A 288358-nucleotide genomic window follows, 5' to 3' on the forward strand; every position below is an offset into this window, starting at 1 on the left:
TCAAAAGTCAGTCAAAAATTTTATCATCAGCTATTGCAGTTTCAAAGGTGTTTCCTCTAAACTACATTAGTAGTGAAAACCAATAAATATTAAGTATGTGCATATGTTTAGGCTTCATTTTGCAAAGCCAGACACAGGACAGCATGAGTGCAACACCCTGCTGTAGACAGGAAAACATGGTAAATATTGGGGAGGAGCTTGTATTCTGCAATGTGTGTGGGCTTCCATTTTAAAACTTCTTTAGAAGCTCCTGTTCTGATCCAAGCAACCTTTTTTTTTTCCAAAATGGTATATGTGCAATGCAGAGTGATAACTCTCCCTGAGGACTTTGCAATTCACTAACTTAAAAATCTTTAATTTAAAAATGCATTGCAAGTACACCTATGTTTTCAACTTTTCTCCATCCCAAGGTGATACTCTGCCTTGCTTATCTAGTGCACCATGTCTCAGGTGCAGGTTTTAAACACTTACAATCTGGATTTTTTTCAAATATTTAAAATATCTGAAGTACTTTGTTTTTCACAGAGCTGGGATCACTGGTGTCTGCATAGCAACATATTTAGTAGTTTTATCTCACTTTTGATAGAAGAGCCCTTTTATAAAATTTAGTTTGCACATTTAGCAATAATTGGCATCAGTGTGTCATGAATCCTAAATAGTTTACCAATTAGCGAGTTGGACTAGAGATGTTGTAATTATTTTATTGTTATGTTTGCTTTCTCTTCACACTTAATAAGTCAACTGTTAATATTAGCATTAGTATTCTTAAATGAGATAACGTTTCAAAAATAGGTTCATGTCAGTAAACTCATGTATTGTGTTTTTAAAAAGAATGACACTGAATTGTGATAAAAAACTGTATGCACCCAAATGCAAGGAAGCTACTTTGAAAAGTTGCTCAAAAGAACTATCACTGTGTCTTTCACATTAAGATAATCACAAAGGAAACCATCTACAAACTACACTTGTAGCAGTTAGTCAGATGTAAAATGGATTGTAATAAAGAAAATTGAGAATTGCTACTATTTAGTAAAGGTGATTACAAATCTTTGTTGATTAAATTTTGCAAACTGCTATGTCCACTAATGAGCACACAAGCTGATTTAGTAGAATTAGTCCTTTGTATTTGGTAGAGTAATACATCCCTCTTTGTGTTGAAGGGACAAAAGAGAAGTGTCATCAGGAGCTGTCTGCCTGCACACACAAACACACTCTATAGAAATTGCCACGTTATTGGAAGCATAGAGGAATGCCACTAGGAAAACACAGGAAACCCAAGCCAAGATTTGAGATAGCAAAATTGATTTATCAGACATTTTCATTCAGATTGGGATACTTCAAAAGGCCCTGTTTTGCTGCTGCCTGTTTAAAGTGCCTATGCCATTCTTTATGATTATTAGTGAATCAGAAATTAAATAGCAGCTGACCCGTGCAGCGCTCACTGGAGTCACGTGGCTCAGAGACCCAGATACTGCAGTGCTCACTGTGTGATGAGCAGCACGTACAAACCCACTCAGGATCTGCTCGGGAGTGCCAGTGCAGATGAATGAAGGAAATTTGATGAAGCTTCCTAAGCTGATGCCACGCTAAGAATGAGTGTTCTTGTTTTCTGGTTTAAACAATATAGGACTTGTTTGCAAGCTTCTGTTCAATTAAAAAACCCAACAAACTGATGATGTCTCAGTCATGTTTACTAGAAATAGATTATCCTGAAAGATTCAAAATGCCTTTTAAAAGGAGTCATAGGAATTTCAGCATTGCCATTAAGTAGATGTACATTGACTATCTCAAATGTGGAAAAAACATAGCCATGCATTCCTTAAAGAGAAAAAGGTACAACAACATCCCAATGCCAGACAACAAAAAATTTGTAACAGCATTATGCAGGAAGAGCACTGTGTCTTGGGCAGAATATTTTGAATAACTTTAATTATTTGTAAAAAAATTCAGTGCCATAGGTTTTAACACAAACTCAAACTGATGACAAATTGTCAACAACATTGACCCCTTCCTCTTTTCAGCAGCAAGCTGTACAATGTTAGCACTAATTTCCTACTGTTGTGACTCAGGCAGCAATCTACCCTTTTGTAGAATTCTAGAAGCTTAGAAAATAAAGTCTGTTGCTTGAAGATGCCTAGATATGGAAGTGTTATTAGTAATAATTTCTTCTATGTTTAACTGGCCGAGTGTGTAAAAAACAGACAAAGGTTATTGCTGTTCTGTGTGTATCTCTTCTGCCTAAATATATGCGGCAACATAATGTATGTCGTAAGTATTAATTTCATCCAGGCTTTCCAAACTATATTTTTTGTATAAGATATGAAATGTGGGCTATAATTCCCTCATTTTGTAATGTTCTCTAATGACATTTTAAGGTGTTCTGTGGCATTTGTTTTCTTTTCTTCCTCTTCTTTAGCAGCAAAATGGTATTTCGTCACAAATAGACCAAGCACATGCAGCAGATCTGGGAAGAATTAGCCTTCAGCTATTAGTTCCTAGCTCTAACAGTAACTCAAAACTTTGCAAGGTTGCTTTACACAACAAAATGAATATAATTCAGGTTTCCTGATAAGTTGACATGTGGCTGCAGAACTAGTGCCTGCCCAGCTCCAGTTTCAACTTCATTTTCCCAAAAGTATCCCTTTGCAGAGCAATGGTTTTCACCAGCAGATAGAAGTTTTCTGCCACTGCTTCATGTACAACCTAGAAAACTCTCGTTGAAGGCACCCTTTCTGCTGCCAGGGATGTCCATTTCTGTTGTCCATTTCAGCAGCACTTGCCTCTACAGAACCATCTGCACCCATCCTAAACATTTTCTTGACACAATAGAAAAGGAACATGTAGGAACTAAAATCAGATATATGTTGGTGAAGGTCTTGAAAAGCAGTTGAACACCGGTCAGGGATGAGGCACCCTCATTAAAATTTTGTGAAGGCCCTATTTAAAGTGTCTCTGCACAGAAGCTCAATATTGCCATTGTTCAGTAGGATTTAGCACTTTTCTCTGATGGGCTAGATGAAGGAGATGGGCATTGGACCTCCCTACACCAGACAAGCTCCAGTGAAGCCTGTCCTTCTCTGTTACCATCAAACTTTTAAAAATTAAATGAACCTAAAATACAACAACATTTTTAGGCAGACAAATGAGAGTCTGGCTATTGAATTTTCATTCATAGAGGCTTGTCCAAATAATAACCCTCTGTCTGCAGTCACTTTCTTATGAACAACTTAATTTAAGATGATTTCAGGGGCAGAAAATTAAATCATTCACAGTGAATAGATCTTCTAATAACAAGACACTTTTATCTCACAGGCAGCAGTGTTGTCAGTACTTTGGCATAATTGGGACTAGAAATTGGTAATTTTACTGTTGAGCAGCTAATCCAACAATAGAGACTTTTAAAATAGACTTAATAATGACTCAGGCTGTTTACTTGAAAAATTTCACCAGCTACGTGACATTTTGCTTTGCTAAGGATTAATGGGCAAAGGGTCTAAGGTAAGTCTTGTTTCCAAACCAGCCACTTGCCCTAGTTATTCACTCTCTCTTAGCTGAATGGTGTTGGAAGCAAATTTGTCTTCTGGGATTTCAGAAAATTGACTTAAAAGAATCTTTAATGTAAAACACAATCCTATTGCAACCTAAGCTGTAGGAGAGGGTAGTGTGGGCATTTTTGGAAAATAACTGGGTACCATGGGCTTTTGCCCATGGGAATGTGAACAAAACATTAAAAGCACTATTAAGTGATAGAAAGGTCAAAGTTAAGATAAATATCTGAAAGTAAGACGCTTCAAAGTGTCAGTCAGTTACACTTCAAAATACTGACAGTCACCATTTCCCTCTAAAGTGAATGTTTCTTTAGCTTTTTTTCTTCAAGATGAAGCAAGCATTGGAAATTGGAAGTTCCTCTAAATCCCCTCCCTCATCATGGTTCCATTAAAGGTATTATGTTTATATTGTAAGTGGTTCATAAGCCATTTAGAAATACTATTACATCATACAACTTTTTTTTTCTTTTTTGTCACCATAATATAACTGCAGGAGGTGCAATGTGGCAAACAGTTACTAAAAAATGTCCTAGGTCATTCTCAGCTGCTTGAGACCTAGGCAACCATGATACTAAAATAACACAGGGCCATTGTTGGTTTAAACCCTGATCTGCAGAGATGATATTTCACATCATTTTTTTATTGTCATTCAGGCAGGTTTCTGGACAGCACCTTCCAGAGTTTCCTGATCTCCTCACAAGGAGAGAGGTTGCCCTAAAAATAAAACTGTATCATCCATATTACTCCCATTTCCTAGTTTGTGTGTTCATCAGCCATAAATAAAAAAAAAAAAAAAATTTAAAAAAAAAAAAATCAGGAATCACCTATTTTTCCTTTTCTAGTTACTCTTCCAGGATATGACAGTCAGAACATGACAGTACATAGTCATCATTTACTTGTATATCATAGAATTTTGACATTTGTAAATTTTATAACAAATAAAGCCAAATAATTTAATAAATGAAACCCTATGATTTTTTTTCTTGGAGTTTTAGCTCTAAGTTGTAGTCATGATGTGACAGAATTCTTTAGGTTTGAAGACAGTCCTGGAGAATATCTATTCTGAAACTGGGCTTAAAGCAGAGCCCATTCTAACATTAGGTCAAGTTGCTTCAGCTGAGTTTTTAAGATCTCAAGATCTCAAGGGTAGTGTTACAGGCCAATTTGGTAGGATAAACACAATACATATATTTCTGACGTTAGTATTAGCAGGAGGGACACAGCATTTGTCCAAAGTTTTCTGTTCCAAGATTTCTGTTCTGCCACACTCGTTCATCACACACAAATCAGGTCCCAGTTCCTCTGGGCCAGCAGCACAGACCTGTGTCGTGAATGAGGGGGAACAGGCAACCACTGCCCACTCAGTGTTGGGGTCCTGGCTGGTAGCTTGGCCGTAACTCTTCTCCTACAAGCTCTGCCTTTGCCATGTTGGGACATCCTCTCATGCTGTTTCCCTCTACCCACCCAGCAGGAACTACTGTCTTAATTATTTATTGCTTCCTAACTTAGATTGCAAACATAAGCTGTCAATGGCCTTGCTAATCACATAGCCCCAGGCAAATCTCTTTGACTTTCTGCTTAGCAAAGACCAATTACTAATTGTCCCCAGGGCCTCTGTCACCCTCTGGTATCCAGCCACCAAATGCTACAGAAAGTGTGAGGTTAAGCAGCAGTTACATAAGAAGGTTCATCTGTAGTTTGTCAGATCATACTGAACAAACATAGCCACAGCTGGGCAGCTGCAGTCAAGGTCCCTTTTGCAGTGACTTTTTGCTACACTTTTAAATTGTTGGCTTTTTTCCTTCCTTATATCCAGACAAAATTTCTCTTGTAATTTGTAGCATTGTTTCTCGTCTTTTATTGTGCGCCTCTGAGAAGAGTCTCATTTTGGTTTCTTTGCAGCTGCTATAAAGCAAAAAGGTGAAATTTCAATTTCAGTAACATTATTAACCCAGACACATCTGCCAGAATGAGAGCCAGAAACACTAGAACACTGCAACCCTCATGTTTTTCAGATATTTTCAAAATTTACTCTTTAATGGAAATGACTCAGGTTGCTAATGCATATCTCCAGTGATGGTGATAAAATAGGTAATTGGTTACAGGTGGGAAGACTTACATATACAGCAAATATGATAATTACTCCCGTGTGACCTCATCAAGCTCTTTTAACTTCCTTCAAAGTATTTTTTCTCATAGCTTTGAAAAAAAAGCTGCTATTTAAGGGCTAAGTATAAACTTATAGGGAAATTGCCCCAATATTTCCCCTGTCATTAAGCCTTATAGCTGACAGCAAGAAATAATAAAATTCTCTTTTGCTTGAGTTAATGAAGCCAAGATTATGTGCCAAGCTTACCTGAAAGACAGTTCTGAAGACAAGTCCCAACAAGTCATAAAATTTCTATAAGAAGAATATGGAAAGAGATTCTTCACTAGAAAAGTTTTACATGGGATCAAAAGGGTTATACCTTATCAGCTATGTCTTGAATCAACATGTTTGGTAACTACAAGGAATTAAAGCAATAAAGTTGTTTGTTTTTAATAAACTTATCCTGTAATGCATGATTGAGTGGGAACAATGTTTAGGACCATAATTACATGGAGATAATTAAGAAGCTAATTTGAAATACATTTGAATTAATCTGAAATGCAGTCTATTTAAGTTCTGGGAATGGAAAGATAACATTTCAGAGAATTATTTTTGCCTCTCCAGGAACACAGTAATTGAATGAGATCTGTTCTCCCTAGTCCTCCAGCAGTGCTAGGATCTGACTATGGAATATATTTCTAATACTTCCCATCCACAGAAGATAGCATCAGATTGTTTGTAACTTGCCATCTGAAGCAAGGTATATAGATTTTGATTGAATTTTTATTTATTTTCAATTCTTCTAACAAAAAAGTTCTACTTTTACCTTGTGATGTAAGCAGCCTAAAATGGGATTCATTTCACTCATACAGCAAACCAAAATTCAGTCATTCCCTTGTCTAAAAAACAGAAACAGAAAAAACAGAACATTCAGAAGGCAGAAAAGAAGACTTCAGATGCTAATTGACCTTTACTTTATATAGGTATAATTTAGTGTAAATGATAACATAATCATTAGTGATTATGAGAATCAATAAGGAAACAAATGGCAAAACCAGAGTTTGAGCTGCATTCACTGAAGCCACCTCTTTAAATCTTAGAAGTCAGATATGAACTAAACTTGTTCATTCCCTATCTAGATATTTAAATATGTCAGCCATCCTTGAAAAGCTGTAATTCTAAAAGATATGAGGGCTTTATTTTTTGTTACTTAGAAGCAAACAAATAAAAACCAACAAAACAAAACCACTCTTCCCTCGTCTCCCTCCCAAAAAACTAAAACACCACAACTGTGGAGAGCCAGCATTAATTAGACAAATTGGAGTGTGAAAGGACTCTGAGATACTAAAAGGGCATAGAAGAGAACTTTCATTTTTTTCATATATTCCTGTGGTAATCTGAGCACAGCACAAAACCAGCAGTTTTAAGATCTGAATACATTTAATTTTATGAGAGAGCCATTTGGCCCCAATGTTAGCCACTAAAAAAAGCATATACATAAGCTGTACTCCTCCCAAAGAAAATGTTGACCTGCTGATCAGGATGACAAAAGGCAAAAAAATAAATATGCTAATTCACAGATAACACCAAAGGTTGGGTACACCTGAGATTTATCTTCAATTCTACACAATTCTGCTTAACTAAACTGTACTAATGTACAGATAAGTACTAAACTGTACTGATCCCCTTTGAAAAAATAACTTTCCCATAAAAGCTAAAAATCTTAGACAAAGAAAAAAAATCCCAATTTCTTTTACAAAAATAGCTAAAGATTAATATCTTAAGACTCTTGCTGATATTTTTGCTAACTGAATGCTATGTTTTGCTACCTCTTAAGAGAAAGGGGGAGAATGTGACATTAACTACAGAGCTAGAAGAATAAGACCAGAACGAGGGCTCTAGAAATTAATTTTTCTTACTTCTGAGCTAGTCCTGCAGGACTTGCACAGATTCCCTCCACTGAAATATTGTATGTTATTGTGTGTGTGTTTGCACACAGATGTTGGCTCATGGGTGGGCTTGACTTCTGTACAGTGGCTGTGGTGCCGTTGTAACAGAAATTCTCTTTTCAGGAAATGATTCAGCTAATTATCAAACACAACTCATTCATATGACAACATTTCTTCTCATCTCATTTTCTGATGTTTATCTTTAGTGGCACTTCTGGCAAGACTACTAGCACTAACTTCAGTGATAAAAAGTGCTGACAACTGAATACAGTCTTTCTATGTTTTACTCAGCAATTCATAGTTTTGTTTGATGGGTGAGAAAGATATAACCTTAAAACTATACACAAAAATGTCCGATGGGCTGTGTGTCTCTGTCGGACATGCGTGGGGTGGTTCGCGTGGGACGGTTCGCAGGCAGCCCGCGATGAACAGACGAGTCTGGACTCCTCTATAGTTCAGTCTTCAGGTTGTTTATTATAGCTTATCTCTAAGGTTTTTGTTCTGCCCAGCCAAGATCTGACCAGCAAGGCAGCCACAAGCACTCTCTGCCCCTTTAGGGCGGTCGCACATTCTTATACTGATAATTGCGTATGTGATATTTACAATTTTTCTCCAATACCCATCACCTTTATTAAACAGTGCACCTTTAGTATGAACCAATCTAAAATGCACACATCACAGAGAAGATGGATGACAAGAAGAAGGAGAAAAGCCACGAGGTCGGGCCTGAATCCTCCATCTTGCCTCCATTAGACCCCCCTGTACCAAAACCTTAAAACCTATATTCTATTCTATAAAAACACCTGCCCTACACCATTCAAACCTCTGAAACTTCCATACCCTCATGCTTTGATAGCACGACCCTTGAAGGGTCAAAATCAAGCCACCAGGTGCCTTTGGCTACATTCCAGGACTTCTGAGCCCCCCAAGGAGTCTCCCTGGGACTCAGAGCATCTGAGGTGATGCGCTGAGTTCCCACACAAAAATTTCCAGAAAAAGGCCACTAACTTAAGGTCATTCCATCTGAGTCACTCTGAGGCTCATTTTCCAGAGACAAGAAATCAGTATGCCAGTCTCACCAAAGTCATTTGGGAGTTAGAGGCATTACAGACTCCTTTAGCCTAGGAAGAGTCCCCCATGCATCTGAGTTCCAAAGATATTTAACATTTATAGCACCCAATACTTAAAAATAAACTCATTTTGTGAAATGGGAAAACGAATAATTATTTTGGAAACTTTGTTTCTTATATTGATTAGAATTGCAAAATATTTATTGGGATTATCCAGTTCATCTACCTCAAATTTTTGGTTCTCTGCACTTCATTAGGACATCTGAAATAGCTGCTTAGTCTATGTTTTCTTTTTCTAAAGGACACATCAAAAAGGAATATATTTCTGCCCCCAAAATTCCTACAAGCCCCTTTCAATTTTCAATTTTAAATCCTCAGCTTTACATTCTACAGCTCAATTTTAAATTGTTTAATAAATTTTAAAATTATGTTTAAAAAATTCACTATTTTAGTGTGTAACTAATCAGGTTCAAATAATTGACAGGTAATGTACAGTGCACTAACCCACTGACTTTAGAGGGATTCCTCAAAATACTTTTTTGTATCTTTAATGCAAATAAGGTCTTTGTTTTAATTTCAGAGCAAAAATATGAAATTATGAAGTAACTTATTTAAAATATAGTTATGCTAAAACTCAGTTTATGAAAAGGTGTTTTTTATCTATCTAATATCATGCTTCCCTGAACAATTTAACTGTGCATTTCTTGAGGGCTGTCATTCATAAAAACTTGGAGAAAAGCATAATTTTCTAAGAGTCTGCCTCTTGAAAGATCTGGTGAATTTGATCTAAAAATCTAAGTCCTGCAACATAATCTACCCAGAATTTTAGAGCAATCACAGAGAAATATTTTTATAGTTACAGATATTCCCTAAACTTGCCTTCTGAGATTTCACTATTGTGGATTTCAAATTGAGTCTGAGTTAGGAAATCAGTGTCTTGGCAGGGAGGTCAATCTGTATAGTCATGCTCATGGAAACTTGCTTAAAAAGGAGCAGGACTAATGTCTTTGACAGCTGTGGGCAGACAATAAACAAGCTGGACAAAGTGGGACAAATTCCCTCTCATTTAAGAATCTTTAAAAATGTTAACAATTCTGAACTTGCTCAGATGTGAGATGACCATTGCAGGAACAGAAAGACAGCTCTACAGAATCTTTGCAGGTGTTAATGCATAAAATACCACAATGTAGGAGGAAGTTGGTCAACAGAAGTCTGCCACAGAATATGAACTAAGAAGAAAAGTACTGAAGCAATATGTACTTAAAAAGATTTATAAGCTTAGCACGAAAAGAGAAAGAAAACAGCACATTTTTTACAAAACAAAGCAAAAATGACAATAATTCAAAAAATAATTATGGTAATTTCTGGAATTGTATCTTGTTTTATAGTCTTGAGTATTTTTGAATCATTGAGAAGTATTATGTTCTGAATATTACTTTAAAATTATCTGAGGAATAGTCAAACTAAATTCCTTAAATCAAAAGTCTAGTAGCAAAATTAATGGACAAAACTAATGCACCACTTAGCAAACTCTAATGAAAATTTTCATATTCTCCATTAATTTAATTTTCAAGATAATACCCAGCTGCTGTTCAGCAGCACCTTTGGGTTACGCTTGTTTCATATTGATGCACTTTATACAACTCCTTTGGAATCAGTAGACTTATCCAAAATTGCATTTGCAGAAGCTGTAGACAAGTACAAGCTAAAGCAATTTTTGCTGTGAGAAGGTCAACCTATCTTTTTTTTTTTTTCTGGTAAATTATTTTTCTCTGTGTTTGGAATTCTTTCCATAATTAATAATTTGTTCACACATGTACTGATCATAGTGAAAATACTGTGTGTACAGTACCAGCTTAAACAGTCTCTGTATTTTGGTTTTGTTCATAAAATCAAAGGCAAGGAGCTGTAAATGTAATTTGGTCAAGATAATAAATATAGCATATGGAGATTAGAGAAATAACCAGGCATTTCCTGGAAACAACCAGTGCTCCTTTCAAACAAGATCTTCATCTGTCTTTAATGAGTGCTTGTAAACAATCATCATATTTTTTTATAAAGTCTGAGACTGAGGAATCAGCTTTTCTAAGAGGCAGAAGTGTGGTAGTTATTCACAGCGAGGAACAGATCCTTTACTCTCAAAATATTTGAAGGCTTTCATATCTCTTTATTAGTTACTACTGTTGTGCCAATATGAGCTAATTTAATCAATTAAGAAGATTATGATTTTGAGAAAGAGACTAGTACTTTTAAGTTTCAGAATTTCTCTACTTCAAGTCAGACAAAACTCAGATCTGTTTGCTGGCCTTCATTCACCCTTTCTATAAGGCAGTGAAAAGTTACCAGGCTTTCTTATGCACTGGGTCTGAAACTGTTTCAGGACAGGGATTAGGAGATTAGGAGAGTCAGGGATGCAAAATTTGTGGACATTGAATTTGATGTTTGGCATTTAATATTCCTGGCTTTGGAGGCACAGAAATCCATGTTTATACTTGCTCATGCTAAATCAGATCCTACTGCCCAAGTAACAGGGTAAAAAACTGTTGTATTGTCTGTCCCCCCTGCCCCATGGGTCCCCCTCCATATGGATAATCAGGTCCTGGCATTAAAGAAGGTTCAGCATCTATTTTTCAGTAAAGGAGACAGAGCCAGAATATTTAGTGCACTTATATTGCTACTACTACTATTAATTTTTTTTCTGTTTTTTGACCAAAATATATGACTCTTTACCATAAAATATAAAAAAGAAAATATTGAACTGAAATAACCTTTCCCATAATTCAGGTGCCCATTTGAGTTTGTGGAAAAATGCAATATTAAGAACTTTATCTAACTGAATAGTGTTTGAATACCTAAATACCTTAAGTACTTGAATTCCTGAATTGTATACTGAAAAACATTTCTTCTAGTGTTCAAGTCCTGGTGATGGTGTGCTCTGGCAGCTCAGTCACCCATGGTGCAGAAGTGCTGGTGGGTGCATTTGTCTAACCAGAAACTTTAAAAGGGGTTCAAAGAACTCTGTAGCTAAATCTCAAAAAGCCTAATTAATGTTTAGAACCAACTCTGCTCTTTCACTAAAGACTGAGATTAATTTATGACTCAGGTTCCAGTGTGTCACAGAGGGAGTAATCTATCAACAAAAGTGCTTAAATTGTTAGTAAGGCACTTCTTAAAAACGTAACATAATACAATTTCTATGTGCTTTCTTTGTAAAATTAGGTTTTATTTTATCAGCCTTGCCAGCAGCAGTCCTAAGCTGTCTTTACTGTATCTGATGGTTATTTTTTTTCCAATGTTATTATATAATTAAACACTATTTTGATTCTATTAAGTGTGGAGGAAATAAGGTAAATAAACACATTATCAGACTTTATTTCTTCCTCAATGTGAATCAATATCTGATATAATGTCTTAATTTAATAAATTAATTGTGGCCATTACTAACAACCATTTCAAAAATCATCAGAATAACACATGTTCAGGTATTATATTCTTGGCCTGAAGCCAAAGAACTGGATTAACATTATAGGAGGAACTAAAATATATGGATTAAAATGGAAAATAGATATAATTCAATAGTAATTTCAAATCTATCACCTTGACATTTTATTGTAAAATAATGTAATTTTTCTTCTGATAACATAACCCCATAGAAAACATGAATTAATCTTTTGATAAACAATCATTATTCATGCAGGTATCAAGAGAAGGATCTCTAACATAAATATCATGTTCTTGAAAAATTCTAAACCTTACGACCAATATTTCTTAAACTAATAATCTTAAGAAACTAGATTGTCATTCAAACGCTTCTTAATTTATTTCTTAATGTAAATATCTTTCTATTTTAAAGCAATATATCTTGAAAAGAGATTTTAATATTAAACGTAAATAAGAAATTACAAAAAATGTGCATTCATATGAAATGACATTTTTGAGAATTTCACTTAGCCAAATATTTAGGTAACTTATGAGCCAGAATTTGGTTTTCTTTCTTACTGCATGCATTAAACGAACAACAACAGCAACCAAAAGTACCAAGTTGTTATCTGGACTGTTTTCTTTGTTACTTTTTCCATCAACTATTAAATGTTCATGATTCTGAGACCAAAAATAAAAAAAAGTGAAAATAATAATTCTACATTTTAATAATTCTTAAGAGGTATCAGAGCACGCTTAACACTTGTCAGAAATTTAAAAAATTCAAATTGATGAAAAATATCCTCTAAAATTAAACGCCCCATTTACAATATACACAGATTTAATTCAGAGTATCCTTGCATGCTCCAAGCTCCTGGCACAGGAGTTCAGGATAGGAATAGCATGTTAACAAAGATACTATTGCTCCACCTAGTGAAAAATCTGTAACACATCAAGCTTAACTCTGAAGCTAAATCCATCCGATTCATGGGGCCAAATAAAATATTTTAATCCTCAACTTGAATTCTATTCACCTCACTGTTAAAACAGAGATGAAGAGAATTCACCTCTGTTCTGATTTTGCAGTACATTCCAGTTTTAAGTCTTCATTCATAACCATTTGAGATAAAAGTCCTAAGTGGAAAATGGAGCTGTAATGGAGATTACAAGGAGTGGGATGTAGGAGATGCAATCTATAATCATGTCAGTGTTATGCTAGCAGAATGCTGCATTTTGAAGCCATGTACATCTTCTGGCTGTTTTGTGAAGCAGATGAAGTTGGTGGTCAAAAATATTAATTACCTATTGATCTGGGAAAAAAGCTGTCAGAATTTGCATCTGTGTTTGAAATCAATGATGATGAGGAAACAATTCGAGTGGTGGTCCTCAGAGAGCTGCAAATGTGGGGAATTAATGGAGCCCATGCACTTCATATTGACTTGTCTGTACTTTTTATCTCAAAGTTTTATCATCCTTATTTTGTTTCCAGATTGTGTCAAGGATAAAACCTTCAGGATACTTGAAGAAATGTAAAGCTGTTAGCTAGTGATTGTGATTTTTGTGACAGTTAATGTATTACTGATCCATGAAGAAGCGACAAGGGTGTTCATCTGCATGAATTCTTCTCACAAAGAGGATTGACAATTAAGATAACTCAAAAGAAGTACTGACACTGTGCAGAGAAAGACTTGAGGTTAACACAGGATCTGAATCTTGCCATCCTCAGTAGAGTTAGCCAGAACATGAGTCTGAGCAGGAGGCTGCTGAGTTCATGGGAATATCAGTGTACAAAAGTACAAATTATTCAGACCAAAGTTGCCCAGTATTGTAAGAGAGTGTAGAAACTTTGTAAATTTCCATCTTAACTTCTGAAAGCATTCCAGAGCTCTTAATTTGCTCAAATCTGCTTTTCTCTAGGTTTATATCTACTGATAATGATTTTGTCCTGGCTTCTCTCCACAGACTTACCACTCTAAGTCTCTGATAAAAAACCTTTTTATTACAATGGCACATAATGCCTCGAATTAAGACCTGAAAACCAAAAGCCTTGCTGACCTGAAAAGCTGCTAGATTATCTTTTGAAAGCAAAGAAGGGGGGAAAGGGAGCTCCTTGATATTTCATAACATCAGCGACTGACATTTGTGAATCCAATATCAAAACAGCACTTCAACAAGGAGCAGTTGTAAAAGATGCATTTTATTTAAATTCAATCAAAACTTTATCAGATTATAGGAAAGTTAGAGGTGCATATTTGCTGCAAATTCTCTCATCAAAGACAGGGTAAACTGGTCAGGGTGCAGGTTAACACTGGGTGTGTCAGCTGGATACAACAGGTTTTTGGCACAAGAGGGCTTAGCTATCAAGATGATCTGCATGGGAATGATTTAAAAATAGCTACAAAGCATGGTTGCTGGACCATGTCTGTACACATATAGTCTGTCATTCTCAATACTCATATATTTTATAAAAATACAAGGTATTTTATTTATTTAATGCATTTCAACTTCTAAGCAGTCACAAATTTAAATGTGTTTGTACTGTTTCTTCATGGGTGAGAGCAGCTGAGCAAAGCTCAGAAACTGGGATAGGTGGAATTGTGTTCTCTGTGGTTGAGCTACATTTCTGTTCCCCATACCAGCACACTTGTAGCATTCCACAGAGTGCTAGCCTCCATGCAGTATCCAATTGTTTGTGATATTCATTTTACAAGAGTTTCAGGTACTCAGCACCTCAGAAATGCTAAATCTCAGATTATATATTGCAGTCAAAACTGACCTGTTATTATTTTTTCAGAAAATAAGGTATTTCTTGAAAAGATGTTTAGGAATGGGTCACACCCAGGAGAAATTTACACTGGAACATTACAGAATCTACAGAGGTTAGGGAGTTTTGGTGTAATTGCCTTTCAATATCAGCAAAAAGATATGCACCAAAAAATGCTCTGGAAACAGCCTTCCAAAAGAATCAAAATCTGTTTAGATATTATTAAGTTTCATTAGAAACTTAAATAGTTTCAATCTCAGTAGTGCACATCTTATTGTCACTGAACTAATCTGAAAAAAATGATCCTATTTTTGAGGGGGAGGGGGAGTGTGCAATATCTGGGAAAACAGGCTGTGTTTTTAAATCCACTTCTGAATTACAAGTAAGGAAGCAGCATCTCCCACTGACAGAATAGGAAATTAGGTCAAAAAATCTCCCACAACCAAAGATAAAGAGTCGATATACCCACAAATGAAGAAATCTGTTTCATCCATATACTGAAGCACCATTGTATACTGGTAAGAGTTAATCTGTCACTCAAAATGCTAATTATCTTGTAAACAATTGCATAGGCAAGACTTGAGCAAGTTTTATTTCTGTGTACGCTAAAGCAAAATTTAAGCAGAGATCTGCCTGCTAAGGCTGATAGAGACTTCAAAATGAGATTCCAAGATGAAAAAATAGTACCTTTACATAATTCTAATGCAAAAAAAAGAGTAACCTTGAATTCATGTGATTTAGCCAAAATTCCAATGATGTAACACCACTTACTCACTTTTCTGCTGATTCTTTGTCATTTGTTCTTCACTACTAACCTCGTGGCTGAGAGCTGTTAACTGTGTTAAAAAAAGAAAAAATAGAGGAAGTTCAGAGAATATCTGTGGATACAGTCAAAGCATTGGTACAACGGAAGGATTTTGTTTGTCACTTCTGAGTAAATAATCAATACATTGCAGATTTATTGTATTAGTTGAAAGCATATTCAAAAAATACTTTTTTTAAAAAATGTTTCCAAGTTTCTCTCAGTGGAGGTGAAAAAAAAAAAACTGTAGTGAGGTGGCTTAGAGCAGTGTTATGATGACCTCTTGTGGTTAAGTAATAAATGCATTTTGGATCAAAGTCTCTTGAAAACTTCCAGTATCAAAGGTTAAATTCTGTGCTGAGATCTGAAGAGCTTTGTGTTGTTAACGTTGCTTAACCTGAAATAACTCCTCCTCCCAAGCACACTATCAATATTTGTTTAGCTCACTGCTAAAAGATTCTTTTAAAAATATCTCAACCTTTGCACTCCAGAAACCTAGCAGGTGAGAGTATCATGTTTTCTCACATGGTAATTTGTAAAAGCAAATTCACAGGTCTTCCTAAATAAAATCATTAATATAAAACCGAATCATGTTTCATAAAACCGTGCCCACTACAAGTGTGAAAGAAACCATATAAGCCACTCATTACAAGAAATAAGATTATATTGATAGACTGCAAAGGCAGATATTGAATATATATATATATATATAAAATAAAATTTTAGTGCATTAACTAACTATATGCATCATGTTTAAATTGCTGTTAAAGCTGTCTCTTTTCCTCAGCTTTTCTTTCAACAAATATCAGAGAACTGAGGATATTTTCTGATGTTGCCAATTGTAGGCTATCAGTCTGGCTCAAATTATCTGACCTTATCCCTTAGTAGATAAAATTGCTCAAGACGTTATTCCGATTTTCCAGTTTCCTGAAATCATTCAAAATTACACTGATTTCATTAGAATGCTTTGCTGAGTGATTATACTTCATGGGATGGTTCCATCTATATTTATAGACCCATGGTGGTACTTTCCCACTGGAGGATCACCAGTGGTGGTATTTACACCTGCCAGGCAGTATTAACATGACCTTACTAAATTTAGGATTTATTGCAAAGCCACTTCTGCCCAGGCTCTTCTCTCTGAAGCTTTGGAAGCTCATCGGGAGCACAACCTTGGAGTGCCCCCAGCTGGAGGTGTGCCACGTTGTGAGAGGCTGTGATTGCAGCTGGGGGAGCCTGAACTCAGCTGTTGCGAGACCTGACTTGTTTATGCAGCTTTAGAGAGCTGTAGGTTAAACCTACACCCTGCTCCCAGTGTACACAGCAATCAGAGCAATCAGCTCTCCCCATTTCTTTTCTTTGGAAAGGTGAAAAACAGAGGCTGTTGAGCAGAACAGGCTGGAACAAAGAGGATGAGAGCAACAAAAAAGCAGGTTTAAGTTAAAATGTGGTTACTGACACATGTCAGCAAGGAAGCACTGATGGTGGTCTTGTATCCTGAAAAGTCTCTCTGACTTTTGAAACATCATTGACAAAATTCTCCTGAAAATTTCTTGCGTTAGGAGGTTCTGAGCACTGATGGAATGCAGACTTGGGAGACAAGACCAAATTGTTTGTGTGGGGGAGGGAAATGTTTTGTTTCTATACTTTAATAGGCCTGATCTGTCTCATTCTTCTTTAGCTGGGTAAACTCTGCAGTGCCAAGAACTGACTGACTTGAAACTGCAAACCCAGTGTATGAGGAGCAAACTCCAATACTCTGGGCCCCACTGAACTTCCAACTAAATCCAGTGTCTGAGCAGGTGATTTTTCAAAATGTCTAAATGCTGTCATTATTTCCCCTGCCATGGGTTACAGGTGGGATAATATCCAGCCTGAGACACTTTTAATTTGACCCTCAGGGTGCAGCTTATTGCTCCCCTGGCTCAGCATAGTTGCCCAGTGGCTTGTGGCCACTTGCTGCCCATTGGAGTCTCCTGGCCAGCCAGCCAAGAAATGAGTCATTTAGTGACCTTCCTAGAGGTGGTAGGGGGTGGCTGTTTTGGCAGCAAACATGCAGACATCTTATGCCTCATTGTGTAGCCTTCCAAGCAATGCTGTGCCAGGAGCAACGTGGTATAGAGAGGAAAATCTGGTGAATACCAAGGTCTCATCAGTTTCTCCCATCCCAGGACAGGGGAGAAGGTGTCATAGTCACAGCCTTGTCCCACCAGCTGTCAACTCACAACTCTTGCTGCAGGCACATTTCAGCACAAGGGTCAACAGACTAGCCATGGTGCATGCCTTCAGCCAACACAATACACCAATCATGTTCAAAGCTCTGAGAAATGACTGTGTGTTTTTAGGTATGGGTGGCACACCAGGACAAACTCTGGTTTGGAGGCAAGTTCTGGATAATGACTTTTGAGGACAATGAAAGTCAAACCCTTCAAAAACCTTTCAACTCTGCACATCATCTAAAGTTCACACTTCTAATGTTCAGAAGGCTCTTATAATTCATATTTGGTGATAGAGATGAGCAGCAGAAAATTTCCAGCAAGCAAAAATGCTAAAAAAAGAAAGCAATGCAGGGACACTACCAAACCATCTAAGCTCCTTGAATAGGCTCTGTTCTGCCACAGACTACTATTTTACTGCAGAAGTATTTCCTCTATAGGCATTCTCAAACAACTTCCTGTTTATAATACCATTATATTCAAGCTTTGTAATGTGTTTTCTCATTCTCCAAGCAATGCAAAGCATCCTTGCAAGCAGGGGTTAAATCCTGCACTTCCTTTTTGGCTTCTCTTCCAGCAATAACATGTTCATTTTCTGGCTTTGACAGGAGGGAGTTGGATTTACTGGCTGGCCGTTGTGCAAGCATCAACTGTACTGGAACTACAGTAGGAGCAAGAAACAGGAAGAAACCAGTTGGTAAAACACAGTCATAGGCTGGCAGGAATTCCGTGACTCTTTGTCACTCCTCCCAAAGAGGGTAAAAACAGTTGGTGGAAGATATTCAGTGCCATCAAGTACCCGGAAGAGAGATTAAATATCTATTTTCTCCATGCCAGGATACTCAGAATTTTACTTCAATGTGGACCATGGCTACTTGGAGGGTCTGGTCCGAGGGTTCAAAGGTGGGATCCTGACAAGTGCGGACTATGTCAATTTAGCACAGTGTGAGACGCTAGAAGGTAAGTGCTGGTTCATTTTATTCAGGGAGAAACACTGTTGTTTAGGTGCTCCAAGAAGGGAAGGTAAAAGACTGAACTACTGAGAGTTTGTCTTAAACCCAGAGATAACCCCGCTGTCCTTTGAAGATCTGTTCTCATATTTAAGTTAATAGCTTTCCATAGACTGTGATTTGTGTGCAGGCTGTAATTTGCTAAGCAATGCAGATAATGGGACTTTCTGGTTTACTGATAAGGTTTAGAAATCTCAACCACAGAGTTCTTATGGAGATTGGCAACTCTCTCACAGATTTTAGTAATGCTATAGAACAGTTCAGGTTTGGAATGTTCAAACAATTTCAGCTGTATAAAACAGTTCCCAAAATCTTGTTAAAAGCTTGCTATTTGGCTCTGAGTTTCTCTAGAAAATACATGATTTTAGTAATTTGTTACTTCCTGAGTTTTAGGGCAGTAGTGAAGACTCTGCTTACCAGGAACAGAAAACTAGACTCCACAAAGATAAAACTTAGGGAAATAGGGGAAAAAAAAAAAAAAAAAAAAAAAAAAAAAAAAAAAAAAGCTCTTTTCAAGGTGACTTTGCCACAGTAATAAAGAGAACACACAGTAGTTTCCAAAACAGCTTTCTGTGGCCAAGACTGGTCACAGCCTGATGAAGACAGAGTTGTACCAAAGAATCATATGACATACCTTTAGATACTTGGCAAGAAAAAACGCAACAGAAATCATCTTTCTAAAGGAACATAAAGTTCATTTTCCTGACTGCAAAATGAAAGCTATGATTGTAAACTCAATTTCTATAACTTGCAGTTTATTAGATCAGTTTGGAAAAGGAAGAAGGAAAATGAATAAGCTCACTCTATTTTAAGCTTTGGCTGATTTGTACATGCAGTAATGGGTTTGGAGTAAGAAAAAGAGAAGAATGATGATTACCATATCCAACAGGGTTTTGAGGCTGTCTAAAGTATTAATATAAGTAATAACACAAATCTGAGAAGATTGCTTGCCATTCATCTCTCAGATTAAAACAACTACATTTAAAGAAATGCACATAGATATTTACCTGTCTGCAGAATAAAGTTCCTCTTCTAGGAATATATTTAAAAAGAGTTTATCAATACAGTCAATGGAATCTAGACACTATTGAGCAGACCAAGTGCATTTGTCTACTTCTGCTGATAACCTGGAGAGCTGTACCAGCTCTCCATTAAATACAGTGGCAGTTCAGGCACACAGGACAGATGTATACACTCTGAGAACTGAAATCTATTCCTTATGTCTGCTGGACAAAATCAACTGTTTCTTTACCCCATTTGTTCCAGCACTTGTGATCTATGCAGCTTACAGACTCTACAGCAACTCTTGATATAGTATTTAATAGTTTAAGTGAAAAAGTCCTACTGCATAAGGATACAGACTTTGGAAAAAGGTAACAGCTTCAAACGTCTATAAAAGACACAAAGAACCGATTGGTAGAATAACTAAACTCTGTTGTCACTTCACTTCTCCCTGCAGATGAACTCAATAAATTATGTCATCCAAAGCTTCATGAAGGAAAAAATTCCTGGTTGCTTCTGAATAAGAAGAAAAGATATGCAGTTAAAAGCTTTTAAGCAAAAGGGATTATTTGTACCCTTCACAAAAGAATACTTGCTCATGTTAAGTTTAGCATAGCTAAAAATACCCTAAATTTTAAATCATGCTATAAGGAAGTTATTTACCACCATGAGAAAGTTATTTACTAAATATTTCTAAGATATATAAACCTTCAATATTTTTAAGAGCATGAAGCAGATGGACAGGTAACAACACAGAGATAAAAACCATTCTTAATTAAAATTTATAATAGGAAGAACAATTAGTTTTATTTTTGAAACTTATTTTTTCTAGTGTTCATTCAATTTTAGAATGCAAATTATTTCATCAATAGAAGCAGCAGCCTTCATCATCCCTCCTCCAAGCCCATCTCTACTACCCACTATCACTTCCCCTTTTTCTCTATTCAGCTGCATCTCTTCCACCACTGCAACTTTTTTCTACTTATTATAGACAGCTAACAGATTCCCACCATTTACCCACCAAATGTATTATTTATAATAAAAATATGAGAAATGGATTTCTACATGATGATAAACATATTTATTTCTCTGCACATGTAGGATGCTGCAATACTGAACTTTCACCGTGAGTGTAGAGTGCACCAAACCCACAGACTCCTACCTAAAGTAAATTTCCAAAGTGAATTTCATACATTGTCTTTTATTTAAATTTGAAAAATTCAGCAAGAGGATCTGTGCTTACTCAGTAATGCCATCACGTCTTCATGTTAAAAGGTAATAAATTTACCCTATTCTGCATTCTGTGGCTTAGCACCACACCACAAAAAATGGCCTGACTAAAACCACTATAAATATGCTAAAATAAACAAGCAGAAAACAAGAATCAAAACCACTCAAAGTAACCCATAAACAGAAGCAAAAAGATCTTTTAATTTCAAAGTGGTTTTGCTGTCTCTAGAGAGGAAACCATAACATCACTACTGAAGAACCACAAGAAAAACTGTAGATTAGTGCTTTACATCTGCTTGAAAATCAGGGAGCAAGTGTAAAAGCAAGATGGAAATTAAGAAAGAAGACTGCTAACAGGCTAATGATACCACTGTGTCCTCTCAATTCAGGGCCATACAGGCAGGAGGAGAGGCTTTCAGCCCCATTTAGAAATCTTTTTTCAGCTTGGTTGAACTATGATTTCCATGGAGCTACCTAATGGGCTGCATGCTACTGGTTTGGCCCTATGACATCATCTGTTTCAAGGGAATGAGGTTCCCAGAGCAACCTAGCTGACATTTTGAAGTAAAATATGGGGGTGTGGGAGTGTGGAGGTGTTTAAATGCACTGTTTTGTTTTTCTCTTGCTTTATTCTGTGATAGGAAGACTTCTGCTCTGTAAAAAGCAGGGTAAGTCACAGAAGGACAAGCATCTCAGCAGATGCTTGTCCCAGCAGAATCACTGAAACAAGTTTACTTAACTTGCCAGAGCCAGAGCCAGAGCCTGCCAGCACATGGTGTCTGAAATAACAGTGTTAAAGGAAAGAAAACTGCAGCTAGTTGGTTGGTGGGGGGGGTCAGACAAATTACCATGAACTTGATGCCAAGAGACCAGGTTAGCACTCTGTTAAAGTTCTCACAATACTTTCTTTCTTTTTGATAGGATTATTCCTGTCTTAACTGCAATCATCTTAAACTAGTCTCCCTCTGTGCATTAATTCCTTTTAGTCATACTTTAGTTAATTGTGTTTGTTTGCTGTTCAGTTGTGAGTAAACTCACATAATTATTTAAGGTCAAACTTTTCCTATAAGTTGTTTCCCTGTGTGTAATTTAATGAGGAAATAGACAATGCATATGGATGGCAATCAAAATGAATGGATGACAACTGAAATACAGGAATTTTTTTCCCTAGGGATCTTTAGGACAAAGGCCAGAGTCTTGTGTAGGTCTCCAAGAGACCCTGAGAAAAGGAGCAGCCACCATCAATAAAAGGTTTTGGTGAACAGGAATGTCTGAGGCCCCGTAATGCTCAGCCATCTACTCCTGCTGAGTCACCAAGTCACGTCACTAGTGCGAGTGTCTGACAGCAATAGTTCCCAGCCCTTATTTATGCCAGCAGCAAAGAAAGGACTATAATTTAGGTCCACCAGTTCAGTCTCTGAGCTGCACTGAACTCTGTCTTGATGTGAACTCTGATTATGACCTAACTGGTTGATATTATATGGTATTGGAACTTGTGGATGATTGTTTTGGCCAAGACCATGAGATGGAGTCAAATATTTCTTCCTACATACAGTATGCATGTTGGCATTTATCTATTCAGTTAAATAAATACATCTATAAAGAAGGCTGTGTAACTGACAGGGTTTTAAACCCAACATTCCTGGGTATAAAATTGCTTCCATAGCTTTTGGGAGATGGGTGAGGCTATTAAATGAATTATAGCTAATATTTTTTGTGCCTTATATTAAGGCATGGTTTATGAAGCCACTCAAATCAATCAGAGAACTGAGGAAGAGTAACAAAGTCTTGTGAAACTACTCTCAATCAGCAGGTTTTTGTTTCTGTTCATCTTATGATGATGTTAATCACACTTCAGAATGGTCAATACTTGGGGCTGATATTTGGGTTTTACAGTCTGCTTTATGTAATTAACACCTGAAAAGTACTGTGTTTGAAAGGCATTTACTCAGTGTGGGTAAAAGTAGATATCTGTGGTTCATCTGAAAAGGAACTGAGAAAAGTTGGAATTGAGCTTTGCATCTAATGAAGTAGTATTATCTAATCTCAGCATATGTCAAGTATTTTTGTACTCTTTGCAACAAAAAAGAGAAAAGTAGGAATTAACAGTTTTCACAGGAAACGTAGGTGTAAAATCAAAATATTAATGAGCTTTTAAAAACTTGGTCTTATGTAGACTAATTTCTGGGTATAACTGCATTTTCATTTTTCTTTTAGCCTTGCTTATCTTTCCGTCTTTCTACAGTTGTGTTTCTTTTTTCATATTTGGATTCTATTTCTCCTCTTCCTACATGGAAGTTGGTACTGAAAGTATGACTTGTTCTAAGTGTGTTATGTCATTTGATACAGATTTGATGAATAGACTATATTTGGTGGATAAGTCTTGGGTTTTGTGTTGCTGGAATGGCTCCTGGGGTATTAAAGAGTCTTTTTTCCCAGCCCTGTAACCAAAGAAGTCGAGATTCCTCAGTTCTGCTTTTCAAGGTTGTTTATTTTCTCTTATCTAATACATTCTTTTTTGGAGATCTGTCCAAAAAAGGAGATCTGAGGAGATCTGTCCAGCAGGTTGGGTTGAGGCACACTGACCACCCTTGGGGCAGTGTTATCTTTTTCTACTAAAAACTATGTGTACTTTATTTACAATAATTTTCCAATACCTATCACCTATGTTAGTCTGTCTCTATCCTAAACCAACCCAAAAGTGCCACCATCACAGCAGAAGACGGAGGACAAAAAGAAGAAGGACAGGACACACATAGATTCCTCCATCTTGCCTCTTGAACCCCCACTCTAAATCCCCAAAATTCTACTTTTTCACCCTGTGATAAATTGACTATCATTCTAATCAAACTCTTGTGGCTTGCAAATCTTCACAAAAAGTTGGTAATTGCTTCCATGGGTTAAAATCGAAGGCACAGGTGTTTTTCACTCCATGCCAAGGTCTCTGAGCTCCCTGCCAAGGTCTCAAGTCCTCCAGGGCAGGCAAAGGAATGTCCTGGGTTCTGACAGATAAGGAACTGGCTGAGTGGCTGCATCCAGAGTGTAGTGGGCAATGCTTCAAAGCCCAGATGGAGCTCAGTGCTGAGCAGTGTCCCTGATGGGTCCTTTCTGGGACCAGTACTGCTTGATACCTTCATCAGTGACACAGACAGTGGGATCGAGTGCACTGTCAACAGGCTTGCAGGTGGCACCAAACTGAGTGGTGCATGTGACACCAAATTAGTGAGTTGTGCAGTGGACACAACTGAGGGACAGGATGTCATTTAGAGGGAACTAGCAAAGCTGGAGAAGTGAGCCCATGGGAATCTCACGAGATTCAATGAGGCCAAGGGTCAGGTCCTGCACCTGGGTTAGGCAATCCCTGCTATCAACGCAGGCTGGGGCAGGAAGGAATTCAGAGCAGACCTATGGGAAGGGACTTGGATGTCTCCGACTCTTGGACAAAATGTCAGACATGAGCTGAAAATGTGTGCTCACAGCCCAGAAAACCAACTGGGCTGCATCTAAAGCAAGGGAGGGAAATGGTTCCTCCCCTCTGCTCTGCCCTTGAGACACCCCACCTGGAGTACTGTGTCCAATTCCAGGGTCCCCAGCTCAGGAAGGACATGGGCCTCTTGGACTGAGTCCAGAGTAGGGCCACCGAGATGATCAGAGGGCTGGAATGTCTCTCCAGTGAGGAAAAGCTGAGACATTTGGGACTGTTGGTCCTGGAGAAGGTTCTAGGAAGACTTTATTGCCAACTTTCAGTACCTGAGGGGAGTTACAAGAAAGATAGAGACAAGTTTTTTAATAGGGCCTGTAGCAATAGGACAAGGGGCAATGGTTTCAAACTAAAAGAGGATAGGTTCAGACTAAATATAAGGAAGAATTACTTTACAAGGAGGGTGGTAAACACTGGAAGAGGTTGCCTAGAGAGGTTGGAAACATGCATGGCCAGATTGGACAGGACTCTGAGCAACCTTGAGAAGCAGCCAACTTTCATAGAAGACTCAATGAATTTTATCTCAGTAAGCTACAGGGCTAAATGTAGGAGTTTCCTTCACACTGTACTAGTTCTTTTGCTTTAAGTCTCAGTGTAGGCAGCCTCATTGCATACTGAGGAAGTATCCACACAGGCAAATAGGCAAAAGTAGCTACTGTACTGATAAATGCCTACCTTGCTAACTGCAAATTAACTTCTTTACAGGTACAACCTTATTTCCATCAGTGGAAGTTTTGCTGTCCTTTTCCCTAATTATCAGTTCAGATTTTAGATAGAAGTCTAATTATTATGAATGCCCACATCATGTACAGAATCCCAATCTATAATTTAAAATAGTTTTAATATAGCATTTGAACACAATTATGGATTGCAGTGGGGCCTTTTCTAAAAGAAAACACTAAACTGCTTTGAACAGCAAGAAACTATTCAAATGCTTGCTTATGCCTCATGGTAAAAAATGGCTAGCAGAGAAAATTCGTCATATTAATTCTAGGATATCATGAAAGTTTCTTTTAACTTTGTGGTCAAAACAACTCGTTTTCCCCAGTCACCAGGGTTGAGAGCTCAAACAGAAAATGTCACAATGACCCAAGTTTCTGGAACAGCTTCTTAGGATTTGCTAGTAGCAGCCATAAATCAGAGAAAGCCAAACCAGAAATGCTAAGAGAGTGTAAACTCTCCCCTTTCAAATGCTCCACTGCAGAATCCATTTGGAGTCCAGAATGTGTGCCAGGCAAGATGTGTTTCCTTCTCTTCTTCAGGCAGCCTGATAACAGAAGATTATAATCTGATTTGAGATTTAGATGTTTCATGGGAATATTTAAGACCTTACCAAAGTTAAAGGATTATTCCTATTAATGCAAAACAGTCTGTAAGAGTGCAGCAGACAAAACAACTGACGCATTGTAATGGTGCAAATCAGTGAAATCAAAACATTGAACAAACCTGATGAGGGAGGACTACAGACAGTAGTGAGAAACAGTCTATCTGGTATGTCTGAAAATGAAAGCTGATGGTGAAACTTCTGACAAAGGCATCAATTATTTTTTCTTTTCTACAGTATGCAAAAAGTCTTACTGGTAGAAGGCAGCACAAATTTGCATCAATTTTGCTTTTACACTCTATTATAGCTATGCAAAAAACTTACCAATAGAGTATTATTAGTTGCTTAATATAAAAGTGTATTAGAAATTAACTTTAAAAAAAAATTTGGTTGCAGACAATATGAAAATTTATTCTCATGATCTTTCCTGAATTTCAGATCTGAAGTTACATCTACAGACTACAGACTATGGAAATTTCTTGGCAAATGAAACTGGCCCTCTCACTGTTTCCACCATCGATGAAAAACTGAAAACAAAACTACTCACAGAATTTCATTACTTCAGAAACCACGCTTTTGAACCACTTGCCACTTTTCTGAATTTTGTCACGTAAGTAATATTACCACATAGCTTACCACACAGTAGTAAAATAGCTCACCACATATCTTAGCACTCAGAAAAAGCAGTTAAAATAGTGTAAATTATACATATTGGAATTTTTATTAAGTTTTAAAACCAGCAAAATTACTTTGATACTGCTACATTTGCATGCTTTCCTTGCTGATATAAATTCTGATACTGTATGTGTATATGAAGAGCTGTTGTCTTTGCAGGTAATTATTTTAAAGAACAGAAGCAGTTTTCTTTGTGGGAACAGCAGCAGAAGAAGTGGTAGAGATTAATTAATTTTAAAATGGTTAAATTTTTCAAACACTGGTTAAGTCAGACAAGTTGAAAAACTACATTTGGGAGGGTGGCGTGATTCATCCAAGGTTAACAATTTCATGATGCACAGGGAAATTATTTCATTCCTAGGTATGTGGCAAATTTAGACTCTTTTTAAAGGGGGAAAGACAACACATCCTACACCTGTCATAATTTTTATACTATTTGACCAAATAAATAAAAAACAGAAGGACTTTACATGGTATATTGCAAGGTACACAGATCCAAGTAGCTTTATTTGAAAGTTCACCTGCTGTTTGATGCCAGATGAAGAGAAATCTCTGACCTCAATACCATCATAAATAGATGAAACTTGCAAATGAATGACTTAAGCACCTTGAAGAACAAGGAACTGCTTTATAACAATATAGCAACATGGACTAGCAAAATACCAGCTGGATATTTTACCTATTTACTCTCCTTGATCTTATACTTTCGATATATTTTAACAAGAACAATGAACTGTTCAACTAACTTTCAAGGAGCAGTTTTATTATAACAGTTAAAAAGAAACTATCACCATTTTTTTTCCTGGTCAGGTGTAGCTGACCACTTTTAGGCTGATAAATTAACAGGATCTTAAAGGCTGTCCTAGGATGCCTGTGGGCATGCAATGTTTACATTTTGTTTCAGGGAAATAAAAATGAAAGCATGAAAATTTTGGCAGTTCTCTTCTCACACTCATTGACAGAAATGTATAGATGTGTAAGCACAACTTCTGCTCACTGTTGTTTTTTTTTTAAATAATGGATACACTGGTTGAAGATATTTCACAGAAATCATTGAACTACCTTCCACCAGATCCTCAAGCCCCTTTACATATTTTGGGTGAGAACATATAAATCCCTGTATGTTTCTAGCTGTGTTTTTAGTCAACAATGCAAACTCAAGACTGGCATTCAAAGTAATTATGTTCCCATTTCCAAGTCACTGACAAGATACTCATCAGCCCCTTTGACACTAAAACTAGTATGAAGCTGATAGAAAACTTCTACTCAAAAGAAAACTTTAATAGAGAAGAAATCTGTAAGAGCCTGTTCTTAACTCCCTCATGGGAGGATGTTTAAAGCTGAGTGAGAAGAAAATCTTAGATTGGACCAACTGCATGAACTCTGCACTTTTAGTGCCAAGATTCCCATGTACTTCTTTGTCCAGATGGTATATATGAAATTTAAAAATCCCAAGCTTGAAAAGTTGTTAGCTCAGGTGATTTGCTTTGGATACCACTCATTGTCCCTTATTACAGTGAATCTACATCTCAGCTGTTAAAGTCATGTGTCAGTACCACCTTCTTTAAAAATCTCCATTTTCTAAATCAGTCATATCAGTCAGGTAACAATCAGGTTTAAAACTACTGCTGTATTATCTACTTGCTATTGAAAAACTTCTGTTGATTTTTGATGAGCTATTGATAGAGAACGAACATGCATTCTGATAATACTTTGGTATTACATCTAATTTTCAAAATGTTTTGGTTTTTATTTTTTCAAGTGAAAGTTGATAATAAAAATAATTTACTTTTACTTTTTCTTTCCAATACAGATACAACTATATGATTGACAATGTAATTCTTTTAATAACTGGCACATTACATCAGCGACCCATAGCTGAACTTGTTCCCAAGTGCCATCCATTGGGAAGCTTTGAGCAAATGGAAGCAGTCAGCATTGCCTCAAACCCCACTGAACTCTTCAATGCAATTTTGGTTGACACACCATTAGGTAAAAACACTAAGCTATTATTATTTTCTTTTTTTTTTTTTTTCAAAACTACTAATCCTGTATTCTTTTAGAACAGGATGTTTCCCACTGGATATACTGCGTTTTGTTAACACAAATCTCGAATTGTAGATCAAGAACACCTGAAGGGGTGTTCAGGAACATATTTTATTAACATTTATTAATAGCTTCTATATCCACCTTGGGTAGCAGACTCAGAAAAAAACATGTTACTCAAGAAGTGCAGTGTATATCTTTTCTATTCAAAGTAGTAACTGATTTAAAACATTTATATTTTTATTTAAAACCTACATTATGTTAAAAAAATATGTCTTCTCTAAGGATCAAGCAGACAGACAGCTACTAATAAATATTAGATGTCGTGGTAGAACCCAGAATCCCTTTTGAGATTTGGGCATGGTTCAAATACAAAGAAAAGTCCTATTTTGAAGAACTAAATCTAAGAGCAAAGCAGGGTAAAGTCTGGGAATGTCACATCATGAAATTAAGATGAAACTCTGCTCAATGTGGTGCAGCAGCCAAATGAACAAAACCTAATAGCCTGTGAAGGGCACTGAGAATAAGACAGAACTGGATGTATTTGAATGTATATGAAACCATTATGTGCCCTCATCTTCAGTACTGTGAAAGGTTTTGGGTTCTGTTTCTCAAAAATGTGTGATAGTTTGGCCCCAGACAGAAAAAAATTCCCACCCAGCCGCTTGCTCACCTCCTACTCTCAGCACAATGAGGGGGAGAAAAAAGGTGGGAAAAATAGATTGTGGGTTGAGATCACCCACAAAGTACTGTTGCAGGCAAACCAGACTAAATCTGTGGGGAAATTAACTTGATTTATTACTGATTTATATATGTATGACATAATTAATTACTGATCCAGATATAAGGAAACAAAGAAAAAATAATGAAACACTCAGACACTTGGGGAAAATACCTTTCCTCCAGCCTTTGTTCCTCCTTCAGGCCAGGCTCCTCTTCTCTGCCCTGCTGTTATCCCTGCAGGTGACACTGTGTCCCCCCAGACAGGCAGGGCAGTCACAAGGAGCAGGGGGAGTTTAGAGCCATAGAATCATAGAATGGTTTGGGTTGGAAGTGAACTAAAAGATCATCTGGATCCAACCCACCTGCCATGGGCAAGGACACCTTCCACTAGACCGGGTTGCTCAGAGCCCCATCCAGCCAGGCCTTGGATAATTCTAGGCATGGGGCATCCACAACTTCCCTGGGCAACCTATTCCTGTCTCATCATTCTCACAGTTAAGAATTTCTTCCTAACATCTAAACTTACCCTCTTTCAGTTTAAAGCCATTCCCCATTGTCCTATCATTACATGCCCTGGCAAAAAGTCCCAATTTGTTTTTTAGGTAAGCCTCCTTAAGATACACCTGCTTGACTGAGGGGCTGGGCTGTGCCTTGGTGGGTCCCAGCTGGAGCTGCCTGTGTCCAGCACAGCACAGTCCTGCCTTTCCCTGCAGCACAGTGCCATCAGTGCCTGGGCACTGGCACACTGTACAGTGAGATCTGAGAAGGGACAGAGCAGGACAGCTAAAATGAACAGTGCTGCCATATGTAGACTCACTAAAAATTCCAGACTGCAGTTTGGAGTGGACAAAGCTGATCAGAGATACGGACATGGTTTACAGATTCCTTAGAGAAGTGGTTTGTTCACAGTGAGTTATGAACTGCTGCTTACCAAATCCTTCAGAAGACCAAGTGCCAGCAGAAAATTAGTGTTAAAAGGTAAACTAAACCACTGTTCTCACACAACTGGTAGTAAATTTCTGGGTTTTTGTTTTTCTTTTTGCTAAACTAGTTCATAAAAGAAGAGAGTGTTATCAGCTCTTTAAAGTCATGGGACACATTTGTGGGCAATAGATCCATAAGGAGATACTGAAGGGAACTCTTAGGGCTACACTCCCTGATATTCTCCATTCAAAATCTGGATGCAGGGAAAGTAGGCTGGGATAAGACCACAAAACATGGCCAGGCTCATATGTTCTCTCTAAATACTCTCTTCCATTGCCACAGCTTGGGAAAACACATTTTCATATGGTATTACTCTGCCCCACAGGGATAGCTCAGAACAGCAAGAGGCACATGTTGGTTGTGAATATCATATTTTTAAATGGTCCAGCTGCACAAGTGAAATTCATCCACTGCCTCCCTACTCCAAAGCTTGCTCTTTAGTCAGTTCTGCCAAGGACCCATAAGCACAGATGGTCAAGGTCAAAGCGTGTGCCCTTTATCAGCTGCAACCTGTTGCCTTTCCCACACTACATCTGCAAAGAAGAAAAGGGAAAATAGGAAAGAGGATTCTATGATTCTCCTTAACAATTGCAGAATACCTGCATGATTTCAGACAAAAATTATTTTTCATGTCCCTCACTAGAAAATCTCCATAATAACCAAACTATGTACTTTAGAGAAGATTAGGACTTTCATTAGCATTCCCATTTGATTCTCTCTGGAGACATGGGCTCTGCCTGCAGCACTGATTGATTCCCCTCAGTGCAGATTCTCATTAAAAACAGGGGATAGGAGGATAAGGGGAAAATCAAGCGGATTTTTCTTCCTCTCTTTTATATCACCCTTTCTTGTACAACAGAACCCTGGGATCCTTGTTCACACTCTGGTGAGCAATAGACAGGAGATGCATATTATCAGCATGCAGACTTATACTGCTATGTTATAAACTCTGTTTCAGCTGCTTTTTTTCAAGACTGCCTGTCTGAAAACGACCTGGATGAAATGAACATTGAAATAATGCGCAACAAACTGTACAAGGCAAGTCTTTGCAACAAAATGATAATATTTGGGGTTTATCAAATGTCTCAGCAAAGCAGGTCAGTATCATTAACCCTGTTTTATGGATAGGGAAACAGAAGTAAGGTGAGATAAAGCAAGCTGTGTAAGGTCATCTGGTTGATCTCAAGTCCAGCAATGAAACCCAGCTGCTTCCATTTCTACTCTGCAGTCTGGGGACTTTTCAAATTTTAGGTCTGCATCCAAATTCTAATTTAATATTGCATTAATGAAAATGCTCTAGATGTCAGGCTAATATCCAGATACAGATTTGTTTATGAATAACTCAGCCACCAAATGCCAGAGAACTCTTGCCTCCTGAGTGAGTCTAGGCAGGCTTTTGGCTAACATTTATCTTTATTTATAAAAGGAAGATGAGTTTTGAAAGGGTCTAAACGTTTTAAGTCTAGCAAACATGATTTTTACTTAGGGATTTTGTATAATTTTATTCCTTTAAAAAATAATTTTTAGCTTTGTTACAGCGCAGTGCTGCAAGGATATGCATTTAACATGAGCCTTGCATTTTCAAAGTTCTTTACAAATCTTAGCACACAGGTCACTATTCTTACAATGGTCTCTGTAAAGGCTATACATACTCCAATCCATCAGTGGATCTTCCTGGCACATTCTCTTCAAAATCTTTTTCATCTTTCTTTCACAGTGAATTCCCCAATTGCAGGAAGTATTTTTACAGAGGTCTGATTGCACTAGGGGAAAAGAAAATAAAATTTTGTTTGTCTTACAAATGATATTTATAAATTCCAAAGTCAATTTTTAATTCTTAAAATGTTTACTAATTCTCTCATTCAATAAATAATATACATCATTTATGCCTATGTATATTAATTTTTTACTGTATTTTAATTCTTTCACAGTATTACTATACTGGACACTTTTTCCAGTTTGGTAACACACATATTTGATTCTTTCATCCTGTGTGGGTAGACATATATATTAACACTTATCAAATCTATTTTTTTTTCTTCTTGCTCATCTGAGTATTAGGGGCAAACACTATTAAATTATTAATAGATAATTTCTCCATCTGAGTATTATTCAGCAAACACTATTAAATTATTAATAGATAATTTCTCCTTTACTTCAGCTGTCAATGTGATCAATTGCTTCTGCTCTACTATCAGAGAGCGCTATAAAGAACCTAATGCATAATTCTATGCAGTAGATCCCCCTTGAGATATCTCTACTTAAAATTCATTTAATTGCATAGTTAGTGACAGCTCCAAACAATATTGTGTGAAGTTGTAGCAAATGTATTTTAATATAAATGTTCTCTAATACAGTATTTTGGGAGATTGAGAGGCAGGCAGAACAGCATCTCAGATATTTGGTGTCTTTTCTGCACAGGTATTTTGAAATGGGTGCAGATGCCAGAATCCTTAATAGACCAGAGGGCTCTGCAGACCAGTATTACAGGAGCTTTGTCTGCTGCTCTGTCCTAATCCAGGGTTTAGGGTAGAGCAGCAGGGATTAGTTTGTGTATCCTCATCCTGCTGGCCCAACAGCCGTGGCATATGCCCAAATCCCCTCCTCCACACACTATAAATGAAGAGTTTCCTTTAGCCATCTGCTTATTATGCAGTGGAAGCTCAATGGAACTCAAAAAGTTCCTTCTTTAGAGAGCAAGTAAAACACAATATTTTTCTTATTATAATTTTTGAAAACATTTGATCTCAAATTGTAAAAAAAAGACATTTGCATTTGAATATTTCAACTTCATTTGAACAAAGTAATTAAAAACATACTTAAAATTTAAATTCATAGGTGGAATTATCAAAGCTAATGGAAGTATTTAAAAATGAGATTCATGGCTATGTGCAATTCTAGTCCAGGTCTTAAGCAGCATTTAAAATATTTCTCTTCTTTCATGTAGTCTTACCTTGAGGCATTTTATAAGTTTTGTGAAAAACAAGGTGGTACTACAGCAGAAATAATGAGACCTATTCTTGAGGTAAGAAACATTCAGTCTTTATACATTAAAGTACTCCACAATGTTTTCATAATTTTTTCGCTTTGTTCTTCCTGTTCAATTTCTCTTTATTTGCAAAGGTATCTGTGAAATGTTTGCTTCTCCTCTAAATATACCTGTTTTTTCTAAGATGTAATGAGTTGTGTATTCAAGGATGACTTTTACCTTTTTACTAGAAAAGCAGCTAGACCATTACTAAGGAGGAGGCAGTCTCAGTTAATATTTTTCTGTATCAGAGAGCAGAGAAGAAGAAATAGTTCACAAATCTCAACCTGTTGCCCTTTACTATTTCTCTCCATTAAGTAGAAAAACCAGAAATTTTGATTATTGAGTTTGGGATAGCTAAAGCCTGGCATTACTGTCTATTTACTAATCAATAATCTTCAAGCTTCACGGCACTGCTACGTTTGTTTACTCTCCTATTAAAATTAGAGATTGAGGTTAGAGTTGATTGACCTTTGGAATTAGTGTCATGTAAAAAAGTAGAACATTCTGTGTTATATTTTTGTCTCACCTCAGCAAAGTTTAATATTTTTTTCCATGGCATACAAAGCTCCTAATGCCCTCCTCCCAAAGCATATATGCATCTAGTGAATGATATTTTTGTCTCTGTTATTTTAATAAAAGATGCAGAAATTTCTAAAATTGAATTCTCGGCATTCAGGTCCCCTTTTCTTTTTTTTCTCACTTAGTCTATCACAATTCTTCACAGAGATTGACAGCCAGACCACCCACTTGCTTCCAGGAGTCTTTTTTTCTGGATAAGCAATTTTACACCCTGGAAACCGAAAATATTCAGTGAGGTCTGATGACATCATACTGAAAGTTTGCATTTAGAAGAGAGATAATAACCCTGGGAGCTCATTCCTCAGGGAAGAATGTGTCTGAATTACATTTTACAAAATAATGTCCTAAAAGGGATTGCAATTTCACACTTTAATTAAGCAGGTCATAATGTTTCAATTTATGCTCTAAACAAAATGCTCCTAATCAAGTTAAATTGAAGAGAAATTAAGTATATTGACTCTTCATAAAAATAAAAATCAAGAGACTGGCTGATTGGCTGGCATATTTGATTCAGATTTTTCAGAAAGTTTGTTTTTAAATAGAAATCATGCTCAGTGCAGATTACTTACTACTGTTAGTTTAAGCATGTGGTAAAACTCCCTGTATATCAGTGGTAACAATTTAGCCTATGATAAGCTTCTTTAAAATCCCTATCTAATGTCAATCAGCCAGGAGGATAAAGTTTTCTTTAGAAAAAGAAATCTTCTTTCTATAGAAGATTTAATTTTCTATAACATTTTATTAACCTGAAGAGAGACATAGAACAGACTGAAAACGGTCGGATTCACAAAAAACCCACAAGTTTAATTATTCAAATGAATACTTGCTATTTATTTTGTAATTTTATATGTAAGACTACCGACCTGACCCTACAGATGAGGCTCCTTGGCTCCCACCTGTGGTGCCAAACTTCCATATTAAGAGTACTGATGATCTCTTTCCCACCGTGGACAGCACACACTGCATGTTTAGCCCCGATTCTGGCAAGAAACTGCAGGACTGCACTGCACTGCAGCTAGAGCTGTGTCTGTTAGCACAGCCCCATGGTAAATTCTGAACCTGCAGTCTCCCACATGCAAACATGCACTAAAGAAATGGTCACCCTCTGACTCCAGCTCTACCTGCAGCATTCAGATGGACTGTCACCAAGTAGCTGCTTCGTGGCCTTACTCTCTGTGAAGACCCTCATGTGCCAATAATTTGATGAATTGAGAGGTCAGAGTGGATGGCAGTTATCCTGAAAATTTTCTCAAACTGGAAGCCACCAGAAGCAGAACCCACATCTGCTACCATGAGTTGCAATTGCCTCAAACGTTTTTTATCAACAAAATATTACACATCTAACAGGTAGCTTCTACATGGCTTTAACAAGTAAAAAAAGAAAGCATTTGTCCTTCTAAAATGGTTTCAGTAAGTCTAATAGGCTTATTTTTATTAATTAGGGAAGTGAAGTTTGGCCCTGTTATTCATTAGCTAGAAATCTTTTCAAGCACACTTATTTTCTTCTCATTACTTCTTCACTGTTTACTCCTTTTCCTTACTCCGAAGTCAGTGCCAGCGGGTAGTGAGTTCCTGTTATTGTGTGTTCCCATACACAAGAGTAGATGTGAACATGTGTTTTTGCTAAAGTGGCAGATTAGTGTTGCAAATGCAGCCTTATTATTCAAATGAAAAGAGCACCTCTTTGCTTAAACTAGCTCAAATATTCACAGCATAAGAAATTTTTTAAGCCGCCTTAAATGTGCCTCTACTATATATACTTCACTTGGGAAGATTTTCCCTTTGTAATCCCTGAAATTAGCAAGGGCTCTGCTGTTCTTAAAACATGAAAGTAAGGAATAAAGGAAAGAATTAAAACCATTGTCAATTCAGATTTCAAGAGAGAAAAAAAGAATGTTTTTATTTACTACTGCATTTTTAAGTCATACTGTAAGAATTGTAAGTGAAACTGCCTTGTACAAAATAAGAACCTGAGGGCTAGACATTGGATTGCCTTTCAGTCTGCTGCTGCAGTGAAAATACAGATACTACAGCCATCTAAACCTGACAGAAAACATATTGCCTTTGATTCTATGTATTAAAAATTAACTGTTATTTGAGCCACATAAAGCTTTAACTTGGCAAGTAAATGGGCCCCTCCTCCTTATCAAATGATCTTTTTAAATATGTGCATTGAGAAGCTACACTTGTTTAGAATTTTCATTCAACTTTTACTATCAAAAGCACTTTGAGTCACAGGCAGTACTATTGATTCTTTGTCCTTTCCTTTATTTGCTTTATTGATAAGATCATTATTGCATAATCTTACATGTGAGGGTGTGAAGATATTTTTTGTTTTCAACATCTGGGTAACTAAGCAGGGAAATGAGGAAGCAGCAGAAATGATATTTTTGGAACAAAAATCACAGAATAAAAACTGTAGTAGCAAAGCCTTGTTTGATTTTCTAGTTAAAATTTAATGCATGTTTGCCAATAAGAATTTACAATTTCAAAAATAAGGAATGTTTCCAACACTCTCAAGTTGACTTTAAAAAAAAAAAAATAAATTTCCATAGTTTGCCTTACTAAAAAAACCACAGAACATGCCCACCCTAATTTAGAATGAGATGTCTAATAACACCTCTTTATTCTTTGTTTTGCTTATTAAGTTTGAGGCAGACAGACGTGCTTTTATCATCACCATTAATTCATTTGGCACTGAGCTGAGTAAAGATGACCGAGAGAAGCTGTATCCAACCTGTGGAAAACTTTATCCAGAAGGCTTACACCTGTTGGCCAATGCAGATGACTACGAGCAAGTGAAGTGTGTTGCAGAATACTATGCAGTATGTAAATTAATTTATTGAAACAAAAAGCCAATACAAAAATGGTTAATTAGCATCTCCTGACATCAGCAAAATTGTTAAGAGTATACACGCAAGTTAAACGAATTTTCGAGAGATGAAAAAAAATCAGCAGCGGTACTAAAGTTCCCATAAAAAAGTGTATGGGATCAAAGACTTTTGATATGAAGAGATAAGATAGAGATAAGATTAAGATAAGACATTATTACATTAGTGCAGTACAAAGTTCCTCCTGCAAGGATGTTTAAGTAAGAGCAAACAACATCTAGTGAATAAAACTCTTCCTTACTCCATTAACTCTCCCCAAATTGAGTTTCATTTCATTGCTCCTGTCTCCAAGATTTTGGAGCATAGCCATACAGCATTTTAAACTGAGCTGACCAAACAACTCATGTCACAGATTAGCCAAACTTGATTTATTGCCAGTATACCCTAAAAATTCCCTTCTGAAACATTTTGTCTAAATCACCAATTGATTCAAAGAGCCAGATGAAAATATTAATATTGATACAAATAGTGTTGCTATTAAAGATTAGTAATCTGCAACACTTGATCTATGAATTAACTGCTGTACTCTGTCTAACTATAATATTTAAGCTACCTCTAAGAAGGTACACAAAAAATGTCTGGTCTATTGCTTTTTCCACAAAAAACCCCACAAAGGTGAAGCTGTGCATCTGCTCCTATGCATAAACAGAACATTTTAATAATGACTTACTGTGCCAGTGAGGTATGGAGCAAGACTGTTCATGAGAAAGGTGGGTTATTTTATTTATATAAATTTGGGAACCATTGCAGTAGACCTCTACTACAATCCTGCTTTAAGGGCAAAACAAGCCAAACACACAGAGAAGGAAATTACACAGAAACGTAAAACCTAAGAAATCAAGTCAAATGTATCTGCACAGGATATTCCAGGATGACAAATCAGACTAATGGATTTGGATACAATATTAATGCAGGTAAAGCAAATCCAGCTGACTACTGGAAATAGAAGGAGCAGCCATGTGATGATCAGAGTTCAGTGTTTTGGCTCCATTTAGAGCTCTGGCTCTGATGGATACTATTTGTACAAGAAGTTCAGTGCTCTCTGCCCAAAGGAGTGAAAGGTCAAATGTCATTCCACAATAAGTCTCTTTTAGTGCCTTCAACAAATTAATTTAAATTGTTGGAAATGATGATAAGAAATGCAAGAACAAATGTGATTTTTCTTTCTTTTGCTGATTATATGCTTTTAACTTTTGATTTATGTAGAATTGTAATCTATAAAGGAGGTTTTCTATACAGAAAGACTACTTAACAAAGATTAATTTCCAAAGCAATATAAGGTGTCTGTGCTGCAGAGAATGCAAAAGTACCTTATATCCACGGAGTGGTTGTCTGTGCTTTTAGGAATACAAGGCTGTGTTTGAAGGAGTAGGGAGTGGCACTGGAGAAAAGACACTGGAAGACGCATTTTTTGAACATGAGGTAAAACTTGTAACCTTAAAATACAAAAATGAATGTTACTCACATGGAATAATAATTAAAACAAGAATGAGGTACCAGGCTTTTGATTCTACTGTACTGCTTTCTATTCAAGAACACAGATTTTGGATGGCTGTCAACATTTGGATGAATCAAAATAGAAGAATTTACCTTTTTAAGTAAAATTAATCCTATAACATTCTTCTGAAGACTCTTTACAGAGCTATCAATCCTGATAGCCTATTCAAAAGCTATCTTATAAACACCACTTAATTAAATTTCTTTGAGTAATCTACTAGAGAAGTTATTTCACCACTGTCTTTTATTTCCTGTAATATTGCTGTAGTCAATTACCAAAATTATTCCACAGATGACATTTCAATTACACTGATACTCAAGAGATTGCTAAATATAAGCTGCAAGAAATCTTGAACATAAAAACTACCATATAAAAATCTCATTCACCTTCCTTGATATTTTATCATAACGCTTGTTTCATCTTTTCTACAGGTAAAGCTAAATGTGCTTGCATTCAACAACCAGTTTCATTTTGGAGTATTTTATGCCTATGTGAAGTTAAAGGAACAAGAATGCAGGAATATTGTATGGATTGCTGAATGCATTTCTCAGCGACACAGAACCAAAATCAACAACTACATTCCAATTTTCTAAATCTGATAAACTATGATGCTTGAAAAGATGCATCATTTCATAGAAAAGAAGAAGATCTTATTTCAAAAATCAACTCTTATCAGATATTTTAAATTGTATTAATGAGCCTCCTTACATACATCACCGTAGGAAAAAAAGCAATGCAATTAGAGATACGAGTACTTCATAAGGAAACACTAATGGGTCTATTCACAAATTTGTTGGTAGATTTGCTCCCCACTGTGCCTATTTTAATTTAATTGATCAATAAAAACCTCCTGCAACGTCTTACATTTATAGTCTTTCTCTTTTGTGAAACCTAGATTTGTATCAATGACATTTGAAAAGCTCTTTAATTTTATTTATTTTTTTTAAATAATGTTTTTCTCAAAGGGCCAATTAAACCAGTACTTCTATCTCCCAGGGTCTTTCTCATGGCATACAGATTGTATGAAGGACTTAATACACAAATAAGAGAGAAACTCTGAGATTGCCCTTAACAAATCTGAAGGGGAAACTTCCTGATCTTAACTGTGACTCCTCTCTGCAACTAAATGTAAATAAGTAACTTCAGTATCACTAAAATGTTTATATTTCTTCCTCTGTGGTCAAATGAGGAGCACCCTAAGTGTCAAACCATAGGCGTCTGATCTAGTCCACAGCAACAAAAAATATCTCTTCCCAGCACACCTAAGAATTGTCTTTATGTATGCACTAGAGAAGATTATGAAACATGAATGAAAATGCCAACCAAGTCTGTATCAGTTTTACATCAGACACAAACAACACCAGCTCTGAGCTATTTGAGGACCTGGCTAGGATCAGTAACTAAAAATAGAGGGAACAGTTGAAGCCAGATTGTAGCAGGACAAGATTAATTCTGCCGAAGAAAAAGGGAGGATTTTGAAAGCTTTATCGACATTCTGCCTTCCTACTCTATTCGAAGAATTTGCCCTTTTATCTTTCAAACAGGTCATACCTTGATTTTCTGCATGACTTCCCAGTTTCAGGCTGCACGACAGCAAATCTCACTCTTCAGCCAGCTGTTCCTTCAGTAAATATGATACAGAAATACAACCCATTTCCTGCTGAGTAGACAAAAAAAAAATCTATCTGATGTCAACACTTTAGAATTATGGAAAAACATTCAGGCATCATGATCTTAAAAACTGAGATATAACATAGCTCTCTCTATAATACATAAATGTGCACATGCATTGATACATAAAAAGTAATAAACTTTGTGAGTTTTTTATAAAACCACACTTCTTGAACTGCAGATAACACCAAAGGGCCATATCCCGGAACATCCTATATTCATTTAAGGCAGAATTGAGATGATTTTAATTCTTTGCTTTATTGTGAATACCAGACAACCTTATATTATCACTTTGAAAGGTATTTTCATAGGTTAATTTAGAAATAATTGAGTATGAATTTAGAAAAATTGACTAAAATTAATAAGTGTATCAGACAAGAATACAAGTCTCATTTCTATGTTAAGGCCTATATCTCTAGTAAATCCAGCAATACAGAAAAAAATAAAAAGAAACAAAAAAAGAATATATTCCTGAGTCTAATCTGTGATTAGTGCTTTCATATACCACAAAGTGTATCACAAACTACTTCACAAACTGCAAAGGAGCAAGAAATAAAAAACATTGCCACAAATTTGTAGATTTTTCTACATTTGCATTAAAATTACATGAAATTCTATATATGCATTTTAAAAATGTTGGGAACAGAAGAATAATAAATTCAACGGGTCTGGGACACAGAAACTTAATTAATGCAATTCAGCAGAGTGCATGAATACTTTTTCTGTACTGATAAATCAGGCCTCCTTACTCGAACAAAACAAATGAGCTGACTTTCTGCCAAGAATTTTCTGAAGTGATTTGAAGGGGAAAGAATCTGCTCTCCACCCTAAATCATTCTGTGCCAGAGAAGATATGCAGCTGCTGTTGCTACAGTCTGGATACTGTTGGCTCAGAAAGAAGTGAGCAGGAATTGCAGCTTTCATGACTGTTGTCAGCAGAACTGGTCTTTAGACTATGGAAAGGACACCATCAGTTTTGATTGATGCTTTTTTCAAAACAAATGTCCAGATATTTGCCAAATGAGGACAGCATTTAATAGACCGCAATTATATTTAATTCAAGGACAAGCAAGCTAAGACTTTGAATGTTTAACTCCTCAAAATCTATCTTTCTTGATAAAGAATATATTTTACATTACTCCTATATTAGTAAAATAGTCTCTCTGCTGGTGTATATATAAGTACAAACCTACAGACCTATAAATCTATAAATATAGACATATAAAATAGAATAATAGAGTTTGCTGAGTTGGAAGGAACCCAATATAAAGCTGGTATAAAGGCCATATATCATCTCCAACAAGACCTTATAGTGGAAGTTCAGACCACAGGATCTGAACCAAGAGCATCATTAATTTCTTGATGGTAATGTCAACCTATAACACGGGAACAGGAAGCAGCCACTTTTCATCTTTTCCCTTTCACCTCTCAATAAGAACTTGTGTTCACACTTTTTAATGGCTAAACTAAGTGAAATTTGTTCAGTATGATTATGGTGACTATGCCCTTGGGCTGCATCTTTAATGAGAGGTGGAGAGCAGCACCAGGAACTCGTTCCTGGTGGGCTTTGAGAGCCGTGAATCTTTCCTTCCCATCTTTGCCTGAGCTGTAGCTCAGGCTTGATGTGCTTGCCATGTGCTCACAAACAGCTGGGCAGCACAGAACTGTGGATGGACTGGGCTGTGATGTCCCAAGCATTTCCCAGGCCCAATCCCTCCATCCAGCATGAATTACTGCATTAGGCACCTTTGCTAAGAACTGAAGATTTATAGGATGAATCATACCAGTGTGTGTGGTCATAAGATTTTCTCTGGACTCACAGTCGGCTGACAATAGTAGAATCTCTTGTTCTGGTTCTGTCAATTCCAGCATGACTTTCAGGAAACACCAAAAACAATTCAGAGACAGCTGGCCAGTGCTTGGATTTGCATCAGATTTATAAAACTATTATGATGAATATTACCATGATAGTTTAAACAAGAAAAAAGACGTAATCCATTGATTTGCTGGACAGCTAGATTGATTTACTGAGAAATGTGAAGAAATATGCAATATGAATCATGGAAAAAAAATAAGTGATAAGTGGCAAGAATATCTAACAGGCACTTAAAACAGTTTACATGACATAAAATATGTTCTCAAGCAAACAGAAATTCATTCAATATGTTGGAATGTCTCCCAAATGACAAAGAAAAAATAAAAATGTGATTCAAGAATAAAATGACAAAACTCTCAAAGGGAAAAATTTTTATGTTTATGGCACACTGTGAGAAATATTTGACTATTAGGAAACCATATTCTACAATTATTTTAAGCATTACTTAAGAAAAATGTATTCTCTCTTAGTTAATTACATGTTCTAACTTGCTACTTATAAAATGTAACAGCAAATCAGACTGACTGAAAAGGAACAGGTAAAACTTTCAAGGTCATTGATAAGATAATAGCTGTGTATTTTTTCCAATCCAGAAAAAGTAAACATTCTTATGTAATTAATATTATATTGATAATGAATATACTCTTTTTTCTTTGTGTCTCACTGCTTTCTGAAAGTTCTCTTTGCAAACGTGCATGTACACACACACACACACACACACATATGCATGTGTCAGCTACAGAATTTTCTACTGAATCACATATCTGCTGTAAACTGAGAGAGCAACCATTGGGTAAATCAATCCAGAACAATGTAAAAGTTGCTCCTTCACAACACCTTTTATTACTGGTGAAAATTTGAAAAACAATTAAAATATTTGAAAGATTTGTAATAAGTTAATTGAGGCCAAATAAAGCAAACTTTTTTTGCATTCTCAACTAAACCAATTTAAACCATTTTCACCACACCACACAGCACAAGAGGCAAATGAGAGCACTCAAATAATTACAAGCCTATCAGACCTATGAATTTAAGTTCATAAAAATTCTTTATACATACAACAATGCTTCAACCAAGTTCAACTGAACCCCATACCACTGTTGCTCATAACCCCTGACTATTAGCCAAAACACCCAAACAAACTTGAGAATGGCAGAATTTGAGGACAAAAGCTGTCCCTTATCTGGACAAACCAAGAAACATAAAAAAGGAGGTCACATATTCTCTGCCCTCAGTAGGGTAATTAAAAATTTCAAAAGGTTGAAATAATGCCTTTAAAAATCTTTCCCCTCAACCAGACCTTCGCCAGAAATGACTTCATGAAGTGTATATATATATATATATATATATATATATTATATTTTTTTTTTTTTTTTTCCAAAAGACAGGATGAAACCATCATAACTGTTACAAAAACAAAACCTGAGTATTTTGGCTATTGTGTTACATAAAGAGGGAGTACGAACACTTTTGGAAATGTGCAGAAGCCAAAATAAAACAGATTAAATTTATTTATAGAAAATATTAGGACTCTCATAGATGTACAAAAGCCACAAACAAATTCCAAATTAGTCTAAACAATATGCTGTAAAACATGTAAAATATATATATAAAATTGTTCTGTGTCTCAAAAAAACCCCAAACAAATAAAAGACTTAAGAAAAGCATATAACTACATACAGCAAAAGCTACTGTAGGTAATAGTCCTGCGGGAATAAATGACAATGCTCCAATTGAATTCAGTGGGAGCAGTGTTAGCCTCCAGGTGGGTAAATGGCTTGATGGTTTATGTGAACAACCTGAATCTGTCCTTCAAACTGCTCAGTGTCCTGCAGCAGCTAGAATGTTGGGACAAATATTGTGCCAGGTAGTAACCAGCATAATCACTGTGCCCAGCACAGGTCACAGCAGACTAAGCAGCTGACTGAAAAAGATAAATTTTTCTCAGAACCCTTAGATGAATTAATGATGACTCCTCATTAGCAGAAGACAATAGCTGAGCAGTTTTGCAAACATTATTATCACCACTTGCCCCTCTGTCCATGGTCTACAATAGAGTGCTTCTGAGTGGGTGCACTTCACTTCAGATCCAGAGGTTTGATCATCTGACTAATTAAACAGACCTATTAATTTAGTTTATGGGATCCAGCTGCATGTATGCTCCTCATTTTTCTCAAATAAACATGCAGAAACTAAACAGGGAAAGCCACGGAAGCCAGGGAAAGCCACTGCTTTTAAAGTGCTACTAAAAGTGACTGCCTAAAATAATGTCATGTCTTCCATATCAAAGTCTTATTTCTGTCATTCCAAAGAAAAGAGTCTATCATTTAAAGGTGTGTGCTTTAATATTTTTCTCTTAAAACCAGCAGTAACTGTTTACAACCTCCACCATGGCAGCAAGGCTGTCTCTCTGAATGTCATCATTGCACTGTAACTTTTTTCTTTTACAGTTTTTAGATCAGTCCATGCTATTGAATCATGATAAATTATACAGTTTGTAATTTCATCTCTCAGGATTTGCCCTCACCAAAGCACAAGCCAAGTCTTGCACTAAAACAAACCCTTGCCAAAGGTATTGACTCACAAATCAAAATGCCAGCCTTTCCAATCAGTCCTACTCATTCTAATCCCATGTGCCCTACATGCTAGTTTATCTAAGTGTCTTGCAAATCAAGTGTTTCATTTCACAAGGCTTTGAAAAGTGTGGGCCAGACCTTGAACAAACATTCCACCTAGATGTCCAGTCTTATTCTTGAAGTGGGCAGTGCCATATTTCTTGGAATTGACTAAAAAAAATAAAAGGTAACTAAAACAGATCATAGCAATTTATTAAAAAAACACCAGATTTCACATACTGTGAACTCTACAGCCCTGAACTCTCTTATAGATTTGAGGCCTGGCATGGAAAACAGGAACAGGAAAAACAGAAACAGCGAGCAGGAAATCAAGAAACTAGAAAGTTCTTTCTTATCCTTATTGCTTAGAATACAAGTTGCTGTATTTCATATCCACTGAAGTACTTTATGGATGGCATATGCATTTTTTAGGTGTGGGATAGTTAGATGTCTGCTAACTTCTTAAGGACTGCATACAGGATTAATCTCAGAAGCTCCTTTAGAATTCCCCAGGACTTTCAACCCCAAAAGAAAATCACTGCTATGAGAAATTCCATATTGTTCTTAAATATCACCCAAAGAATGGAATCATACATTATTTGTTCCAACAGGGGACTTACACAGCACACTTCACCTGGCAGTCTATATTTCTATGGCAGTGCTGGCAGCGAATTACCACTTTATGAACAATAACAGAGTAGTTTTTTTAATGGCAGCTCAGAACAATGCAGCTGCCTCATTTTTCAGTGTGAAATACACAGATCTGGTTTAATATCCCAAAGTATTTTTGAGCAAGACCCCTATTCCTGAAGAGTTTACTGCAATTAGTTGTAACTATGGCTATACACTGGAAAGGGCGGGAACAGGAGTTTAAAGGAGTGACAGCAATCACAAAGGCACAGGATCGATACATGAACAAACTTAATCAGCATTGCCTTAATCATGGTTAGATTAGCTTTAGCTGGCTGCTGCTTTTGTTCAAATGTTGATATTGATAATATGGGGAATGAACCATCTGAGCAAAATGATAGAGGACAAAGTTGACCCAGACCTCTGCCTCCTTTCAGGTTTAAGCTATTGCAAGATTTTTTTCTTCTACTTAGCTTTGAGCTCTTAGGGAATAAAAGTTATAATCCAGCTCCTCATAAACAATGAACCTGAAAATGCAGCAGACAAAACTTATTTACCAAACAATACTCACTTGTATTCAAATGAAGTGATAACAATTGGAATGTAGACACTTTCAAATATGTTCTACTCCTCCATTTCACTAAAAAATAGTAAGATAAGTAAGAAATAGTTGAGATAAGTATGTAGGTATGTTTCAATTTGTATTGCAATGCCTATAGGTCATAACCAAGATAATGAATTCCTTCACCCACTATCAGAGCACACAAACTAAGAGCTAAAAACTGTCAGGTACACTTCTCAGAGTGCCAATACATTAATAGGTACTGTGTGGACAGCTTAAGCAAATCAAAATATATCCTGCACTCAACTGAGCAAAGAGACACCTCGCTGATCAACAGCAAAAGCTGGGCTCAGAGCACAGCTACTATACTTCTCAGGAGCAGAAGTGGGCTATCCAATTCTGGAAGAGAAGGCTGCTCCTAGGTGTAAATGCCAACAACTACATTAACTTATCAATTAAATCCCTCAGCAGGGAGATCTTGGAATTGGTCTGTGCTGCCAGACCATTTCTTTATCTGTAGCCAACAGTGAAGAAGCTGAAGTTTTGGCTGTCTGATGAACAACCTAAGCTCAATGAGATGTCCTAACCAGCAGAACTCAAAGGCATGAATTTGGAAGCCTGAGACACTGGAAACCAGACGAAAGTGAGCCCTGAAACCAACACAGTTTAGGTTCCTAGAATTTTTGCAAATGTACACAGTGACTCTGCATGACAGGAAACAACTTGAAGTTGCACCAGTTCCTGCTTTTAAGTGAGTTTAAGCAACTTTTTCACTAATTTGTTCAGACTGAGACAATACTAGGCAAAAGGCAGAAATCCTGCAAGCCAATTGGAAAATTTTAAAGTGAAATGACAGGTGAGTTTGGATATTTTGAAGAGTCAGAGGCAGAACAAGGCTTGTTTGGAGCAATTATAGATTCACGTGCTGCAAGCATGACAGAGGTATGTTTTCAGTGCCAAAGTCCTAATTGGTTTAAGACCTATAAACAAAACAGAGTGGAAAAATATTAACACATTAGTGCTGGTGGATCAAAGAACAGAGAGATTTCCCAAGGCCACTTTGGGAAGAGACAAGAACTGAGTGCACATTTCTCAAGTCTTAGCTCAGCATTTTTAGTATGAGGCTCTTTTCAAAAGACTTATTTCCCAACAAACCTTACCAATAATGTATAGTCCAACCCTCTGAGAGTAGGTCAAATTATCATCAAAGACAACTACCCTGAAAAGACTCTGTTTTTTCTTTTGCTGTGCTCAACTACCTAAACAAGCTGAGCCCCTCCTTGAAGATCACATTTTCTAGATGTCTGATAAAAATCTGTTTGTTTGCTCTGGACCCCTTCCAATTAGTACACATCTTCTGAAGTGCACCAATTAAGATTAGTTTTGGGCACAGCACCAGGCACATTAATGAGAATGATCATTATTACAAACTCTCTCAAAACATTTCAGTTTGTGCATTTACAATGTACACAAATAAGCAGAAGGAAAAATAAATAAAACCTTTTGGAACTTTAATTCTCCCTAAAGAGTTCTGTCACCTACTCAAGATGCTGGTAAACAAGGTCAGATCATTACTCAGACAGTATTTGAAGTTACAGAAAGAACAAATAACTGACATATTTTGGCAAAGTCCCACAGCAACCAGAATGGGGACAACGATCTAATTCCACTGAAAGAAAAACAGTTAGACAGTCTGTCTCTACAGAATTAGAAATTCAGAAGTATATAGACTGATACCAAAACCTGTCATAAACCTGGAAAATTAAAATTACCTAATCTAATGGTACCAGTTCAAAAGTGTCCAAGTTTATAGTAGTATTTCTTGAAGACAATATTGTAATTGTCTCAAGCAAAGTGTCTGAATTTGAGTAAAAAAAATAAGCTGTTTTTCAGGAGGAATCTGGTACCATATACAAGGGTAATGCTAGCTGCAATAGGATGATTTTTACAAAATAAGGAGTAGTGCAGACCAAGTCATATTGTCCAAATGTGTTTGGGTGCAGTTTGTCCTTGGCTAAGAAAAATGATGCTCACACTCAGACCGATGACTATATCTAGAACAGTAGTTTAGGAATCCTAACAGAACTAACACCAAAATTTAGGAAAAACAATTTATCAGTTTCCTGGAAATAGAATCCACCAACTTAATACAAGTTTTGACAGTTTGAAATGGTCTTGTATACATATTTACATTCATGGTGCAAGATATAGTTGCACTCTTGCCTGGCACAGTCAGGCATGTTCTTCTATTCTTAAGATATAAAAAAACCCCTCAGCAGTGAAGGGATTGTATCTCAGAACAAGGCAAGACATCAATAAAGTTATTGCTAAGCTGGAAAATACCTTGTTCTGTGGCAAATACAATTTTCTGTCAAGACGAAACTTGTGAAGCAAAAGCTGAAACATTATTTGTTTTCCTAAAGCTGTAGCAAAGACTGTTTACCTCCTCCCTACAAAGGATATTCAGATATCCATGGCCTACACAAACACATGAGGTTTCATTATCAATAAGAACAAATACATTTGGGGTTGTTTTTTGCCACACTAATACAATAATGTGTTCCCACTTTCTTTCAGGCTGCAAGCCACATGAAGTGGCTTGTTAACAACCTGTTTCCAAGCTGTAAGTGGAAACAGCAGAAAACTAAATTCATCCTAATTTGGGTGCCTTCTGTCTCAAAGAGAGCACTGGGTAAAAGCAAACTTAGAAATGTATGAAACTCATGGAAGGTATAATACTTGATTTATTTCAAATGAATTAATCTTTCTGGCTGTGAAAGCCTTGTTGGCTTTTGAAAGCTAGATGCTCATGAATTATACTACCTTGTTAGAGAAAACTACATTAGTAAGAAAAAGCACTCTGGCAAAAGCACAGAAAGAAAAAAAAATTGAATAAACTAATTTTGTGTTAAAAGATTAATTAAAAAACAACCCAAGACACCATCTTGGTATTTACTTTTAGAAGTCTCCATAAAATTGTCAACATTTTATGCCATCAAGAGGATTACATACATCAGAGAAACTGCAACCAGTCAGTTTATTGGCCAGGTTTAAGTCAGTTCTTTTCCTCAATATGTGAAGGACTGAACTCAGTGGAAAAACTCCCTACACACTGACTTTGCCTGATCCTCTTTACATTTGTACTGCAATCTCCTAACAGTGATTTTCAGAAGTTGGTGGTTTGTTTTGTTTTGCCCTCTTTTGCTTTTAATTATGAGAGAAAAACAACAACAACAACAACAATTTGTTGTTGAATTTTATATGGCAGATTTTGCGTTAAACCACACAGAAAAACAATGTATTATTAAACTCAAGTAGACATTTCAGGCCAGCAGTACTGGAAAACAACTCTTTCACAATCAAAGTACTGACAATGCTAAAGGCCAGAAGAGATTTTAATAACCACCCATCATGGGACAAAGAGTCAATTCCACTATCTAATTATTAAAAAAATTAAGCTCCTTCACAAAGATCATTTGACTTGAGTCTTCTGATTGAAGCCTGTCCAGCTTTGTCTGTTATGTTTGTTGCAATAAAAAAAAATCACATTGGCTGCAATGCAGTTTTGTTACCAATTATTTGTGTGCAGTATTTCAGTATATCAAAAATGAGAGTGAAACTTTAGAATCCATATATATCTACATATATATAAAATTTATGCTAGAACTGTATGTTCAAGCTTTGCCTTTTGAAAGAAAATGCTTTCTCATTCCCATTAGGATGTAATTTAGATTGACTGAAAATGCAATTACAAGTTCTTAGTTGTTGTCCAAGTCTTGTGTTTGCTGCTTGGCCACTGTCAGTGCAGCAGGAGCAGCTGCTGAAAAATAAAAGCAATACCTTGGAAACAGCAAAGGCTAAGAATGTGGATCACTCTTATGCATAACATTTTAGGGAAGAAATCCAATTCTGTTCCTGCCTAGAGGGTAATATAATGGTACAAGAATAGATTTCCATATCTTTGCTGAAAGCCCAAACCAGTGTTTGGTATAAGTGAACTATTTCAGAATAATTTCTGAATTATCTCTGCCTCAGAAGGGAGATTATTTTGCAGAAACATACATACTTACTTCAGCTTTTTTTACCATTTCTCTTTCAAATAGTATCTGGTCTCAAACCTTCAGGAATGTAGAAAATTACTCAGATTCAAGGTGACTTACCATTAAAAAAAAATACGAATCCAAATTCATTTGCATTCTCATTTTGTCACTACATTAATATTTTGTCCCTCCCATTTCATTGAGTTCTACTTTTGTTAGCTTTTGTTAACTAATTTTATTTACATTTTCTTTCATAAAATAAATTAGAAAATAAACTAGTATACCAAGAAAAATCAACAAAATTTTTCTGTGACTTTTCTCAATATAGCAAGACTAGCACCCTCCTTAACAGAGTTAGTGTGTTACATCTTGGGAAAGAGGAGAGAAAATTAAATACTTCTATTTGAGAAAGACAAGTTAACTCTCTCCTCCTAAATCTAGTTTTTATTCATAATAAAATCTTTGTCATTAGGGAACTTGCTAACTCACATTTTCATATTAATATAAATATTCAGAAGAAGTTAAAATGTTTTAGTGCTTTCAAATAAACTGTTATTTTACCTAAAGTAAGTATCTAGAAACTTCACTGGATATTGCTGGAAACCCATTTTTTAAAATTCTGCTGACTTAAATAGAATAATCAACAGTGTGAAAAGCACTGCACCAGTCAAAATAACTCTCTTCCCTAGAATGTTTTTTTTGTTTTGTAACAGGGATGAAAATGAGTCATGTTTTTAGGATTCCAATTTTTTTTTCTTTTGGGTAAAACGGTTTTAAAATTTAACAAATTCCATGCAAATACTACTTATCTAGTTAATAATTTCTTCCTGAATATCAAAGCAGTATTTTCTTTAAATTCAAGAGAGGAAAATAACACACCTGAAAAAGACCTATACTGGTGTATATTTCATTGTTGTGTGTTACATATTGTTTCTCACTCAGGAATAGCAAGAATTGTCAGCAGGAATAATAATGACAATGATAACAATAATAGTTATAAAGATACAAATTTATAATACATTAATATTCTGATTCTGTAATTCAAAAAATCCATGGGCCATCACCTTTCTCCTTTCAACCCTGCTTTCATTTCTCTCTCACCTACAATCTACTGAAGGTAAGAAAATTGATACACAGTACTATTTTATGAAAATAGGAACCATCCCAGAGGCCATATTCATAAAGGAGATGTTTTGTGCACAGTCAGTTCTGTAATTCACTCAGTATTTGGTAGAAAGCCAAAGGAGAGTCCTGCAGTTCACACACAGAGATGTGCAAGATAGGACTCACCTTTAAAAACACAACTGATCTATCTGAGCATATCTCCCACATACATCTTCCACATACCTTTGCCTGTAGGAATCTCTGCATGAGGAAATTCAGAACTAAGCCTCTCCTTCAAGGTCTTACATCAGACAGAGAAATAACTATGGAAAACCCTGTGTTTTCTAAACTAAAATCCATGGGTTTTTACTCATGGCAGAAGTTCATTTCCCTCTGCAATACCTCAAAGAGCTGAACAGGAAATACAGACCTTGACTTAGTTGCATTACATGTAACATTGCTCATATTTTAGTGACCACGTCACAAACTGGCCCACCAAAGCAACAGATAGCATCTAATTGAAGGCAGAAGACTCAAAAGAGCACAAAAGCAGCTCTCCTTCAAACACATCTTTTGTCACTCCATCAAATCTGTGCTAAAAATTTTACGTGTTAAGCTGAATGTGCACTATGCAGAAGAAAAAAAGCAATGCATTTTTAAAGGCTTTTAAAGAGCAGCAGTACACTGATTTCTACAGTAAACATTGAAATGTTCTGTATTAATATTTAATTGGTTAAAACTGTCCTGTATAAGTCATAAGAAAAATGAAGTTTTAAAAAGAACTATTTAAAAATATTATGACTCCCATCTATGCCTAAAAGATTTTAAAAAGCAGATTAAATTTACATAAGTATAAATTTTATATCTAATTTTTAAACATACAGCATGCACAAATTGCAAGTGAAATTTAAGAGTGATCTGGGGACAAGATGTCCCAGAGGCATTAAAAGAGAATAATAAGGAAATCAAAAGTGGCAAAGTTAAACATTTCCTAGTTTATTCCCATTATCAGTTTAAACAGTCATGGAAGAAATGGTTTACCAAGATTGCCATGTTCTACCAAGGAGGTGCATTGTCCTAAAGCTGAAATGCATTTAACTGCATTAAACACTGGGATTACTCATGAAGAAACAAACAGTACTGTACTGTAAATACTTGACAAAATAAGGACTTTCCCAAGCTGTTAAAACACATGCAGGAATTATAAGTCTATTTTATTGCTAGTACATATGCAAAACTGTATGTGTAATTCTTATATCCAGGTCTAATTCTTATGTCCAGCTGAGAAAAAGAAGAGGGGATTTTCAGAGACAAAAAAAAGTTCTAGGCTTGAGAAACAAAAAAAGCCTGCAGGTAAGAATCCAAGAAAGATCAGAAAGGCAGGTCAAGAGAAAGCTGAGGTTCAAGTTCTTTGCTTTTCCTAAGAATAAAAGAAAGTCATGGCAAGAGTTCAGCACAGAAGTTCAATAAGCAGATAGTCTATATTAAAGGAAGACAGAGCTCTCAGCTCTTAAATAAGCATGAACACTATAGAAACCACTGCAGTGTTAAGATAAATAATATATGGCTAAGTCTCAGAAAATATGAATTTGAAGATTTCAATTTCTTAGTTTTTCTGATTAATTCTCAGAGAAGGTTAAAGAAAAGACAAAAACAATTTGCAATTCAAACTGATGGCTGACTGGTTCACGTAGGCCATGCTCTGACAAAGGACAAACACAAATTACATTCACTTGATCCTTTTCAGTTATGCAACCTAAATAGGGCAATAAAGGAAAAAGGACATAGGGTTTCTTACAACAACCAAAATCTTGATTCTCTGACTGAGATCTCTAGACCACTACATTTCTCAGCATTTTCAACTGAAGGAGCACTTAACCTCTGGAAGCAAAACAAACTCAAAAGCCATCCTGTGCTTACTGTGCCAAAGTACTCACAATGGCCTTCTTTCAGAGACAAATAAAAATAAAGGTAAAAAAATTAACGTAATTTTCATTCTCCTCTTCCCTTCTCCTTGTATATATGAGAGAATATGGCTGTGCAGGAATGTCTGGTTTTGACTTGTTTTTTGAGCTCCCTTTTGATTTTTATTGACCATCAATTACCCACAGACTATGGGCTGCATAGCATTGCTTTAGGTAGTGCTGCAATTAAATCACATCACCCAGTGAGCACTGGAACTAATGAAGCTTGGTCTCTTAAAGATTTGTTTTTCATGGTTGATTGACTTTGGTGCCTAAGAATGCAAACTCCAACTGAAGCCTTCTCTTACTGTAGGCATTTATAAGGGTTGGCCCGTTTATTGTTTACTCTCTCCCTACTCCCTATTCTCCAGTGGTTAATAGTGTGCAATTTAATGATGTAGCTTTTCCTTTGTCTGCAGGCCTTCCAGGGAACATTTACAGAAGCTTTCTACTATACTCTGCCATCTATTTTCTCAAGGAAAAAGAATTTATCAGATTTACTAGACATGTTTGAAGTTGGCCTGTGAACTCAAAAAAGTTATTATGGAGATTTAAGAGTAATTGCAAAGACTTGGTAATCATGCATCTTCCTTTCATGTGAATTGAGGATAAAATACCTTCCCATACTCTGAGTTTTTTTTCCAAAACTCATTGAAAATTTATTGGTGAGAAAAAACACAAAATATTGCCACTGGAATATGAACAGAAAAAAACAAACTATTTGTCTTCCCTTATTTAAATGCCCTCCCCATAACTCATGCCTTCTAAACCACCCTATTCTCTTCCATTCTCCACCTCAAGGTGAGCTGCTGTGCTCCCACACTCTTCTGTGACTTCTCACTTCCACTGGGATTGGAGTCCCTTATTCTCCATTACCTGTCTCTGTACTCATCTCAGGCATCTAAGCCACATTAGGCTTACTCAATATTTGTGCTCAGCCTCAGCCCCACTTCCAACTCAGGAGGGCAGGCTTACTTCAAAAAAGTAACCCAGTACACAACAAGAGACTTCCAACAGTGGCTCAACATTTATCTGCTACAATTTCAAGACAGAAGTGAAAATTTAAAATTAATGCATTTAATGCTACTGTCAGTGGGAAAACAGTACTTGATTAAAAGATAATTATGTTTTAGCTGTCTTTCAAATACAATATGCTGACATAAAATATAAGGTTTCTGATTTTAGAGAAGACCGTGCAGCACCAGACTTAAAGGAAATTACAACACAATCTCTTTAGAATATAAAATGAGATGTATTGGTTTGTAAATTTCCCCTCACCCCCCAAAATAAATCTAATACTCTGTGCTGCTAAGTGATAGCACAGAAACACCAACCCTTTGACAAGTTGTTTTCATAGTTTTTTTAGGATTTGGCACACAAACATCTAGACTTACAAGAAAAAAACAATAAATCGATTGCTGCTGATTCACTGATGTCTCAATGATGATTAACAGATCTGAAAAGCTGACAGTATCAAGGTATTGAAATAACTGTATTCATGAATACACTTTGGAAGACATTTGTACACAAAAAAATACATTTTTTGGAACTATAGATGAAATTCAATGAGTTTTAACGCCTCAATAATTAATTAATTCATTAAAAATTTAAAAATTTTGAATTAACAATTTTTGGTCTTAGAAAAGGTGTAGGGAAAAGAATCTCCTTTTAATTCCAAATTTGTAGACAAAGAAACTTACATTGTCTAAATCCAGAGGCAAGAAATTTTACTGATTCATACTAACTGGAGTCAAGTCATTGCAATTTTTAATTTTAATTTCTTCACAATCCTGCTTTAAAGACTTGCTCATTTTAATGCAATCAGACACCAAATTGTTGTGAGGAATCAAGTTAAATTAAGTGTACCCAAGCTGATTACTGTAATGTGTTATTTACACTACTACATATACAAAACCCCTTATATTACAAACTCGAACATGATTGTGCCAAATATTGCACACATAATAGCAGAATGCATATCTCACACCTTAAATGAGAAGCAACATATGCATACCTCTGACAGATGGAACGAAATAAATAAATCGGACTAAATAATTGGATGGTGCAGAAACCAAGTTCCTTAACCATTGTGAAACTGGAGACTTTTAATTACATACAGTAAAAAGTGACTAAAGTAGGATTGTACTCTAAGTGCAACATCAAAAAAACCACATAACAACATAGGGACAAATCCTTATCCCTTACTTACCATATAAATAAGATATTTTGTAAGGGCAATATATGTTTAAGGTATAATATTACAGACACAAGCATGTATATAAGTCAAACATACACGTAACTATACTCTTTCGGCTCTCAGAACATAACAATAATGGAATCTGGGAGAGCAATATGAGAAGACTGACAGAATGCCAAAAGTGCAGACATTCAGTTGTTATAGCGAGTGTTTATTGTCCTGGAACAGGAGCCAATATTGTGCATTGAAAAACCATTGATTGAAATGTCTGAACACTGTTGGGAAGCAGAACCAGAAACTAAAACTTCCCAGCTGTTCTAGCTCATGTTCCCTAGCTGCCTTGTCCGGCATTACTCTGCTGCACTACTTCAGCCTGCCTCTGCTCAGCTCCATAAAGCTGGCACAGGAAGGATAATCCTGGTCCCAAATGAGGCAGCACTAATTGGTCACAGCCTGACTTGAGAAGAGAGATTGGTTTGAGTTTAGGAGGGCACAGAACACAGATTGTTTTAGGTTCTGAGTTCTCCAATCATGACACTTTAATGCTGGGTGATCACTGCTACCATGTTCCTCCCTGCTTCTGTCCTCGCTGTAACTTCTGTACTCTGTATGACATATTACCCACCACCTGGACCCCAAACAAATTAGGCATAAGCCAAGTAGTATTTTTTTTACTGCAATGAAGACATCAGGTGCCTGTTGCCAATGTCTACGGACACAGAGTACATCCACTGGCAGACTTGGGTGACTACATCCACGGGGTTTTGTGGCTTGTGCTCTTGAAGGTAAAATTTATCTTTTATCTAAACCACAATTCAGATGCCTAAATGCTTTTTTGAATATGGTCCAAAGAAACTTGTCCAAAAATTTTCTTACTCTGCATGAGTTTTGTAATAATAAATCTCCATGTAAGAAAAAATCCCAACCAATTACCAAGGAAATTTTCCCTCTACTTTCATTAGATACATTTCCCCCCCCCCCGCCCCCCCCCATTTGGAAATTAGGGCTGAATAAGCAATCAACATAACCATTTACATTTAAGACTTGTATTATAAAATTTTGCTTATTTCAAACAGAAACCACACTGACTAATTTTGTGTGCCTTTGCTCAGGTGAAATCAGCTTTCATTGGAGTCTATTAATGACAGAAAGATTTGGGTTCAGCCTCATCTTTTACTACTGCATTACCGTTAAGGAAGCTGGATCATTACACTTCACTTACGCTTTTCTACAGAAGTCTTTAAATTATTCTGCAACATTCAGGGATTTTAGTTTAACACAAAGCTTTTGTAAAATGTTAGAGAAATGAAAGACAGAAATGCAAATAGATGGTATTGTACAGTAATTTTATGGGCTGCAAAAGCCATTAATTCGCAATTGTACTGGTTTACTGCCTATTGAGGTCTACAAGAGTTCTCCAGAAGTATAAATTAAGCCAAACTACTGTCACTCAGACTTTCCAGTTAAAGGCTAGCAGAGCTTAGTGCCACTCCTGTTTGTGCAGCTAAGACAGAGAAACAATTAGTGAAAAGGTAAGATACAATTCCAGCCACTGGACACATCTAGTCTGTTAAAACCTAGATATTGCAATAGCCTGTCTGAAAATCCATGCTCATCAAATGTACATTGTTCAAGCATGCCAGAGAAGATCTATTAAAATCTGAGGATAAACCCACTATATGGAGTCTGTTTTATAGAGATCTCTTCTGAATCCAAGTTCTCCAAAACTCTCCTTACTTTGTAAAGAATAAAGGAAAAAAAAAAAAAGAAATACACAAGGAGATACTGTTAAAATATTTCACTAGTATCATAAACTACTATCTCAGGAATGTTGTGTATAGCAGGTACTCATATTTATTTCAATCTTCATGCAGACCCTCTTGCAAAATTCCAACTTTGGTTGATTTGTTTTGGTAAATTTAGTGGCTTATCAAACCTTACCTGAGGTTTACTTTTCTAAAGAGATAGTGAAAGGGTTAATAAAAACTCTTTATTTCACCCTACAGAGAGCAAAGCTCTAAGGTAACAAGGACGTCACTCCAGACCTGCATTAATTCCTGCTAGCCTTCAGCACTGTATGATAGAGCCTGCCAGCTTTTCTGGCCAAAACAAGAAGAAAACAAACAAACAAAGGTGTTTATCTGCAAAATGAAGACAACTGTCTTTACACTTTCTCAGGTATAAATATACATGTACAACTGTGTAATTTGAATGTTTTCAGCAAGTTGTCAATGCATGGCTTTTAACCATTAAGTGTTTAATATTATCAGGGGACTTGAACATGAGGCAGCTCTTCTATGAAGACAGGCTGAGAGCATTGGCATTGTTCAGCACGGAGAACAGAAAGCTCTTAGGAGACCTTATAGCACCTTCTTGTCCCTAAACAGGCCTGCAAGAAAACCAGAGAGGGACTTTTTACCCACCAGATAGGACAATAGGGAATAGCTTTAAGCTAAAGGATGGTAGGTGTAGATTAGATATTCGGAAGAAATTCTTTACTGTGAGGGAGGTGAGACACTGAAACACGTTGCCTAGAGAAGTTGTGGATGCCCCATCCCTGGAAGTGTTCAAGGACAGGTTGGATGGGCCTCTGAGTAAAACCTGGTCTAGTGCAAGGTGTCCCTGCTCATGGCAGAGAGGGTGGGGAACTGGATGAACTTAAAGGTCCTTTTCAATCTAAACCATTCTATGGTTCTATGTTTCCATTACCTACAATTCTAAAAGAAGTCAGAAATATTGAGGAGGTTTCATAAGACATTTAAAACCAAACTTGTGACATTAACAAACTTATGACATTTTGTACTCATTAGGGTACCAAATGTCTTTTAAGATGGAAGAATACTTGCAATGTCACTGTTCCTCAGAGTGAAACAAATGTAGAACAAAATTTGTTTTGAAACAGGGAGGAGAAAAGCCAAAGAAGCCCATAACTTGTCTACAGAGTACTAACTAACTACACACTTTTCATACTTCATAAGGCAAGAACCACTTAGAAATTTTACACATATACTAAGAAGTCATGCTCATTTTTTCCACGAAGTATTAGCATCAGATTAGTAACAAGCAAAGTTTTACAGAAGAGAAATTAATATCTTCTGCAAAGACCAGAGATAGAAGGTTGCCATGTACACCTTCACCCACCTTTTGCAGCTGGGAATATGATACTACATCCATTCCAAATAGATTGCTTTACACTAGAAAAACAAACAGCCAGGAAAGCGAGATGGAGCTTATTACCACACCCTGGAAGTGCTACCAAAATACTGTAAAAGTGGTTCCTTGTGTAAGCAAGTTCCTAATTTTGGACAATCTCAGAACTAAAGAGGGACTCTTGTTTTCTTTAAATGAAAGATTTAGTTGTTGTAGAGAAAATAGTATATGCTGAATTCTGTAAACCAGATGGATTAACTTGGTTACCTTGCAATTAGCAAGTAGGTTGCTAACCGAATACAGCTCATCTTACTGCCCGTGCCAGATTTTGTGAATGTACAGCCCATACATTCTGTTACATTTGCTGTGTACAGAAGCTCAAACCATCAGTTTTCATCACTTGTACTAGTATTACCAGTCAAGAGAAGACCAGTATTTTTTATTCTAGAATACTCTAAGACGCTTTTAAAGCTGAACTGTAAATACTGTTTCCTTTCCAAATTCTGTTTGGAAACTTTGTTTTCCCGTAGATTTTCTAAGTAGAATGAATAGGTTGGAAAGCAGTACTTTTGAGAGCATTCTTTTTATTTCCTGAAGGAATTTACATGCCCAAATCAGATTGCTAGCCCCCATATTGTTTTTTAAGAATAATGAAATACCAGACGTTGCTGAAACTTGCTTCAGGGTCTCATACTGTAAGCTTTTGTTCCTTTCATTTAACAGTAGTGCTGGACTTTCTGGGACAACCACTCAAAGGCCTTGTTTATGCTCGAAAGTTCATGCTATCACTGCCTCCACAGAGTTATGTTGTACGCTACGAAGACAAAGCTTCATTAGTCTTCAATGTAAGGCACAAGTTCAGCTGCACATACTTGTGCATATAACTACTTTTGGGGTTGTAAATCCGCAGGGGACGCCTGTGGCTCCTGCCAGGGCAAAGCCGGCCCCGCGCCCCCACCGGGGCTGTCGGAGGTGTCGCCGGGCGGGCGGCGTCTCGCCCCGCAGCGGGGCTGCTCTGCGCCGCTGCCGAGGGCTGCGCTGAGCTGCTCTCCCCTGCTCACATCCGTCCGCCCCAGAACGGGAAGGGCTGCGTTACTCAGAGAGCGAGAAGAAGCTCGGCGGTGGAGGACAGGGACCAGCCAGGGGGATCACAGGCACGGGCTCCTGTCACGGCGGCGTCAGAGGCTCCCGGCGGGGCACAGGAGCCCGCCCTGCCGGCACGGCCGGGAAGGGAGGGCGGGAGGCGGGTGGAGGAGAGAGAGAGCCAGCACACCCCGCCTTTATCGCTCGCACCGCACCGGGGTGTGCTGGCTCTCCGCGCCGCAGAGGAGCCTTGTTGGGGGACAGCGACTTGCAGGAGCCCTCCTTATCCTGCCCCAGCAGGCTCTGTCCCGCGGACCGTGCCCCGCGGCTGCAGCCCGACCCCGCCTCCCCCGAGGTCGATTCCGTGCTCTCGGCTCCTCTCCCCGCCGCGGCGCCCGACTTGGTTCAGCCCGGGGCAGGCGCTAGGAATAAGCCCTGTCCCCTTTGAAGAGCCTCGGTTCAGGCTCGCCTCTTCCCTCCCACCGCCGCTGCGCACTGCTCGGTCCCGACTGGGCCCTCCCGCCGGGGCGGCTCCAGCGGCTCCGGCTCCCGCTCCACAAGTTCCTGCTGCCCGTGCCCCGGGCGCGCGCACGAGGCTGGCCCGGCCGTCGGGGGCGCCGGGCGGGAGCAGCGGGAGCGGCAGCAGGAGCGGTGCCGGGAGGGGCGGGAGGAGGGCTGTTGTGCGGGAGCCGCCGATGCCGCTGTGAGATGGCATCATTCTGCGCGGCGGCGGCGGCGGAGCGCGGCGCGGAGGGGTGAGGAGGCGCCGCGGCGGCGAGGAAGCGGAGAAGAAGAAGAAGAGAAAGGTGGAAGGAAGGAGAAGGAGGCGGCAGCAGCTGTGAGGCTGCGAGCCACGGTAAGGGCACAAAACAGGCTGTGCCGCAGCCGCTTTGCGGTCTGGCCCGGCAGAAACACGGCTGCCGTCCTCGATCCTCGCCGCCGCTCGGCCGTGGGCAACCAGGGGGGTGGGCGCTGGACCGGTGCGATCTGCCCCTGTCACCGAGGGGCGGGGAGGAGGGGAATGGGCGTGGGGGCTAAAATGGCGAAGGGAGCCGTAGTGAGGTCTCGGTTGCTCCTTTCCGGCACTTCCACTCGTCGCCCCCCTCCGCCTCTGCTGGCGGGGGGCGGCGGCTGTTGCTTCTCCCCTCCCGATGGTCCACATGGTGTGCGGAGAATCGCTGTTTCCCTGCCGTCTCCCACTCTGGCTCGCGTCTGGACAGGGCTGAGGGCCTCTGGGCCCGCACCTGGCGAGGGGAGGGAGGGTCGGGGCTGTGGTGAGCCTGTGTCTCTCAGGGGCGGGGGGAGAGGGAGGGGGAGTGTCGCCGGTGTCCGGTGTCGGGCGAATAACCTTGTTTATTCCTGTCTACGGCCTTTGAGAGGGTGACTAGGGGCTGAGTCGTGACCTGTGTCAACGCTGAGTGGATTGCGAGAGGCTTTAGTGGCCAGGAGTCAGGCAGCTCCATGGCTGGCCCTGGCTTGCTTATGTGCGGGGTGAGAGCAGAGGAGAAGGATATTGTTGCGTTTATGTTCACCTTCCTTTGGTGAAGCCGGGGAGGGAGGAGGTGAGGAGCCGTGCCCCCTCCCCGGTGCGCTGCTGTCGTCCCTCGCGGTGCCAGGCGCAGGAAACACGGGGTGTTCTCGGTCAGGGCTCAGGTTTTGGGTGTCTGCTCGTCTCTCGGGGTCCCTGTGATGGGTGTTTGGCTGAGCAGACTGTGTGAATTGAAGACCTCGAAAGACTTGTTTGTGTCGTTTATCTTTTGTTTATGTTGTTGCAAAATGTTACAACTCAGCGTGTTTATTTACTTGATTTTATTTGTAGTTGTCTTATTTTTGGAATGATACCAATTCTCATCCCAGTTTAACTAGGATGAGCTAGCTCTGCTTCCAGATCTATAACTGTTTAAACTGTACATCAAAGAGAGAAAAGGACTTAACACCATCTAATTATTTTAATGGTAGCTCTTCGATGTTTGGGTGAAACTGTAAAAAAAGGTATTCATATTTCAGTTACATTTTCACAGGGCAGCTGTGTCTTATAAAAAGTAATCAGGATGCCATGCACTGAAAAAAATCTCAGGTTATGCAAGTTTAATAGTACTGGTTTACTAGGAGATGCAATCACTGACTGCAGGTAGCTGGGTTATATATAGTCACACCTATGAAAAATAGTATGATCTTCATAGTAATAGGTCTACTCTTAAAAAAATTGGTATACTGGTTTAATCTCAGCAATATAGAAAAAAAAGGACTGGTATTGGCTGTGATAAACTTTACTAACTTGAGCTGGTTGTATATTTTTAAAAAATTTTTATGCTGCCTTATCTGAGTCCCTGTTGGTCAAGGTCTAAACTGAATAACTATTTCTGGTTGATTTAAATACTAATAAAGATTAAATAAATTTACTTACAAAAAAAAAATCTGAGAATTTTTCATCCTTTTGAGAAAAATTTTACAGCCGCAAAAGCGCAATTTACTTGGATTCATGACAAAGATGTTTTCAAATAGGGCAATGAGAAATACTTTTGGTTTATGCTGCTTGTGAACTTGTGGGTTTAGAATGCCTTTATCACCTCCTCAGTGTGGATTTTGAGCTATATTTTAAAGGTCTAGTCCTGTAAGTGCTTCTAGCTTGAGCAGCTTAGTACTATCCGTGGACTTTCCCAATGACACTGTAGAATAATTCCCTTAAATACAAAATTATACTTGAAAGCTTGAGAGTTTTGAGACTGATTTATTCTCTTGGTACAGGACACTTTGTTACCAAAAGAATATGGATTATTTTTGTTTGTAAAATAGTTTACATTTGTTGTTTAATATCAGTGAAAAAAACACTGTAAGTCAGCCAGTATGTTTTGTTCAAGGGTTTTCAATAAACTTTAAATAATCGCTTTGCCTACAAGTGCTTCTTAAATCACAGTAATACTGATGGAGTTCAGAGTCAACCCCTTTTCATGAGTCTGTGGAACCCTTGGAAGGAGAAATGTCTGCTAGTTTTACTGCTTTTCATCTTCCTTTTTATCTTTCAGTATGGAGTTGGAAATTTTCATAAGTTGGGATTTCTCCCCACTTCCCTGTTGTTTTTCATGAAAGAATGTATGTGGGGAAAGAGATTCCTTCTGGGTTATGGACAGGAAGAATCAGGAGTAAGGATCTACAACAGGGAGTTGGTGTCACATTCAGTTTCTTTGCACTTCCTATGCCATTAAAACATTAGACTTGAAAACTAAGGTGCCTGAATCAAAATGTCGTGACCTAAGCCATGTCTGGTAATTGGAAATGGCTTCTCTTTATGCACTTAAAGCATTGTTAGCTTAAAAAAACCCCTGCAACCTAAATTCCCCACAAAAACCCCCAAGTTCATTTTAGAATTGAGTTGACATAATGAAGTGTGGAGGCTAGGTGAAGTAATGAATGGAGTGATAACTGAAATAAGTGCTTGCTGCAAGCTGTTTTAAGTGATTCTTGTAAGCTGTGCTAAAAAGACTCTTCCTGAAGACTAAAAGGGAGTGAAGATACTGATAAAAATGTTCTATGTTTTAGGCAAGCCTTGTACTGCACTTGTCTGCTTCTGCAGAGTGTAACATTCACCTGAATTAAAAAAAAAAAAAGAAAAAACCCCTTCTGGCTCTGCCAGAAAATCAGTTGCATAGTGACTCAAAATCAGAAAAGCTGTTCCAGTGTGCCTGTAATAAAGTATGTGAACTGGAGCAGGATTCCCCAGTTTCTATGGTAGTGTCATATTAGCACAAATCCTGTTATTTTTCCTGTCCTTGCAAAACTTGTACACCAGAACTGCTGAACTCTTCATTTGAATTCTGAGTTGTGCAATACAGTGACACTCTTTGTTCTCAGGTCTGTGTCCCAATGCTGGCAGTAGGAGCTGGTTACATCCAGGTCCTTCTTCAAAGTTTGTTGCCATTGCATCGGTAGGCCACTTTCTGTCTTGGTGTTCATTCTGATTTACTGTGGTATGCCGGAGTTCTCCTGTGGTTACATAAAGTGGCCATAGGTACGGATCATTGGAAATACTGAAGGTGTCACCTTTGTTTTCTTGAAGAAAAATAATATAGTTGGAAAAGAGAAACCTCCTCTACTTCTCAGCAGGAGTTGGGAGTGTCCAGAAGAGACATTCCAAAGGCTTGTAAAAAAGATGAAGTCCTAGAGTGGTGCACCCTCTTTCCCTTCCCTGGCCCTCTCCCCTATAGAACACTGACACTGCATAGTTTTTGCTAAAATTTACCTTTGAGAGATAGTAAGAGGGAGGGGTTTTTTAGTAGCTTTTTGTAAGTGAAAAGCTCCAGCTACTGCTGCTTGTGATATGTATTTGCTGTGTTTGAGGAGCTGCTAGTTTAATCAGAAGTGTGTTTAAGTTTAGCTCTGTTTTCCAAGTGTAGTGTTGCTTTAGAGAGAAACACTGGAGATTCCAGGGAAGCTGTCAGACATCAGAGTGGTTATAGGATGTCAGAATTGTTTACAGGGGAGTGTGCTACGTTTGTTTTTGTTTTGTTCTGTTTTTTTTTTTTTTTTAGTTTCTTAGCATTGTAGGAAAAGTATGTCAGGAGAACCTTTAGGTTTCTTTTACATATAGATCTACTGATTATTGCACATATAGTAAGAAGTAATTTATCATTGCAGGTTTACATGACTGTACTGCTGTAGTTCTATAGCAGGCTATGTATGACAGAGAAACAATTATATTTTGATTCCCTCTCCTTTTAATCAGTGTTGAGGACTGTGTAAATGTTCATCTAATGTACAGTTTGATAATTCAGTACTGTCAAAAAATCAATTTTGAAATCCTGGTAAAATTGAGAGTATGGCTTTGGATTTAACTTACAAATTCTACTGATTTTGAAGAGTCAACTGAAAATTACTGAGTTGGTTGTGTTACTCTATAATGGCTTTTGACTAAAATAAAGTCATCAGTAAAATTGGAGTGAAGCATGTGTTCAACAAAGCAGATAACGTTCTTTGGTTTTCATTAACCACCATTTTTCTTTTCATTGCAATATGTTAGGTATGCTTGTGTTCTGCTTTAAGTGGCTAGCATGTGAGCATACTTAAATGTAACCAGTTCAAAACCTGAATACTTTTGTCTAAATAAAATTATCTGTTACACAGTAGGAAAATCTCTTGATTTGTCTTATGTGTAAATGGCATTGAGAATGCAAATGCATATTAGTAACTGATCACTCAAGTAGTTTAAACAGCATAGAATTCCTCCCATCTATTTCGATTCCATTAGGATTTTAGGCTTATTTTGCAGGATATTTTCTTGAAGATAGAAGAAAGCAATTTAAAAACTGATGAGAAGAGGAAGTCGGATTCTAAAGATAAGCAGCAAAATAATTCCGGTTTATGCATTTAAGTGTCTTCACTGTGCAGCCTGAAGTGGGCAGAGGAGAGCTCTCATCTATGCTTCTGTGAGCATAGAGAGCAGTAAACAGGATACTCTGCACACATTTCTCATTACTGGAGTTTTAACTCGCATCTTTTGCTTTAAGATCTGAATGGAGCTGGAGATTAGCAGAAGAATCCTTTAAAAAAGGAAGCAACTAAAAACTTTTACCTGTTCCTCATATAGGTGGGTGAAAAATATAGGAGGACTTTGGATTTTATGTGCATTTCAAGGTAGTCAGAAATTTCTTAGTATAAATCAAATGAAATGAGTTTTAGTTTTAGAATGGGCTAAAGTAAACAGGAAAGATAAAGTTGATCATCTGTAAAATTGCACAATATGCTTTGGCATCAAAACTGAAAAAATAACACATGTCCAGTTTTGAAACAGAGTACTGTGGTAGTTCTTGGGAAATTCAGAAAGACTTTTTTTTGTTTGTTGTTTATAAGGATGAAGTAAAGCTGCTGAACAGATCATGATACCTTAGTCTTAAAAGCTGACCTTGTTTTTATTATATGACGTACCAAAATTACATTCACACTTCTCTCTTGTATTTCCTAGCATCTGTAATGACATAAAATTATGTTTGTATGCATAACAATTAAAAAGCAAAATAAAATATAAGAGGATAGCTCCACAGAAGATGAATAGTAATAGGATTAGCAAACTTCCCTTTTCTCCTCAGGTTAGAATTGTGGAAGCTGCTTTCTCTTAAATTTCAGTTCCCTTTTTTCCTCCATTCTTGGCACAATTTATTTTTCACTTCCAACTATCTTTGTACAGTGTTATCTTTTTAAAAAATGATCACTTTTTTTGCTTAGTAGCTGAAAAGATTTTGGGCTTAAAAAAAAATACTAGAAAGGAAAAGAAGATGGATTTTGACTTCAAGATGCCAGTTACAAGGAAGGAAAAAATCATTTAGTATTGAAAATCTGATGGAAGACTGATATCTGTATGTCATTCCAGAATAAAATAAATCCCTGACTGTCTTGAAAGATATTGCTGACAAAATGTTGTCATGGGACAGTGAATTAAACTGCATTGTTAAGAAAATAGCTATGGGAAAGAAAACTATTTGGAATCTTAGTTCATAACATGATGAAAAGTTGTCTGCTAATGAACTGACAAAATCGGTAATTATTTGTTGAGTAGTGAAAGTTGAACCTTCAGATGGAAATAACGGTGGGTGGTGTAATATTTGGTGAGAGGCAGATTTTCTGTGTTGACATAGGAAACCTAGTGTTGGAAAGAGTAGCTAGTGGCTACAACTGTTCCTCAAAATGAGGTGTAATGAAGTATTTGGTAACGAGAACCAAACATAGTTAAGAACTATTTTATGAAAATGTCCCATCAGAAATGGAGTAAAAATCTAAATGTTGGAATGTATTCACAGTATAATGTATATGAGCTTACATGCTATTTTTATATTACTTACATAAGCATATTTGTTACTATTCTATGGTAAATGGTTTTGGAAATCTCCCAGATATTTTACAAATGAACTGTTGGGTTTCTTTGTTGTTTGTATTCAGCATTTGATCAGGAAAATATAACTGATTGAGGAGAAAACTGTCAGAGTAGTACAGCTTCTGTGCAAATAAAATGAAAATTGTTGTAAATATTTAGTATTAAAAGAAAGTGAAGAGAAGCCTGTAGCAGAGGCCCACAGAACCCTAAATATTAAATATATTAAATGTAACTTTCAGCCCATGCTTTTAATTCTGTGTCATACAACTAAACAAAGAGGTGTTAAAGAACGCTTTGAAAAGTTGTGGAGGGTAGTCTGTCAAGAAGTAATTCTTGCACAGTTTAGTTGAGATTGACTGATGTATGATTCAAAATAAGGAATAAATAGACAAGGAGAAAATCCATTGCTAAGAAAGAGGGGTTTTAATAAAAAATATCATACAGATCATACTTTAGTACATAAACTAAATGCATTTTAAAATGCTTTCAAAGAGCAAGTTAGTCTTGACTGCCCACTGTAGCCTTTTTTTTTTGTTGTTGCAGTTTGTTTATGTTTTGGTTTGGTTTTTTTGAATATAACTGTCAGGGACATCCTACTTTCAGAGTTGGTTGCTGTTCTTGTCTCATTTGTATAAATCTGTCATGCTGGTTGCTTCAGTTTTAAAGCTTTAAAGGCTATAAGAAATCAGAATTTATTAAATAAATCTTTATTAGCAGTGATGGATACTTTGGGCTTGTTTTCCTGCATATTCAGGAAATATATAACAGGAATATTTCCTTATATTCCTGTTCAAATCCTGCATATTTGAACATTTTGTATTTCAATCCCTCCCTTATAACAGAGGGGAACTAAGAACATTTTTCCAGATGTTTAGTGACACTCCACAGCTTAAAAACTGGTGTTTCTAAAGGTTGATATAGAAGATGTAGGAATAGACTAAAGAATAAAACAGACAATGTCATCATGCCACTGTTTCTGTGCACAGTGCATTCCTAGCTTGAATGAATGCTTTGTGTGTTTTTTCAACTTTTCCATGTTCTGCCCTGTCTTGAAAGCTGTATGGTCCAACTGGGGAAGGCACAAGGAAGGACAGCAAGAGGAGAAGAGATTCATATGGATGAAGACTTGGTGAATGACTAAGCATTTTTAATACTCTTCAGGCTGAAGGCCTGTGTGTTGACTGTATCATGCAAATGTATATTTTGTGGGTAAAGGATGCTGGAGATGCTTTTCTCTTGCTTGTCTTTCCTCTAATATCAACACCAACAAGTCCCTCGAAAATCAACCTGAATTGGGGAATGACTTTGACATCCTTCAGTGGGAAGGTCTGTAAGCTTTTTGTAGCCACCTGATTTCAAGGCAGTGTTGCTCACAAGAATAAGCTGTTAATCATTTTAAGTTTAATAACTTAGTCTTTAGCTTTCTCTAAAAAGGATGCTGACCTTCATGAAAGTGTGTTTTCATTCACTGTTGCTTTTGTAATGATGTGTTAAACTTACTATGCAAGTTATTTTTGTGGTTCAGTTTTGGCCCTTGAGAAGTCAACTTTGGGGCCTTCTGTTTTTTATTAATTTTCACGTTCTCAGCTTGTGATTTTCTTTTTTTGTAGTTAAATTTTGGAATCAGATTAACTCAGACTAAAATTGGATTGGAAAATAATTAGCAGAAACAGGCAACTCTTTGTTTTAAGACGTGAGAATTTTTTATCAGCTTAGAGCCCTGGTAAGGATCAGGTTGAATTCTCTAGCACTGTGGAGACTGAAGGGCTATTTTTGAAAAAGTAAGCTTGGCTGAATGCTCTCAGGTAGCAGTAGGTAAGATTAGTGCAGTCTGTGACTGGAAGTAGGACAGACATGTTTTAGTGTTTTAACACTGCTGAGATTGACAGCTGGAAAGAGCCTTGCATAGCACTTTAAAAAAATCAAATATTCAGAGAAAAGAGAGTGAGAACATGCAGTGAATTCTACTTATACCTCTTTGAGCTATTTTTTGAGATAAAGTTACTGGTGAGAGGTGGATCACATCAAATGTCTTACTGATAAAAATTGTGCAAAACCCTTTCTGCCACTTTCTCATAACACTGAGTAGGCTTCTCTTCCCCTCTTTGAATTATTGCTTTTCTGTGACTTACCAAAACAATGGGGAGGCTGGGAAACTATTTTGTGGAGCAGTAATAATGTATTTCCCATTATTGGTATTCCTTAGTCACCTTTTTTCATATCCCATAAAAACATAGTGGGGGGCGTGTAACAATAACAGCAGCACTCTTGGTTAATGTCTTTAAAGTTGTTCCATGTTTGCTAATTTTGCTACGGCTGCAGTAGAGATGTGTTTACAGCGGTCAAAGCTATTGTAAATAATAAGGTGGTGCTGACAGACACAAATTCTTGTGAGTGGATTTTATAAGCTATCTGGGCACTCTTGGTATGTGCTCAGGCTCTCTGCCTGTTCAGAAGCTCATACTTCTCAATTTTCCATGTGGTGAAAATAGGTTACCTATATAGTTTAATATGGAAGTACCTATATGTAACTAGGGGGTAAAGTTTTCTGTTTGCAGTGTAGGTACACTAAAATCTGCCCATAGTTTAACTGTCTTAATATATTGCTTTACATTGCTCTTGATGCAAGTCTGATGAGCAATAATTTATACCAAGCATTAGGATTCTCCATTACAGAAGACAACCCAGAAAGGCTTGTGTAGCTGGCATATATCATGTTCTGGCAGATATGAGAACTATTCAGCTAAATATTACAATTAAGGAGAAAATATTCTTTCCTGATTTCTTGGCATATGTGTTGGCTTTTAACTACCATTGTTCTGTTCAAGAAACCTGGAAGTTGTTTACTGTGTTTGTTTCACTGTATGTGTATTTTTATCTGTAACACACAGAGGAGGCATTGTGGTATTTTTCATTATTTGGCATTGTGGTAGGACCTAGAAGCATCATTGTGATTAAGATTCACAAGCAATGCATGCTGTAAATATTTTGCTGTAAGTTGCTCTGTAGCAGTGAAACTAGGTTCCATACAGACCTTTCTTACAGTTACAATTCTTTTCTTCATGTGCTGTTTTACCCTTCTTCCTTGCAATACAAAAGGCACTCTGCACTGCTGCAGCTCAGACTGATTCAGAGCTTTCTGTGGTGTTTGTGTAGCTTTTGAGTCAGGCAGTGTAGAGAGCTTGAACTCACGCTGCAGCCTTTGCTCAGCAAGCACATGAAATTGTGTCTCTTTCTTCTGCTAGGCTATTGAACTTTGTGTTCAATAGCCTAGAAACTCATGGGAACTTAGTGTTTCAGAAGATACTACTTCTCAGTTTATTTTAACTGGATCTGGTGGTGAACAGATTCACTTAGAGGGATGGAGATGAAAGGAAGACGAGGAAGAGGCAGGTGGACAGTATGAGTCATGCAAGTGATGTTTGCTTGGGAAAACAATGCTAAAAAGGTCCAAGTATAAGGCAGAACAGAACAGGCAGATGTGTGCAGTGGAATCATAGTCATTTGTTTGGGCCTCTTGCATAACACTTGGAAATACAGTTTTTTGTAAACTTCTCTAACGGTACTATATTTTTTCTTAGACCTTTATATGAGGCTGGTAATATGTTATAGATAATGCACAGATCAATTCTGTGGCATTTGTAGCAATGGTCAGTGAATGTACTTGAAAAAATGCAGAAAATACTCTTTATCTAGAGAGCTTGCTCTCTATATCAATAGGAGTAAATGAAGATTTGGTTTCTGAGGTGGAGGGGTGGAATGTGCATACAGCTTACCTTAAGAAGGAGGATTTATTCTGTATATAAATATACAGTAATATTTATATCAGACCCACTGTGAAGAATGGTAGAATTTGTCCAAAGGAGGAGTAGAGAGCATGACTTAGGAGGGGCAGCTCAGGGTACAGTGTTTGCTCTGCTTAGAGAAGATGAAACGTAGAGGTGACGTCATTGCTGTCTTCAACTCCCTTCTGATGGGGAACAGATAAGGAGGTGCTGATCTTCTGGTGTCCCCTGATAGGAGCTGAGGGAATTGCTCAAAACTGTTTTGGTTTGGTTGGTTAATAAGGAGTTCTCTGCTGAATCATTGAATGGCGTATGTTGGAAAGGATCTCAAATGCGGGATCAAGCACTGGAACAAGCTCCCCAGGGAATTGGTCATGGCCCCAAGCTGTCAGTTTGCAAGAATAAAATAACAGTACAGTATTTTGATTGGCAGGGAACTATGGTAATCATCTAGTCCACCTACCTGAGCAGTTCAGGGCTGACAGCAAGGTAAACTGTATTGTCAAGGGCACTGTCTGAATGTCTCTTAAACACTGACAGGCCTGGGGCATAGACTGTCTCTCTAAGAAACCTGTTACAGTGTTTGACCACCTTCTCAGCAAGGAAATACTTTCTTATGTCAGGTCTGAACTTCCCCTGACTCAATGTTGAACCATTTCTACATGTCCTGTCACTAAACAACCTGGAGAGGAGAGTAGAGCCTCCCTTCCCAGTTTCCAATCAGCAGACTTGCTACTGGTACATTCAGCTCCAGTATCTAGATCATTGATGTAAATATTAAACAGGACTGGCCCTGCAACTGAGCCTTGAGGAGCAGCACTGGCATGGGTCACCAGTCAGGTGTAGTCCCATTTGGTACAACCCTTTGAGCTCTGCCCTTCAGACTGTGCTTCACTGAGCACACCATGAGCCTGCTCTTCCCACAGCTGGGCAACTTGTCCTGAAGGACATTGTGAGGAACGGTATCAAAAGCCTTGCTAAAATCCAGAACTATGTCTGCCACCTTCCCTTCATCCACAAGGTCAGAGACCTTATTCTAGAAGGATATAAAATTAAACAGGATCATTTCATGATCACAGCTGCCAAGACAGCAACCTACTGTCACATCCCCCACGAGTCCTTCTGTATTCACAAATAGCAAGTCTTGGAGGGCATCTTTTCTAGCTGGCTCACTGAGTACCTATGACAAGAAGTTACCTCCTACAGATGTCAAGAATTTCCAGGACTTTCTCATCACAGTGTATGGCACTCCTGATTGATATTAATTGAAATCTTTTATAAGGGCAAGGGCTACAAATTTCATGGGTTTCCCCTAAATTGCCTTGAGAATAATTAATCAATAATTATTTCCTGGCTGGGGTATCAGTTGTAGACACCCACTGCAGCAACTCCTCTTCTTCCATACCCCTAATCCTCTCTCAGGAGCTCTCAAACACATCATGACTAACTATAAGGCTGTGCAATCAAACCTTTGCTCACAAACAGAGCAATTATTCCACCTTGCCTGCTCTGCCTATTGCTCCTGAAAAGCCTGTAGACCTTCATCCCAGTGCTCCAGCCATGAGGCTCATCCCACCTAGTGTTACAAACACCAATAATACCATAGCCCTGGGAACTGACCAATCCATCCTGTTCAGGAAGCATTCAGACAGTGCTCTGAGATACTTTTAACTTTATGTTAAAAGATGTTAAACTTCTATATATGTGGAGTCAGGAGTTGGATGGGGTGATCCTCGAGGTTCTCTTCATCTCAGAATGTACTGTGTTTTAAGAAGAGTTACAGTTTGCTTTCCAGTTCAGTTCTCTGTCGGTCTGCTGCAGGGTTGGCAACTTGGAACTTAGTAACAAAATATTTACAGTGTATCAGGGACATTGAAGTATCTCTGGAGAAACTGTTGGTTTACCGTCAGGGAAAACTAGTGCCTTGTCCTATTGTCAAGGCCTCATAAACCTTGGAGGAGGAGAGTGCTGAAGCTGAAATTCTGCTTCTGTGAAAGCAGATCCTAAGGAAGCCACTGCTGTATCAATACCCACCAGTATATGCTGTGGCTTTGGCAAAAAGATGAGAAATTAAATGCTCCTATATCCCTGACTGTTCTAGCTGGTCTGGAGATTCACTCCCAAAAGTATGTTGATGAAAATAGAAAGCATGAATATATTCTCATAGTTTTCTTCTCATTTGTTTTGTTGGAGTACTAATTAACAAATTTGGGTCCTTTTCCAGACTTCTCAGCCTCGAGTAATTCTCCTTTTTTTGGAGAATACTTGTAAGCTGTTCTTAGATAAAGGAGTGAGGGATACTGTAAATTGAAGATGTCTTTGGTAGTATGTTTGAGTTTTAACAGGAGAAGCAAAACATTCTGCTGGCAGAAGATATCTCGGGGTCCTGGTGGACATGAGTTTGAACATGATGCAGCAATATGCCATGGAGACAGAGGGTGACTGGTTCCTGGGCTGCATTGGACAAAGAATCTCCATCAGGTTAAGGGAGGTGGTCTTTTCCTTTTAATCAGCACTGGTCATGAGGCCATACCTGTAATGCTGTGCCCAGTACTGGGCTCTTCAGTACAGAGAAGACATGGATGTGCTGGAGAGGGTTTAATGAAGAGCCTTCAAGATGATTAAGGCACTGAAGCACCTCTACTTAAAAAAAAAATAAAATCCAATAGTCACTATTAGGATAGAATATATCCTACAGTTACAAATGTTTTGAACAGTACATTTTACTGTCCTCTCAGGTTTTCCAGGTCTATTTGTATAGGTGATACTTATTTTCCTGATGAAATAGTTATTTTTTTAACATACATATTTTAAACTCATCAATGCCTAAGGAATTGGAGAAACTATTAGTAAGAAGTAAGTACTAAAGGGATCTGAAAGAATGTTATAATCTTGATAAGTAGCTATTCTGTTAAATAGTTTCAAGTTGTTAGCTTTGCATTTTTATAGACTATCCTAGATTTTTATTTAAGGTAGAGACCTACATTTCAGTCCATCAATATTTGTCTGACTCAAGTTTAGCAGTAGGTACCACAGAAAATAACTTGTTGCTCAACAAACAATGGTCTTTATTACAATCCTGCCCTAGAAGTACTATCACTGTGGGTTTCCATTGTGTGAGAAGTAAAATCAATGCTCTTAGCATTATTTTAAATGATCAGGGAAAAACTGATTTCCATTCCTAGTATTTTCTAAGCTATTAAACAATGACTTTAGCTACTATTTATAATAATTTTACAAATGGTATCTCATAGATGAGGAGGCTGTTCAGTACTACTCACAGCATCTTAAAAATTTACTGGCTAATTATAAAACTTACTCTATGCTTTATGATTCTGAATACATTTTTTTGCATCTTTTACATTCACTTTGAGCATAGAACTATTGCTTAATTTGTTTTCACAGGCATTCTGAAAGTTAATAATCTTTCCTTCATTGAGCATTCTGTTAAATAAGTTAGGATTTGTAATGTTCAGGTTCTTTAGTTTCCTGCATAATTTTAAGACATAGGTAGAAAACCTGGTGGTAAGCATGAATGCTACTTAGTTCCATTCTTAAATATTTTTTATTTTGTAACATACAGGTTTCATGTGTACTTTTGTGTTGAATAATTAAAATATCTCCCAGAAAAATTTTAGATCACATAGGTATAAAATGCAAAAAAAAAAAATATACACAGGACTGAAATTTAAAGGTAGTAAAGATGAAAACAACAAAAAACCAAGGCATTCGGAAACCAGGAAGTGTTTAAATTCATGCAGATAAAAAGGTATGGGAATTGGCTGCTTGGGGCAAAACCAGAATACCAGCAGACGTGGAACTTGGTTTAGTCTGTGGAAAAAAAAAATAATTCCAGTGTCATATAAACAGATCTATTAAGTTAAATTGAAAGAATCCAAGACATTCAGAGTAAGGCATCCAGATTAAAAATCAAAGGTTAGCACTGTTTGTGTAATTTGGACTTTGCTTTTCTCTCATATGTCTAGCAGGAGTCGCACATTCATTTGCCACTGAACCATTTCTTTCAGTGTATCTGTAAGAATGACAAAAACCCACCTGCTGCTTAATGGTGCTTCATTACTCCATAGTTCTTGTTCAATTAATTTAATTTCAATTAACTGAAGCTTGTCAAGGCTTTTATTTGACATTGAAAAAAATCTCTTCAATGTTTTTGCAACTTCTGGTAATTTTAAGTGGGACTTATTGCCTGTTTAACTATTACAATGTGTTCATTTACAGCTTTAGATACCCTTTTTAAAGTCCTTGCCAGCTACAAGTATTTGTAATGTGAAATAATTTTAAAAAAATAGTATAGCTAGGCAATATTTTCCTTTCTTTAAAGTTTGTTCTTATGTTCAAGCAATTTTGGTTCCCTAAGAGTGAGTGTAACAGAGTGCATACATGAAAGAGTTCTTCTAAGTGGCTGAAGCATGTCAAGGTACCATTTTGCCAGCTTTATGAGTATTTTAAATTCTGCCATTCTATTAAAAGGATTCAAACCAACAAATTTTCATTAAGTGTATAGGATGTCCCTGAATATAGCTTTTTACTGGAAGCTATAGGAGTTCACAGGAATAAGGTTGTTTTTTCTTCCCTTCCACCATACAGCAATTAGTTGCTGATTAATTAAAGCTAATACCTTGGCCTACATGATGTCTTGTGTGTATCCCTAGTCCATCACACCTAAACCAAAATTTGTTTTGGGCTTCACTGTATTCCTGGTTAACATATATTTGTTCAGAAAAGAGAACAGAACTGCAGACTTTCTGAACTGGCCTGAAATAATAAATCTTAGAGGAGCAGAACTTCTCAAATGGAGGAGGAGAGATGAAATTTTGGTGAAGAACAAATTAGTTTTGTCTTCAACATGAAGCAAATGTTCAGTAGTTCTCAGAAGGCCCTACTGGTGTTTGTGATAAGTATTTCCGTTGCTTCTTAAAGTGGCATTTGGTTTGTGGTAAGGTTTGTGGCATTCAAGGGAGGAAATCTTTTAGTTCTCTATTTGCCTATGTGTAAATATTACTGTAATTTTGGCTTTTGATAATCAGAACTATCCATATAGGGAATGTCAAGTCTTTTTTTTTTTTTTTTTTTTTTTTTGTTAGTGTTGCTGTGGGCAAGGAGAGTTGTAGAAGTGACTTTACTGTCCTGCACAGTGTGAGAAAGGCCAACACATTTTTGGGTCTACAGATATTTCTCCAGATCTATTTCAGATCTGGTATCTGTTTGTGCATCTCAAATTACTGAGGTGAACCTTTCCTTATGGCTAAAGAAGAAATCCTTAATTTTTTTAATGATAATAGAGTTACTGGTTATCTCTGGAAGTAATACAGTTTTGGTTCTTTTCTTTTTTAAACCCAGTTAATTAGGCATGTGTTCAATTAGTTGTGACAAAATCATCATCATTTTTAATGTTGATAAATAGCGAAATGAACTTTTCAATCAGAATTGTGTTTTATTTGTGAATAAAAATTCTGGATTTTGAGAGTCTTAATGGAAAGAAATTGATTAAGAAACTTAGTTGCATCTGACATAAGAAAAGGCATTTTTTCCTTTTCTTTTCCTTCTTTTTTTTAGATCAATAAACTTTCTTCTGATCCTATACTTGCTGGTTTTCATTGGCATGGTAACTCCCTTCCCCCCACCCCAGCCTTGTTTCTTTGGTGGAAGAAGAGGGCCTGGAGGCAGGACTAGAAGTGTGGATGATTTTCTGTGCTACCCAACAAAATGGAACAACTGTCTTTTCCTGCAACATGCTCACACAGGGTTTCTTTGTCACCCTGCATGCTCTACCATGGGCAGAGTTTCCCTAGAATCTTTCCTTCCTATACCTTGCACTCAGAAGATCAGAACAGCTACAGTAAAGAGATTCTGACACCTACAACCTTCTGAAATCACTGTTCAGTTCTCCAACCTTCAGCGTTAATTGACCTTTTTACATTAATGAATTAAAGGGAAAAAAAAATTAACTGTTTTCTGTGATAGGATTTTTCTATGTTATGAAATGATATCACAGGTAATTAGACCATACTATCTTGGTACTTTTTTTTTGTTAGTCTTATTCCTAGCTTGATTCTTGCGGTATCATGTGAGTAGGGAAATGGGTTTCTCTCTTGGTGGGTGTACTTTTTACATCTGAGTGCCTTGATTCTTCATTAAGTATCTCCTCAATTACTGTTTCACAGCATCAGGCAATTTAGAAATGTGTGTTTGCTGCTCCAGTGATACTCCTTAACTTTCAGCTTTACAAGAAATACCTGCACAAAATGCACTAATTTGCAAGTGAGTAATGCAATTTAAAATGTGCCTGCTTAAATTGTATGAATAAGTAATTATTCTACTAATGACTGAGAAAATAAATAAATGAAATATTCACTGTTGTTGTTCCCTTTGATTTCTGATGTTTTAATAGCATTTTGAGATTTGGAGAGTATTGCTCACAGAAGTGTAAATTTTATAAATGCTGTTATTGTTACAGACTTCCATGAAACTGTTGAGTCAGATGAAGTAGGAAATGATCCTTTAATTTTTTTAATAGACTTCTATGTTGTCCGTTCCATGGTTTTGCTTGTGTCTTAATTTTGTCCTAATCAATGTGTAGTTACCCAAAATAATATATACAACTGAAGTAATATTAAAATATCAGCTGTAGGAGTTAATAACTAGACTGTACTCTTCCAGTTGATGAAACAGTTATATATGATGAGGGTGGTTTAGTCAGAAGTTTTGTGCTCACTGTGGTCTTCATGGGGCCCTCCAGAGTCTCTCAATGAATTTTTGTTGTCCAGGAATTTTGAGGCTGGGGGTGGTATTTATATGTATAGATGAAACAGTTCTGAAAGTAAAGCTTCACATCCTTCAGACCAATGAAGTTTAACCTAGAGCTTGAATAAAGAGGTGTAGCAAGTTCATATTTGGGAATGTGTGGTGATTGTAGCCCTGTCAGAATTAATCCCCTCATTTTCAGGAAGATTGTAACGACAAAGATGGTGACTTACATTGCTATATGTAATCCTTTTTTTAAGATTATGTAAAGATAACCTCAAAGATTTTAACCCTTAATCGACATATTCAAGAGCCAAACTGGGCATTTATTTTGAGAGACAAGAAAAAGGGATTTAGGGATGAGGAAAAAAAAGTTTGTCCATGATGCAAGAAAGCAGTAAATATTGCCCCTATGACATAGTGTTCCCTTGTCCATTAGTGGTAAGGGCTTGTATTATTTGAAATATGACTTCTAAAATTATTTAGTTAAAAAATCCTCATCTGTTTTTCTTTCTCATGGATACTTTTTTATAAATATGATCAAGAATTTTGACATTACTCTGGATGTGACATTTACTCAGTCCTTTTAATGAGTATTTTCATTTTGCTTGGTCTGATTGCCATTCCGTGCATTTCTGCAGATCAGACAATGCGTTTAGTTGAAATTTTGGTTATTTTTGGCCGTGCAGATATAATTTCTTCTGGCTCATCAAGACAGGAGGTTGCTAGTCCTTGAAACTTTCAGATGTCCTGTATTGGAAGAATCCCTACTAGAATTTTCAGAAATCTTCCTCAGCTTATAAATGGTTTTACTTCTAGTAAAGTAAGAAAATGATGCTAGTCCCATCTTCATGTAAGTCTGTCATTTCTTCTTCTTATGTGACTTCTTTATTGTCCCTGTTTAGTTTCATTTCGTATATGCGTGGTCTCTCTGCAGCAGCCTTGCTCCCCAGAAACCTGAGATTTTTGGGAACATTTATGTCAACACTCTTTACTTCCAGTCTTTGTTGATTTTGGACTGCTCTTTCATGGTCTGTTATCACAGGAGAGCTTTTCATGTCTTTTTCTTGAGTGTGACAATCCATACTAGTACCTTACGAATATCAGTAATACTGTTTTTGTCAGCACTGCAAACAGTTCCTGTGATAGAGTTCTTGTTCAGTGTCTCACCTCACCTCTGCCCCTGCCATGCCTGCACCAGTAATTTTTCTGTCAAAGGTTGAAGGGCCAAGTTTTGGATTATGCTTCTATTTTTTAATTGTGCAGCAGCATTTGTCAGATGTTCAGACCAGCGTTTAGGAACTAATAGACATTCAAAGCTCTAGATAAAATAGTTCATATTGTACAATCTAGTTTGGCTGGCTTTTCTTCTTGAAGGCTTTGTTTACCTGGAGTAAAAACATGTTTGACTGGAAGAGAGTATGAGCCAATGTGCATCAGGCAGTGAAGACTTTTTTTTTTTTTTTTTTTTTTTTTTAAATATTAACGTTAGAGTGGCTTTTTGGATCTTGAATGAAAATGACAAACATTGTCAGGTGAGCAGGCTGTCTCCTGAAAGAACCAGCCTGCATCTGAGCTGATTAGGCAATAACCTGTTAATTTAAAAATGTCAGTAGCTAAGTTAGTGATGAAAATAATGGATGACTGAAGCCTTAAATAAATTTAATGTTTCCTTTCTCCTTAATTCCTGACCAGTTCTTGATTTCTAATCAGTTAAGAAAGGATGAGTGGGCTGCAGCTGTTAGAATCTTTGGAACATGATGGAAACTTAGAATCTTTGGAGCATGATGAAAACAGAATCAGTCAATTCAGCTTATTTGCTCTGTTCAGTAAAGCCCTTTTCAATACAAACTATGACACAAAACTTTATGTATTTTTGGTAAAAATCAATACTTATTTTTAAAAGTTTAAATTTTTTTAAACTTTCCTGTATTTTAGTGTGTTTTTGATAGTATTAGACATGCATGTCAGTATTTCGTTTACAACATACTGAAAATGTGGAACTGTAATAATTGCTTAGGTGTAAATGCACCTAAGTGTACCTTATTGGCAAGTTTATAAAGCAGATTTCTGTTAAAGAAGGATGTTAATTCAGCGGGGTCAGAACAGAACATCAGGGGACTGTTGTTGTAGGTTGCAGTCATGTGGTTACAGCCCCTCAGCCAACACCAAGCCTAACTTTGTTTCATCTCTGTCAGCTATTGAGATCTCCCTCACAGTGCAATAATTTCCCCCAGGTATCATGGTCATTTTTTCTTTCAAGAGGAGAGATGCAAAGCTAAGTGTAGTGAGTTCTTGCTTCCCTGTTATCAGAAGATTCACAAATGTGTTTGCCAAATGCAGTTAGCAGCTTAGTAGCTTGCAGAGCCAGAAACTCAGGTTTGGGCAGGTGGTATTACCTGCAGATAAATCAGCACATGAATTTTGAGGATATTATACAATGAGCTGTCTACCTGAGGATCCTGACATTATTTATTTATTTCTTTCTGTATTTATTTTGCTTTGCACATCCTTGATGTAAAGGATGTGCAAAAAAAAGCACAAAACTCATCCAACCACCCAAATAAAAACCAACCCCCTGCCCCAGCATTTTAGATCTACATAGGTTAAACAGTTAAAGGAAAGGAACAATCATAATTTGTCAATTACAGAAGTATGCCTAAACTAGTTTTTTAAAGTATGTTTAGAACTAGATTGCAGATCTTGATTTCTTGGGAAGAATTTGAACTTATTTGAGTCATTTGAATGTGTTGCTTTTATGACGATTTCCATATGAGTGAACGCCAAAGTCAGGTGTAGAAGACCATCCACTGGAATGTGTGAAGAAAATCTAGGACTTATATTTTACCTGAAAAATAAGAAATAAATTAAGCTTTATTTGGTATTGACACTGGCACTCTCTGTAGGCCTGTATTTTGGATGGTCCTGTATTACATTTGGTTCGTGAGGTGTCCTGAAAACAAATTTCGTATCCACAATATGATGGGAGTAACAGTAAAACCTTCATTTGTTAATTCACTTCCAGTGTATTGTGATGGAGGCAGTTTAGTTGGGCCCAGTTAGGAGGATTTGTGGATTATAATATTTAGGTTTTACTAAGCAAACCCTCACAAAATAGGCAAGTAGCTTAAAAAAACTTCCTGCAAAGAGACCATGGATCGAAGACAATACTAATAATATGAATAATAAGAACATGGCAGAGCTGATGATTCTTCTACTCTTAGCATGAGCTCTTGGTCAGGTGTATTATGAGATAAAACCATTGGCAGTTATATGTGACAAGCAGTCAGCCAAAACAATTTGGTTTATCAAGAATGGTATTTCAAATACGGATGTACATCCGCTATTGGAACATTGTTTGAGGTATCAGCTGATGATAGTATGAAGCCATCACAATTAGCGAGGCATTTAAAAACTAAGCGCCCAAAACATGAAGATAGGCATCTGCAATTTTTTTTCAGCAATGTTGAAGTCATGATGTTCTCAATCCAAGATTTTACAGGATTTCACTAAACTTAGTGATAGATCATTAGAAGCCTCTTTTGAGATTTCTCAGTAGCAGAAGACACAGATACTATTGGGGAAGCAGTTCATCTTCTGGCGGTAATAATACATGGTAAACAATGTGATGACAAACTAAAACACATTCTTTTGTCAGCAGATACTGTTGGAAGATGTCTGGAAAACATTGCCAAAGTTCTGAAGAAACAAATATCAGAAAAAATTACACAGTGGGAGAGGCTTGCTCTACAGACATTTGGATGAAAGTATAGGTGTTTGTGGTGTGGCTCGGCTTATGGTGATTGCTAGATTCTGGGTCCATAATGAAATTCACAAAGAACTAAGTCATTTGGAAAAGATGTACCAGATAAGAGACATTCTTAAGCATAAATTCTAAACTGTTAAATAAAATTCTTAAATAACCCCATTTTTTAAAATGGAAAAACTGTATAAAAGTAACCACAGATGGAGTGGCTGATTTGACCAAAGTAAAAAAGATTCTTGGCTAAGGTTACAAGTTGAGCACGACTTGCAGAATTCGTTCACTGCATCATGCATAGGCAAGCAACAAGAAAGTTGGAGCCATAAGAGCACAAAGTGCTGCAGGATGTCATTATTGTGGTTCATTGTATGAAAACAAAAGCTTTAAATAGTAGAGTATCTTACATAATCTGGAATGACACTGGGTGTGACCAGGAAGATCTTGTGTGCTGTGCAGAGGATCGCTAGTTATCATGGCAAAGTGCTAAGAAGAGTTGTAAAACTTGAAGATTAATTACATCTAAAATTAATATTATAATAAGTAATATTTATTATAATATTAAAAATGTTATGAATTCATAAATAAATGTTATGAATTTCTTAACCTGTTTGGTGATAACAGTCAGCAGTATGCTGACTATCAGTTATTTTAAAAAAATAATGACCCTTAAGACACCCTCATTGAAGGTCATGATGGTATTTTAACAGACAAGAAACCTATTGCTTTTTGAAATAAACTGATGCTATTGAGAAAGCATTTTGAAAACGGATGTTTTGAAATGTTTCCTTGTGTGATTTTTGTTGCCAGAAACGATGTGTCATCTGTAAAACCTTCCACATTTGTACACTTAAACTTGGAAGCAGAATTTCCTTATCTGCTTAAAAGTCCTTCCAGTCAAAAGTTTCCGAATCTGAAAATTTTATAGAAGTATAAAAATGTGCCTTCCATTGGTTTACAATAGCAAATGATTGATATCAGGGACGATGGGAATTTATGGCCATATTTCAAGAAAAACCATTGCATAATTAGTGGATGGAGATGCAAAATGAGTGTCATGATTTAGAAAGTCTAGCCAGTTATGCACTTTGATTTGGATGTAGGTATCTTTGTAAATTGTGTTCTTCAGCTACAACAGCCAATAAACTGAATGTAAAACTAGGCATTCAAATCACTGTATTACTAAGTGCTAAGTCCACATTTTCAAAAATGCTGAAGCATATTCAATAACATGGCTCTCACAAAAAAAAATCCAGCACTTTTTTTTTTAGTAAGAGCAAAAAGGGTTTTTTACCATTAAAAATATTTAAAAATACTGTTTATTTCATCTTCATTTCATCCTTTTAAATTTCTTTTATATGTAATATATACAGAGTATACTAGTAAAGTGGTACATATATTTAATTTATAAATAAATAAACCTGTGTTGAGGATATGTACTCAAAAGTTTTGTACTTACAGAAGGGTATGATCAAAAAGGCTTGGTAACAGCTCTTTCCGTATTGTTATTGAAACCAAATGTGTTCACAGAAAAAAATATGTGGAAGTTCATCCAAATCAGTCTATTTTACATGTATATATTCTTTTCATGTGAAAAGTAGTCATCTGATAGAAACAGAATGTTTTACTTCTAGATGTGAGTCAGGTGTAGTAGTTCAGAAGGACAGGAGTGATGCTGTGTGCACAGGTATGTGCTGGGATGCACAATCAGTTTAAGTTGCTGAGTGGTGAACTGGGGTGTCTTTGTAAAGTGCTTCCTGTCTCAATAGAAGAGGGAAGTGATTTGTGGGTGGACAGCAGTGGGGCAGGAAGCTGGTGGCAAATGCAGGGATAGAATGCAAACGTTTGTCTGAATCGCTCTCCTCATTGCTCGAGTGTATTGTTCTGGTGACAGCATGATTTCCAAGCCTGTAAACATTTCAACTGTTTTGTTCATTTGAAGTTGTTGGTGCTCAGCTTATCTGAAATCAGACCATAAGTATGTAATTCTCTCTTCTAGAGAGAGAATTATTGATATATCACAGCTGAATTTCTATTCTTGCCTTACAGTTGTTCTAAGCTATGTAAATATAAATGTTAGTGAAGTGTCTTGGCATCCTTAGAGGTGTAACGTGGGACAAATTTCCAAAGTGACTGCTTTTTTTAGCTGCTGTTATGAAATAATGTGTTCTGCTGTACCTAAATAATATTTGGTAACTTCTTGATTAGTTGAACATTTTATTTAATAGCTGTAGCTGACATGCAGAGATAAGTACTTTTTAATAAGCTATCTGTTTGGTTTTTTTAGGCTGAAGCCTAAACCTCTGACATGGCCACAGCCTCACCAAGATCTGATACAAGTCACAACTGTAATGGAAGATTACAGATGCAAGTAACAGGCAAGTAGTGATATGTATCATAGAGATTTTCTATTCTACAAAATACATATGTATTCTACAAAAGCAATCCTGGAAGTGAGTGAAAAAATTATCTAGTTAATATCTTAATTAATGATATGAATGTTACAGTTAATAATGTGACTATAATATATGTAGATGATTTGAGGCTAAATAGAGATTATACAGTGAGTCACATGATAGGGTTTAATAAATCCTCAAATTAAAAAAAAAGGTATTCTGTATGACAGTACAGACAATTGCAAGAAATTTTGCTTGGGAGCAAGTGGTTAATGACATGTATTCTGAAGAGGGAGCACATATTACTGAAATTCTAGGAAAAAGATTGGTGGTTGTAGTAAACCTTAAGCTGAAAATGTTTTAGTGAAGGTGGAGAACTGGAGGAGATCACAAAATTTGCTAGCCCTTCAGAAGATTAAGTTCTTTTATTACATAGCAGGTAAATATTTGTCAAATGTAATATCCTTAGGGCAACAGGTTAGACTTAACAGACATATGGAATAACTTAGGTTGGAAGGGACCTTTGGTGTTTCCTTAGTACAATCTTATGATGAAGGCAGGGCTACCTTTGAAGTTGGATTAGGTTGCTGATTATATTGTCCAGTTAAATTTTCAGTGCCCTAAAGTCTGTAAATTACCAGCTTTCCTTGTGATAAGCCGTGCCACTTTGAATATTTTTCCTTCTATCCAGTTGCAATTTGCTTTGTTGTCTCTTTTTTCCTTTTGCTCTGCTGGTTGTCATAGTTTGAGGCAGAAATAAGCCATCCCAGTATCAGTGGAAATTTCTGGAAAACAGTCCTGGAAATTTCTAATTGTGTTGGGAACACTTTTTCAATAGGTGTTGAACAGGCCAAGTAGATTATGCGTTTTGCTACTGATGGGCAAGGACTGGTCAAAGATGTGACAATTGTCAGTCTTAGCTACTCTCTCTTTGGGATGGCAGAACAGATCTGGGGCTTCCTGGTAGTCTGAAGATAAGCAAAGTGCATCTAAGTAAATAAGTTTGATAGCTAATAGTGACTGTTACAGCAGTTAAAAGTAAAAATGTTACCAGCACTGTACATAAATACACCTACCATAAAGATGTGTATTTATGTGTATAAGTATTTTTTTACCATTGATAACTAACTTGAGCTTTCCAGGGATTTTGAGAAATCTGGGAATGCCTAAGTAAAAATGGATGCATGGCTAGGAATATGTTAAGGCTATCCTGAAAAAAATTTGGGAAAAACATGAGTAAGATACCATGTGTTAATAAAGGCTGCATCTAAAGAAAGATGCATCTTGCTGGATGATCCAAAGATGGCCAGGTTATCTGAGAAAAAATACATCGTTGAAGAGTCCCCCAAATTGATATTTTATGAAATTAGATAAGAGAGGAGCCTCAAAAATTATTAAACTTATGTAAGGAGCACATTACTCAATAATGTGATGAATCATCAAAACTGGCAATGACTAATAGCAGAGATGGAGCCACATGTAGATTGAATGTGTATATATAACTGTAAACTGGCTTATACAAATGACCCTTAATTTCAGATCTGTATCTACAGAAATGGTAATTTTTTATCCTGCGCTGAGCTCCTCCTTTTGTAAATAGTCTTGTATTTTTCTGGTACTGGGACTTCTTTTTGACTCCAAGAAATCTGGATGAGGGCTCAAATGGGAAGAGGTCTTTACAACATTTGTGATTAGTTTTCTGAAGGTTTAGTTCTCTAAACCTAGTCTTTATTGCAGGATCACAGGAATGAATGCCAGTGGCATTCTGAGTAGTAGGAGGCAGAGGAGTGTGGGAGTGTAGTATTGCTGACCTACACTGCATATTTATGTGTAATTTTGTTTATGCTGCTGTAGAAGCTATAATTATTTCAAGAACTATACTTAAAAAGCACTTTTATAAAGGCAGCAAGTATCATAGACTCATTTTGCAAACAAGGAATTTGTATGGAGTGGTGACTTGTTTGAGTTTGGACAGATACAACATGTTGTAGGCATGCTTTGCCATCAGTATTTGCTCAGATTTCTGACTGAGATCTTGTCTTGTTAATTCTTTTGGAAGTCTTGCTTGTTTTATTAATTATTCATAGTTTTTTTTAGAAGATGTCCTAACCAAAAGATGATCATGGTCTCCTTTTATGTTTGGGAGACTCTAAACTTACTAACTAAACATAATCAGATAAAAGAGGGGAAATTAAGAGAAAGCTTGAATATCATAACTAAATACCTGTGTTTTAATAAATGTTGTATTTTCCTTTGCAAAACAAATTGTGGAGGAGAATGTGGAAGAAGTAGAGCTTGTCAAAGCTTAAGAGTATATCATGATTTGAGATGAAAAACTATGACTTGTGTGCGTAATTGCAGTTTTAGTTTTCTACAATCTACAAAGCTTTCATCATTATCAGTTGCCTTTTGTGACCTATGATGCATTACTACGACTGGGCTTTTCAAATGTGAGAAAGTTTAGTTTGCACCTTTTATTTGAAACAAGTAAAAGTCCATGGCTGGTGCCTTTAGAACCTTGGATGGTTGCATCCCACTAACTTTTAACTGACTTATGTATATGTCTCAGAATACTGCAATCCAGAAATACATCTCCCTTTCAGTTTAGTAAACTTCCATGTTGGGTTAGCAAGTACCATTAAAGGAAAGGAATGGGGAAGAATTATTTCTAAATGGCTGAAAATACTCAGCCTTGTTTTAGTTTTCAAGTGGAGGGAACAAGAACCACACTGAAGCAAGGGAGCAATTAGAGAGAAGGCAGAGCCAGCAGGTAAATATAGTTGAGAGTCCATTCTTGTGGTCTTTTCAAGACACCATCTGACTGAAATAGAATTTAAAATCTTGGCAGTTGGGCTGCTGTTGGCTTTTATCGTGGCTTCCTCAACTAGGCATGGAAGAGGGAGAACAGATTTATGTTCAGGAGCTCAGAGGAACTCACCACTGATTTGGAGGTGAAAGTAGCTTCTTTCGTAAGTGGTGTTTCTTAATTTTTGAATATTTACCTGAAACCTTTGAGTTCATTTACAAAGCTGATGAACTCAAATAGGGGAAATCTAAGAGTAGCTTTCTTAATTGTGACAAATTGATTTGTAAACCCACAAATACAAACATGCAGGAATACAGGCAAAGCAATGAAACACTGTATGCAGGCTTTGCTATACCAGGACATTTTGTAATAGGCATGAACTGCATTGACTTTCATAACAATATATAACTAAAAAATAAAGTCTGTCTCATAATCCCTCAGATGCATCATCAGATGTATCATACTTAGGCATTTTTCAGTTAAGGGAAGAATAGGGAGAACAATGAGAAAATAACCTACGTTATTTCCAGTGTTTATCCCTAAAATAATTGTGCTGTCTCTACAACCAGTCCTGCCAGTGAGGGGAAAAGAGTATGTGACACTTGGTTTCAACTATCTGACAAAGCAGCTTTTGAAAAGAAAAGCTACTAATAAAATAAAATGGTAATTTTTGCATTGACTTCTTTCTGTGCAGCAGAAGTAGAGTAGGTGAGGAAAAACATTGCCTTGCAAAGTATTTCATACAGTGTGTAGGCAGGACATTTTCTGTTTTTCAGCAACAGCATGCTGTTATAGATAAAGCAATGTATTTTATTAGTTTCTAGTGCCAAACTGAAACGGAAAAAGAATTGGTTTGGAACAACTTTCTACACGGAATTAACCGCAGATGGAGAAATTAAGAAAACAGCAAAATCAAGTAGTTCTTCAAATCCCAAATGGGATGAGCAGCTGACAGTGTAAGTAGATTTTTTTGGTTGTTTGATACTATTTATTAGACAGACGTTACAGGCAAATATTTACTAAGCTTGGCTGCCTACATGGTTTGCTCTGGCTGTTGATGTCTAAATGCAGACGTACGTTGGTATTTATCTCAGATGATTTTTTTTCTGAATCCTTACAATATTTTGGGAATATTTTTTTTCCTACAGATTGCATACAGTGGCACTACATGATATAGTCTTGATATTTGTTAGCACTGTGTTTAGCATACATTGCTAGACTTTCTGATTGTAACCATGTCATTTTCAACTTTAGAAGGAAAAAAGTCTCAACTGGATAAATAATAGTTATGAGGAAGGTCACTTCTTCCTTTGAATTTCCCAGTGAAGGGATATGCACACAAAAACTGTAGAGTTACCTCACACCTTACCCTGTTATTTGACTGTTTTAATCTTCTTGTGGTTTAGTTTGGTTTAACTATGCTAGGGATGTAGATCTACCTGAATAGGACTCCATGAAGAGTTGGCAATCTTGCACTTGGTTTGAATGCTTTATTCACAAACAAGATTTTATTGGTTCAGACTTGGGTCTGGGAACAGCATAGCTCTTATCAAGTGGCAGTGAGCCTGGGCCAGTGCCTTTCACAGCATTTGACATGTCTGTGTGCAGTAGCCAGCTTTGCTAGCAGTAGGAGCCATGCGAGATTCCAGTAGGTGCTGGAGGGTGGGTAGTGGTACATCTTAGGGGAACTCTTTGCTTGAGAACACTTACTTACTCCAGAACTGGTCAGAAGCAAGTAAGTATTCCTGTGCCTCACTTCTTGGTATTTCAGGTTTTGTGAACTTATTAGCCCTTTGCAGTGTTGCAAAAGAGAATAACGTAGTCTTGGACCTGAGGATGATTTCCAGGATCAAGAGCTAGAGCTATTACAAAGCTATCAGTATACTCACAGAGACCTGAGTTTCTCTTGAGGAGGCAGGTTTGCTTTGGCAGGATTTGGTGATCTGAGAGAAATTAGGTAAATTGCAATGCATAGTAATGGCAGACTCATTTCATGAGTATTGCTTACTCAGGGTCATACCCTTATATGTATTTTTAAGGTATTCTGGCCCCCTTTTCCTCTGGCTATTGGAATGGTATTTGAGGTTAAGTGACCTCTCTGCCTTACCAAATTCCCCTCACTTCTATGAGTCAGCAATATATTTGTGTGTGTAGGTGCTGGGGATTTTTTCCTTTACTTTGTTGAGCTGCTCTTTTACTAAGACCTCCCTCCAAAGGCAGCCTATTCAAAATGCAAAAATGTATTTGCTTGTGTTTCAGCAAAAATGATCCACCTTGTCCAACATGTTCAAGTGACTGTAGAATTAGTCTACAGTCTATTAGACTGTAGAATTAGTCTACAGAATTAGTCAATTCTGTAGAATTGTTGGGAGAGTGGGGCTTGTTTTTATTAGTATTCTCATCATTGCTGATACAACTTTCTGTATATATTAGGTCAAAACTGATGGACATGTGGCCTTTGACTTTTTGCAATGAAGTGCTTCTACTCCTGTTTTTCACAGCCAGGACCACCTTTGCAATACTAGACCCTGTATTACAAAACTTACTCTCCAGGACCTAGCATAGCTTGAGCAGGGGAGAGATCAATGCCAAAGCTTGTCATAATATTACTGCAATTGGGTCCTTTACCTTGTGCTTCCCTCCAGTTTTTACTTTAGCTTCATCATTTGAATTTTCCCCTCTGATTTCTGTGAGTATGCCTTATGGTTTTATATATATTTGTGGATTTAGAAAAAATGTTTATCAACATTTCCATGGCAGGCTGATACCTGTTGAGTGGGCTCTTGCTTGAAAATAGATGCTTTGTTGCTTTTTTCCTTTTTGGAAAAATACTTAGTATTTTTCTTTTCAGTGACAGACAAATATACTTCCCACCTTTTTATCCACGTTTAATAATGTAACTTTCCAGCTAGAACTCTGGAGGAATAGGGGAAATAAGCCTTTCAAAAATCAGGATTTGTTTTATATATCTGAGATTTGAGCTGAGTGTAGGTTATTCTGATGCTTCTCGAATTCCTTAGGCTATCATAGTAATGTACTTTAAGTTTCATCCTAAGTGTAGATATCATAGTGTTTGCAGTTCTTAGTTAAAAATTTCCCCTTGCAATACAAAACTGCACTTCATTAGTATCAAGAAATACAATGAGAAAGTGAATAAAGTTCAAAGACTCCTAATAACAAGAATTAATTCTTAAAGATCTGTATATATTTTTTTAAATGTATTTTTTATGCAGGCATGTGACTCCACAGACTACGCTGGAATTTAGAGTGTGGAGCCATCACACTTTAAAAGCAGATGCTTTATTAGGAAGAGCCACTGTAGACTTGAGACAAGCTTTGGAAGTACACAATAGAAAATGTAAGTTATCATGAAGGATATTTTGAATAAAGTAAAATTATTATTACTAATCTATATATCAAACTGGCAACCAGACTACTAACTATACATGTAATTACAACTGACTTTCAGTTGATATCTTTACTTGTCTCTTATAGAGATCTCTGTGCTATTGAGAGCATTTTAAATGTAACAATGGGATATAATACTTTTGAAACAAAAGTAGTGTATTAGTTGCTGAAAGTAAAAGCAGAAGTGATTAAAAACCATGTTTTGTAGCAAGCTAGTAACCAATTTGATAGAAGATCTGTTTTAGATTTGGTAGCAACAAAAAAAAATCAAGCTTTCAGGAAAGCTGTGTAATTTTTTGTTTTCCTTCTCTGGAGTCACTAATAGAAACACTGGATATTTGTCCCTCATAATTTAGCTGCCCAGAGAGCAATAGTAAACATTGTTTAATGAAACAATTCCTTTTAGTGCATTAGAGATTGATTGTTCCATGTAACTTCTAAATATTCTAAATATTTTAATAGAATATATCTGATTTGCTTTTCAAAAAAATTTTGGTTTAGTTCAACAAAATGGTGAATCCACACTTTAAATTCCACTCCAGAGTGGCAGTAGAATTCCAGCTAAAAGCTAAACCAATCTTAACCTTTCTCACAAGTTATATATAAATATATAAACCTGAGGTGAATGTTTAGATGTTGAGAACAGTGGGGGGAAAGGAGAACCAAAAAAAAAAAAAAAAAAAAAAAAAGAAGCAGCTAAATTTTTCTGATTCTTACAGAAAATTGAAATAGAATCCAGAATTAAGGGTGTCTTCTTCAACATTATTATAACAATTCAGCACTAAATTTCATAGTTAGGCAGAAAAATTTCTTTTACCTAAGAAAACTGTATCAGAAGAAATTGGGTTATAATAATGTTAGCCACAAAAAAGTATTTCTAAATACTTTCTACAAATTTCTAACAAAATATTTAGCATTTTATTACTGTAGATCCAGGGGAGGTAGGATCTAACAACTTGAAAAATTCTTTCAGTTGACTGAGTTTGCTGTACATTGCACCAGAAGTAATTTATGTACAATGTTTCTAATTTGGGCAAGTCAGTAGTTAGACACTTACTGGATTTTCCAAGAATTCACTGGTAGAATAATCTGATTGGTATCCTTCATTCATTTAGTTATTGATACCTATTCTAAAATGTAGCACTTGGAAGGCTCTTTCCTGATGAATATGGAACAGGAAGTCCTCTAAATGCAGAAACATTAGAATTAATTTGGTTACTTTTTCTGCTAAAAACCACGACTATTAAATTGCTGCCCACACACCTCACAGTTTTCTTGCCAGCTCAATTAAGCTACAGCCAACAGCTGATCTGGTTTAGGAAGATAACCTATTAAAATAGCAGAAGTTAAACCAACCACCCTTTGCAAAAATTAAAAAATGTGTTAATTAAACAATTCAGTGGCAGGCTAGTTTCTTCTCTTCTTTGAGATAGTACTTTTTTCCAAAATGCATATTGCTAAATCAGTAATCCTGTAGATTTAGGAGCTTTGTGCTTGCTGCAGAGGGTTGAAGTCCCTTAAAATCCATTGTAGCAGAGTAGTGTGTGTCTGCTGGTAACTGCTGCCCAACAATGCTGTCAAACCTGCTCTTTAAAGCAAGTAATAGCTTGGGGGGATCTGACAGTAGGTTATGGCAGCCTCCCCTGTTATCATGGTCATTGTTCACTTATGATGCATGCTAAGAATGAAAAAAAAATTGGAAATACTAGGTTAATGCCTAGTTAATAGAAGTGCCTAGTTTAAATTTAACTTGGAACGCTATCATATGGAGGGAAATATGACGGCATGTCTTTAAAAACTAATCTTTTAATCTGAGAGCACAAATACTAAAAGGTCTTAACCATTTTAACCTGATTAATGTGAACTCCTAGCTGACTGTGTTTGGATTTATGATATGTAGCTTTAACTGTTGTACTTGTAGCAGTTGATTTAGAGAGAATTACATAGCATCCCCAGCATTTTTTACCTCTGGATTACATATGTCTCTCTATAAATGTGTGTATTGCTTGTCAGTCAGATTGAATTATTTTACTGCACCATCAGTTATCTCAAATTTTCTTTTGGTGAAAATAGTATTTGATTTAACTTTTGGATACCTGAGGCATCCTTTCTTACTGTTTCATCCTTGAAGTTGCCATCTATGAAAATGCTAGTAAAGATTCATTAAAAATAGTTTTAAAATTGAGGGAGGATTCTATGCAGTCCTCTATGCATTTACTTCTTCCTCAAAGAGAGGTTTTTTTCAGTAGTCTTTTAGAATTAGTTTTGGGAGGTGCTATGAGAAATTAATATAAGCTCTGGTTGTAAAATGAGGGGTTCCCAGTGACTTTTTAATACTTGGATGTGTGGTTCAGAAGTTGTTTGATTTTAAACCATCACATGTTATGTAAGTAGTGCATAATTTCCAAAGGGCTTAATGGAAATGGCAGACCTGGGAAATCATTAACAACAAAGTACTGAATCCACGTGGATTCTTTAGCATACCTATAGAATATACTATGTAAACAGACAGTTTTTTTTAAAAATAAAGTACACGTACACACAGCAGGTGTAAATGTATACAGCTCCATAGTGATTTCTGCTTTGATTTGAATATCTCTGATGTTCAGTTTTATAGAACTAAATGCATATATCACATTTCTGTGTTGAAGGTCTCTTTTAATATTATTTAGAATTTAATTTTTCCTTTATCCCTTCTTTCCTTCTTGTCCTCAACCCATCCCAACTCCATTTTTAGTGGAGAAGGTGAAAGAACAATTGAAACTTTCTTTGGAAAACAAGAGTGGCATGGTGCAAACAGGTGAACTGACTGTTGTGCTAGATGGTTTGGTTGTTGAGCAAGAATCTCTTACAAATCTCAGTTCATCAGCAACCAGTAAGTTAAAATAATTAAGTCAGATGATAATATTTAGATTAAGATTTCAAACAGTTATAATAGAATATTTCTGTTGAATTTGTTTCTTACTGTTCAGTAGAAGTTCAGCAAAATGGCGAGGCTGTACATGAAAGCAGAGATACTTCAGCAAGAAGTTCATCCAGGTTGGAATTTATTTTTGTGTTTTATGCGATATGAAGTGTATCAGCAAATTTACCAGTTGAAATGTTTGGGTTGTTTGTGTTTTGGTGGGTTTTTTGTTGTTGGTTTTTTTTTTATGGTTTTGGAGATGAGAGATTTTAGCTGTTGAGGTCTAAATTATGTTGTCACAGGTTTTAGAAACCTTATTTGTTTGATAGTTACATAGTTTAGTTTAACTGATTTGGAAATCTATAAAAATGCTGCAGCAGAAATTAGGGGAGCAGTGGCTCAGTGTATTTTTATGTACTTACTCAATTTATTTTCTTTTGTTGCTTAAGAACCAATTCTATTAATGTCTACCAGCTTTTTGCAATGTAGCACCTGAACGGAAGGAAGAGGGAAAAAAAAGCCTGAATTACTTCCTCCTCAGCCTTTTTAAGGTCATAATCAGGAACTTAAGAGTCTTGTATTGAGTTTCACAACCAGTATTTGTAACACTGAGGCCAAGGCCTGTTTCCTCCTGAAGTGACAAGAAAAAGACATTCAGACCAATTAAGAGCTTAATTCTTGGTTTCTCTTCCATTCTAACCTGCTAAGGACTGGTTGGAGAGAAGTAGGAATTAATTTTTTTGCCCCCTCATCTCTAGTAAGACAAATAGGTCAATTCAGATCAGTTTAATGTTACTGGTCTGTTCAGTTACCTTGTGTGAACCCATTTCTGTTTAAGTTATTGACACTAACTGGAGTGAAAAAACATCCAGTTGCTATGCATTTGAGTGACAGGGACACATTTGTCCTTGTATGCTTGACTTGATTCTTTTTTTGAATTTGTGCATGTTTGTCTCTCTTCCCCAATGGGTGCTCAAAATGATGGAGTGAGAATAAAACATTGCTTCTGCTTTTTTCTTTTTTGTTAGAAAGATTTGGGACAGCTAAAAGTGATTTAAAACACATCTGCATACCATTTTGAAGTAGTAGTAACTACTTGTTTTCATTCAGCTATTGTTGCTGGAGATAATCTCTCTTACTGGGATCCTGCTTTTGGTGTTGATATTTTAATTTACTGCAGTTTTCCACACAGCTATCTAGCTGTTTTGATTTACAGTCTTAAAATTAAGAGATGAAGAAGAGATTTAAGGTAGCTTCTCTCCATGTCTTTTGGAGGTAAATTGAGTTTGTAGTCTACAGCTGAAAAGGGATAATATTTCAATTCTCTGTTTATAGTGATCCTTTGGAGTTGGGTAATGTAGCAGGAAATGCTGCTTCTTCCCTTCTCACTCCATAAAGTTGGACTTCTAATTGTTCTCACATTTTTTGTGAGATAAAATAGTGAATGCTTCCACTATCTAACCTCTACTCCTCGAGGTCATAAGTAGTTGGCATTGAGTATAATTTTCAAAATACATGTCTCTGGTGGATGGCTTGGAGCATTCTGAAAGAGATTTAAGTAAAAAACCAATGTACTACTGTAACTGAACAAAACTTTCCATTCACAAGCCCTTAAAATACATTTATTTCCATGTGGCCTTGTAAACACAGAGCTGCCTGTGTGTATTTGTCCTCACAATGACCCATCCTGCCAATGCATAGAGAAGCTCATCTTATTTTCCTTATACTGAGGGAGAACTTTGTTGCTTTCTTATGTTATGAGTACTTTTAGTGATATGACTAACAAAACCAGTTCTTCCTCTTTCTTAATGAGAGAAAAGGCTTCCCTGCTCATAGCTGCACTTTGGAAGGGTCCCTAGGGCCGTTTTTGAAGATGTAACAGGTGCATCAGTCTGTTCAGTTCAATTCTAATATGTCATTAAAAGTAAAAGAGAAAGTAAAAATGGAAACTTACCTGTTACAAGTATCTGAAATCCTCAAAACCGATTCTTGCCTTTTTCTTAACAGTCAAGAGTGAAACCAAAATAATTATCTAGGCTGCAAACACCATGCTCTTAACAGTTGTGAATTTACCACCATTTCTTTGTTTGTTTCTATAGCATGGTTTAGTGTAGCATTTAGTTTAGTTGTGTAACCATTTAACATGTTGCTTATAGTAACCTGAAATCATCTTCTATTTTTACCAAGATCTGCTTGTGACATTTCTAATGGGATAGACAATCAAGTACCTTCCAGCTCTGTAATACAAAATACGTTCTGTGTAGAAGCTGTTAATGGAGACAGCACACCATCTCCTAATCATGTTGCAGCCAGACCCAAAAATACACCAGTACCAAAACCACTCGAAGCTCAGCCTGTCGACAGCACTGGTAAGAATGGGAGTTATGGGAATGTGTTCCATGAGGCTTTTTTGTCTAGTTGTATCTCAAGTTGAGCTACTTTTTCTTTAAAATTTTTCTTGGAATTCAAAAGTACTGAAAGGATGTGGCTTGAATTTATAACTTTATGTGTCCACTTCCGTAATTGTTTTTGTAGTAGATCCATTCTTAAATATATTTAGTTTCACACTTTATCATAAGTTCTTATCTTTAATAAAGGAAGATTAAAGTGTCCAAAACCTTCCATTTTTCTGTCCCAGATGATGAAACCGTATTACTCTTTGTCTGGAGCAAAAATCAGGTTTCTTTCACAATTAATTTGAGTAACTATGGTTAAATTTTTCCTGACATTACATAAATCAGATTTAGGCAGGGAACTGCTGTGCTCTGAGTCGAGATCTGTTGCAGACTTTCCATGCCTTCAGTGTTTTTCAAAAATTCCATTTAAAAACAGATAATGGCAAATACTGAATTTTGTTTTCATCTTGAACACAAAAACATTCATTCTGAGTACAGTTCACTTTTGGTGAAGTGAAGCTAGTTTTTTGATAAAAATAAAAGGTTTTTTGTTTTTCATTCCTCTGGCATCTAATAATGTGTTTTGTAAGCCCTTTGTCTTTTCTCAGCTGTTTGGGAGAGATTACAGTGATAGCAGAGAGAAAAGAAAACCGTAAATAGAAATAGGCAAGTTGCTAAGTGGTAGAACAGAGATTGTCAAACTCTCTGTAATAGACTGGTATGGTTGGAAGATAACAGAAAGAATTATGAACTTTAAAAACTTATAATTAAATTAGGTTTTCTCTGAAGCTTTTCTCTATTTGGAGAACTTTAATTTGATTCCCCTCTCTTTTCAGCTCAAGGCAGGAGGGCATATAAATTATTAAGGCATTGCTCCCTTTTTCTTCAACAGCAGAGAGAGCCATTTCAAATCTGTATTAGGATAGGGTAATTGAAAAATAATTGATTTGTTCAAGTGGTAATATTGATGAAATCATCACTGACCTTGCACTGAGGTATTGATATAGGAGTAGTCAACTATACTCTAGCAGTGGATGAAGATGTTTTTAAGGCCAGGCATAAAACAGGTCTCTGACATTTTTCAATGACACTTTTTTCCCCACTGTTGTGCTTCAGCAGGATTGTAATTTTATGTGGAGTTGCCAGAATTGCTGTTTTAGGCATAATTGGTGAAGTAATCATCTGATGTAATGTTTTATACATTTGTTTTGGAGATGAATTAACTAATAGCACAGATGATTTGTTCATTATTTTGTTTCTAACTTTGTTATGTAATCCTATTCACTCTTAAGTGTAGTTGAGTTTAATTTTTTAAATGGAAGTTGAAATTTCAGTTGGCTTTTTTCTTGTGTAAATTAAGTTGTTGCTAGTATAAGCAGAAATTTGAGGAAACTTGATCAAATTGTTCATAGTTTTCATGTCATGCTGATACAATATAGAATCTTGATATGTCTTAATGTAGTTAATTTCTTTTGTGCCATCTGGAGCACTGTGTGTTACCCTGAAAAAGTTTTGTTCAAAAAGTAGTGCCTTTATAGAACCTAAAAATCTGTTGCCTGTAAAATCGTGCTTATGCTTATGCATATCAAGAAAATTCATGTGGTGCATTCTTTAAGGAAACTGACTTGCTAATTTATATTCTGATGGCAGAATTAAACAAGTGAACTCTTTAAAATAATGGAGCAACATTTTATAGGCCCCAGTGTAGGATTAAATTTTGCAAATGTGTATCAGTAAGGTTAAGGGTATGGAATTAAATTAGTTTCAGTGCTTAGCAGGGTAAGATGATAATATACTGTAAGGTAAGAAAATTGCTTGAAGCATGTGTTGCATATCCTTAGTCCATAGAAAATTGTTGCAACTCTAAAACAGGTACAAGCTACTAAGTATAAATAGAATTGTCACTGGTTTATGTTGATTAGTGGTGCAGAAGATGAAAGTGCTGAATGATGTTGTACTGTTTTTTATAGGGCTTTGACTTTTAAGGGATGTCCTACAAACTGCAGTACCTGATGTCACTTCTCTAAGTTAGACAAGATCTTGATGTGCTGAGGGACTGTTCAGTTAAGCTCTGCTGATGATTGGTGTATTGTTTGCCAAGTGGGCTTGGGACTAATAAAGCCTTCTTAGCATCCTTTGTCTGCTAAATCCATGCCTGCTTTAAACCTTTTACGAGATTGTGCTTGCTTCAGTTTGATGGCATTTTTTATTGTTCTATAAAAGATAGGGTTGATTTACTTTGTAATTCTAAAGTAATTTTCTTCAGTCATTGAACTATGTAAATTGTGTTAGCCAGTAATAATTTTTATATTTTAATCCCACTTTTGGAGGGGGATTTTTTTTTTCCAAGTTGCGCAGGTGTAGGGTTAATTGTAGGGTTTGGTACCTTAGCTCTGAAAAAGAAAAGATATTATCTGTAGGAAATCCCTCTTAGTTTTCCAAATCTCATAGAGTAATCTCATAATACTTGTTTTCATGTCATACTGATCAAGATTCTGTTTTGAACTTCAGTATAAGTTCAGAGTTTTAAAAAAGGCTGTACAGTTTTGTGGAAAGCAGATGGGTGCCTCTTGCTAATCTAGACGGAGGTGCAACATTGAGTTGACCAAGATGTAGAGAAACTAATAAATAACTTTATACATATATATATATATATATATATATATATCCCTATGTAACAGGGAAGTACAGAGAACAGCTTTCAAACTATAAGTTTTAACTGAAGGCAAGTGTGTTGTGACTTTTTGTCATCTTAGCCAACAGTGGTGCTTATGGCATACAGGTGCAACTTATATACATTCCTTTTAAGTAATTTCCTCTGGAAGTTGGTTATTTGAAAAGTAAATCTCATCAGATTCTGATACACAAATGCTGTTTCCCATTTCTCAGTTAATGGCGAGTCATCTGCCTCTGCACCCGAAGCTGGCGATTCCTCTGTCTCCGAGGCTCCGACGGGTTCAGCCGAAGCTCCTGTGTCTTCAGCAGATTGCACTAATGATACAGCAGAACCTCAGTCAGCAACAGAAGAAACTAGTTGTTCTGAAAGCCACACTTCTGCATTACCTGTTGTGTCTGCTGGACTAGAACCTGCAGCTGCAACAGAGTGTGCTCAGCCTAATGCTCGAAACAGCACAGCAGCAGATGCGGCAAAGCCGAGGGAATCCTCCTCCACGCCCAGTGCGTCTGCAGAACCCGTAAGACAGCAGCCTGGTAGTGTCAGTACAGAACCTTTGCCACCTGGGTATGTTGTTTTGCTTTAATGCTATCATTTTTTGTCATCTAAATGTGCATATAAAGAAACAGAAACTTAATTTATACAGGGATTGTCAAATGCAGGTCAGCTGGCTGAGATGGAGTTATTTGATCTAAAATGGGATTTGTTCTGCTGCTATAACTGTCTACTCCTGTCCCAGAAAGTAACAACTGATAACTGATTTGCTGAGATTGTATTGTGATCTTAACAGATAAACTCTTGGGTGTAACAGATGTGAAGACTTTTCATTTGATATTTTCAAACTTATTTGGGCTGTAATTCACTATTCCTTTGTTTCTTAGTAGTAGGGACCAAAGCACAAAGAAGTGAAAATGACTAGTCTATGAATGCTTGTAGGTGCTTGCTGTGTAAGAATGAATTCTATAATGTTATAAGTTAAAAATAAGTTTTAATGTGTATGTAGGTATGTGCTAAGAAGAGCTGGAATATTGTAATTTTACTAGATTGTTTGAAACTGCTTTAGTAGTCTTTAGTAGTAGCAGGCCAGGTGTTCTGCCTACATTTTTAGGAGCTAATTAGGTGTTTATGTAAGAAAAACAAATATATATCAACTGTGTACAAACACTTCACCTTTTAATCTAATGTTTATCCTGGTTTCCTCAACATTTATACATACTTTTATTGCATTGTGGTAGTTCTCAGCATTATGAAACTTCAGCTGTTGGCCTAGCTCCATCTTCAATGTAAGATTGTTTCACAAAATGAAGTAATCCCCAGGGACATCAGATGCAGAATTCACCTGGATAGGAAATAGAAACACAGGAAAAACAGCTGATAGCACACACTTCAGGTTCAGTCTGAAAGATGCTGTTTGTTGGAAATACAGAACAGAGCTTCAAAATGTAAACACTCTCAGTTTTTGAGAGCCATGAACTTGGAAATGCAAAGAATGCATCTCTAAACACTTTTGGAATGAATTTTTTTTAACATCTGGGCACTGAGCAAATACTTAATTGACTTTGTTCCGAACTTGAATATAATGGAAAAATGCTTGTGAATATTGAAGTGTGCTCATTATGTGCTAAATCCTTTAAAGTCTTTATGGTGATATCAGTTAAATAGGAAGTAACTGATCTGTATTCTGGTGTGAATTTTCTTTGGTCTTTGAGAATGGGCTTTGGACCACGGTATTTTTATTCAATGCCAAGGTACTTTTTTGTCTTAGTGGGAAGTCCCAAGGAAGTATTTGCATCTTCACTTATGCACAAGTCTCTTTGTCTTGAAGGTGGGAGCAAAGAAAGGATCCTCATGGTAGAACCTATTATGTTGATCACAACACACGAACTACAACATGGGAAAGACCACAGCCCTTACCTCCTGGGTAATGTATGCTTTTTGAATTAAATATGATAAACTTAATATATTTTTCTTTGTTTGTTTGTTGCTGGAAACAAACAGCAGCTCATCAAAACTGAATTCTGTATCATGTATTAAGAGATTCTAGTTTTCATTTAATTATATAAAATTACAGCTGCTGTTACAGGAATGTTGATACTGGATATGTCACTAGTTTTGTTCACTTGTTCAAATACAGCTACTAAAGTATTTTGTTCTTCCTTTAAAACTTAAGCATGAAATAATGCATATTTGATCGCCTTCATTTAGGTGGCACCACAAAGTGTAGTGCACTGGTTCCAAACCTCAAATTTCCCTGCAAAGAATTCTGCCAACATTACTTGCAGTCACAGGTGTTTACAAAATTAAGAATGAGGTGACAGGAAATTGCTTGAAGTCTGTGTATGCTCATTGTGGTTGTTCATCTACCAATTAAGTTGAGGTTCTTTTGAGTCCTTTAGAACATGAAATCATGCCTGTGACTCCAGTGGTTCATTAAAGGAATGGCATAAAGAGAAAATCAGTTAGTAACACCACTGAAAGAATTAACTGTTAACATTTGTTTTTGTTGAAAGCTGGGAAAGGAGAGTTGATGATCGTGGGAGAGTTTACTATGTGGACCACAACACCAGAACGACAACGTGGCAGCGACCAACAATGGAGTCAGTGAGAAACTTTGAGCAATGGCAATCGCAACGGAATCAACTGCAGGGAGCTATGCAACAATTCAACCAACGATACCTCTATTCGGTAAAGTATACAACATCTGAAATTAGTACAGAGATATCAGTATACTTTTTGTTATTTAGCTTTAAAGAAAGGGATTTCGTAACTATTCAACCATGTGCGTTGAAAGATGTTTAGCATCAGTAATTTAGATTCTGATCATTTTGAAAACAGTTGAAAATCATCATTTTATTGGATGAAAATCAGAAAGTACTTTCAGGCAGAAAGTACTCCCTTCTGAGTTTGTTTCCTGACATCAGCTTTGTATACTGCATTTTACATAACATTTTTAATGCCAGTAGTAAAGGTATAACTAAAACTGTCCCTTAAACTGAAAAGGAATGTAAATGCTGTTAGGGGTCATTTTGAGCATTAAATAGCCTTAAAAACTGTTTAGGTGATTAGAGTTCCTTCACTAATACAAACAAAGTCAACTAATGCCACTAATAAGTGGCAAATCTTTTACTTTGAAGATTGTACATCTTGTTCAACTCTGGAATTTCCTACATGGTTTTCCATTTCTCTTATATGGTTGCTAACTTCTGCCTGATGAAAATATGAGTAGCTTCAGAGAATATTTCTTGAGTCAGATTTTCCTATCTGTGACTGGATAGGTAGAATAGTTATTTCTTCAGAGTTAAGAATGATGGTGCCTGTGTGTCACTGTCACTCTAAACAATTTAAGAATTGTGCTTGGCTTCTTAAAAAAATTGATCTGATCCCAGAAACTTTGTAAGTGATATGCAGAAAAGCTGGAGTGTTTTAAAGACGAAACCTTTGAAGAACAAGTCTAAAACAGTTTCATTGGAATAGGACCCTCTCCATGTGCAGACCTAGGTTTAAATTTGATGGGCTTTATTCACACACCCCTTTGAAATAAAGGATGCTGCAGTACTACATTTAAAAATTCTCAACCCCTCATTATTGAATTAGACATTATATCTTGTCACAAGCAATAGCAGAAACATGCATCACCAGTAATTTTCTGAACTCCCAGGGCTGTGCATCAAATTCAATTTGTTTTATGCAATTAGAGAAAAGTAGAATGGTCAAGGCTAGAAGGGACCTCTTAAGGTTATTTGGTCCAATGTCCCTCCTCAGAAAAGGCCACCTAGAGCCAGCCATCCAGGACTAATATTTTGTAAATATCTCCAAGGATGGAGACTCCACAACCCACTGGGAAACATGTGCCAGCGCTTAGTCACCCTCCCAGTAAAAAGTGTTTCCTGATGTTTTGAAAGAACCCCCTGTGTTTCAGTGTGTACCATTGCCTCTGGTCTTGCCACTGTGAACCAGTGAAAAAAGCCTGGCTCCATCCTTTTTGCACCCTCCTTCAGGTATTTAAACACTGGTAACTTCTAATGCAAATTCAAGAATCACAGCTGAAGCACGTCAAGCCAAAAACTCTTGCTTGGCCACCTTTGTGTTTTTGTGTACTACTTTGATCAGTTGCATAATACATCTGAGAAAACTCTCACTTTTCTGTTGCCAAGATTATTTTTTTTTGGGCTAGATTTATCCTTCAGCAAACAATATATTTTTAAAATTAAATTATGTTACTTCCTTCCTTAAAGGATCTGACCTTAGAATCAATAAATGAGGATTTGTCAGTGAGACTGAATATACGTGAAGGAAGAGAAAAGACAACTTGACTCCTTGCATCTGTTTAGAATTCTGTTTTCTAACTATTATACACAGGTAGAACTCACAGTTTATTGAGGGAGAAAATTGAAATTTTATTTAAGAAAGAGTGGTGGTTTTCTTTTTTACTTTAGTGTGCTTCTGTATGCTTTTCTTCTAGAATAGTTAAGGTCAAACTATAGCTACCTTTTCATGCTCTGGTATATCAGGACTCTGCCTAAAAAGCAGTTTCAGTGAGACTGTCTTTTATTTTTTGGAAAAAGTAGATGAATACTTTCAGTTGAAGAATGTTTCAATTACCTTGAGTGGTCAAAGCTAAACTATGGAAAGAAAGAAAAGTAGATGAGATATGGTTATTTGAATTACTTTCATTTTTACCTGGATTAATTTATCATAGTCATTTTGGAAGTGAATCTGCCTGGTCTTTCAGTGTGTTCTGTTAAATATACAGCTCTGTGTGGCCAGCAGCCACCCACAAATCCTCAGACCCATTAAGAAGGTCAGAAATACCTGAGCTGTGCCACCATTCAGTTCCTTGGCAGACGGCTTTTTCCTTTTGTGCACTATTCTTTTACAGTCACCACAAAGAAGTCTTTGGTTAGAGGATTGTTGTGATTGTGTGGTCTCCTAAAGTAGGAAAGACTAACTGCATTTGCTACTGAAATAATGATGAAGTCTCTGTTCACCTGTAGTAGCTGGTGGCTGAAGCAGCCACACAGCTCAATTTTAAGTGTAACTAATGCATTTCCTTCTGATCCTTGATCTATTTCTCCTTCAGAGAAAAAATGTTTTGCCTGAATTTGCTCCTGTAAACTCTTGTTTGATATTTTTGTATTGCAAATGCTGTATAAAGCAGTATTAGTTCCTAAGACACTCTTTGGAAAACACAGCTTGGTTCCCCTCTATCAAAATTCCATTCTCCACCCACACATACTAAAAGTTAGCGTCCACAAATTTTTAGGGGTGGATGTTTTTAATTCAGAGCATGGATCCTATAGTCTGTGGGATTTCTGCCCTTTATTTTTATTTTTATTTTTTCCATGCTTTGTACTTTTGGGAAGTTCTTGGGGACTTCTGCAAGGTTACAGTGTATTATGAGCTTAGCATGTGTTTACATAATAATGTAATCCTTTCTTTTTCCCCCTTCTAACCTTACTGTACGTCGGTATAATTTTATCCATCCGCTTATGAATGCAGCTGCATTTTAAAAAAATGACAATGTTTGAAAATAGCCAAACATCCAGGGAAGTTATCATGTATTGAGGAAGTAAAACCCCCTATGTTGGCAGTAGTCACTGTGCTTGGAAATGTTTATTATGGTAAAACATGTTCTTAAGCAAGAATTTTGTGCTTATCTGCTGATCCATGCTTCCTCAAAACCTGTATGAATTGCAACTCTTTGTGTGAGTACTCAAGTTTGCTGTAGGAAGGGAAAGGGAGGGTACATTGCATTGAAAACAAGTGTGGAAAGCTTATCTTATTACCATATAATCTAAGTTTCTTTGCAAAACCAGATTAAAAATGGCATGATGGGGTTTTTTTTCAGGATGAATAGTCTTCAGAACTAGTGGTAATCTTAGAACACACTGAGAAAATAATATGAATAATATTTGGCCTAACTGAAAGTCCTCTTGTTTTTAAATAGGCTTCGATGTTGTCAGCAGAAAATGATCCACTTGGGCCTTTACCACCAGGCTGGGGTAAGTTAATTAGCTGTGGATTTCAGGAAGTGGCAGTTACAGAAATTTGGATTGCAGTTGTTGTATAGTGGATTTTTTTCTTTTTTTCCCTTAGAAAGAAGAGTGGATTCAAATGATAGGGTGTATTTTGTAAATCATAACACAAAGACAACACAGTGGGAGGACCCTCGAACTCAAGGGTAGGTGTGTATAATGACTGTGCAGATTCAAAAGATCTTGCTTAATTCTTTTATGTCTTGATACGGGGGAAAAAGCACTGCTTGCAATTTCTTTTGCAGTTTACAAAATGAGGACCCTCTTCCAGAGGGCTGGGAAATCAGATATACCAGAGAAGGTGTCAGATACTTTGTTGATCACAATACGAGAACCACCACCTTCAATGATCCTCGTACTGGGAAATCTTCTGTGTAAGTGAGAAATTAAACAGATTTTTGAATGCTTTACCTTTTTATAATTAAATAGTGAAGTTTTCTTATACTATAAAATGATCTGCACTTTTAGCTGAAATTGCACACTAAATTATGAACAAGTTTTTATAATATAAGTTTAATATATTTAAAATTTTCTTTGTGACTTTATCTGTGACATTTTGCTGTACTGCTCTGATGTTCAGTAGTTTTTATATGCTTTTGAAATACCAAGATTGTAATAATTTTATAAATAGAGAGGGGCAATGAGGTCAACTTGAATAATGAAGTAATGTAACTAATAGTTGCATTTTTAAAGTAACAGCAAATGGTCATTAACAGTATTGCTTATAATGATACACACTCTACCAACAGTATTGTCTAAACAAAGTAGTTCTAAATACTTCTGAAAAAGTTTACATGCAAATCTTCTTTTTTAATATTTTGATTAGAAGTATTGACCCAACCTGTAGTGGCTTTCTTAATGTCTTTTCTGTCGTTGTAGTGATGACTTACTATTCAACAAGCCTGTAGAATGTTGCACTAGGACATTCTTCATAGTTCCAGAAGCAGCTGAATTTATAAAGCCTAACTTAGCAGTCTTTCTCTCAGTGAAGATGATAAATAAAATGTTTCTCCTTTATGTGACTTGTAGTTTATACACATTTCATCGAGATTTGACACCCTCTTGATCTTTTATCTTTCTATCAAATTTGGTAAATAGACTTGCAAAAAAAAGAAAGGGCAAGGGATGGTGAAAAGAAAAACTGGCATTCCAAACCACCAGCTGCATTTGATCATATCTTACAATAACAATTTTTGTGTATTTTTGAAATCTTCATGCTTTTGTTTAGCATTGATTTGTTGTCTGCATGCTTAATGTATCTCCAATGTGTTTCCTTACAGAAATAAAGGGCCACAGATTGCTTACGAGCGTAGCTTTAGGTGGAAACTTGCTCATTTCCGTTACTTGTGTCAGGTACTGATTTAGTAATTATTTATTTATTGAAATTATATGAGTTTTTACAAATGTATGTGCTACTTTTTAATGTTATTGCCTTATGATTACAGTCCAATGCACTGCCAAGTCATGTGAAAATCAATGTATCCAGACAGACTTTGTTTGAGGATTCCTTCCAGCAAGTAAGCCTGCAAAAATTATTGTGTTTATTTATCAAGACAAAGCAGAAGAACAAAAATGGCCATAGCTAGTTCAGACTAATGGTCCTTTGGGCACAGTAATCTTCCTCTGGTATTAGCTGGTGGGGCTTTCTTAGGGAAGACTGTAAGAAAAGAAGTATTGTATATAATACTTTTACCATGTGATCTTTCATTTTCCAGCTGTATACAATTGAAATGATTCTTGAGCTTGAAGTGGTTTCTGAGTATTTTAAAAATCCTCAAGTGATTTCTCTTATATGAGCTTGTCTGTGCTCCTCTTGTGAACTTTTTGCATCTACAGCCTCCTGTGGTAGAGTTCCATAGCTTAACCTACTGTGGCATCAGCCACATTGGATTTGCTTTTGTGATTTCAGTGTGTGTTTAGATACCTTACAATATGTTATTTTCTCCAGTTAAAACTGTTTTGTCCTTCAGAGATTAAGTCTGTGTAATTGAAGTCCTTGAGCTCTTACAGTCTGCAGCCAATGAGTGATCAAAATTCTTGCTGCTGTCACCACAAGATCTCTAGGCAGGGATTCTCTATAAGTAAAAAAAGTATATTATTAATGAAAGTATATTGAACTTAGTCTGGATTAAATTACTTTTTTAAGTGATTTCCCTAAAACCAAAAATCATATATATCAAATGAAGTGCCTTTTCACCTGTTTTCCTTAATAATGACTGCCTTAGGGAAAATGTAAGAACAGGGTACCCATACAGCATTACTTTCCAGATATGCCTTCCACTTGCTAGCAGTCTGCTGCTCAAGGATTTTAAATCCAAGTTGGTATTTTTTTGTGTAGTTCATTGATTGCTTGTTCCATGAGATGGTCTACTTGGTTTTCAAATTTGTGTGACATTTGACATATATACAATTTCTGTACCAACACAAATTAAATCTGAATGAGTGATGTGGTAACAATGAATAATTTATAATATTAATTTATTTTTTAATAGATTATGGCATTAAAGCCCTATGATTTGAGGAGAAGATTATATGTTATATTTAGAGGAGAAGAAGGATTGGATTATGGTGGCTTGGCAAGGTAAAAGAAATTTTCTTAAATAATTTTTATTTTTTAATAGCACTCTAGCCTTGATTCCTCTTGCAGTCTGACCCTAGGTACCTTTTTAGTCCCCTTAAATGTATTAAGGAGGTGGAACTGGCAGCACTGGCTATTGTCACAGGTTATAACTTCACATTGGTAAAACTGTGGTCTCAGTTTTTCAGTTCTTTGACAAAGAGTGGTGTTTAAATTGGAATGAAATTAATTGCTTTGTCTGAGTTATTTAAAAAAATTTCTATCAGAAAGTTCAATTTTCCTAGAAGTGGGAACTGTGGGAAAATAAAGGGTTCTGCTTATTTGGAAAAATGGCAAGCAAACACCAGATTGGGGCTGATAAGAACAGAAAGGAAATAAACGAAAGGAGAGTAGTGCAGGCGTGAAGGAACAACTGACAGATTATGTTGGCTCCACTGGAATGTGAAACAGCTGGACTATGGGCTTTTCTAGAATCTGAAGTGGAACTCAGAGGGGAAAAACCTGATAACAGGAAAACCATAGACAAGATTTCATTTCTTGACCGCAGAGAATACAGCCACTGACTACTGCTGCCAGTTACTTTAATGAAATGTTTTTGCCTGGAAAACAAATTTAGTACTGCTGTATATCCAGGGAATAGGAAAAGGTCATAGGTGACAGAATTTTTCTTGTTAGGTTTTTTTGGGTTCGTTGGTTTTTTTTTTTTTTTTTATATATATGTAAAGATGTTCTGGTTTGGTTTTGTTCTGGTTTTATGTCGTTTCCTGTATTAAAAATGACTTCAGTGAAAATGTGTAGTAATTATGTGCAAGGAAGCTTCCCCCTAAAGGCTGAGCTTCTTTTGGGTATGTGGTGTTTTGCTTCTCATTACAGTATCACATAGATTTTTGGGGAGTGATTTCAGGGAGGAATTCAATTTTTGCTTTGCATGGGTTTTGTTTGGTTGGGGTCCCTATTGTGAGTGCCATAGGTTTAGGATGGGAACTGGAACAGTTCATAGATCTTTCCACAGAGAGGATGTTAGAATAATTCAACTGAAGTGTGTTAATCAAAGAAAGTAGAGAATGAATAAATAAATGAATAAATAAAAAATATATAAGCAGTGTAGTTTCATAGTTATTTAAGTCTTGCCCAAGATTTTTAATGTGAAACTGAGAACCAGCCATTGTAACTTGAGCTTAGAGTTCTTAAGTGACACTAAATAAATGTTCATGTACTGACTAATGAAATACAGCATTAATACAATTATAGATCAGCTGTCTCTCAGCAGACTAAACTCAGTGTTCCTGTCAGATTTTTACCTTGCATTTAGCAGGACCAATCTGACATTATGTCCTGCGGCAAGTTTTTAGCTGTTGATATTAAAAATTCATTTCTTCTGCAACTTGTTAATGACTGATTTAGTTTATTCCTCCCTTGTTATCTGACTTGTTCTAATTTAAATGCCTATTAAATTTGATGCTTCTGTGAAGTTAATGTAATTGTCTCAGTATGAAACTTGCCTAGAATGATGTACAACATTCTCATGATTACTGGAAAATACACGGAGCCCTGTTAGGGTTATTGGATCCTGGCTGCCTTTCTCTGTCTACTCTTTCTACTTGGCCTTTGACTTGGAAGAGTGTCACAGGGACTCATGATCCATGACTTGAGTTTCATGGCGCTGTTAGGAGAAACATGCCAGCAAATCTCATTTCTATTCCTTGATCTTGAGTAAATACAAGGATAGAAGAGATGCCTTTTAACCATGACAGCTGAAAGGCAGTCAGAATGGAATTCAGTCCTTACAGTTATTATAGGACAGACTTTCAGCTGTTTTTATGGGCTATCCCTAGGCCTGGTTGTTTAGTACCAAACATTTATTGCCCGATACAAAAGCCCCTGAGTATGTATGACTGTTTTTAGGTCTCTGCAAATACTATATGCAAATATTATAAAGCAAGAAATATTATCAAAATCACCTATCTGAACACTGAATACCAGATTCTGGTATTATTTCAGATCAGCTGAGTTGAAAAAAATTAAGGTGGTGAAAAATATGTATTCATTTAACCTCAGAAAAAAGATACTTTTACACTTTCATGTCGTGTAGGCTTAACCAATGCATGGTAATTTGTTAAACAACAGTAACTCAGTATGTGTTTTTGCTATCAGACTGGAAAAGCAAATAAGGTTTGCTGAGGTTTCAATTTGTTTGTTTTGTTTTATCTAAGTTGTTTATAATAAGCATGGAATAATTTGTGATTTTTTTGAGTAAAGATGTGAGTTGTAGACAGTAAAGTAGGCATGATAGGTAAATGCTGTGTACTGGTTGGGGCAAGGACTGTGTAGAAAAAAATGTTACTGTTAGGCAGCTAAAACCTGTGCTGTGAGGGTGTGTTCAAGATGAAAATCTTAACTATAACTTCTAAACTTTGGAAACCCTGATTTTCTAACATTATTTGGTCTAATAATTAATTTTCTATATTTAAGAAATATATAATACCATATATTATTCTGTGATTCTAATACAACACTGTTTATATTATTTTTCAAAGTTTGCATATATTTTGACCATTTTGCTGGTTACCTAAGGGGTAATGGTGATAAACATCTGTATTTGATGGTTTTTATGTGTATACATGTTTTTTTTCCTTAGAGAATGGTTTTTCTTGCTTTCCCATGAAGTACTGAACCCTATGTACTGCCTATTTGAATATGCTGGCAAGAGCAACTATTGCCTGCAGATAAATCCAGCATCAACAATCAATCCTGACCATCTTTCATATTTCTGTTTCATTGGGCGCTTTATTGCCATGGTAGGTTAGATTTTTAAGGTTTTATATTTGCTGTAGCTATACATTTACTCCTGAACAGTATTTGTTTGTACAGTTATTAAAGGTTATATTAATCTCATAGAAATGGAAGATTAAGGCATATAAGTTTATTGAGCCAATTCCCTGAGAGTTAAGTCTTTTGCACACTCATGTTTCCTGGGAGAGTTATTAAAGTTAATATGACGTTCAATATAATATTTTATTTTCATCAATTGGATGTGTGTACTTCATGCAAACTGTTGTCTGAGTGTCTGAATATTGATGCTCTGAAAAATGTGACTAAATATTTTGCGAAAAAAGGCTCCTCAGTTGGACCTGATATACCTGAGGATATTTGAAAAAATGAGTTAGAATGTTTTGCAGAGTACACTGGGCCTTAATTTAAAGGTATATAAAAGTCAGACACTGAGGAGACCAGAAGCTGTCAGGGAGCTGATTCTCTGCCATCTGATTTCCCTTAAACTACAAGCTGATCAGGCATGTTGGATCATTTCTTCGGTATCACTGAGTCAGTCTTCTATAGTGACTCCTGCTCTGTCACATTTCTTTCCCTCCATGTAGTGATACAGTCATCTTTCCACATAATCATCATGTCTACAGGTAGTCCTCAGCAGCATCCCTCAACCTGGTGAATAGTGAAACCAAAAAGAGTAGATATAAGTGCATTTTCATACTGAAGAGACTATTGCCTTGTGTTGTTCAGGCTTTTTGTACAAAATTAGAATAAACAAAAGCCAAGTGTAACATAAATGAAAAAATACTATCAGAGTTAAAATAAACTAGGTTTAGGTGGTTTCTTACTTCTGCTTTTCTTATAGATGTTTCTTAAGAAATGTATTCAGCTGAGACAATAACATCTCTGATTTCAATCGTTTTAAGGCTGAGTTCACAATTGTTGTGCTGTCATGAAAATTTACCTCACTGGGTTTACACTTTCAATAGGCTGCCACCTTTTTTCTTTATTTTAGAGTCCTCAGCAAGTTACAGGGCTGCTTAGCAGGAAGGTGTGATAAAGCCAGTTAGGTGCTAGAGCCAGTGTTTCTTTGCTGGTGATTTTTGGTCTTGTCTGTAAGAAACATTAACTTTCGGAAAGTTATTTCATAACAGTACAGATCAAAGTAGAGAACTTAATTAAAGTAATTAATGCAATTAAAAGACAAACTTTTATTTCCTGAAGTATTTATGTGTTTATATTTTAAATTCTCTAAGCGGGGCAGGAGAAAGACCCGTGTAATGCTGCCTGATGTGGTCTGTTGCAAGGTTTGAGTATTCATGGTTTATACTGGGTGGAACTTTCTGCAGTGCTTCCTGGGATACCCTCTAGCAGCTTAAGATAGTTCAGGTAATAACACAGCTAGGAAATGAAGTGGCAGTTTCTGTTCTTCTCACAGTTCTAAAATAGTAGTGAGATTTTTAGTTTTAAGTACTGAAGTAGCCATAGTTGTTTTCAACTGAAACAGGATTAAAGAATAAAGAATACACATCTTGCTTCAAGTAATAAAAACTTGTTAAATGAAGTTGGCTGTGGCAGCTTTTATATTTTGCTGTAAGATTATCATACACATCAAATCACGTGATTTTAAGAGCTTAGTTTTGCAAAGGCAGAAAATCACATGCCCAGATGCTGCACTGGATGTGAAATTTCTATCAGATCAGCCTCCCATGAGAAGAATAAACTAGTTTCAAAGTAAATAGATGTATAAATAAACAAACAAATACAGGCCTTTAAGAGAACTTCTTTAAGGTCTCCTTAAGCAGAAGAAAATGCATAATAGACTAAGCCTTAAAGGGGGCTAAATTAGGTGGGGAAAAAAGATGGAGCCTAGATGAAATGGCTAAATGGCTGTTAATGGCTAAATGGCTGTTAATTGGCTCTTCTGCTCTTAGAATTTCAGCTGAGGGGAAAGAGAAGCACTGAATGCCAAGAGAAGCAATGGCCTATGTTTAGGATGGTTTTTTTAAAGAGCTATTTTAATGGTGAAAGTGTACTTGATTAAGCTGGTTATGGTTGTGCTCCGTGAGCTCTCCGATGCACTGAGTCAGTGTAGAGGTTAACACTCTGTGTGTGTGTAATGCTATGCTTCAGTACTATTATTATTCAGCTTACACCCTATGTACATGTGTGGTGAGACAGTGTGACCATGTTTTGGGGTTGGTTTATTTTTTTTCAGTTTTGTGGAGAACTTAATTCCTCAGTTCTGTTACTCACATATTAAAAAAAGTGGTTCCCAAAGCTCTTTCTTGCAAGCTGTAGTAGCATTCTGTAAATGATGTTGCTGGATGTATGTATGTAGTAAAAAATGGCAGTAATACTCAAGTAGGATCAAATATTCTGATCAAGTAGGATAAAGTAATACTTGGCAATTATGCCTATTCATAAACTTAGGGAAGAAGGGATGAAGTCCTTTTATGAGAAGTTTTATTTTAAATCAAAGAATTTCTAAATTGTAATAATATGTTATTATTATTATTATTATTATTATTATTATCATTATTATTATTATTATTATTATTATTATTATTATTATTATTGTTATTATTATTATTATTATTATTATTATTATTATATGTTGCTATGGAATTAAATTTTGTCCATATTTTTTTTACTTCCCATTTAATTTAATGGTTTGTTCTTTATAAGTATGGCTTTATAAAGCTGCTACTGCTATTTGGTGTTTTCATAATTTGAAGGAGAAAGGAAAAAAAAGACTTCAAGTCCAGAAGCACTTTAATAATTCAGTAGTTCAATAAAAATGAAACACATTTTTCTGTTCAACAGGCGTTGTTTCATGGGAAATTTATTGACACTGGTTTTTCTCTGCCTTTCTACAAACGAATGCTGAGCAAAAAGCTTACTATTAAAGACCTGGAATCTATTGATACTGAATTTTACAACTCCCTAATTTGGATAAGGTTTGTAGTTTATTATCTTGTGTGTGTGTGTGTGTGCATGATATTTTATGGATTTTTTTAAAATATAGAATTCAATGCAATATTTTTTTTTCTTTTCATCCAGGGATAATAATATTGAGGAGTGTAACTTGGAAATGTACTTCTGTGTGGATATGGAGCTCTTAGGGAAAGTAACCTCACATGAACTGAAATCAGGAGGTTCAAATATCTTGGTAACTGAGGAAAACAAAGAAGAATATATTGGGTAGGAAGGTGTAGATGCTGAAAAAATGTTCTGTGTTTGTCCTGTTGCTCTAGTCTTTTTTAACACGTTGGTTTCTGTTGGCTTAGTTTTGTTTTGTTTTACTTTCTCTTCCCCTGTTACTCTGTAATTCTTGTGACTGTTATTGAAATGGTCCCTTGGTACATGATACAAAACTGCTTGGTACAAAAGGAGTCCATGTGGAGAGAAGATGACCTGTCATGCTCTTATATGTACAGTGAGAGAACAGGTGACACTGAAATGAGCAAGCCTGTTTTCAGTAACTTCAGGTAACAAGTCCAGGTAGAGGGAAGTCTATTTGACAGAAGACCCTAAAATTGTTTAGGACTTTGCTATAAATGTGGAAACTGAAATTCAGAATGGTGTGTAACATGCTGTGATTTCAACTGTTTATTTAAACTCTTTTTACTACTCTTTTCTGCTTATTTCCTAATTTTATCCCTGCCCTTCTTTTGCTGAACCTCTGTTTCTGATCTGTTTATTCAGTGATCTCAAAAGCAGATGTACACAGACCCTTTTCTGTGATACAGTGTATGTCCAGTTCTGCACATAAAGTTTCCACTTAAATTAGCAGTCTTCAGTTTCTCAGAGAAATAGTTTCTATAGCATATAGATAAATTAAGGTTATTATTAATATTTATTTTTAACTGGAATGGTAATCTAAGTTACCTCTTGCTACTTTACTATTATCTAAATATGAAGAGTTGTGATAATATAGTATAGTAGGTTCCTTATAGTTAATGGAATTGAACAGTGTAAGAAGTGAAACTTGAGGGGTTCTTACCTGATGGGAGCACATACACAATCCTTTGTGTTTGAACTTCTTCATGCTGATTGCAAATTGATGTTTAATTCATGTTTGGTTTCGTTCTGTCCCAGGCTAATGGCAGAGTGGCGATTTTCTCGGGGAGTTAGAGAACAAACCAAAGCTTTTCTTGATGGTTTTAATGAAGTAGTTCCTCTACAATGGCTACATTATTTTGATGAAAAGGAGCTGGAGGTAAGGTTTTGTATTCAGCATTTTTACCTTTTGCAAAAGTAGCACTTATGGAGAGATTAAACGGATGGGTCAGGTTGAATCTCTCGTCTGCCCATGCTGCATTTAATAGCTTCTGGAACATGGAGAATTTATCAAGAGCAGTGGGATTAAATCATGATAAAAATTGAATCAATGTTCTTGAATCAGTGTTTTGGTGTTCAGCATTAAAATGTATTTTCGAAAGTTTCTGTGAAAGTATATGAGATCTTTGATGGATCTGTGAGTCACAGACTTTTCCCTCTGTGGCAGATGGGTGGAATTACTGTGTAACAGATGACACAAAAGTTGATTGTAGTGTATAGTGATTGCTTAGGATCAAATACACTGTCTAAGACAGGTTCTAGAGTTCTTATATTTAAAGCTTGGAGGAACCAACAAGGCATGAAATGGAACTTTGCAGATCCTCAGTATACAACCCAAGGGCTGATAACAGGGATTGCTTGCATGCTCCACGTTTACTTAACAATCAGCCTGGCCTGTGTTCACTCTTGGGGTGGTGATCTGGAGTAGGGAGAAAAGGGTCTGTAGTGATGTGCTTAGTTATTTCTGTGTGACTTGACAACTTGCCCTGTATTAATGAGCAGTTTTCTGAAACCTTCTTAAGTTATGTAGGGAGGGTTTTTTTCTAAAAGAAGGCTTTGCTCAGTCTTATTCAGTGTTGTATTTTGTAGAAGGCTTTGCCTTTAGAACTTTCAGCTTTTATTGCTTCTTGCAATGAATAATTTTCAGACTTATACTTTTCAGTATGTTTTATCTTTATTAGTAGTAGCAGCAATTTAATCATAGTTTTGGAATATGAGGTGAAGATCTAATGGAAAGGCTAATATACTCCTTAACATAAAAATTCCTCTTATGATAAAGGTAGTAGCTTTTATTACTGAGCTATAATTTGGAAGATACCAAGTCTCTGGTATTCAGTCTTTCGACCACTTATATACATACACAATTTTGGATAACTGTAAACTTAGGATAAAGGAAAATCTAAGTGTGTAGTAAAATGAAAAAAATTACCAGTCCTTTTTTCAGAGCAGAGACTTTCATTTTTGTTACTATGTCTCATACAAAATAGAAAATACTCTTAATTTTTGTGTTTAATATAAAGAAATCATTCTCTTTTCTAGGTTATGCTCTGTGGTATGCAAGAAGTAGATTTAGCAGACTGGCAGAGGAACACTGTTTATCGTCATTACACGAGGAATAGCAAGCAGATCATATGGTTCTGGCAGGTATGTTAATCAGTTACATTTCTGACTTCTGTAGGTTTTGTTTTCATCTGTAGCACAAATGGCATGTGTAGTGAAGGCTGTCCAAATGAAGGTTCTTACAGCTTCCTTGCTTTTTTCAGAGAAGGAAAGGAGGATTACTGGTCTTTAGGGAGAGTACTTAAGGATGAGAAATGGCAGACAGATTCACACATTACATTTGGATGTTGGTTTATGAATTTTCTTCTGTATCTTGTCCTTACTGATTACTCAGTGAAGTTTATTTAATTCTTAGTCATCTAGCTTCTAAATGTTCTTATATGTAATACACCTGTACATTTTCACGTTCCAGTACCTAAAGGGAGCCTACAAGAAAGAAGGAGAGTGACTTTTTACTAGAGAATGTAGTGACAGGAGAAGGGGAAGTGGATTCAAAGAGATGGTAGCTTTAGCCTAGGTATTAGGAGGAAGTTCTTTGCTGTGAGGGTGGTGAGGCACTGAAATAGATTGTCCAGAAAAGCTGTGGGTACCCCATGCCTGGAGGTGTTCAAAGGCCAGGCTGCATGGAGCTCTGAGCAACCTGGTTTAGGGGAAAGTGTGCCTGCTGTGGCAGAGGAGATGAAACTAGATGATCTTTTAAGGTCCCTTTCAACCCAAACCATTCTGATTCAGTGTTCTAAAAATGTCACTTAGTACTTATGATTTTTTGTCATATTAACTGTTGTAGTCTAGCACTGACTAAACTTCACTCACATTTCAATGGAGTTGGCTAAGAAAAACCCTCAAATACTATTCCTGCACTGTTCTACAAATTTTCCGAAAGAGAAGTCAGACCTAGGGTCTTCCTATCTTGATAAACAACATTTTTAGAGATGCTTTTGACTAAGTTTCTCTGGGAAAGCGGTGCAAATCAGTCATTTCCTATCTTATTTATATCATAAGATCTGATGATAATTCTTTTTTAGATGCTTGGTACCAAAAGAATCTAAACCAGAACTTATAAGCACCAACATTTATATGCAAGTTTTTCTTAGTCTTGAAATACCTAGAGTCTGTGGCTAGATTAGTGCTGTGTTTAATAACAATGGCAGTAGTCTTCATACAAAGCATTGACATGATTTATATTTTAGTGTAGAAAAAAATAGGTAAGGATTCTTCTTATTTGCTGTTCCCAGCCTTCATACTGTAGTGGCTGACAGTACATATAATCTGAAATTACTGTTCTTCTCTCCACCCAGTTTTGCTAAAGTAAAGAAATGCAAACAGGTGCTAACAAACAGGGGCTAAACAAGGTGGTGGTTTTTTAAGTGGAATTATATTTTTTCAACTATCTCATGGGGTTTTTGGTTTTGTCCAGCTGTGTTAAAGCTTTTTATGAAGTAATTTGAATTTCTGTGTCTAGTTTGTAAAAGAAACAGACAACGAGGTTCGCATGCGACTTCTGCAGTTTGTCACTGGGACTTGCAGATTACCACTGGGTGGATTTGCTGAACTTATGGGTAAGTAAAAGGTGACCAGAACTGTTTCATATTGTCACTATTTCATTTGCAAATGAACCATGCTGCAAGCATACAGATAAGAGGAACTTCATGTTCATCAGCTTGGATCTAGAAGAGCTTTTATATAATAAATCCCATGAATATGTTTATAAACTATTTGGAATTCATGTAACTAATGAACTCTGCTGTGTCTGCATTGTGTAGTATTCATGTATATATCATGTATGGTACTTTTTAAAAGGAACAGATTACACTTTTCAAAATCTTATTTTCTAGGAAGTAATGGTCCTCAGAAATTCTGCATTGAAAAAGTTGGTAAGGAAACCTGGTTACCAAGAAGTCACACTTGGTGAGTTGTTATGTGTAAACTTTCTGTACCTTTACTGGCTTATCTCTTCCAGGGTTGCACTGCACAAATCAAATGAAATCTAATTTGGATCAATTCTCTATTTCCAGCTTCATTTGATTGACCTGACATGCCAGTTTTGAAAACTTTCCTAGTTGCCCTCTTCTTAAATTTTGCAACTGCTGAATAGTTTGTCAGTGTCAGATCTACCAAAATTATGAGAACATCCTTGTGTAGAACTGAAGGGTGTTTTCCTAATTCTTTTAGAGAATATTAAATAACTGAACAAGTCATGTTAGTAGTAGGCACATAGTTGTTAGATGGAGTTATTATGCAGCAACATATAAAAGATAAAATGAATAGTCACCAGAAGAAGTAGCATGAAAGAAATGACAGCCAACCTTCAAAAGAAGGATGCTTAGCCAAGAATGCTGATACTTTTTCTCACCAGGCTTCAGATGGGCCATTATTGGCTTGGCATTCCTGTGCATACTGAACTGGTGCATCAGTTTTTTGTATGGGCTGCAAAATGGACACACTTTCCTTTGGTAACCTGTGACAATATTATTCATCATACTTTTAAACTACTCAAGGGTATCCTCCATTTTACATTTTCTCCACTGGATTTTGTTTTGAGTGGTGTTTGCAAGAGTTAAGCATATCTTGTCAAGGATAATTTTGAGGAAGACATGGAATGAAATGTTTTGGCAGAAGGCTTTTAGGGCAAAGTTTAGAGGGAAAAAACACCCACCTATATCCAAGCATGTGTAGTAAGGAGAAAAGTTCAGCTTTTTCATGCTGTTGTTGAAATTTGGAGATGCACTAAACTAGGATTATAATAAACTTCATGCTGAAAAATTCCTTTTGTATGAGTATTATAAGCACTTAGTATTGTATCATGTTTTTATATTATATTTTTTCAAAGTATTATAGTTTCCTGTATCTTGGACAGTCTTTAGTCTTTCACCATTCTGGTTTTTAATCTCGTAATAGTTTTTTGATTCGTAAAATATTCCTCTGAAACATTGACTATTTTTCCTACTTGTAGAAATGCCAAGGCAGTGAGATTATGCTGATTGTTACTTCTTTTTTTCTAGTTGTTAGATCAAAACATTTATAATTTCTACTATAACAATTGAGTTCTGTAGACTTCTTTATGGGATTTAAGTAAACTTAACAAAATTCTGTTTTTTTCCTGCTCAGTTTTAATCGTTTGGATTTGCCACCATATAAAAGCTACGAACAACTAAAGGAAAAGTTGCTCTTTGCCATTGAAGAAACGGAGGGATTTGGACAAGAGTAGAAGTGACTTCTAGACAAAAAGGATATCTTGAATAATAAAAGGCCCAGCCAACTAAAATTGCACACTTAATTGTATATAAGCTTTTTGTTCTGTACAGTGATCTTTCTGGAACTCTAAAAGTTTAATTGTTCTCCGTTCTTCCACAAATATATGCAAAACAGTTCAGCCTTTTCTACTTTTATTTATTGCCCTTTCAAAAGACCAGAAAAACCCCTCCATAAATTTTGAAAGCAGACAAGAGACTTATTTAAAATATATATATATAAAAATATAAATATATATACTAATGGGCTCTAGTTTTATAGAGCTTTAAGTGTATGAAAAGTTGCAGCCATTTAAAAGGGCCTGGATTTGCTTTATCTTGGCTTTATCATTCAGAAAAATGTTTAAACTGCTCAGTGTTCTCTAAAGAAACATCTCCAAGTTTGTTTTACTGCATGGCTGTTCTAAAAGGTGTTAAAGGCTTAGGCCAAACGTATCCTAAATATGTAGAAAGATGCTGCTGGTATTTGAGACTACAGAATCTGTTCTTCTGTCAGTTTAATTTTTTTAAATACATAAATAGCTGATATATCCCTCTCTACTGATGTAGCCAAGGTCATGAATAAAGCCTTTACTACTTGCACAAGTCATGTACAATGAGATGAATGTGATTTAATGTTGAAAGGAATTGGTGCCACTGTTCTGACTTACTGCAGGAGCTGAACAGAGTATTTTAATTCATTTGAGCAGCATTGAAATTTGTTTACATAGTACCTTGGCTTATTAACACGAGGATGTTAGGTAATCTTCAAAGAAAAAATAATAAAAAAGAAAATATTACCCATTCTCTTCTTGGTCTGGTGTCTTGCAGGCTTTTTTTTTAAAATTTGATTTTGTTTTGTTTGGTTTCCCTTTTCAATCTGTGATGTCCTTTTTATAACTTTGTAGAGTTATATTAGTGTAAACTGAGCTATAAGGGTATACAAAAGGTAATGTGAATTTTGCTGCTTTCTGTGTTCTTGTTCAGTTTCAGATACTGGATCTAGTAAACTCAAATAAAATGAAAGTTACTTAAGCTTTGCACAGATAAAAATATTATTTAGTATTAAATACTCTCATTTCTCTAAAATTCTTAACTGAAATTTAGATGTATTTGAATAAAGTACATCTAAAGCCTGTCATTCTGTTATGTAGATCAGGTTTGTCCTAAGTGCACAATAAGATAAAAACATTTTAAAATTAGTTTTATTGGCATTTTATTGGCATATATTTGCTGAACTGCAAAGAAATGTTTAAAAAAATACTAAAATTTAACACCTTATTCATGTGAACTATATTAAATGCTACTTTTAGCAACTGTGCTTCCTTAGAGTAAAAATGTGTTTTAAATCACCATTTGTAATATGCTTTAAATATTACCTGTAAATTCCATTTCATTTAAATTACACAGAATTTTGTACACACATGAAAATGATTTTAGAATATGATTCAACACACTTGTGTTAACATATCATATTGCACTGTTAAAAGTGTACATGCAGAAAAAAACAGCTATATCTGTTCATGTATCTTTCCAATGCAGTAGCTGAATTCTGCCAAAAGTTTATTTTTCTACATATTGGATTGTCTCAAGGCTTTGTATTCAAAATGCACAGCTTACCCTGGAGCTGTAGCTGTACAGAGCTCTTGTCACAGCAGTGGTGCAGCGGGCCCAAACAGACTGCTGTCTTACATGAACTGTTCTGTAAGAGTTTCAGAAATTTCCACCACTTTGAGGGTTTTTCATACACCACCAAATATCTTTTGCAAAACCATTTTTATATAGCACTAAATTCATTTGAAGTGCAAATCCACATAATTTATCACTTATGCTGGTTAGAATGGAGGAAGTTTAAGAAAACAAACAAGAAGGTCAAATGCCAGGCACCAGGAGTGTGTGTGTCACTTGCCTAAAAGACAAGGAGGGCTAAATGTCACAGTTAATGAATTTGCACTAATGAATGACTTGGTGACCCACTACCAACTGCTGAATTTTGTGAATCTGTGAGTAACTGAATGAAATAAAAAAGACAGCACACCACAAGAATGTAGTTGTTTTATTGTTTTGGTAACTTTAGCTGTCTCATACCTGCAGTGGTTTTTCCTGGGAGTAAGGATTAGTAAGCATGAAAAAAAAACAAATTTAGTAGATTTCTGTCCATGTGTATGATCGTGAATTGGTGTCAAGGGCCTGACTAAAAGAATAGCTCTGGAAGAAAAGAAAGTAAAATAATATACCTGTGTGCATGTGTACAGTACTTGAATTTGCTGGGAATTTCAGTAAGACTGTGTTGTTATTTTTTCTTTTCCCACTTGAATTCCCCATATTTCACCTATATTTGGGGGGGGGGGCGGTGAGTAAGACAGCAAAAAGAGGGAAGGCAGCAATGGTTGGAAATCAGACCAGGGAGGTAATACAACTAAAAGGAGCTGTTGTGTAGTTTGTGGGTTTTGTTGTTTCCTTTCTTCCTGCAACTCAGCTGCTTTTCACTACACACTTCACAGCTATTACTTTGGATATTTTTCCTTAGTGCAGCAGCAGAAAAAAGGCATCTAAGTAAACATGCCTCTGCCACAAAGCTACTAGAAGCAACTATGCAGATGTTTTTGTGGAATATGAATGCAGAAAATTCTCTCTCAAACACTCTTATCACCCACCCCGAGACACTGTAACACAGAAGGCTTCATTATGATGCTTTAGTAATAGAAAAATAGTAATTACTTTATGGTAGTTGAGAGAATCTGATTTAACTATTGGTTTTGTGGGACCAGGCTTTAATTCAAGTCCCAGATTCTCTCTCAACTGCAAATTTTTTTACTACTGATTTAGCTCAGGCTTGGTTTGTTAGTCTAAGCAATTTATGCTGTTCTTCATCTTCCTCCTAGAATTGCAATACCCTTCCCTAGTAAAGCAAACACTGGTATTTTCTAGTCAATTTTTTTCTAGGCTGTTCTACTGAGAACACCACATGTTTGGTATTGCCTACTATTTCTTCATTATTTGGTCCACTTTTTCTCTTGGGTAATTGGAATATATTGTTTGGCTGGAAACCTAATTTAGATTACTTTCTATTTCTGGTGAAAATTCCTGCCAACGCCGTAGAAGGACCAAGAAGAAAGTTTTATGTCTAAAACCAGAAGTCCATATCATTCCACACAGTAATGTACTGGGAGTCTGTATTCCTCCTGTTTCACAGTCTAGGGTAAAATGTGTGTGCCCAGCAAACATTTACAGCCACTAAATCACAAAGCTTCTCACTGCACATGTTGATATATCACCCATAAAGGGATTTTCTTAGATGTTCCCTACTTGCTCTTTTTTCCTTCATTTTTTATTTTAAACCACAAAACATTCTGCCCTAGCATTTAATTGGAATTAAGATGGTGCAGTCTTAATGATAAATCTGTAGGAGCATCTATTACTCTTGAGGGCCATTGAACCTCACAGGAAAACACTGTAGAAAAACCTGCAGGATTTTAATTATGTCATGACCCTGTCCCTCCTTTCTTTAAACTTATGCTTGTCACATTTCTCATTACTCCTCATAAATAACTTGGAGTTTAGAAGTGTAAAAAACTGAATTAAAAACCCAGGCTATCACTCTGACAGCCTTTTCTATATAACTATTGACCTAACTTGTGCATGAAGCTGCCTTCACTCCCATGTAAATGAACAGACAGGATCACATAATGAAACAGATCATCCAGTTCCGATTTTAATAGAAATGAGAGGGAGACAGAAGGTCTGAGCTGTACTTTTAGTAACAGCTTCAGTAAACCAAAGGAGTATTTGGGGCCTTTTTCCTATGCTGCTCAAACCTGAGGCACTGACTTCCCATTATCTTCTTCTTATATAGAATTAAGCAGTTCCAAAGCTTCTTTCTGCACCTGAAAGAAATAAATGTAACATAACAGTCCCAAATAGTTACAGACTCTTCCAGCAAAACTTCCCTCAGAAGCACTCAAATGTTTCCCTGCAGCTGTGACAGTCCTAGGATGAGTAATTTTTCTTCTGTAGTTTAAGATGCTCAATACTTGAATCAGAATAAATCACTTAAGCCAGTGTCTTCAGTGTCATTCACTTACTACATAAATGAAGTTTATTTGTGTTGAATACACATACTACTTCTTGATTTGCTGCAGTCCAATAGGAGCATGCAGGAAACTCTACTACCTCTGACCACACCAAACCAACCTAGGCATTTCAACACTTTAGACAGCAGCTAAGAAGTGAGACCATTTCTGAGGCTCTGTTTGCCTAAGGTTTCTGGTTAAAACCCAATAAAATTTTAATATGGTCTCTAACATTCATATTAAAACACCCCCCCAACAACAAACTGAACAGGAAAAAAATCTCAACAACCTTTTGTCCCTTCTCAAACCACAAAAAAACCTCCAACCCAACAATGGTAATGACATAGTAAGCCATGATACCTCTGAGTATCTGCGGTAACAAATATTCAGAAAACCTAGTTATGCTGAGACAAGAATTCAAATGTCTTTGCACAGACCAGTTTCCTTTATAGTGGACTGTCAAGTCTAGTTCCCAATGAATTTTGCATTTTACACATTCACCCAGAGAATGGAGAGAATGCTGCCTTTCTTGGTTTAGCAGCTCTGCACCCCTCTAAGAGATTAAGAAATTGATGTCAGTACCAGGAGGGCCACAGGCAGCTGAAGCAGATCGGTGGTTTAACAACTTGGCTACTGCACAGAATTCACTCCTGACTATACTTTTTGAATGGTTTCTAAAGAAAGACAAGTTTTTGGGATCACCTGTTTCATGTGTGCCTCCGGCTACTAGTAACTGTCAGAAGAACTGACCAATTGCTTACACACCTGAGACCACCACTCCTTTAGGCTATTAAATTCCTAAACATTGTGCAAGGCACTGGAGGAATATAAGACTTGTATTTCCACTGAAAGATATTACTAAAGGAACTCAGTTTTGGACAAAACAGCTTGAGGCTTACAAGCGAATCTACAGAGGGATTCTGAAACACTGCCTTGGTAGTGTTTTTCTGAGTTGTGAAATGCAAAATCCTACCAAAGTATTTCTTACATTGGATATTCAGATTGTTGTATGGAGATTCAGAATGTGCATCTCAACTGCAGTTTAATGCTAAATGAAATAGAGGTCAATCAACCATAAAAAAAAATCAAATGGAAATGAGGCTTTGTTAGTTGTGATGCTAACAGGATTGTTTTTGAAAGGTGACTGCAATTGCTTTGGTTTATACTGAATGCATTGTCAGGTATGAACAAGTCTAATGGATTACCTCTCTTGGAAGTACTTTGAATGTTTAGGTAGGAAGCAGATGCCTATCCTCCAAACCAAAATCCTTATGCACAGTTTCAAAGGGTAATTGAGTGACTCATGATGTCTGCACTGGAGATCTGCTGTCAAAGATACATTACCTTAATTTGTCTTACTCAGATCATCTGAATCTCTCCCTAGGGGCCTGGAAAGGACTGCAATGTTAAGGTTTTGGTACATCTTTTTTCTTCCTTGTGGTCACATGAGTGTGAGCCATTCCAGAACGTAATTCTTACCTTACCCATTTCAGTCATATGAAAGGTGATTCTGAATCACCTCACAGAAACAGGCTGGTGAGGTGCCTGAGTGACCTGCAGTAACACAGCTAAGGCTGGGTCGTTGTTGGCACTATGGAACTACCATGAAGAAGAAAGGGTAACAGTTCTCTGCTATGAATAAAACAGAGTATTTCCAACCACAATTTCCAGAGGTGGCTGTAACATATTAGAATTCTAGTACCATACTAGAATTTTTTGGTGTTGATGTGATTCTGAGTTAAAGGTGCTGAACTATAAGTTGCCCTGAGCTAATTTTATAAAACATTCCACTGCCATGATATCATACATGCTGGATACAATATATGATTGTATGATCACAGTTCTTAACTTCCCACCTGTTTGTCCTCCTCTGTCTGTGCAGGATACTCCTTTGCTTTGCTTAACCACAGAAGAGCCATCTTCTTGTTGTTTAACTTCAAGTATGTTTTCCCCAAAAAGAGCAAATTTTTGCTGTAGAAATTTGGATCAGCTGCATAGAGACAGGAGAAAAGCTTCAGATGAGAATGAGCAGCATACTATACTTTGATACTTGTTTTAGAAAACATAGTTTGGCTTTGGGTCAGAAGGAAGCAAATGTAAAACTCACTTGCTAGATTTTTTTTTCCTCATAAACAGTTCTATTAATTAGCAGCTTGCTAGTTAACATACTAGATGACACTAGATTCCTCACAAAGAGCAAAGCAGTGAGCTTAATGCATTAACAGCTTTGCTTTGCAGGTTTTGGGCTTTTCTGGACCTAAGTAGAAAAGATAGGTACAACAGGCAATGCAACCAGCTTAGTAGGTATAGGCAAAGGAAAATAGGGCACATTTTCTAGCACATACAGATACCAGCTTAATTTTTGCTGCACAGAAGAAAACAAAACTATTTGCATCCACAGTGAACATTTTTTAAGGAGAGATTTAAACCTTGCTTTTATAAAGCATCATTCATTATTAGAGACTAATCTTGCCTGCTGTTCATACTTACAGCACAGGCCTTCTCTACTGCAAGATTTAAGGTCAGGTTTTGAAACATATGGAGGTGTTTTGGAGGCAAATTTTGAGATGAAGTTCACTGTTCCAGTTCACAGCTGCATTACCTGACACTCAGGAAGACTCCCTATGAGCCATTCCTCTAATCTTCAATAATTTAACTATGTACCAATCTTTCATAGATCACTGTCTTCCCTTGTGTTCCTTTATCTTTCAGCTAGTGAATTTGCTTATGGCTTCACTCCTGGAGAAATAACACATTCATGTTTTGTTTTATATAGTGTACAGTTTAACTGTCAGATTAGCATAATACCTCCTGAAATAATAAAAAGTCTGCTTTTTCTGTTTTCTATTTAGAATACTGAGGACTTTCAAACTCAAAATTCTGAAAATGTAACACAGAATTCCCTTATTTTATTTCTTCTGCCTCCCTACACTACTGTTAAATTCCTTAGGGAAGAGTACTACTTTATTCTCAGGAAGGTATAAATTTCACTTCAGTATTTACTCTGAAAAAGTCTTCACATTACACAGTAAGTGAGGGATACTAGATGTGTAACATACCGATAAAATGTTGCCATGTAAGAGCTCCGTGTGCTGACTGGCACACCACATTTCTCAGCTGATCATATCGTTTTGGGTTTGGTGGCTACAGTTACTAAGGTAATACAGACAGCTAGAGGTTTACCGGGAGTCATCAATCCTAAAAGATATTTTTCAGTCAAAATGAGCCACAGGTCTTACCTTCTTCTGCCATGTGGAAGTAATGAAGAGCCTGTAAAAGACAAAGTTGTATTCTTTAAAGTGAAGAATAAACTCAACACAAGAGTCAAACTAAAGTCTTAGGCACATAACTCAAGAAGGACTTCCTGTCCATTATATTATTTTTTTATTAATTCAGCGTGCTACTGATGTCCAATTAGATTTGACATCATCTCAAAAGAACTAGTACTTAGCCAACCACCCCCCTACTACTTTTTCCAAAAATGTAGTACCTCCTATTTGTTCCTATTAAACTGGATTGTGTTTTTTCAATTCAACTTGTCAAGATAAATTTTGAATTTTGTTTGTACTATCCAGCACATCTGACGTTTTCCCCATCTATTTCTCATGTATAAATTTAATAGATGAAAAAAAAAATACTATGATTTGGGTCATTAATAAATATTTGAGAGAGAACTGACTCCCACAGAGGACCAGTCAGTAACCTCTCTTATATAAGGACAAACATCTATGATATCCACACATTTTCAGTAAGTTTTCCATCCAAAATTTCAGTCCATCCCTACCTTTTCCTAATGGTAGCAGGGGGAGGGAAAAAGCTCTCATAAGACTTGAAAGTATGGACATATCTACAAAACAGTTTTTGTACTCAAACTGCAGAAATCTTACCAGTACAAGTTTGCTTCTTCAGCAAGTTTAAATGCTATAGAACTGAATGCTGGGACTGGCATTATTCTGGCAGTATTTGAAATCCTGGCTGACACTTTGTGTTCTTCTGAGAGTAGTTTTTCAGGAAAACTTACAAGCTTGACATTCCATTCAAGAGTTTTATTTATTTTCCAAACAGCCCTCAATTTGCTTTCTGTTTAACAGCAAGCAGCCTGTCGTTCCCCCCCCGCCCAGCTCCCAAATTTAAGAGAACAAAACAGTTATTGGTTGCTCTCAACAAACAAAGATTAAAACAGCTGCACCAAACTTTTCTACTACCAATTTAATTGTCAAGTTTCTATATTTGTATGTGTTGCAGTGTGATGTCATAGCTTGCCTCAGTTATTCCTGTCCTTTCCCAGGTGCCAATCACCTCTCCTCTCACCACCCTGACCCCTGCTGGGTGCTGTCTGTCAGTCCTGGCATTCCAGAAGGGCATGGAGTGAATGGCAGAGTTCAAAAGATGCCTTGCATTCCGGGGGGCCATTGGCCTATCCAGGTGTCCCTTGCACCTGAGACCTGCCTGCCCTGCACCTGGTTGGTGGGATCCCAACCCCTTCCCTACCCCTCTCCCCAGGGTTAAAAGGAACAGCAACCACAGAGTTCGAAAAGCTCTGTTGGAGCTGTTACCGATTCAGCGGCCTGTGGGCCAGAATGAAGCTCTAGATCGAAACCCTCCAGCAGAACCCGACTCCTTTTCCTTCACCTCGCCTTAAAGCTTCTCCACCAAGGTAAAACTGAGCTCATGCATGTCTGGATTTGTCTCTAGCACCCAGCTGCAACATCCAGATAGCCAAAGGTGTCTCTGAGGTGAAAACACTACAGTTGCCGCCTTTGGTCAAGCAGCAAAGGCCAGACAAGCCCAGGCATGTCCCATCTGGATATACTGGTAATAATTCCAATATATATGGAATTTAAATAAGATGCATACTGGTTTAGATGCACTATTTTAAAGGATTAACATCTGGATAGTATGTTGTAGGGTGTATGACAGCAGGAATCTTCATAGAAAAGAGGAACAAAAGTACTATCAACTGAAAAACCCTCACACTATATGTGGCCAGAGAATTAAAGGGTATTTGTTCATCTTAAGCAACAAAGCAAGCTGTTGCTTTTTGCATTTAATATAAGGGGACAAATTCTATTAACTAGCAAATAGGTACATGGCATAACACCACCATATAAGTCATCAGCACTGGCCTAGTACAGACAGTTATCTGCAACAGAGCACAACAGAAAGTACAAGCTATGTAACTTAGCTTGTATAGTTTATTATTTCCTCATGCAAAAACTACACAAAATAATTTACACTATTCTATGTGTGCTACAGCTGAAGAAAATTAAAGGTTTTTGTGTTTTTAGATACCCCTCCCTCTTCTGTTCCATTCTCATTTTATTATTGACAGTTGTAAACTCACAATTCCTTGCTTATTCCATAATCAGAGGTCAACTTTGTCAGGAAAATAAGTACAAAGTGTATTATCAGCTTTGTGGGGGGAAAAACAAGTGTGAAATATTTTCATACTGTACCTCTTGAAATGTGGAAGTTGGTGGTGTGGCAAACAGTGTTGCAGCTATTTTTCTTTGGTACCATGGCATCTCAGCAAAAGAGTAACACCTGAAGGAAAAAGAAACATTTATATCCACCGGTCACATTTCATTTGTTTTCAAGCAACAGTCTCAGAATTGTTGTTGGACATAAAAACTGGATGTCATAACTGTTGATTCCAAGAGTCGAAACCGCAGACACACTGCAAGTTCTATAAGCATGTTCTTACACCTGAAAACAAAAAGAGCAAGATGTCTAAAGCTGCTACTAAAGCTGCTTTGGTGTGTGCTTTACTGGGAACTAACTACTAAAGCTGCTTTGGTGTGTGCTTTACTGGGAACTAACTACTAAAGCTGCTTTGGTGTGTGCTTTACTGGGAACTAACTACGTTAGCTAAAACTGGGACAATTACCAGGCATAAGACAGATTTTGAGCTTGAATGATTTTAATGATTTATCTGTATTTGGTTCTATGTATTTGCAAAAGCAACACAACTGAATAATGTCATTGCCTTACCTCAACACTACTTTGCTTTTCTCAATTATTAATATAATGTAGATCTGCAGTACATTCCTGAGACTCTGATCTATAAGAATGAAAATAAATTAAAGAATCAAACCACTGTGCTCTAGGCTAAGCCATGCTATGCTGGTTTTCTATCTACTAAATAACACAGGTAATCAATCAGTCACCTATCTTATTGGTGCTGAAAGGAGTAAACATTTTTATTGAAGCATTTCAAGTGCACAGAACATTCTGGGTACAAACATTAAACAATGATATTCACTTTAACAGCCTCCCACAATGAGATTATAATTGTTATTCACTGAGTAAAATAGAGCATTCTAGAGGAGGTGAAAAATTGGTAACTGTAAATGTTTGGAGGAGAGGCAGGCAAGACATGGAATACACTGCCGGAGTTGGAATTCTGTCATTAGATGCGCCTTATCAGAAAGAGATTTAGTCCAGAGCAGATTAGAAAGAGAAAAGAGAAAAATACTCAAGAACTGGCTGATACTAAATGCCAGTTTCAGATCAAGATGGCTCTGGAATTCAGTAACGTGTACATATATAAATAGACAACATGGGAATATTTTAGAGCCAAAAGCAGTATTAGTCTAACATTTCTGATAATATTTTCTAGTTTTCCTTGGGAACAATGTCTGAAGTACTTTCCAGAACAAGCTTCCTATCTCAAAACAGACTTTGAGGTTTAGTCAGTTGGTAGCATAACTTCTGCTGAAAAATTGGACTATTGCAATTGTTAGATCATGTGGGAATGAATGGTGGATGCCAAAGTTTCTGAACTAGTAAAAACTCTGGAGCATGTATCATTATAATTTTCTTTGATACTTAGGATCAAAAAAAACATAGAAAAATTGACTGTGGGTTATAGTATTTTTTTAAGCTGAAAATACATTGCCTTTCTTTATTATCAATCTCTCAATATTAAAATAGAGATCTCTGGTAAAATGATATAACACCTTTGGTCTTTTTCAGACAAATAACCAAAAGTGCTGTCTAGTGTCTCTCACTAACACATACAAGATATTGCTTTCCATCTCACCACTTGCACAGAATACCCTGGCTAGTATGGAAAGTTCTATTTCCAGTCCATTCGCCTGCTATGTAACAGTAATTCCTAGTATCATTTTCATTGAGCAGTAAATTCTATTTCAATGATTTTTGGTTAATATATATGCATTTATAAGCTCCCTTTATTTAACGTAACTTTTAAAATACTGTATCCTGACAGATAGTAACAAAAATGTTTTCAGAATACATCTCATTTTTGATAGCTTTTCAGGGACTTTATTAAGTTGCAGCCATCACTGAAATTCAGTGTAAAGTCAGTACTGAGTTTTGACTCTGTTCATACTCCAGAAAAAAATGAGCTACTACTTGCTATCACTGATGCCCAGTATGGATTCCATGAAGCAAACTTAACATCTGCAAAGGGAGTTAACAGTTCCATACAAATAAATTAAATGAATAATTATTTTTCATCTTTTACAACTGCATAAGAATAGCTAGACTTTTTCAAGGCATGACATCCTATATCTGTTCAATGTGTTTTTATGCTTACATCAATTGCAAGTACATTCTAAATTATTCCAAGAAGTTCTGTAATTAATGCAAGATATTTTATGCTCTTGCATTTTTCTGTGCCATGTGCTAACTTTAGTTTGAAAATACATCTTACCAAACCCCTATAAGATGAATTGTTGTAGCATCTTTTGGATTCAGTTCAATGGCTCTCTGGTGTGGGAAGAAAAAAACAACACAATATGTAAAGAAGTTGTTCTGATGGATTAAAATACATTTAAAAATAGAATTGTTAGCATACAGTTAATTAAGCCAGACTGTGGTGTGTAGAATTTCAAGGCAACACACCACTTACTCAGTGTACAACTTAATCAGCTCAGCTCCAAAAGTCTGATGACACTGACAGATGTCTAAGCACATCTTTTTAGTAGGTTATTAAATGTTGCATTTGAGACATGGCATGTTCAGATTTTAATATAACCTCTGGTGATAAAAAATTAGTAGTTCTTCATCTTCTCCAGTATTTGTTCTTTGTTGTTACATAATCCACAGTTAAAAGGACACTGCCATTTCTCAATATCACAGTTACAAGTGATCGGGTCCTAAGAGGTGTCTAAAGCACTTCAGCTATTTCAAGATTCCCTTCTAAAGTGACTTAGTTTACTGCAGGAGAGAATTTGTTCTCCGTGTTTCTGGGGCATTTCTGGAGCATAAGTCACAGTAACCCAAAAAACAAGGTGCTACTAGGAAGTCTGAACAGAAGTATGCTTTTAATATTTCACCAAAAATTGGTTACCAGCTGTCACATAATCTACATAGTGGACACATTAATCTTGCCATATACAAAAAACTGCATTACCTGGAAATGCTCTTTGATGATAACAGCATTTCCAATTTTAGTCTTGATTCCTTCATAGTCCCCAACATCACTGAGACAAATTCCATACCACTGTAATTCAAATAACAAAAAAACACCCATTTAATACAGCACCATATGAACAGTACATTTTAAAAAATTTGCAACCAGAATAGTTGCCACCACCACAAAGAACCATAAGCAGTGTGGCAGTTCATGTTTATTTTATTTTATTGTTAAATGGTTCATTCTGTTATCCCTCGCACATTTTCCCCAAGTTGTTTTTTCTCTAAGTTGTACCCTCCTTTAAAGCTCTCCTTCAAGCTATGCCCCTCCCTTTGTTCTAGTCCCTTCCCTTCCTGTCAAAGTAACTCTGCACCTTTTCCTGAATGTTCCCTGTCACTCACCCCTGGGCCAATCCCTGATTGAAACACCCGTTTAGAAATCCCCTAATCCAGGATGCCCTATTGGCCCATGTGACCTTTCCCTCTCCTCCCCTATCCTGATTGGTCCCGTGGTGTTGATGTAATCCCCTCACTCCACCCCTGAGATTCCCTATTGGTTAGCTGTTTGTATCCACCCTCTGACTTGTATCTGAGCAAAACTCCGTGTATACGAGGTCGAGGCGCTATTTTTGTCCTGCTCCATCCACCTGGAATAAACTTTACCCACGGAACCTTAAGATGAAGAGTCTCCTCCTTCCTCCTTCTCCTGGTCCCTGCTGTGGCTGTAGCAGTGTGCACTGTAGAGCCTGCAGTTCTTTAGGTTCAGCTGAGGGCAAACCCCAGTCCCCAGCTGTTCCCCATTCCTGTTGTGGCTACCAGAGTGTACAGAGCTAGCTGGCTTCCAGTAGGCTTTGGCAAAGCAGTAAGTATTGTTGTGAACAGCTCAGTCAACATCAGAGCAAGCTGCTGGTCTGCATGTATAAAGGGAATCAACGTCCTCTACCAATCCGAGATACCAAGGCAAGTGACAACATTTTGCTACCTCTTTGCCTGTGAAAAAAACACCACCAAAAAAAAAAAAAAAAGGGGGGTGGGGCCAGAATGCAGTCAGGGCCTGAAATATTTCCAGGGAAACTCTACAGAGCCCAAACAAGGCATGCTGAATGTGGGATGTACAATATTTCTAAGGCAACATCAGGGCAGGAGGAGCTGACTACATCAGCTGTCATCATGATCACCATGGTCCCGCACACAACTTAATGTTTCTGCCTCCCTAGAGGAAGTTTACCTGTAAAAGTCTGAACTCAGATCTTCCAAAAACTTTAGGAAGAATTAGAAATCTTATTCATTCGCAACTGAAAAATTAAATTATGCTGAAGTTTCCTAAAACAGCACAATGACATTTCTTCTGTTTTCTGTAAGCAGAAATCAAACAAGATTTCAGTTATTTTGCATGGCTCACCTTGTGTGCTGCAAAATTTGATTCATTTTTTTCAAGTGCCTTTTTTGCATACTCAAGGGAGTCATATGTCAGTTTTTTCTTCTCCTCTGCAGAAGTAGTACCAAGCTGAGCCAGATCCCGTGATGACCGTGCCAGCCGCCATAACAACTCTGCATCATCACTGGTTAGGAACAGAAACACTGATGTTTTAAAGCAATCAGGGAAACAAAGCAAAAAAGAGTCTTTTGAAGTATATCTCAAGTGGGTGATAGGACAGCAGTGAATCATCTGTCATGCCATGCTATGTACAACTCCAAGGTAACAAACAGCAAATGAAAGCCCACTATTACAGACTGTTTGACAATACCTTTGTTCTGCTATTCTGGTCTGCAAAGCAAACACATCTGCAGGAAAGGTTATTGTTTTCTAAAAAACCCCCAGAGATTTAAGAAACCCCAATGGTACCACTCAAAACACCAGAAGGAAAATGAGAGGTATTCTCTTCTTAGCTAGATGGTAGTTTTCCAGCACTCTGCTGATTGGTATTGATGTTTACTTGGAATGCTTAAATTATTGTGCATTTTTTCCTCTAATTGTACTTAAATTATTAAATTCTTCCTAGAAAACAGTGAAAAACCCACAGATTAGCCATACCACCAGCATATAAACCTGTACATTTATGTATTTATTTATATCATTTTATCAAGTGGTGTATTGTAGGTTACAGTTCAAGCTTAAGGATCTTAAATTTCATTTTGTTAATATACTGCTTTGGAAAACTGCTGACACATTATACTTTAGATAACTACCACTGGCTCACTATTTTAATAGAGACTTTACAGTCTTTCAGAATTTTGCATGTATTTTAATGGATTCTTAGATAAACAACCATGACTGAAAAGTTCGAGGGTAAACTCTCACCTACAACTATCAGTTTTTTCTTCATTCATTTTTCCATTAGGAGGAAAAATATCACAAGTCCTTCTTTCCTACTTACATAAGGCTGAAAAATAGTTCTCCAGCATTCCACAATGAGTATATTAGAAAAGCTGATACAGAAGAGCACAGAAAAGAAGCTACAGTAATGTCCCAAGGTAATGAAGTACCTGTTTTTATGCTGAACCAGCAACCGATACAGCTTTTCAGTTTCTCCACTCCCATACAGGTAGTCTGCTTGTTCTATCACATCTCCCACTTATGAAGGATTTAAAATTGTGGAAACAGAAGAACAAATGATAGTTAATTAAGACATTATCACCAAAACATTTTAGAGCACGACAATGTAGCTGAAAATTATGTAGCTCATTTTTAAGCCAGAAGCTTAAAATGAGCTCATTTTAAACTTAGAAGCACAGCAGGATTGAGTAAGCAACTTATACAGATGAGGTTGACAACTGGTGCCTCTCCAGTGAGACTATAACAGCTTTCAGAATGACAGCTTTGATTCCTGGACAGATTTAACATCCCAAGGTATCTTTCTCAGTGCATCAGACTACCAGAAAAAAGTTATTTCTTGCGAAAATGGTAGAAAAGGAAAAAAAAAAGTATGGAAAATGGACAAGTAGAGCAAGCGCAGTACAGAGCTGAGAGTAACAAAACCCCTTCATTAGTATATGTAAAGAATTTCAATCTTACAATAAAAATGACAACACCTCAACTTTTAAAAATATTCTTCATTCTCAATATGGTTCCACAGTTTAGCCAGAACATTACTGCAGTTTGAGTGGGTCCCATTATTTACTCACAAGCCAAAACAAAACATTGCTTAAAGGTTTTCTGACCAAAGTCCATAGGATTTTCCCAAATACAACCCCCCAAAAGACAATCTACCAAAACTCCTGTGTGTTCAAGATACTAACAGCAAAAATAACTTTGAAAATCAGGATTGGCTTTCTAGAATATTAATTTATGAACTAAGTACCATTATTTTTATGCTTTCTTTTTCTAGAAAATACTCTGAAACACAACAGTGGTGGGGAAATATAATATCCACAACTGCATGAATAGAATAATATATGAATAATATATATATAAATAATAGTACTTGGAACAGCATAGAGGAACCAGAAGTATCAAACACCACACTATAGAGGACTATTGCCTGAAAAAGGCTAGAATTAAAAGGAAAAATGCCCAAAGGGGAGCAGAGGGGTAATTTTGTGGATGTATGTAACTGTACAGGAGAAGAACTTCAAGTTTACTCTTCTGCCAACATTTAAGCATTAAAAAAATATTTTTCAAGTCAAAAGCCTTGTCTAATTTTTTACAGAACTACCTGTGCTTTGTCCTTGGATTACTCCTGGGTCCATGATCACATTTAGAAGTCAAAATAAAAGTTCTAACCCCTTTCATAAAAATTAATCATGTTTAGAAAGTTTCTTTTTTCAAGTTACCCACTAAATATGGTAGCCATATTTAAGTCAGCACACTTTTCTTTAAAGAATAAGCAAAACATCGAAGGCTACTGAATACAAAAGCCTCCTCTTCAGCTTAAAAACATTCTAGAATATAAATCAATGCATTCTAGATAATTTTTAACCTTTTATTTTTAATTTTTAACCCTTTCAAAGATAAGATAATGGTCTATGTGGACGTTGGATTTTAGTGTCCAAAATGAGCTTCATGGTATATCTTCAGCAGGATCTTCACTAAATGGTTATGTTTGCTTGCTGACCTGAATACTACTAACATATCTAAAGACTAAATGCTCACAACTTAAAACTTCTGAATTCATTTCCCACAAGGTGTTTTATGCAAATTATTATACTTTTATTACTTTAGAATATTTCCCAGGTATTTCTATTTTACCCTTGTTTTTACCATATTTATTACATGTCTGGTATAGAAGGCCCATTAGCATTTCTTTTCTTGGCAATGTAAATGTCAGATTCACAGGGGAGCACTGGAAAGACCAACTAAGCAGTGTTATTTATGCTCCTCATGAGAAATGATGACTTCTTTATTCCTCATTATTATTATTTCTTTTTTGTGTAGAGTAGCTACTTCAAATCTACTCACTGATACTCCTTCTGCACATGAAACAGCTCCTTATCCATTCAAAAATTTATTATCTGAATTTCTATTTCTATCTGCATAAACATCTAAGATCTTCCTCTTTTGAAGACACAGAGAAACAGATTACCTGAACTGGCTACTACCTCAGCTATGCAGTGAGCATGCATCCAGTTTAGGCTCCTCCTTTCAGTCTGAAATTCCTTATTTGGATGGACAAGTTTTAAGTCTGCAACAATATCCCCTTTTAAGATATTGTTACTGTCCTTCCCACAGTGAGTCCATTCTTATGCAAAGGATACAAAAAAACATTTTGCCACTTGTTAAATTGTTTTCTAGTCGGTAAAGCAAGGCTTTGCTTCCTGCTTTTAGTGTTAAGGAGATAGAAGACATTTCTCAATTTTATGTGAAGAGCTATCTTGGTGTTGCTCAACTAGATTAAACTGAAATTACACAGTGTTCATACTGAAAACCTGAACTAGCTAAAATTTCTAGAAATAGATCAAGTTTTTGTCTGCATTCCTAACAAACCCATATCTTTTCAATAAGACTCAATTAAAGTAAATAACAGTAATTAAAGATTGGGCAACAAATTAGTTATCATCCACCTTGCGCATGTGTACTATCCCTGACAGGGTGATAGTAGCAGATACTAAGCTGCTTTCAGTTATACCTGAAATAATCACTTGTTGAAGTGCTACCACATCACCCATAACCAATTCAAAAGCATCCTATCATGAAATGACACTGCGTGCAGTCTTAATGGAAAAAATCAAAAGCATTACACCATTTTCCTCTATAATTCTGGTACTAAAAATTTTAAGTTTCATATCAGAATAAGCAAAATACTTCAAAATTTGAAAATATTACCTTTGAAGCTTGCATGAACCTCAGCAAAGCCAGAAATCAGCTTATGAGCTTCATAAACCAAAAAGGAGCCTGCTGAAAGCACAACTCCTCTCTGAAGGCTTTTCCTAAGCACCTGTGGAGGATAAGATAGGTATTAATCAACATTATCACTCCGAGTTAAAAAGGTTTTTCTTGTCCGTATCACCAGTTACATTTCAGATTCTGAGCAAAAAAAAAGACTTTAAAATTTTAAAAAACCCTCATAAGACAAAATGTCATTTAATCAAGCGAGGATTTGAAGTATATTCAACAGAAGCTCACGATTTTGCCTAAAAACGAGCAGAGCACTCGAATGGACATAAACCGTAAGTACGGAGCAAACACAAGGTTTTAAACAAAAATCAAATGCGTGCTGCTCAAACGAGCCCAGGGCTGTTTTCGCACAAACAAACCAGCCCGTCGCTACGCCCCGCGGTGCCGGAGCCGCCACCCGCCTCCCTCATGCCGGCGGAGCGGCTCCGCGGGGGCGAGCGGCGGCCACACCCGTGGGAATCGGAGGGAATTAGGCTGGAAGAGGCCTCTGAGATCACCGAGTCCAACCACGACCGAACCCCACCACGTCAAACACAGCACGGCACTAAGCGCCACGTCCAGTCTTCCCTTAAACACCTGCAGGGTCGGTGACTCCCCAGCCCCCCGGGCAGCTCATTCCAGGCAGTCCCTGGAAGCGCCGCGCTCCCCGCAGCGAGCGGTACCCTGGCTACCTGAGTCCCCGGCCGGCCCCGGCCGGAGGGGCCGCCCATCACCTCTCGCCGGAGCGCTGTCCCCAGGCCGGCGGGGCCGCGGCCGAAGGGCCGCGCCAGCGCCGCCATGAGCGTCGCCATCGCCGCCGCCAGCACCGCCCCCCGCCTGCGGAGGAGCCGCTCCGCCCCGCGGCCCTGCCCGGGCTCGGGGGCACACAAGGGCAAGGGCCGGCCGCCCGGCCGGGCAGCCCGCCGTGCCGCGGGCCGGACATTGCGCGGCCGGGCCCCGAGCCACGGCAGGCCCGAGCGGCCGCCTGGCCCGGCCGAGGCGGGGGGGCTCGCACGGGGGCGCGCACGGGGGCTCTGCGCCTGCGCCCTGGGGCGGGGCGCGTCCGGCTGCGCGGGTGTGGCCGCCGCGGGTCGGGGGTGCGGAGGCGCCGCGCTGCAGGTGAGGGTGGGGTCGGGCCGTGCCGCTGGGGCCGCCGTGTCCCGCGGGCCTTCAGCTCTTGGCCCCTCTGCCCCGTCCAGTGGGATCCGTGCGGGGCTGGGTCGGCAGGGCAGGGCTCCGGGCGGCTGCTTCCTCTCGTGAAACGTCCCCGTAGCTGCGGCCCCGCTTTCTGCGGGGCAACGCGGAGCGCGCTTCCAGCTGCGGCTGCTGCGGGGGTCGAGGAATCGCTGGCCCCATCCGCCGTCCCGCAGGAGTGAAACTCGGTGAAGTTAAAGCTGGAGGCCTGCAGGTTTGAGTCCGTAATGTCTGTCTCTGTGGCAGTCTAAACACCGCTCTGTAAAGCACCCTTACCTCTGCGAGAGGAGGCTTTCGAGAGTCAGCATCGTTCCTGAAAACCGCATGCTGTTCTTTCTGAGCTGCTAGTTGAGTGGGTGGTTGTTTTCTTTCTTCACTGTAGTTGCATAATATATTCAAGACAAATCTTAGGTAACGTTTGTGTTGTCATAACTTACTCTTCCACTAGGGAAAAGTTTTAAAATGTGAAACCTCTTCACTTTTGCTTACATACTCCTATTTTCAAAGTACGTTAAGTATCCTCAAAGTAATATGTATTGACCTGCCTCCAACATTTCGATTTATTTTCCTGGAGGGTTATGTCCCGAAAGGTTCGAGTTAAAAACATTTTTGTGGTGGTGCAAAAAGTTTGTTTAGTAAAAATAAATACAGTCAAACTTAGTCCCTGCTTTTCCCTTTTTTTTTTTTCTTCAGCTGGAGCTTTAAATTTTCACATTATATGTGTATGCTCCTGGAGGGAAGAGGTTTCGAAGTGCATGCAGAATACCAAAAAGCATTTGAAGGGAGAAAAAGTAGGAAATACGTTCAAGGAGTAAGAGAGAGAGGTTCTTTTGTTCATCTGTTGTGGTGTTAGGAAGAATGCAGTGTTTTTGCAACAAGTATGTTTGTGCTAAATGTCTTAAAATAAACTGTACAGATTCATTGTAGGTGACTGTTAAGACTAATTTCACTTCAGGTAACTAAAGCAAAAAGCTACTATTAAATGTCCGGAGACCCAAAGTAGCAGAATTGGTACCACAGTGTTTGTACAGTCTTCTTTTATGACAAATTTTTCTCCAGAATTGAATGCTAAAGGAAAGCCATAGTGTTAGGGGTAATAAAACTAAAATCTCAACCATAGACATGTTTGGGATGGAATTTAATTTTTTTTTTTTTAACCTTAATTTGATTTAGGAACAAATGCTGTCATTACATGGTTTCCTAAACGAAATACGTTCAGGGATAAAGTTAGGGATTAAGATACCTTCTATTCTTTCCTGTTTATTTTCCTATGAAAGTCAGGATGCTCTTCCAACATAAGGAATATATGATCAACTTAGTATTTGTAGATATTAGTTCCTGTTAAACCCAAGAATATTACTTCTGTTCATAGATCAGTTAGACAAAGATTAATACTGGCCCCTCCTAGCATGACATTTGAAGGTGTGGAATGGCTTGTGCAAACAAGTAGGCAGGAAGTAGAATTGTGGTATGGTTTTGGTTTTTTTTATAATCTTAAAGGTCTTTTCCACCAGCTCTGATTCTGTTTGATTTCCTTGGTTTATCTTTAATATTGCTTTAGATGAGATGCTTTTGCTCAGACATTTTGAAAGGGCGTTATTAAGTGTCTGAAGGATTTATGAATAGAGCAATTTTAGGAGCTTGGTTGCTGGATCCAAGCTTCTGTTTAAGGAATAGTCTTTAATGGCTTGAATCATACTTTGTTCTCTGATGGAAGGAGACTATATCCTTTAGATCCATTCCATCTTGTAGATGGATCAAGTGCACTTTCACTCAGTGCTTTATCAAAGGCACAGTTAGGAGGCAGCTGAATTAGTCCTAGTTGTGGCTGTTTGCTTCTGGTACTTCCCCTACCCGGCAGGGTTTTTAAAAGAATCCTCATGGCAGGTGATTAGCACATGTGATGGTTCCAGGAATTAGCATGATAATTGTGTGCCTGTCTTAGGAGCCTGTGGATATGCAGATCATGAATGATGCCTCCCAGGCACAGGGAATGCTGAGTGCAAGTAGCTGCTATGATACAGAACTGGAGGGCAGCTGACTGGAGAGCACTTGGTATGCATACAGGAAGGTTTGAAATACTTCTGGGATACAGTAAAGTGCAATTTTGTGATTGTTGGTTTCCAAATGTTATTGTTTATACTGAGATGTGCTGGACCACTGTGGAATACTGATTAAATGGATTTTCTTTGTCATCCTTTAACTGTAAGGATGCACAGGTTAGAGCATAAACAACATTGGGGGCTACTGACTTTGATCTACTTACTCTAATCCACTGTCACCTTGTTGAAAAAAAAAATTAAATAAACTACTGAATAGGACAAAAACGAGTAATCAGGTCTTTGTTATTAAAATCTTAAAGGGCTTTTTTCTTGCTGGACTTTTCTTAGAGAATAATACATACTAAATATTATAAAGGCTCTAAGTTACCCTTGAGTAATCCTTACAGTGCTGCTGTCATTGGCACATAAAGCTGTTGGACAGGTTATTTATTTTAAGAGGCACTGTAGTTCCTCAAACCTCTTACTTTGATTGATCTATGGGAGTAACAATTCTTGGTTTTAATTCCCTTTCATTTTATATTTTAGTGCTACTCTTGGTTGAAGCTTTAGCCTTTTGCTGAGAGGCCCGGAGGCAGACTTCTGTGGTAAGTTACTGTAACTCCTTTTTAAGAACTAATATTTGTAATAGTGAAGAGGCACAACATCCCTTGAAAAGAACTGTAAAAAGGATTAGTTTAAAGCATGTGTTCACCTGCATCTTGTTTCTACAGTAAAGTACTGCAAGTTTTAGTGAGATAAAGGTTTTTTCTTGTGGGTAATGTTTATTATGTAGTCAATCAGTCGGTGGCTCTACACAGGGAAATTGCAGTGAAGAACACACAATTTAAGATACTGTTCACGTTGCATAGTTGATTGATGGCCTTACATGAAATAATTGGTATAAAGATACTCTGATAAAGTATGAATATATATGCAAGGGACACGTGTTCCTCTGGTTTGCTGCTGTATATTTAAATAACTTAATTTTGAAGTCAGGAGATATGTATTTCTTAATTTTCTTGTTCAAGGCACAATATTACCTTTTATAGTTTAGCTCACTTGAAACATCACCTAAATACTTTTGTGTGAGGAAGATGCTGGGAAGAACTAAGCCTTAAAGATGTGCCTAAAAGGCAAATGCATGTATCCAGGATTAAAAAAATAAAATATAAACAAAAAAGACCAACAGAAAGATATTTAGAAATAACTGTTTTAAAGTAATTTTGTGAGCAGGTGTCCTATAAGTCAAATTAATATTTTCTTTGCAGCGGATTTTTAATTTTAAAATAGAATTCTAAACTTGTTCTTTGGCAGTTTAACTTACTGATTGATTTTTTATATACGGAAACAACCTGCAAATAGTTGTCGGACTTGTTATACCAGTGTGCTACCAATCCAATAGAGTATCATAAAGCTTGTATAAATAGATGATTCATTTTCCATACAGAAAACTATACTTCCAGTCTCATGTATGCATATACCTCAGATTTAGCATGTGTTTTTGATTGGCATAATCCCCAGTAAAATGAGTGGTGTGGTCATTAGGGTTTTATCAGCCTAATCTTACTTGTTTAGCTCAGAATGCTCTAATTCCTTCCTTTATACTAAATTGTGAATATGAGAATCATGGAATCATTTAGGTTGAAAAAGACCTCCAAGATCATCAAGTCCACCGTGTGACCTATCAGTGTGAACTAGACCATAGCACTAAGTGCTACATTGAGATGCTTCTTGAACATCTCTGAGAGATGACTCCACCACCTCACTGGGCACTCTGTCCCAATGCTTATCAGCACTTTCCATGGAGAAATTCTGCCTGATATCCAAGCTGAACTTCCCCTGGCACAGCAAGAAGTTACGTTCTCTTGTCCTGTCGCCTGTTGCTTCGGAGGAGGCCAACCCGCACCTGGCTACAGCCTCCTTTCAGGGAGTTGTACAGAGCAGTAAAGTCATCCCTGAGCCTCCTTTTCTCCAGGCTTAACACCTCCAGCTCCTTCAGTTATTCAACATATGACTTATTCTGTAGACCCTTCACCAGCTCTGCTGCCCTTCTCTGAACATGCTCCAGCACCTCAGTGTCTTTCCTGAAGTGAGGGGGTCAGAAGCGGACACAGGATTCAGGGTGTGCCCTCACCAGTGCTAAGTGCAGTGGGACAACTACAGAATTACAGCCCTTGTCCTGCTGTCCACTCTTGTTTTGCTACAAGCCAGGATACCTTTGGGCTTCTTGGCCATCTGGACACACACTGGCTCATGTTCAGCCAGCCGTTGACCAGTATGTCCAAGTCCTTTTCCACTGGGCAGATTTTCAGCCAGTCTTTCCTAAGCCCGTGGTGCTGCATGGAGTTACTGTGACCCAAGTGCAGGATGCAGTACTTGACATTAGTGAACCTCATACATACTTCCTGAGCTATTACTCAGGAAGTGATAGGTGTATCAGTACTAGTAGAAGATAAAGCTTACACTCAATTTTGCGTGCTTCTTCAAATTCTGAATGACTCAAGCTGCTTCTGGTACTTAGCTTGACAGCACATCAGCTGGACAATTTTTCCAGCTGTATTGCCTGTAAACAAACTAAAAGGAGGAGTCATAATTCCAATTTGGAGGTAGGATTTTTAGAGAAGCTGTTTCTTGGGGATTTTTTTCAAATGCAGTGATGAAATTAGGTTGTGAAACAGTCTTAGCTTTTGTAACCTTGTATGAAATGTCTGTTTCCTGTGAAGTGGTCTGTTTCCTAGAGAACTGAATGGTTACCTTGAGATTTTAAAAAATGTATATTTATGTGCATGTAGCCCAGGATCACTAGCAGTTGTGTTGCTACCAGCCCTATCAGTGAGAAGAAGCATCAATTTGTCAGAATTTCATTGTCAGCTTCTAGCAGCAGACATAGCATTTTCTGCCTTTTTCAGTCTGGCACACAGCTGGCATAAAATGCTTAGGTGTAGCATTATGGCAAGATTAGCTGATCAGAAATAGACTTCATCTGCAAGTTTCTGGTTTGTCATTCTGTGTTCATTTGGGGCTCTAAGATATCTAAAAATTATGGATTTCTGGTGTAATGCCATTAGCAGTTCACAGGAGCTAGGAAATGTTCAATGACAGCAATAGTTTCCATCAGAACAGGTTCGAGGCTTGTGACAAAAGACAGTGATGCCAAACTAATTTTATTAGTTTTTCTGTGTTTTATTTGGGTCAGATTGGATGCACCTATAATTGGGAACATGTCATTGTAATGCTCTGCAAGGTTATCTGGGCAAGCCAATACTGTCCTCTGACATTGCAGCACAGAGAGGATTGCTACAGTCTAGCAGTTCCCAACTGCGCTGCTAGATCATTCTGATAATAGATCTGTTCCTTTCCAGGTAGAATGCCATGTTTGCAGTTTCTGTTGGAAAGCAGACAATGACTCAGTTGTTTGATGTCTGTCACTTATCTTCATTAGAATCATCACTGGAGTTCAAAGAACATTCTGATCAATAAAACTGCAAGACAAGACTAGTCCTTGACTTAGATTTTTGCTTTGATAATTACAGCTGAAGCAGAAAGACTTGACTTATTCTTAGTTGACCTAATCATGCTCTCGAGCAGCCTAGACATGGCAGAGGGTCCCTTGTGGCTATACATCACTGCAGTTATATATAGTAATATATAACTGCATTGTAATGTACAGTGCATCACTGTACATTATATATAGTAATTTTCAGTCTTTTCCTGTCCAGATATACTTTTTAAAGCCTGGCTTCTGCAATTATAAAAGCTATTTCAATAAAAAGGATGACAGAGCTATCACCTGCACACATTCTGATGTGCCTCTCTTCATGGTACCCTACAAAGTTGATAGCTTGAGAAAAGCAAAGGTTTCAATTAAATATGACCAACATGGAGCACAGCTACTTTAATAACACCAACAAATTTAAAAACCAGATCTCTTGTTATGCATTGTAACTTACTGGCAGTCAAGGCTTATCCTGCCATAGCCTGAACAATATAATCTGTCCATGTAAAGTTATTCCAGAATTCCAAATGTTCAAGTAATGCGTGTTCTTGTTATAAGTTAAGTTGTCTTTTATCTATTATGGACACAATTGTTGCGTCTAAAATGAACAATTGCATTTCAGGGAAGGGAATCAGCCTTTTTATTCTTTGTTTCTCTATGCTGAAGGATGCTTTTTGCACAGCACCTCTTTCTTGATCTTCACTTTTCCTGCATTAGATGCATAGTGGGAGAGTTGGTGACATGGAGGAGGAGAGAAAGTAACTGAATTGATGTGTTCATGTGAGAAAGTACTTGAGTCGTACAAGAAGTGTGAGTGCACACACAGACAAAGAGGGAAAAGCCGACCATATTTTTAGGTTGACTCAATGCTATCCATTTACCAGTGATTTTGGAAATATTACCTTGACAAAAGAAATGGGTACTTTCAAGAACTCTAAATAATGAGGAGTTTCAGACAAGTTGAAGCAAGAAAATATTGACTGGTTTAAAAACACATCTCAATTCAAGTTTAAATTCTGTTGCATTTCATGCAAACCCTTTCTACTTGCTGTTGCAGCATCAGTGGGAGTTAGAGCATCATTTTGTCAGCAGAAAATTGTTTCTGAAAACTGTCATTAAGGGGTCATGTACTGGTCTGCACTGGATTCTGTGGGAAAGGCACTGACTGTTAATGAGCTCGATCTGGCAGCCAGGAAAGCAACAGGGAGTGGAAAATACCAGTATGAAAAGAGAGCCTGGAATAAAGGGGCAGACTGCTTTTAAGATGTGTGCTTTCTAAGCCTAAAAACCATTGGTCTAAAAATTATTTTAGTACTTATACCTTCACTCTTTTCCCTTCAAGGTCAATGAATTAAACTTCATCAAAGTCATGGGAGCAAAAAGATACTCAAGGAAGAAATCACATAGGTGATTTAGGTGTTTGGGAGGTGCATGAGGACTTCTATGAATCTGACATGTTTCTTAAAATATGTGCATGGATGTTTGAGTGTTTCTTTTACAGATAATTTATATGTACTTCACTGTCCACTGAGATAGCAAAATGAAGATGAGATAACATGTGAATTGTGCCCTAGTGGAATACAAGAAGCCTGAGGAAAATTCCCTCAGACCCCACAAAGTTTTCTTTCTCCTATTTTCAGCTTGTTCTTTGTCTTTTCCATGTTCCTTTTCCTTTTTGCCTCTAAAAAATCACTCCTTTTGATGAAAAGTCTTACGAATACAGTGAAAGGAATAGAGCTGGGTTGGGTTAAGTACAGTGTCATATTCAAATATGAATATATATGTTGCTAGGGAACTGACGAGGTAGAAGCAGATGCCTTTCCTTCTGCCTTGTTCTCTTTGGTGTCTCATGCACTTTCAAGATAAATTAATCCGGAGCGATACTTGGTCTAGACTATGAGTTTACTGGAGAGAAGGCAGACCTGAAACTAAAGAGGCTTGGGAGCTTCCTGGGTAGGCTACTTGTGGAAAGGTTTGGAAGTTTTAGTCTGAGTCAAGGACAATTGTACTGTAGAGGTTTACTTCCCTAAGAGTTGTTGGAAATTATCAACTTTATCCTTGAAATATATAATTATAGAGATTTTACATATATATATGTCTGTAGAAAATAATCTGGTGCTCAGATCTTCTTGGGCTTGCAAATGCATGTTATACCAGTGTGGGATTCATAACTGATAATCAAGTTGTTTCTGTAGTTTTTTCCTATCTCCTGGTCTTAGTGGACATTGTCCAGTGGACAGTGATGGGGGTACTTTAGGAGAAAATGGAAAAATGCTTTCAGTTATTCTTTTTTTTTAATGGATCTTCAGAAAGAATAGTTCCCCCAATTTTTCAGCTATTACTTGACTACTAAGTGTTTATCCTTATTAATAAAATTTGTAGGTTTTTTTTAGATTTACTAAAGCAAGATAACCTGTTACCTGCTTAAATGGCTTTTCCAATTCTGTCATGCTTATGGTTTCAGCATTTTGTTACAAACATTTGGTAGAGGAGTATATAATACAATGTGTTTTCCTTATTCATGGAATTATTAATAATATCTACATTATAAGATACTGGCATTCCTGTGTGGGCTGTTGGATTTCATTTAAAGCTTCTGAAGTTTTATTGTCAGCAATTCAGACCACTGTGCCTCCTTTGAGGTATATCTCTTTTTTCATTTGGTTCCTCAGGTGTTCTTAGAAACCTGATCTTGTTTTTTATGTTCAGATTTTGAAGTTAATTTTTATACCTGTGTGGAAAAGACAAGAGTGTGACAGTAATAATGCTATAATAATGTTGGTACATCATAAATTGTAAAATTTGCATTTGTAACCTGAAATTATCACTTTCCACAAGCTAACACTTCTTGTGTTCAGTTAGAGAGTTAATGCATTGTGACAATCATGTTGTTTGCTTTTAAGTCCATTTTAATGATGATTTCTGTTGCTGCTTTCTAGTGTAACAAATGGCGGCACAGTGTGTGACAAAGGTGGAGCTGACTATTGCCTGCACCAATCTCCTGGATAAAGATGTTGGTTCCAAGTCAGACCCTCTGTGTGTGCTTCTCCAGAACACAAGTGGTCAGCAGTGGTATGAGGTACGGCCTGATGCTTCTCACAAATCTGAGTGTTGGACATTTTAAAACACTATAGCGTATGGTTTCATTAAAATAATTAAATTTTGTACCAGCACTTTTGAATACTTTCTATTAGATTATATCTCTAATAGTGTAGTAGGTTTGGATTTTTCTCTTAAGTAAAAACCAAGCTATGTCAAACCACAACAAATAGTTACATGGGCAGCACATGAATAATCATTTGCTATTAACTACTTACAACTGATTTTTAGTACTGTTCCCCAGCCATGTGTGGACTAACAGAGGAAGCCTTCTAAGTGCTTTAATGTGCTTTTATAAATACAGTACTCTAAAACTAGGGTCTCATCCTGGATTTGACAATACAGTATTTTATGTTGGTCTTCCCTGTGCGGGAGTAGGTCCCACCTTAGAGGGAGTGATGAAAAGTAGGTCAAGTATCCCTAACTTTGAGCAGTGGATTTTGAAATATAATGTGTATATATAATATTTGTAATATAACTTATATTTGATGAAAGGTTTATAGGAAGATACTCCTTTGTACTTTAAGAACTTTTGAATATATTTAATAATATGGTATTTGATTTGCTTGCTTGTTTATGAAATACTGGAAAAAGTGGTATCTTTCTAATTTCAGGTTGATCGCACAGAAAGAGTTAAGAATTCCTTGAACCCAAAGTTTGCCAAGAAATTCTTAATTGATTATTATTTTGAGCTTGTTCAGAAACTTAAGTTTGGAATATATGACATTGATAACAAAACCTATGATCTGAGTGATGATGACTTCTTAGGAGAATTAGAATGTACACTGGGACAGGTAAGCATGCAGATGATTTCCCTTAGAATTAAATTACTGAGAATCATTAGCCACTTTTTCCTTGAATTTATCACTATGTTCTTGTGTAGTTGGAGTACTCTTAAGTTGAATAGGATGCTCTTCATTTGTTTTTTCAAGCCTCAGTTCAGTGTATATGCATTTTATTTGCAAAAGGTCTTGAGATGATGCCCTGAAATGTGCTCTGGGATGGTGACTGTTGGATTGCTATCTAAAAGTAAGTGGGCTGTCAATGAGCACAAAGCTGTAGTAATTTCTATTTATTTACTCTAATACTCAAATTCCTATTTTTATGCTCCCAAAAAAGAGAATCAGTGTAGAACAATGTATGAGTGCTCACAAGGGCCATGTTATCCTTGTAATCTACTTTCCACTCAATTCAGGCAATGATCCTAGTTCTGCCAGCAGTTGATTTCCTTCTATTTCCCACTCATATTCTGCTTTTGATGCTATGACAATTGAGCAGCTTCTTTTTAACTTGTTCTTTTGAATATGTCCTTCAAAGGCACTTCTCAGAAGAGCTGTCTTGGGATTTTTCCTGCCCTATGTTTTAAGCATTTATCCTTATAATGCACTTAAAATAAAGAGGCATTGTGAACTGAAATTCAATGTCAATTAAAAATTAATAATTCATTCTTAATGTAAAGAAGGAGCAGACACACTTCTGAGGAAGCATTGCCTGAATAGGATAAAACAAAATCAGCTGGAAACTGTGCAGGGGAAGGCTGATGATTTTTTTGAGTGACAGACATTGTGTTTATAAATCTATTTCCTGAATCCATTTATGAAATATTCCTTGCATGCATTTTAAAGGTATGTATGGAGAACTTAAAGAACAATTTGAAATTGGAACCTAAGGTATTACCTTTGTCTGTGGATGTGTGTCATGTTACTAGAAAACATTTTAATTTTTATTACTCCTGAAGCTCTGCATATGTTCATCTGCATGTGTGTTTTAAAATTTTGAAGTGAATAAAGTATTACCTATTTATTTATAGAAGATTATGGTAAGTAAATGTAATGCTTACCATCTTCACAAAAAAAGGAAAATTATTAAAATGAAAATACCTCACTAAATCACTTAATTCCTTTGAAAATCTATTAAATTGTGCTAATAATGCTTGATACTCAAATTTTGTCTTGGCAGATAGTTTCTAGCAGGACTCTAACCAAACCATTAGTACTTAAAAATGGCAAACCTGCTGGAAGAGGAAGCATTACGGTAAGAGAGTTAAGAAATAAATGTCTTCAGAGTTCATCCTTAATTATTTCTGGGTTTTATTTTTAGTTAGTGGCTTGAAAGCAGTGAGTCTGTTTTATAGTGCTGTAAAGAATATTTTTTCCTCCACTAATCTATCTTTGTCATCAAATAGCATCCTGCCTTCTGAATTGTAAGTCCCATTGCAAACATCATTAGGGCATCCAGTGGGCTACTGTTTGGGGCAGATCTTTGTCAGTGTCATGTTTATGGCAGATAGATGGAATGGAATCCCAGTGTCAAATCAAATTGTTCCTCTCCTTCCCACCCCCATTTTTTAATGCTTCACTTGTGAGAAAACATAGGGGCTATTTAATGGCCATGTCATAGGAATTCTGTGAATATGAGAGAACTGAAATGTAGATCCTGAATAAAATCTAAATATTTTGTTTGCCTTCCTAGATTACAGCAGAAGAAGTAAAGGATAACAGAGTGGTTGTATTGGAATTAGAAGCAAGGAAACTGGACAATAAGGTATTTATGTGATTGCTGTTTCTCTGATAAAGTAGTTAATCAGAGTTTTGTCAAAGAAGGAAACATTTGAGTATTCATTCTTTTTTGCTTATAAAATCCATTAACATTTTACTTACACTAAAAAATAAATTGAAGTAAGATTCCTGCAGAGTAACTTCATTGACTGTTTTGAAATGAATTGTAATGTATTTCTAAGTAAGAAAAATGCATTTCAGGGGTAGTCCATGAGCAATATGTTCCCATTTAAATGTAAATCCTTACATGTATTCATAAATAAAAGGGAGTTTTGTATATCCATTGGTTTCAATGGATATATAAATGGTTGCCCATTACCTCTCTGAAATAAATGTTGAAAAGTGTATTTGGTGTGTATGAATTTGTTATGTTTACTATAGGGCTGGCTATAGAGAGACTTTTAAAAATAAAATTTAAAAAATAATAGAAAAATGATTTTATTTTTTCCTTTTGATTTCATGATATTTTTTTGAACTGGATAAAGTCCTTAGTTTCCTGTCTATCCACTGCAATATTTCTAGGTATAAGTATTTTGCTTGAACTGTCAGGTATTTGATGTGTGGACATTTTTCTTCTAAGTTGAAGGACATTCGCCCCTTTATTTTCCTCTTTCACAGGTGCTAATACAATCACATTTGCATTTCATCATCTAAAGCTCTTGTTCCCTGAATTTACTTTTTGTTAATCTAAGTGTGTGTTAAGTGGAATTTAATGGTATTCACCCTACAGGCTGTTCTGAAATAATTGCATGTTATTTAAATACAGGATTTTTTTGGAAAGTCAGATCCTTATCTGGAATTCCACAAACAGACTGGAGATGGAAACTGGGTGATGGTTCACAGAACAGAGGTAGGATATTTTCAGTTAACAACAAAGAGGTTAAGGTTATTGAATTTCCAATGTGTCACAGCACCAGAGATACAATGCCTTACAAAAAGAATTGACTGGCCTGGAGTTGATGTGCAGACTAGTTAGAAATTGCATCATCTCTTCCACTGACTTTTCTGGGAAATCTACCTTATTCTCTCTATGCTGATTTTGATATATGCCATTCTGTTTGGAAAGAAAACACTTTTTTTTTCCCTCTAACTTTCAGCAATCTAGGAGAAAACAAATATTTTGAAAAAGAACTGCATGCTCAGACAGAGGGGTAGGACTTGGGCATTCCTGACTCTGCAGTTCTTAAGAAAGTGTCACCTGGCTGTACCCTTCACTAGTGAAAGTAATGGTGCTAAATGCTTGCATAGCAAGGGCAAGCCAAGGAGAATGCAGAGTGAGGGAAAATGTGCTTGAGCAGCAGCAGCCTCTCACCCAGGAGGAGGTGTAGGGGTCCTGTGACAGCAACTGGCAGGCTAAGAGTAGTTTCAGAATGTCTCACGGTAGTGGCAGCTCAGGGCCCTGTTACAGCTGAGGTGCAGTGCCCATAGGAAGTGGGGACTGTGTATTCCTTTTGAGGTATGGAGGTTGGGTTGGAGAACTAGAAATCCCTTTTGTCAGACTTACAGTTTCTCTTATGAGGTGATACTTCTGCTTAAGGTGCATCTTTTCTATTATGATTTCAGTCATCACCTTTTGGGATATGTCCAGAATTTGGTGTTTCAGCCTAGAAATATCTAGTGGATTAGTTCTTTTTGTTGCCGGTTCAAAAAAAACTTTTTTTTCTTTTTTTCGTAGCTACTTTTTTTATTGATTTCATTTTCAAGAGAGATTTTTCTCAGCACTCCTACAGTGTTGGAAGCATTACTATTGTTAGGTGCTATTAATTAAATAGTACACATTGTGTGTAGTTTCTTGTACTTTTATAAGATCATTATTTGGTGTACTGGGTATATTTACAGTTAACAGTTGACAAATTTTGAAGATCTTCCAGTATTATTTGTAAATAACACTTTAATGTTCAGCTTGAGAGGCCTTTTATCCTCATGCACTGTTGTTACTTTTATATGCCATGAATTTCTTGAGGGCATATTTCCATAAATGACATTTCAGAATAAATAATATGTGGGAGTGAATTGTAATCTCTGGAGCACTGATGTATTCAGAAATTCCAATGTAATATTTTTCCACAAGTTTTTGGTAATGGATGCCTTTGTATGTGTATGTATATATGTGTGCTTTTTAAAAGAAAGCAACCAGTATCTTTTTTCTGTAATGATAAATTTAACTTTTTATAGTGCAGTAGCTGAAGGATATAAGTAGGTGATGGTGAAGTCTAGCAAAAAATGGAGCTGAGAATAATCTCTTTTTGATCAATGGCATGTTAAGATTAGTTTGATTTATATCCCGTGTGTTGGGATTTGGAGTGCATTGACAGCAGCATTAGTCAATTGTTGTTTGCATACAAAAATCATGGCATGAAGGTATGACCCATTACGATGACTACTTTCTGTGAACAATGGTGTTCTGCCTTTTTTTTTTTCCAACAGGTTATTAAAAACAACCTGAATCCTGTTTGGAGGCCCTTTAAAATCTCTCTCAATTCTCTGTGTTACAGTGACATGGATAAGTCAATCAAGGTAATATATCTTAAATGTGTGTATAAATTAATGCATTAAAAGTTTAAATGGGTAACAAGGAGAGGATGTGTCATGCTACTTACTGCGGGTTTTTTGTTTCAAATTTAATTGAAAGTATTAGGTTTCTGATTTGAAAGGCACAGATACATGTTTTAAGGGGAAAAAGGAAAACACTGCACATTTGTGATGTATTGTGTGGTAGAAGCTGTTCTTTGAAAGTCTGGGAAACCACTTGAACACAAGAATCTTTGAAATGTCCAATGCAGTTTCTTATTTTTATTGTACAGTTCTAGTGTTTTTAATGTACTGCCTGATAAAAAAAATTACACTTAATATACAAGCTAACAGATATGGGTCAGATACAACTTGTGAATACCAGTTTTAGCAACTTTTTCTTTTCATATAAAACTGAATTTTCTGTCAGAAAATCAATCAAACCTGTGAAGTAATAGTTTTACCAGGGCTTTAATGTTTTCTATTTTCCAATTTTATCTTGAATAAATTGTGTTTAACTACTGAATGTTTTTCTTCAGGAATTCCCTTTATGGGTGGAACTGAAGCTAAACAGCCAATCAAAATGCCATTTATAAGCTATTTATGATCATGTTAGAAACCTGGTATTTTAGCATTTGAAAAATAAACCTGAAAACCCAAATGCAGCAAACTGCTGTATTTGATGTTACTCCTCTGGGAAGGAAAACTTAGAGCATGATTTGCATGTAATGGGTATTAGTCATATGACTTGAGGCAGTCCTGGAAAATCCTTAACAGGCACGGGGATCTGGGTGTTACCAGCACCTGGATGGATTTAAATACATATTTATAGAGGAGACTAATGATCAACTTTAGATGCCCAGAACCTTCTTCCCTTGCTGCTTCTATGTTTTTTCCATCTTATTCCTTCCCTTGTTCCCAAAACAGCTGTGACAGCTCTTACATCTCCATATACTATAAATATATTTCTCCTTTTCAGTAAACAGCCATACTAAAGCTATAGACCATTGATCTAAATGTATCTCTGAAGAGTTATTCTCAGCTCTATCATCATTTTAATAAAGTCTGTTCTTTGAAATCTTATTTGGGAAGTGCAGGTTTATATCCAGAGGAAATAGACTTTACTTGAAATAGTTACAGACTTGCAGACAGGCAGTTTGATTATGCCTTAACTTAGAAATGCAGGACCTATCACTTCAAACATTAAAATGTAGTCAGGATTGTATTATGGAATGTTATTGAAGGATTAAACAGTGCCTTTAACAATGCCTTTAACACTTTTATATGCACACAGTTGCATGTGTAATGGGCTGTTTGGCATAGTAAGTAAAACCAGCAATTTTTCTATGAGTGCTTTTCACCTCTTTAATGGCTTAGTTTGTGTATGCCCAGCAGTGCACAAACCAAGTTGATCCTTTATCTTCTGGATTCTTGGTTATGTTCTATATGAGTGTGTTTGCAGTCTGTGAAGTTTTTCTGTGTCTCAAATGTGAGTCTTTCATCTGGAGCATTAGGCATGCCTAATTTTGCTGGGAAAAATATGATAAATCACATTGTTCCCTACTGCTATTGCATGTCCAGGAGGGCATATATGGAAAAAAAGGAAATACTTTTCATTTGTCTGGAATAAATATTAAAAATTGGCTTAAATGGGTCAAACATAGCAAGCAAGACAAATTTTTATGCCTTTGAAATAAAAAGGAGATACATTACTAACTGTGCTGACAGGTATCAGAACTATTGGGTCAGGAAATATGTTCAATTTTTAATTTCAGCTACTGAAGCACTTCACTGAGTATTTGATTGGCATAATTTATGGTATTCAGAAGAATTTACATAGCATCTGCCATGAACATTGATTAGCCTGTTGGTTCTGTGGCTGCTTGCATAATTTAAGGTGCTGTTCAGTGCATGTGCATGCATTTTTTTATTTATTAGTGAATTCAAACTGTTGTAGTAGTGCAAGATAGAGGTATGCTCTGTGCACTAGAACTCCCAATCTACACATCATGTTTTGTACTTTATTATTCCTGTTTGTTTTCAGAAACTTAATTTCTTTCAGAAGCTTGAGTGTATGTTGAAGTTGTTTGTTTTGCTTTTTTATTTTAACTGAAATGCTCAAGTAATCAGATAAATTGATTCTTGAATGTAAGGTACAATATTTTTAGACTTGAAAGATGGACATGCAAATAGCTGTTCACTTTAAGCCATACGTACTTTTTTCTTGGTGTTTGCATTTTGAGTCCAAATAATGTGGGATACCTACCTGACTCTTGATTTATTATTGTTTCTATTTGTCATCATCATTATTAAATGGTTATAGTATGTTTTTATGTGGTCTGTGTTGCTGAACTGAAATAAAATCTCAGACGTGGATGTAATTAACAAAAGCTTTTATAGATAAATAGCCAGTTTTTTATGTAGAAAGGCAGTTTGATCATGTTTTCAAAGAGAAATAAAAAGCGTTTTTCACTTCTGCCTTTTTTGGTAGATTGGACTGTTAAAAGAGTGCATTGATTAAATAATAAAGCTTATCATTAAACTCTCACTATAGGAAAAGAGATTTTTAGTTGACATTCAGATCCATGAAGTGTAGATCATAGTTTAACAGATCCACTGTTTAAATTTGCTAATCTTAAAAAATAAAAATTCAAATATTGTTTCTAGCTTTAAGGCTGAACCTTCATATGCTTATGAATTCTGTGTTATTTTGAGGATTAATGAAGTAATATAAAAATGTTGCTAAAACTCCTTGTGATTGCTTACATAACTGATTTACTAAATTTTTAGCTGGATGCTCAGATTCATGATGAATGTAAAAAACCCTACATTGTTTTCCTACTCTTCCCAGCACCCCATAACTCCTAAAACATAGTTCAATATAATTGATGTTACTTGCTCATCTAAGACCTGACACTAGTTCGTATTCTCATCTGTCCTCCACTTGAGTAGAAGATTCGATTCAAAAACTGAGTGTATTGGCATCTACCCATTTTTAACCTGGTTTAATTCCAACCCTATGCAGTTCTAAGACTTCAATGTCAGAAACTCTGTGATCTAAATAATACAGGAATTTTTGGGATGTTCAGGTTTGCCATTTCAGTGTTCATTGTTTTTGTAGGGCCATTTCTGTTACTAACACTAAGTAATGCTGCATTTTAGGTTGAGTGCTATGACTATGATAGTGATGGGTCTCATGATCTCATAGGAAGTTTTCAAACAACGATGTCAAAACTGAAGGAAGCATCTCGGTCATCACCTGTAAGTGTTACACAGTCTAAGCTGCCTCTGTGTTCTTGATAAGCTGTTTCATTCCTATTGCAGCAAAACCTAGGTCACCTGACCACAGGTGACCTCCCAAGTTGGGCTAGGCTACACCTTGACATTGCTACTGTAGTTGAGGCTGAAACAGCATTTGTATTGTTCATCCATTTTCCTAGGATTAATGTCTTGGTTACAGTTTATTATTATGTATCTAAATGCTGCACCATCAGCACAAAAAAGTTTCACTAATCATAAAAATACAGAAATAAAAAACCACTGGATTGTCAAAAGACAGAATACAGCACAAATTTAACTACAGTTAAAAAAACAAAGCTTGTAGTATTTTTTTCAAATAATATTTAATCCTTTATTTTAAAATGTGCCACATAATATTATGTATACTTCAGTGAATATGAAAAAATTCAGTATTTTTGCCACTGCACAAAAATGCAGCTGTTACATTAGGTGGCTTTTCTCTAAAGTGATACTACTGTTCCTGATCTTATGAACTATAATAGTTTCCAAACCCTGCCTTTTAATAGGCAGGGTTTACATGTCGAAGACAAAAGTTGGCATAGCAAATATAACATACAAGTATTTGTTTTGTGGATATGTGTGTTATTAAGATGTTTTACCATATTTTCCTTTAGCCCTGTAAAACCTCCAGAACTATTTCTGTATTAAAAATACTGGGATCAATACAAGAGCACATGCTTGTACTTTCCTAATATTTTGAGTGTTGTATTTATACTAAATATTAAAAATAATAATAATAATTCCAGCCACAGCTTCTGGAAACACTGATGCTTTGTTTGAATTGCTGTCTTTACCAAAAAGAAAGCTGTTAGCAGAATCCTCAGGGGGAGAATGGTACAGAATTTCTTTCTCTGTTTGAAATACACTTGTCAAAACAAATGTGTTTGTAGACTTTTGGGTAAGAGAGGATTTCTGTCTTGAGAATGTTTTTTTTCTTGCTGATATTGGGCATGCTGGGTTTAATTTTTCTGAATTGTGAAATGAACTTCATTTTTAATATAAGCTCAAAGTATCATTCCTGAAATAAAAGATTTTAAAACTTTTTACATAAATGATACTATAATATTTTTGTTGGATTTGTTTGCATTCGTGCAGGTTGAATTTGAGTGCATCAATGAAAAGAAAAGACAGAAGAAAAAGAACTATAAAAACTCTGGCATTGTGAGCGTTAAGCATTGTGAGGTCAGTAATATATTTTGGAATGATTCTGGTTTTAAGTGTTAAGGTGTAACAACTCTTATTTAGCATATCTTCATGCTCAAACTGTAAAAAATTTTAAAATGTCTGAAAGTTCCACACACAGTAAATATTTAAAGGACTCTGATTCGTACAAGAAGACAAATTGAGAGCTGAATTACATACCTGTCCTCCCTTGTCTCCCTTCACTTTATCTTGAAGAGAAAGGTCACTTACCAATTTAAGTAATTTCTGAGGTACTGCATTTCCCAACTCACTGTTTTGTGGCAAAGTAAAAAGCTCTGTCATAATGTGTTATTTTATAAATGAAAGTTGTTTGGAGCTGCCTTGGTGTCTGTCTGTAGTTTTCTTAAAGGCCTGATTCTGATGCACTGACTGTATGGTGGCGTGTGTTGCAAATATCCTGGTTGCAGTGGTGTTTTCTCTAGGGTAAAACTAGTGCTTTTAATGAGTAAAGACAGCATATTTGGAACTTTAGAAGTTGCTACAGTAATATTAGCTGGGTTTTCTCCCATTGAAAAAAACAAAATTTCTGTCTTCTATTTTTAGATCATTGTAGAATGCACATTCCTTGATTACATCATGGGTGGGTGTCAGCTGAATTTCACTGTAAGTTAAATCATTTATATGAATACTTTTTGAGTTTTGGAGGAAATTGAAGTATAGATTTAATTGGCTCTGCACTTTATTTGATTATTGCATTTTTTTCTCTTGTCAACTTCATTTTTGTTCTGTAGCATGGAGCAGGAAGCTATTTTGCCAGAGTTCTTCTAGTCTGTTCAGAAAAAAATAGTCTTTACTCTTGGCAAATGGTTCTGAACCTCTGGTTATGTTCATTAGGAACTAGCTAAGTTGTGTGGATGGAGACCAAGGAGAAATTTGCTGTTCTTTGAAAGCAACAGGCAGAGGTCAGCATATGGGTTACAACCCTTAAGTTATGTAATTTGTGAACAAAATCCAGCACAAGTAACACTATGGTGTCTTCTCCTTATTAACATGCTCCACCACCAAGGCAAAGAAGCCCTGTTGAAGTCAGAGAAAGAGCTCTCTGGGCTTCTGTGAAGCCTGACTAGTTGTACTTCTGAGAAGAAAGGCAAGATAGAGAATGAGATTAATTTACCAGATTTTGAAGAGCTGCTGTGAATAGTAACTGAAAGTAAACACAGTGAAAACCTGACAGCATGCCCAGAAAAGCTGTAGATGCCCCATCTCTGAAAGTGTTCAAGGCCAAGTTGGATGGGGCTTTCAACAACGTGGTCATGTGGAAGCTGTCTCTGCCCATGGCAGGGAGGTTGGAACTAAATGATCTTGAAGGCCTCTTCCAAGCCAAACCATTCTGTGATTCAGATGAAAGTAATTTTGGACCTTCTGGAGAGATGCAAAGCTTTTGAGGTTTTTGTTGTGATGTTGTTTGAAGAGTGATAATGTTCCAAGACACCTACATCCAATACTGTGCCTGTTAGATTTGTAGATGTCCTGTTTACTACTCTTTCATGGTTTTCACTTTGGCTTTGCCAGAGTTAAGAAGCATAATTTAACCTTTAAGAGCAATGAGATATAAATGTTCCATTTGACAGGTGGGGATAGATTTTACAGGCTCCAATGGAGACCCTCGCTCTCCAGACTCTCTGCATTACCTCAGCCCTAATGGAGTTAATGAATACCTAACAGCCATTTGGTCTGTCGGCATGGTCATTCAGGATTATGATACGTAAGTGTTAGATTTTTATTTGGATCATGTTTTTAGATATGGATAGACACTTATGGTAGCTTTTTAAACCAGTGTTGAAGATGCCTGCAGATATACTGGAATGAAACTTCTGTGCTAGGCTGTAGAACTAAAATACCATCATATAATTTGCAAGTATAAGTTTGTTTACTGCAGACAATCAGGGCTTTTCATAATTGATAAAAAGAGCAGCATTGGTTTAAATATATGCTTGCATTCTTGCCAGTTTGCTGTTACTTTTGGTCCCAGAAACAATTACAGTGGGGAGCTTCCATTTAATTTAGCCTCTTAAATAGTATTTTTACTGATGAAAAGCAGCCCTGATAACTACACTTACTGAACTATGACAGCTTTTAATAGAAGGCATTGACTTTGTTTTCTTTAAAATTGCTTCTTCAGAGATAAGATGTTTCCAGCCTTTGGATTTGGTGCACAAGTTCCTCCTTCCTTTCAGGTAATGGAATGTGTAAATGCACTACCTAAGACAGCTGAAAGCACTTACTCCAGGAGGAGATTGTATGTGCAGTCCTGACTATGTTTTCTGTGTCTTCACAGGTATCTCATGAGTTCCCAATAAATTTTAACCCTTCAAACCCATTCTGTAATGGTAAGTCTGAGAAAGAAATGTCAGACTAGAGAGTAAAATGCCTAAGCTGACAGCAAAAAGACACTTGAAAAGTGAACTGAAGCATGTTGTTCTAATTAAATAATTACTTTACTCCTGTAGCAGGAAAAGTTTTACAACCAATTTCTTACTTAGGAGAAATAGCATTGCATCTGTCTTCTGTAGTGATTTGTTAAAGAAGTGGTTTGAACAGCCAGAGCACAGGGCTGGGAGCAGTTCTCTTGTGCTGTCAAGACACTTTATTCTGCTTTTCTGCTGGTGTGGAGTTGTTTGGTTTGAGTGTGGTGCTGCTAATGCCTGTTCAGTGTGGCCTCTCTGATCAGACTACCAACCACCACAAGCTGGCAGGTGAACTGCTGTAGTTCAGTTTCACACCCTTGAGCATAGACTATTTTGCCTTTCTGTTCACACAAGGCAAATCATGTTATGTATGTGCCTTAAGTGTTGGTCAAACTGAAAGCTTCCATTGCTCATGAATAATTTGGGTTTTTTTCTACCATGGTTAGTTTTAAATCTTTGCATCATCACTTCAAGTAACTGATTAATACAGCTTTAGGAAAATCAGGTGCTTCAAAATATGCTAAATCTAATATGGAAAAAAAACTTACCTATTTCTGTTCTCTAGGGATCCAAGGCATTGTTGATGCATATCGAGCCTGTCTTCCTCAAGTGAAGTTATATGGACCAACAAATTTTTCTCCAATCATAAATCATGTGGCAAGATTTGCTGCTGCAGCTACTCAGCAACAAACAGCATCTGTAAGTTCTTTATGGTACTCTCTGTACTCTCTGTGTTTCTCCACTTTTTTATTTTCCTTCTTGTTTATAAATACTTTTTTCTCTTTTAAATTTGTGAGTGTATTCATTTGACAGTTGGCCCTTTACCTTGTGAGTAAGGGTTTGTTACCCTTAAAACAAGAGAAAAACTAGTTGTTTTTTGCAGATTGTATATAACAGTCTTCTTCATCAATTAACTAAATAAACTCTTCAGATTTGAAATAGAAACTTAAAAGTACACAACACCTTTATGGTATCTTCTGTTGAAAGCTCTTGCAGTGCTATACAGTTGCTAAGGTCTAATTTAGCCCTTTATATCTAAGAGAGTGATTTAACCTCAGCTGAGAAAAAAATTCAGCTAGCCCTTGTTTTACTTTAGATAGCTGGGAGAGAGGATTAACAAAGGTAAGAAGAAGTGGATGGTGTAGCTCCTGACACCTAGGTACCAACAGAGATAATTAACTGTACTATAAAGATTTAGGTACTGTATGGGCTGTGCCCTCCTCCATATTAAAATTTTATACATGAGTTGTTGAACATATTAAAAATAGAAATTCTGAAGACCAAGTTTTTGAGTATTCAGTCATGTTGATAATGCATGGAAGTTCACAAAATCCTAAACCACTGATGACAGCTAATACTGGTGTGTTTGATGTCATGTAAAGTCAGGAAATAAGATTAACTATTTTAAATGTAAATTTATCTGTAGAAACCAATTTGTAAAAGAGCTATGGATTTTCATATGCCATGAGGCTGGTAAGGTTTTACCTTGGTAGTCTTTCACTAATAGCTGTAAAAAAAAAAAAAAAGTATGTATGTATAAATATAGGTATATGTATGTCTATATCTTAGGAAAGGAGCAAACCTCTTGCTGGTCTTGTTTTTGTTTGGGTTTTTTTAATATTTTATTTCATGTGGTGTGCCTAGCAAGAGATTTATTGAAAGGATGTATTGAAGACAACTTGCTACCTTGACATTTAATACATATCATAGACATTTTGGATTGGCTTTTGGTTCTGATGCTGGTTTTTTTCCAGTATAGAGGAAGTATGAGAAGAGAGAAATAAATCCACTGTGATGTGCTATCCTGCTGCAGTTGCTTATAGCTTTCTGTGGTGATAACTGCTTTACAGATGTTCTTGCTGGTGTGGGGCAACAGAGTAGCAGAAAGCAGGGGGAAAAGCTGATACCTAAACAGACAAGCAAAGAACAATAACTTGAAGGCAGATGGGAAGGAAAGTAGTGAAGAGCAACTTCTAAGAATACTGGGAGTATCTTTGGGACTTGAATTCATGCTATTCAGTAATCATCTGAAATGAAGTGAGGGAAGACTGGAAATCCAAAAAGCATTTGATAATGTCCAGGCTTAGTACTTCTAGCTGATTTTTGGTGCTCCAATCCAGAACAGAAGCTAGGATGCCAACTTACAGAAGCGCTGACGGAATAGTGGAAGCAATTCAGGTGGTACTTAATTAAGTTGCTGATGTACTACAAAGACACGTTGATAATTAACTTCATGAAGCAGCTAGAAAATGGGATTAGAGGAATTTGAAAATGACTGTGTGTTTCAACACTGAAAGGTGTGATATAGGATTTTCTGGATACAATGAATGAAGTAAAGGGTAATGTTTCATAAAGGTATTGATATACCAGAAAGGAAACAAATTCAAGTTTCAAAGGTGTTGCCTTTTCAAAACATCAGTAAACTGCCTTCTATCCCAGAACAAATAATGGAAAAATAGGTTAACTGTTGGTTTGTCTGGGGATTTTGGAGGAAAGAAGGGTGGTACCACTGGAGTTTTGGATGGTGTTGTTTATTGATGCCTTCTTTTAAAGGATTGTGTTGTCCTTACAAGCTTTTTCAGACTGTACAGGTGAAGCCTCACTACATATCAGATGTTTGATTGTAAAATTCAGTGAGCACCCTGAACATGCCGAAGTGACAACACTGTAGTCTGCATGTGGGTTTTTCTAAATGTACATGGCTAAATGTTTGCTATTTCTTTCTCATAACACGGTGTTTATTGATTTGACAGCAATACTTTATACTTCTGATCATAACGGACGGTGTGATAACAGACCTGGATCAAACTCGGACTGCCATAGTCAATGCCTCCAAGTTGCCCATGTCCATTATCATTGTTGGTGTGGGAGGAGCAGACTTCGATGCCATGGAGTTTCTTGATGGTGACGATGGAGTTCTTAGGTCCTCATCAGGAGAACCAGCTGTCAGAGACATTGTCCAGTTCGTGCCATTCAGGAAGTTCCAAAATGTAAGTAATTTTACTGATATGCTTAATAAATATTGTAGAGGTATGCTGGGCTTGCTAGGATGTCTTACATCTAGTCCTAAGCGGTGCATCCAATATGTACTCTTAAGACAAGTCTTTATCAAATGCTTCAAAAAAACCCCAAATCCCCCCATTTCTAGTTCCAGCACTGCATTTCTGGCTAGTTTCTGCAGCTGAATGACCTTTGTAAAACTCCTTCAGACTTGATTAAACAAATTTTTTTATTTGGTTTTTTTTTTATTATTTTTTAGGAAAACCTTACTATGACTTTTTTCTTATGGTAATTTTACCTTTTTATTGTGGATGCCCATTTATGAATGTGGATTAGTCTCGTGATTTAGTGCAGTATTAAAATTCAAGGCTAAGTCATAATCAGGGAGGTCACAATCTATAGAAATACTGTGGCCGCAGTGGTGGTGATAGTTTTCATTTTCATAAAAGTAAGTACAAAAAAAAGGTGGCAAAAGAATGAAGTCCTGATATTTTTTAATTTCTGTAAAATCCAATAAAATATGTGTAGGCTAATGGAAGTCAACTTTTAAGCATCATAATGTTGACAAGAGTTGACTTAATAAAAACTACCAAAATTTCCTCAGGATGGGCAAACAAGATCAATATTTTTTATTTCCATCCCTAATGTATTTTAATTTTGTTTCATGTCTTAGTATTAGCTTGTTAATAATACTCCTTACAACTTCTTATTTTGCTTTTATAATTTTACTTTTCATACAAATTTCTTTGTTTACTCTCAGAGTAACTCAAGCAAACTTAAATGAGAGCAAAATCAATACAGAATATGCTTATCAAGTCATGCACTTGGATGTAGATTAACTAGGGTCAATACTCAGTATAATATTATATATTCAAATGCTTTTCAGTTTCTAGAAAAAGAGATTTTTTCTTCTTATGGGTACTTCATCTTACAGTAAAAACAGTGTCTGCAGAAGAGCAGCTCCATGGAAATACAGTTATTCTGGATGAGACTTGATGCAAAAGATTGCAGATGATTTAGACAAATCCCTGAAGGGTCATCTTAAGCAGATAGTGGAACTATGTTTACATGGCTGAAGTCTGAGATCTCTACTGTGTATTTCATGTGACAGAAGGTGTCTTCAGACATGGCAGCCCTTTGTACACTCAGCTACTGTTACTTCAGTGGCACAAGACAGCCACCTGAGTCATGGTAACAGGAGTGAGAAGGTAAAGCTGACAGGGAAGCTTCCATCTGTCTGTCACATAAGGGCACTGTGTAAAGTCCTCTGTAAAATGTCAGACTTTAAGTTGGCCTTCTAGAGGAGGTGCTTATTACTTGCTTTAGAATCCTCATTAACAGTTGGTGGAAACTGAAGCTTGGTGTTCTTTTTTTGTAAGTCTCCCAAAGAAGCTCTGGCTCAGTGTGTCCTGGCAGAAGTCCCTCAGCAAGTGGTGAACTACTTCAGCACCTACAAACTTCAGCCTCCTAAGAATCCTGCTGCAAAATGAATGGGCTGAGTAGAGGAAAGACTTTGTGCTTGCTTTACTTGCTGTATCTGTTGGTTCTCAATATAATTCTGTATATGTGTACACACACCTCTGTATCATAACGTCTGTTAGCTTTTGCCTACAAATCACTTTACCAAGCGTGCCTTTTAAGGGCCAAAATTGTGATGGTATTTAAGTTTGATGTTGATTTGAGAGATGGTGCTTACATGGATGCATTTGATTTTGAAGAGTGAAAAAAAGAGTTTTTATTAAGCCACGATAATAAAATTTTGATACAGGTGTTTCATATTCAGACAAGTGCCACAGAGTGTAAAGGCCCTCCTTGCACAGCTGCTTCTTGTTTGCCACTTCAGTGCCTTTGGGCAATGCCTGGGATTCAGGGCTGTGTGAACATAAGCCAAAGAAGTCATTAAAGTAAATATTCTTTTATACCATGCCTTCTCTTAATGTAGTGTGGGAATCAAGGTAAACCTCTAACATCTCAGAACAGTACTGCTGGCCCATGAAGCTACTATTGTAGAGGCTGTAAGATGTGTTCAATGTGCAGTGTACTGGAAAATGGAAATTCCAGATTTATTTTGGTGGGGGTTTGGTTTTGGGGTCCCATCTCCCCCATAAAACAGTCATGACTATCAATCTTTAAAGGGCTTTTTGTGAAATAGGAATTTGGTTTTTAGTTTAAAAGTTTTCTCTGAGTTTAGAACTGCATATTTTGAGGTAAAATAAGTTCTTCAAATTGCTACTTGTGTTTACTTTTGTCATATTTTGAATCATGCCGCTTTTCCATGAGCCCACTAATGAAAAGTGCCTGCAAAAAAAAACGATATTCCCTATTCCCTCTTTCTCTTCTTTTAGGAAGACACAAGAAAGTCAAGTCTCTCAAGCCCTAATCCTGTAATCATACTGCATTTCTCTAGGGTTAACAATTTCTGATTTATTTACTTGGGTTGAGTTTTCCCTTCACCTTTTATACCAAGTGTAAATCACATGTTTGCTTAGTGGATAAATGAAGGTTTCTTGACCTCCAGCTGCGTACTGCTTGCTGAGGATCTCTTCCGAGCCTGTCACTGTGTGTAACATAAGTGGATGGAAAGGTCACATTTATCACTCTGAAATGCCAATCTTGAACATTAATTTTGCAGTTTCACCTTTGAAGTGGTTTAGAGTTAGGCATCCAGCTTATCTCATGTAGATGGACTGGCTGTAGTATGTAAGAGCAGAATGGGCTACTGCTAAATTTAGCACACTTGGGCACTCAAGACTTCACCAGGTCATAGTGTATTTGACTTGCAGTTGCTGGAGCTGCTTAGCGTGCCGCTTTTTTTGTTTTGTTTCTTTGGGGGTTTTTTGTTTTGTTTTGTTTTATATGTATAATCCTGTCGAAAGTCTGAATTCACATTAATGTTGGTGGATGAAGGATATAACTATTGAGATTATTTTACACAAGACATACCAAATGCTTTGTTGACAGGTGACATTTTTCAGTCAATCATGAATGGATATATTATCTCCACTCCTTTTTTCTTGGTGGAAGGGGATCCTAAATACTCTCAAGTAGTGGAATGCTGAGGAAGAGAGTTTGTTTCATGTTAGGCCAAGCTCTTTCTGTTTTTAAAATGCAATTAATATATTTATGTAAAAAAACCTGTAATCATCTTTTTATCAGTGTAGTGAAAATCTGTTACTACTTTATGTATAAATTACAATGAAGTGTCATATCAGATATGCAACTCAAAATATTGAGATCAAGGAAGTTACTATAATAAACTCAAATCACACTGCTGCAAATTGAGAGAGTATGATTTTGGAAGAGTAAACTGTTTCACAGCTACCTGCTTCATGTACAGAGAGAACTGGATGCAGTATTAGTGCTTTGTCTGCATTAATTGTAGTGGATGAGTACTACTGATAGGAATACAGGATACTACTGAAGTTCCTCTGAGCATTCTGCCAAAGATACAGTGCACACCTGAGTTGTGTGCTACCAATTCTAAGTTGCCATGGAAGTGCATTTAAATGTGTTAGTATGTATTATACTAAGTATCTGCTGCATGTAGAAGAAAACCTGTTGTTTTGTCTGTATTCTATACATAAATTCTTAGTTTCTACAGTAAAGACTTCATTATCTCTTATTAGAGAATTGCTCCCATGTTCCTCAGGCTTAGGGAGTTAAATAGCATATCAACAACACCTAATTCTCAATGTGCCCTATTCTTTGTAAGTTAAATGTTTCAGACAGGACTGTGGCAAGAACTGGTATAACTTAGAGGTGTACAGCTAATGCCTGTTGAAAACTTCCTGGGTAGGCTGAAGTGATATTTGAGTGAAGAAATGCAGCAAATTATGAGTCAAGGAGGAGGGGAGTTATTGTGCTGTTTTGCCTTTTTTTTGGTTTATTTTTACATGTAAAAAATGCACTAATAGCTTGCAGGTGACAAAGCAAAATATTGTCCCAAGTTTTGTAAAGTGAATGTGCTTGTAGGTCACTGGCACCACCTTGTGATAAAAGTGATGTATGGCAGTCTTTGTCATCAGATGCTTTTTGCCATGTACTGGTCATAAAAGATACATATGTACAGCAGAGAGCTCACCTGTAACCAGAATTTTTTACTTTTATATGTATTTCAGTTCTGATGAAGTTAACTGATTTACAATGCCTGTGCATTAAAATGATCATTTCAATATACTGTTCTGTGGTGCTTTTGTATTCAGCATATCCTGTGTAATGCTAAATGCTGCTTTTGTGAGTCCTATGGTGAGTATGCCTCAGATTTATAACAAGTATAAAAGGGGAGAGGAAAAATGCATTTCCACTTAGTGGTAATGACTCTGCAGTTTATTCTTCATAAAGCATCTTAAACGGGCTTCTAGCAAGATGATATTCTGAAGCTGGAGAGTTTTAACTGTGAGTGTTTCATGCTCTGTGCCATATTAGAGTTCTCCCATGCATGTTATTTCATACAATTATTATCAGATTTTCCAAAAACTTTTTTTCCAGAACAATCTCTACGTTTTAGTTAGAGAGGCATAGAGGGATGGTTACTTGTCATTTTCAAATACTTTATCCTACTCTGCTCTTCAGTTTCTTTACATTCAAGTGTAGTCAAATCTGAGGGACTGAATTAGGACACTAAGATACAGGAGACAGTGTTGCAGTGGAATGTGATGCCACACAGAGACAACTGTGATACTGGAAACTGCATCTTCTAAGTGCACCAGAGTAATTCTGCTTCTTCACTAGTCAAGAATCTAAGGGTAAAATTAGTTCCTGAAAGAATTTATTACATCTTACATCTTGTAGGATGTAATAAATAAACAATCACCTGTAGTAAATATACACCTTTCTTGTATCATTCTGTCTGGTGAAAACCATACAAATAGTTGCAGCTTCAATATGTGCAGCCTTCTTGTGCCTGCCAACCCTGAGAATGGAGGAATTGTGGGAAGAGGAAAATAACCCAACAACAGAAAAGTAGGACGTCACAGAAAACCAGATGGATGTTATTTATGTGTGGCCAGTGTCTTCTGCACTGATACCTCCCCTAGTTTCCTTTGGAAACTAGAGCTATGCATAACCGTAGTCTTGCAGACAGAACTGTCAAACTTTTCTGCATACCTGGGCTGTTACAAGCTGTAGCAAAGCAGCAATTTGTGGGAAGCTCTGTCACTGCAGTGAAGCCCTTGGTGCTGCAGTCCCAGCCTTTACTTTGTAATTTATGTCAGTGTGTGATTGATGAACTTAAATATGCGCACAGAGAAAACGTTGAAAATTACCTGGTAGCATTTGTGTAGGCAGAAGGGAATCGGTTCTTTTCAATGAGTGAGCTGTACTCATTCATATAAAAATGTTAAAATATGGGGAATATTTTCCCCCCTTCCATAATACTTTGACAACTCTCTAAAAAAAAAAAAAAGTGAAACTATATATTGCAATTCAGAGAGTATTATTATTCATAGAAGGTCTCATTCATGGAACAGTTCAGCAGTATTTCTAATCTTGAGATTTCATTCAGACAGTCCTGGATGTGCAATAGATGAATAATTCTTAATGAAACTATTTGAAATTTTCTCCTCCTGTTGTGATGTTGTTTTTTCTTACATATCAGATAACAAGTAGCATGCAAATAAAGATGGTTCTCTCCACAAAGCAGCTGAACCTTCACGTCACTGCTAATGCATCTTTTGAAAGAGATTATGGTTTTGGTCTCGTCAGAGGATTGTGGAATATGCAACATACAGAATTCACTTATCCAGCTTCTACGTGGGCAAACTTCCCACTGATTCTGGGTAGGCTTCCAGTTTTGCCTGTGATTACAGAAGTTGAAAGGCTTTAAAGAACAGGCCTACAGAATGCATAGCCTGTAAGGTCATATATAGCCTGCAAAGTGAGTGTTTTATTTTGGCACAGTGCCTTGGTTGGCTGGTCAGCCAAGGAGCTGTGAAGTCTGCCTTTGCCATTTCTTGGCTTGGCCTCTGCATAATGTTTTTAGTTTACAAAACTGTTCCTCCAGTGGTATCTGAAAGGGGATTGGGAGAGAGAGGAGATGCAAACCCGTAGAAGAAAAGAATATAGTTGGGAGTTTACCTTCAAACACAGCTTCAAGCTGTAATACTGCATTTGAGACTGATGAGTCAGTGAAGAAGGGTGGCAGTGTGGGAGTTCCTGCATGGGAGGCTGTATCCCCCAGCTGTGGCACTCATGAAGGATTTACTGTAGTTCACAAATGTGATGTAGCTAAGACACGGAGACACGGGTTTCTCTTTGCACCATTAGACTAAGTCCTAATGTAGATGAACAATTGTAGCATTGGTTGCAACTTTGCAATGCAGAGCCAGAAAATGTAAATCCTGCTTTTTATAAAATAGCCTTTATTTTTGACGTAGCTGGTTTAGATACCAAGGTTATTCAGACAGATGTATCAAGTGCTTATTTGATGAGATGTAACAGAGGGTATGCCCATCCCCTTGACAAGATCAAGCAAATAAATCAGCAGCCCAAAATTATACATCACTTCTGGAGGGTGAACTCTTTCCCATGTTAATTTGTCAGAATCAAAGACAGCTGGATCAGATGTTTATGCTTTCAGAGGGCTGGCAATAATTCTATAATCTGTTTCCCTCTTGCATTTTTTTGGGATTTATTTTTTGACAATGGTTTTGTTATGTTGCCCTCTGTCCCAAGGTAAAACATCTCAACACAGCACCTGCTGTCTGCTCTGAGCCACGCTGGTCACAATCCCAGGTCACCGATTAGAAGTATAAGGGGAGGAGGGAGAAGGATAGAGAGAAACATAAGGAACCTTAGCAACAGTAGGGCAGTAGCAAGGAAAAGGATAACTATGGGAAGGCAGAGGAGAAAACAGAAAAGAATGCACACAGAAGCTAAGAGCAAACTGAGCAACAGGAAAAACAGGAAGAAAGCAAGGATAAAGAGAAGAGGGAAGAGGAGAAGTAGGAACAAGACAGAGTAAGAGAAAAGGGAGAGCATGAATAAAACAAGAAAAAAGTGGTCGTGAAATACAGTCTGAGCCGTAATTTCTAATACACCAAAAGTTCTCCAGTGTCAAGGTTAAGAATATAAATAATTTGTGCAGTTGTGGCAGGAGAGGAGGGCAGGAAGACGATGAGCTGGAGTAGATTTTTCTCACACGTAGTCTCTGCTTTTATATTCTATACCCAGAAGCAATGTCTGGCCAGCCGTCTGAATGTAGCAAGACAAAAAGGTGGGGCCACACCCCACAGCACCAGCTATTTCTTTTCTTTCTCTTTAATTTCAACTTTAAGGATCTCTCCTTCTCCTGCTCTGGGGGATGGTGTCATACTAATGATCAGAGACTCCTTACTGGTTGCTCTCTGCATAACTGCAGGCTTAGCATCCTCCTGTGGCTTTTCCTTTTTAGCAGGGGGTGCAGGGGGGGACTGCAGGCTCCACAGGTTTCTTCTCCTCTTCTTTAGGCTTGGTCTCTGTTTCAGCTTTAGCTTCCTAGAAACAAGAAGTTTAATGTTTTCCAACACTGGAAAGAATACCAAAGAAATTCAGGAAGTAGTTCTAGTCTGCACATGCCATGGAAAGGCAGAGCATGACAACTGTATTAATGGTATGCAGCACATGTAAACTTCTATTCAGATGCTAAATATCGGTTTCTAAATGAAAAATGCAATTTCAGAATCAGAATATCAGTATAAAACCTAGGAAACACTTGTGGATATTAATAATATCTGCTTCTTACTAATATAGGAGGATGAAACAGACCCATTTTGGGGCACAGAACCCTTCCTTAGGTCTTGCCTGCCTTTATGTCCTTAAACTAGTGGAGAAAGAGAGAGTGTTACGAATCCTTGACATACTTCACACTGCCCCCATTCCTTTGCCAAGCCTATTTGCTAAGAAGTTCACAAATACACACTAAAATGAGCTGTATTTCTGCTCCAAAAGTATTGTTATAGTCATTGGTGTGAGCAAAGTGCAAAGTTCTTTATCTAGCTTAAATATAACCACAGCTATTTCAGCTATAAAGAAAAGAATTCTACCACCTTTGGGTAAATATGTAGAAGTGAGCAGGTTCTTATTAATGTTTCTCAGAACAGAGTATTATGTGGGAATTATTTTTCATCAGTTAAAACAACAGTTTTCTCATAAGTGCAAGATATTGGACATTTAATCAGTTTTAGCTGTGTGGGATACACTTCATATTTTGTCTTCAGGATTTTTAACAACCAGAGATCTGACACTGAATTGGAAAGTTCGCCATGTGCCCAAGTCAGCTGGATCAGATTACCATGTTTGGGTATTTCTGTATTTACTGTTGCTTACATAAAATTAGAAGATCAGATTTCTTTAAGGCCTTTGTAAAATCCATTTATCCTTACTTTCTTAGAGGATTTTTTGTTTGCTTGCTTTTTTCCTTGCTTTTGTTTTTTCTGGTCTGCATAAAGTCCAGGTTAAGAAAGATCGAGCCAAATTTTAGAATCAGTGTTTACAGAGATTAGGAGAAGTGGTTATATCTCAGCTACTGGGAGTTTTTGCTGTTGATTGCAGTAAGGCTGAATTTTCATTTACTCTGTTTGTCCAAGCCCTCTGAGTAGATCCTACTCTGTTTTCTGTGGCTTTACCTGAGTTTCTTGTTTCTTCAGCTGCAGCAGCTTAGCAAGGCCTTCTTTTCCTTTTCCTCCAAGCATTGCTTTAAACAATTTTGGAGTTTCCTTTTTCTGCCCAAAGAGACTGGCCAAGCCCCGTGGTTCTTGCACTGGTGGTCCTGGAGGAGGTTTCCCCTTCTGTTTCAGCAGCACCCTGGAGGAAGAAGGGGATAAGAGCACACAGCAGTGCTGTGAAACTGAGTGAAGTTCCTGCAAAGCTGAAATACCACATTTATGGTATTGAAGATCTGATGGCTCTTACTTAGTTCCCAGGTCAAGTGACAAGAGCAAAATTGGAAACAGTAAAGGTTTTGCTCTAGGATCTGGTAGAGATGGAGGCAACTGTTCAATTCTGGAGTTGCTTACCCACATCCTGGAGTATAAACAAGGGCTGGCTCAAATTAAGGAGTCACAAAAGAGAACAAAGAGAAAGATAAGGAAAGAAGAGATGTGGAGGGGGATGGGTGCCCCATGCAGAGATGGCAGTCTCTTATCTGGCTTTCTGGATGTGTATTCAGAGAGTATTTGGTGCTCCACCAGGACTCCAGTTGGCACTTTTGGAGGAAATACTTTACCAAACTAACTTCCAGCCTGGCTCATCTCTCATAGGTCAGGTTGGACAGTGGTACTTAGTTTTGGTCCTCTTCAGTAGAAGGAGAGACCCTGACTATACAAACACTGCTGCCAGCCTTGTGGCAGACTAGATTTTCACACTGTTCTGTAGCTGTACTGATTTGCAGCCATAGTGACAAGAACTGAGAATGAATAATGAGGGTAAGATTAGAGGAAAGATCTGAGATAGATGGGACCAGTAAAAAGCAGAGGGTTCCCATGCTTTCAGTTTCTATTAGATTAATGTACAGGTTCCAAGGCCACTTTTCTATCCTTGCAAAAGCCCTGACTTAAGTCCCTTTATGAGTGAGGACTATATTCGCAGTCTGAAGTATAGTAAATCCCATAATACTATAATTTTCTCCAGCATCTTGTACTTTGGGAATTTCAGAAGTGAAGGGTTTCCTTACTTTTTTTTTTCTTTAATTTAATTAACACAGTTTTAAAAAGGGTATACTTTAGCAGCTTGCATGGCTTTATTATGCAAAAAAGCATGCAGGGGTTATTGGGCAGGTGATAATAAAACAAATTTCTTTCTTGACTAAATCCTTTCAGTTTATTTCAAAGAGCCCTTTAAGGGTGTCAGAGGACCAAAAGGAACTCTAGTGGGAACCTTCCAGGACAGAGCAACTGGTAACTTCATTCCAAAACTGAGCATGAGAACAGTGCACAAATTTCCCCTTTGTGCCTAGTTTTGACAGAATTTGTGGATGCCTAGCCTGGTAAGGAACATGGCCTTAGGGGAGGTATTGCATATCTTTAAAATCAAATAGAATATCTTGTTTTTTAGTCAATATCTGGAGAGGTCTTTGAGCTCAACTGGGAGTGCCAATGCAAAAGGTGTATGATTAAGCTCCATGGTTGAGAAAGGCTGTCTGGAGGAAGCAGAATTTAATGGATGGGCAGAATATGCCTAGGGTGGGCAAGAAAGCAGCAGAGGCAGCGTGGGACAGAGAGACAGGAATAACAAGGTCATACTACTGTTTAGAGAGAAGCTGGAGAAAAGTCAGGAATGATTGTTGCTGGGGACCACTGGTCCATGCATTTGTTCCCCTTTTCTACCTGTTAATGCTAGTTTTGAAAACTGAGCAGTCAGCCCATTCTTTGTCTGGTTTCCTTGTCAAGATACTGTTGTTTGACTACCTGGGCTGTTACAACATGATGAATGCAGCCATTTGCTAGCCCTTCCAAAAAACAAATGTCTCTCCTGTGGTATGTTTAGTCTTCTCTGAGGAAATTTCAAGTCTGCGACCAACCTTCCAACCTTTGGTAGCAATTCCAGATGAGTAAAGGCCAGTAGGGGTGCTGAAGTACGCTAATAATGACAAACTGATTCAAATATTTGGATGTTTGACAAGGTAGCAAGGTACTCATTTTGTCATAATTTTATGACAAAATTTGACAATACTTTGCCCTTTCAAAGCTGTGAAAATGGTGATCCTAGCAAGCTACAGCCAAAGGAAGGTGAAAAGCAATCTTGGTTTGAAATCCCATTTTGGAATGCTTTTAAAATAAAATGCCCAGATATCTAATCTGTGTAGTTCCATCTTGTCAGGCCTTGCTTTCAATCCATTCCTAACTGCTGCTTAAGTTTTTAGAAATGCATACAAGTCTGTGGATGCATTGAAGCATATCTCTGTAGAATTAATTGCAAATGTTTTGTTGCATCTTTGATAGCTTATTCTTTAACTGATATCTGTCCTTTTCTTTCTTTTTTGATGATGTAAGAAGTCCTGATATGTATCCTTATCTCCTTATCTTTTTTTTTAATGTTACCTTAAATATAATGCATAAGGCAACTACATTCAGGAATTCATTCTACTTGCCACATTTCCACAACCCTTGGCATTCCTTCCAAGACCATTCTTTCAGCTAGAAACTACCAGGCCAATCTGACCCCTAACACCAAATGTGTTGGCAACTGTTTACTTTTTCAAGAAAGGAATGCAGATCATCTAGAAGTCACAACTGTCCATCCTGCAGCTAAATTATATGATTTAAAAACTGTTGTTAGGACATACTTAGCTTTCTTCATGAGAAGTTTTTCTGAGTCAGGATAATTCACCAAGATTTCATTGAGTGTTTTCTTGTCCAGAATGAAAAGGTTGGCAAAACCATGAGCCACCACGTTGGCAGTCCTTCGATTTCCTCCACCTGCAGCTAGTAGGCTGGAATGAAAACAAACACCATCAGTCACAGGGTTACTTGCCCTGGTGAGGAATCTCTCTGCTGGTGCTTCTCCATTAAAGTCAATGTAAAGCCCACTTAAGGAGCTGGCTGTTCTATCCAGTGTTAGCCCTGTGCAGTTAGGATTAGAAATTCCATCTCAGGAAGGCAAACTGTCACTGGTGGTCACAGGCATGTGTAGATGCCTAAGGACTGTGAAAAGTTTTGCTATTAGAGATAACCACAGCCCAGACTGCACTTGTTTTAGTTCTCATGCAAACTTGGCATTTCCTCAGTTTTATTGCTGAAATTATTTGCGTCAGTAGTAGAGCAGCATTATTTAGAGTGAATGAGTGATTCTCCCCCAAGGATTTTTTTTTCTGAGTGAGTAACTTCTGCGTGGCTCTAGTTTTTGGTTTTCTCATATACCACATCTCATGTTTAAATATTGGCCAGTTGAATGATACAGTTTAGGAAGGTCTTTCAGGCTGACAGTTACAAATGTGTCTGCCAGAAAAAGAAGGCTATTTTGCAAGGCATTAGACCAGTTTAGCTAGCAGCAGCTGGTAAGAAAAAATTAGATTTACAAGTAAAAATAAATTGTTCATCCTGCACCAAGCAATTGAAGAGACTTCACTTATCAGCTCTGCTGGTAAGTAAGAGAATTTGCATCTTGTTCTTAGTACTAAAATTGCTCTATCACTTTATTCAAGATCTACCCCAAAATTTGTCCTTTAAAGATTTCCCAGTGAATTAATATTTTTAGAGAGCATTTAGTATTATCTAAATTTAAAAGTAATTTAAAAAGATATTCTGAACCCCAGTAAAAAGGAATTAATACCCATCTGAAGTAACAATACAGGATATATATTGGTTTCAATATTAAAGCTATTTATAAAACATATTTCTAATAATTTAATCATATAGATAATATATTTAATTTATAAAGGATAGTAGGAGACCTCTGCAACTGTGTGTGCAAAGCTAGTTTTATGTGCCCAAAGAGAGTTTTTCTGCAACTCAAGACAGCAATCAATACATGGACTGAAAATGCAGTTTATCATCTTCTTTTTAAATAGTTCTCTATGATTGCTCAGATAGAATAAAACTCTTTGCACAACAGAAAAATCTGCTAAAGAAAATTGCAAATACCTTTTGAGCTCTGATGAATCACTTCTCATCAAGTCATTGAACAATAATTTTTAGTCTTTCCCAACAGAAAGCTCATTTTATCAAGGTAGATGGGAGCTAAAGAGATCAGCTTTTTCATTATGGTGATGATGTGAGGTGAATTTTACAAGTAAGGCAGTCTTTGTTCAAACAGACTCATCTTTGACTAAGGACAAAGTTATGGTACTTCAGCATTCAATCTGGTTTGGTTACTGTGTGAAGAGTTACATGACCAATTTTTTTAAAACAGATACATTTGCCTTGCAGGGGTTCTTGGTAAGGCAATATCTATATTAATCACAAAATTTGCTTTATTACCTAACATTTTTTACTCCAGTTTTGAGTATCTCATGCTCTAATAATAGTAGAAGTGTGTAACCTTAGAATTCTTATGCTAGCAAATTAAACTTCAAGCTATAAAGTTGTCGAAGTGATGACTCAGCTTACCTATTGTTTTTATAGCTGATCTCTGTGGGAAGCTGCTGTTAATAGAAATTGGGGAATGGTTTGTGTTATCAGCTGAACATGCATGGTTGTGGTGGCTCAGCTGGGCACCTATGTGCATGTGAGGAGAACTGGTAAGCCAGGAAAGGGAAATAGGTCTGGATCTTGCCTCTGATAAGGATGTCAAACTCCCAAGGGCAGAGCCCATCAAAAACAGCAGCTACTACTTTGAGGGAAATCCTGGACCAAAGTACTGGAAAATCTCATCTTTCACAAAATTAAATAGTGCCCGTAGTTTGGATTTTTTATATAAAGTTTAAAATTACAAAACAACTGAAAGCTGATGCTGAGATCAAGCATTTAGAGATCTTCCTGTCAAAATTTTACATAAAATGGAGAAATGTTTTAGTTTTTCCAGAATTAACATTTTCTGATAGGAAATAGCTCTAGTGCAATACCAGTAAATGGATGAATGAGGACACCTGGCTTCAAGCATAACTTTCTCTGGGCTAGTGAAATGTTTTTCTAACTGAATTTCTCTTGTTCTGAATTGTCTTTGCTGACGGGCTCTCATTAAGACAACAATCTGTTTGCTTCTGATTCTGAAATTATTATTTTACAAAAATGATATCTATACAGGAAAGTAACAATGGGGGTAAAATGCTAATTGGAACTCCAATTACTTAATCCCTTTCTGTAATCATTTTCAAGGATGAAATTGTCAAGGGACATGTTTGCTTGTTACTCTTACATTGGCTTTCTAGCGTAATTCCGGGAATCTTTGGAAATAAACAGTTTTTATTTTCTTCAATTCCTTTACTCCTAGAGACTTTTAAGCATCATTGACATGCATTTTGAACAGAGTGAGATTAAATAGCAAGCATCTTATAAATCATGTACCTAAACCATTCAGAAGGAAGCTGACATATTTCTCCAAACAAATCTTGAACTGGAAATCAGAAGGAAATCAGCCTGATATAGGGTTATAACCATTATAAAGTGAGAGGAAAACTTGGATGTCCTAGAAAAAGTAGTACGTAATCCATTAAAGAATATTCTTTTCTATTTGCCTGTGGTATTCTCTTTTCAGAAGACCTTGAAAAAAATTATATAGAAAGGCACAATGCAAACTCATTATTTTCTAGCACCTTGCCACTAGGAAGAGCATATCTCTACTGATAAGCTTAGTGCCTCGTGTCTGCCAGTTGCTGTGTTTTTTCTCCTTGAGTTTATCCACTGCCTGATGTTTTATATGCAAATTACACGTGGCTGAATGGGTTTGCTGCTGCAGTAGGTCAGTGATGAATAAAACAAAGCTAGAAGTCTAGTGTTAAAGCATTGCTGAGGGTTTTGCTGGCCATATTGGCAATTATGTAAAGAGTAACAAGTACAGGGAAATTAATCTTTAAAGGTGGTTGTGGGGTTCTCACGTGGAAACAAGTTCTCACCTGTGTTAGATCAAAAGTAAAAGTCCCTTCCTTGTTTTGAAGCCAACAGTTATCATTTCTCAGTTTAAAATACAAAGCTCTCACTTCAAATACCAGACTAATAAATAATTGAGAACCACATGTGTGTTACATATGGGAGCTGCTTTAGGTTTTCTTCTGTCTTTTCATTAGTCAGCCCTTATTGATGAGTTCATTCTCAGTCTTTCTGCATAACTTACAATACAGCCTTTTTATTGGAGACTTTGCTCAGGTAATTATATTGTCACACAGAGAAATACCTTCCAAATAACCTTCTCCAAGTACTGATATAATTTCACTTTCCCACTTAATGCACAAGTTCTGTAACTGAGAAGTATCAGATGTTTTCCACTTGAGTTCTAAGCAAGTCTGTACTCACATCACTGGATAAATAGGAATGTTTCCCCTACTACAAAGGGAGACACAACTAGAGGACAAATGTAAACCTGGACCAGAGCTAAATATTGTTTTTCAAAAGCAGATTAAAGCTACCAGCAAGAGCATTAACAATAACAGGAAGGCAGCTGGAAGAAACCAAGGATCCAGTTTATCACATGCAGCAGCACATTTATTTTATTACTTTTCCTTGGGCCAACCTCAGCAGAGGGATGCAGTGCCTAAAAACTAGCACTTGATTGGCTAACTGGGAACTTAGCACATAAGTGTTAATGGATTTTGCATAGAAAGTTCATGCAGAATATAAAAACCATTTGCAGGCACCAGCAAAATAATTCTCATCCAGATAAATTCAGACAAAAAAAATCTGGTCTATCCACTTATTTTCTTGTCTTGTATTCTTTTAAATAAATACTTTTTCAAATTGGGTTGTCTGATTTTCAGCAATTTAATCAGCTCTTAAATGAACTATTTTTAATTTCTATTTTAAATTTTTGTATCTATTTTGTTAGAGATTTTCATCTTTGCCATCTGCTGTTTGAGGGCACCTAGACTTATCATACAGACAATGAAATGCGTTTGGTCCTCCTGTGTTGCAGACAGCATGACAAGGAGATGTGTTAATCTTTAAAATGCTAAAGAAGAAATTTGTCTCTATATCCCTGTGTGCATTGATCAAAACACTGGTCTCAGATCTTAGCCTATTAATCACTGATGCTTCACTTAGATTTTCCTTCACTTATGTGCATCTCCTTGCTCAGTGTCCTCTTTGTTGATCCTACCCACTTTCTAGCCTCCCCACTGTCACACTTACCACAGAGAAGTTAAACAACTATTATGATTATTTAACAAGTTCTGAAAAAAAGTATTAAAAACTGTGATGGACCTACCTGATCTCCCCAAATACAGCTCCTGCTCTTAGTGTAACCAGGACTTTGGTACCATCAGGGCCTCCAAGGACTTGAACTTCACCTTGTTTGATGATGTACATCTCTCTGCCAATCTCTCCCTGGGCATACAAACACATAAAGAGCCCACGTTTTAGCAATGATTTTTGTTATTAGAATCACATTACAGGTTCTTCTTTAAATATCTTTCTACTCTCTCATGAGCAGGGGGTGTGCCACTATTATGAGGCAAAGTGGCAACTTATTTTTAAGAGTGAAAAAGCAGCAGCAACAGAGCCAGGACTGAAAATGAAGGGACTTGCACTTCTGATCTCTTCACTTGGTGTTCCAAGCTTGCATGCAGCCTCTCCTTGGTGAACAGGGTGAGACCAACATACATCCAGGGGGAAAGTGGCTCCAACATTCCCTACTACATGTTGCAGCATTAATAAGATTGCTATGGTTGTTGGTCACATAGTAGACTTACACAAGTGAGAGGCCTTTTAGCTCTGAATCAAGCTGTAGTTAGTTGATAGTTCAATTTCTCATGGCCTGTCTTTGTTAAGAACTGTTCCCATCAGACTGCAGTATCAAGACATTGAATCTGTTGCTGGTCTTTATTCCCTCTGTTGTGTCAGAGTCCCAGCTGTAGTCTGAGATCCTTTCATGCTGTGCATTGTATAAGCAAACACACCAAACTACTTCTTCACTCTTCCTAGCCAATAGCAATTAGCAATCCTGGGGCTGGTCTTTGAGAGGACACAAAGATCCTTCAGTGTATTCCCAAATGTTTGACTTCTGCACAGTGCAGTGGAGCTAGCCCAGCACTCTGGAGGAGGATTGTAAGCTTACCTCTGGGAGGCAGCAGGAACTTAGTGAGCATGTTGGACCAGAACTGCTGAAGACAAGTTAAGGGGTTCTGATGGTCACTTGTGTAGGTGGTGGGACCTGGGTCACTTGCTAGAGCAGTAGTAGTACAGATACTGTTCATCCCCCCAAGCTTTGACTGCATCTGACTTTGCCCTATGTTTGCATGCCTTCTGGGAAGAGACATGGGCTCCCTGGTCAGAGACTGAGCTATTTACCTGTGAACTATCCATCTAGCCAGATTTAAGCCAAAAAGCTGAGACAAGATAGACACCTTTGCTAAGAGACAGTGTGACAGCATTCAGCTGGAAACCTGGAGATGGCTCAGAGCTGTGAGTGAAGGCAGAGCAGATCCTATGGAAGGAGCCTATGGGATGCAGTGTATTTTTTACATTCTTAAATAATTCTACTTAAGTGTGTCTGAGTACACAAATGAGGCACAGACAAAGGGTGATAGGCTGAGACCTGCAGGCTGGGTTTGTATGAATAGAAGTATAGAAACATTATGTTTTATCCATTTTAAATATTAAAATTTTATGAGGTATCATTAGATAAGCCATATTTACGTTAAATACTTTCCCATATTACTATAATTTCATGGTTGGTAATGTAAGTAATAAAATTCATGTTGTCTTGTTCTAGATTGAAATTTAAGAGCATATTTGTTGTTATTACACAGAGTAGCTTAATTAATTTTATGCTTTCTAATTCAGTCAGAATTAAGTTTATTTAAAGGACATTGTTGACCGATATCTGAACTCTTTTTCTAAACCACATAATTCTTATTTGAATAAAACAAGAATTCTCACCTTTTTGCAGACAAAGTCACCGGGTAAATATACAATGGATTTCAGCCTTAGCAGCATGTCATATATCATCTGGGTATCACAGCCCTGTTAAAATAGAGTCGGTCACTCTGCTAATTCAGTGTTAAAAGTGATTATTAGTGCCTCAAAAGCCAACAATACAGGATTAACCCAGGGATTTCATGACTGGAATGCAAACTCAAAACACCATAAAGATCAGCTACTAGAGCTGAGATAGGACTGAGAGTTGTTATTTCTAATACTGATGAAGTTCTCTATAGGTTGAACATATTTTCATTTTTTTTATAAAGTGAGTTTCTGTACATCTAGATTTTCTGGGAAAGCTCAGTTAGTGTTATGTTCAGAACTTTATGTGTCTATTATGGGGATGTTATAGGATTTTTTTTAAACCAGTCCAGAGGAAAACAACAGATTCTGTCAAATGCTCATATGAATCTATGAATTCCATGTCTTCAGTAGATGTAGAAAAAAATGTAGAGCCATGTAATTCTTATATAGGTGTATCATGTGATTTCTTACAAATATCCTAACAAGAAAATTTTCTGTGTGTACTTCTAAAAACTCAGGGTCTCCTTGCTTTTGTCCCAGAAATCCAATTTTAAGTCCACATTTAAAGTGCAGCTCTGGAAAACTACCATGGTAAGTAAAGAAAAAGCTCCTTTGCACAAAAACTGAGATGCAGCATTCTCTACTCAGGCAGACCTGGGTGGCCACAGCAAGTTGAACTGTGTCAAAAATTAGATTATTCTCTGAGTGTTGAGATGAGTTATACTGTGAACTCACTCACAGTCTGACCATACCATCAGCTATAGGATGTGGTCATAACAGGACTTTGTTGTAATCTCATTTGTTTCTTTCAAGATCACTGCCTCGACACAAAAGAAATCCAAATGTGGGCACTTGGGTTTGTTCTGATGTCTCCATTCACTGAGATATTTCTTTGACTTATTTTGCCTTGCATACTAACAAACATTAAGAGTACTTAAGAGTTGCAAGATGTACAAAACAAGGTTTCTGTATGGAACACCACTATTTCTGCATTCTCCTGTAAAACTACTTGCTTTGAAAAGGTCCACTTTGTTGACAATGGCAAAGTTCACATCAATTGCCACAGCTAAGTGCATTTTGGTTGGCATCTGCTCCAGTAATTCTGATTCATCTGGAAAGAAAAATAAAATTAAGGAATGAGAACAAAAATGAGCAAAAATAACTTTATGGGGTTATTCTAACACTTATGAGTTCAAGTGAGGAAGCAGCTAATATGCTTTTACTAAGTTGCTTAATAAATCTTGTCTAAAATTATTCCAAAACATTGTATTAATGAATGGAGTTTGTGGAGTAGTAAGAATCATATTGCTTTGTAGTTTCTTTCTTTTCCAAAGACAGTTGAGCAGCCTCCTCTCACTTCCCACATACAATTCAGAAGAGAAATGTGAATTTCACCCTATATCTGTATCAGTACAACCACTCTCACTGAGACGTGCTAAGTGACTGGAACTGGAAATCCTCACCCAGCATTCCTTGAGAGTCCCATGTGTACTCATACCACATTCGAACACGATTCTGCACCAACTTTGGGATGGAATAGGTGTTCATGTAGGAGACAGTGTTGTCCACACAGGAACGAAAGTAGTTCTGCCCTGCTGTTGCTGCTCCAATTACGTCTCTCATCTGCAAACATCAATTGTTGTTACCACACATTTCAGAAAAAATAGTCTTGATTTTATCTTGTCAGCAACTTATGAAATAGAACACTTTTTGCAAAAAATTATGCATTCAGCTGCATGTTTTGAGTAGGTGCTTAATCCACTTTTTCCAGAAACATTACAGATTTAATCTGATTGTCTGATATGTAACATGATTTTAGAGGAATTGTTTCTGGGTTTTAGCCTATTCTTATGTCTTGTATTTCTGGACTTGGATGCAAATTATAGATAATATTTTCTTAAAAATCCATAGTAAAGCTACTCGGTATTTGGCATGCAATGCAAGTCAGAAGCAAAGCAAACTGGGCTGAATTTCTGTAATAGCATCTTCTGACACCACTAGAGCTAAGATTGTGCCACTGTTTAAATAGTTGAGATCAGTCCTAAGGTCTGAGAGCTGAAAGGTGACCTTAGAGCTTTTAGCGCAGGAACATCATTTAACATTTCAACTCAAATGGGATTCAGTTTTTAGAACATGGATGAGTTGATGTTCATAGATGTTCCTCTTCAAAGGAATAAGATGTGACTTTAGTGGAAGGGCTTCATGTGGTAGCTGCCAAGGATTAATGTGCCATGGGCTGAATTTTGCTCTTTATTACAGAAATGCAGTTGATTGCAATGGGAAGAACAATTTTTAGGCAAGTGTGCTAAAGCAGGAATAATTCAATAATTTTAAGGGTTCTTTGTAAACAGGAATTGTAACAAACACTGCAATGAAGCAGCTTGTGTGTTAAAGTTTGAGACTGCAAATGACTACACTGGTTACAAAAAGTCATCTGCAGAATCTTCTTGGGGAAATGAGGCTTTCATTGCTAGTTACAACAATTCAGGGAAAAGTTATAAATATGAAAACTTTGAAGTTTAATTCTATATGCTTGAATTCAGTAGTTTTCCAGAAGAAATATTTTATATGTATGTTTATATTTATATGTTTATATTTATATGTTTTATTTTTGGCAATTCTGGTTGATGGAGGAATTTTAAATCCTATAAGGAAGAGTCTCTTCAGTGGCAGTGACCCCTTCTTACAGTTCTGAAGATCAAGATACATATGCAATCTCTAGCTGCTTGATTGAACTTTTCAAATGCTGTATTGAAAATAAGAATTAAATTTCGGTTTTAATTTTTTTTTCTTTTTTTTTTTTAATAATTAATTTTATAACAGGTATGGAGAAATCAAAAAGTCTGGAATGGTTTCTACAGAAATTGATTAGGCACAGTCTCACTCAGAAACCTCAGCATTTACTTTTCTGTAGGCAATGTATTTTAAAATCCACGATCTAAAGCCAAAGTTTAATAGTAACAAACCAGAAATATTTCAATTATGTTCATTTGGAAATATAACTGATTTTCTGTGCTATGGGCTTTTTATTTCCCTTCTGCCAAATGGAAACAAAGAGAAATAAAAACCAGTTAATTTTCAGATTGACAAATATATTGTAATTTGTGGAAGAGACCAGAGTTCTAGTTTGACAAAAATAATGGGTTTTCCATTAACAGAATCCTATCAGTAGTAATTCTGAGCATGACTTATTCAACAATCACAATTTTTATTTCAGATTTAACAGTATAATGTGAATGTCAAGAATTTGTCTCCTTGGCTGTGAGTAAGGAAAAAAAAAAGGAATTATACATAGTTTCAAGAGTCATCTGTGTGCTGCAGAGGTTTGGCTTTTAATCAGCTTGTGTGCAAAAGAGCTGCAAAACAGGGAACTGATTAAACACGTGTATTTATCAGAATAATAAGTATGTTTGACCTTAAAATAGAGGATGGAAATGAAACTTTTTCTCAGAACTAAAGCCCATTAAACTGAATATAATATCACTACATTACAGTAATTTGAATCTAACTTGTTATTGATTTTTTATGTACCTGACCAATTAAGCTGGAGAAGACAAAGACACCCATGAAATAATTCAGCAGTTGAAAAATGATCTCAAAGAGGGTTTGTGGTTCTGCAAGGCCACCGATGGTGATTAAGCTGCGAACGGCCCAGTAGTAACACCTCAGGTACCTGTGGGTACAAACAGCATTTCTGTTAGCCTGTAGCTACTGATGGGTTTGAAGTTAAACATTTGCCCACCTGAGCTGGGCCTTTCAGTGATGCTTTTCAGTCCAAAGGACTTTCAGCATTTTGTAAAGGGTTGTGACTTTATAAATGATACAATTACATAGGTCAGGTTGAGTTGAATATCCTCAATATAGCTGCATGTATGGGACATGCAGCTATAATTTACTGTTCTCCAGTAATTCTAGGTAGCATTAAAGAAGACTTGTGTGCAGAAGTGCCAAGATGGACATTACAGTGTTAGAATGCTACCAGTGAAGATGTCAAAATCAGTGTGAAAGTGTTGGAGGCCTCCCAGAGTCTCTCTGTAGCAGCAGAATAGATGCTCAAACACCTGGAGGTCCCCTTCATGGCTTTAGTGAGATGACACAAGTGAAAAGCCCTATGGTGGGAAGGACAAATGCAATATTGTTCTTATGTCCATTTTTACTCCTTTTTCTGCTGGTCTTCCTTCCACCCTGCCTCTGAGCACCCTTCAGTGGCTCTACCTCTTCGGTTATGTCAAAAAAATTACATATTTCCACAAGCTGTGTGTTAATGCAGCTTTTCCAAACCACTAATTCAGCACTGAAAGGTTGACTTCTCTGTGAATATCTCCCAGGTGCTGGTCTCCACAACTCCTTCTGTCACCTTAACAAAATCTTGCCTTTTTCACTACAGAGCCTTTTGCCTTCAAGTCGTGTATTTCTACTACAAATTTATGAAAGCAGCAAAGGACCTGGACAGAATGCTTTAAAAAAGTGCATTGGCATGTCTAAAATTCTGGTTTAAATCACTTTTCAGAACATGGAACACAAGGAATGCAGCATTGCAGTGGGGAATAACTAGTTCACATAATTGTTGGCAGAATGCTATAATTTCCTTCTTTTCAGAGCAAACAATTGGTTTAGATATATTTTTAAAAGCCTGCTATTAATTAGAATTCGACTTCCCAAGTTTCTGTACAATCAGATTTCATCTTTGCTGATGATTAGGAATGGAACTTCATTTCCCTTAATTATAAAGTGGGATTTTCTATTACTTCAGCTGTGACTACTGCTTCTGATGCAATGATGATTCCTTATTGTGTGTTGAATTTTGTTGCTTTTTAAATAATAATTAAACAACCCAGACACCCCCCCCCCAAGCCCAGCACTAAGACACTGAAGAAATACTTTTGGAGATTGTTTTGAAATAGAAAGTCTCATGTGCATCTTCTCATGCCTGCTCTGAACCTGAGGACACCTGGTCTGCTCGAAGACATTAGGTGTACTTCAGACTTCTTTTTTTAAGATATGAACTCCACTATAATAAGAGGTTCATGTAATAATACAGCTGCAAGGTCTGTTTTGTGCAAATATGAGAAAATTAACTCACAATAACAACCAATTCCAATGAAGTTTGTTTTTTCTTAAATCACTTGAAAGTGTTTTCAAGTTTTTTTACCCAAAATACAAGGCTTTACCAAGCAATTAATATGTGCTTTTCATTACAAAGTCCCATTTTTTCTTGGTTGCAGATAAAGAAAATACAATATAAATAATCACTTTTACCATAGTTTTATAGTTTTAGATGTTAACAGTCAGAACTGGACATTTTAGTTCAAAGTCCTTAAATAAAAAAATTCATTGCATATTTTCTATCTTAACATTTTTGCTTGTTAGGGATGCAAAATGAGCTGCTGGATTATGCCACAATAATATTTTCACTTGGGATATAAAAGAATCGCATATGCATGTTTCCAGCAAAGTGGTGGCTTTTTCATAGACTTCTGTAGCATAAACAAATAATAAGAAAAAGACTGAGGTCCATTTTGGAAGAATTACAGATTCAAGCATAAAATGATGCTTCTAGCTTGGCTGAGGGGAATTATGTAAAGCCCATTAATATATTGATTTGCCATAACTGAGAATGCTGTGGGGCTTGAAACATGTATAATTGGGTAATATAAAGTAAAGAAATTAGCAATATTTCTGTGGTACTTACTTTAGGAAAAAAAGTAATTAAGCAAATCACTCACCCTCAATGGCTCTGTGTGCCAAGTTTGCAAACTCCACCATGACAGACAATGTAATCTTTATTCTGGGAATGTTTACAAAGAATGAAAGCAGCTCCTCAGAAGAATTTAGAGGTCACATTCTTCCTTGCAGTGTTGTATGTCCAAAATGTGAGGACTTTTTCATATCTTTCTACCCTTTCTTGAGATTTAGTTAATATACTGTATTCTTCTGTGATTTAATTCAAAAGAAACTTTCTATTGGCAAGGTTTGTGATATTCTCTATCTCTTTGGAACAGGTTTTCTCCATTTATGCCTTTTTGTTTTTATTTTAATCTGAAATGGAAGTTGCACAGTTGAAATACAGAGCAGCTTTTTTCTTCCCTAACAAGGGGGGAAATGAGATTGTAAATTTTGTTTGAGGAAAGCCAGAAAAAACAACTCCTATTTCAACAGTATTAGCAGCGGTGCTTCCTACCAGCATGTGTCTGGAAACTATCACTGTTCACTGTATGGCTTACCAGCCTGCTATAAAATTACTGTTGAAGTAAACAACAGTCATGAGAAAAGAAAGAGATTTTTTCCTCTGCACATCATAGAGAGTATGTTTATCCTTCAGGCTATCAAAGTACTAGATTTTTCCCTAAAAAAATATTCATAGGTGTGAAAACATTCAGAAACACTGCAAATAAGATACCTTGTAGTATAATGCCAATAGAAATATCTTTGTCAGAAAAGTCCATTTCAGAGTGCACAAAACTTGTTTCATGGTTTTGGTTAGTGCAGGTAAATCAAGTCTTAGTGCATGTGTCTCTCAGCCTTCAAGGTGGTACTCACACATTCATTTCAGCCCAGGGAGGCATTGTTTCAGGCCTGTCATGTTTGACCCCTCTCAGATTTCAGCCAGGATGAGTTTAAGCAGAGGAAAGCAGCAGCCTTTATAAACGAATGGCTTCCTTCTTGGTCCCTCTCCTAGAGTGATGTGCTCATCAGGTGCCTGTGGGTCTGATAATCTCAGACACAGCGGAGCAAACTGCAAAGCTTTTGCTTTAAAAAGTAGGGCTGTGGGTAGCAGGTCTGAAGGTCTGACATATGAGCTGGGCTGTGCATTCACAGCTTGCCTGGAGGCACAAAACTGTCTTTGCAAGCGCTGAGATCGTGACACATCAGACCCATTGCGAGAGCAATGCAGAGCTGAAAGCCATGAGACACGTTTCAAGATTTGCCAGTCTCACTGAGAATTGGACAATACATACCAAAGGAGTGGATTTGTTCTAGACACTCACAGTGACTATTTTCTGGGACTTAGAAATATCCACTAAGTCTGTGCCCAGAAGAGGAAGGCAGCACACTACAGAGAAACAAAACTGGGATGCAAATAGATGTCTCAGATTTGCCAGAGAATTTTGCAGATTTCTTGTGGGTGACTTGCAAACAGCAGAAGTACACCATGAGCAAAGGGAAATTATTTGTTTTGCCTAAATTTACTGCTGACCTGGAGGGTTTGCATGAGAATTTCAGCTCCCTAGTTTTAGTTTCTCTGTGAACAGTGATGAAAGAAAAATACTCCCTTGGAACAATTCAGAACAATGACATTATGTTGAATCCCTGAAAAAAGATTTGTGCATTTTCCTCAGGAATTAGGGAGATGGATCTTTTATTTAGGTAGTTAAATTAGATTGTAAATAAACACATATAGTTGAAATTGTCCATTTAAGAGACCTTTTCAGTGTCTGCTACTGTCCTCTACACTTTGGTGATGCATTAGTGATTCTGTGCTTCTGCTTTAGGAGAGACTGAGGTCTTGCCTAACGCAGGCTGTGCTCTTTTAATGCTGGAAATACCCTGTGTGGCTAATTTGGGTGTGTTGCACATAGGTAAAGTTGACTGCCTTTTATATCTCAAGTCAGAGGCCTTGACTGAAGGCTGCTATGGAAAAAAAGATCTCAAATCTTGGACTGACACTAGCACTTTACAGCCTGGACAAGAACCAGAAAAGAATAGGGCTTGCAAAATTTGCAGAAGAGCTACTTTGATAATTTTGCTTGTGGTTTGAATGTTGTGTATAGCTGTTAGTTATGGATTTAGTTCACCAGCTAGGGTGCCTGTTCAGGAACATGTATGTAATGAAACTAATAATGAGAACTACTGACTGTTCTTTTCAGCCTGGAAAAGGAAAAAAATTCCTAGGAGTGTTGACATTTTTAAGAACTGGTTTTGGCCATAACTAGCGATATTTTATGGAAAAGCAGGGATTCCACATAAAGCATTAGGGCCACTAAATCCCTGCCAGATCATTTTCTGTGAATCAATGTAATCTGAGACAGCCAGAATTTTGCTTTACTTGTCAAACTGCTTGCTGTCATTTTTCAAAATTAGCAAGTAGTTATGTATCCCTAATATTCTTTCTGAATATGTTACCATTCTTTGTGAGACTACTGGCATATTTTGTTTCAAATATTGTCAACCCTGAATGCTCTGGGAAAGAAAAATTATAAGTTCACTGCTGTTCCATAATATATGCTGCAGTACTAGTCACTTTTCCTGACAAGTTGTTCTTATATCTGCTTTCCTAATAAATGAATATACCTAGAAGTATCTTGTCAGATAAATTTAAATACACTTACATCTCCACTTAATAACTAATGTTCACACAATGCCTCTGTGTGTGAAAAAATCCTCAAACATTTGATGATTAGATTTTATGTCATGCCTAGTTCTCTAAGGGAATCACTATTCCACACAGCCAGCATTTGCTGTTAGTGGAATACAAAGCTATACTTTATGAAATGCAGCTCATTGTAGAATACTCTTTGGGGTTCCATGTCCATGGCACTATATATTCCAGTGTGAGTTAGATACAGGCAAAAGAATAAAATCATACACTCACCAAACAATTGTCAAAATGAACTGCATTAATGTCTTAATGAGGTTTAGATGGATATATCATAGAAACATTGAATAGTTTGGGTTGGAAGGGATGTTAAAAATTATTCAGATCCAACCCTCCTACCATGGGGAGGGACACCTTCCACTAGATCAGATTGCTCAGAGCCCCATCCAGCCTGGCCTTGAACACCTTCATGGACTGGGAGTCCACAGCCTCTCTGGGCAATGTGCTCCAGTGCCTTACCCCCCTCATAGTAAGGAATTTCTTCCTAATATCTAATTTAAAGTTTAAGGCACTATATTCCTTAAACTTTTTCAGTTTTAAGCCATTCCCCCTTGTTCTATCTCTGCATGCCCTTGTAAAAATTTCCTGTGCTGCCTTCTTGTAGGCTCCCCTTTAGGTCCTGGAAGGTGCTCTAAGCTCTTCCCATGCCTTCTCTTCTCCAGGCTGAACAGTCCCAACTTCCCCAGCCTGTCTTCCCAGGAGAGGTGCTCCAGCCCTGTGATTAACTTAGTGGCCTCATCTGGACTCATTCCAACAGATCAATGTTTTTCTTCTATTCGGCTACTTGGATATCCAAACATGAATTTTATTTTGAGAATCTCAGTTTAATGCAGAACTTGAATTATAATTTTATTATCACTGTTTTTAAAAGAAATCTGTTCTAAATTCCATGTGATTGCAGTTCTTCATTTGTGAACTTTTTTTTGTCTCCTCACAGAAAAAGTAGCACAAAATATTAGAAAACCTGGCCATTGTGAATGCACAAGGCATTGTCTCTGGTAAAGCCAGTAAATAATTTTGACCAACTGTTTTTCTGAGAAAAGGGTGAAATATTTTTGTCTGTGAAAAACAGACAAATTCTTTCTTGCCTATTCTCTAGACTGTTCTGAAGAAGCGTTAAAAACTTGAAGACTCTCTACTTTCAGAGTTTACAGGTTTCTTATTCTTATGTACCTTATTTTTTGGGTATGCAGCAAGTGTTCCCAAGAATCACATTAACAAAAAAAGAGCTATAATGGAAATTGCTTCTGCATTTTTCTTGCCAGATTTCTGGAAACCTCAATCCTGCAAATAAATACTTATCTATAGCTTCACTTGCATAAATGGTTCCACTAAGCTCTATGATCCTGCTTGCACATGTCTGACTGCAGTACTCAAGCTGTGCATTTTAACGGTGTGTGGAGACTTCAGATATGTCATTCTTTTTTTTTCAAAGATAACCCTACATATAAAAAAGTCAATGCTGGTTTACACAACCTGTGGTTTGCTCTTCAAGGTAGTGACTTCACACCAAACTTGTGGAGTCTGACAGAACGAGAAACAAGAGGAGCACATGTCCAAGAGAAAGGTGAAAAGTTGTTTAGAAGGCAATTTATGACAGCAGTAGGATACTATATGTGGTTTTGCAAGGAATTTAATCAAAGAACAAATTGAGCTTCTGTGGCTTTGACTATATTATAGCCTTTGAACGAAATGAAATTTCATACAATTGAACCTACTAGATATATCTTTACAAAACTACACACAGAAAATATTATAACTTTGCTTTTTTCTCTTACTTCCTCTCTATTATCTTAATAAATGGTCCTGACTTTGCACACAACCAGTGCTCTCACAAAGAGTTTGTGGAAATTTGTGCCAAAATCCACTTGTTTTCTTTGAAGACACTCTCTCACATGTCTAAGCATGACCTTCTTAAAAGATCAGAGAGACCTGGTGGAATTTTTTCAGACCAATCACAATGGTGTAGAGGGACTAAAATGTTACACTTAATGACACAATGCTATGTGTCAACAAAAAAACTCCCAAACTGTCCCTGTGTTTCCTTTGAGGGATTGCTATACAATCCTTCTGACAGTTCCCACATGCATATGCAATAGGCAAGTTCAATTTATGACCCTTGTTGCTTTCTAAATGTTTAATTAAGACAGCACTTAGCACTGACTCATAAACCTATAAAAGCTGAAAGTGGTGAACTGATTATTCACTGCACCTGGCCTCCAAATATGTGTTAGTATTGAAAGCTGCTTAGCAGCAGTCGTGATACTCAAAGTTTGCTATCCAAGCACTTGAAAAGTAAGCAGTGGCATGGGAGAAGGATGGGGAGGCGGGAATGAGCAAAATAATAATAATAAAAAAAAAGATAAAAATAAATAATAAAAAAATCTCTTGCAAAAGAAAAGGACTTACATGTTTCCTTCGCCATCGTACACCCATCTAGTGCTGCCAATTCCCTCATAGTCTGAAGCCCAATAATACAGGCATGCATTAATGTGCAGGATAAACAGCAAATATCCAGTTGTTCGAATGACCCTATAAAAGTCAACAGATTCCTGTAAAACAACTTAAATTTTTCCTTTTTTTTTTTTTTTTTTTTTTTATGTAGAACCCATTGCTTTTTTGGATTAACAATGTTAATGTTAAGTATTAGCTAAGTGGTTCCCCACCTGTATTGAGTCTATGAAAAAAATAGCTGGCAGTTACCCATCTCTCACGTCTGTCCAAGGTCAAATAAATATCTTCCCTAGAATATTTGACATGGGGTAATTTTTAAATTATGGTTCCCTGAGGAGTTTATAGTCCACTTCTTTAACTGGCTATGAATATTTCCAGAAATTTGAAGCTATATTAATGAGGGTACAGGGTAAAAAATAATGTGTTTCCCAAACTCTATCCAAGATAGGCTCTAAACTTGTGAACAAAAGCCAAGAAATGTCTGAGGTCAGAAATGAGCTGCTTTACAAGACCTGTAGTATAAAACCTGCAGTAGATCCTCTAAATAGTATGATTTAGTCTCTACAGCAGGAGTTATATCATTCCTAATCCCAGTTCTTATGCTTGTGGCCAGTGCTTTGAAGAATACCAATGATTAAACATCAAGCAGATTTCTGCTTAATACAATAATGATCTCATTGTGTAACCTCTGTTCAGAGCATGGGGATCAAAAGAAATGTCTCCTGGATTTAGATCTCTATTGAAATATTCATACAAGCAGGGGATAAATTAGCAGGAAAAGTGCAAGTCTTGCCTAAACACATGGTGGTAGTTAATGAGTTTATCTGCTGCAGCTAGAATTCAATGCAGGATGCAGTACAGAATAAATGAGTAAGTGGTTTGTTGAGAATTTAATAAGATCTAACTGAATCGGGTCTATAAACAAAGGTAATAGGAGCTAATATCTCTGTGGTGACTTCATTTGCACTCCTTTGCTGCTTCTTCAGGTGCCTTTTTATGCCCTCCTTGGCCCTTCCATGCCATTAGATAATCTACCTAAGTGCATTTTTCTTCTTTATGATGCTCACAAATGAATGCTATTTCTCTGTTTAAAAGTTGGTGTGCTTCCAGGACAGCTCTGTTTAGGATTTCAAGCTACAGAGAGCAGCAGAGAGCTGTTGTGATCTTGTAATCTTGCAACACTCTCCATGCTAGGTCTTCTGTTCACGTTTGAATCCATGAAAGTGGACTCCTGAGGTCTGAATGAAGATTCAAGAAACCTTTGCTGTGTTATATTTCTCCAGACATAAGTTGAATATATCACAATGAGATGTAAGTAACTCCTGCTAGCTCTGTTTCTACAAACTCAAGCTAGTTAGTTTGAAAAGAGAATCCCACTTGCTGTAGAAGTTTAGTTTGATATTATCTTGTTAATTGGTGCCTTATTGCTCAAAGTGTGGTTATACCAATCTCAGACCAAAGCAAGATTGCCACATTAAGATTAAATGCAGTAGTTTGCACAAAAAGGCTATGGTTTTAAAGGTTTTTAAGCTCCTGCTTGTACTCTCCTCTATAACTACCTCTGTTCTCCATTTGTCAGTGAGAAAACCAGGAGTCAGTGTTTTCTGAAGCATGAAGCAAAAAAATAGATTCACTTTGAAACATTTAGATTCTGCAGTTTACATTCTGCAAGTGATTCAATACTGGGAATCTGAATGGACCTTTGGCCAGGAAGCAAAGACACAAGCAGCAAACACAGTTGTGGTTCTTAACCAATATCATGCTAAAAAACCTCTGACAGGGCAGAGTAGCTGGCTCTACTACTGCATTCATTTTACAGGACCAGTCAGATCTTGCTCTGTGTGTCTTAGCCTTTCCAAATGAGCATCTTTCCTGTTTTTGACATGTAAATAAACATCACATCCTTCAAAGCTGGTCTAGCTTGAGGATATACACATGCCCTTTACAATTTGTCCTTTGAAAGTTCATCTCCCATTCCATATTTTCATAATAGTGTGAAACTCTGTCCCTTGAAAAACTTTATTTGGGTGAAAATGAGTTTTAAATATGTTCCCATTTCTTTGAAATCCATACACATACTGCAGTATTGTTACATAAAAGCTAATTACTTGATTCAGAATTGTCTATAATATTATATATTATCTATATTATATGTATTGTATCTCTCAATACTCACTGCAAGTATTATAGGAGATACAGAAAAATATTAAATTATGACTTTAAAAAGCAAAGGATATAATATGTAAAATAATTAATTTTAAAACAATTAATTTTAAATTCTTATCAATATTAGAAGAAGTTAAACACCATAAGCAGATGAAGGCCCATTTTTAAAAAATGAAATTAGAAACTCAAGAAGGCAGAGATTCAGAAACTGACAAGAAATTTCTTCATCTTGTGGAAATTCAGTCCTCTCTTGAACCAAAAAATTAAAAAAAAAAATCAAAAAACCAAGCAAACCAAAGAAAACCCAAATCAAATGACAATGGAATCTTCCATAAGTTAAAAGAGAGGTAAACATAAGTTTTGTGAAGGTCAGCATCTCAAAAATATTTTAGTAGAACTTTCAAACTTTTAAGTTTTGTTTTATTTCACAGGTACCTGAAAAAATGAAAAAGCAGATATTTGAACCTCCTTTTGAACTTTATCTTGTTTTTAAATCTCATAAAATATCTCATTTGAATGTATTAATATCAAGTGTACTATTTAAGTGCAATAATCTCTGAAATGAAATAAGATGGTGACCAAAATATTTCTACAGCCCCAACAGACAGGAACAATACATGACCCAAAACTGGGGTAGGGAAAAGGATTTGTTGGTGTAGGAATTATGCAAGGTAAACCAGTCCTGATGGCATTGACAATGATGATGACAAAGCAGATGGGTTCATTGGATCTTAGCAGCCTCACTGGCAGCTGAGGAGCCTGTGAAACTTGCCATAGTTGTGTCCACGGGCTACTTGGGTTGGATCCAAAATTCTTTCTGTCAGTGCAGAAGGTGAGAACACAGTTCAGCAGGCTATGGTTATAATCACTATTTGTGAACTGTGCTGAACTGATCCTCATTCCAGCTGTAGTCAGTGCAGTGGAGGATCAAGTTTCTGTATATGCCACAGGTTCATGGGGAGAGCATGTTTGGAGAAAATGTTGACACAGGCTCAGGCTCATAACTCCTATTAAGTACAAATAAACAGCTTCTGAGGATTTGGAACCACTATTAGCAACTTAAAGAAAGTGTTCTTTAGCTCTTTCAGTAAAGAAAATTTCTGAAACTGATGATCAATTAAATTTTGGCAGAAGTTTCAGCTCGGTGAACATTTTGCCAGAACCAGGCCAGCTGAACTGAGCTAGATTTCATACGTAAGTGGGGCCTTATACATATATTATTTTAATGATGGCCATAAAGGCAGATATTTTAAAAAACCTTTTAAATGAAACAGTTAAAGATGTATCATATTCCACCCAAGGCTTAACTGACAACTCATGAAATCATTTGAAATGCATTCTGTGCCAAGCTTTGCATGCTACTTGAGTTTTATCAGCACATACCTGTAGATGTATGCTTTTTCCATAATAGCTTCCAAACGATCATTAAACTCAAAGAATGTGTTATGCTGAATGGAAAACAAATGAAAGCAATCCAATCATTATTTTTCAGTGCACCTTTTTTTTTTTATAATAGTACTGGCATCATACACATTTTGAAAATGGATTTTTCAGTAATCAAACTTTCTATAAATGTTGGTTCTGGCCTGAACAGGGTTAATTTTTGCAGTAGTTGGGAGGGGCATGGCTAGGACTCATGTTATTCTATACAGTCTCAGGTAATTGCTGGGTGTGGGATAAAGGGGCTGTTTCTTCTAGGGAAGAAAGCTGTTCCTTCCTGTTGAGGAAATCTAGCAGAGGGAGCTGTCTGGTATTTTTTATTATTGGGGAGTTTTTCCATGTGAATCACTTCTTTTCTCAGACCCTCTGCCATTAGCAATACTGTTGTTAGTGTTCATTTTCTTGTCTAATTTTTGCTTCCAGTAAATTGCTCTTATCTCAACCTGTGGTCATTGCCTTTTGTGCCTCCAGTTGAAGGGGGAGAGGGACCAGGCATACAGTTTTAGTGGGAGTACTAAACTGGAGAACACTATTCCTAAACCATGACAAACATTTAACAAAAATAAGAGCTGAAAAACAAAGATAAATTTGAGTCAAGTGTTTTTCTGGATGTTGAGTGATTATAGAAATAACCTTGCTGTTTTGGTCAGAGTACTGCAGGTGAACAACTTCTATTTCCTCATACATTTATAATTGCTTGGGCAACACGATCACAAAGAGTTACATGCATTTTTTCTCTTCCTGAAACTCCAGTAATTTTCCTGTAAGTGATCATAGGTATCAACAGCCACATACCAAAGGATGCTCTGTTGCATCAATGGCAGCTGTATAGAATTCTTCCTGTTTAGTATTTGCAGTGGATCATTAGTGATCACATGTAGCTTTTTTCTTTGTTTTTGTTCAATACACAGCTGGTTGCCTAATGCAAGGTACTATTTAACTTTTCTTTTTTCATATTATTTTGGCTCTGATTTAAGGAATTTTGAAGTTTTATTGAATATCAAAGTCAAGAGCACCTTCATTTTATTTTCAGAGTTCTTGTATCTCCCCCCAACTTTAAATGAAAACCAATTCTTTGTCAACATGTTGATTGTGTGCAGAGAAATGCATTGAGCCACACAGTGGCCTGTGTTCTAATCCCTTCTCAGACCTTTTATTACACAACATAAGGGGAAGGTGCATTGGCATTAATTAGTGATTTTTTTAATCTTTGAAAACTAAGCCGGTAATTTGAGATTAATCTAATTTAAATAATATGAAAAACCTAGCTTTAATCAAAAAATACTTTTTTGATATTAGGAAATAATAAAGCCAGAAAAAATAAGAAAATAAGGGGCTAATTTGGCTAGACTATGACTTGTATTTTTTGTTTCTTTATTAAGTTATGTTGTACCTTAGCCTGAAGATATTACACAGTTTCTAAATTTCATATTTCTAAATATTATAAAAAAATTTCTGTTGCATTGCAAAAACATCTAGGCATGGTTAGCCATCCATCACTAACACAGATCTTACCTTTAGCATCCTGTTTGCTCGAAGTGCTGGATTAAATCCAAAGAAGAAGTATAAAATGTCAAATGGAAACACTGATATCACATCAAGCTGTTAAAGAGCAGAGAGGTCAATTTAAACTTCAAAGTAATCATAATGTATTTATTTGCTGTTGAAAACTTGCTTAGACTGAATCATGACTGTGATAATACTTGAAGAGTCAGCATGCTAAGCATGTAGCTTCCTAGGTACTGGCAGGTAAGATTATCTCCTTGAAAACACCAACAGCTTGGCTCTGCTCTGCTTTTGAATCCCTTCTGCCTGAGATTTTAATCTGTTTCATGTGGATTATTAACAGTATCTCATATATTTGATTATTAATACATTCTGTTTTTTCAGTTGTAGTTCTGATCAGACTAAAAAGTTTGGCATGGAGCTGGTGAGTGCAGGTGGGGGGGCCACTACACTAGCACTTCTTAAAAGTCCTTTAAAATACTTCTTAAAAGCAATTCTTAAAAGTCCTTCTTAAAAGTTTTTAAAACAAGGCTACTTAAAGAAATTTGTTAGCACAATGAGTTAGATTTCTTGCTTGCAACCTGCAGAAGGCGTGTTCCAAACAACAGATTCATCATAGGATAAGTTTGGCTGGGCTATTTTTATTTGTTTGTTTGTTTGTTTGGTTGGTTTGGGGGTTTTTTAAATAGATTTTTCTTCTATCAAATTTGTATGCTGCTTCTTCCCATACCACTAAGCTTTTCAGTATCACCCTGCAGTCCATCCACTATGTGATTACTCTTCTTATGTGTATGTTTATTCTTTCCTAAGGTAGAGAAGGAGAGCTGTGACAAATTTATCTTTTCCTTTTTAAAGATCTTGGGATACTTTGCTTTGTTGCTGTTATTGCTTGGAAGGAAGAGAGGGATGTGGAATTCTGGGCTTCATCTCACTGAATCAGTAATTCCTTTGCTCTGAGGGGTGTAAATCGTGTTGGCAGCAACCAGCCTGCAGCTCTGACATTTTATCAGGTGCAGGTAAGAAGCAATTAATACCTGAACAGTGTTCAAAGCAAACCAAAAAATTGATAGAGAGAAACAGCCTCTTATGGTGTCTCTTTCTCTCCATCTCTCAGACATATGTGTAAGAGGAGAGAAAATTTAGTCAAAAGTGCATTAATATCAGTAACTGCTAATTAGTACTTAGTCATATGACAAATTCCCACATTATATCTATATCTTGCATGTCATGAGTACACTCAACTTTCATTAGTTTTTTCAGAAATCAAGAGCCCTAAACACACAGCAAGTGTGGACTTAAAATAAACCCATACAAATCCACTTTGGTCTCTTGATTTAAGTTTCACTCTGTTGAACCGATTTGACTGTATGGGGTATATCCTGCACTTTTGGATAGCTTAATATCAAGTATTTAAGTAATGATACCACAGTCACTAAGAAAAAAATAACTCTGAACAAGGCAGGTGCAAAAGTAGAGAAGAGGAGAGGGCAATAACTGAGATGTGTGCTTATTGTAACAGAGCTGTAAGTTCATCAGGAATTCAATAAACTACTTATCTTCCATTGACAAAATAACCCCAACATTTAGGAGCAACATTAAGAATTTTCCTAAATGAAATGGATATTTGTCTTTATAAAGTGTCATGACGATAAAAAAAATTTGATTTGAATTTTTGACTCCTGTGAGTGGTGAAATGTTCAGTTCAATGAGGTACTTCAAAAGCATTTACAGAAAAGAGATATCACCTCTCTTCAGGAGTTTTAATTTTTTTTTAACGAATCTCTGACAAATGGTATTATTGTCTTTAGTGTGTGCTGGGATGACCTCTCAAAAACTAATCAAAATCTATTTTATTAATTTATTATAATTCCAAAAGAATATTTAGAATTGCATTTATAAATATTCTCTCTTCCAGTTAAAGACTGTTTATGAAGATGTCAGTCTTCAGCTGAGACATTGTTACATTATATTACATTATATGCAATTGGGCCAATGTTTTCTGGTGGTATTCTTAAAACAACAGTGATTTTCAGTGAATGAAAAAATGAAATTCCTGTGAACAGCCAGAACCTCTATATTGGTATCAGTCACACAGGTTCTACTTACCCGAAATTTCACAGAGCTGCGGTAGAATTTCTCTGTTTCTGCTCTGTCTGACTAGAGTGGTGATGAAAGGAGAAAAAGACATAGTCAAGATCAAAATGTCAAGGATGAGCCTCTGCTACTCCACAGTACAGTAGGGATGATGACAGTTAAATTAATGATGGTCTAAAAGTATGAATGGAGAAATATCTGTAGGTATTTCTCAGAAGAAGTACTGTTATTAATGTCTGTTATTAGGTCTAGCTTACATTAGATCAGATTTTATTAGAATGACTTGAAACAATGAGAGTTGGGGTTTGTCTGATTTTTTCCAATCTGGATGTTGGTCTAGAAAAGTGCATTATATTTTTTCCACAAAACTTCCCTCTCAAGACATCTGTATGACTTCATGTTCAACCCAACACCCTTCAATTTCATGGCAAAAAATGCATTTATCTGCAGTGATTCCAAGAAAAAAACTCGAAGAGTGTTGCAAATGATGCTGTACAAAATTAGCTCTTTGAAAGCCAACATTAACATGCTGGCATTACTAGCATTACAATAATCAACACTGCATTCATTAGTTATGATTAGCTTTTTATTTTTAAATTGTTCTTCATGGGAACTGATGCTAATATAATAAGAAAAGATAATCACAAGTATATAAAGAAATTTATCTATTTTTGTACTTTCTGTATTTATATCAGGGAAACTTTAAAAATAGCTTTAAGATCTTAATCGTATTTCCGTTCCAACTTTCACTATTATCAGTTTAAACATTAAACCAAATGCAAGACATCAGGCAGGAAATGGTTTCTGTGCACTAAAATCTGTGAATTGTAGAAACAGCTTCAAGGGAAATACAAGCTGAGCTTCGTTTGTTAGAGATTTAACTTTGTTCATAAAAATTGAGTTTTGTGGATTTAGGCAATATCTAGTTTCTGAATGTCTTAGTGTGGAAAAATACATTCCACTGCACTGCATTTAATACCTATTGAAATGATATTTGCACAGCTTGGTCTGTAAAGGTATCAGCAATATCGTATATTTGTGATGTATAAATTTTTTGGTAAAAGCACTGAAGTAAAGCTAGTTCCAAATTAGATTTGAAGATATATAAATTTGAATTTTATGTCTGTTGGGCATAGTAATGTCAGGCTGAAGTTATCAAAACTTTTTTTTTTCTGAATTAGGTATCTTTTTTCTATAAGCTGTCTAAGAATCAAAAGCAGGGAAGACTTTAAAGAAAAGTTAACATTCTAGATACCCTTTGGTAGATTAAAGGCAAACTTTCAGATACTTGTTTAAAATTTTATTTTACATTTTTCTATGAAAAGATAACACAAAAATTGTAGCAAGAATCAAAATTGAACATACTTATTTCCCAAAAAAGATTATCTCAAATAAATTATTTTCAAAGTATCCTAAAATTACAGGGATATGTTCTGATTTTGGAAAAAAATAAAACCACCATGTCACAATCTGTTACAAAGCATGCATATCCTGTCCAACCCTAGCAGAATATGCCCTGTCTTCAACTGTGGTACAAGGCAAATAGGTGAAAGTTTCACATAAACCTACAAACAGATGTATATATGCACGAGTACATATGACAAATTATTCCAGTGAGGAATCTGTTTTGAATTGATTGCCTGTTTCACTTGTTCTCATCTGTTACTTTCAAATCTGAAATCTTGAGTTTTTTCAATTTTTAAGAATTCAGGTCATGGATATGTTTCCTCCTACACAGGATAATGGAACGTCAGTCTAGAATGGAAGGTCAATGACGAAAAATATATGTACCCTTTGATAGATAAAAAAAGTGACATAGATTTGACATAGTGATAAAAAGAAGTGTCAGCTCGGATGAATTTCTATGCTCTAGCACACCACTACTGCCCATGGAAGTCCCACTTCAATACTTACTATTATATCTCCCCCTTTGATAAACCGCACTCGGGGCTGGAAAATTACCAAGTCGCAGAGGTAGCAGATGTCACAGATGACATCAATGACAAACCAGTATATGGTGTTACTGGGGGTTTGGTAGGGGAACACGTAGCGCAGGGGAATGAACCAGCAGTTCCAGTTGTAGGCGATTGTCACGAGCATGAGCCACGCCACGTAACGGCGATCTGAAAGGAAGAACATTGAACAGAGAGGTGTGAACTCAGAGCCTCTTCCCAGGTTTTTAGACATGTTCATTCTGCTGCAGTCTCTGGGAATGCTTCAGCCCAGACCAACCTACCATTTTCCCTTTTGCAACTGGAAGGCTGCTAAAGTGATACAGCTTGGAAATAGGAGTCACAGAAGGAATTGGCAAAAATGAGAGCATTATCAGTGCGTCTGAAGAAACTTATGTGATCAGATATAATTTTTGCATAAAAGATATAGCATCTTGCTCATGTATATTATAACTGACAAAAGAATTATTTGGCCCTAATGAATGGTACAAATTCCAGATCAAGAAACAGAAGACTGGGGTTCTAATTCTCGCCAGTTTGCATTACACTTTTTTGCATACCATCTTTAAAACTAATGTCACTTTTCCCTGTTTGTTGTTAAGGACAGGACCTCTGTGTCCCTGGGAGTAGCAAACTGGAATGTGTGCCTCACAGGTGTGAGCCTGTGTAAGCCAGCATATAATACCAGGTCACTTCAGTATGACTTTACCCCATTCTATTACACAGCTTTAAATTTACCTGTGTATGAGTCAATGGTATCTGGTAGCTTCATATACTCCATGTATTTTTTCAGTGGAGGTTTTTTAAATTTACAGCAGAGCATATCACAGTAATGATCCTCCTCTGGCTTTGCTTCTGCCTCCTCTTTTTTATCTTCTTTTTTTTCATCTTTTTTTTCATCTTTTGCTGGGGGTGGAGGCTTCTTTGGTGCTAGACACATAGATTACCAAAAACACTGGCATTTTAATAATGGCTCAAATAATTCACCCTGTTTTAACATGAAGGAAAGCTTCATCATGTTAAAATATCTTCTGAAAACACTGGACAGTGACTAAATTCATTATATTAAATACATAGAAAAACACTTGAAGAATGAAAATAGAAAACATAGAAAAACACTCGAAGAATAAAATTATCACTGGTATAAACATGTGCATCTGCATCCTGAACAGGGCACTTATGTTATAGAGTGCAATATCTATATTGCTGAATTTTCCTGGACAATTCTTACAAGTTATACCTTTTACAAAACTGACAAGAAAATTGTTAATTCATAATTTAGCATTAATTGACACAACTGAGCATTTCTCTTTATATGACTGTTGCAAAGAATGAATGCAGTGAGTATGGAGATAAGAAAAGACACCTGTGCCATGGGCTGATCTCTCCCCTTTCCTGAGACCTGATATGCAAGATGCAGCAGGTGAAACTAGTGGGAAGCCAATGGTTTTTTTACATTTCTAGGCTTTTAAAAGTCTTGTAGCACTCTTTGAACCCCGTTCTTCCATCTTTGAGCTGGATAGTCTTGTTTGCACATGTGTCCTATTAATTCTGGTGGCTTTACCTCTGATTAGGATACAAAGTCTTAGCAGTAAACTGACAAACTGGATCTATAATTAGTTAGGAAATAAAGGTTTCAAAGAGAACAAAAGATGTAGATCAGCAAATATATGATTTAGGAAAAAAAATCCTTTATCAGTTGATATAGTTTATTATTCTTCAGGCACCATTTTTACAGCTTTTTAAAAGCTACAAATGCAATGAACAGCTTCTAAAAAGTGCCAGAACATGACCCACCACACTCAATTCTTTGTGGAAAGGGGAAGGAAAGCCAAACTTTCCTCTGAAGAGGAGAAAAATTGATTTATGTTTCACATTTTGTCAAAAGTCAATGATTAATTAATGTCAGATGAGTTTGCTCTATTTAAGGTGTGGACTTTAAGTCTTCAGTGTGTCCAGATTTCTGTCAAGACTAAAATTTCATTTACTTTATTTACACAGAAGATCTCATATCAAAGTGACTAACATCTCTTCATAAGATATATGTTTCTTCATATGTTTCAGATTCATCTCCATAAATAAACATCTCTGGGGCTACTTCAAAGTACAGAAAAATTCTTGACATGAATGATTCTAGATACTGCCTCTATAAGGTTTTTCCCCAAATTCTTCAGTGGTGTCATTCAAAGGGAGGTTTTACTTAAGGATTCTGGCTTACTGTAGAGAAATAGGGATAAATTGACTTCATGGGGCACAAAGTGATCCTTTCCAGTGGATAAATACACTATACTTCCAAAAAAATGAACGCAGTATTTGCTGTTACCACAAAATTATTTTCAGTTTAAAACTGAACAAATGCACAGCTATTTCTAGAGGCACTTACAAGCTGGAGGACTTGCTTCAGGTGAAGATATCACTGGGTCATTCAGCTTTTCCTTGTAGACATTTGCCCTTTCACGCAATTTTTTGACAATCTCTTGAAGCTGGGCATCAGCGAACTCATTTGTTTGGGGACCTGGATGTGGTGGCTTCTGTGAGCTGGATAAAACAAAAGGGGGAAAAAGGCTTCATGTACTGGAAATCAATGGAAGGAAGCTGGTAATTCTATTTCTGAACTGAAGTCAGACATTGAGATTGGATCTTTATTGAGCACAGAGCTTATTCAGATCACTTCATTCATGCTACGTGGAAACCCAAGTTACCTGCTCTTGCCTCCTGCTCATGTCAGCAGCAGTCTGTGTGTTATTTCAGGCAGAGGTCAGGTACCCTGTTTAGCCTGCTGCACTAATGGCTTCCCACTGCTGCTTTTCACAAAGTTCTACTGTGGCTGTGTCAGGCCTAGAGCTTTCCTGATGTGTTCACTGAGTTACGAGGCATCCTCTTCACATCTCTGTATAAAAATGTGCTGGTTGTGATATGGGAATATCCTAGTGATGACAGGAAATGCAGGTGGAGGAGGAGGGACTTATGCTTACTTTAAACTTTCTAATGTTGGGAAAATTTATTTCATCTTTGATTTTTATGGTTTCTTCTTTTTCTGCTAAGAGTTTGCTCAGGCTCATAGTAACACTAGGCTGATATTGCAGCACTCACAGCATTTGTTCAAACCTGAGAACTATTGATTTTCATACACCTGCAGACTCATACTCTGCACTGAAACTAATGCTTTCATTAAGTTTTATGCATGCTGGGCAATCAAACAGAAAATCCAGGTGAAAGTGATTCTTGATCAACTCTTCTGTGCTTATTCTTGAAATTTCATCCTTGATTATTTGCTACTGTCTGATTTTGCAGACTGGGTTTGTTTTTGAGAGCAACTCAGCTGGCAGCTGGGCCACACATATGGACTTCCTCTATGTAGACACCAGGACATGGGAATTTTTTCTGTATCCTTGACTCAACCCTTCTCAGCTGATGTGACACATGGATGTCAGAGATGGCTGGAAATGGCTGTTCCTGGCACAGGGCAGTTTGAGGTCTCCTCCCAATTGCCACAGGTCACAGTTGCCACCCTGTACTGAAATTCTGAAAGCTAAGCCCAATATAGGAGCTACAGCAGGAAATGGTTCTTTCTGTCTTAACAGTTTTTCAACTCTGTCCCAAGTACCACAGGGATGTGGCTACAGCAAGAGTAGCAGCAGATCAAAGTGACATATGCTTGAAATGCTCAGATTCTTGAGAAAATCTTCACAAATGTGAATAGGAAAAAGTGGCATGACAGTACCTTGGTAAGAAATGAACACCACTGCAAAGTGCTCTTTGAATAAACACCATATCTCCTCAAGACCTGAACCTACTTTGAAATGTCTAACAGAAGGAGCTGTAGCTAAAAAAAGGAGAGTGTCAGAGTGGGATGTGTCTAGCTTTTTGAGAAGCAGTTTTCTGGAGACAAAACACAAATCACAGTGCCCAAGGAAGCATAATTTAAACATATAAAAATCCTTCAGCAATAAAATCATTGGATAAAGTGGAGATATGCTCCACTTAGAAGCAGAAGCAAAGGTTTGGAAGTATATGCTTGTCATTCCTCTATTTTAAGCCTTGTATATTGTCTATTTCTTAAAATCCTCAGGATTTTAAGACAGGAGATTGATCAAAACACTTCTGATACATTTTGTCATTTCATCACAGTTCCTTTGGTGTCACATTGTCCCTTTGCTCAGGCCATCTGCAATGTAATGACATCCTTTTTGAGCTAACATCTTACAATTCATTTTTTGCTTCTTTGCAAAGAATTTAAAATAGATCTTAGTCTTTGCTGTTGCTGTTTTTGCTCAGGTTGTTACCTATCTTATAGTTAGGTACCCTTACCACAAGTGTCATGCCAAAGGCCCCTCATAACTTCTTTCTAGGAATAAGCTACAAATTGCTTGAGATTTTCCTCTTATTTCACAGATTTTCCAACAAAAGTTAAAGTCTCCTCTATCATGAATTTGGTGCAATGTAGCACAGAGGAACCATGTTTCCATTAGAATCTATGTGACTTAGTAAAAGTTATTTGCCCTGCAGTTGATGAGAAATTGATTTTCCTTGCCCTGCTTCTCATCTGGCTTGCATTGCCTCCTACTCCATTATTGCCTTGTAATTAAATGCTTACTTTAAATTTTCTTTGGTTAATACAGATGGAAGAGACTGCATGTTGAACACTGTTAATTTGAGGATGTTTATTGTATATGTACTTTGTGTGGGGGTGCACTTTAAATTGCCTGGGCAAATGAAGACCATTTAAACTTCACTAAATTACTTTTAATTAAACTTGACTCCTTCTGTCGCATTTTATCCTTGACCTTTGTGCAGTATGTTGCAGCAGGCCTAGTTCTGTATTACTTACTCTCCATATAGTCCTTTACAGAGTGGAAATGCTTATTCCCTGTGCAAGTAACTTCATGTGGCCTAGGAAATGAAAATCAGGATGGCAACTCATGCACTATGCACACAGTCTTGTTAATACCTCAAACATATTTTGTTTAATGATAGCAATATATGTAACATGAGAAGTATAATAATAATATAGTTTTCTGATTTTTTCACTTCTAGATTTTATTTTTTGTAACATGTATATTTAAAATTATTTAGTGATAAAATTGCAGTGCCTTTATTCTCCCCAAGCCACAAAAGAAGATTGAGACACCTATAGCATAGTTAAAAAATATTACCTTGGAATAGGCTATGGAAATACTGTATTGAGTATACTAATGTATGCAACAGCTGTTAAGTACTGTGGCTTGAAAGTTTTCTGTGTTAAGAGCTCAAATAAGCAATGATAAGAAATGCAATACTTCAGAAGATTTGCCCTTTTCTAAGCTGCAACCTAGGGTTTTAATTCCTCTCTGTTTCTGGCCATGAACAACAAATACCTGAGTTCAATGTCGTGTTTAATCTACCAGGTGACCCCTGAGCAAATATATTTCATAAATGTATGCTGCCTGGAAAATATCATAATACTTTTTGCTGATTTCAGTTATAACCCTATTTTTTTGCAGCACCTAAGAAACTTTCTGCTAATTACTTGGAAATAGAGTTCTTGGTCCTGCAATAGAGCTTTCAATGCTTTTATTGAGCTCTGATGTTGTGATTTATGATTGCATTTACAATCTGTGTCTTGAAAATAAAAAAAGTCATTTCTGAATAAATTAGGGAGAAACTCTGATTCAGATAATCAGTTTTCAGAGGGATGTGGAATACACAAAACATGATGGCACAGATGAGAAAGATTTTGGAGAGACAGAAAAATGTAATTTCAGGCATCATGAAATTGATTGATTCAAAAATACATCCTCAGTTTTTGCTGACAATCCCAGTGTGAGTAATGCTATAGAAGCCCCGAGTTCCAAGCCTAAGACCAGTCATCCCAAATTACTAGGAAAACTAGAAATAGAAAAAATCCAACGTATAAGTCACTTGCTTGGTACAGCAAGAGGTATTCCAAAAAGCTAAATTCCCCTATTTTATTATACTGTCTTTAGAGTCCAAAGAAGGCTTCCCTGAGGAGAGGTTCAGAATGACTGAGATAGTTTTCTGCTCTGAATTGCCTATGAAGAGAGACTCTTTTTCTCCTTTATCTACACAGAATGCTGATGGGATTTTAGGAGTGAGCTTTAATAGTCTCCTTCATGATTTTGGTACAAAATGTAGTAGTGTACTAATGATGTTTATTAGGACATTGGATTTGGAAGATTAAAAAGTAGGACTGATTCCTATGCAGTAAAATTTGAATTATTTAGTCCAAGTAATAGAAATGAGGACAAATCTAATGCCCCATACTACAGACACGTACTTAGAATCAAATTTTAAGAATTTAATTTCTAAATGCTGGGATCATCAGTTGCAGGTGACAAAAGGATAAATGTCCAAGTGCTTAGTCAAAGGGAACTGTAGAATGCATATTACATACTGCAAGAAGTAAATATTAATATTAGAGTATAGGCCAATGTGAAAATTATTCTGACCAACTATACTCAAAAGGTGCATTCCCAGAGTCTAAGACACTAGAAAGTGTCTTAGAATGGCCAAGGTTACTGGGAACATGACTTTTGAAAAGAACAGATTGAGACATAATAAGATCACTGTATATGAGATCAAATTTTGGTGCTGAATCATGGGAAAATAGGTAGTTGAGCTGAGAAAAACTATTGTGAGAAGAAGAAATGTGAATAGAGGAAGAGTGAATTATCATGAGTTAAAGGTCTGAAGAAAGTTTCCAAGCCTTTAATGACCAGAATTCTGGGCAGCTTTCATTATGAGTGAGGAGCAGTTGAAACAAGTGTGATAGACTTCAAGATTACATTAGCTAAGATCATGAAGACTGTTGTAGGCTGTGATTCCCAAGACAGCAAAAGAATTTATGCAGCATAACATGAAATCCTTTTCAGCAAACAAACCTGAAATATATAAAGGTTTGGGAAGTGGATAAGTGACTTAACCTGTATATTTAGCACCTGCTTCTTCTTTCAAATATCTTAACATCTCAAGTGCTAACAAAGTTTCAAAGATATATAGATTATCCTGAAGTCTTGGAACAAGCTGTTCACACATTAGATTCCATGGACTTTGAAAAAGCTCTTAATTAAATTGTAATTTTCCTTTACTGTCTTGAAACAAGTGTCTTCCTCTGACCAATCATCTTTTCCTTTAATCACAGAATCATCAAAGTTGGAAGAGAACTTCAAGAGCATCTAATCCAACAGTCAACCCATAATAACCATCATCATAATTATCCCTAAATCAAGTGCCACATCCAGACTCCAATGCCTTTCACTTATGACTTTTTTTTTCCTAATACGAAATCTGAACCACTCCTAGCAAGGGAAAGTGTCTGATAAAGACTCTTTTACTGATACAGAAGATTATGTCTTTTTCATTTTGCTGCATTTTTTAAATACTGGCATTATGTTGACTTTTCTTTGCAATAAAACAGAATAAATCACATTTTTATTTAACTTCATTTTAGGATTGAGTTGTTCTTCACAACACAATTTTATTTTAAACTGATGTTTCTTTGTCTTACTATATATTTTATTACCTGTTTCATTAATTTAAACATAGGGATACCATGATACTTGGGTTGGTTTTGGTTTTGTGTATGTATAAACAAGAATGGACCATAGGCATTTATGATCTTCATGCAGGCAACATATAAGAAAATCTTTCTTTTGGAATTCATGACTTTCCCTTAGTTCAGAATCTTTGTACAGAGATCATGCTTGTTCGTGCTTGTTTGGGCCCTAAGCAAATGTTCTTGAAAAAGAATGCACAGATCATCCCTTTCCCAGACCTCATGTTGTGTTCATAAAGCAAAACAGGTACAGAAGAAACAGTGTTCAAGGAAGGCATTGTCTTTGAGATTTATCTGCTGGTATTGAACTCAGAATAAACTTGATGCAATGCAGACTGAAATCTCATAATCTAGGCTGCAGAGATTCCTGGGTTTTAGCTCAATTTTTTTTTTCACAGCAGCTTCTCTGACAATCTTCCTAGTTATTCAGTCACAACAATCTGTGAATCCTCTAATCTTCTTTACAGTACTCTCTAAGGAGAAGTCTGTCTCAATGCCGAACACATGGAACTCTCACTGAGGTACCAGATTAAAATGTGAAAAAGATTTTATTTTAATTAAAAATTCTACAGTAGGAACTATAAAAGAAGAAGAAAGAAAGTAGTAGGAATGTTGAAAGTATCAATTAGCTAAAAAATCCCCTTTCCTTAAGGTAATTGTGATATACTGGTTTTTAATTGCACTATTTATTATGATGTGAGAAATAAAGATAGAATAATTTCTAATACTAATTGCTTTAGAACAAAGGTATGATAGTCCAAGGAAGTCATTCTCATTTATTTCCTTATCTGGTGCTGTTATGTCATTGGGGCTTTCTTATCTGTAAGTAATTAAATCTGTCTCGGTCATCCGCCATTTATCAGGAATTTTTAACATTTTAGCATTTAAATACAAACACATATAATATTTACATAAGCCTTTAATTTATGACTATGTAAAATAATTTAATCACAGTATGTTTGTACAGAATTCATGAGCACAGCACAAACACTTCCTCTTTTCTAACTTTCAGTTTCTCTTAATATGCAGGGAATTAAAAACTGAAACAAATATGCCATAACATTTCCCACAGTGAATGTTTTCAAAGGTAGGAAAAAAGTCTCAAATTTGAAAAACTTTATTTCAATACATGCTTTCATTTGTCATCTGTTTTCATAGAGTTACTAAAATAATGATAAAACCATAAGGCTCTAAAGAAGTTTGAGATATCCTGTCCTCACAGCTCAAAGCAGGATGAGGTACACCTGAAATATTCTTATCTAACATTTTCTTAAATATGTCTAGTCATGGCTATTCCATAATTTTCCTAAAGAATTTATTTCTGTGCTTCACTAGCTTCATCTTATTCCTCAATGTAAATCTCTTTTGGTACATTTTGTTCTATGCATTTTGAACATGGGGTAAAATTTATGGTCCCTTCTCTCTTATCTTACTTTTGGTCCATCTGCAAATTTTAATTTTTTAAATTTTTAATTTTTAAATTTTAATTTTTTTTCCCCAAACGAAAAGGATTTGGTACAAGGGTAATAATTGTATCATCATACAATTATGATGATACAATTATTACTAAGAATGTCAGTTAATTCTATGATTGTGTGTTCCCAAACTTCATGCCATGGGCCATTGTTGCCTATGCTAATTATACAAAATTCCCTTGGTGTGACCATCTTTGTTGCAAATCTACCTTCATTAGGGTAAACTGCTGTACAGCCACCTGTGTAGGAGCTGACTGCATGGACCTTTCCCAGGATCACAAAGAAACTCGGAGACAAAGAACCTATTCCTCTGAGATGACTTCAAATTACTGCTATTTAAGACCATCCTTTCCCCTTCTGGAAGGCACATTCCTTTCCAAAAGCAGCAGCAAAGCAGGTGTGCTCCCTGCAGACCCTGCTCATCACATTTCTCCTCCTGAGTATCATTTACCCAGGGTACTGAATAAAACTGGGCTGCCAGATGTGTTTGACTTCTCATCTGACCCTCAAATCTCCACCTGTCACTGTTTCTTCTGTTCCTCTCTTGGGCTGTATAACATGGAATGTTTTCATCCTGAATTGCTAAGATTTGGAAAAAGAGTAAATAACTCTTTATTAATAACTCTAATAGACGGGGTGTTTTAATAAAATATGTTGGACAAGATTAAACACAGGCATGAATACTTACACTTGTCATGAAGTAATAATCAGTTTTCTTTTACTAAATGATAAGTATTATGTCTTAGATTTATCAATAAAGGCCTTGATATATTTGCAATTGTTTTGTACAAATGTGATTTAACTACAAGTGCAATTTAAATGTAAATGTTTTATATTACTCATAGTAGTGTATGTGTCACAATGCTCATTGCTTTGCTTTTTTCCCTAAAAATGACTTAACATATAATAGAAGAGATAAAATTTTGAATAAATTATCATTTCTCCCTTTACAACAATGTTTCTTCTTACTTTAGGAAATATTAAGTGAATGGAGGATTTACACAAGGAGCACAGAAATTGCCTTTAACCAAACAAATCAATCAGCAGCAAATTATAACAAATAATACCCTTACTTTGTAACATATTCAAAAAAGCCCAAATTCTTCCACTGATACAGTTAGCAATAAATATGTATGAATATTATGAGTACATTATTTGAAACAATGTAAGGGTAAAAAAATCCTGCATTTCAGTCTGCGTAATAACATTCTTGTTCTTTCCTCACTTCATTTATTCTTCAGTGAAGAACTTCTGAATTCACTACTTTTTAATTTCAGGCTACCTACTCGATTGCCATGCAGAGTGGGTGAAATTAAATAGCAAGGGTAACTGCATCCTGCAGATCAGACAGAATTTAAAGGCTCAAGGAAAATACATCTCAGCAAAGATTACAGCAAGTTTAATCCACTTTGGTACAGACAGCACACCATCACCTTTCTATTTAATTTGCAGGTTCTCAATGTAGTAATTTCAGAAACTCAAGTCCAAGGAGTAGAAGTAAAAGGCTCTGAAAAAAAGACTTAAGCAGAGGGAATGTAAGTGCTAAGAAAAGTATTTTTATTTTTCAACACATTAATGTATTTTCAGTCAGGCTTAATAAGTATACTAGATGCATTCCATCTGTTTGTGATTTTAAGTACTGCAGTGGTTAGCTGGAAACAACTAAGGAAATGTATTAGCCTCTCCATAAAATGTACTTGTAGCTGTGTTTAAACTGGGATTTTTCGTAAGGCCCAGCACTGGCCTTGTTTCACTTCATGTAAATTTGATTGGAGTTTATTGCCATGAGTGTCGTTTTGGTACATCCCTGGTGTTCCTACAGTAATCAAGGATTTCTAGAGACTCTGCAGAGGGTTGGTGCCAGGTCTGTTTCACTAATGTGCTGAGATTTTGTGCTTGTGGTGGGACATAGTTTCTCTAAGGTGCATCTACTGGGTGAATTGATGTGTTCTAACTAGTGGATAGCAAGCACTAATAGGCACAGTAATTTTCTTTTTCCAGGTTATTGAGGTAAATGAAGTGCATTACTCACTTAAGAACATGCCACCAGCAGGAGTTCTCTTTATTAACCTGGCTGTGCACCACGTAGCAAATTGCCTCTTAATCTTTGTTTTGTTTTCTTTTCTTGCTATTAGGCAAATTAAAAAGGAAAAAAAAAATCTTTATAGAAGGACTGGTAGAGTCCATAAAGTAATAGGATGTGGCTATGAAAAAGGCAAACCACAAGCATGAAGTTCAGTTTGCCTGAACCACCCATGGTCATATGGAAGCTTGCAGTACTGGAATTCCTTTGTTTTGAAAACGTTGAAAGCTGTGTTTCTGAATTTGAAAAAACAAAAAACAGATGAGTATGCTTCCTGAGTGGAAATGATATTTTAAAAATAAGTTTAATATTTTATTAAAATGTATTTAATGCATTTTATATTTTATTTTTATATTTTGTTTGCAATAGCTAGATGCTGAAGGTGGCATATCAAATATAATGTTTTGTTACTCTCTAAACATAACTGAGGATGTGAAAGATTTTGAGATGAAATCTAAAAGCATAGAAAGTCCCAGTTACCTACTGCATTTTTTTCCTTTCTGTGGTGTTGACTATTTAGCCTCCAAATATGGATTATTATTTTATGCTGTATTTTGCACGGCAGGGCTTGTGATCTTTGACTGGGGGTTTCAGTGTGCTGCCTTAGCATAAATAGTACATTGTAATCTCTTTGGTAATCTGGGAAGATGAAATACTCTTACAAATTCAACAGGGCTTAAAGGCTTTTAAAAGATGCAGAAGAGAGAAGAGGTCACAAAAGTTCTTTTTGTCTCTCCATTTCCTCTGATCTCTACCCCCAGATGCTTTGTTTACCCTCTTCCATACTCTGTCTTTTCCAGGACTTGATGTAACTTTGTCTCATACCTTGAAGCTTCTTGTTAGTAAGGCTCCCCTGTTGCACTCCTCTATTAGAGTGCAAAAGTGGTGCTGAGTGTTCTTCTGCTCCCTTATTTCTTGCTGTGAAGAGACAGGGTAGTCCTAGCCCACCCTTCCAGAGCTTATTATTGCTCAGCAATTAGCCATTAATGAAAATTACCTGTTGCTCTGTTACATTATCAATAAAGATAGAGGGGAGAAAAATATTGGCAGACAGAACCAATTTGTGTGCAATCCTATCCAAGCCATTAGGAAAAAGATATTAAATGTTTCAATCACTAGGGCCTAATTCAGTGCTTTGTACATCATCCATTCTTGTGGGTTTCTTCTTTCAGACACAGTGTTCAGGTGGTTGAGACCAGTGCTGTGTCTCTCTAGTCTTTATTAAAGTCCATCACCATGTATTGGAGTATTTTAAAAAATTAGGACGTGCTGAGGGGGAAAGGAAGATTGTTGGTTTGTTGGGTTTTTTTTGGGGGGGGGGCTTTTTTTTTTCTTTTTTTTTTTTTTTTTGTGGACAAACTATTTCTATGGGAATTTTTAGGATCAAATGCAGTATTTGTCAAAGTTTCATTCACTTAGAAAGCAAGCAAAAAAAATTTGCTCTCTTAGAGGAAATGAAATGTGCTGTTCCAAACAGTAAAATTGCCTTCCTTCCTCTTCTTTATTCTATGTATCTGAGACTGTACAGATGTATTTAAAAAAATTAAATGTCACAGTAACAGCAGATAAGGAGAAAACTTTTCTATTAACATTTCCATGAAAGTTGATGAGCTCTGGATGCATATGATTTGTTAAAATCATATATCCATGAACCCTATTTCATTATCTATATTACTCAGGCATATGGCCATACTGATGATTTCTTGCAAATCAGGTGACTTTTGATTAAACTTTGACTCTTGAAAGACAAGTAGCATAAGAAAATAATCTACATAAATTAATTGCCCTGGGACTCCCATCAGAACTTCCACCCACAGTCTATGCTTATGGATCTCTGTTGTCCACTTCAGGTCAGGCTTTGGTCACTGCCTGAGCAATGTTTAGATGTGTCTACCTCCAGTTCTGTCTCTGTTCCTGTCCCCCAGACAGATTTTGGACCTTTCTCGTAGCCTTGTCTCCAGCCCTGTCTCTGGACTCCCTGGATGGACTCTAAACCTGGTCCACCTCTTGGCCTTGCTGATGGAGCCTGTTGCTAGGATGCTGCTGGGCTTTGTTTAGACCATGTGAGGCTGAACCCTGTTGGTAAGAACAGGTTTGTGCTGGTGTTATCTTGGCTCCCATCCCCTCTTCTCTCAGAGAGCCCTTGTGGCAACCTGAAATATATCTGGGAAAAGTCTAAAATTCCAGTTCAGAAAATTCTACCACTGGTTTTGCCACTCTTGATTTCCATAACAATTTCATAGAAGCATAGAATTTTTTGATTTCCAATAGACCTTTAATGATCATTTAGTCCATCCCATCTACTTTGGACAGGGACATTGCCCACTAGATCAAGTTTCTCAGAGCCATGTCCAACCTTGACCTTGAACAACTTCCAACAATGGGACATCCACAGCTTCTCTGACAAACCAGTGTCTTACCACTCTCATCACAAAAAATTTCATCCTCATATCTAATCTAAATTTGCTTTCTTTAAAATCATCACCCCCCGTAGAATTGCAAGATCACAATTCTCTTAGCCTTTCCTCATAGGAGGGGTGCTCCACCTCTCTGGTTGTTTTGGCTCTCTCTAGACCAGGTCAATGTCTCTCCTGTACTGAGGACTCCAGAGCTGGATGCAGCACTTCTGGTGGAATCTCAGCAGGCTGGAGTAGACAAAGGTGAATCACCTCCCTTGACATGCTGGCCACACATTTTTTTGGTGCAGCCTGGAATCCAGTTGGCTCCCTGAGTTCCGAGCACACATTGCCATCCCACATCTAATTTTTCATTCCCCAGTATATCTCCACATCCTTCTCTGCAGGGCTGCTCTCAGTCTCTTCATCATGCAGGCTCTGCGGGTAGGGGTGATTAACGTGACCCATGTGCAGAACATTGCACTTGGTTTTTTTGAGCTCCAAGAGGTTTTTGTAGGCCTTCCTCTAAAGCCTGTCAAGGTCCCTCTGGATGGCATCCATTCCCTGCAGTTTGTAGGCTGCACCACACAGTCTGGTGTTGGCCAATGGATAGCACTCATTACTAATCTGTGTTTGAGAAGTATCCAAACAGGGGTAAAACAGTAACAGAAAACTCCTGGTCAATTGGACTCTTAGTTGACTGTCCTGACTGTCCTAACAGTCCTTGAAACGGCTTTGAGTAACAAAACTAGCACTTTTCCAAATAACTCCCAGGTATGGAAACACCTAGAAATTAGCAATGACCAAACTCTTCAGGAGGCATATTTTATTGTTCTAGTTGGCCTCAGTGCTAGGCAGTGGTTTCAGCATGTTTCATTTACTGCTACTTTTGTAGATCACATGTATCTATTTGACTCAGATTCTCAGCTTTTCTCAATGAGAAAAAGGCAATTGATTCCCCTACAAATATTCTAGTGGGCAAATTTGAACACATAGATTCAATAAGGCAGTAACCTTTATAAGGAATGGTGTTTTAATAGACTTCCATGAACCTTATGAAGTAATGAATTAAATTCTCTCAAATGCACATTTTAAAATTCATTCTCCCTTTAGCTCTGACAGTCATACAACAGATCTGCTGTTTAGTTTCATGCCAGTGCAATGACACCAGTACCATGACTTCCAGACTCTACTGCAGAATTTAGTAACTGTTTTGGCAGTAGACTTTACCAAATATTTGCTGTATTTTTAGAATCTGTTGCTCAAATTAGACTGACTAGGTATATCTGGACAGACATGTGACACTGAGTCAGAACACCACTGAGAAAGCAATGTTTAATGTAAATATTTTTAATTTTCTTTTAACAGACAGATTTTGTTTCTACTAATAAGAAACATACCCTTTTGTTTCACAAGAACATAATTGGGTTAACCATGGTTACAAGACTTACCAGTGGAACTCTAAGCATTGAATAACATATTGTATGATGAGGAAAAAAAAGGAGATTCTTATCTAGGTTTTCATTTTTGACCTACTGATTCACATTGAAGTGACTAAGTTATAAATAACTTTTCCATTCTTTCTAGTCAGAGTTATTTTTAATTGCATCTATTATTTTATAGAGGTATGTGCAGTAACATTTTGCTTGATTATTTCCAGACATGAAGTCTGTCTTAGCAAAGGGGAGAAAGTAGGTAGTTAATTTATCATCTTTATAAATTAACTCCATGTCAGGGAAAGATTTTTCTTTGTGTCATTAGGATAATCAAAATAATAGAAGGCAAAAACAAGCAGGAGGAATTTCTACCTGTTCTGTATTGAGTGTATCAGTTTTTCTCCACTCAAAGTGATCTCAAAAGGCAGAAACTTCATGATGCATAGCAATGGGCCATGTGAGAATAAAGACTTGGAGCTGACTGACTAGATAACAGCTTTGCATAAAAGGATCTGGGGGTCCTGGTGGACAGCAATTTGAACATGAATCCACACTGTGTTCTAGTAAGTAATGAGGGCTAACTACACATTCTGATTTACAAAGAACACCAGAGGTGCACAGCAAGAGTGTGAGAGGCAAAAGAAGCAAGTCAAAGCCAAGGAAAATTTAATTCCATTTAGTTTTCATAAGGGTGGTCAAAGGGTGGACCAGATGACCCAGAGAAACCATGAACCTCCGTTCTTGGTGACACAGATTGACAATTATGCTGAAAAAAGTTTTGGGTGCCTTGATCTAATCTGGGAGTTTGGTCTAACCTCTAAATATTTTCAGCAGGAGTTTGGACCTCATTCCTTCTGGAGAAGCCTTCCAACCTGAGCTGTCCTATCAAGACCTTTATTTTCCATGGTGACACAGAGAGTTTCATCAAGTGCACACAGCAAGATGAGACCAAGCTGGGTGGTGTCATCTGCAGGACTCAAGGAGAGCCAAAAATATGATCAGAAGTCTGGGGCACTTCTCTTATGAGGAAAGGCTGAGAGTTGAGGTTTGTCAGCCTGGGGAAGAGAAGGCTTCAGGGAGACCTTATTGGTAGCCTTTCAGTATTTGAAAAGGGCCTGCAAGAAAGATGTGGGGAAACATTTTAGCAGGGGTAGTGCCATGACAAGATTTAGCATTTTTAAACATAGAGATGGCAGATTTAGATTAGATACAAAGAAGAAATTTTTTACAGTGTGACTGGTGGAACACAGGCACCTGTTAGGCAGAGGTGGTGGATGCCCCATCCCTGCAAACATTCAAGGTCAGCTGGGATGGGGCTTTGAGCAGTCTGATCCGCTTATAGCTGTTCCTGCTCATTACATAGGGGTTGGACTTGATGACCTTTAAAAGTTCCTACCAACCCAAAGAATTCTATGATTCAATGAATCTATGAATCTCTGTTTCTGAAATGACTATAAACTATTCAAAGCTTATTGTTTTCTAGACTTCATATTTATTTTTATTTTTGCAAAACAGTCACCTCAGCTTTTTACAAAGGTTGAATGACCCTAGATTCTCCCCTGAAGGAATACTACTGTTTAATTTGTTTGTCTCTGCTCCAAAAGAGACAGTACTAATCTTCTGATTGTGGAGACTAATGCTGATTTAATGGCATAGCTCAGGAAAAAAATGTGCAGGGTAAAAAGTTTCAAGTTGAAATGATGTGACAAACATTCTAGGTGTTCAGGGCAGCACTCTGGGACTTTCTTCTTTGCCAAGATATAGTAATAATTAAGGAGCAGCACTGCTAAAATTTGCATATAACTGTAGTTGAGAAAATCCTTTTCCTCATTCCTGCAATTTAGAATGATGTACACAACAAACTATCAAAATCACATAATAAATGAATGCCTCATATACATACTGCCTTGAAATTGAAATAAAACTCTTCAGATCCTAACAGAATGGACTTTTAAAGAATAGATATATGGCACACAGAAATGTTAAGTCAGGATGCCAGGTAGAATCTTCAAATTTTTAAATTGCATTTACTCACTTGGCATCTTCTTTCCCATCTTTGAGTTCCTGCTCTTCCTGTTGAGTTGTCTTAGGTGGCTCAGTTGAGTTTTCAGGTTTTGAAGGCTCAGGTGCTTTTGCTGATTCTGTATCTAGAAAAAAGGTTTTAATTTTTAAAAATGAATTTTTAAATAATTATATTAATTCTTTTGAAGGAATCACTGTCTCTCTGGCATTATTTCTTCAGTAGATAAGCACTAAAAGACACAACTTCTGGGAACTGACCTCTGAACAATATCCTGCATAAATCTGTTTCAGTGCTAACTGTGCACAGCATGTTTGTGATAAGTTCACCTTTTAGAATTGTAATTTGCTTGTGATTTTTAAACAGATTCATCAGTAACCAGCTCAACAATTGTCAAGTCAGAGCTCTTCTCTATTGATGAGGGACAAGAAGTGATACCACAAGGTAGAAAACAGGTAGATCTGTCCAGAAATGCGTTGTGAAATACAGGAAGAAAAGTAAAGAGTAGCTAATTTTCTTATGAATAGAAATGCTAATAAAGTTATCTACGCTTCAGTGTTTCTACTGCATCAAAGATGTTGCTTCAGCTACCATGACAGTACTGTTCATTGCTGAGTAAATCATGATTGAAATATATCATTAAGGATGTGAGTATGTTGTACTTTGTCTAGTCTATTTCTTCCTTTCTGTTACTAGTAACTTTTTGAAGTCATCCAAGTAGGAAGTCTGTAGAGTTTGAAGCAAATGGCATGGTCTCTTGCCATTTAAGTGGCTTCAAGTGATGCTTTCTTATAATTAGTTCCTTATCTTTTTTTAAACTTTCATGTTGAAAAATAACTTGATAGTTCTCATCAGTCTGATGCTTTGCATAATAGAGGAACATTAAGCTCAGCCTTCACAAATACTTTAAGTAAAATGATGATAGAGGAAAAACTTGGCAGCAAAAAATGGCAACAAATAAATCAGGAGCCTGTTGTATGAGCTATATTTTAAGCTTGAGACAGCTCAAAGAAAATCAGACTTTGAATATTTTACATGGATAGGGTAAAGTTACTTTCCTGATAGTTAAACTCCATATTTAGAGAGTTATTCCTTTAAAATAAGTAAAAAAAATCCAGCACTTGTTGCAGTTTCTGCTTCCTTTTGAATTAATAGTTTGTAATATCCCAGTTCTCCCTGCCTTGACTCCACAATCCAAAAAGCCAAGTACTCAATCAAGAGTGAGAGCAAAGCTAACCTCAACATTTCTGTAATCATCTCACTTTGGGAATTTTTTTTTTGTTTTGTTTTAGTAGTTACTCCTAGCTGTATCTATGAGCTACAATCTGATATGAACAATTAGAGCAGTGAAATGGTGCTGAAAGCATGACATTGAATTTATATCTGTCACACATAAATGTCTGGCATATCTGGCAGATAAATTTCAAATGAGGTGCATTGATATCCACTGAAATGAGTGACAATCAGCAGCTTGAATAAAGTAACTTGAATCATGGACTTATTCTTCTGGTTTGGTTTTATTCTAAGGAATCCAGTTATGAGTTCCTAAAGGGTTTTGGGGGTTTTTGGGGGGAAAAAAAAAGAGGAAATCAGGGGACAATCAAGAGGGCTTTTTTTTTAGAAGGGCATTCTTCATTGAAACAAAATGCCAGTGCAGTTACACCGTTTAGTGTAACAGGCTCCTGAATAAGACAATCCATCTTTGGAATGACAACATGTATGAGAAGCAAAAAACACAAAGTAAAAAATATATGGTGCTTGCACATAAACACTCCTGTGCAGAGGATAATAACTTCTAAGCCTGATAGATATTATCAAGGTATTCAGTCTGATGTCTGAACCCACACTGACCATCAAATGCTGATTGCATTCAGCCTGAAGGAAAACCTTGCAATCCCATGAATATTCCAAATTTTCACATACAAAGATTAATAAATTTCTAGCAGGGCTTATTTGCATTAATATTAGAATATCAGGACCTAACACTATTACTAGGTGTGTCAAATTTTAGTTTTTCCTTTCTATGTGAAATTGAGAGGGCTGTCTGCATAGTCACATATTAAAAAAACAAACCCTTTGCCCTTCACAGCTTGAATCAAGCTCAAAGTCTTCCATCTCTTGAACCCAGGCCCAATGGACTGCCCTTAATAACAGTGTGGTAGTCATTTTAAGGGAAATTTAGACTACAACTGTTTGTTTCCCAAATAAATAATGATCCAGCAGGTAAGTGGCAGGTTTGCAGGACAGCTTTGCATAACTTTGGTCATTGTACTGAAATCATGAGAAAAAAGTCAAAACCAAAGCAATGCCAAGGCACCAACAATGAATGCAATTTTCAAAACATACAGATCCATGCTTACTCAGCGAAATAAAGGGTTTGAGTTTTTCTGAATTATTTGCATTCCCACTGTACTGGCATATGGGTGGATGAAGTTCCCAATGCATTCACAGTGGGAGCTGAGGAAGCCTGCTGGTGTCCACACATTCTAAATATTTGGCCTTCCCATAAGGATAATGTATTTTAAAACTGTGTTGGGATAAATGTTGCTGGTTCTATTTTAAGATGGAAGGGGAAAGTGACAGTTGTGGAAGCATTATTTTGTGGAAAAAACACTGCTTAATGTATTCACTCCAAATAAATCTGATTAAATTTCTAAGCCCACTGAAACTTCATCATACCAGTGACCTACCTAGTTCTCCAAGGAGCAAGGAGCAAGATGCAAATTATAAAACCTAATTGCTTACCTCTCTTAGATAAGTTTTTAGATATCAAGATATGAATAAATGTCAGCAGCTGAATAGTAGCAATCTGAGTATAGAACAGAAAAAGTGCTTTTGCTTTCTGTTGCTTTGCTATAGTTCAGGAAGGGAAGAATTTATTTCCTAGATATCCCAGCCAGCTCCACTGCCTTGCACTAGCAGTCTGACCAGTATCACAGCTATGCTTCCCCTCCTGTCTCTACTGGTTGGATATACATAAATGTAGAACTTGTCATGGCTAGCAGTTACTAACATAAGAAGCAAGAGTTTCCTCAGCTTCTTTTGTCAAAGAAGCTGAGGAAACTCAAAAGCACATTTTAGTTCAACTTAATCATCCACTGACATAATCTTATTTAATTTTGAATCCACAATATATTGTTTTATGGGGTGATTCACAAAACATTGACTCACTTTAATCTTCTTTTTCATCTGTGGAAACAATATTTTCATCAGAACACCCACGCATGATGTCTATTTCATATTAATTAAATAAAAATGGTCAAATATTTTCTTCTACTGTTAACTTCTTAGTAACTTTTACAAAAACATAGTCATTTTAAAATACACTGTTGCTTAAAAACTACTATATGATTGCACAATGATAGTGTAGTACTAATTATAGTTTAGTTGCTGTGTATGTGATGCAGTTGTAAATGTTACCACTAATTTCTGGTGTTTATTACCAGGATTAGTGTAAGCAATGTTGATTTAAAGAACATCTAATGTTGCTCTTTTTTGTTCCTTCAGTAATGAAAAATAATCCTGCAAATCTGATTGGCCTGAACTGTCTTGACCTGCTTTCCAACACTTGGCAGAAGCACAGAAGAGAATTAGTCATGGTAGTCAAAAAGACAAAGATAAAGGAATACTTTATATTTCTTCTGTTGAATATATATTTGATGGTTACTTGTAAATTTTGTGTAGCTTGATGTGCTCTGTGCTGGTTTCAGCTGGGGTAGAGTTAATTTTCTTCACAGTGGCTGGTGCCAGGGCTGTATTTGGATCTGGGCTGAACACAGTGCTGATAACAGAGAGATGGTTTTGTTTTAGCTAGGCAGGGCTTACACAGTAGTGAGGAGACTGGAGATGCATGGAAGCCTGGGAAAGACTTAGATGGAACAGCTGACCCTAACTGGCCAAAGAGATATCCAGGCCATATGACACTTTATATACTAACCATGCTCAGTATGTAAACTGGGGGAAAGAAGTAGGAAGGAAGTTGGGAGTGATTGTATCTAACTTCCCAAGTCACTGTTACACACAATTGGAACCCTGCTTTCCTGGAGGTGGCTGAACACCTACCTGTCAATGGGAACTGAATTAATTCCTTGTTTTGCTTTATTTGTGTGCTTGGCTTTTGCCTTCCCTAATAAACTGATAAAATATCTCAACCCACAAGTTTTCTAGCTTTTATCCTTCTGATTCTCCCCCTAGAGAGGTCAGGGAGTAAGTAAGGGGCTGTGTGGGGCTTGGTACTGGCTGGGGTTAAAAAGCAACATGCTCACATGATAAAATTAATTTAGTTAATATAGAAACAATGGTGCCAATTTTAATGGTGCATGGAAACACTTGAGGGTAGACAGCATTGTTTGAAACAGGAAAAGGTGTATAAAGACATGGTTAGAGTCTGCTAGTAGGAGGCAGAGTGACTAATGTTTGAGTAATCTGTTCTTTTTAGCAGTGACGTATTATATGCCTTAGAAACATAATTTTAAGCACTTAAAATCAGTGATTTTATTTTTGACATTTCCTCTTTTTTTGCAAAGTGTTAGACATTTCAAAATATGTTAGAAGTCACAGATTGGCTTTTAGGTGGTATTGTAGCAAAGTAGCATAGAGAGCAGGTTCTCTGGAATAGCTGGAGTTTAGACTGACTTTGTATTTGGACCAATGGAATGGGAATAAGAGAACCAGTCTACAAACTCTGTGTGATATTTCTGACGTAGTCATTTGCCTGATTATCCTTGCCTCACAGAGGTGTTCTATCCAAAATATCTAAAAATGGCTATAGGGTCACAAAGATCTCAAGAAAATGTAAAACCACAGAAAACCTATGGATGAAGGAGAGAAAAGGCTTCAGCTTTGACATTAAAAAATGCACACCTTTGTAATCTTCTTCTTCTGATATGAACAGTTAGAGCAGTGAAATGGTGCTGCAAGCATGGCATTTATTGAAGCTACGTTTCTTGAACAAATGTTATGTGCAGGGAAAAAAAGTTCAGAAATCAGCTGGGGTGAAATAAAAAATCAGTAAGTAGGAACATCTTAAGCCTCAACTTCAGTGGCTAACAAAAATAATATTTAAGTTTATTTTCTAGGAAAGAAAGATTGTATGAAGAAGTTGAGTTTATTTTCCTAACATTTGGTCATGTCACTCATGTGAAAAACGAAGATCTGAGAGGACGTCACATCAGCAGGAGTGATTAAAGACAATTAAACATATTCAAGTCCTTGGTAATCTTTGAAAAAATAATGTGGTGAGCATAAAGGATAAGGTGACAAGGAATAAGATTATTTCAAAGTGTCTTTGGATTGGCAGGTTTAGTCTAGGGCTGCAGCTTGTAAAATCACATATTTCATTTGTATTTTTTGAAATAAAACCCACTTATTTAAGTCTGGATTTCCTGGTGCTAAGAGACAGGTCTTGTCTTGCTGCTTAAGGGCAACTTAGAAGTCAATTTCATAACAGGCCAAACAGAGGTTTTCACAAAACTTCACATTTAATTTAAATCACCCTTCTCAGAGTTCTAACTCAGTTGTAGTCCATACAGAGTTAATTGGTATCTAATTAAACGGAATTAGCCAAGGTTTTACATCATAGGATTTTGGTACCCTCAATAAATACATCTGCTTTATTTCTGTCTCCAAGAAGGGAGAGCAACCATATTTTGTATAACAGCTAGTGATCAAGACTCTCCTCTTGGCTCTGGGCCTTATTTATTTGCAATAGGGTCAAATACATGGTGAGAGGATTTTTTCCCCCATTTTTAAAAGATTGAACAATTACAATATAAATACACACTGAAATAAAAGTCCTTCATTCTTCCTGCATTGTTACTGTTTTGATGAACTGCTAGGTTCATTCCATGATCCATGTGTAGGTCAGTTACATGCTCCATTCTAATTTCTCAGATTCCACAGGGTTTTGTGTTCTTTTCTGCATGATGGCCCAGAGGTTAGGAAGGCTGTGGAACTTCCTCCCACTCCTCTCTAGTCTAGGTTTTACACAGGTGGTTAGGCAGCTCTGTAGGAGTGGGAGAGACATGGGTTTGAACCCTCTTATCATGAAAGAGGCAAGGTATAACAGCTAGGCTAATATATCAGAGGGGACAACTATCAACAGCTTCTGCTTTTACTTGTTTTCTTTCTTTTCTTGGAAAAGTGTTCCTGAGGTACGGGACTAGAAGAGGGAGTCTGGAGTGAATTTCCTTTTGAGCAGCCCTTCCCCTGTGGTGCTGCACTGCTTACTTGAGATACTTTCCAAAGCATTTAGGCTTTGAATATATTAAATATCACTGAACATTAACATGGTTATCTCCCAGAAGGGAGCAGAAGTGCAATTCCAGCATGTATAGAAACACCTATGGTAGTTCTACTTTGGCTTTCTCACTCAAGTCTTACCAAGAACAAAGCAATGACAATATATTCTTTAGTAAAAGCTGGATAAATGTGACTGTGATTCTGGAAAACCTCTTTGAGACACTTGTTGATTTAGTAGATGATCAAAACCCAAAATATTGGAAACAGTCAAGTTTCTAGTAAGGGAAAAATGTAAAGATGAGGACAGACTTCTGGGAAATACTAAAATGTAGTTGAAAAGAGTCAAACTGGAATTATATGTCAGGAGGATGAAATAAATTACAAAACAGAGAACAATAATGCAGTCACCAGCTAGCAGGTAGAGGCTGGATATGTCCTCCTAAAGAACAGAACCACCAACAGGGCTATTGAATAGCAGTGGGTAAAACAAGGGAAGCATTTGTATAGCCAGTCAATTATGGGATGTGATAAATATGCAAGGAAATTATAGCAATTGGATCCAATATCACAGAGAACCTGTAATTAGGTGAATCACACTTTGTTAAGTACACAAAAAATTGCAGGGGATAAATTTAAAAAATGAATCCATTACGGAACAAACTGACTAAGCACAGAGAATTAATTACAGAGTGGAGTAATTATGCAGAGAATTAATCATAAAACAAGTTAGTGGTAGAGAGTGCAACTGAGGAGGCAGAGATAGGGCAGTGAGTAGCCAACAAAGAAGCCAGAAGTGGCCAAGTTTTAATCAAGCAGGCTCCAGTGGTACCTCCTGCTGGATTCTCATGTGTGCTGGAAACATCGTGCTGCTTTGTGAAGTACATAGAGAAAGGGAGAAGGCAATGGCTGGTTTTGGTGATCTGAAAAGAAGGGGGTGAAGATAAGCTCTGCTCAGTCTGTTGATTTGTATTTAGCACTATGGAATTGCAAACTGATACTATGATTAAGGGTTTTCCTGGTCTATTTTATTTTGATTATACCAGAAAAAGTAACGAGAGACCTTGGAAAGGCTTTTCTCTAACACATTTGAAGTTCTCCATTAAGAGATGGATCTGCCTTAACTAATGTTGTTTGAGCTCTGGCTGTACTCCAGATTTGTACATACAGCATAAAATGCTTTCTCTAATCTCTTATCCTCTGCTTACCCACACAAATTCTCATCTTCTTCTTCCAGAAGATAACCACACCATTTTATGTCTGACACAAAGTTCACAAAATTTTGCAGAAGTTTATCTAGACCCTCCTGTGAACTGCTTTAGATTAACTTCCATTTTCTGTCCAGAGATAAAGAAGTTCCTTATTTGGGTCAGATGATAAGGACTTACAGTCAGAGTGGTGAAAATCATAAGCTACTCCTGAGGTGTGGTCCCAGTAAATTTTCTGTTTTTTATAGCCACTGTCTACCTAATTAATTAATACTCTTCATGTCTTGTTGCAGCTGTTTGAAAATGAGATTTGAAATACCTTCCAAAAGAAAGGTAGATTTAAAAATATCCCCAAAACACATGGACTTACTCAGCTATTATAATTTCATGAAGTAACTAATGGTGTAGTTACTACTATACCACCACTTATATTTTAGAAGGAAAAAAAGTAGTTTCTTATGCCAAAATGTATCTTAATGAGTTATATTTATCTGTAAAATTAGATTAAATTTTTAATGGAAATAAAAAGAGTTTCTGTACTGATAGGCTATTCTGTCATGGGGTAGTATCTGTGACTTAGTGTTGCTAAAAAAACCAAATATCAAATTTGTTTTTTTCCATTGCTGCTACAGTTAATTCAGGTCAGACTTTGTTTTCTCTTAATTTCATGCTACAGTCATTATATAACAATATAAAACAAGACTTTGTTATATAAAAGCATTAAATGGACTTTGTTTAAAGTTTCATTATATGAGGAAACAAATTGTGACACTTGCTATGATTACACAAACACAAATTATGCTCATGAAAATTTCCTTATAATCTTTTTCCAGTTGCTTCACTCTTAGTTACTTTTTATCACAGAAAGCTGGAGATTCCTCAGTCTTTGCTTTGCTGCTTCAGTGAAATGAGCAGGAACATGAATTGCTCCCCTAAAGGAAAAGCATGAGGTGACAGGAAGAGTGGACTCTGATTTTCTCCAGAAGAGGAGGATGGAAAAGGAAAGGGCTGCACCCCTCATGCTGGGAGGGAGGGAGTTGTTGCTTCACCCATCCTGAGCCTTTATTTTGGCAGCAGGTGTAAGCAGTCATTCAGGCTCTGGTATACACAAAACAGGATTGGCTACTGGAGGTGGGGGAAGAGAGGGGCAGGATAGCCATGACCAGCAGCCTCTGTCTCCAGAAACCAGCTGCTTAGGCAGAAAATTACCTTCTTTTACTGCCTTGAGTTCTGTGGTCCCAAATACCTGTCCTGAATAGCTTCTGAACAGGAATGGCAAATATTTATAACAGTTTTTCTTTTTTTTAATTCTTTTTTGGTGTTTTTTGTTTGTTTTTATGGTTTTTTTTTTTTTTTTTTTTTAAGTTTGGAATGGCTGTTCAGGGAAATATTTGAACATCAGAAAGTTTAAAGTCTGTCTTATCTTTTCTGGTACCTCTTATCTTTTCCGGTATCTCTTCTGGTGAGAAAAGTGACTAAAAGAGATATTAAAAATATGCTCTTTTTTTTTTTTTTTTCTTCTAAAGCCACTAAATACCTTTATTTTAAGATTTCTAAGGAGTCAAATTTCAGTAAGAGGAAATAGAGCTCCCTAGACTAGCTGATCAGAGGGGGCAAGCTCATGAAGGCACCGTGTGCTTGAAGGCTTGTTGCCTTTTGTTATTGTTGGATACTGTTCCTATATTTCTAACAAATCATTGGCCTGGGGTCAATGACAATTCAGAGATCTTAATTTCTTCTACAAATAAAAAATAAGAGTTCCTGTCAGAGCACTAGGGAGAACAACAGTTTTATTTACAATCCTATAGAGTATACATATACTGTGTCCCGATAATCTTTGAAAACTCATAAATAGCTTATTACTGACCTTGTTGCTTTGGTTTAGGCTCTGCTTTATTGTTGGCCTCTGTTTTCTGTGGTTCATTTGTTGTTTTATTTTCATCCTTAAAAAAATACACAAGATTAGAAGCTGTAGACTATCACTGTTGAGAATGATAAGGGTAGTTTGATGTCTGCAACATTTTTGTAGGAATTTGATTAAGCTGCCACACACAGACCTTTGTTCCTGGGTGTTCTGTGTGTTTACAGATGGATTTGCCAAAGGCCTCGTGATGGATGTTGAAATCAAACACTATCTTCACATCCCTGGTGCAAACCCAGCTGCTTAGCTTAGAGTTTGAAGAGCTGTCTTGCTCAGTGCTGCCTCTCACAAAGCAGTGTGCATCTCTCAGTTAGTCATGATTCTGCCTAAACCTTCTTCTGGGTTAACATACCTGGTATATTTTGAATTACCTTACCATAACGACATATCTCAATCTCTGCAAAATACTGAGATATCATCAACTTTCACTGCAAAAAATTAACTTCCTCCTACTCTTGCTGACTTAGATCCATTAACCAAATCCTTGTGTACCTGTACCTTGACTCATCTCAGTTTTAACAGAGTGGCCTTTGGAGGAAGGAGCGAGATGTGCATGGGGAGTCCGAGGCCTTCACAATACTATGTAACAGCTTTGTGTTAATCAAGCCCATCAGCATTTGTTATCCCATACTTATTAATAGAGAAGGGTGTTGGGTTGTATCAACATTTGGAAAACTTATTTGACATTAAGATCTTTCAGATCTTCATGCACATTTTTTTTCCTTTCCTAGGTCAGTGACCTTTTTGGTTGTGTTTCTGAGAATAAATTGGTTTGGTTTTTGTGGTTTTTTTCCTATGAAAATATTTTTCCTGTCTATTTTTATTTGAAGAACCAGGCACTGAAGTTCTAATATACATATGTATCGAGAACTAAATTACAAATTTTATATACATATTTATATATAAGTATATTAAAATTCCACTAAAAGTCTGTGCATACTAAAGGTTTTTGCATGATATTTTGTTATAAAGGTTGTTTTCTTTGTTTCAGGCTCCCTCCTAATAGAATAAGTACATAAATTAGTGCATTAATTAGTATACTAACCATTTACCAGATATTATGTACTTCTCTTTCTTCTTTATTTTTTAGACAATATCTCCTTGCAGGCAGGAAATGTCTTAATCCTTAATTCATTAATGTGCCTCCATTTTAGCAGTGTTTTGAAGAGTGTAGGCTGATGGTGATGCAACCTGAATGTTGCACTGATGTATGAAATTATTCTCTCCAAACAAGTAATCCTTGTCTCCAGTGAAAACTAAATAGATCTGTTTTACTAGAGCACTTTGCCAAGTAAATATCAGTCTGCACAGAACTAACCTGTCAATATTCAGGAGTTTTCTTCTTTCAAAACATTATTTCATTGACACAAGAATACTGAAGTGTAAAAGCATGAACAATGCCTGTAGATCTGCAGTATATAAAGGTTATTGAACACAGACATTTTTGCCATTTTTTAAGACATTATTACTGCCATTGGATGACAGTCTGCATATGCCCACTTAAAATTAACTTTGTAATAGAGGGGTTTCGACTTTTTCAATAGGCAGGAAGGTTTAATAGCTCAGGCTGATACTAAAGAATCTCTGTCACTTCCATAATTATGTGGTGAAGCCATAAATTGTTGCCATTTTGTCTTGTAAAGTTTTGATTATGTCGAGCTGGAAAAAACAAAAATTGTTTTTGGAAATTATTGGGGAAAGATAAAAATTCAAAGGCAATGAGAGAAAAAGTACTTATTGTTTTGCTCTTATTTAAAATGTTTCATTAATTAAATAGAAAAGAATGAATTAACTTTTAAGGTGAAGAAATACTATATAGAAATATAGACTGTGGACTAACATGACATACTTTATTTTTCCAAGAGGATTTACATTATCAAAACCAAGCTGAAAAAAGGGCTTCTTTAAAAAGCTACTAAATTACTTTGTCTTTCCAGTGTTTATCAGGAAGCAGGCTGATATATACCTGCATGACATTCTAATATTCAGAAAGGACACACTGACATTTCCTGCCAGAAGGAAACAGGATGCATAAAATATATCATCATATGTAAAGCAGCAGTGCCTGTATCTCTAATTCTCCATTTGCAATGTTGATCACGACCTCTCATAAGCCTGTACTATTTCAGGTGAGCCCTAGTCAGAAAGCAGCTTTCAAAAGGAGACAATTATATTTTCTTCATAAAGAAGAGATGGTAGGATGGAGGAGAATGAAAACATTTATTTCATTTTTCTAAAAAAAGATTGATACCATATTCAGTAAGTATATTTGAAATTCTAACCTCTGGTTTTTGCTTACATAAATACCTTCTGAACAAAAAGATAGTATTAATGAGTCTATAATAGACAAGAAAAACCATACCTGGCCTGTTGATGCCTTTGGTGGTGGAGGGGCACCTTCATTCTTGCAATCTGCTATCTCAGGTGCTAATTTTGGTCTAGAAAATACTGATTTTAGTTTTCTAAACATCTTGCCTCTTCAGCTCCCCTGAAGCCTCTATGACTCTTTTACCATGAACAGGTTTATAGCACATGTTTTCTTGCCATCAGTAATCAAGCCAATTAGACAGTTAATCAGGTTTAGGTCTGATTAGTGCCTTAGAGAAATTTCTTGCACAGTCTATTTCAGTGACATTTTTTTGGTCAACATTAGCACTTTTTCTTTTTATCTTGTAGAATAAGTTATTTGTAAATTATTTTTAGTCTTAACAGTTACACTTATCATGCAAAAAGTCAGAGGAGAGAGATTTTAATTTTTTTTTTAGAATTAACCGGTGTAAAATCTTTTATGTATTTAATATTAAGCATTTCAGTGGATTGAATTGAAAGTTACCAATTCAGGTAACTTTAAACAACAGCCACATCCAAACCACATTTGAATACTGAGCCTTTTTGAGACTAACCATTTTCTCATTAAAAAAAAATCTTAATTTCTAAAATCTTTTAGAACAAGTAGTTTTATTCCTTGTCTATTAAAAATGGTTAAGTTCTGCATAAAAAACCATAATGCAATGAAAATATGTAGCATTCATATGTAATCTCTCATAAGGAAATATGTATCTCAAGAATTTCTGCAAAATTATGCCTAGTCATCTTTTTAAAAATGTAAAACAATATGTTTAAATGTTTTTTGTAAATATAGTGTTTATGCCAGTATAAAATTTATAATAACAAGGCACGAAAAAGGGGTGTAGCAAACATTAAAAGGGAAGGGCCATTGGGAATATGTGCATATTATGGATGTCCACTGTTAATGAATGTTATATTTGCTTAGTCTGAGACTAATTAAAAAAATGTTTGGAACCCCTTCATGTGATCTGATTTTGTAAAGAATAAGCAGATTACACTAAACCTTGTATTTTGATACTAATAGAGGTACAAATTCATGTCTGACTCTGATAAAATGACTGATCTGCTTCAATGTATCTATTTTGTTCTATGGGAAATGGCTATTTAGGTATTTTTACCACATTTTGAACATACTAAAAGCACTGTGATGCACTGTTAAGTAAGAAGATTAAGAGTGCAGCAGAAAAGAAGATAGACTCTGTGCAGTTAGCTTCTTAGCTGCATTGGCTTTGGCCAGGGCTTACTAGGTGCTGTATTTATGGCAAACACCAGAGGGTACAGAGATTTCAAGCCTCTCTCCTATATTCTCTAGCTACAGGATGACTATATCCTGTATCAATTATTGATTTACCTCCTATCTCTTTTTTTGTTTTCTTTGAGGAAATATTTGTCTTCCAGTAAAAAGACTTTTCAAATTTTTCATAAGATTCTTATTCAAAGAATTTTATTTTTTAATCTTAAAGAGTGCAATACTTAAATAATAAGAATGTGCAAAGGGAAGCATGACTTCTTTTTCTGAATAATTAGGAGAGTAGTTAACAGGAAGAGATTCCTTTTTTTCAGGACTATTTTTTGAACTGGTTTGGTTTTTATTGGTCTTTTATTGCCTGGAACTTGTAATAAAATGTTTGAAAGCACTGTAAGCACAGATTTAGCTCCCAGTGTAGTTAATAGGCACAGACTGAACTCCAGGGACTGATTTTCATTCCTCCAAAGGTAGTGTCAGACGCTCCATTTGTTTGAATGTACAGATCAATAGATATCACTTGGAATATTTATTTTGTATTAAGTCATGTGTAACATTTGAAAAATATCATTGCCTGGGTTCCACTTCTGTTCAGATATTCTCCAGATGCAAAATGTAGTGTGCAGATGTTTTTCAGAGGTATCTTTCTTCAGTTTATCTTTGTGATTTAAGGATCTTGACAGCTGGGAGTAGCACATCTTTCTTTAGAGCTCTGTAATAGTAGTCAGACAAAAGCTGAATCTAGCTCTTTTCATAATTTTTGCCTCTTCATAGTGTAACATTTGAAAATTTTTCACTATTTTTGTGGATTAATGAAAATTATAACAGTAATTTTTCCATCTTCCTTAATGCTGGGTTTTTTGTTAAAAAAAACCCAGCATCTATTTATCTTTTCCTCAGATTAAAATTGGTTTTGGAGCTCAGATTATTCATATCTACTTCTTGTCTTCTTTTTTAAATGGAGGTGATTATATCTTCTAACTAACTCTACCTTAATAAAGAAAATTAATTCATGCTTTCAATGGAAATCTATTTCCTTAGGAATATTATCACAGTCATGGCTAGATGCATGCACTAAAACTTTAGTATTAAGTGAGGTATCTGAAGAAATTACAAAGATTTCTCACATGATGATTCCTTCACCATTTTAATATATCTAATTTTGCATTGATTCATAAAGCTTTTCATATGTTGCAGTTTATATGTTGCCACAAGTCTTCTGCATCCGAAGTTTGAGGCAGTAATAAGTCTTATGGTCTGGAGGAATCTGAAAATTTGTTGAAATCTTGATTGTTTGAACTTCAAGGAATGCAGACTTTCCTTTTAAATTCAGTTTTATTTGTAAAATCTGATCATAGGATTTATTCAGCTTGCAACAAAAAAGAGATTGGAGCAGTTCTTTGGCAATATGCTGAAAAGAGACAAAATGTTGTTATTTCCTATTCCTTTTCACAGTCCACTGTATAAAATGGCTTAGTTAAGTTGAGAGCCATCTCCTAAAGGCTCATTTTCTAGAGCTTGCACCAGATCCTGGCTAGCTTTGAGTATGATCACAGAACCATGCTGTGATGTGATGTGTGGGTTGTAGGAGGTGACAAAATGGACTGTCAGCCAGCCAAAGTTATAATGGCTGATGCCACTTTTTGCTAGTGACCTCTTTTGATGAAAGTGACATTTGAGTTAAAGGAGTGGGATTTAAGACAGAGGAAAAATGCAAACCACTTTAGGTTTAGGTATGACATTCATCTGCAGGCATAATAAAAGCTGAGGAAAGGTTCTTGTCTATTAGTAGAAGGTACACTTCCCCTAGCATGTCTGGCTTTTTTTCTTATTTTTTTCCCTACCTTTCTGGCATTTCTTTTTTTCCCTCAGTGCAAAAAAACCATAAAAACAAAAAAAAACAAAAAAACACCAACCAAAAAAACCCCAAAACAACCCAGGCACCATAAATAGATGTTTATGTCTGTATTTCTTACATGTCCTTATGGGCAGAATTTCTTTAGTAACATCATTGTCACTGCCTAAAATGTGACTCATCACATGAGAAAGCTTTATCTGCTAAGCTAGAGCTCAAAAGCATCTCACTTAAATAAGTATTCAACATTAGTCTCTGAACCTAGAGCCAAAAAGGAGCAGACCCTCTAGAAAGGTAGCTGCAAAAACTACTTGGAGGATTCTCAGCCTGGGCTACATCACTGAAAGAATGAAGTGTCCTGCAGCCCCTCCACAAAGACCACATAATCTCAATCCAACAAGTTAGGGACTCCTCAAGTACCTTCATGGGTGCACAGTACATGTTTGGGATGTGAAAGGGGCCACTCTCGTGTCAGAAGCAAACAAAACCTAAAAAAGAGTGGTCTCATGCCACATTCAGCCATTTTGTAACCTTATACTGCTGAGGTCATGGTCCCCTTCCTTTTCTTATTTTTCATCTCCATGAAAAACAATAGATTGCTATAAAAGGAAATGAATTTTCTGTCAACATTTAGATGGAAAATTGCCTGTATGTAGTCTGCTGGAGCACTTCAAGGGAAACTAAAATAATTCAAAATATGAAGTTCAGGTACTAGAGTTTTTAAAAATATGCTTGTGCTGGTTAAAAACCCAGTGGGAACTTCAGACCCACTCAAGCTGCTCCCCTTTCCTCCCATCCAATAGCGGATGAAACACTTTGAGAGAATAGAAGATGGAAGGACAATTTGCTAATAAATTGCAATAACCACAACAATATGAATAAAGGAGTGTACAAAAGAGAGTGTTTTACCCACACAAGGGTATTTACCACCAAACAAAAAAAAAAAAAAACCACCTGCCGAAGACAGTGCCTGGTGTGGTTTTCCCAAAGGCAAAACCAAAGACTGGCCTCTGCTGAAACCATGCCATGATGTTATAGGTACAGAATTAAACAGTGCTAGGAACTGTACAAGAAACCCTTGTCTCAAACAACAACATGAGATGAATGATGTCTCAAACATCATTCTGTACTGGTAATTTTTTTGGTGAGTACATACTGCACCTGTTTACAGTAGGGAAGTTGACAAGGGCTCTTTTGCTGAATGTCTTCAGCAGGAAGCCCCAGGAGGAAAACAGGGAGGGGACACAACCTTTTCCTTTGAAAGGTCTGACTCCTGGACTGGAGCCTTCATTTCAGTGTGGAGCTGCACGGACTGGCTTTGCACCAAATTTAGAAACTTTTACTGAAAACTACTGGACAACTAGTTTTTTTTCTGCCTGAAGGGTATTTACCTCAAGAGTTAGAAAACTGAGTCACTTTGGAAAAATTATTTTCCCTCAAATGCTAGTAGGAGCAGTAAGATCTCTGAACTGTGCAAGCACACACTAAAGTAATAGGCTGTCGAAAATTTCAGTAAAATGTCAAAATTCCTAAAAGATGTGTTTCTGCTGTTTTGTTTTCAAGCCTTATAAAATAGCATTAATCTGGAATAATTCTAATTGTTAAAAAATTTGATATTGTGATGTTGGTTTCAGAACCACTGCTTTACACGTATCTTAAAACCCAAAAGAAAAATGCAAGGGTTATTCTCTGGTAACTCTATTTATGTGTTAAATTATGATTTCACACCAGACCAGCAAGTTATCATTTACTTATTTAACTACTGATTATTGCTTCTCTTATGCAGAATAGCATGGATAACAAGGGTGGTAGAGTGATAGAAAAGAATTTTATTCCCTTAAATAAAACTCTAAGAAAACATTGGGTGAGTTTGTTCTTCACATGTGTGAGTGTATCAGGAAAAGGAAAGGTTATTGTACATGATAAGAAGAGATATTCTTGAACACCTGGATCTCAAATTTTGATAAGGTTTAAGTCTAAATCCTTCATTTTGGAATTCAGAACCATCTAATATGAGGTAAAAAGGAACCCCCCATTAAAAAAAGGAATTTTTTTCTTTCAAAAAAATCACAGCACAGAACCAAAAAATCCTCAGCCAACAAACCAACCAACAGAACACAAAAGCCAAATCAAACCAATGAAATAAGTGTATTTTGCTCAGAATACTTGCAGTACATAATTTCATTCTTGGTGCCAGGTTTCTGTCCAATATCATCTCAACATTTTGCAATCATACTCTCTTATAGCAGTAAAGTGGGGGTGGGGAGAAAGAGAGAAGGAAATAGTTTCTTACACTGAAAAATATCCGAAGGTGATCAGGATAGAACTTCAATTTCATGTTCAATATCTGTGGGCTTTTGAAAATTTCTTTTCTAATTAACATGAGAATTTTAAGAGAAAGAAGCAAATGTGATAACTTAAGTGATGCAGTTCCCCTATTTTTTTTTCCTTAAGACTACTTCTCAATTTAGTTATAAGAGCTTGACATACTTTCTTGAAGAGGCACTATGGAGATGATACCATGGCTTGATTTAGATGAAAAAGGACCCAGAAGTGCAAGACAGGTATCTGGGGAAGAGCAGAAATAAGTGTAGGGGAAAAACATCTGTGGCCACTGTACTATCTTGCAAGCAAATGATCACTGTGGGGAGGGGAGGATTAGAGGGTTGTACACTCAGAGTCTTTCATGCCAGCCGTGTTAACACTTGTGTATGTTAACACTTCTATCTGAGGGAAATGGAAATAGAAATTTGGTTATAAATTGCATCTCTTCTGGAAAGCTGAAATTCATTGTGCTATCAAAAGAAGAAAAACTCTCAGAAGTGTGTAATGTATTCCTCTAAAAGCATCATATTTTCTATGTACCCTCAGAGCATCCTATTCCCACTGCAGTGGTGCTAAGCCTTCTGTTGCTGCTAACATAAATATTTAAAGCATGCCACCAACACAAACTACCTCATCTAGTCAACAACATGGCAACAAACTGCAAAGTGAGTACTGCAAAAACAGTGCCTTAGCAGAGAAAAAAACCTAAGCACCTTAAACATGGAGGTAGTTTGATATAATTGATAAAGCTTTGAACTGGGACTTACCCCAGTTTCAGTCAGTCCATCAAACATTTGCATTTTTCCTTTGTGCACTTTCCCCTCCTTAAAAGTGATTACTGCAGAAACCAAAACTTATATATTTTTTAAAAAATTCCAACCCATTTTTTGCGAATTTTAGAGTTGCAATAGTTGACAAATAAGTTGTTTGGATGGGGAAACCTCTGGTGGAAGGAATAGGAGTTCTCATTATTTTAAATTCATTATTAATGGTACTTAATGTTGCAGTTTCCTCTGATGAGATAGTGCATTATGAAAACATTCACATTAGGAAATATTAACTCTTTATGGAAGTAGCTTGGCTCAGAAAATTAGTGTCTAACATAATTAAACTGTTCCAAGTGCTGTGCAGGATTCTGCTTTCTCTTTTCATCTTCTTTTAAAAGGGAGCAGTGAGAATATTTTAATGCAATTATCTAGTGAATTTTATCATAAACTTAAAGCCAGGACCTGTCTTTGGTTCTGACCTCTGACAAAAAGGGATTCATATTCACAGTTCCCAATCTTTTGTAATACTAAGCTGACCTTTAGTTAAGATGAAAATAACTGTCCTCAACATCTGCTGTTGAAACAGTTTAGCTGTATCTATTATAACTCAAAGATTAGAAAGAGAGCCAGAGGAAGTGTCAGCCCTACACTTCCATCATTTGGGAAGCATAGAGCAGACTGGTAACTTCCCCTGTAAAGATGGGGAATTTTATATAAATAATTTCATTTCCACTTAGTGCATAAAATACATAAAACTTGTAGGAGTGAAAATCAAATGGAAATATCTTTTAATAAGCCTTGACTCTAGAGTAATCATGACCTGACTGGCCTGCAGTTCAAGAGGGTCTGGTGTTAAAGATGGATTTGATTTGGCAACTCATTTGATTCAGTAATAAAAGGCAGGAGAACAATGACTACATAAGCAAGCCAGACTCTATTTCTAGTTTGTCCTGCACCTCTCCTTTGCATGTATAACATTGATTATACTTCTGGTAAAATGTGATCAGCTCCAAGGGAAGCAGTATAGGCTAGTGTTGCTAGAGACACTCCCATCATACAGTGAGACAGATTTGAAAAGGGTATTGAATGACAAAAAAAAAAGTCCTTTATTGGCTTGGTTGACCTATTCTATTCACTCTATGTCTGCAGGAGGGGGTTTACTTATGTTCAGGTAGGGCTATGAAGAATACATATTTCCATTTTACAAATATGTTTTGGGGGCAATGTGAATGAAAAGGTGTTCTTTATTTGCAAATTTAAATTGATACGTTGTTACTAGCACATCCTCTCCTAATGAAATATAATTAACCAAATTTTGACATTTCCATCCTTCAGGTAAGAAAATCCTACATCTATTGGGCCTGCTAGCCACAACAATATTTTAAAATTTACATGATTTCTCTTCATTTCAGTTCACTATCTCTTTAACCTCAATATTCCCACCCCTCCCCAAAAGCATCTTTCATTAGTTTTAAGCTTACCTCTACACAGCTGTCAGATAACTTAAGGAGAAGGGTGGCTTAACTTTCTTTAACTCAATGTGCTGAAGTAAGCTTGCACTCATTTGAAACATCAGTCTGTCTCCCGTGTTCCTGTGTACCCCTGGAAAGGTTCTTGTGGGCATACAACAGTTGTGAAAGACAGTTACTTGCACAAGTGATTTTTCTACTTGTCATCATCTGTCACGCTTCTTGATTCTCTTCTCCTGGGATATGTGTATATGGATAATTTAAAAAAAAGGTGAATTCTTTCACTGAAGTTGTAAATGAAAAAAAAAGTGATGTAAATAATTTTCTGTTTAAAGTTCACTATGCCCATAAATCTTTGAAAAACTAAGTCTTAAATGTTAGGAGTTATACATGAAGATTCTTAGGCTGCAGTAGTGTGTGGATGGAAACCCAGATAAAGAGATTCTAATGGTGATATACATGTTTGGTGGTAAAATACAGTAAAATATTTGCTTTTCTAAGTCACTAGTACTTCTATTTAAGGAGGAAAAAAAACTTTTAAAGAACACCTGAAGAATTTAAAGGAATAAAACAGAGCACTTATTTTCTCCCCTCCTGCATTAGACTTTGCTAGTATATTTGATATCAGGTTTAAGTTTGTTCTTGGAAAAATGAAAGTTCTTGCAGTTTAGGCAAATAGATTTATTTAGTATTTAAAAGCTCAATCAGTGCTGTACAAGCTGGAAAGAAGCCATTTCCTTTCTGTTATAGATTTAGCTTGGTTATGGCTCTTACTGCTACAAATGTGCCATTTCTTATTCAGATAAAATATGACTTCTTTTCTCTCCCCAGCCATTAATCAAAAGCACTAGTAAGTTAATGATTAAGCAGTTTAAGAAGAGCAGTAAATTGTATCAAGGAGAGAGAAGATTTATATTTCTCTTTAAAATTATAGTTTTTCCAGTTATAAAGCAGCAGACCAGTAGTTGCTTTTCCTTCAGATAAAAACCTGGAAAACTTCTTAGTAATAACTATCCTGTTTGTTTATAAATCTCTATTTGGTCTTTAGCAAAGACCTCATATTTTTAAGAGCACCTGACTGATAGAGAGGGACTAGAAACTGTGAGCTCCAGGGTAATACCATTCTTCTACTTCCTTCATGTGGGTGTATAAGAAGAACATGGAGGATGGCATCTACTCATACCTCCCATGCTTTTTGCATCCTCAGCACCTTTGTATTGTGAGAAACATGTGTCTTCTTCAGATTACCAAAACTTCCTTCCTTTTCACCTCCAGCTTAGAGTCAACCCAGAAAACCCATGAGTCATGCTATCAGCCATACAGTTATTAATTTTTACTTGCATAATGATCTGTATTTTCTTTCTTTCATGTCTCCTCAATCTTCTGATTTCCCTCTTCACCTTGTTTAAAATCCATAAACATTATATTCCTACTTGGGTATTTCATGTTGGATCCTTCCATGCCAGTGCCAGAGAATCCTGAGTTCCAGGATCACTTTGTTCTGGCACCACTAGACCTGCTCCTCCTGTCAGACCTCCAGTGCTGTGTCCTGCTTAAAACTCAAACCAGATGTTACAGCAGGTCTCCTTCACCAACTTCTTCATTCTAATTTATTTTCTGTTAATCTTCTGTAACCTTTTTATTTTTGGTCTGTCAAATCAGTCAGAGAGAAAGCAATCTGTACAAGCTGATGGTTGTGCTTTTTTGGGATATCCACTAGTGGTCTGCTAGCAAGAGCAGCAGCAATTCTTAATAGTAAGTGGAACTTCTTGCACTGCTAATAAACAAAGCAATTCACAGTCAGTGCTGTTCAGCTAGGTTTTTGGATAAGAAGTCTATTTAGACCATGCAAGGGATGAAAATGGTTTTCTGGATAGATATGGGTTTTTTTCTGATAATTGAGCAAAACTGGTTTGCAGACCATGAGTTGAAAAGTCCTGCTATTTAATAATACACACATTGAGCAGTTTTGAAGGTAGTGCTACAGCCCCAGCAAAAGACTGAGTACATCCTTTCCATGTCAGTAATTTAGAGTGCTCTGTTCTTTGATTAAGAGCTAAGCGTTACATCTGCAAAGAGGTTTCATTGCTTACCTCCCTTTCAGGTCAATAAATACTGATTGGCTATTACAGCATAAGGCACACAGAAATACCTTTCATGATTGTAATCCTGAATGTTTAGGGACCAGATCTGCTGAATTTACAACCAAATGCTACAGATTTAGAGCTTCCTGCTACAGTCTCTACTCTCCTGCTGAGTACTACTTAAAACTCTTGTATTAATTTATTCTAGTAGGTAATGTTGCATGAGAAGGTACCTCTTGTGTCATCGAGGTCTTACCTCCTTATTAAAGTTTATGGGTATGTATTGCAGTCTTCTGGAAATTAATCAAACTTCATCTTAGGCACAAGTAAAACTTTAGGTTTACACTCTCCCATCTCAAGGTTTTTCTAAAAAGCTGTGTAGCCAGTAGTTAAATTATGGATTTGTCCTGCTCTTTTTTACAAATAAGCAATCTCTGCTTTCAGCACTGCTCCTGCTTTAGTGGTGTCCTCAAGTACAAGTGATGGGAAATTTGTCAGATAATTACACCACTGTCAGCTGGACAAGATTGTACTTTTTTCATATACTCTCAGCTGTCTGTATTTTGATAGACAAAAAGTGGTAAAAAATCCCAACCATTTTCTCTGTGTAAATATGGTCCTGGACTCACAGAAGTAGCAGCCTGTTAAGATAATGTAATGTCTTTACAGTCTCTTTTAACATAGACTGAAAATTACATTTTGTGGTTTCTGTATGAAAAAAACCTATTTTATACAGAATATGTAAACATTTCAATGTAGATGTTTCTTAAGTTGTTTTTTTTTAATAGGAGCAAGCACTTTTTGCTGTACTGCTGTGTAACACAAAGACATGAGATAAATACGTTCTACAAGATGAGCTGCACAGGGGAGTTCATGCATCCCCACCAAATTCAGCAGCCTAATTACATGCAAAGCTAAAAATGGCTTTGAGATGCTTACTGCCTACAGAATCTGACAAGAAACTGTTCTTTCTTAATAGAAAATACAATAACCTCAGCCACCTACTATGCTTTAGCCTTTGGTAAATATCAGGCTCCAAATAATCTATCACTTTCTTGCCAACTGTTTTTGTTTTATTAATTGTTTCTTAATCTGGTTTTATATTTTATTTGCTCTATTTATATTGATTTTCTCTTGGTCACACACCTGTCCAATGAGTTTAAAATTGAAGAAGTGGAAAATAATATTATTTGACAATAAACATTGTATTAAAAAACCCTTTGTATGGTCATCTAAATGTAACATGTTTATTCTCATGTCTTTGATTTGTCTTAAAGTGCAGAGACTGAGATTCTGAGATTCCTCCCAACTATCTGAAGGGGGAGCAGTAGGCCTCCTGAAGGGAGAATAGGGTCGTTTGTGCCTTTCTTCTCACAGCATTATGAAAGGAAGGCATCAGGACAAATGAGTTCTTGAGCTGGACAATGCAGGTGAGTGTCTGACATAGTCTCTCAGAGGTCTTGTAGCAAAACCACAAGAATTTAAATATAGAGATTTCTTCTCTAACAGATGGGCAAATTTTGCTCAGTGATGCATATTAACTCTATAATGTCATAGCACAGAAGGCATGATACTGCAGTAACACTCAAGGATGAGAGTGTCCTCTATTTCTGTCTCATCTTGGAAGATGCACAGCTTTTCTGTGTTCTGGACTGAGTCACCAAGTCCTGCTCTTAGTATTATTTGCATTGTGGAGTTCTCCTGCATCATCTTTTTATGTCTTTTCCTCCCTGTGAAATGGAGGGCCGCAGCTGCTCTTCAGTATTTTGCTATTTTTGCAAAGATAAACCAAAGAATAACTTGGAGGGGGGGTTGGGGTGAGGTGTCTGTGTTTTTCCTGTACTTTCATTTGTTAAAAGATGGGCTGTTAATCATAGAATCACAAAATGGCTTGTGTTGGAAGGAAAGGTAAGATTGTATCATTCCAATGCCCTGCCATGGACAGGGACATCTTCCACTAGGCCAGCTTGCTCAAAGTCCAAGTTGGAGGGGTCTTAAACACTTTCAGGAGTGGGGCATCCACAGCATCTCTGGCAACTTGTTCCAGTGTTCCATCCCTCTGACCATCTTCATGGCTCTCATCTGGACTTGCTGCAGCCAGTCCACATCCTGCTGGTCACATTTTTTTGGTGCAGGGTACAGCTGGCTTTCTGGGCCCAAGCAAGTGATGGCAAGGCATGTCAGGCTTCTATTCGACCAACATCTCCCAGTCCTTTTGCCAAGGTCTGATCTTAATCCATTCCTCATCCAGCCTTTATTTGTGATTGAGATTGGCCCAATCCAGGTGCAAGACCTTGCATTTGGTCTTGTTGAACTTCATTGGATTCTCATAGGCCCACATCTCAAGCCTGTCAAAGTCCTCTGGATGCATCCCTTTCTACTGGGGTTTTGATCTCTCCTCTCAACTTGGCGTTTTTGGCAAACTTGCTGTATCCCACTGACTGTGTTTTTGACATAGATGTTGTAGGTCCCAACACCAATCCTTGAGGAATGTCACTTTTGGGACAAAAGGGTTAAAAGTGGAAGAATGGTGAAGAGGATGCTAGACTTGCATGAATGGCCCTGCAGCTGGGAATGCCAAAGCATGGAGAATAAGGGTGTGGCCCATATTTTATGCCTATTGCTGTTTCTCCTCTGTTTTGAGAAGTGGAATTTCTACATAGCGATAACGTAGGTGTTCTGAGAGACTTGGAGGCACTCTCGTGGGCATGCTTGAGCTCTCTATTCTGGGAGGAAGAAGGAGGAAGAAGATCAAAGCTCAGAGATCATAAAAAGCACAGGGGAGGTCACAGCATATTGGCAAATTACAAGTGCATGGGCCCTTGATAAACTGGTGGGAAGAGCAGCCCCTCCTTTTGCTAGGATGGACTAAGTCTAGTGGGACCTGCATTCCCTCTTGTGTGTCTGCCTGGGTGCTGCTTAAGGATCCTCTGGTTAATGAGGTAAGGAAATAAATGTACTGCTTACATTTCAGCTGTAATTTTGTGGTTGTTGTGGCTTCCTGCTTGTCAACTCACACAGCCATTCATCACCAATGATGATGGTGTGACACTGAGCTGTTGAACAGAACTCTTTGAAAGTGACCATCCAGTCAGTTCCTTATCCACCAGTTGGCCAATCCATCAAATTCAAGTTTTTCCAGGTTAGAGAAAGGAAAATTTGACATTGCAGGACAATGTCAAATTCTTTATGCAAGTCCACATGGATGACATTGATTACTTTTCCCTTATCCACCAAATCCACAGCCACATCATAGAATGCCACTAAATTTGCCAGGAAAAATTTTCCCTTAGAGATGCTGTCACCAGTTACCTCCTTATTTCCCATCTGCCTTGGCATAATTTCGAGGACAGTCTGATCCATAAATTTGGTGGACATGGAGGTTAGACTGACCAGCCTGTAGTTCCCTGGGTCTTCCTTTCCTAACGTAGACTGAAAAAAATCCCAAAATCGCTGCTAACTTTGGATGTTAAATTGCTCTAAAGAATGATTGTACTCTAGATACCAGGCGTGGTGATTGGGTATATGCAATAATATATGCAATAATATATGCAATACAAATGTGTGGAAAATGTTGGATTATGATCTATCAGAAAAGTTGTTAAAATTGAATTTTAGTGCTTCAAGAAGGTGGATCTATTCCATACTATCATGGCAAGTCTGTGGGTTAGGATTGAGATCCCATTAGATGATCAAGTTTGCTGGTCTTGCGCTGTGGACATATGGAAGAATTGAGGCTATTTCTGGGACATTCTCTCTCCTTACTCCTATTAGGACTGACGTACATCCTTGTTACTTTCTCAGGTGCAGAAGTCAGGGCAGCTTGGTGTGGGAAGGGTAACTGACAGTGTCAAACCCTCTTAGATGGCTGCCTCTTTTGCTTATGTGGCTCTCCATTGGCTGCCTGCCTTAGACTCCCAAAATATTATTGTCTGTGACATGAGCTAAAAACATCCCCATAATATGCAGGCTGTGAATGTTTTGTCACTTATCTTCTCATTTGACCAGCTACTCAAAAGCCACAATATCTCTTAACAGACCCACCCTTCCTAACACCAATGTGCCAAATATGTACTGGAAACTGAAAACTACCTGACATCCTTGTGATCAGAAAGTGCAGAGTTCAGTTTATGATCCAACATATATAAAGGGTATTATGATTTTACAGGATGTACAAATATTTATTCAGCTTCTGAATAGACAAATTAAACATGGTGTCTGCTAAAAAGAGTTAATAGTATTAAAAGTAGTCAAAGGAGCAGGGTAATTTACAAATTCAAGAAATATGCACATATGTGAAAAAAAATTAATGAAGTGTTCTCACTTGAATTTAACAGAGACTTAGCTGAACAGAACATGTTATGTTCCATGCCTGAGTTGATCACAGTATGAATGATTAAAAGGGGAATGGAAGTAGCAATTTAATAACTACTGCAAATCAGACTGCAAAGACTGGAAGAGCTAAGAGGCTATTTGGATACTCAGTATAAAAAAAAATCTAAGACAAGAGAGCAATTTTCACAGAATTTGGAAGGTAAAAATAACGAGACATTTATATATTGTGAAAAGAGAATTTTCTATAGAGAAATTTCCATAGACAACATGATGATTATACATGGCTGCACTTTAGGACAAACAGGTAAATGTGACTCATGATAGATAGAGTCATGATAGATCCAGATGCTATGAAGTCTGCTGGTGAGAAAAGGAGGAATAACTTCCTTCATCTTTTCACTTGCTTTCAGTGGCATCTTAATCCTGGACTGCATCTTAAATTTAAAAACCATCCCTCCATTTCTGCTGTGGTTTAAACACATGGTGAGTGGGCTCTCATACTATTTTGGAGTTTAATTGTTCAGTAAATGTCTTTCAGAGAGAAAAAAACCAATTAAACATATAAAAAAATTATTTCTCTGTGGATTATGTTTCATTCTATGAAGCCATAAACTCAGGAGTTGCGGCTCTTCTCTGCTCTATATAATTTTTCTCTTGGTGTTTTTACTGACTAGAAGTATGACTGTGTGTATATATTTTTAATGCTTTCCAATAATCCCTTAGGATTTGTGAATCAAGGACTCTACTGTATTCGTGATGAGAATTTGTACTTGGATAGAAACATAAGTCTTGCAATCCCTTGGGATAAGAATTTTTATATAGTATTTCTTCACATACTTTTTTATTCAAGAGAAAAAGTTTTAAATTACTTGAAAGATATTTTGAGAAGAAAATCATTAAACAAGATTCATAGTTTTCTAGAGAAATTGACAATAAGCAGAGGGAAAAAAATTGCTGCATCTTGGAAAGCAAGATAGTGGAGCAGTTACTGAGCTATAAACAGAAGTAGACTTGAATAAATTAGGGTCTTAAACAATGCATATTTCAAATTACCTAATTTAATTTTCAACTAGGCAACCAATCACTCAAATTACACCTATCGTGAAGGAAAAAAGTTCTTGCCTTCAAACCTGCGAAAGTGAAAAATTTCAAAACAAAAAATCTCAGTGGATTTGTGTTTCTGCAACATTTCTTTCACATTTTCCCCACTTACTGGTTTAGAACATTTTCAATACTCTTCAGTTTAAAAAAGGTTCACAAGAGGTTAATAGGAGTTCTTAGTAGAAGAACCCATTTAGGAATGGATGAATTCTTATCCATTGTCCTGAGACAGAAGAGTAGTTTGAATGAAGAGCCACATCATTAAGTCTGTCCTTGTCAAGTCCGTTTTATTTATCGTTAAGGCCACTGTCAGATACATGAGCTTTCACATGGCATTGTATTGCACATGCCATACATATTGAGTACTATATTTTCAGTGGTTTATATCTGCCAACAAAGCAAATTGTTGGACTGCTACTCATTGCTGAATTTCTTTCCTTTTTGATTGAACTTGGATGGTGGTATGTCTCAATTCAGTTTCAAAGTAGACTTTTTGGCTTTTTTTTTTCAATAAGAAACAATGAAAATATATGAATTTGAGCAAATATTTTGTAGAAATCTTCCTTATTACTATGCCACAAATTTGAGAAGACAAGCCTGCCCATCTTCCATCTTTGCTGCATCTCAAGGGTCTTGTAGACTTCCTAGTTTATTGGCAGCACAAACCTGTTGAAACTTGCAATGGCACAAAATCACAATTAGGCTGTAATGAAGCAGTGTAGGAGGGAAAAAAGGCTCTGAAAAAAAAAACTGTGCCTTTTAAAAGAATTTTTACCTATGCCTTACAGCAGCTTCTGATATAAGTATGCCTGTCTTGCAAGTATCCGTGAGGAGGAATAAATTGCTACGACTTCTCCCAAATCCTTAGGATGGCTGAGCTAGATTGGAAGAGGCACCACAGCTGAGGACAGATGGCAAGAAGCTGAGCCTTGTCTGATCAGCCCCACTGGTGCTGCTCTGCAGTCTCAGGGCTGGGGAGAGCAGGGGGAGCTGCTGGAAGACCCTGTGCAGCTCTGCACAGTTGTACGCGTGCTGCAGGGCAGGAGGTGGCATGAAGGACATCTGAAAATTCTGAGTGCTTTAAAACTCCTGCCATGTGGCTGCTGCTCACATCAGCTTCAAGAACAGGAATTTTAACACAGGGAGGGTGAAAGCTTCAGCTTTATCTGGCTTTTAGATGGGCAAAATACCTCGGGAAACTCGGGACTTCTAGGACAGAAATGTGACCAATTTAAAATTATGGTGAAAGCACAGCAAGAATGAATCTTGTTGGGACCTCAAGGAAGAGAATTGGATTAGAGATAGTGTGGAATTTTCCACAGGAAAGGCTTTTTACATGGGAATGTGTTGCTTCAAGAAAACAGAACTTTTCCTGGAAAAACACATGGAGAATCTGACAGGAACTATTATTTAATCAAGGGATGATTTTTTTAATCAAAGAAAAAAAAAAAGAAGAGTAGGAGGGAGACCAGGCAAAGAGGTTATGTCAGAATCAATTTAATATTTTCTTTCAAGTGGGTGAATCTCCTTGAGTTATGATATGGAATTTTAAGACAAGTAGCTTCAACCACAGAACTTGAATTGATTAAGTCTTGATGGAAGTAGGAAATATGTGCCAGGTGACCATTAGACGTGCTTATGGATAAGGTGGATAATACTTCATGTAAGAATAGCTTTTTAGTTCTCCTCTCTCCACAGGTATAAAATTTCTTGATGTGTTCTATTCTATTTCTAATACTGAAAAATAATGTTTTGATTTTTTTCTGAAGGTATCACTCACTGTGAAATTAAGTCATAATAGTCCTACATACAATCTTTTCTAGTTAACTGCTGTAGCCCTTTCATTTTTGAGCCTCACTACTTTCTTGGAAAGTTGTTATTTATTCTGCTTATAAATGATTTTGTGTTTGCCAATGTAAGCGTAAAAGAGTCCAAGTCTGAGCTAAGAAATAAAAATGAGTTGTGTATCTCTACCTTTCAGGATATGTCCAAAGACAGTAAATTAGCTAATTGCTAAAAGCTTCTTTCAGAGCTCTGCAGCCTCCAAACTTACAATAAAACCCCAAGGCAATCTCAGGTCAAATAAATAATATTGCAAACATAGCATTTCCATTGTTCTGCTTTAATTTAAGGCTTAGATTACACAGACCATTGCATTAAGCTGTTAGAACATCAAGGAAAGTTTTCCCAGAATCAGAAGAAGAAAGTACTTTGGGTGGATGATAAACTGTGTTTTGTTGGGATTTACAGGATATACTCATTCAGAATTTCTGTAATTTTGCAGTTTTTCAGTTACCCAATACAAATGAGACAAAGTGTAACAGAAGAGCATTGATTGCAATAACAAAGGGATAATGTTTTTAGCCTAACTTTTTAATAGTATCTGGCTTATACAGACATGTTGCCTGTCTTTAGTTCACCCCAGTAATTTTGTTTTTTGGCCCGTGTGGACAAATCTGAAATAAACTTAAAGGTATAAACCTCTCAGGGTGTTAGAGAGAGGTCTGAATTTGTGTTCCTGCTGATGGTGCAGGTAGATGTTAACTGTGAGTTGATCAAATGGAAATCAGCCAGCCAAGAAATCTATGAACAGTTCTTGTTATGTCCATAGCTCTGAATCAACCAACTGCATGGTGGATTGTTCTTCGTCAAAGTGGCTGGGCAGGAGGCAGGACTGGACTGGAATCTAGAAGATGAAAGCAAAATATGGTGCTGCTGTTTGTTGGGAGACATGCTGTGTTGCACACTCTCTGTGATCACTGAGGTTTGCTATTCTCCTTAGAAAATAATTTGGGATGCAAGTGATGGTTACACTCTTCTTTGCTACATCCCCCACCCCCCCACCCCCCAAAAAAAATCTATTTAGATTTATCTTTAGGACTTTCATCGTGTGTCTAATATAATTTTGTAGTAATTTGGGCTTTGAAGCAAGTGCTGTGTTGTCAATGATCAGAATTTTACTGATTCTACTTACAAAGTCACATCAACATTTTGGAAAGAGAAAAGGAAGCCCTGAAAGACTAATAAATATATCTAAGGTACATCCCAGTACTAGAGTTCATGTTTCATTAATTTATTTTGAGCGATCCTTGCCAGTTTTTTTTCAGTTCTGCCTTGATGAACTTCTCCAATACTGTTATAACTTTAGAGAATTTCTGCTGAGTGTTCAAAATGCTTTGTATTTGAGACCTCAAGCCTGAAAAATACAAATTTTTTTCAGTGCTAACTTCATTTCCCTTGAAGTAAAGTAAAGAAACAGAAAACTGAAGGAACTTAGAAACATTGGAGTATAGGGTAGAGAAAACAGCCTATGTAACTCAAATTATTATGATGGGTAAAACTCCTGACTTTACTTCTTCAGTGCTAGTAGATTTTTTTTTCTTTTAAATGAGATGGAATCAAATAGCTTAAGATTTAAACAGACTCCCTTCAACTTTCTGTGGATTAAATCATATTTGCAGCCTGACACTCCTTCTCAGAATAAATTTAAATGAAGACAACCTTCTTTGAAGATAGTGGAATAGTTCCAGTGCGAAATTGGCTCCATTGTGAGGGTAATCAGGGCAGTTAGTGGCCATACAAGAAAGATGACAGCAGTTTTACCCATGGGAAGTATATATAGTTGCTTTAGTCTCTGCAGGATATCTCTCTATACACTTCAAAGAGTGCAGTCAATAGAATAAATACCTTGGTCACATTTTGAAAATGACAGTTACAAAAGCAAGTTATTAGTGGTTTGAATTTCTAGTGTTCAGAGCATTTAAAGGTGAGATGTGCAGCCCTGCATACTGAGATTCAAAGGATAGCAAATGGACATAAAAAGTTTTCTCACTTATTTCAGTGAGAGAAATAGAATGTAAGATCAGGAAATAAATAGTCCTGCTAAGATTGAAGACAGCTTTCCTTAAGTCTCTCCAGTAACCCTCTTTAAAAGATCATTATCACAATTTTTTAATGTGAGAAGAGTAGTAGTCTTGCATTTAAATTGTGTACCTCAGCATTCAGTTTTGCATGGGTTTCTCAGTATTCCTTGTGTTATGTGAATAGGGTAATTGCTCTGCTTCCTCATCTGAAAAAATCTGTATATTTCTAATTTGTCACTAAAAAAAATTCAGTTATCACTACAAAAGTATTTTATGTTCTATTTTCTGTCAGGTTCTCTCTTCTGCCTAAGCTCTGTACAGTGCAGAAATAGGTTTGGGGAGTAGAAACAGTAGCAAAACTTTCATACTTAGGACTGAATTTTCCTGTTCCTACCCCAGTAGCATGTTGTCCAGCTGCAGAAAACCTAGTAAGATGGGGTCTGTCCATGGCAATGTAGTAATACTCAGAATATCTATGGAATTAGGCAAGGTAAATTACTTAAGTAAAGCAGTAAAATTTAGCAGGTCTTGCTGTAGGAAACATGAATGCAGACACAACTGCAATCTTCTATCTTGGATGTTCTTTTGAATGTGCACCCATCAGGCACACTTGTTCAGCTGGTGGCAAAAAGCTTCATCTCATCTGGTTTCTACTACGCCCTTGTCCTTGGCAGCAGTGCAGTAATTCACTAGTCAGAATTCTACTCATGGTTACACCTGTGTTTGCACATAAATGCCAAGAAGTTGTTATGTTTAGCAGTAGTGAGCAAATGTTTACAGATATTCTTAAAGTATCATTTTTAGGGAACTAATGTGAAATTGTGAAATGCAAATTTCAAAAAAAATATGATTCAGTGAACCAGAAACAAATTAGCTGCCTCTTTAAAATGTCATTAACACATTCAGAAATGCCTTATTTATTAACATCTTTAGATAGAAAATAGTACTAGGCTGAAACAAAAGCTGACTTTGAATTACACTGTCAAAATACACACATGAAATACTGCTTGATTTTATAAATTTTAGCAGACTTGATGTGTTCATATTTTACACTAAAAAAACAGGGAGAATACAGATTTTCCTCAGTCTCTCAGAGTGGCAGCCTACCCTGGAGAGGGATGACCTTTATGTATACATTACTTTGGAAATCTATTGGAACAAAGTGGATGCTCACGTGCAATGCCACCAGTGTAACCATGTCACTTTCCCCCTCTTCCTAAAGCAACTGGTCATATTTTCATTGACTTTTAGGTGCTGCAATGACAACTGACTCAATCTAAGCTGATACTGTTTCTGATCATCAGACAACATGTCTGGGGAATGCTTCTGAGCTAGTTATTCACATATTTTTGTGCATATCTCATATCTCATATAACATATCTCCTTCTCTGTCTGATGTATATTTGTTGGGAGAAATTCTGATCTTTTTGTGTCATTACAATCTAAATTTTTTGGTTTTTTTAATATCTCAGTGGAGTGAAGGATTTCAAAAAGATGTAAAAGAGTGACACAAACACTTGAGCTTCTAAATTCTGTGCATCTTGCCATAGACATTTTAAGTCTGAGTGAGGTTTGAGGCATATCTGCATAAAACAATGGCAACACATAGCCCAAGTAATGCAATAGCAAATGTTGTAAACTCAGACTTAGGAGTACACAGGCTCCTGTGTTTGACTGTTTCTTGGAATTTCTATAAGAGTTCACTTGAGGTTTTGATCTCAGTAGGATAGTATCAGCCATGGAAACCATGAATTTCTGTACTAGTTCTTTTTTTTTTTAATGTAGGTACCAAGGCAAAACTTATTTTGATTTATACTGCATGCTCTATTTTACTTCTTTAAAGTGTCAGAGAAAAACCATGGGAAAAAAATGAAGGGTAGGGATGGAGGCAAATGCAGGACAGAAAAGCAAAGCTATTAAATGAGTTTTGAGATGAAAAAACTATTTCATCATGGAGAGAGATTAACAGCAGTTTCAAGCCTCTTGAATTTGGATTACTTTGCTCTTGCATATGCCTTAAATCAAGTAGAACAGTTAGTAAACAACTTCAAGCATTTCTTTATGAACATCAGGAGTTGTAAATTTACATCAATGAATAAATGCAAATATTTCAAACAGAAACTAGGGTCTGCTTTTGCTGAAGTCATGTGCAGACCCCAAACTGTGCGTGAGGGACCTGCTCTGTACAGTAAGCCCTGTCTAACACATCCATGTAGTTAAAACACAGCTGCATCAGATAGAGCAGCATGTTCAAAAGCTGGAATTATAAAATGACTACAGAGTTTCTTTAGGTCATCTCATCCAATCCCTACTCAAATCCAGGATGGCCTAAGACATTTGCTCATGACCTTGTCCAGTCAAGTTTCAAATACCTTCAAGAAGGAACTTGTAAAGAGGAACTCAGCTGGGTAAGCTGTTCTTGTGGCTGATCAGCTTCTTTGTGATTTTTTCCCAATACCTGTGTCTATCACCCATCACCTTTTTGCTGTGCACCACCAAGGGCTATCATGCTGCTGCTGCCTTGTTGGGCAGCATCTCCAGCTAGTCACCATTTGCCTTTTCCTGACAACTGAATAAACCTGGCCCTCAGATTCACTCTGCATACCGTGGACTTCAGCCCACTGTCCATCTGTCTGGCCTCTGCTGAGCTCATTGCACTGTCATTTCTCTGTATCCCTACTAAAGTTTCTGTTATGCACAAAGGGCAATGGATTTTGCTTTCTGTTTTTTCTTTTTATATGTATGCTTCCAACTTCCTCTCACTGAAGGTAAGGAGCAGGAGAGAAATTAACAGAAGAGAATACATAAAGCATCTCTTCCTGCCTTTTTCTATGGCATAGTGCAAGAATTTTGCAGTAACAGAAATTGCACATCCACAAGACAGGTATTTTTTAATAATTTCAAATCATACTGTTTTAAAACTGAGTTGCAATAATTTGTAATGGATGAGGACAAATGAGGTTGCTAGGTAGCCAAATGTTGTTTATCTAGGGAGTTCAGAGGGAGGAACGAATTTAGATCCAGCTGTGTAAAAGTATGAAATACTTAGCCAAGAAAATTACATAATTATAATTCTGCCCTACACCATTTGAAAAGAAAGATCAAATATACTAGTAAAACCACTTTATTTAACCAGAGTTCAAAACCACTAAAATGTTATAGCCAGAGGTATACAGTTTTGTGTGGTGTCAGAACACAAAAAAAAGTCAAATTCCACTCTAAGTAAGACTTCCTTGTAATAGAAAAAAATATCCCAAATCTTCACACACATATTTTGTGCAATTTTTCAGAGACTTATAGCTAGAGGTACATGAAGCCATATTGGTGAATACTGAACTTTTCTTCCTATGACACTCTCAAAGCCTAGAGCTACATGGCAAAGGCCATCAGGACTCTCTTCATACTGTTTTGCAAAATAAGTTAGTTGTATCAACCCCCCAAAACATCACAAGTAAACTTCAGGTTCCTCTTCACTCCCTTACTACATGCAAAATGCTTCCAAAGCAGAAGCTCCAAATGAATAGAAAAATCCTCTCTTTCACAAAGCTGTGTATTTTATCAAGGAAAAGAGAAATATTGATTATAGACCCACATTTTGCAAATCAAGCTTATAGATGGCTGTTGTATTACACCTCACATCACCAACACAGATTAACAACCTTCATTTTAAGATATATATTTTGTGGGTTGCATGAAACATTTGAAGTGATTGAAATTTATATTGAACTGATTAGGTGTTTCTCCCTTTCTCCCTATATTACTTGCAAAAGGTCAATGTTTATATTTACAAAATCCTCCTGGATATTCAGAAAGGCAAAAAGCAAAGCCTGCATGCAGACAGGTGAGCAATCAAACACAAAATACAAATTAAACACAGGACCCTTCTTGATTCATAAGCTCCCTTATTACTGCATTTGTAAATACATTATTTTCTTTTCTCCCCTCTGGCATTCTTGTGTCTCTTCAAATTATTAACATTAGAGAAGATATAAAAATTATAATCCAAGGGTAATTAAATCCAAGTTGTAAAATTCTGAGCTGCTGAAGCAAGACATTCCAGAGTATATTATGGGACAGAACAGTTGAAATTAATATTTTTAAATCAGCTTGAAAATACAACTGGGTAGATATTGGTTAATGTTTCAGAAGTTCTGGATGCAAAAAGATATTTAAGTACTGTGATGCACATGGCTTCACAGGATCTACACTGAGACTCACAAGCACATGCCAAGGGCCAGGTGCCTAAATAGGCCAGCAGCTTGTGTCACACTGTAGGACCTTGCTGAAATTCTGCCTTACTGGAATTTCATTACTGAGGAAATGCATTTGAGCAGGACTGTCTGGATCATCCCTGGCTCCTTTAATCCAAAGCAAAGTGATATTATTCTTGGCATGTAAAAAGTCATTGAAACCCAGCAAAACAGTCATTTTAGGGTCAGTGCACTCCTTGGTACTGTGTGTTCTAGGCACATCTTCAGTGTTGTGGAAGGGCACCAGTACAGACAGAGTAGGCAGAAATGGTAGTTTTCCCGTCTTTTGGAAAGTCTGAACCACTGTGCCGTTGGGAATACAGGATTCCAGGGCAGTATAAGAAGACATGCATGAGGGTGCACACCTTTGCATTAATGTTATGGTGCATAATGGGGAAAAGACTGTAGCTACTCCAAATTCCTTCCCCCAAGGATATTTTATGCATTTTGAACTAAGCAGTTACTGAAAAAAGTCCCCATGTACTCGTGAGAACAGAGTGTGGTAACAACATCATTCTTTTGGGGCAGTGAGGGCACCCTAGCCTCACTTGTCTGGTGATAAGTCTCTGCTATCTGGAAAGCTCAGGTGTCCTGCTCTCTAGAGGAAAGTAATGGGCTAGGGTATCATGTTGGCAGCACTTTTTTCTCTTACATCCATGTATTTAATGGGGACAGCTGAAACTTAGCATTTCTATAGGGCTGGGATACCTAGCTTTTGAACACCAAAAAAGCCTGCATGTGAATGAGGGGGCACATCTGTCAGGAGATAGGAAACCAAAGGTGTGGACCATAAACATTAGCAAAACTTGATATATTCAGAATTTTCCTAAGGTATGATGTTAGTAGTTTTCATTTTTTCATATAGTTGCTTCCATACCAGTGAATTTTCACTCAGTATGTTGAGGATTTTTTAGTTACAAACAGTGCAGCTGCTTGCTATCATCCTTAGGAATATGAAGAATAATGTAAGAAATAGTATTCTCCAATTGTGAAAAAGTGTTGTGGAAATACATGCTGCAAACTGAGGTGGAAAACTACCATCTTTCAAGTGGTATGTCAAGTTTGAATTAGATAAGTGTATTAAATTCATGTCTTCTCACTCCTTGCTTCTTTGTCTCTGTAGGGGTATCAGGGATAACAAAAATATTAGCAAATCAACAGTGTTACCAGAACTCTTTTCTTCTAAGCAATGAATATTTAAGCATCATCTGGGATTGTTCCAGCTATGACACACAACCAAATGCCATTCCTTTCCATTTATTGCAAGAACAGTTCTGCTAAGAAGCAGGGAAAGATAACTGAGAGCATTTGGCTGTTCAGAGAGTTTCTAACACCAGACTGAAAATTCAGCTAACTCCCCAGATGTCATGGTTATGCATTTACTTCCCCTTGGCTCCCTTCTGACAATTCTGATCGGTTTCAGCAAGACCTGGAACCTGACACCATTGATGGGGTGAAACAGTGCTATATTCTGAACCATGTGGTAAAAGAATTACAAATTAAATTAAGTGAGAAGAGCATCGTGATAGTCAGAATCATTCATATAAGTTACTACTTATCTTTCCAGTCACAGTGGTTTGCAGTAATTTTTATCACATGCCATGTTTGAGTTTATTTTTCAAAGTCAGCCATCCCTTCATGTCTGTATTTTTGCTAAGCCACTAACCAGTGTTTTGTATTGCAAGGAATCAGTTCATTTCTGGGCTTTATTTATTCATTTATTCATTTATTCATTTATTTTTACGTGCATTTCTATGGGCAGATCCTCCTGATGATGATGAAGGAATTTATTCAATCCCTGTGAGTATTTAAAGGGTGTTTCTTCCGTCTACAAAATTCTGCTAAAATACACAGTGGTTTTGATTGTTCAGGTTACTGATGACCGGTGTACCACTCCTGACCTACTCTTAGTATTCTTCTGTCCCTCACCTTATTAATATTGCATATATGCTGTTGATTTTTACTTGTCCTGTCCTGTTTTAGGCTATGAGTTTTTACAATGAGAAACAAGACAGTTATATATTTTCACAGTCTGGATTTACGTTGATTATTTAAACATTTTATTATCACTTATGAAGGTTGAAAATAAATTTTCTTTGTCTTTCATCTCCTCTTTTACCTCATTCTGATCAATGTTTCAATTCTTGCCTATCATGATCTAGGAATGACTATAATTCTTTCTCTTCTCATGAAAGAGGGTACAGAACTAGTCTGCTAATGCTAGAGGAGGTGGAGAAAATTCTGTATAAATTTAAATGTAAAAAGCTGGCATTAAAAATTTACTGCACTGCAATGTCCCTTCAGTCATGCATCATGACATTTCAGTTTGCAGTAGCTCAGAATGTTTGGATGAGATAAAGTGAGATGAAATGGTGAAAATGAGTAGTTCCATCTTGCCTGCAGTAAAAATATAATGAAAATCATCTTACAGTCTTCCTCAGCAACATAGCTAATTGACTTTTATATTCTCTGAATACAATAGTTTATCCAAAATAAAAATCAAGAGAAACAGAGGTAACATTCTTAAGGGTTTTTTTTTTTTTTGTTTGAAAGGAACATTCAGAAATGTTGAAGAAAATTTATGAAAATCATGAAGGCAGTGTCAATGCTCTAAGAATTATTCTGCATTTAATTTAAATCATTTTGCTCTTCAATCTCTTAAATGAAGATGTTTGTATAGGGATTTAACATACATTAAAGATGAGAACAGAATTTACATCCTTGATGTGTTTGTCTTACCGTTTTGAATATCTAACATTCATTCTTTAACATAGAAGCAAGTGGCTATCAATAGTAGGATATCTCATGTAAAACTTTATTTTTGGAATTTGAAACGACACTTACTGGGAGAATATTTGACATAGAGTTAAGGAGAAAATTCTTGTGCACTTCAGATTTTGGTGGGATTATAGAGGAATATAAATCAATTTGTCCTTAAGCCCAAACTTGCAAGATGTAGGACACTGGTAATGGCATTTATCATGTATTTGTTAATAGATATTTTTCAGTTGTCAAGAATGTTCATATGGGACCGTACCAAAAGACAATTTAACCTAAATCCTGCCATTGAGAATAACCAGAAGAGGATGCCCAGGAAAACTTGTACAAAGAGTGAAAGCAGAAATAACATCAACATATCTGATAATATCTCACATTCTAAATTTTTAAAATTTAGCCAAATGTAATTCCTTTGCAATTACAGACCCTTGGTGGTTTTTCCCTCATGAATCTCTCTAGCCTTTCACTGAAAACATTTAACTTATGTATAAAAGAATGTTGTCCTTCATTTAGATTCTAAAACTAAATAAACATAAAACATTTGAAGAGGTGAAGGTTTTCATAAACATAGGAAGAGCAGAAATATAAAAATCAGTATATGTACCTTTTCTTTAATTTCAGATTATCTTCCAGCAAAATTCAGAGTATGTGGTTTTTTGGATTTATTAGAATTTGTGAAAATCATAAACTAAGGAATAATTTTGTTGTTTATATCATTCTGGAGAATTTTGAGAGAACTTGGTAATGTTTCCATTGTTCAGTGTGTCTTGGCATTTGTAGTAAAACAAAATCCAAGCCAGACATTTTTTAAAGATATTTTTAAAATTATGATTTTTGCTTGCAACTAGTTTGAATCAGAAAGTTTCTAACATATGGCAGAGAGAGAACACGAAACCATATGCACCCAGCACTGGGACTGTTCCTGAGAAAAAAACAGTTTGCTATTTTTACGTCGGCCAGCAGGTGTCAATACCCAAAGTGAAGATGCTGCCCAGCAGCCGGATCCAGTTAGAGAGAGGCTGGAACAGGGGGTGTAAGTATTTCGGATGTCTCACTTTGAAAGTGACTTCGTGAAGTGCTTTGTCACTAAAAGGAAGTCGTCTTTTGAGGGGAAAGAGGAGAGGGAAATTAAGCAAACCCTCCAGTCCCACAGCAGGTACCTCTTAGTTTCTTTTCCTACTGATCCTAGCATTTTCATTCTCCATCCCCAGAACTGCAAAGCTTTGTGGTCTCTGACTTCAGTCTTCAAGTTCCTCTGTGCTCCCTATCCATCCTAGCCAAATCCAGAGCCAAACAGTGGAAAAGCATCTAAAAGTGGGATACTTGGTGATTTTGATCAGTGCAATACACTTTAATCAAAGCTGTTGATGTGCTATTGCATCCCATATGTTTTTCTTATGAAAAAGTTATTCTAATCCATACTGTTGGATGTTTTCTGTGATACCTGTTCATTGCTAAAATAAAAAAAATCTGAAATGAAATTTGCTTTCAACAAAAAATGTCAGAATTTAAGTATTTTCTTTTTTTAACCCATTTTAGGCCTTTGTGAAATAGAATTTTATAATATTTTGTGTAGTTACGTTATGTCCTTCTAGACTCAGCTATGAAATATCTTCAGTTAGTAGTAAAAAAATATTTCTTTCCATATTTTTATAGATTAGGCATAATGAACACAGATTGGATAGCTCTCAGGAAAGAAATGTGGATCCTTGACATATTTCAGACTTTCAGGCCACAGTGGTAGGGCCTGCAAGATTTATCCTTATGTTTTAAACACTGCATAACTCTGATAATGAAATATTCATATCCATTGCATTGTTTCACTTTTTTTTTTTAATTATTTTTTATTTTTGTGTAGCCTATTGAGGTAGAACATTTTACTTTGAAATTTTTCTGGTCTCTGATACCAAGCAAAGACTTGTGAAAAGTTGACGCAATTTAGGCAAATGTAAAATGTATCATATTACTCTCATAACACTGGAGTCTACCTACCACTCATGCAGAAGTCCTGTCTGAAATTAAAATGTTTTGGGCTATTGAAATTCTGGCCTTAACTTTCTACCAGCTGCTGTTTTACAGGGATCTGGTAAGAGCTAGGAATTTACATACTCCATTTTTAATTTAATCAAAGGCTGTCTGTCAGCATCACATGTTAGATAATACTTCCGTCGGAAGAAACTTAAAAACAACAACCTGGAAGATTAAAAACCTCTTCCTCTTGAAGATAATAATCTTAGTGAATTTTAACAGATTGCTTTAGCAGATGGAGATGTGATATTCACTATAGTAAATTACATTAACATGCTCTCAGACAGAGATGTCACATTTGCCACAGTAATTTACATTAACATCATTTGAGACAGATTTGATTCCCCAAAAAGAATCAGAAACAACATTTCATCAATTCATTTTCTATTGCCACTTCTTCAGATAATTTTCAGCCTGGTGCAGGACAAGTTTTTTGTCAAGGATGCCATGATGAACTGGACAGACATCTATAAACTGTGAAATATACATGATCCTGCATGGTACCAAACCAACACCATGTACCAATACATAAAGCAAATGAATTCCATTTATTGGAATGGAATGTTACAGAGTTACTCTTGACTCAGGGACTCATATTGATTTGGCTTTTGGACTGCTCTTTTACATGTCTATATAGCTTTCTACCAGTTCTATCAGATCTTATCTTAATAGGTTGATGAAGAATGTTCTGAAAAGAAATTTAACCATCTCTACTATATGTTGGTATCTTTAGGCAGAAGGCTGTGTGGGTGCAACTTATCTGTCATCCAATATTGTGCAGGGGATCTGGGGAATGTCTATAATGACAAATGGTCTACTGGGTGAGAGAAAGTATTCCTGCATCTCTGTGGACAACCTGAAATAATTAATTGTCCCAAGCTCTTTCATCTATTCCTAAAAGTAGGACAGTTTTAGGATTGCAAAATCCATGAGCAACAAACAAGCCTGATAAAGTTGCACTGGGAGAAAACAAAGCAGCTGTCTGGAGTTTTACGGAGTTGTTTTCAAGATCTGCTCCTCAAATTACTGTATTTCTGAGTAACACCAGCAAGAGACTCCGCAGTTCCTGCTATTGAGCTTCAAAGGCATTCTTATGGTCAGAGGCTTATAGGCCAGCTTTAGAGAAAATACTTGAGGGATATTTTAGGAGAGTAACTTGAGGTTGTGGTGAGACCATTTCAAATGATTCTCTCTGTGACTTGTCTCTAAATAGATCTCAGAAATGACCAGAAAAGTTTGGGAGACTTGTTTCTTAAGACTATGAATCCTTAAAGTCTTAAATACAAGCCTGCTTGAAGCAAATAAAAATGATCACATTTCCTCAACTAAGCAGTTCTATATCAATTAAAAACTTACATACAGCATCTCTACATGTATTTTAGAAAATCGGATGCTGTGCAGTGGGAGATTCTGAATTATATAATAGGCTGATTTGAAATAAAAAGTGTTTTAATGCAGGACTTTGTGAAAGTCCTAATGCCCCTCCAAAACACTGCCAAAAGGCTGTGTGGGGTGTCACACAGTGAGATTTGTCTGTTCTGATTTTTTTTAAATTCATGCGTGAAATTTGGAAATTATAGAATAGGTTAGGATTAAGATTGGTTAGGATTTAGATAGGTTAGGATTAATTATTCAGTATGTAGTGCTGGGTGGTGACCAGTGTAATCATGATTCAGGTTTGTAGTGTGTGTGAAGGACACTGCAGTTTACGGTTTCTGCACCTCAGTTAAAAACAAAGTATGGAATAAGATGACATTGCAAGCCAAGCCTTCTTCCAAATGAAATGCATTCACCTTGAAGAAGTGACTGCTGATTCTGCCTGGTTCAAAGAGCTCCATTTGATAGTAGGTGAGCCACTGAAGCCAGTCTTATTTTGATCCCCAAATGTCTCATATTTTGTCTCCTGGGGCCTGACTGAAGACCTTGAACTGTAGTTTGCAGACGCTTGTCACCCCCTCTGAGATATGTGCATGTGTGGGGAAGTGCTCGTGGAACCCCTAGGAGAGGAGTCAAGTGTTTAGGACATCACCAAGTGTACAGAATTGGTGACATTTGGCTCATTGCCTTCTCTATTTGTAAAATGGGGATTATCCTCAGTCATCTCCAGACAGAGAAATTTTAAGGGAAAAAAGTATCAGTTCTCAGGCACCTGTCAGAAGGAAGAGCACCACAGGATGAGCAGAAGAATTTAATCATCCCCTTCAGAGAACAGTTTTAAGGTTAGTGTGATGATCCAATTATTGAGAGATGCCTCTACCTGAATTTAGGTACAGACGAGACCGTATGCCAAAATCATGTAGTGGGTTGACCCTGGCTGCTTGCCCAGGATCCTACAAAGCTGCTCTCTCACTGCTCTCCTCAGCTGAAAAGGGGAGAGAAAATATAAAAAAGAGTTCATGAGTTTCGATAAGTCACCACATACCAGTAAAGGTAAGACAGGCTAGAATTAGAGATATTAATTGAGTTTTTTGCTAACAAAATCAGAACAGGATAATGACAAGTAAAACAAGACTTTAATAACCCCACCTCTCTCTCACTTCTTCTTCCTTCTCAACTCTACCTGCTCCACAGCAGCAATGCAGGGACACAGGGAATGGGTGTTATGGTCAGTTCATCACATGTTTTTCTGCTGCTACTCAGGGAGAAGAGTCTTTGCCTTGCTCCACTGGGGGGGCCCTTCTATAGGAGATGGCTCTCCATGAGCTTCTCCATTGTGAATCCATCCCACAGGAAACAGCCCCCAACAAGTTGCTGCCTGGTTCTTGGCTGCTGGCTGGGCTTAAACCACAAAAGATTTGGTCAATAGTATCAGCTTTATCTTATCTCATGTTCTTGTCAGGTGGCTTAATTTATAGTTCAGGTTTCAAGAATCCACAGAGGCATATTTGGGAGCACGAGTGAGTGTGTGTGGGGAGGGGAGCTTCAGTGGTCACGGGTGCCATTAGTCCCATAACTTGGGGTGATGCCAGTGATATGAGTAAAAGCAGCTGCTGTTCCACCCAGTTTGCCATAGAGGGAACCCTTGTCTGCAACCAGTGCCACCCTGCTGCTCCATTCTGTAAAGTTCTTCTGTGGTATTAACAGTGTATGAGACAGGCAACAGTGATTTTTAAGTCTGTACAGTTACCAAATTAAAAATAACTAGAAAACAAATTGCAGTTATGGCAAAACAAGGCATGGTATTTTTGCTCTTTCAATTAATTAGTAGTCTCCTTTTAGGAATGAATGAGACAGATGTCCTGAGGACCAAGGGATCTTATCACCATACCCAGTGAAGACTGTGTATCAAGATTTGATGGGCAATCTTAATTCTATAATTTCCTTATTTTAGTGTTTTAATATAATTTTTAATTCTCAATTTTCCTTCTGAAGGTAGGTGGTTTGCTATTTACAAGTGATTTAATGGACTATCTGAAAGAAATGCAATAGCAGTGAATTTTTGCCAGCATCAATTTAGCATTATTTCACATCAATTTAACATTATCAGGATATGTTCATTGTTCAATGGTGCAGTTCTGACTGTCTGCATTATCCATGGAAATTTAGGTCACTTAAATCTGACATTTGATCTAATCATCCTTTAGGAATATAGGTCAACTGCAGCACTGATCTTGGTTTGTAAAAGAAAAACTTTCTGATTTAAAGTTGGTGCAAAAAGTGAACTAATCCACTCCCTCCTCTCAATTCCTCATGTTATTATACTATAAGAGTATAATAACATGTGAGATACATGCAATGACATGTGCCCATATTCTGTCCAGTAAAGCATTTTACTTACAACAGAAAGATTACAGGAGTAAATCTCAGGTAGAGAGGGGAGAGTCATAACTTATCTGAGAAGAACTGATTTGTGTACTACCATTTCACCAGAAATGGCTGCAAAGGGCATGGAAGCTTCAAAACCATCTGATGGAAACTTCAAAAGCTTCCTTTCTGTTTGCACCCCTTCCCTTTTTGTCTGAGTGTGAAACAAAGTGTAATTTTTTTTTTTCTCAAAAAATCTTTTTTACTTTTAAACAAGCTAGAGATCTTCACTCCTCTGGGTCACAAAAAGTCCTGTTTTCCAGAACTAATAATACTTTCCAAAGATCTTGCAAAATTGCAGAAGTCACTACAATGACATTCTGCCAAATAATTATGCAAAAAATTTTAAATATATCATTGCAAAACTTTACAGAAAAAAAGCACAAAGGATGATCAAGAGTGAGTTAAAGAAGTGTTATATGAAGAGAATCATGTTGGTGTTTATCTTAAAAAATTCCATCATATTAAACATGTAAACAGACAGACGGTAGTACAATGAATCTTAAGAGAAATGTTGCTATATTAGAGCCAATAAACGGCAAACATAAAGAAAAATGGTACTTTCAAATCTGTTTTTGTTTCAGAAAGAATGAGGTGCAAAGAACTGTTTGTCTGTGTTAGTCATATGACTAGATGCTTGAAAAAACTTCACGGAAATTGGTGGGGCTCCATGGAAGAATTAGAGGCCATCTTCGTGTATCACCTTGGATGGCTGGGTGTGAGCAATAAATACAGACTAAAAGTAAAGCTCTAGTAGTCCAAGATGCCTTTAATAAAAGTGATATATTTAAATTAATTTCTTAGTTTCTCTTGAGGTTGATTCAAAGCCTGTTTGTAGATTGAGGGGAAATGCTGTCTATGATCCTGTGATATTGCTCACATTCAGAGGCAACTGAAAACTTAAAATTGATCACGGAAGGACACAATGCAGAGCTGCTACAAAAATGCTGCTTTCACAGAATTGTCCCAGTGATGGCTGGGAACTGCTGTTCTGCACATTTCCTTTGATCTAAAACCAAACTTTTAAAGAGAATTTAAAGTCTGGTCAGTGAAAAATCTTGGGCACTTTTGAAAATGTTACTCTGCATTCCTGAATGCAGGAAGTGTGACAAATACTGTAGTTAGAATTGAAAACCACATTTTTCAGTTTGAATCTATAAAGAGATTCATTTTTATTACACTGAGAAAGTAACCTCAATCTTCTATTTTTGATGCATTGTGGAAACAGAAGGGTTTAGCTGAGTTTATTTTTACCAGTATTTTGCACTTGCAGGTGAAATTTGACAGAATGTCACAACTTACTTTCCATTTGATTTCTAGCAATTACCAGTCTACACCTTCTCTTGAATTAACAGCCTGGAGACATGAAAATTTCATATTCTTACTCAGTTGCACTCTGATTTTGGTATTTTTTTCTCCCATTCCTTGAAAACTTTAGGGTTATAAGTGGCAAACTGTATTTTTATTCATTTTATAAAAATTAAATTCTAGATACATGCTATGAGATCATCTTTCCTGATAAAAATCATAGTCCCCAATGCTGTAATGACTGATGATAGTCCTTACATTATACACAAGTTTATATTCAGTCTATGAGGTAAACTAATTAAATAAGAGAGACCTAGACAGACTTTTGCATGTTACTTTTCAGTTCAGTGCTCCCAGCTCTAGCTGTTGGATTTTCTGCAGTGTGGGAACAATGCAGTTGTTCAGCATATACTTTAGTGTCATATGTCCTGGATACCCTGGTTGGGAGACATGAGGAGAGCAGATAAAATAAGGAGTCCAAGTTAAATTACATCAGTGGGGTGGATGCAAGTAAATAATGATTGTGTTAAGCAAAGGTATTTATTTTTCTGGTATTGCCATGGTTATTAGCAAAACTCGTGCTGGTTTAAGATTGGGAGCCAGCTGAGCCTACAGTTAAGAATAATTGTTGTTGCTGTTCAGTGTGATGCTTTATGAGTTCCTGCTGGGTTTATAATTAATTCAAAGTGCACTGGGACTATTACATGGCTATGCTTGATCTTTCTCAACATCTATGGAAAATCTTGGATTTGGATGCTGGGATCTAGATTGTCTTAGAAATTTGGTAAAAAGAATGTAAAAATGTGTTTTCTGATTACAGTGGGGTTAGACTTCTCCTTCCTTGTTTTCCTTTGCTCTGTTGGAATAAATTCAGTAATTTTTGTGGGGAAAGTACAGGGATGTAGCACATTCTTGTCCGGAGCAGGAAAGAAGGAGCTCTTACTTTAGGTCTGTGGTCTCCTTTGACTCCATTTTCCAGTGCTATGATCCCAGTTTATGGCTTATTCTCTGTCTTAAAATAAGAGAATGACAGTACCAATGTTATTAGGTTTGAGGATGGAATCACAGTATTGAAGACAGTAGGGTCTTGTTTTCCCCACCGTCCTGACATTGACAGTGATAATAATGTGGGATTGCTGCAAAGCTTTAGCACAGAATTCTGTGGTCTCCAGATACTTGAATTTCAGGCCCAGGATTAGTATGGATTTTTCTCACTTGTATACTGGCGAAACTTGGGAGAAATATCTGAACTAAAGCCCTCAGATCTGTAAAAAGTCTTGGGAACAGCAGAACTGCAGTTGGAGTAGCACAGAATCAACTGAAGAAAGAAACAAGTCTGGTTTAATAGTGGATTTGATGTTTGTTTTCACAAGCCTTCAATTCACTAATATATCTTTTGATGGCTGGCTTCAAATGAGTAACATTTGAGGCACTGTTACTGTTAGCTTCAGAGGGCCATCTGAGAAGAAGGTAAATGAATAAGGATAAGCTGAATTCTACCATTCTCTTCCTCTGAGTGACAGCATCTTGACCATAAGTCGTGTCTTAGAGCTGAGACATTTAAAACCTGAATGTCTAAGTCTTAGATTCCTGTATCAGCTCCTTCTGATGGGAATAAAAATAAAGAAAAAAGTGTATTTATGGGCTGTTTCAACTCCTAAAACAGGTCAGATGGCTTTGAATGCATACCAGCCTAAGTGTATGAATTAAATTGTCATGGATCTCATCATCACTTTCATTTTATATATAAAACTTTATCTTCCTCTAAAAGAAACCATCATGGAGTCATTAAGACTTCTGTTTTGTCTTCACAAGTGAAGAAGATTTTAATTTTCCTGTACTTATAGGCTTTGTTACATTTTAAAATATAGTGTTATACTTTGAGGTGTTGTTCCTTGTGTAAGGAAAATTGTCAAGTCTCAGGCAACTGCTCTAACTGGGTAGATATACAAATAATTTTCATACTATTTCTGAGTTCAGCAGAAAATGAGATGAGAAATCTGCGGATGGATGAGAAATCTGAAGTAGAACAAGTTTTATGATTAAAGGTACACTAAGATTTTGTGAGAGAATTCTGGTGATTTTGGAAGAACAAGATGTCCTTCTCCAGCACCCTTGTGCTTCCCATAGGTTAGAGTTTATGAGGAATTTGCACTCTGGTGGGGATTTCCAGAGCTTACAGTCAAGCAGGAATGGCTGTGAATACTGGAGAGCTCACCTTATTTTTGCTGCTGATGCAGCCTGTGTTCTCTAGTCTGTCATTGAAACAATTGCCTTTCGCTATGACAGAGGAAAAAATACTTCTGTTCTACAACAGAATAGAAGAGGAAGCTTCTGGGCTCTGGTATCCACTTGATAACATACCAACATGAAAGAGCAGGTCTTATACCAGCCATTAATGAACCTCAAATATTTTGGAGGTTATGTAAGAAATAAAACCTGGACTTTAGTGTGATCGCTTCAAAAATTATTTCTTTTTATAATAAATACTTTTTAAGTATATTATTATTATTATTAATAATAATAATAATAATAGATGAACAAATCTGGTATAGCATAGCAGAGAATTTAACTCTCTAGTCCTGATTGTTGGTGTAATCCTATTGACTTTGATTACAGTATTCTGCTGCCTTTGCCAGGTGAACACTAATGGGAATCACCCTAGTTACTGTCTTGGTTAAGTCTCTGTACAACTCAGCAGAACTTGCTTCTTCAGCCACAGAGAGTGATAAAGCTTGCTATTTAGTAGATATAATTCAATTCTGGTGTAAATAAGGGGCTATAAAAGCAATTGAGTTGAAGCTGTTACTCGTATACAGAAGTTGTGATTGCATATCTAAGACCTTGTCACAGGGTATCTCACTAGGAGACTGTTTCTGACAGATTCTAAATTAGACTGCTTTTTTGCCTAGCTGTCTTATCTGACTTCTGATATTTTTCTTAGAGTAAAGGCAGTTCTTGCAGAGTGCATCATTTATATAAACCTTGTTCTAATGTCTAAAGCTTGTAATGACACATGGAATAACAAAAAAGGCAGATCTTTCCTTCAAGTCAATATGCTTCCATCATTCAGTCTTTGGTTAGGAAAAGACCTCTTAGCACAGCATTTGAAAAGCACTGTATGAAACCAGACTAATGTTCCAACATGTTTGTTGTGTTGCGCTGTTTCATGCTGAAAGCCAGTTGTGAATGGTGCTTTTGAGATACTTATTTGTGGAAATGTATTCATTGCACATAAAAGAAGGATAAAAAAAAAAAAGCCCAAAACACAACAGTGCCCTCATAGAAATCCAGTAAAATCAAGGTAATTGCACAAGCTCCACATTATATTTATTTTTTTGTCTGGTGACAACTGAAATTTAATGGGAGGATCTCATATAAAGCAATTGAGTATATTATTCAGGAAAAGCAGACAATCTATCCCAAATTGCCTTTGATGGGTGTTTGAATTCTTGTTCTGCTGCTCCGATTTTCAAGGAAATTTATCAATGCACAACATTAGAAATAGCCAAATAGTGATCTTTGGTATTCAAGGTATTTTTGTTTCATTTTTATTGCGCTTCTGAAGGAAATTACATCTTCTTCAAAATTATTTTAAAAATTCTGTCCAGGAAATATCAAAATGAACTTCCCATTGGATGTAGGATCTGAAAGCAGAGATTCCAGAAAAGTCCTTTATCCTTAAATTTCAAAACTAATGCTGCTTCTCTGCTTGATGTGAGTCACTTATATAAATTTTTTTGTTGTCAAGACTCATTGCATTTTATTAGTGAGATATTATAAAATTGAGAAAAACAAAAAGTGTGTGTGTGTGTGTGTGTGTGTGTTTGTGTGTTTGTGTGTTTGTGTGTGTATGTGTTTAAAATTGTCACCTCCACAGCTCTTCGCCAGGTTAATAATACTGAATAAAGCTACCCTTTAATGGAAGTCCGGCCCTGGTTTATATAACTCAGTGAAAGGAGAAAATTTCTCAACTCCAGGGAAAATTTCTAGATTTTCTGAGATGGCTGGATAATAACATTTCATAGAATCCAGTGCAAGAAAGAATATATCTTTCTTATGTACATTCACTGCATCTTCTATATAATTTAAATTCTCTACCTTTTTTGCCCCTACATGTTTAGATTATTTTTCCCAGATTATCACTCTATACTCTGACTTAAAAATCACAATAGCATAAAAGAAATGGAGAGCAGTTTCATTATCAGTTTGGAGACTGAGGTAAAGTCTGGCCATGCCTTTAAAAATAATGGAATCTAACATAAAGTTATTTAAGGTGGTGCTGAGTATGTGATAGAAAGTTTTATGATGAAAAAAATATATTTTCCAAATTCCACCAGCTTAATGAAGTAGTAAATTATTCATGATGAATAATTTACAAGTTAAAATAACTAAAATTTTAAAATGTGAAATAAAATTTTGTGCCCCAAGTATTTGTTACTATGCTTAAACTACAGGATTATCATATGCATAAAATTATGATTTTCATTAAAGAAATTTTTCATGAAGAAATGTATTTTTCAACATATCTTTCATCTACATGACAACATTTGACTGTTTATTCTATTACAAAGTAGTAAGACTAAAAGGTAACCCAGATTTTTTGTTTTACAGTTTTTAAAATAGCTTTTCTATTTAGACTAAACGATAAGACTTCAAATGAAGAACCTTCAGAAATCTTTTGAATGAGACTTTATGCTTTAGTACTTCTTCTGATAGAAAAATGTCTAAGCATTGTGTTTATAATGTTGGAAAACTTCTAAGAGAGCATAAAACATTTAGAGTCTTTTGCCATGAAACATTTCAATTTTGTTCTTAAAATGATGCTTAGACAGCTTCACTGCTCCACTGAAAACTATTCCTGTATGTTATACCCCCACAGCTGTCTTTGAATAATAAGTCCAGGAAAAGAATCCTTTTATAAATTATTAATTATAAATTCATCTTTCTTTCTAGTCAGGCGCATCTATAAAAATTCACTATCTACTGGAATTCTGCTTTCTATAATTTGTAAATGCCCTCTTCATCTCTACTGCCACACACAGCAGAGTGGCAACCAATTTTAAAAGATGAATTCTATTTTTGTTCAACAACATGTTTGTCAAGTTTTCTCTCTTCTCAAGATCAAATTTTGCTTTTCATTTTTTATTCTCTGTATCAGAGTATCATTATGAGAAGGGAACTCTTTTCAACTGGATCTCATTATTCCAATAAAAAGTTGGAACTTGAAATCCTAAGAAATTATCCCTTTAAAAAATATTATGAGCAAAAATGCAATGCATTTAAGCAGTAATAATTTTGTGTCCATAGACAATTAAAGCGAAGGTCGATATGGATCAAATATCAGAATCATAGAATATCTGGAGTTGGAAGGGACCCACAGGGACTATCAAAGTCCAATTCCTGGCCCTGCACAACACCATCCCCAAGAATCTCACCATAAGCCTGAGAATGTTGTCCAAACTCTCTCAGTCTTGGTGCTGCAACCCCCTCCCTAAGGAGCCTGTTCTACTGTCCAACAACCCTATGGGCAAAGAACCTTTTCTTAAGTTCTAGCCTAAAACTCCTGACACATCTTCATTCCAGTTATTTTTGCTTGCTTTTAATGAAGAAAATTCAGTGTTTATAGATAGGAGAGCAGAGAAGTAATTGGTCTGTTTCCTATTAACTGCATAGGAGTTTGACATTTTCCATGATCAGAATGTTCAAAATGTGCATAATTATGTTTTGCAGTGAACTTCTTGATTAATTCCTGCAGACAATCTAAAAGGCCTATATAAAAAAATCTATTGTCTATGTGTTGTCTCAAAATACTTTTTTTTCTCATAAAGAGACAAGGTTATACTTTGAAGTCTCTGATTGATATTACGTGATAAGTTTATATTTTTTAGTTAAAGAGCAAAAAGCAAGTATGGAATGAAGTCTAAGAAAGTGTTCTAGAGCTATAGAGTCTATCAGGCTCTTACTAGTTGTACCTAACCACGTAAATCTCAAATTTCTCTTCTAGGTTAGTCCCCCATCTTCAGCAAGGAGGTATAAAACAGCTTCTATCCCAATATTGCCTCTAAGATCTCATTTTTGTGTCATAAAGAACACAGGTGAGAAGTAGCTTTAAGCCATAAGGCACTAAGCAAGTTCAGCAATGAGAAAGCACTATGTAAAGGCTGACCCCAGGGATCACTGCCTTGCAGGTGTCATGTCCAGAAAGGAGTTGTTGGGTGAGGAACTTCCCCTTACTGACCTGATGAATCTTCTGTTTTCCATCAGAAGTCTAAAACTTTAGCCGTGAAATTAAGAGTTTTAGCTCTTCTAGACAACTATCAGCCTATGTCGAGTTTGATGGAGTATGTGTCGTTAGGCCAAGTGGGGACAAAGTCATTCAACCAAAGAATTGTTTGGGTTAGAAGGGACCTTGAAGGTCATCTTGCTTGCACACTTTCAGAGTTCATTATTGTAAAAACAACAGATTCTCTTGGAAGCTCCTTGAAAAAAATCATTCTTATACCTGTCAGTCACGAAGAGTCTGTCAGGCAGAAGAGGGATAAATTAATGCTATTTAGACCTTTTAATTAATGTAATGATAATATTAAACCCCAAACTGTATCTGGACAGTTCCCTTGGCTGCCAGTGTCTTCTCATGAAAGAATAATACCAAAGTCATGTCATCTGTCCAAAGTGTCACATTAAGTATATATCTATATGCAAATATCAATATATTTATATATAAATTATAATTCTTACACAACTTTTATTCAGCACAGCAAGAATAACTTTGTTAATTCTTACTCTCTGGCCTGAAAGAATAGTAAACAGGCAAATCTGTAATAACTTTCATATTATGGGGCAAGTCTTCGTCTGACCTACAAAGAATTGCATACTGAGTTTAATTTTTGTCTTGCCAAATAATCAAATACTTTTTAGGCTCCCTCGATTTTCTTGTTTTAAAGATATTCTTCTCAGGAGGTTGGTTATTTACAAGGCTTTTAAAAAACCTAAAACCTTTGAAAGAAATAAAATTATTAATGATAAATATAGTCATAACTTAAATTTTTCTTTGTAGTATTGAGGATTTTTCTTTTGTTGTGATTTTGCTTCTGATGAATTTTCTATTTATCTGTAGCTAACATACCATTTTTTGGACTCATGAGATACATGTTCTTTAAACCATGTCCTGGTTTCTTTGTCTCTCTAAGTTAGTCCTCTGGGGTGGACAGCTGTTCAGCTGGTTTCTGCTTGCTATGAGAATATCATCTCTCTTTTCTAGTATCCAAAGGACTCTTTTCCACAGTTTTTCTCCCTCTGAAATTCTCCAGTTGCTGATAGTATTCCATATGTCACTCTAGTGCTAGTGTACACCCTTGTGAGATTTGAATCCAATATGATCTAAACCTGGGAGAACTTTAATTGTTTTTGCATAGACTTTGCATTGATAAAATATAAAAGGCAGCTTATATTTTCAGAACACATGCCACCCTGAGAAGTAATGAATTTAGTGCTGTTATTTCCCTTAATTTATCAGTCAGAAGTCCAGATCATATTGGGAAATTCTGAAAATGCACTTAAAGCCATGGCCAAAACTTGCAGAGAAAATGCATTCATTAGAGTATTATTTTTTGTAATCAAATTAGTGCTACTATCAACTGATAAAGTTAACTAGAAGGTGAAGGTGTGTTTTCTAAGAATATGTTCTAGCTATTTTCCAAATTGAATAGTCTCTAAATCTTCCATAATCTTTAGTGGCTTGAGTTTTTTCTCAAGTGATGAAACTTATAATTAATCAGTGGAACGAACACCATAGGAGGATTTGGATTTGCAGCAGGTTTTTTTGTTTGGTTGGTAGCTTTTTTTCCCAACAGTTATATTTGCTTGGTTAATCCAAAGTTAAAAAGGTGGTCCCTGAGGCAGAGGAGATGGAAAACTAAACACTACAAAGACAAAGGAGCACACAGGATCCCTTGCCCTGTAGCATGGAGAGCAAGATTTAGCTTTATCTGCCACATTTATTTATGGACTTATGATGTAGTCTTCCTTGTGACCTTACTTTGAAACTGTAGTCTATCTTTGACTGAGGGAGTTACTTTACTAAGATAATTAGCACAGTAACATGCTTATGAAAGTGCACTTGCTTTCAAAATTTTAATTATTATTAAAAGTGTCTATAGAATATTTATTCTGTCAAAATGCAACATGAGTCACAGAAATATTGGTAAATTTTGGAGATATATTCATCTATCTAGAAGGTGCTTTTAGATTATAACAAAGTGTTTTGGTATTCAGTGATAAGGTATATGTGATCATTCTTCAGTTTAATCTGAAATATTAGTAAACGTCCAGGATAATACATTTTGTGGCTGAGACAAGGAAAAAGGTATTGGAAACCTGAAGTTGCATGAGCTGAAAAGACAGTACCTAATTCTATTTTCTCCAGATTTCTCATCTATTCCTCTTGCATTAATTTATGAGATTTATAGCTGCTTCTGAGGCAGTTAATGCCTCTTATATATTTCTCCTTCACAGGATAATATCTCCAGCATTATCATCTTTACCCATGCAGGATGTCTGCCTTCCTGATCATGAGATACTACGGAAAATAAAAAAGTGAACATTTCCGACTTGAGGCTATTTTGATGACTGTGAATGTTGGACTTATGAAAAAACACAGAATGAAAACATTCTTAATAAATCAAAATCTGCCCAAGAAACTTCACCTTTTATTGGATAAATTTAATTATCCTGACTTTCATGCAACACTCCTTTCCAAAGCCCCAAACAAAAGACACATACAGACCATAACACCCTCCCCCACAAAGCAAGCGTATAATTTTTTTCCACTCTTCTATTAATTTCACTTCTAATAGGCTGCTTTGGAAAAGACTAAGTTGTCCTCTGATTGTAATAGCTTTGGGCTTCTATTAAACATAACTGCTACAATTTTATAGTGCATACCTTCTAGAGCAATAGATAAAGAGAATTTAGATTTCTGCAGCTCTGTAATTGCATTGTTATTCACCTTCTGCTGAACTTGTTTTCTACAAATTAATGTTTATCTTTCATATATAGGATATCTTATAATTCAAAATAGCTAAGGAAAATGCCTAAACTTTCCAAACTAATCTGTATTTTTTTGTCCCTGACATCAAGGAGTCTCTTTTGTTCATCCATAACAGCCTCCTTTGTGGAGCTAATTAGATTTTAATTATGCCATTCCTCAATCCTTCCCATAAACTGAGATTCCTGTGGCTTAAATCTGAATTCAAAATGTTAAGACTGAAAAATTCCTGATATTTTTACTAAGATTTTGACACTTAAACTTCCAATGTGCACTGAGATTTAATACAGACTCAGAAAATGCACACAAATACTTTATTTTTCAATAAACCTCATTTTCATTTAATCTCTGGTTAAGGTCCAGAGCTTACATTCATAAGTACATTCTTCAATGTTTGTTTAGACATTTACATCCTTTACTGGGAAAATACTATGAAAAAATTTACACTTTTCTAAGTCTATGTATAAAACCGCTGTTATTAAGCCTGTGCCCAAAAAGGGGAACTGTTTTCTTTAAGCTTTAAAAGTAAAACCTTTTCTGCTCTTGATTTCTTAGGAGATGTCCAGTGAAGGATTCTGGGCTGTGGACTGGGAGCAGGTATTCCATGGTAACAAGGAGACTCTGTAAGCCCTTTCAAGTGAAATGTTCAGACCCTGAATCCATCCTGCAACAATGTGAGTAAAGTATTTGGCTTCATCACAAACATTTTAGCATTGTATTCCTAGATGTCACAGAAGAATATAATTTTTAGGATGAAGTCCAAATAAGAAATACATGATGGTGGAGAAATCTGGGGGAAGCTTTGTGGATTGCACATAATAAAAACTGAGGTAGGAGAGAGGGAGGAAAAATACACAAATAGTAATATGTGATTTGCACTTTGATTGAAATTAAAACTTCACATTAATTGGCCCAACTATGATCTCAGCTTCTCTGCTCTTTTTGTTTACTTTTCCAGAACTACTCTTTGTTCAGAAACAAGAGATAAGAGCTAAGATTCTTGTGTGAGTAGGGATTAATGATGTGTAAAGATTAAAAGACCAGGCAAGCATTTTATTTGCTAAGTTGCACCTGGAAGTTTAGAAAGTCGAGGAAGTTTTGCTGGCAAACCTGGAAATCTTGGTGCTTCTCAGTGTCAGTTGTAATGTGGTTCCTGCCCCACTCTCACAGCTGTCTGTAGCAAAGGACAGCAGATCTGCAGCACTGTGTTTAATAAACACTTCTTCTTTGAGTATTTGTGCTTTTATGGGGTAGTGAAGGGACACCTCTTTCCTCAGTTTTTCCCAGGGGTACTACTTTCTACACTGAACTTTTACAAAATGAAATCTTTGAAGTCTCCATCTTCCCAGTCATGCTTTGTTACAAGCAATAGCTCTCCTTGATGATCCTTCAGCCCTTGAAGTGGTTGGAGCTGTACAAAGCCTGACTGTGCAGTTGGGAGATAGGAAATCTTGTTACAGCTTGGTATGCAGGGGAAACAGAAGAAGGTGATGCAGGATGTTTTCCAAAATTATCTACTCAATATGAAGAAATGCCTTGCTTATTTAGTCATGTTGCGTGTAGCAGGATTTAAAATGAAATAGATTTAGATGTAGAAAAATTAATTAAATTCATTAGAAAGATTATAAATAAATTATTTAAATGTATTTAACAATGAGATTCTCCCTAGTAGTTCCTGTATCTATGACAGCTCTTCAAACCCTTCAAACAGGCCAAAAAATAATTTAAGGATTGGTATATCTTTGGGAGTTCTTGAAACTGCAGTTGCCTGACTTCTGTTTTGGAAGGCATTTATTGAAGTCATTCAGGTTAAGGTTTGGGGCAAGTCTTTTCTTCTTCAGTCCCAGATGATATTATCTGCATTTCTCTTTCTTGTTTATTTCCTGTAATTTCCTGTGAATTAGCACCAGGATATCATCTTCCAGCGCAGGAAACCAAATCCTTTCCTTTCTCTCTTCTTCTTAAGTCTCTTGATTAATATCTGTGCACCTCAATTAGCATATTCCTGGCTTCAAGCTTCTTTCTTCTTTTACTGATTTCTGAGAAGAAACTGGTAAAATGTTATGAGAAATGTTTATGCATGGCTTTCTTACTGGATGCATAATTACTCCTTTCTCTAAGCTTTATGTGAATATTAAACATGAGATAGCAGATGGTAAAATTGGGAATAGGTTGCTCTGAATAACAATCCCTCCCCTCCACTCCTGTAGTTTTAGGGGGAACCTCAGGGGGCCCTGCCTATTGCAGTTCCAAAGCAGAAACTGCATGTCAAGACACTGATTCCCATTAGCTACCAGTTTGTAACTATGATATGTTCAATCTGTGAAAAGAAAATGCTTTAGAATAACATCAGTTAATAAAACTTCTAGGATTTCGCTTACTTGTTTCTGCATTTGTAATTGGAAGCATGTACTTTCATTCATCTTCGTCCTCAGAATACTCTGCTGAGACCTTGGCCTTCTCTTTGACTGTCTTCCTCTTCTAGAATATGTAAGTGGTTTAGTCTTGTTTCTTGAAAAATCTTTGTCAAGAATAGAAATGTTTTGATCACTACTATGGATTGGAAACAATAAATTCATCATCTTAATTTATGTTGACAGTGTCTGAAACCAATTCCAGGAGCATAAAGCGAAAGACAAAGAGGTCTTTGATCCTTCTGAAGATTTAAACAGGCAATGGCTGTCACAACCTGTTTTTTTTTACTCATGATCTGTTCATCATGTGAAGATTTTAAATCTTGTATGGCAGCAAAATGCCTGCTTGGATTTTTTTTTTAACAGCTTAAGAATGGATTTTTGAAAAATTATTTTGTCCCAATACCACTGTTAGTCTTTAAATCTTTATTTTGAGGCCTTCAACTAGTTTGGAGGCAGTGTTCTACTCTACCTCACAACCTTCTGATGACTCTGTCAGGGTTCAGTTCTGGCGGTTTAGCAGAGTGTCATCATGAATCACCAGGATGTTAAAATCTGATTTATATGTGACAGACCAAGTTTGAAGCTTGCTTCTGCTTGTGATATTCCTACCCATATTTGCCTTTACTTGAAGAATACCCTGGAGCACATGCTATTCTTTGGAAGTCTGTCACTATGCAACAAAACAGCCCATGCCTTCTAGGCTAAGAAAAGACATGCATTTACATTTCAACACCTCATCACCCTGCACTCCCCCCAAACTGAAATCCTACTACCTATTGTATGCTTTTTGCTGCAGGTTCTGACATCTCAGGCTGTGGTCAGAGCCTGGATCTTCTTCCTGCTCATTCCCCTCACTGAACATCCATTACTGTCACACTGAGCAATGGGTGTGACATAAAGGCCCCAACACTGGCATTGTGGCCTCTTACACCCCAGTCCAGGGTTAAGGACTGCAACATAAAACACTAGATTGATTCTTTTCTAACACAAGCTGAAAATCTATGTGCTCAAAGTAAGCATTTAATATCCTAGCCAGACTGACTTCTAGATGTTAGATAGGATTGAAGATACATGCTTGCTCCTGAAGAAATACTTCTAGGAATCTGAGTCAACAGTTCCTTTTGAGAAAATTATCTGTCTCTTATTAAATTATTTGTAATACATAAGTATCAAACTATTTGGGTGATTTGTTAACTTTAAAATCATATTCCTTCTCATGCAGTTCCTTGCTTTTTAAAAATTAACAGCATGGGTTTTTTTTAATAATAATCAAAAGAGCAAGAAAATAATTACCTTTTACCTATTCCAAATTCATTATATATTTGTGGCACATTGACTGTTCTCTACAGCTAGTTTTATGTTCAAATCATTAAAACAGAAGTGGGAAAGAGAAAGGAACAGAAAGGAACATTTACATTTGGAAGAAAACCAAACTAAACCAAACCAAACCACAAAAACCCCACCTTAACAATGTCTTGGCTTGAGACTCAAACAATATACAATACCTAATATGATGCCTGACTCTAATTGAATGTTTCCTTTGCAGCCAAAGATATTTCAAGGTCCGATTTCCCTGATGTAGTATTCCTTCAAACGGCCTGAAATACTTTTATGGCTGTTGAAGAAATAGTAGTAATTCAGGTTTGTGCAAGGTGTACATATGTTTTACTCTGTGTGATGGTCTTCATTTCCATAAATTCTAAAAATTTATATAAACTTTTTTTAAAAATCCATATGTGCTAGAAATCAGCTTTTATCAGAATGTTTAGCAAAAAGGGATGTAGTCACTGGTTTCAGATGGAGAAACAGTAGCTATTGCTGTATCAATTCACTTGAATGCACTAAGCAAGTCCTAGCAATAACCATATTCCTATTTCTTTGGCATGTTCATAACCATGATTCAGGTTGGAAGGGACCTCAAGAATTCTCTAGTCTATCCAACCTCCTACTCCAAGCAGTGTCAAAAGGAAAAAGATGCTGCTTATGTCCAGTCTGAACCTCCTTGTTTCAAGTTATGCCTATTGTCTCTCATGCTCTGTCTGTGCACCCTGATGAAGTGAAATGCTTGCACAAGAATCTCAGTGCCTGGGAGGATCATATCTGAAAAACTTACATCTAGAATAATCAACAGCTAGTGCTTGTGCTAAGGTGTTGTACCTGCTAAGCTGTTGCACCCACTTTTTTCAAGTCCGTAGTAGGCTTTTTGCTGTCCTTAGATGGAGCATCAGGAATAGACCTGACTGCAGTGAAGAGTGCTGAGGAAGCAGAATTTTTATGAGCTGAAGTTCCATGGTTACTTTGAAACAATTGGATTAAGACTTCTTTGTGTCTGTGACAAAACTTGCATCCAGTTCACCAGCAACAGGAGAGATGAGATTTTACCCTCAACATTTTTTTTTTAATGCTGTCAAGTGCCTACTGCTTCTTTCTGGGTCATCATCTTGTACAAGAAGGACATTATTCCATCTGTTCTTGTTTGGAAAACACATTAATAACCCTGAACAGTGAAGAATATTTCTAATACTGATAGTTTTCTGTCTGTTTAACTGACTAGCTAAGAAGGCTTAGAAAATGAAATTAATTTACCAGAATTAAAGTAAATTAAGTAATGAATGACAATAAATTATGGATAAAAACAGGGAACATTGCAAATCTAAGAAGAAAATAAACTGGTTTATTTTTAATTTCATTTATATTCAAAATGAGAAAACACTTTTTTTTACCAGCCTTTTTAAATGTTTTATTTTTGGCATTTCTTCCCTAGTTGAAATAATTATGACATTTATATGTTGAATGACATATATCTCTGGCACTCATCTGATATCCTTTAACATGGTCCAATTATTTCCAGTGATGTGTCAGGGGCGACTGAATGTGTTGCTCACATCCAAAGGCTAAACTAATGCTGCTTCATTAGGCACAAGCTGCATGCCCAGGGATCCTCAAGGCAGTTAAGCATCTGGGCCAATTTAGATTTTTATGTTTTCAGAACTTTTGCCTTAAACATTTTGCATCTCTCCCTGCCCTTCTCCCTCTCTCATCAGAACATTTTTCTGTCTTTCAGTTCCAGAACAGGTGTTAGCATATGCAGAATATAGTTCAATGTGAATGGATCTCAAAAAAGTGACTGGAACACTGGAGGATATTCAGGGTTGTTTTCAAAGGGACACATATTCAACTATGTGCCAAGGCTGTCTTGGTGAAGTGCATGTTTTATCAAGCAATAAAGATTTGTGGGCCAGCCTCTGAAAGCTAGAGGCATTACCACTATAATGCTATTTTTGTATAGGCTTGAATTAGCGTGTGCATACAAATTCCTTGCATGTGAGGGTGTGTATATGCAAAGTGAGGGTGCAACTGCACTTAGAAGAGGGTTGCAGAAGGGGTTGATATTCCTACATGATATGTCCAAAAGTGTGCAGGAAAAATGTTACATTTGACAAAAATGAGTTCTCTGTATTTGTGTGTGTGTGTGTGTGTGTGTGTGTGTGTGTGTGTGTGTGTGTGTCCTTGCATAGGTATTGCTTGCATGCCTTGCCCTCTGTGTATTAGGAGTTCTGCTTCTATTTAAATTTGGTTTTGTTAAAATTGATTTGGTATCTCATAAGAGACTCAGTGCCCTGTTGGGATTCTATCCAGCCATTTTCTCCACAATTACCATGAAACTTTAACTCTTAAGGCAGTATGCTAAGATGCTAAGAGGCACAAGAGAGTTTTTATGTACCACTGTTTTCACCAGAAATTGGTTTGTTTGCTTGAGTGTCCTACTTTAAAGTGGTAATGGGAGTTCTGAATTACAATTAGAACTTCAGTGCCCATGTGAGTATGGTTCTTTCAACTCTATCTTTGCAGGAGATAATATTCCTCTTTTGGAGGGAAATTCTACACTTTTGGAGGTGTTTTTTTTTTTTTTTTCTGTTTGGTACACATTTTGCTCTTTTCAGAGCTTTTCTAGGGTTTCTTAGCCCCACTTCCTCTATCAACCATCATCCTTAAGTGTTTTAACTGAAGATAGCATAGGAGATGCTTCTTATCACTTTCATGAAGAGTTCCTGAGTTCTGCAATTTGACCTCACATGTGATTTCTCTCTTATAGCCTGAAATCAGCCCTTCATGGCAGACATATATCAGAACTTGCCAGATATTCTTAGGCTTATAAAAAGAGGGAATTTTTTTCAGGGTGTTTATCTTAGGTTGTTTATTGACTGTTTCCACCTGTAAAGTGAGAAGATGGAATCATAGGATGTGGTTGGACAGGGCCTTTAAGATCATCAAGCCCAACTATTAACACTGCTATGTTCACAACTGCACCATGCCCACAAGTGCCACATCTTCAGATTTTTTGTACATTTCCAGAGACTACTGGAAATGGTCTCTGGAACCACTTGACCACTTTCCTGGACAAGCTTTGTCAGTGCCTGACCAGACCCCCCTTTGGTGAAGAAATTTGTCCTACTACCTTATTTAAATCTGCAACTTGAAGCCATTTCCTCTTGTCCATTCAATGTTATGTCAAAGATTCATTTATTCTGTATTATTTCTGGCTTAAATATTAATAATATTAAATTGTTACTTAGTATTAAATGTATTGTGTGATATTTCTTTAAGCATCTTCCTAGAGAAATAACATGCAAATTAAATTTTCTTATTCAGAAAAAACATTTCAAATAGGTCATAATGGAATAAATGAACTAATGCAACAAAAATATAGCATAGCAACTCCATTGCTGTAGAAATTTTGTAATGAGAAATGGAGTAGGCAAATGTGACTTACTTGTATAATTAGTAATTTAAAGTATTTATTATAATTAAAATTGTAGAAATTATGTGGATAGTAATCAGTTTTCATTACAGCCCTTTGCACATTTCAGTGCTATAATTAGACTGTGGCATCTGTCATTGCTGATTAATTTGTAGACAACTCTATCTTCCCATTAAGATTTTTAATGTGTACCAAGGCAAAATTATCATTATCTAAAAATACAAAATAAAAAGTGGTAGCTGTTTGGGGATATTTGGTTTTTCACTTTATCATTTTGGAATTGAGAACATCCCAGGGGGTCTGTACCATTCTCTGTGAGGAGCACTGGGTGAAAAGAAACAAAGCAGCTCTTCTTGGGCTTAGAAAATAACAGCCTTTTTTGGTTTTTTTAAAGCCTTTCACTATAGTCTTGCACACTTTGGGCTCAGCAGTCCACAAAAAGCTGTTCTAATGGTAGCAAGAGAAGAGCTTTATGTTATCAGGCTGTGAAAATGATGGTATCATCTAAATTGCAAAAGATTTAAATACCTCTGATGCTCCTGCTGTGTTCTATAAAGACTTGAGTTTGGCTTCAGTTGTAAGAGGATTTACTTTTATTTTACCTGTATTTGCTTGTTTGGATGTAGTCTTGAAAAGCTTTGAGCCATAAGTGAATGAAAGCTATTAAGTCCCTGGTCTGTTCACTCAGCTCCTGGGATGCCAGAATGTCGTGCTTCCCTCTTTTTTGCAGCCACATGCAATATACCTTAGCAGAACTATGAGTTCTGTTGATTGATGACCTAGATAGGTCTGCCTTAGCTGCTGTGTTGCTTCTCTTGTGTTCTCTTCTTCAGGACTGTACTTCAAGATATGCTGGATTTAACAGCAAAGGTAGTTTATGAAGTAATTTATGAAACAGTTTGTCCTACTTCTTCTTCTGATCCCTCTGTAAGAATTCTCAATCTCCTTGGCTGTGCTGGAAGGTTTTTTCTGTCTTCAGTAAGAACTGAATCACTAGGCTGATCTAAGCTAAAAGACAACCTTCTGAAAAAAAGCACAGAAAGCAACATATGGGCAGAAGCAGGGATGAGATTAAGAAAGATGGGAATTTTTGATTTGTTTCTTTGCCAAGAGTAGCATGTTGAGACTGTATGGTTCCAGTCTAGTCTGTTGAGAGCTATGTCACAGGAAAACCAGATATGCAAAGCCACCAAACCAGGACATTCTTTGCAGGTGCCTTTTCAGGGCTGGACATCAATCCACACCTGCACTTCCAGGAGATTTGCTTGATTGTGGAGCACATATTTGGACTAATTCTGTATTCAGTTTCTTAATCCACCTGTGTTAATGTGCAAAATTTTCACTTTGAGGCTGGGAGCATTTATACTGAGAAACACTAAAGAAATAGGACAGCTTTTTAAAACTGACATGTATTCTAGCACACATATATTTTTTCACTTCTCTAATACTCATAAAATCCTTCAATGCTATTTAGGAGAAGATAATCTCTTCCAATACACATTGCTTAAAATGGCAACCCTGATAAAAATAGAGTGTGCAAGTCAGGGTGTGTCACATCAATAAATATTTTTACAGATTCAATTACTTGACAATACTTTCTTGAGAAATAAAATCTCATGATAATGAAATCTGTGCTACTAATGAATCTAGTGATAACAAAAATATAGCTGGCTGCATTAATAAAGTTACAACATCATGTCTTCAGTCCTGCACACATATAGATGTGTTTTGTATGAAATGCTTTAATGCGATATGGTCTTGTAAAACAACATAAATACATAGAATTCTGTCCTTGAAAGAAAAATAGAAATCTTAGATTGTCAAGATTTGTAAACATGAAGAACCTCAGGCACAGATTTCATTAATGCAGTGATTTCATTGATTATGCCAAAGCTCACTTGTTTGCATGTGCAGTGAGTTACTTTTCTGATTTCTGAATGAGATAAATATCAAGCAAATCACTTTTTTTTTTTTGCTATAGATATGAAGTGATCCAAAAATTTTAAATTTAAGATTTTGATTTTCTAATTAAAAATAAGATTTAAGGCATATTAAGCAGAGAGTTTGCATTATGCAAAAAGTGTTAAATAAGTTTTACATTGTTGTGACTGACTAGCATACTGAAGGTATCAGAACCATATTGCTTCATGATAAGCAGGTCATGATCAGCAGCAAGAATAAAGATGGGATTAATAGAAGAGGGGACATCTAAACATTTATATCTAAGCCCAGCAGGGACATCAGTGAGAAGGCCAAGAGATGAAGGTAGGCAAGTGAGGTAGGTATGAAATTGCAGCATATGTTAGGCATATGTGCTGTCATTTTCCAGCAATCTCCAGTCATAATCAGAATTATTTTAAATCTGGTGTTAGGAGACTTCTAAGATAATTCTAAAAGACAAGTCTGATATGTAGTAAAAATAAATGTGTTTTCCATTTTTGTATGTTCATACTCTTGCAAACTTCTCTTTTTGTTTTCAGAAGCACTTTCAACTGATCCTTGTTGTAGTGCGTTTAGTTTTGGCCAAATGTCTATGCACCCGCTAGAATTATTTACTCTTTTTCTGCTGCAAGATAAGATTAGGAGAAGAGCAAAGTAGGCTCAAAACTTTAAAGGGTATAAAGAAAACTTTATTAACAAAACTAAAAAAATAATAAGCAGAATAAAACCTTCAGAACACTTCTCACCACCTCAGCTCCTTCCTTTCCCACTGACAATGTAGAGACAAAACCTGGGATTTTCTGTCTGTTTGCCACCTCTAAAATAGTCTTTCGTCAGTTCTGGTTGGGAAAGGAGTCTCTCTTGTCATGCCATGGAGACTTCTCCACAAGAAACAGTTGTCTCGTGGCTTTTAATTTCAATGAATAGCAACCACCCAGAAATCTGCAATCATGAAGTTCCTCCTGTCTTTTCCAGCCTTCCCACAGCTGCTTTCATGGGCTATGTTAAGCTTATGGGGTACTATTTTAAGGATGAGCTATTCAAATCAAAGGTTCTCTACATCGACTTTTGAGATCAACTTCATCTCTGGAAACAGAGGTGGTCTTCTTCTTTCCCTGGGGAAAAAGGGTCTTCATCACTTTTATCTCTCTCTGTTCAAGCTTCTCATTTGGATCACAACTACTTCAACATCTGCTTGCCTCAGTATGGATGTTTTTGCTCATGTCGACAGTTTGAAAGCTTCATCTCCCCATGCTTTTTCATGAATTAAAGGGATATTCTGGTGTTTCATAGTCTGTCACCATGGCCTTACCAAAAGAATTTCAGCCTAAGATTAAGGCATCTCCTCATTCTCCTCCCATCTAGAACTTGACCCCTTCTTTACTGACCTTGATGTCTTTGTGTTGTTTGTCCACATGTCCTTCTCTACTCTGTCCTTTTCTCTTGCTTGAGAGAGGATTGGTTGTCCGATCGGCTGTGTGTCTCTGTCGGACATGCGTGGGGTGGTTCGCGTGGGACGGTTCGCAGGCAGCCCGCGATGAACAGACGAGTCTGGACTCCTCTATAGTTCAGTCTTCAGGTTGTTTATTAAAGCTTATCTCTAAGGTTTTTGTTCTGCCCAGCCGAGATCTGACCAGCAAGGCAGCTACAAGCACTCTCTGCCCCTTTAGGGCGGTCGCACATTCTTATACTGATAATTGCGTATGTGATATTTACAATTTTTCTCCAATACCTATCACCTTTATTAAACAGTGCACCTTTAGTATGAACCAATCTAAAATGCACACATCACAGAGAAGATGGATGACAAGAAGAAGGAGAAAAGCCACGAGGTCGGGCCTGAATCTTCCATCTTGCCTCTATTAGACCCCCCTGTACTAAAATCTTAAAACCTATATTTTATTCTATAAAAACACCTGCCCTACACCATTCAAACCTCTGAAACTTCCATATCCTCATGCTTTGATAGCACGACCCTTGAAGGGTCAAAATCAAGCCACCAGGTGCCTTTGGCTACATTCCAGGACTTCTGAGCCCCCCAAGGGGTCTCCCTGGGACTCAGAGCATCCGAGGTGATGCGCTGAGTTCCCACAATTGGTGTTTGCAAGTCTCATCTGTTTTGGGGAGTTCTAAAGCACTGAAAGGGGTAATCTTGCCCAGGTCTGCATATGTTCATGTGATTTTTGCTGGGTGGTGGATGGAGCACTCACAGTGATGGGTTTTCAGGCTGCACTGGGGAGGTTGTGTCAGAATCTCAGGAGGCCCAGAGCCGCTCCTGGGGCCTTGTGTGCTCCCTGAGAAGGGCCCAGCCCCTGCTCTGTTCATCTTGTTTCAGCTGCATGATCTTCTGTCACACTGGGACAGCCCCTCGGCAATATGACAACAGCCTGCACCACTGCCCAGCCAGCCCCAGAGCTGTTTAAGGTGGAAGTTCCTTCAGCAGCTGTGCAGGGAGGAAGGTGGGGATGGGAGCAGCTAGGATCTCATCAGCCAGTCTAAGGCTCAGCTGCAGCCCACCAGGGCGATGGCCTCCCCTCCCCCGGCCCAGCAGCTGCTGGAGCCTGGCCCGGTCCTGCCAGGCCATGTGGGCCTCGGCAGGGCCAATGTCCTGTTCCCAGGTCAGAAGAAAACGAGATTTTCCTGGGCTTGCCCATCTTTAAAATGTGAATCTCACAGAGGCAGATCTAGCTTTCTTAATGGTTTAATTGGTTGTCAATTCTCAGAGCTAGCCAGTTTTTGGTAGAGGACGCTCTAAACAGCTTCCCTCAGAAGAAATCACTTCCGTGGTTGGCTCCAATGCAAGACCAGCACACTTGTGTTCTCCCTATCTTCAATATTATTATGCCTCTAATAGAACCCCAGTGGTACAACAGTGGTAGGAACTGGAATATCATTCAAATTTTTATTTTATTTCTAGTAAAGCAGCAACTTCAATGGACTGACTGCATCAGTAGACAAGGTAATAACTTCCGTGTAATCTACCTACACTTCTGTTAAGCCTTTTCTGTAGTCCCACAGAGCATTTTGGCTACTAAACTGGACAGAGAAGAGTTTGACAGATGGACTATTAGATGGATAAGGAATTGGCTGGATGGTCACATCCAAGGAGTTATAGTCAGTGGCTGAAGGTCCAAGCGGAAACCATAAAAAGTGATGTCCCTCAGAGATCCATACTGGGACCAACACTACTTAATACCTTTCTCAATTATATGGATGAGGTCATTGAGTGCCCCCTTAGCAAGTCTGCAGATGACATCAGGCAAGAGGTGCAGTTGATTCGCTGGAAGGAAAGGATGCTTTCTGGAGGAACCTTGAAAGATTCCTCCAGAAAGGTGGGGGTCCATATTAATCTCAGTCTCATGAATTTCAATAAAACCAAATATAAGGTGCTGTAGTTGGGATGAAAAAATCCCCAATATCAGTAAAGGCTGAGGAATTAAGGCATTGAGAGAAGCCCTGCAAAGAAAGTCTTGGAGATATTGGTACATGAAAAACTGGACCTGAGCTATCAAGATGTGTTTTCAGTCCAATTGCAGCTGAGGCTCCATCCAAAGCAGTGTGGCTAGTAGGTCAAGGGAGGCCATTCTGCCCCTCTCCTTTGCTGTGGTGAGACCCCACCTGCAATGCTGCATCCAGCTCAGGGTCTCCAGCATAAGAAAGGCATAGACCTGTTAAACATCTGAGAAGAACATCTGAGAGAACTGGAATCAATCAGCCTGAAGAAGAGTCTAGGAACATGTTATTATTGCCTTTCAATATTTAAAGGAGATTTTAAAAAAAGATGGAGAAAGATTTTTTTTTCCTTTTTATTTAATGTCCAGACCTGTAGACATCAGGAAGAAATTTTTTATAATGAAGCTAGTGAGACACTGGTACAGGATGCCCAGAGAAGTTGTAGATGCCCCATTTGTGGAAGTCTTTAACATGAGGTTAGGTGGGGCTTTGAGCAACCTAATTGCTGCATGATGACCCTGCCTATGGCTGGGACTAGTTGCTATGGTTGGAACTAGATGATCTACAAACATCCCTTCCTACCTGAACCTTTCTATGAATATGTTATATTACATGAATATTCAGGGTGGCTTTTTCACTCTGAAAATCAGCAATCCATTAGCAGAATCAGCTACTCAAAGAAAAGGTGCCTCATTTTTAACTTGATGGGTTTGTTACTTGCTACAAATATACAGCATAAATCCTTAGAGCAAGCTAGAAGTATTGCAGGAATGGATTTTTATTTTATATAGGATCAATTAAAATAGACAGCACTCAATAGGACAGATGTAATTTTTTGCTTCAAGTAGTAATGCTTCGTGCTTTGTGTTCTTACAGTATTTTTTCCTTCAGGAAACCAAGTAGGGATTCTCAGCTTCTGAGTCTTAGGAATTAAATGCATTTCTTCCCAGACTCTTATAAATAGCAAAATGCAGATTAAAACAGCAGCAACAAGGGAATTAGATACACATGTGCATTCATCCTGTTCACAGTCTGGAAATTTGTTGTGAATGAGACTAATTTTGATTATTTTGCTATGTGTAAATATATTAAAAACGTGTTAGAACAGCTGTCCAGACACACGCAGGCTAAACTGATCGCTAATGTCATTCCTCTCTCTGGCCATTTGTTAGGAAACTTAGGAAAAAGTGTGAGCAGTTTGCTTGGAAGGATGTCTTGTACTAAGAAGTGGAACTTTATTTCCAACTTTATTTTCTTTTTTAGGCATCCTTATGTTGTGGTTTAGGAATATTATTCCCCAAATTATTGTTGCCACTGACACCATGTGCTGTTCCCTTGGTCTCCCTCTCCCTTCCCTGTGGTGGGCTGGGGAGGAGAATTGGAGACAAAAAAGGCAAAAATCATAGATTGGGATAAAAAGAGGTTGCTGGAAACAGCAATGAGATAAGAAAATAAACTGTAACAGCTACAATATCAATAACAAAGTGTACAAGAGAGGCACAGGCTTCAAATGTGGCTGCTCAGACCTGGCGTTACCCATTCTCTCCCTCCCCACCCTTTCTCAACTCAAAGGAACCCCTTCTCTGAAGACATTATTTATTATTCACCTGGCTACTGCAAAAATTAACCCTGTCCTTACTGGAACCATGACACCATAAAAATACAAATGCTTTCCACTTGCTGTGTCAGGTTCCAAGAAAACTCTTGTCACCCACACGAGAGCTCCAGCATGACATGCACACCTCTCCTATGGATCACGCTTCAGTTAATGCTACCATGTCGTGTACAGCTTACCCTGAACCCTGATACTGAAGATGTGTGTGAATTACTCTTTCTGCTAAAATCTGTCAGTCCTCCTGGCATCAGGAAATCTAGGTAAGAAAAGACTGGCAATTGAGAGATTGAATTTTACTAGGAAATGGCCTCATCAGTGCTGGCAGTGTTTAGATAGAGCTGCAACATACAACAGAATGCTGTCCAACAGAAAAGCATATTCTCTCTGCTGCAGCAGCATTCCTGTTTGTTTTTTTTTTTTTTAATTTAAATATGAACTCTTACATGACAGATCTGCCCACAAAAATCTGTGAGAACTACACTGTTGGAAAATCAGTAATCTAGCAATCTATGAGCCTTTCTTTCTATTCATTGCTTTTCAGCTTAGAAGATACAAAATGTAGTCTGCCTAATGTGACCCATGGTTGCAATTACCACAGAGTACATGGCACAAAAGATAGTATGAAAGTACCTCTGCAATTTAGCCTGATGCTAGCAAAAATCTGGAATTCTAAATAACTTTTTTTGCTTCATCTGAGAAAATAAAAAACACCCCATACATTAATTAATGCCATGTTTAGAGGCATGCCAACAGCTCTCCAAACAACTTACTTTTCATAAAGTAGTCCCATGGTCTTTCAGATAATTAGTGAGGGGAATTGGGGATAAGAAGAAGCTAACAGCTACACAACAAACATACATCTTCATCAGTTTTATTCTTTTGCCATTTGCATGGTGATAAGTTGTTTTCTTTTCTTAAGTAAAAAGAAAAAAAAGGAAAAAAATTAATCCAGCCCCATCAAAAAGCCCCATCAAACCAACAAACCAGCCAATCAAAAAAAGCTTCCCAACAGAAACTGTAAGGATGTAATTATTTTTACTCAGTAATGTATGCTTCTTATGACACAGACATCTTTGTTTTGGTTTAACACACTTGTTATTTTCAATGCCTTTGAGGAGTCCCTCATATAGAGAGCCAGAGCAGCCACAGATATTTACTGATCATTGTACAGGATGTGATAGGTCTGTCAGTATGAAAATCAGAGAGATTGAAGAGAATTTATACTATATTTATGAAATTTGCAGTCTAGACTGAGTTAGTTCATAAACTAATTCACATTCACATATTTCATGCAGAGCTTGCCTATTTGGTTCTGCTTTTCCTGAAAGAAAAAAGGCTATTTGATGGTTTGCCAGGGGAAACATCAAACTGGTGATGTTTATAAGAGTAATTGCTTGGTCTTGACTACAAAATTTTGAATTTTCCCTATTAATGAGCTTCTCAGATGGGGAAAAAGGTATAATTCATTGTTGTGTTTATGTCAGGTATTGCAGAATGCAGTTTTCAAACATTTGTAGAGCAAAGAAAACTAAGATCCACATCTGTGCCTGGTACCTTAGAACCACTTTCTTGGGAATTCTTAACAATCCAACTGTATTGGAGAGTAGATTTGATACTTGAACTAAATTCCTTCAACTACTCTGACTAGCAGAGCTTTCATTTAATAAAGAGGAAAAAAAAATTCTCTTGGTAACCATACAGGCTCTGATTTTCTACTACAAACTGAGAAAATATATAGTACCACACGTATCCAAATTAAATGCTTTGGAAACAGCATGAATTTTAAATTGTGTCTGAATAATTTATTGATGGCAATAACCTTTTAATTTGGAACATCTTAGGACCTTTTTTTCCAATAATTCAAATAAAAGTTTATTCAAGATAGGATCTAGACAAAATAATTCAGCTATGGATATATTAAGATGTTTTTGAAATCAGTTTTTGAAAGTATATGAAACTTTTTGTTAGTTAGTTAGTTAGTTAGTTAGTTAGTTAGTTAGTTAGTTAGTTAGTTAGTTAGTTAGTCTGTTTTTTTATGGTTTTATTTTGGATTTTTTTCTTGAAGTGGAAAGTATAGATTTTTAATTTCCCTTTTCTCTTTCAATAAAATATGCTCTGTTCTGGACTATGTTTATATCTAACATGTTTGGAGGATCATCTTAGCATGTAAAGAAAGAAGGATGAATGTCCTATAACTATACCAGACTGATCTTAACAACTTTAAGTCTTTGATGATTTTCACAGGATTGTTTGATACTGTGTTATGATTTTTTTATTATGAGCATAACTTTTTTTTTTTATTTTAGTAGTTGAATAAATTTACTTGTTATCTTAATAGTGCATAGAAATTGTGTTTGTCTGTTATATTATAAAGTGCTACCTCTTCTGAGAGAGAATTACAAAAAAGATATCTGTGAAACATAACAGAGGAAATTTCTTTTGTTAGGCTGACTGGAGAAATGAGGAAAAAACAATGTTCCTGGGAAACTCAAAAATTCCTTTCAGAATCAACTATAATGGCAGAATTTTCCCTCCTTTTTAGGCTTAGAACTGCCATCTAGTAGTTCCTTTGTAACATCCATCACTGTTTTACAATTTTTTTTCATTACTTTCTCAAGGTTATATCACTGCACGTCTGCTGGGAATGTATGGCACAGAACAACTCTGGAATTGTACTGCTGACAGCTGACAGTCTTCTGTGTGTTTGTAGCCTGGCAGGACTCCACAATTTTTTCATGGTTTGTAGATGTCCAGAGATGACACTAACACTTTCCATACACTCTTGAATGAGAGATGAATACTGTTTTTCCTGAACTCTTTAGCGCCCTGTAAAGGTTATTTTTGAAAGACTTTTGTCAACTACTTAATATTCTTATGGGAACTCTAGTCTTAAGATAGCAATTTTATTTCCTCTGGAGTACGTGCAAGGAGCTAAGGAAAAGTTTACTCAACTTTATCCTAAAGTGTTCTAGCAAGAAAATAATGTCTTGCCAAGAATTACTGAAGCACATCTCAAAAGGCAATAAAAATCCTTTTGATCTTTTTCTTTCTTCTTCTTTTTTTTTAGTGGAATGTTCTTTTTCTTTCTTTTCTTGATGCTCTTGAGGGATATTGCAAACGATGAACATAAGATATTATCTGGTCAAGCTTTACTACTGAGCAGCTGGAGGAGACAAAGATGAGTAGCTAGTGGTAAATGCATTTTCTGCATGAGCAGAAACATCTGTTCATTGCTGAGACGTTCATTTGTCCAACCTTTCAAAAACTTTGGTTATACATGCCCACTTCTCAGCATGAAGCTGAATTTCTGTGTTGGAGGGAAAGATTAAAGTGTGGCTGTTTTTATTTATTGAATTTTGTGTGCAAAAAAATTGAGCTGTATAGAAAGAACATAGCAGATGAGAAAGTACCCATATGTCAGTGTAGTCACATCATAGTTTGCACCTGGGTTGTAACCCTTGACAAGCATTACTTTGCATGTGGTCTACTAAGAGGTGGTAACTTCTGCCTCTGGTTTGATTTTTTTCCCTTCTTTCCTACACAGTACACTACTGTCTTGTGCCTAGGAATGATTAGTTATTTTCCTTTAAAGTCAGATTTTTCAAAGAAGAACAATTTAATGAATTTTTTTAACTAAGTGATAAAAGTAAATCTTGCATTTTTCACAGGCAGAAAAAAAATATTGATACTTGGGAGTGTATTTCTGAAATTCAGTAGGGAGTCTGGACTAAAAGGGACATTTAAATTGGTATTAAAATATCAGTGAAGAAGAGATGCCTCAGAAATGTTATGCTCAGCACTTAGTCTGTAAGTCTGCCTGCTGTAAATATGTGTAGAAGACGAAATCTGAAGATATTATTTACAATTATGAATTATTTTTAATAAATATTTCTGTTAGTTGCTAATCAAAAATGTACATGCTTTTGAGTAATTGAACCTCAGGAAAATGTCTAGTTGCCTTCTGTTAGATACCTCTAGAATTTTTTTGGCCAAAATTTTCACTTTTGTTTAGAAAATATGGCATAAAACTTCATGTGAAGGTATCCTTGTAATTTTTATTTTAATTACTCTTAAGAGTGCTGAATAAAGATCTGCTTTGATGAATCACTGTTCATAGATGCTGATTATTCTGTCTTAAATGTCAACCTTGATTCCTTATTTTTTTAATTAAAAAGTAAATTTTGTAGAAGTATTGCTTTTGATATCTTAATTTAATGACGAATTATTTCTAGCTCTGCTCACTTTATTTTTTTTTAATTTATGTCCTCTCATGTTTTCTCACAGAAACAGCCCTCTATAAAACACAAGTGAAAAGAAGATTGTTGGTATTTTACAGCTACAGTTTGGGTGGAAAGAAAACCCCTACATTTTGAGGCCATTGATCAAATTATACCCTGATTTACAGATTCACAGCCTTCCAAGGAGAGCTACAAATCTTGCTGAGTGTGATTCTCTTATAAAAACTTCAAGGTGTGAAATAGCTGTGTTAACACATTTTAAATTAAGCACTGTAACTTTCATCCTCACACTATTAGCTTTCTCAAATGTATTTAACTTTATTATTTTATTTATTTTATGCTTTATAATTTTAATTACAACGGGTTAGTGACATTGCTTTCTCTGTTGCTTTCTCTACCTTACTCTTGTTACTGCTGACAGAGACTGGGATTCAAGCCTGTGAAAAAATTCTCATTTTTTCCTTCAGAAGAAGTTTGTCTTACATGTATCAGAGGGATTATTGCATGTGCATCTGAAGACAAAATGACAAAATCTGGCATCAAGACTTAAGCTTGTTTGCATCAGGCTGAGCTGCAGAGTGCTGTATAGAGAATTGTTCACAGCAGTAGGCAAATATTGCAATTGCTAGATTATAGACAAGAGCCTTACAGCAATAGCACTGAACAAAGCAGTCTTGTATTTGCATATTTAGATTTTCCTGCCACTGAATTCAGGCTTTGAGGCAATGTGTGATTGTTTTCTTCTGGAGCTGTTGAAGTTAGAATGCAAGGTCTTAATTATGTGTAAACTGCATCCAACTTAGAATAATTTGCTACTGCTTATTTTGGGAAGGTCTTTCCCTGTTTTATGGAAGCAAAATGTCCAGAAGATTTCCTGCCCCAAACATTTCTTCCTCCTATAAAACTTCTATATGATCATATGATTTTTTTTTTTTTTAATGTACTGCTGTGTTCTGCCTTTGATTTCTGCCTTTGATGTCTATGTGCAGCATGTGGAATTACTGCAATAAAAATATGACCAGTAGAGTATCTTGCTTAATAAATCACTATATGACACATGAGAAAGAATGGAGGTCAACCCTGGAATCCTAAGAGGGGCATTCTTTGAAAGCTGCACTTCATATATACCAAAAAGCAGTTTGAATGTCAGTGGCCAACAAGATACTGTTGTTTTTTCATACATAATTCAGTTAGTTCTCTACAACAGACTTGTTAAAGGTCTCTTTTGGTCCCCATGTTGTGAAAAACTCTGTCACAAGACAGGTCAAGATTAAAGGAAAACCAGTGTACTAGATCCCACAGTTAACCTGGTGGGGGATGCTGCAACAGCCTACAGCAGCATGAGGAAAGGGAATAAAAAACTGCTATGGTACTTAGATGGAGTCAGGAAATGCTGCCATTTCAGGAATGGGCATATGGCCTATGATAGTTATGGTTTACAAGTTTAAAATAAATAAATAAATAAATGAATAAAGGTGTGAGTATTCTTTTTCTCCCAAGTCTTTTGGAATTCTGTCATCTTCAATAAGATTCCAAATTACACCAGTGTATCTCCAGATCTGATGACATAAGTGTATATCTGCAGATGTTTAAGCAGTCCAAATGCAGGAGACAACAAAGAGTCATAGAATTAAAGCATCATTTAGGCTGAGATAGACCTAGAATATAATTGTATCGAATGATTAATGCATAAACCACTTCCTTTAGTGCCACATCTAAATGTATTTTAAATACCTCAAGAGTAAGTGATCCAACCTCTTTCCAGACCAGTCTTTTCCGGTGCTTGACAACTGAAGAAATTTTTCCCAATATCCAATTTAAACCTCTCCTGTGATAACTAGAATTGATTTCCTCTTGTTCTGTCACTTGTTGCTTGGGAGAAGACTGACCACCACTTGGTTATACCCTCCTG

At 36.7% G+C, this 288358-nt stretch overlaps 5 protein-coding genes across 19 annotated transcripts; 3 read left to right on the forward strand and 2 right to left on the reverse strand.

Moving 5' to 3' along the window:
- Positions 1-18593: 18593 nt before the first annotated feature.
- Positions 18594-39192, forward strand: ATP6V0D2 (ATPase H+ transporting V0 subunit d2). 2 transcript variants are annotated; one of them, XM_009086594.4, is made up of 8 exons: positions 18594-18818; positions 26344-26515; positions 28394-28572; positions 31292-31371; positions 33281-33358; positions 36592-36768; positions 38179-38256; positions 38764-39192. In XM_009086594.4, the coding sequence occupies exons 1-8, from the start codon at positions 18689-18691 to the stop codon at positions 38923-38925; spliced, it is 1056 nt and encodes a 351-aa protein (XP_009084842.3). In that variant the 5' UTR covers positions 18594-18688; the 3' UTR covers positions 38926-39192. The 2 variants fall into 2 exon arrangements, with proteins under 2 accessions (XP_009084842.3, XP_050827199.1); XM_050971242.1 differs by lacking the exon at positions 38179-38256.
- Positions 39193-59622: 20430 nt separating this feature from the next.
- WWP1 (WW domain containing E3 ubiquitin protein ligase 1) lies at positions 59623-117799 on the forward strand. Of its 8 annotated transcripts, none has more exons than XM_030226502.2 (24): positions 59626-60080; positions 82687-82777; positions 86419-86557; positions 88835-88959; positions 91747-91884; positions 91982-92048; positions 94102-94283; positions 97200-97551; positions 98810-98905; positions 99495-99669; positions 102932-102986; positions 103081-103165; positions 103265-103393; positions 104300-104372; positions 104465-104536; positions 105512-105600; positions 108236-108395; positions 111193-111326; positions 111430-111570; positions 112468-112588; positions 113749-113853; positions 115232-115328; positions 115605-115677; positions 116878-117799. In XM_030226502.2, the coding sequence occupies exons 2-24, from the start codon at positions 82708-82710 to the stop codon at positions 116975-116977; spliced, it is 2778 nt and encodes a 925-aa protein (XP_030082362.1). In that variant the 5' UTR covers positions 59626-60080; positions 82687-82707; the 3' UTR covers positions 116978-117799. The 8 variants fall into 8 exon arrangements, with proteins under 8 accessions (XP_030082509.1, XP_050827190.1, XP_030082362.1 ...); XM_030226598.2 differs by having other exon boundaries at positions 91985-92048; XM_030226555.2 differs by lacking the exon at positions 59626-60080 and adding an exon at positions 76137-76156.
- Positions 117800-120689: 2890 nt separating this feature from the next.
- Positions 120690-135757, reverse strand: RMDN1 (regulator of microtubule dynamics 1). Its single transcript, XM_030226906.2, has 10 exons — positions 135461-135757; positions 134718-134829; positions 131942-132029; positions 130857-131016; positions 129453-129542; positions 128751-128806; positions 126529-126616; positions 124312-124342; positions 122929-123062; positions 120690-120886 (listed from the first exon to the last, which is right to left on the reverse strand). The coding sequence occupies exons 1-10, from the start codon at positions 135578-135580 to the stop codon at positions 120848-120850; spliced, it is 918 nt and encodes a 305-aa protein (XP_030082766.2). The 5' UTR covers positions 135581-135757; the 3' UTR covers positions 120690-120847.
- Positions 134876-204379, forward strand: CPNE3 (copine 3). 7 transcript variants are annotated; one of them, XM_030226812.2, is made up of 17 exons: positions 134876-135372; positions 138551-138609; positions 144440-144579; positions 145214-145393; positions 146559-146633; positions 147072-147143; positions 147924-148007; positions 149585-149674; positions 152831-152929; positions 154064-154150; positions 154715-154774; positions 155743-155876; positions 156294-156348; positions 156450-156501; positions 157145-157278; positions 159333-159569; positions 160959-163751. In XM_030226812.2, the coding sequence occupies exons 3-17, from the start codon at positions 144448-144450 to the stop codon at positions 161067-161069; spliced, it is 1602 nt and encodes a 533-aa protein (XP_030082672.1). In that variant the 5' UTR covers positions 134876-135372; positions 138551-138609; positions 144440-144447; the 3' UTR covers positions 161070-163751. The 7 variants fall into 7 exon arrangements, with proteins under 7 accessions (XP_030082672.1, XP_050827197.1, XP_030082558.1 ...); XM_050971240.1 differs by lacking the exons at positions 134876-135372; positions 160959-163751 and adding exons at positions 135743-135887; positions 204220-204379; XM_030226698.2 differs by lacking the exon at positions 134876-135372 and adding an exon at positions 135743-135887.
- On the reverse strand, positions 165506-225879 carry CNGB3 (cyclic nucleotide gated channel subunit beta 3). The gene is given in 19 exon segments (XM_050971236.1): positions 165506-166985; positions 166987-167052; positions 168183-168360; positions 170840-170986; positions 175351-175469; positions 177024-177107; positions 178103-178200; positions 178553-178712; positions 180621-180762; positions 187876-187998; positions 191470-191534; positions 193042-193128; positions 195139-195189; positions 197041-197249; positions 197817-198008; positions 199462-199616; positions 214059-214170; positions 223356-223431; positions 225772-225879. Coding segments are annotated over 19 exon segments (2340 nt in total). The 3' UTR covers positions 165506-166817.
- Positions 225880-288358: the final 62479 nt, after the last annotated feature.

This window comes from Serinus canaria, chromosome 2, assembly GCF_022539315.1.
Source record: "Serinus canaria isolate serCan28SL12 chromosome 2, serCan2020, whole genome shotgun sequence".
NCBI classification, from domain to species: domain Eukaryota; kingdom Metazoa; phylum Chordata; class Aves; order Passeriformes; family Fringillidae; genus Serinus; species Serinus canaria.

Bases quoted from the DNA above. Each gene is read 5' to 3' on its own strand.
- ATP6V0D2 (XM_009086594.4), top strand. From the start codon at position 18,689: ATGCCAGGATACTCAGAATTTTACTTCAATGTGGACCATGGCTACTTG. The intron at 18,819-26,343 runs GTAAGTGCTGGT...CCTGAATTTCAG, and splicing joins ACAGTGTGAGACGCTAGAAG to ATCTGAAGTTACATCTACAG. The intron at 33,359-36,591 runs GTAAGAAACATT...TTGCTTATTAAG, and splicing joins TAATGAGACCTATTCTTGAG to TTTGAGGCAGACAGACGTGC.
- WWP1 (XM_030226502.2), top strand. From the start codon at position 82,708: ATGGCCACAGCCTCACCAAGATCTGATACAAGTCACAACTGTAATGGA. The intron at 94,284-97,199 runs GTAAGAATGGGA...CCCATTTCTCAG, and splicing joins TCAGCCTGTCGACAGCACTG to TTAATGGCGAGTCATCTGCC. The intron at 98,906-99,494 runs GTAATGTATGCT...TTTTGTTGAAAG, and splicing joins CCACAGCCCTTACCTCCTGG to CTGGGAAAGGAGAGTTGATG.
- RMDN1 (XM_030226906.2), bottom strand. From the start codon at position 135,580: ATGGCGACGCTCATGGCGGCGCTGGCGCGGCCCTTCGGCCGCGGCCCC. The intron at 134,830-135,460 runs GTAGCCAGGGTA...TATCCTCCACAG, and splicing joins GGGGCCGGCCGGGGACTCAG to GTGCTTAGGAAAAGCCTTCA. The intron at 123,063-124,311 runs GTAAGACCTGTG...GTCTCTATGCAG, and splicing joins CTTCCACATGGCAGAAGAAG to CTGATCCAAATTTCTACAGC.
- CPNE3 (XM_030226812.2), top strand. From the start codon at position 144,448: ATGGCGGCACAGTGTGTGACAAAGGTGGAGCTGACTATTGCCTGCACC. The intron at 148,008-149,584 runs GTAGGATATTTT...TTTTTCCAACAG, and splicing joins TGATGGTTCACAGAACAGAG to GTTATTAAAAACAACCTGAA. The intron at 159,570-160,958 runs GTAAGTAATTTT...TTTTTTTGTAAG, and splicing joins CATTCAGGAAGTTCCAAAAT to TCTCCCAAAGAAGCTCTGGC.